General features: G+C 45.4%; 1 protein-coding gene across 8 annotated transcripts; it reads left to right on the top strand.

Moving 5' to 3' along the window:
* Positions 1-48,244: 48,244 nt before the first annotated feature.
* On the top strand, positions 48,245-217,556 carry LOC144954636 (semaphorin-4A-like). 8 transcript variants are annotated; one of them, XM_078885100.1, is made up of 20 exons: positions 48,245-48,270; positions 116,226-116,322; positions 171,246-171,643; positions 192,236-192,396; positions 194,876-194,935; positions 196,862-196,960; positions 197,557-197,668; positions 198,692-198,808; positions 199,871-200,016; positions 200,933-201,105; positions 201,421-201,565; positions 202,182-202,383; positions 203,350-203,465; positions 204,416-204,579; positions 205,457-205,515; positions 206,235-206,714; positions 210,107-210,403; positions 213,398-213,607; positions 214,854-214,957; positions 216,960-217,556. In XM_078885100.1, exons 3-20 carry the CDS (start codon positions 171,496-171,498, stop codon positions 216,993-216,995), a joined length of 2,829 nt encoding a protein of 942 aa, XP_078741226.1. In that variant the 5' UTR covers positions 48,245-48,270; positions 116,226-116,322; positions 171,246-171,495; the 3' UTR covers positions 216,996-217,556. The 8 variants fall into 8 exon arrangements, with proteins under 8 accessions (XP_078741226.1, XP_078741230.1, XP_078741217.1 ...); XM_078885104.1 differs by lacking the exon at positions 48,245-48,270 and adding an exon at positions 110,954-111,119; XM_078885091.1 differs by lacking the exons at positions 48,245-48,270; positions 116,226-116,322 and adding an exon at positions 136,118-136,409.
* Positions 217,557-217,756: the final 200 nt, after the last annotated feature.

The following is a 217,756-nucleotide window of genomic DNA, read 5'->3' as shown; positions in this document are numbered from 1 at the left end:
GATTCATACTCTTAGGTTTTTCCGGTAAAGTCACGTAGGTAAAAAATTAAATAAATAATAAATAATATAAATAATAATTGAAAAATTCACATCAATTCAGAATCCAGTAAGTTATTGTAACCGAGTGGAAATTAATTTTAATAAAAGCGACCTTTTGCTCACATTGCTATAGACAATTTGGGAAACTTAGTGATGTATAAACCTTCGGTTTAAACAATGTATAAATCTTCAGTTTATACATAGTTTAAACATACATAGTTTATTGTTTTGTATTCACATCGATACAGAATCTAGTCAGTCTATAATTATACTAATTCCTACAGCAATTGCACATTTTCAACAAACATACCAAGTGTTTATATACGTGTGTTTTATTCACTCTCAGCTGAGGAAAATCTTTAGTTTGGAAAACCAATTTTTGATTGAAACATTTAGTTTATTTTCTTCCTGATAGAACGGTAACTCAAACGGCTCATAACGCTAGAATAAAGGTGACTTACAATTGTAATGCGTTATTTACAAGTTTGTAATAAATTATTCTCAGAAAGAGTAAATTACATTCAGTAAATCACATTCCGTAGTTTAGATTTCATTCAGACGAGTCCAGAAGAGTCTGCAGACGAAAAAATACGTCGATTAAACAGAGGAGAAAGACAGCAGAGATGGCTTAATCGACAGTCAAGAAACACTGCATCGTTTACGAACTCAAAATACCCGTCAAATGACGGGCAATTACACCAGTAATTGGCAGTAAAGCAATAACAAGAACGGTACATGTACAGATGACGTGAGTCCTTGTGCTGGATGGATTGCTACGTCACGAAACGGTTAGATGACGGCGTGATCATGGCTGATGATGATAATGACGACGAATTAAATATAATCAAATCTCATGCGTACAGTTACATGCACGTGTTTTAAGCACACGAATTTATTTCATTGTTGCACTGTTCATCATTAGCAATTTGCTATCCGCTGCTGGATGAATGCCTCCCAACGCTGTCCCCATCCTTCATGGTCTAGTGCAGGGGTCGGCAACCAAAATAACAAGAAGAGCCATTTCTTTCCAATTCGGTACAAAATTCAGTATTTCAAGAGCCGCAATGCATCTATGTACATACGTACATATCGTCAAGAAGCAACCCGTAAAGAGCCGCATGCGGCTCCGGAGCCGTAGGTTGCCGACCCCTGGTCTAGTGCTTTCACCATTCATTTCCTACACGTGAACTGCTCCATATCCACGATGGTCATCTTTCTGGACGCGTCGGTCCCTTTGGCTGTCATTCCGCCAACAAGCTCATCCATAGGCCATCATCTCTCCTAGCGATGTCCTGCCCAAGCCTATTTATTGTTCATAATTGTCAATCTGATGTATCCGATTTGTGTTTCTCCGATCGATGTGTTCCTTTGTCTTTCATTGTAATTACAAGCATGCACATATCCATTTTCTTTATTCACTCTTTAGCTTTTTCCCATTTTGTCAGTGTCCGTGTTTCTGATCGATATTGGCCCATAATAACTTATACTGTATTGCTCATTACTGCTATCACTGTTATAATCGGTTATAGACACGTCACAGTGCATATGGATGCATTGTTCCATGTCGAGAAATTATAACGGTAATAATATGTAAATCGCCACAATACACCATACAGATTCACAACTCATTCCCAAGGGGCCCTGACAAGGTGGCAGCGATTAATTGAAATGCACAAAATCAGCATACAATCCCTGAATCCATGAATCTTGCACAGAAGCGTGGGTGTATCGCCTCCATGAAATACGGCTACATGAGTATTACAATAATTGCTTCTTACACGCACCATTCAGTTCGTACATCATGAGCACAATAATCGATTTTAATTGCTGAATCAATACTCCCCTTGTCGCAGGTTGAGACTTTGAACTAAATTAGCAATTACAACGATTTGACTTAATAACGTCCAAATGCAGCGGCATCGGCCTTTTTGTAACAAGTGAGACGTTTCAATCTCAGCAGTCTAAAATTACTTAATTCGCCTCACCTGTATAGCTACAATTTCAGTGTGTAGAAGAAGGCTGGCGATGGAACTGTGCTCATTAACAAGTGCTGAGCCAGTGATAGAAATTGCACATGCATTTGGCAGGCCTCAGTATATATGTAATACAGTACTTAACACGAGAATTGTCCTACACTATATCTCTGAAATGGGCCACCGTAATGACTATTTGTCAGGATTGATGCTCAAGAAAGAAATCTATTGGTGATGCCATTAATAAGCACCATTAACTCACAGCTGGCTGCCGTTCACTGTTTCTCAACAGGGGGTGGGCAGAACTGCTATTGCCAAACTGCTGGTACTGCCCTGGGGCTGTGGCAACACGTGACCAATAACCCAATTTGAGATATAAAGGTCAAGCGGAATTTTTTTAATCCAAAAATAAAATGCCTGACCCAAGGCAAATCGCCACGGGGACAGATGAATGAATTAGTGGCAGCTCAGATGTGCCCATTCTTGTGAGGAATATGCTGTTATATCAGCTTGTCTCAGTGAACCAATGGCACATATGGCAAGGTAGCAAGGGGGCCAGGCTGTCCTCAACATTCACCATGCGAACGTGGAGATTTCCAGGACAGGTTCCATTATCTTGAGCGCACTTGCAAGGCATGCTACCCTGTGGTTTAATGGTTGTGCCTAAATTTCCACTGGCATGCACGCTTGCCAAAAGGTGAGTTCTGAGCATAATTGAAAAATATCCAAAGTTTGTCTATATTTTTTTTATTCCAAACAAGTACTCCCTTGTAAAGGAATTGTAACGTGCATCTTAATGGAAGGCATGGTGATGCAGTAGATAACACTTGTGTATCACAACAAGAAACGCCTAGATTTGATTCCTGACTTGGGCACCTTTTTGTTCTGTATGGGATTCCATCGATTTCTCTGCTGATATTGGCCAAACATCCCAATGCTGAAAAAATACTCAGTTGGGATTACAAACATCAACATCAATCACGACTATGACATTTGGCAGGACTGTCTTAAAAGAGTCTTGAGACTCGGTCAGGCTTTCTGGGTAAGCAAGCATAAATGTAAAAACTAATATTTTGAGGTCGTTCATTTTGCTGCATACAAGGTGAAACAGTGTTGATGAATTACACCATGTCATATGTTAAGACCTCGACACAGGTACCTTTTATTGCGTTGTGTATGGCAGTAAAACATTTTTTTATCACTGTACTGATGGCTTGACTGCAATCATTTCTGAGTAAATGTATGAATAAACAAAGATTTTTAGCTGTCTTGCACAATTTGTAACAGGAAAAAATCCTTCCCAGAATGTGACAGTCCTGTTTTGAAATTGCCTATACCTGTACAGTATGTTTTTCATTTGTTTAAGAGTTAATGCAGCACACTGCTGATTAGCGAACATTATGCATTTGCTTACATGAATATAAATTGGCAGTTAACCATGCATGTGTAGTAAGACCGAATTAGGTGCACACACACGCAACTTGGAGGCAACACTATTTATTAAACGGTAAATAATATAACACTCTACATGAGGTGGTGACCACCTTCCTCAACTCACTAACACTCTGGAACACGACACAGACTGGACCAGGCAGGCAACGGCCTGCCTGGCCCAGGACGACGACTCGGGACTTGACGACCGAAGATGTCTTCACCTTGGAGTACAGTACAACAGCAGCCTCGCTCTGCGTTCACACCACGCTTATATTTGGTTTGGCGTGGCTGGCTCCGCCCCGGCGTGGCTGGCTCTCTTCAGGCCACGCCTCCCTTCCCAGGACACGCCTCACTTCCCCCACCTCTGGGAGGGTCCGGATCCCTCCACCACGTGACCCCCCAGGCACCCCCTTGGGGCCCCCAGCCTTCGTACGGGCCGACACAGTAGTGACCTTTCTCTGTCACTACATCACCCCCCCCTGTATAAACACACAGCCGTCCCCGGCTGTAACACAACTGTGAAACATCGAAAAGGTGTGCCTCCGAACCAACAACATAAATAAATGACCGGCGACCGATAAGAAATACAATCACGTAATATATACAGAATCGACGAGGGTAAAAGGGAACCGCATAGAAAATGGGGAATTAACAACAAATATACATGAAAACTGGCTAACCCACTTACGCTCCAGCACAGCCCCCCCCCCCCCCCGTTAGAATCACGCATGCAATGACAGTCACCCGTTAGCACCCCCCCGCCTTTCCGACGTGGCGTCACAACTAGTAGCACGCGTCGGCCATATCGGGGGGGGGAATTTCCATGTTACCACCCCACCGCCTTTCCGACGCGGCGTCACAACCAGTAGCACGCGTCGGCCATATCGGGGGGGGAATTTCCATGTTACCACCCCACCGCCTTTCCGACGCGGCGTCACAACCAGTAGCACACGTCGGCCATATCGGTGGGATTTTAACCCAGTCTCTCTCCAAGACTCGCATCGCAGCATATAGCTGTACCGACCGAGCTGAGACCCAGTCTCTCTCGAAGACTCGCATCGCAGCATATAACTGTACCGACCGAGCTGAGACGACCCAGTCTCTCTCCAAGACTCGCATCGCAGCATATAGCTGTACCGACCGAGCTGAGACGAGCCAGTCTCTCTCGAAGACTCGCATCGCAGCATATAACTGTACCGACCGAGCTGAGACGACCCATCGTTCACTCATTGCACAACATGCACCCTAATAACTGAGGGATACAGTCCCAACGTAACAGGACAACTCCACCTGAACCTTACGAATCCCCAGCCCACTGTTTCAACGCACCTCCGAGTGTCTCACTCTCCGGGCCGTCAGGTCAAGCCATCAGACACAGCATGATGGGACCACACTCTCTGAGCCATGTGAGCGCACAGCCCACTTGGCTAGACAAGCCACGGAGTGTCTCGATCTCCGGGCTGTCAGGTCAAGCTGTCAGACAGCATGACGGGACCACACTCTCTGAGCCATGTGAGCGCACAGCCCACTAGGCTAGACAAGCCACGGAGTGTCTCGATCTCCGGGCTGTCAGGTCAAGCCGTCAGACACAGCATGATGGGACCACACTCCCCGAGCCATGTGAGCGCACAGCCCACTAGGCTAGACAAGCCACGGAGTGTCTCGATCTCCGGGCTGTCAGGTCAAGCCGTCAGCCATTGCATGACGGGACCACACTCTCCGAGCCATGTGAGCGCACAGCCCACTAGGCTAGACATGCCACGGAGTGTTTCAATCTCCGGGCTGTCAGGTCAAGCCGTCAGCCATTGCATGACGGGACCACAACGTTCATATTAGACACGCAACACTCACTGGGCCATCCTGATCAGGACCTGCGCCCCAAGATAGGTGACAGCCAGCAGCACAATTCCAAATCCCTGGCCGCATGTCACCATCGCAATTTAACACCATCACAACACATACAATTTGAATTATGATCCCCCACAGAACTGATCCAATGCCGAACAGGTACGCACAATTTGTGACGATCCCGAATATTCAATGGGTCACAACAATACACCTCACATCCCGTATCCGTACACATCATCTCCGAGACTCGCATTGCAGCATGCAGCTGTACCAACCGAGTGGAGAGAGCAACGCAATTTGACGGCAATTAACGGAAACGCACCCCCGATCCATGTAGAACACAAGGAGCATTCTCGCACAAAAGACATCATCTGTGCAACAACGGACAGGAACCAACCAGTGAGTTTGAAACAAATCGATCCTGTCATTTCAAAATCTCCTTCAACATTAACCATGGGACTCAGGGCATTCGAATTTTGAGAGCAAAAAAACTATACACAAACCCCAAGAATCGCCGAATTGATTAATACAGTATATGCAGTATACGAAATTCGTACAGTAAATCGTTTGGCGCAATGCTCCATCCAGTCCCCACATGGCAACACACACAATCAATACTCCAGACAATCCGTACATAGTAAATAATCACAAGCAAGTACCCAACAGTCCCTACACTGTTAACAATTCCAAGCAAAGCTCCATACGGTCTGTACCTTGGCAACAATGACGATCAAAATTCCTTACAGTTTCACGTGACAATCACGAGCGAAACTCCATACAGTATACACAATAACAATGGCGATTTCGCAACAAAATGATGTAACAACACGAGTCGTTAACACGGCAACCTACAGCATATCAACGGAGCTCGGGACACCAACAACGAATTAATCATTAACTACACCCAGAAGATACCGATCTCGACGCCGTATTTAACCGTCCGCGAGGAACACAAAACCGGAGAGTCAAACTGAAAAAGTCCCTCCCAGCAGTGTCTCCAACGTCGAAACCCTCTCTTCAATCACGGGCCCCTCTCGCTCTCACCACCGATGCCCTCCCCCGCTCTTCTTACTTCAATGTGGGGAGGGAGGCCCGTAATCACAGGGCTGCAGCGGCGCGCCGCCAGGCCGGCGCAGCACACAAGGCGCAAAAGGCGGGAACGCCGCCATCGCGAAAACACTGCCGCGGTGAAAATGGCGGGAACGCCGCTGTGGGAAGTGCGGGAACGCCCACACGTTGAAATGGCGGGAACGCCGGCACGTTGAAGTGGCGGGAAACCCCCGGCATGGTGCAAATGGCGGGAACGCCGGCGCTGTGAAACTGGCGGGAACGCCGCCGCAGTGAAATGCAGGAACGCCGGCACCGCCGAAACGGCGCGAACGCCACAGCTGCGTCATCTTGCAATTTCGCCATCACTCACCACACCCGGCCACTCCCTTGCCACCAGCAGCTGGTCGAGTTGACGAGCGACGTCGCTCCAACTCGCCGTCGATGGCGATCAGCCCGGGCTCGCAGCCTCCTCCCATGCAGGCTGCAGTCGCCCATCCCCCGGGGCACATCACCGGGGCCCCAGACTTCGTGGTCGTCGCAGGGAGAGGCCAGGTGCAACCCACACCCTCCATCCGCACCTCCGGTTGGGTCTTGCACTTCGCTGCCAGCTTTTACACCATGGCAGCGAAGGGTACAGCTTCTTCAAATTAATCAGCGAAAGTTCGATGACCACTTCTACACCAAATGTAGTAAGACCGAATTAGGTGCACACACACGCAACTTGGAGGCAACACTATTTATTAAACGGTAAATAATATAACACTCTACATGAGGTGGTGACCACCTTCCTCAACTCACTAACACTCTGGAACACGACACAGACTGGACCAGGCAGGCAACGGCCTGCCTGGCCCAGGACGACGACTCGGGACTTGACGACCGAAGATGTCTTCACCTTGGAGTACAGTACAACAGCAGCCTCGCTCTGCGTTCACACCACGCTTATATTTGGTTTGGCGTGGCTGGCTCCGCCCCGGCGTGGCTGGCTCTCTTCAGGCCACGCCTCCCTTCCCAGGACACGCCTCACTTCCCCCACCTCTGGGAGGGTCCGGATCCCTCCACCACGTGACCCCCCAGGCACCCCCTTGGGGCCCCCAGCCTTCGTACGGGCCGACACAGTAGTGACCTTTCTCTGTCACTACACATGTAATGAAATGTATGTACGTATTATATTATTTGCACTTGTATAGAATTGTACTTGAGGGTCATTCTGTATCAGTGCTCTATTCAATAAAAGAAGATGCCTTATAACGTTGACAAACAATTACCGTATTCTATGGTTCTTTCGGCAAAGTCACGTAAATAGAAAAACATTATAACAAGTAAAATAATACAAATAAAGTGGGACACATCGCGGCAAGATCTGAAATCGCTGCAACCCTAAAAAGCGCTCAGATACCAGTCAGAAAATCAGTAAGGATGGGCGTTTTGAGTTATCTCAATTGAAAAAGAGGGATGATATCGTCATCCTCTCAGCCGACAAGGGCAATGCCACTGTTATCATGGATAAAACTATGTACAATAACAAAATTCAGGATCTACTTAATGATGGTAGCTACACAAAATTTTAGAGATCCCACCAACAACCTTATTACAAAAACTAACAATATTATCACTAATTCAGCTCCATTAATTGAACAGACCAAACGGTTTTACTTAAAACCTTCTGCTGCTAGACCACCCAGATTATATGGCATACCAAAATCCATAAAGAAGGTACACCTCTTCGTCCCATCGTCTCCACCATTGGCTCACCCACCTACAAACTGGCCTGATATCTGTCTGAGACCTTACAGCCATTCACTGGTAAGACCACCTCTTCTGTATTTAACTCAGCCTACCTGGTATCGTCAATTAAAGACATCTCACTGTCCGCAGGTGATTTACTCATCAGTTTAGATGTAGTATCTTTGTTCACCATTGCAATCATTGAAGATTTGGCCCAACAAGGATTGAATGCTGATGTACCGGCCATGGTGAGACACTGCCTCGCCAACACATACTTCACCTGGAATGGAACATTCTACAAACAAACTGAAGGCACCCCAATGGGTTCTCCCTTATCTCCAGTTGTAGCCAATATTTTCATGGGAAAATTTGAGATGGACGCCATCCATGCATCCACTCTATGTCCATTCCTGTGGAAGAGGTACGTAGATGACACGTTTGTCATCTGGCCACATGGACGACCGGCTATAAACCAATTCCTCAACCACATCAATTCCATACACCCAGCCATCAAATTCACCATGGAGGTAGAAAAGGATGGCATGTTACCTTTCTTGGATATCCTAATAAAAAAAGAGACTAGATGGCTCAATGAGCCATTTTGTCTACAGGAAAGTAACCCATACTGACGCCTACCTAAAACCTGATTCCCACCACCATCCATCCTGCCATACATAGCAGGAGTAACCAAAAATATTTCCAAAATCATGAACAAACACAAGATCCAGGTCCGATTTAACACAGTACATAAAATTCGTGATCTGATCCCTTCTCTGAAAGACAAAAGATTCCTGACATGTAATATCCTGGCATCTACAAACTAAGCTGTATCTATATTCAATCGTCATCAGGCTTACCTGATGACGATTGCTTGTCTTGTGATCGAAACGTCGTGATATTGTTATTCTTTTTTTCTATCTACGTGGCTTTACCGAAAGACCCAACAAATATGAATTCCTGCAGTCACGAAAGCTTTAAGTCAAGATTTAAGCTGTATCTACGGCAGCAGTTACATTGGGGAAACTAAGCGACATGTCTCGGACCGTGTCCGTGAACATAAATAATGATGAGCCGTGGCTGATCATTATTTTAATTCGGCTGGCTCACACGAAATTGATTTATCTAAGACGATGGTACTTTGCATGCCTACTGGCTATCAACAAAGATTTGTTCATGAAGCCATCCATATATATAGACTGAGCAATCATTGGAAATATGTCATCAACCACTTTGGGTCATGACTTGATTTGTGTTTTCTTGTGAACCTCCACCGTCAGCAGTGTGGGTGTGTGGAACAAGGTGCAATGCTTTGATTGGTGTAGACCTACTGCCGGTGTCGGAGCTTTCTCCTACATTAACATTAGCTGCCCCGCCCATCTCGAAACCTTTATAAACAGCTTGCCCTCAGAGGCTAACCTTCCTGTTCCTGAGAACGACCGCTTGTGTTGCGATCGAAACGTCATGATATTTTTATTCACTTTATTATTTTTATTATTTTTTTTTCTATATAGATGACTTTACAGAAAGAACCATAGAATATAAATTCCTGCAGTCACGAAAGTTAGGTCCAAATTTAAACAATTACCAGTTCTAAAAGGTATACTTATTCCCCACTTCCCATAAACCCACATTCACAAGCATTGCCAATGTGGCAACTTTCAATTTTCCCAAAAGACCAAAAGCATAATGTTCTTATTGCCTTGTTGGTTGTAAATATTATTTTGAGGGGACTAGATAAAAGTCTGTTAGCTACATTTGTAGTGTGCTAATTCACAGACCACACACCGGGTCGGGACAGCCAACATGCAGCCAGACCCACAGCTTGAAGAGGGTGAAGATCACAACTCCAGATCGCAGCAGCCCCAACTATGAGTCGGGGCTCGCCTTTTATTCTGCCCAGCGTGGCCAGGCTCCGCCCTCGGCCCGCACCCCTCTGTATCCCCCAGATGGATCCGTGCCTTACCCACAGGTGCAACTGGTTGAACGGGCTGTTACCCCTAATTAGATTGTCTACCAATCTCCCAACAGCACGTGCTCCAGTGACTCATTCCAAGTCACTGCACATTTTACAATCTTTGTATATTTGGTGACTTTTTGTTGATAGCAGGAGGGTAAGCTGTTTTTAACCTTATAATAAAATACCAGTCAATGGATATTATATGAAAGGTCAATTTATTTTACTATTTTTTTACTGTTTGGTTAAACTATAACAATTTTACACTGTGTGGCTGTTTAAAATAAAACCATTATCATTGAAACCGTCCTAAATATATGCTGCCTCGTTGTTTTAGTTATGTGCAGCACAAAGTATGACATTTTGATCATCAAAGACCAAAACTGGACCACAGGATATATTTTAACACGTAGTATGTTTTAGTTGTTATGAGCTGTGTATTTTAGGTAAACCAACTGCCTAAAGGGACATACCAATTACCACTATACCGTTGTTTTACTATGCTCAATGCTTTATTAATGGGAAAAAGCTATTTAAATATAATATATAGTGAAGAGCAATAATTGTACCGGACAATAAATTACCACAAATGGATTATATAACGAAAGAATAAACCATTACGATGTTACATATCTTAAATTGGTCATAAAAATTCTGCCTTCACAGTCGTCTCGAGTCTAGACTATCGTGTAATCTTCTTTTATTGGTAAATCACAAAACAGGACCCTGCGGGGTGGGCTGGTAGGAATAATACTAATACCGGTACAGGGATATCGACCGCACACACACGCGCACACACACACGCACATACGCGCACACACGCACATACACGTACACACGCACACACACCGCACGCACACACACGTACACACACACATGCACGCACGCACACGTAATGAAGTTGTGTTGCAACGCTTCCAGTTCGCCGTGAATAACGATCCGAAGCCCAATAGCGCCCATTCATCACGCCGCTCGAGTGGGCCGGACACGCACACACGCACGCACACACACGCACACAGTCACACATATACACACACGCACGCACACACGCACACACAGACACGCACACACACGCGCATACACACGCACACACACATACACACACGCACGCACGCGCACACACGCGCACACACACACACACCTCTCACCTGCAAGGCAGCGGTCGCCGCTTCTCCTCCCACATCTCTGGTCGCGGCAGCTGTAACGATGGTGCAAGTTTGTTTTTATCATCAATTCCTCCTCCACCCCTCCCCGCCACTGTTCACCCACCAGAATAAATGAGTTCGCCCATAGTCAGTCGATCAAAAAGTTTCGCTGTGAGGCGCCGGAAGCGACGGCCATCTTGTTTAATTCACAGATCGCAGGGGGAGCGGGCGGCCATCTTGTCAGACAGGGTCATGCCAAGTGTTTGCAGTAGGGGGCGATGTTGATACACGGACGGACGGACGATATAATCTATTGGTGGTCTGGTCCACTTCGTTCCTACCAGTATAAACCACATCCTAGCGTAACATCCTGTTGTTTGTCTGGGTCTGAATGCGTTTAAAACCCTAAGGCGGTATCGCTCATCTGCGCGAGACAGATTAAAAAAAGCCGTGTTCAATGTTTGCCACGGCGATGAAGAAAAAAAATCAGACAAGCCGTCTGGAAAAGGTCACCTTTTCTTAACACGTCTTCAGCTTTGGCGTGTGTTAGCCGCGATGCTGGATAACCTTCAATAAAAAAAATCCAACATTAACAGTATGATTTTTTTTACTGACAAAATATGATATAGTGGCACACTTGTAATAACGGTGCTTTTGTGATGGATTTGAGGAACTATGCAGATTTAATCGTCTGATGTTCAGACTTGCTGCAGAGTAACCAGATGTACAGTTTTTTTGTCAATCCACTGCTGAATGAGGGCCTCCCCACGCCGTGCGGCGTCATGGAACTTACTTGACCATACTCTATACCATCTAGTCGGTGCAGGTTAAAGGCAGGAAGCATATACATTGAAGCATAGTACGGTACAACAATAAATTTTACTGCACTGCCCTCTGCTGCCCACGTTGTAACACAACCCCGCAGTGTTTCTGGGAATATTATGACAGGAATGTCATTCTGAAAACATTAAAGACCACACCTTGGAACTTGTATTTTTGCTTTGCCAGAAGAGGTGATTCATGTGAAATTGCAAACAATTCAGACGTAAACAGCATTATTTGTCCGCTATTGTGCAGCCCCTTTTCATTAGCAGTTCACGCTGGTAGCTACAATGTACGTCTGCAGAAGTTAGATTAAGGATTATCACCCTTGCTCTGAGGGTTTTATATCGGTTGAGGTACGTTACGCATGTTCAAAGCAGAGAGGAAAAAACATCTGTGAATTGGAACAAATGTAGTACCGATTTGCATAAATTGGCTTCAGGGATGCAAGTTCATACACAGCTTTGGTGCTTAGTGTCATCTTAAGGTTAAAGATTTCTATCCTATATGTCAGGAATGTTTGAATATAAATAAATATTTACGGCCCCTTGTCTATCCATTCCTGGATGAAGGCCTCCAGATGGTGGGTGTGAATTTTTTTTAAACAGTATTTGGCCAAGACAAAATCACTATCTGTGCAATACATTTCATAGTGATGGTGCATTTAAATAATGGTGCAATCCACGAATGCAGTTTCACAATCTGTTCCACCTCCTAAAGGCTGCCTTCCATAAAAAGGATGAAGGATTTAAAACATAAAAGGGATTTGTCCAAATATTGCACTGTAATAATCAATCACTCTTACTGTGAAACCTGATTTTGATTATGCATACTTCGTCTAAGGCGAACAAATGAACCGCAATGCAATTTGCCTTTATTGCACAATTGATTGAATTAACGCTAAAAAAAGACTAAATAGACAAGAGTCTGAGAATAGGTTTTCCCCTTTTTTACGGCAACAAAGCAGGTGTTCAGATGTTAAAACACCAAACTGAAACCTTTTACAAGGAATCATGTCTGCATTAACCACAATACTTGTGGTCAGAATGCAAACAAAAAAGATACTCTGATAATATATGCATCTGATAATATATACTGGGTTTACAGCACTGTGTAATGACCACTGCGCTACCGCTTCATCCGCTCCACCAGAACTAGTGTAGGACTGGATTCTTAAAAATTTGCATGCGATGTAATACCCACAAACGTCAGTGTCATGCTCTCAGTGGTCCCGTCTGCATGCTCGTAGTAGCCACTTACTTTTTTTCTAATACATGTTCTTGAGCGATTATGGAAATCCGGATTTTTACGGTGCAATGTCTTTGAAGAAACCCATACAATTCTGGGACGTTCTTAGTATTAAGACTCATAAGCCATCAATGCCATTGAGATTTACTTAAACTCAAGTCTCAGAACAAACATTGAAATTCCCTCGTCAAAATGAATACTTCAAGTGCATAATAATATCAATATTGTGGTGCGGTAAACCCTAAATATATACCAAAATCATCTGGTGTTGTATCACAATAAAAAAAGTGCCTCATCTAATAAAGCTAGCCACATCTGCTTTATGCAATGCTAAATAAGACTTATTGAGGTCCCAGTACAATAAATGAACAAAGGATTGCTGATAAAAAAAAACTTGTAGGAGTCTAATTCCTTTCTTACTCGAAAGAGTCAAAGGAAATGAGATGGAAGTAACATCGTTTTTTAATTATTTGCTCGTGAGGAATTTGTGTAATTGGTTGTAACTTCATTAACCCCTTTCGTACCAAGGCACCCAAATGTAAGCACAGTGCATATCTATATGTGGACTTAATTTCAGTTTCGTTGGTCTTTCTGCTGAGTGACCTACTTGTGGCATGGCAACAGTACTAGAGGTTCCCCGTATACAAATCATTCATTGAGGCTTTCCCTTTAGCTAACACAGCTATTTAAAGAATGAATTGCATCTCACATGTATACATTACTGCAGATGCACTTTGATAGAGAGTTAACCTATTTGTTCCATCAATGACATGGCTGGTAATTTAAGGCTAATCGACAGAATCATGAGATGCTCTTTCTGCAGTAACAGAGCACTGCTATGCTTTATTATTTTCTAAACGGATTATTGTAAATTATATTATGAGCCTTTTGCTTGGCAACATCGGAATGGAGCTTTTATCAACGTACCACAAAGCCACAGCGGGGACTGATTCAATTTGTTCATCAATGCTAATGGGTATTTTTTTTTACTGTAGCTTAAGATGTACAGTAGTGCACTATGTACAATAATGCTAGAATGTTTCGTACTAGCTCAGCATTTAAAAAATGAAGCTAATTGAAATAGCCAGGGTATGGATGGGGCTGGGAGAGTGTAGCATTGTTGGAGTGAGCTGCTGCTGTTCCCAAATAGATGGCGGCAGTGTTGTTGGGAGCCTGACATCCTCTGATACAGTGACACAGATGGGCCGCGCGAGCGCACTGCACGTCATTGGCTTCGCACTCGATAGAAATCGTAATTGGCGCCGAGGGTCACCTTGAGATGAGGTCACATTTACTCATGTGCTTCCCACATCTCTTCCCAATTACCTAGGTTCAGCCTTTCAGCACTGTCCAAGTAAATATGGTTTGTTCCGAGTTGTCAATTACAGTTGTGTGCTGCCCTGAATGTTGCCTACCCCATGTGTTTGATAGTTCATGTTGTGTAGGTAACCTGACAAAGGAAAACCAAGTCATAAAATATAGTGCTGTATTGCTGTATAATTTACAGCCTCCTCTCACTGTTGGTCATGGTGGGGGGGGGGGTTGACCATACTTCACCACACTGGTCAGTACAGGTTGGACCAGTTCACTAATGTTAGCCATGGCAGGGAATGAAACTTGGGTCGCTAGGTTCATAGTGCAGTACACGAACCACTATGCCACCACTCCACCCCCAAGTTGTTTTACTGTAAACTTAATTTAAATTAGATTATTTGCTTGGATCTAATGGATCCCAAAATAACCATATTTCTTATCACAACAGATAAAATATATTTGCAGCTTTCTTGGCCGACTTCCTGTCACTGTGCTTTAATTGGCATGGAGTCAGTTCCACTGTGCCATGCACCTTGTGACCCGAGTTTGATGCCCAAGCCATGTATAATAACTCTGGTGAACAATATCTGAATACGCCCTGAGTTTCCCACTGCACTAATCCATAACTACAATAAACGTTAAGTATGGTCATGACTGACACGGCGTGAAAAAGCCTTCATTCTGCAGTGTGTTGACAACATTTGGTTAGAGTAGTGTTTGTATCTCGTAGCATTTGCTCTTTCTTCTCCTTGGTCAGGTCAGATTTGTAAGTTTAATTTTAAGATAATGCGTGTAAATTTTCCGAGAGAAGGGACATCATACACTAATAGCACGTCATATTCCCTTCAGTTACCCTCTCGCCAACCCCTACCACTTTGTTTACCGCTGAGGAGTAAAATGTCAAAATAAATCTACACATGGTCTATAAGTAAAGCACCTACTGTAGACTGCGTTGAAATGTGTTATCTTAGAAGATAAGCAGGTTGAGCCTGGATTGTTATTATATGGGTGACCACCATGCATGACAGGTTGTTTATAGTTCCATGCGGCTCCATGATGGGCAGCAGAAGGCAGTTCAGAAAAATCCATTGTTGTACCATACTTGTCACCAACACCAAAACTGCCCACCTTCAGGTAGCACTGACTAATATGATGAAGTATGGTAAAATATCCCGACGACCTGCATGTGGGGATGTCCTTATCTTGAAGTGTATTAACAAACGGGATTAAGACGTACAGACTACAAACATTAAATATTTACATCATTTGTATATGTTAGTGTGCCTGAAAGCTGAAATACATGCTTAAAAAAATATATTGAATTTACAGTTCAGTGTACATTTTCTACGTTTCTTAAAAATAAGTTTTACCTTCAATGGAAATTTGAATTGTTATTTTTTTGTATGTTTTTTTCCCTTCAACAATGATGACACCTATTTTGGGCTGGAAACTATTTACCAGGAGTATAAATAATAATTCAAATTATTTTCAATCCAAACAACTTCAGTAAAAAAAGAGGACGGACTGCTCTTATAACAGTAAGGGCAGGGGGCCTATAATGCAAAAGCTTCAACGACTTCGAGTGCTGCATGTAGCAATCAATTAGTTTTGTAAATTATATTTGGTCGGTGTGACATTCTGACTGTGATTGGCAGCTCAGGAGTGCAGTGCAAGCCCATACACACCCCCTCTCTGCTTTTGAGCTAATCTATCCTGACAGACGGAAGACATCTATTATAAGTAACTGGAGTTCACGAGACAGTGCAATATTCTGAGCCATCTGGGCCACTATTCCTTGGTCAAATTTCTCCCAGTGGGTTTGCAAGACAGAATATAAATTCTACATTCCTAAATCTGACAGTTTGCATTTTACAAATATGCACATGTAAGTATTCAATTATGGCTTCTGTATGTAGCAAAACAGTGAAAATAGTCAAAACAAATAAATAAATAAACCCTGGATTTATTCCTTGAGCTGTTTTTGGCTTTGTAGTAGTACATTCTTAGTGTATAATTCGAACAAAGATAATGTGTCAAGGCTCCTAGAATCACACATGTACTGTATTATTAAGTCTGTATTAAATAAATATTCCCATCTGGTCACCCCTTGAGAAGTTTTATCAATATCTTAACAGTGCTACTATAATACATGCATTCTGTGTATTCTGCTGACAGATTATACCAATGTAAAACATTTTTTTCTGTAACTGATCTCATTAACGATTTTTTACGTCATACTTATTTTTTTAAATAACCTTCGAGTATTGTAGACTGTTACACATCCTTAGCCATTAAAAGATATATTTCAGGTTTTTAATTATACATGCCATGTCATGGAAGATTTGACAATAAGAATATCCTTTCACGCCCAATTTAGGCCATAAGACATTTCGTGAAAGGGTATTACAGTAATGTGTTACATTACAAACGCCATTACTGTAATGCCTTCCTTGTGTAAAGATGTATTAGATCGTGTGGTTTTTGAAAGCTGATATTTTCTACCCGCACAAGAGGCTATGGCAGTACCGTATTATTTGTAGCAGGTAAAGGATATGGTAAGAATCCACCCATCCTATTAAGTAAAAAGACTGCCATCCAGTGGAAATATAGCTTATAACATGTGACCCTTGATTTATTTACACACCCAGTTTCATACTCGAGTGTTTTGTGTTGATGATTATGAATTGGCATCGTTTGAAAACTGTGCTCCATGTTGTTAGAATATTATGGCACACTGGTCACACCTTCGTGAGCGATTGATGAGGCTAGACAGAACACAAGCCATAGTAACCAATGATATGTCTGACTGGTGACCCTGTTCCTCACAAAGCATCATTCCCTTACACGTGCCAGAGATTGATTGCTGTATGATTATTTTGAAACTGGCTGATAAAGCAACAAGATTTGCAAAAAAATCCCCCAAAATAATTGCTCAGTGCCATTATAAAAAGTCTCAATATGTGAGAACATTATGATTGCATAACAGCATCGAAAGGAAATGTCAAAAACTTATAATAAAGCTTGAATAAAGTGTAGTGTATACAGTATATGAAACAATATTAAAAATAACCATCGCACTCCCAGTTTGTAATTTAAAAATGTTTTAATTCCCATATTTAATTATACAACTCTAATCAAGAATAAAACATGAAATATAACAACTGCTGTTCTCCGCTAAGTAGCAGTGACGTCACCAGACATTGTGCCAGGTTAGGTGCACGTTGTGGCCACATGAACATAATGAACACAATCCACATCTCAAGTGAGAGCATTGGTCATGGAAAATCAATTAAAACACAGTAGCTTTTGAACTATATTACATTGTGAAAATTAGTAAATACAGAAATTTTTATTTTAATGTGCATACTTTAAAAAAGACAAGCCAAAATTCAGTGTCTCTTCAAAACAACAAATTCCGCAAGTAAGATTTGCTTTTTTTACTCTTCCATTTTCATGTTTGGACTCTTATATAATCTATCAACCCACACCAGATATATTATTTTCACTGCCACCTGAGCTGGCATAACTTTAGTGATTGCCATTTATTTGCAGCCCACAAGTGAATTAAGTGATAACAATTTGAAATGAGTGGGTTATAAAAAATAATTTACTCGTATTACCCCTGTACATAAATTAATATGACTAAAAGTTTTGCTATCTTACATCGTACCAATTTCTGATCTGGCTCATGGATAATATAGCATTGGAGGCTCGTGGTGATAGTATTGGAAATCTATTAAACTATTACAAAAAATATTTTACCAGGTAAGGCCCACTGAGCTATATAGCTCTTTTTTAGAAGTGACCTGGCCACAAATGCCAGCTCAACGAAGTGGCTTATCGTGTGGAAATTTATCGCAGCCAAATACTCTAAATGCACGTGGATTCTAAATGTGGAGATACAAACTAGAGGATCATGAGAAAAATCCACGTGAGAACGGAAAACATGCTAACTATACAGGTGTCCGGATTGTCTCCAACCATATGAGCATGTGGATTTAACGCACCTTCCCAGGAGAACTGGTGTAATTGTGCATTCTAAAGCATTGCTTTCCATTTCAAATTATAAATTCATCCACCTGTGCAATTCACCTGAGACCAGAACACGGGAGCCATGAGCTGCCAATGCAATACAGCAAACCGTCACTATTCACATGTTCTGGATTAGAGTAATTTAATGCATACTAATTCCCTATTCGCGACTAGCTGGACTCCAGTATTTGCGAGTGTATCTGCCAGACCACCGACACCAGGGAGGTGCGCACAGATTTTTTTAATTGAAACTGTCTGCGAAGATTAGGCACCCCCTTGGCTGCCAACTTTGTCCTTAGTCCCGCAGAAATCCCGTGTACCACGAATATATACTACCTTGCAGATCCTCTGAACTCGCTATTGTGCATTTTACTTTATACATACTTGCTTGTTAATTGCTCCAATGAGAAAAGAAATTGCATCTGCACTTTCCTCTCTCATCATCAAAGGTAATACAAACCATTGTTCTTTATCATTTAATCTTTATTTATTGTACAGAACATTCACCATTCCTCCCCGATGTTTTAAGCGAGCGTTTTAAAAAACGTAACCCTCGCGAATCCATCACCTGGCTACATCTATATGTAGCCAGGTGATGGGAGAGCATCCATCGACTTGAAAAGGCCTTTTCACAGACTTTGCAATTGTATTAGAGTGCGACACTTGATCTGAAAGTGTCTTGTCAAGGCAAAGTGCATAGAAAACAGCTTTTTACACTTTGAACATTTTTTTCTAGAATTTATATGAGTGAACTTGAGTCACCAAATTGTACTTGGATATGTATCTTTTATCACAAATATGGCATCGCCAAATATTTTTACCAAACACTGTGATTCCTTTGTAGGAATCATCTATGTAATTGTACATTTCTTTCAGACTCATCTGACCAAATGAATGGTGTTCTTTTATAATTCCAAACATTTTACTATTTGCACAAAAATCTTTGTTTCTGGAAGATAATTCAGTGGAAAAATGTTGATCAGCCAACAACTTATCAAAGTTTTTGCATGCAATAATTTTATGAAGCACTTCACCTGTCTGCTCATGGATCTTTTGACTTTTAACATTGGAGCCAATTAATTTTTTATTTTCAGAGTGTGTTAACATGAGTCACGAAATTGTACTTAGTTGTATATCTTTTGACACACATTCAGCATTGCCAAGACTTACGGCTATATTTTTTGGTTTTGTAGGAGTTATCGATGTAATTGTTCATAGCTGTTCAATATAAGTGTGAATGTCATTATCTTACTGTGTCTTGGGACATATTCTTGAATAACAGTTTCAAGCACAGTGCCAATAGCGCACAGATCTAGGTTTGTAGAAGATGCTTCAGGAGAGGAACAATTCTGCTCTATAGGCAAGTGCTCAGAAGTTGAACAGGCATTATTTTCCTGAAGCACTTCACTCATTTCACCGGAATTGAAAATCAATGCACTGCTCACACCACCTTCCGTTTATTCTTGAATCTTATGACTTTGGAAATTCGAGCCAAGGGATTTTCCAGTTTTGGAGTGTGTTGACACGTGAGTTACAAAATTGTATTTATTCGTATACCTTTTGACACACATTCGGTATTGCCAAAACCTACGGCCATACGTTTTGGTTATGTAGGAGTTGTCGATGTAATTGTTCATAACTGCTCGATATAATTGTGAAAAATTCATTATCCCATTGTGTCTTGGGACGTATTCTGGAACAACAGTTCCATCCACAGTGCCATGAGCACACAGATCTGGGATTGTAGAAGATGCTTCAGGAGAGGAACAATTCTGCTCGATAGGCAAGTGCTGAGAAGTTGAACAGGCATTCTTTTTCTGAAGCACTTTACCTATTTTACTAGAACTAAAAAACAATGCACGGTTTACAATACCTTCCGTTTTCTCTTGGATCTTATGACTTTTGAAATTCGAGGAAATTAATTTTTCAGTTTAGGAGTGTGTCAACATGTGAGTCACAAAATTGTACTTAGTCGTATACCTTTTGGCACACTTTCGACATTGCCAAAACCTACGGCCATACTTTTTGGTTATGTAGGAATTGTCGATGTAATTGTTCATAGCTGCTCGATATAATTGTGAAAATGTCACGATCGCATTGTGTCTTGGGACATATTCTGGAATGATAATTCCATCCACAGTGCCATGAGCACACAGATCTGGGTTTGTAGAAGATGCTTCAGGAGAGGAACAATTCTGCTCGATAGGCAAGTGCTCAGAAGTTGAACAGGCATTATTTTCCTGAAGCACCTCACTTATTTTACTAGAACTGAAAAATAATGCACGGTTTACAACACCTTCTGTTTTCTCTTGGATCTTATGACTTTTGAACTTCGAGTCAATGAATTTTCCAGTTTTGGAGTGTGTCAACATGTGAGTCACAACATTGTACTTAGTCGTATACCTTTTGACACACATTCGGCATTGCCAAAACCTACGGCCATACTTCTTGGTCATGTAGGAGTTGTCGATGTAATTGTTCATAACTTCTCGATATAATTGTGAAAATTTCATTATCGCATTGTGTCTTGGGACGTATACTGGAACAACAGTTCCATCCACAGTGCCACGAGCACACAGATCTGGCTTTGTAGAAGATACTTCAGTCGAGGAACAATTCTGCTCCATAGGCAAGTGCTCAGAAGTTGAACAGGCATTATTTTCCTGAAAGACTTCACTTATTTTACTAGAACTGAAAAACAATGCACGGTTTACAACACCTTCCGTTTTATCTTGGATCTTATGACTTTTGAAATTCGAGTCAATTAATTTTCCAGTTTTAGAGTGTGTCAACATGTGAGTCACAAAATTGTTCTTATTTGTATATCTTTTTACACATATTCGGCATTGCCAAAACTTACGGCCATACTTTTTGGTTATGTAGGAGTTTTCGATGTAATTGTTCATAGCTGCTCCATATAATTGTGAAAATGTCACGATCTCATTGTGTCTTGGGACGTATTCTGCAACAACAGCTCCATCCACAATGCCACAAGCAAATAGATCTGGCTTTGTAGAAGATGCTTCAGTAGAGGAACAATTCTGCTCCATAGGCAAGTGGTCAAAAGTTGAACAGGCATTATTTTTCTGAAAGACTTCACTTATTTTATTGGAATTGAACAACATTGCACTCTTCACACCACCTTCCGTTTTTTGTTGAAGCTCCTGACTAAAGATATTTGAGCCAATGCATTTTCCAGTTTTAGAGTGTGCCAACATGTGAGTCACGAAATTGTACTTAGTTGTATATCTTTTTACACATTTTCTGCATTGCCAAAGCTTGCGGCCATACTTTTTGGTAACGTAGGAGTTGTCGATATAATTGTTCATAGCTGCTCGATATAATTGGGAATATTTCATTATCCCATTGTGTCTTGGGACGTACACTGGAACAACAGTTCCATCCACAGTGCCACGAGCACACCGATCTGGCTTTGTAGAAGATGCTTCAGGAGAGGAATAATTCTGCTCCATAGGCAAGTGCTCAGAAGTTGAACAGGCATTCTTTTTCTGAAAGATTTCACTTATTTTACTAGAACTGAAAAACAATGCACGGTTTACAACACCTTTCGTTTTCTCTTGGATCTTATGACTTTTGAAATTCGAGTCAATTAATTTTCCAGTTTTAGAGTGTGTCAACATGTGAGTCACAAAATTGTCCTTATTTGTATATCTTTTTACACATATTCGGCATTGCCAAAACTTACGGCCATACTTTTTGGTTATGTAGGAGTTTTCGATGTAATTGTTCATAGCTGCTCCATATAATTGTGAAAATGTCACGATCTCATTGTGTCTTGGGACGTATTCTGCAACAACAGCTCCATCCACAATGCCACGAGCAAATAGATCTGGCTTTGTAGAAGATGCTTCAATAGAGGAACAATTCTGCTCCATAGGCAAGTGCTCAGAAGTTGAACAGGCATTATTTTCCTGAAGCACTTCACTTATTTTATTGGAATTGAACAACATTGCACTCTTCACACCACCTTCAGTTTTTTGTTGAAGCTCATGACTAAAGATATTTGAGCCAATGCATTTTCCAGTTTTAGAGTGTGTCAACATGTGAGTCACGAAATTGTACTTAGTTGTATATCTTTTTACACATTTTCTGCATTGCCAAAGCTTACGGCCATACTTTTTGGTAACGTAGGAGTTGTCGATATAATTGTTCATAGCTGCTCGATATAATTGGGAATATTTCATTATCCCATTGTGTCTTGGGACGTACACTGGAACAACAGTTCCATCCACAGTGCCACGAGCACACAGATCTGGCTTTGTAGAAAATGCTTCAGGAGAGGAATAATTCTGCTCCATAGGCAAGTGCTCAGAAGTTGAACAGGCATTCTTTTTCTGAAAGACTTCACTTATTTTACTAGAACTGAAAAACAATGCACGGTTTACAACACCTTCCGTTTTCTCTTGGATCTTATGACTTTTGAAATTCGAGTCAATTAATTTTCCAGTTTTAGAGTGTGTCAACATGTGAGTCACAAAATTGTCCTTATTTGTATATCTTTTTACACATATTCGGCATTGCCAAAACTTACGGCCATACTTTTTGGTTATGTAGGAGTTTTCGATGTAATTGTTCATATCTGCTCCATATAATTGTGAAAATGTCACGATCTCATTGTGTCTTGGGACGTATTCTGCAACAACAGCTCCATCCACAATGCCACGAGCAAATAGATCTGGCTTTGTAGAAGATGCTTCAGTAGAGGAACAATTCTGCTCCATAGGCAAGTGGTCAAAAGTTGAACAGGCATTATTTTTCTGAAAGACTTCACTTATTTTATTGGAATTGAACAACATTGCACTCTTCACACCACCTTCCGTTTTTTGTTGAAGCTCCTGACTAAAGATATTTGAGCCAATGCATTTTCCAGTTTTAGAGTGTGTCAACATGTGAGTCACGAAATTGTACTTAGTTGTATATCTTTTTACACATTTTCTGCATTGCCAAAGCTTACGGCCATACTTTTTTGTTATGTAGGAGTTGTCGATGTAATCGTTCATAGATGCTCGATTTAATTGGGAAAGTGTAATTATCTCATTGTGTTTATGGAGACATTCTAAAATAGCAATTTCATGAACTGGAGTGCACCGCTTGGTAGGCATCTGCTCACAAGATGAGCATGGACTATTGTTATGAACTCCTTCACCTTTTATACAAGGACTGAAAAGCAATGGCTTGTTTTCAACAGCTACAGATTGCTTTTCGATAGGACACTTTTCTAAATTAAAGCCAATGTCTTTTCCAGCTTCGCAGTGTGTTATCATGTGAGTAATCAAATTGTCCTTTGTCATATAGATCGTGTTACAAAGACGGCATTGCCAAAGCTTCCGACTAAGGAAGGAATTATCTATGTAATTAGTCATATCTGCTCGACTTATTTGTCGAATAGTTTGTTTTTCATTTTGTTTTGAAACACGTTTTTGAATAATGGTTTCAACTACATTACTTGCACATATGTTTACGTTTGCAGCAGTATCATCAACAGAGTACATACCTTGCGTATCAGATAAATTATCACAAGTTGAAGATATACTATTTTTCTGAAGTGAGTCATTGGTTTTGCTTTGATAGATAAGCAAAACGTCTTTTGTAATATCAGATTGCTCTTGAATCGTACAACAACCTGTATTGATTACTGCAACATCTAGGGGTAGTGTGTTAGAAAGTATGGCATTTACATCACAAATACCATCTTGGAGGCACGGTTTTAAACTGTCCTCTTGCATCAAATCTGATATATGTGATGTGATATTTTTTGAGGCTTTATATTCTTCAACCATCTCCAACTTCTTGGTTTGTCCATGTTCACCGGCACAATGTGATGTATTTATTTGACTATTTATGACCTTTCCGTCACAGAAATGTGCACCATATTGCATGCCTTTCTCTGCTTTAGGATTTGCATTGGATGGACTGGCTGTACAACAAAAATTATTTTCTCTAACCTCTTCATTACCAATGCCAGGCAACTCAACAATGTTGCCTTGCTCATAGTTTTCCAGCAATAAATTGTTTTCATTTCTGAGTACATCTTTATATGGACCCTGAGATTCTCGGAAATTTGTGTTTGGGTGACTATTTTTCTGAAGTGAGTCATTGGTTTTGCTTTGATAGATAAGCAAAACATCTTTTGTAATATCAGATTGCTCTTGAATCGTACAACAACCTGTATTGATTACTGCAACATCTAGGGGTAGTGTGTTAGAAAGTATGGCATTTACATCACAAATACCATCTTGGAGGCACGGTTTTAAACTGTCCTCTTGCATCAATTTAGATATATGTGATGTGATATTTTTTGAGGCTTTATATTCTTCAACCATCGCCAACTTCTTGGTTTGTCCATGTTCACCGGCACAATGTGATGTATTTATTTGACTACTTATGACCTTTCCGTCACAGAAATGTGCACCATCTTGCATGCCTTTCTCTGCTTTAGGATTTGCATTGGATGGACTGGCTGTACAACAAAAAATATTTTCTCTAACCTCTTCATTACCAATGCCAGGCAACTCAACAATTTTGTCTTGCTCATAGTTTTCCAGCAATAAATTGTTTTCATTTCTGAGTACATCTTTATATGGACCCTGAGATTCTCGGAAATTTGTGTTTGGGTGACATGGATTGAATGCTTCATAAGCTGCTTCATGTCTTAGTACATCTGCACAGCTTTCAGTTGTCCATCCCTTAGATGGCTCGTGGTATGGTTTATTTACAATTGGTTTTGATTCGGAACCAGTACCACTGTCAATATAATCGTTAAGTGCTGAAACAGATAAGCTATTACATTTTGGCAATGGTGAGATAGCATCACTATCAGAATCATCTGCACTGTTATTAATCTCATCGCCACACATTATATCATAAATAGGCGATGCTGCCATCTTCATGTAATTGATCAGATGTACTTCTTCGTTACTTTCTTCATCCTCATAAAACTTACTGGTGCAGAAAAAGTCATCGACTGCATCTTGCCTATTGAGTTGACATCTGGCTTCAGCATTCAAAACTTCCTCCTTAAATTTAGCATTGCTCAAGTCCAGCTGTTGCTGGTCATCATGAGAAGATCCACCAGAGACACCGGACATATCACAAGTGGTGGTAGCAAGTCCAATCAAGTCCTCTTCATCACAAACATCAGCATCCTGATGGTGAGGTGATGTTAAACAGTCTTCTGTAGACATTTTGATTGCTCCGGGTAGATAATAGTTCTGATATGTGCACAAAAAAGCAAGAAAAACACATGTTTAACAGCAAAATACATTGGAAGAAGTGTACAGGCAGTATACTCTTTGGTTCTTTCAGTAAAGTCACGTCGGTAAAAAAAATGATCACGACGTTTCGATCGCAACACAAGCGGTCGTCCTCAGGCGGAAAAAATAATCCAGCGAGAGAGCTGTTACAACGAGGTTATATAACCATGTTGTAACAGCTCTCGCTGGATTATATAACCTTGTTGTAACAGCTCTCTCGCTGGTTCAGCAGTACCTACGTGACTTTACCGAAAGAACCAAAGAGTATGGATTCCTGCAGTCACGAAAACTTCAAATCAAGATAGTACAGGCAGTTATCGACATACAAATGCCCGACTTACGAACATCCGCACTTAAGAACCAGCTTCCTGATTTTTTTACATTGACTTAAAACGCGAACTCGCACTTGCACACTGAACCGCGGAACTATGTTGTTCAGTGGAGTGATCCTCCACAAGATGTAATGAGTCAGCCTCGCACGGGGAGTGAGCGTTTGTGTGTGCGCGCACATTTGTGCCTATGAAAGTGAGTGAGCGTGTGTGTGAAAGTGAGCGTGTGGGGAGCGGTCGTGCAGCGGTTAGCAAGCTGTGCTACGAACCTGACGACCCGAGTACGATTCCTGCTTATGGTCAACACCAATGACGATTATCTGATCCGGTCCTGGGCCTCCCCTAGGTCGACTCAGCCTCAAATGAGTATCTAGTGCGATATGTAACATCGCCACTCAGGAGACAAAGGCGGCCGGTCGTACTTTTGGCCACCGACCTCCTCACGTGCCATGCCGGCCTTCATAGGTGCTAGCTAACAGCACTTGCCTCAACAGTCTGTTAAGGCTATACACGAGATCTTTGTATTTGTGTGTGTGCGTGCATGGTGTGCATGTGCAATTGTGGTGACTCCTTGTGCCCCTTCGAACAAGCAATCCAGTGTCAGGATTCAAGGTCAGTAAACGTAAAACTGATTTTTTCTTCTATTTATGTTACTTCATTTTATGTTTTAATAACTATATAGTACTTACTACATGCAAATGTACAATATGGTTTGTTATTAATGAGTTGTAACAATGCTTCCCTTTTTTGTTGACGCATAACACATTTTATAACACCGACCGTATGGGCATTTAAATTCAGTACATTATTGGGTTGCGACTGACGAACCATTCGACTTACGAACGGGTCTCAGGAACTGAGGTAAACTTTTATGATGGGGGAAAACTCGGTGAGATGATGGAGAGCTGAGTATTGCATTTAAGAATATTAAGCCACTATGGACAGATGACAGCAAGTCTACGGTCCAATTCAACCGACCACACAATAATCTCTGCATTTACCAACGCAGGCCATGAGTAAAGTAGGAATTTAAGACCAAGTGAGTACCACATACCACTGTATTATCATTAATTGACACAAGTCATCATTTTATGTAGGTACAGTACCTACATAAAATAACAAAACATTTAACCGTCTCTCATTATTTTATAGCATGGTGACCCCCCTCCCTCCTCGCCACAACTTTACCTTGCAAGAGGTGACGAGTCGAAGCCCCCGCACTCGGTTCAAGAGAGGTTACAGTACGGTCATTGTTGCATACGGTACTCTCACGATCGTGATGGTACCTGGAAAATAAGCAGGTAGACACCAATTTTTCGATTTAAAGCTTTCGTGACTGCAGGGATTCATCTTCTTGGTTCTTTCGGTAAAGTCACGTAGAAGGGAAATAATAATAATAATAATAAAATAATACAAATAAAACATAATAAAATACAATTCTCACGACGTTTCGGCCACAACGCAAGCAGCCGTCCTCAGGTGTCGGAAAGACAGCGTCCGAATGAACACCACCAGCTTGGCAGCGTATATTTAAGCTGGGTTAGTGGAGGTGGGCGCCTTGACAAAGGAATTTACATATCAACAGAGGTATTTAGCAGAGGTGGGACAAAGTCATTGTTATGCAAGTCCAAGTCGAGTCGCAAGTCATCAAATTCATGACTCGAGTCTGACTCGAGTCCAAGTCACATGACTCGAGTCCACATCTCATAGGTGGGACAAAGTCATTGTTATGCAAGTCCAAGTCGAGTCGCAAGTCATCAAATTCATGACTCGAGTCTGACTCGAGTCCAAGTCACATGACTCGAGTCCACACCTCTGGTATTTAGCATATTTATGGAAAATGCAGATATGGGATTAGTCACTACTTGTGATTATTTTGTCTCATATACTGCATACAAATATAACTTAGCTTTGACTAAGGAACGATATCGTGAGGAAGAGCATCCGTGCCCTAAAACATCTTGACACTGAAACGTTCTAACCCCGTGCCCCTACAGGTAAAAGTGTTATTCAAACAATGTTCAGCAAATCATCTTCTTGGTTCTTTCGGTAAAGTCACGTAGAAGGGAAGTAATAAAAGAATAAAAATAAAACATAATAAAATAATTCTCACGACGTTTCGGCCACAACGCAAGCAGCCGTCCTCAGGTGAAGACCAGGTCTGTCCTCAGGTGAGGACGGCTGCTTGCGTTGTGGCCGAAACGTCATGAGAATTATTTTATAATGTTTTATTTTTATTATTTTATTACTTCCCTTCTACGTGACTTTACCTAAAGAACCAAGAAGATGAATCCCTGCAGTCACGAAAGCTTTAAATCGAAATTTAATGTTCAGCGAGTTTCGGAATATCTTTTGGTAAACCTGTATTCTTTACCAGTGTATCAAGTAATTTAAGCGACTCGCTCACTGGAACCTTAGCGAATAGCGAAATCACATCAAAACTCACCAACATACCATGAGGGTTAAGTTTAATATCTTTGATCACATTCACAAGATGTTCTGAATTTCTTATGAGTGAAGATGTTCTACCGATGTAGGGCTGTATTTGTTTAGTTTAGCTTTGACTAAGGAAGAGCATTCGTGCCTATAACATCTTAACATCTGTAATGTTCTTACCCCGTGCCCCTACTTACTGGGGCACCCTTGAACAAGAGCTTTGTAAATTTTGATTTAAAGCTTTCGTGACTGCAGGGATTCATATTCTTGGTTTATTCGGTAAAGTCACGTAGAAGGGAAATAGTAAAATAATAAATATATAAACCAATAAAATAATAAAAATATAAAACAATAAAAAATATTGTTGTGGATTTCACACCTGATGATTGCTTGTTGCAATCGAAACATCGTGAGAATTGTTATTGTTCCATATTATTTTATTATTTCTCTTCTACGTGACTTTACCGAAAGAACCAATAGCTTTATAGCTCTTCGGATTCCTCCTGCGGTATAAAGATTATAATCTCGCAGTTCACAAGCATTGGTTGAAGCCTGACTGCCATATGAGACGTCGACACCGGTAGTTTGCTTGAATTTATACAATGCTTCTGAAACGATGCACTTTTAAGGAAGTGTTAAAAAAATGCTTTTACGTGGAGGGTGTGAATAAGGCATTGATCATACCATGTTATTTATATTCTCCACAACGACACGAACGATTGTCGTTACACATTGGACCACCAATTGACCACCCCCACAACTATGCTAATACAGACAATAGTTATAACAGCAAAGGTATGATATACACCTCAATTGTTGTGGATCCTGAGTCGTGGCTGAGGGGAAACTAGCCCAAACGTCGTGCTTGCTCACACACGAAGTGAGTTGTCCACGCCGCTCAGTGCTGGCTTGGTGTTAGTCGACGTTAATTGTCGGTTGTTTGATGTTTTCTTTCGCGTTGGTTAGAAATATATTTGCTTGTGTAAACGAAGCTCCTCAGCGGAAAAACCGCAAGTGCGCTCGACGCCAAAGAGATTTTTGAAAAGGCGGGAAAACTATTGGCCAATCAGAGAGCGAAGAATCCGCCCCCCCCTCTCAACGGGGGGGGGGGGGGAAGTGGGCGGGGCATCGCGAGACGGTGTAGATGTGGCAGGGCCCATCAGCCACCAGTGCCAGGGATTTCACTTTCACGAGGCACGTGGTGGCACCACTAGGAGTTGTTATAACTAGAATAACTCGAGAGAAAATACATTAAATAATAGAGTACGACGTTTCGATTGCAACACAAGCAACCGTCATCAGCTAGAAGGAAATGTGAGAGAGAGACAAAATACTCTTAGGTTTTTTCGGTAAAGTAACATAGGTGTATTTATGAACTTGTATCTTGAAATGTTTTGCCTCACTTGATACAGTAAATCTAGCTGTGACGGTCCCACCTGATGACGGAGACTTGTGTTGCCTCCGAAACGTCGTGATTTATTATTTTATTGTATTTCTATTATTACTTTTATTAATTTTTATTTTATTTTTTACCTATGTGATTTTACCGAAACAACCTATTAGTATGAATCTTGCAGTCACGAAAGCTTCAAATCTAGAGAGACAAAAGACAGACACGCAAGCAGAGAGAGACAACACAACTCTTATTATTTAATTTAATTTATTTCTACGTGACTTTACCGAAAGAACCAAAGAAATATTCAAATAAAGTTTGTTATAACTACTTACTACCTAGTCAAAGATCTCAACGCAGAAAGCTCCCCGGGTTTGGTCTCCTCCCACGAAGCTCATGATCCACCCTAAAACCGCATCCGCGAAAACCACGTTATATTTTGCGTTTTGTTAAAGTAAGGTTTTGACGTAAAACTTTGGTGACTATACGGAATTCATATTCTTTGGTTATTTCGGTAAAGTCACGTAAATAGAAAATAAAATAAACATAAAAATACTTAAAAACCAAACGTCGTGAGGTTTGGTTTTTATTATTATTCATTTTATTTTATATCTACGTGACTTTACCGAAAGAACCAACGAAAATTGTTAAAGTAAAGTTTATTTAAAACATAAATTGCTATGCAACGGGAAAACAATGTTAGGGGTCAACTCATTGAGGGATCACAAGACATCTGGACCGCCCTGTACACTGAATTGTTCGCGAATACACAAAACTGAGATGATTAAACCCCGTAAATATGCCTGGAACAAGTCCAGAACACCGCTCCATGGATTTTGTTTGGCCACACCCCATCCATCTTTCCCTACGTATTTATAAATCTGCTCAGAGCACTATAGGAATACATCCGGGTCCAATAACATTGTTTTTAGTTTGTTTTCCTGCCACCCCACACCCCAAAATCAGCACGGTTAGCTACGTACGGTGCGAAAGACGTTCAACTTACAGCAGACGATCGATATGAGGGAATTGTGCAGGACGATGTCATGAAGGGGATGCGTTTATTTCGTATTATTAATATCCGTGGTGAATAGTACCATTCAACTGTTTACATTAACTATACTGTAGGGTAGTCATCGGGAAGAAATTCTATTGTAAATTTGAGAATAGAATGGCTAACTCCTGATCGATGCGATGGATTCGCATTCTCAGAGGCCACTAGCCAACTCCTTCAAGTAGCCCATGGGTCAGAGTCGACATTGGTATCACTTAAGGTAGAAACAACTTTAGTCATAACGATATATTTTTTTGCAAATAAGAGTTAATTATTTGCCAACCCGGTTATTTAACATGTGTATTACATTATTCGCTGTTACTGACCACATAGCTAAACTTGAACCACTCAAGCTAAATATTATTTTAGTGGTACTGACAAGTCAAATATCTTGTCTGGGCTCACGGATTCAGGGGGGAAGTGAGACAAACCAACCTCACTCATTAGTCGCTAGATGTCGCTAGATAGCCCACAAATCGAGTCAGAAATGTCACGTATTAACCACAGTAAACTGATGCGGGGTCCTTAATAAGCACCTTGATTCGCTCGGAAATCTACAGAATTCCCTCGTCCCAGAAAGTTGGCGACACTGGCGGCAGGGCGACTAATCATTCCCTTGTGTAGAAGTCATATGTACCGTTTATACTGCAATGCATATTAAAGTGCATTACATAAATTGTACACACTCGTCTGTAAATTTAAATTTCTATTGAATGTAATTTGTCGCGGATGTTTTAATGTGCACCGTTTATTTTTGCTTCATGTTGCCCTGCTGACGTGGATTAAAGACACTTCCCGATAAAACTTGTCCCCAACTCATCAAACATTGAAAATCGTTCATTGTACATGATTACCACAGTCTTGTATGGCCAGATAACACGTTGCATGATATATAACATGAGCACATCTTCAAAAACATTTTTTGAAATCATGTATATCTTATGGACCTTTTTCCCAACTTCACCAAGAAAACAACAAATAAGACTAAAATGTTGCAGTAATATACTTCTTCTTGGTTCTTTCGGTAAAGTCACGTAGAAGGGAAGTAATAAAATAATAAAAACAAAACATAACAAAATAATATAATTCTCACGACGTTTCGGCCACAACGCAAGCAGCCGTCCTCAGGTGCGTTGTTGCCGAAACGTCGTGAGAATTATATTATTTTGTTATGTTTTGTTTTTATTATTTTATTACTTCCCTTCTACGTGACTTTACCTAAAGAACCAAGAAGATGAATCCCTGCAGTCACGAAAGCTTTAAATCGAAATTCAGTAATATACTATGAAGAGAGTGCAAAAATGCAGTCTGCGGAACAAGCGTTGAAGAAACGTCACTGATCACACACGTTTGTCTTCTAAGGCAGCGTCGTTGACGAGTGTGAGTTTTACGTTCATTTTCCTTGTGCGCTACTGCCAACGCAGCATCGCCAAACAATGTACAACAACTACAATCCTCGGGTGCCATTATTTGAGTTTAAACACAAGAGGGCAATGGTGAGTCGAGCAGATAGTCCACACACAAGCGTGGTACATCATCTTCAACAAGTGGTGAGCCATCACAGCTGCACGTGACAAGCATGCGTATCTTTTTCAGCAGTGAAATAATGAGCTTAATTGTAAAGGCGAACAAAGCAGCAACACTTACTTAATCCATAATTTATATTTGCAGTTGTGTTATCAGCATACAAGCACAGACGAAATATTTTCGTTCATACATTTTTATCTAATATGCATTGCGCTTTTATTTATAACCAGGTGAATCAAATATATCCTTAATTCGGTGGTTCATTAATATTTTAAATTTAAACTTTATTTATTCTTTATATTCGATTTAAAGCTTTCGTGACTGCAGGGATTCATATTCTTGGTTCTTTCGGTAAAGTCACGTAGAAGGGAAATAATAAAATAATAATAAATTATACAAATAAAACAATAAAATGCTCACATTTTATTATTTCCCTTCTACGTGACTTTACCGAAAGAAGCAAGAATATTATTCTTTATAGTTCTTAGAATACCATTTTATGAGATGACAGCACCTTAAAACATATGCCAAATAATCCCTCTAAATGGTACAGTCAAATGTGCTAATGCATTCCAATGGGTGTCTTTTGTAATCATTGGTAGACATGATCACTCATTAGATAAAATACATTTTATTATGGGTGAAATGCCTAGGATGTCATCTTCAACAATTCTGATAAAGCACTAACCAGGGCAAAACGATCACACTGAGAGCCACCGAGCTACCTTCCTACTCGATGGCATTGTCAAGGCTCTCTATTTTTTTTATCCTTTTCTGGCAAGCACACACATAGAGTATACGAGTAATATTCCACAAGAGCACTCAATTCAAAAGAAGCATAGTATAACTGTTAAAACCATGAGCTGGGGTTAAGTGGCGGTGCAGTAATGACCTGAATTCCATTCCTGGCCATGACGATAATCGGTGGCGGTTGGTATCTGAACTAGTCCCCCTTCACCAACCAGCAATGACCAGCGCGGTGATGTATGGCCATGCACCCCCATGGCCGGTAGAGGAGGCCTACATACTAAAATGGATTGACAATTTGCTAAAAATTATTTACTATTATACCATAACCTTGCTACATCGTAGGAGCTTGAGAGATGGCAACAACTTGGGGAGTCGTTCATCCAGCAGTGAATGTGAGATTATGATGACGATGATACCATAACCTAGTTATACGAATGTATAATTTATGTTCGGGACGCATATGTATTCACAAATGTATTATTAGGTGTGTTTTAACCGGATCGGATAAACATACCCTTGCCTGAAAGCGCACTTTCTTGTGGCATGTTATAACACATGACACCAATGCCTGTTAATGTCAGAAATGCAGACACACTCCCAACGGTGCAGGCTCACGTAAGCGTGGCATGTTTGGTCTGATATATTTAAGTCTTGTGCGCTGCTCGGCCCACCACCACAGTCTTGTCATGTCTGGTTATAGCAGTTTTTATGACAGTATTTTGACGGCTGCCTTGGGCATTCTAAATCACATTGACAATAAAATGTTATAGATTAAAATGTTTTAGGCTATTATGTTTTTACTGTGGTGTGTATAGGCATGTGCAAGTATCACAATAAGGCACTGATGTAGGATACTTTTCAAAGACGTAAGTGCGTATGTGTAGCGTTTAAACTTTTAAGAATATAGCATGAGAAAAAATGCGATTTCTTATAATGTACTGTAGTGCTTTGTACCTCGCGTGTGCAGTTGATGTCATACGTATAGTCAGAACTTAATTTATTCACTAAACATATTCCAGGTTGCTTTCAGACTAGCAGCCACGAGTTTAATGTATGTCACCTTATGCATTTGTGGGCGACACATTCAACCACAAAAAAGACCAATGCGATTATAACCAACGTCGTTGAAATTATAATTACGCCGGAAATAAAATAAAGTAATAATCTTACAAGTACATATTTAATTATAAAACAGTATCCAAGATTTATATAACTGGGTCTAGTGGTCAGAGATCGCTGACTCTCTGTTGTCACCAACCTCAATTGAGCATTACCGCACTGTAAGATTACTAAACATCTCTTATTCTCTCTGGCTACTACACTCATTGGCTTGCTATAAACTTTTCATGAACAACCTATGACCTATAGATTAAGTAGGATAGTAATGTCGGTCAAAATATTATTTTTGAAACGAACATGAATTCTTGTTTGCCCGTTCCAAGAACCATCACACAATGTCACCTGGATGAGTGTGAATGGAGCTCTTCTTGGCATGTTTTTAAGCACAGCCGGGCCAGTGGATGATGGACTCTAGCATTGGACAGCTGAAGGGGGGCTGAGCCTCCCTTCTTAATTCTTATCGTCAGAACAAATACAATTTCAGGACAATATTTAACATCCGCAATATTTGTATGAGGCTGGACAAAATTATAAATTTAGTCACATTTAGTTGTGGGCATCAAAGCCTTTCATAGTATGCAAAGGGGGTGAGGGCGGGAGCGGAATGCATAATGGAGAAAAAAATCACACCATATCACTCATTCTTTCTAGATTTGTGTGACGGTCCCACCTGATGACGGAGACTTGTGTTGCCTCCGAAACGTCGTGATTTATTATCTTATATCTATTATTATTTCTTCTATTTTTTTTATTTTTTACCTACGTGACTTTACCGAAAAAAACCTAAGAGTATCACTCATTCTGTTTAGCATTTAACATTAAACCTTATGAAAGGGACCCCGGGGTCCCCTCTCGCATAAACATTATATTAAAATGTGAACAAGAACTTTGCTCTTTTTCACCAATGGGTTTGAAGGATGGTGGCAAGTGTTGTCTTGTTAAAATATGCCTTTAAAACTGAAAACTACTTACCTGCAGTACCTCTATTTAAATACATTATCGAAAAAATGATTTACACCCTCTGTCAATCATCGTGCTTCTCAGTGTCGATTTGTGAACACACTTTGTAAACAGTACATAACATAGTACGCGTTTTCAATGCGCTGTTCATATTGTAACAAGTGTTTATACCAATGTTACTCTACAGAGTAGTGAGTCGCCGCTCCTCTTATCTGCATTGATACGAGCGGTATGTGGGGACTATGGCTTAACCGCAAAAAAAACTATCTGCACAGATGCATATCTGCAGGTAATTGGATTGTTATCGATTGATCCTGGCTGCAGACATTGGTAGGTCACAAATAGTAATGCAGATAAGAGAGCAGTTTGACTGTAAAACTGAAGTTTGAGCAGCTTTGGATAAGACTTATGACCCTGTCCATACCGAGCATGGAGTGCATTCACTTGCTCAGCTCTTGTGCGCATTCGTCCTCGCTGTTTCGCTTGGACACGACGTGACAACAGAATGATCCGCGCCAGGTGGGTCGCGGCGTTTATGTGCGCGGTGGGACGGAGTCGCCAAAAATAAATTTACTAATTACAATTTTGACTTCCGTTTATGCGGGACCCCGGGGTCCCGTCATAACGTTCATTTGTTTAAAAATTGTTTAACAAATGTGTAATGTTCCCCCTGAGTTTGTGCCTGCCCGCCAGTTTTAACAAGGTCGTGGTACGGAATTATGGTTGACCCCAAGCATTGGTCTGCAGCATCATTGACGATAGCAGTGCGAGCAAGCACCAGGCAGCAGAGTGCACCAGGAGTTCATGAAGTTGTAGCAGCAGCAGAAGCAGCGGCGTTGACCACCAGCAGTAGCACTGACCAATAGCAGCAGCAATAACGCGTAGTAAATCACACAGTTATCTCACCACATAAGGGTTTGTGCTCAGGCTTGTCTCACAGGCAGCATTAAGGACAAGCAACAGCAGGAGCAGCATAATCATGGCAGCACAGTTATTACATTGATACAGAATCTTGCTTTGGTAAAGCGCAGTGACGTAGTTATCGAGTTGTGCAGTCAGTGCAACTGCACTGGAGCTCACAGGCCGTAGTGACACAAGCACCAGGCTTTGAAGAGGGGGGGTATTGTGCCGGAGGCCTCTTTTTTGTTATTCCTTGCACCAGGGCCCATGCCAAGCATGCTACTTCACTGTGGAAAAGCACATTCTCCCGCTTACTTTTTTCCATCCATATACATTATATCAGATAACCACGCTCATCTCACAAGTTCATCAATTATCAAGGAAAATCTGAGGCTCTCAGTACTTATATTCTGGATCACGTCGCTCTCCACAAACGGTGATTTCACCTAGGCTGCTGAAGGAGGCACTGGCTCCCAGCTTTCATCCTCTGCCTAGGTGCGAGTGCTGCTTCCCTCTGTCCTCTCTCATCCTCGTGTGTAAATTACATAGACTCTTTGGAACTGGCTCACTCATGGGCAAATATCCCCATGCGCTCTGTCTGGGTGGCAAACTCGAGCACATAAATGTTCCCATTGGATACCATGGGGGTGCTTTATTTGGCAAAAACCCACTTCCTGTTGTTTGAGTCAGCAAATTCAGATGTCCTCTACGGCGGCAGTGTTATCTTAGTGGCAGGATTGCGCTCTGGCCGTTGGATGACCTTCCAGCTAGCTTAGGAGTTCCAACTCTTAATTATTGTTGTTACCTGTTCGAAAAATACACGTCTGAAACAGATCCAAACACATCAGTTAGAAACACATGGGAGAGTTCTGACCTGTGAGACTGCATTCTTGTGAATGGCCTCCTTAAACCTTATATGTTCAACGACAGAATCACACGTTCAACCTAAGGATGACCCTGAAGCAAATCCTGATAGACCAAACCCCTTAATTGTTATTGTTTCCCTGTTGGAAATACATGACAAAACCCAGACCAAATAAATAATGGACAGATATAAAATAGCCTATCCACACAGAGCGTAAGTTAACACTCCCTATCAGTTGTTATCAAGAGCCAGAATCTTGTTCAATGCCAATTTGCAACCAGGCCATCTGTGTGCCCGGGCCGTTGAATGATGTATTAACTTTTGACCACGTATCTTAAAGTGGGTCTAGTTGACCCGATTTTCTGTGGGTGTAATAAACATACTACGTGACGTCTGCTTTACAATGAACATTAAAGATTCCCTGACATCATTCGCAAGAGTAGGCCATTGTATGCCTGCATCAGAGACCAAATTTATGCAATTTTTTAATGATGGATAGCAATTATTATCCTCTGCTGGCAGAATAAAGCCCCAGGTCACTCTTGCAAATCAAACTTATCATGGTTTCTTGATTTATCTTCTGGTTAAACTAAATAAACTTGACACAATATATAAATATGTTGATAATTACTCAGGCCAGGTGGCTCAGCGGTAAAAAGTGCCACTCGCAATCGGGAGGTTGAAAGTTCAAATCCTGGTTGAGAGTTGATTCGGCCCATCATCCCTCTGTGGTCATTAAAATAGGTACCACGTTGTGAGGGAAGTTAACAGTGGTTGTTCGATGGAGAGATTCGCCCCTGCTATTGGAGTGAGGAATTGTCACCACAGGTTCACGGCTGTAAACAGGATATAATATCTGCCTCAGTGCTCATTTGAGCAGTAACTCACTTTTACTGTAACAGTATTCATAATTAACTTAATATTTTAAGACCTATATTGATAACATGTCAAACCCCAGTCTTTTGCGTATGCAATTTTCTCAAATGGTGTTTCTCTGCAAATTCCCCTAAACTCTCGCTCTGCCCTTTCACCTGTCCCTTTATGCGAATGCCGTGTCAACCTCTGATTTATAGGCTCTGTGTGAGCAACCTCCTGGCTCTTATTTGCATGCATTGGGCTTTGGTTGTTTGCTAAGCCCCCCATGCAACAAAAACAAGATGATCGCTTGACATCTTTCAGTTGAATTAGGTGGGCGGAGAGAAGTAAAATTGCGTGTTCGTGATTGACATAGACATGCCCATTTGAACCTTGATGGCGATTAGTTCCCCTTGGATATGTATGCTTTGACCAAGGGTGGGAACAACATCTGTTGATGTGATATTTGTCCTGCGTTCTTTTTTTATTTAAACACTGGCACATTTATTCATGAGATATGCAACTCGTGAACATGGTCACATGTGTCTACAAGTGTTACCCTTCCCTCTGACAACATGATTGTATTGTTTTGTTACATTTTACGAGCAATAGTTTCTGATATTTATACAGAGAGACTTGTTGCAACGCAGGAGCATGAGAGGTGGTAGCAACTTGGGGAGGACATCATCCAGCAGCAGATAACTCATGGCTGAATATGTTAATGATATAGACTGGGGGTGGAGTGATGAGGCAAGTTGTTGGCGCACTCTACCATGAACCTGGTGACCTACGTTCGACTCTTGGCCGTGGTTAACCTAAGTGCTGAGTGATAGCTGAATCAGTCCCAGACTCCCTTTCTCTCCCTTACCCTCACCACTGCCCCACTTCCCCTCCCTTCACCACCCCTATACTAACCCAGCATGGGGAAGTATGGTCAAACAACCCCCATGGCTGATAGCTTTGGCAGGCCTTCGTCAAGCAGTGGGTTGACAAATATATTATATATAGTACAGCATATAAGAGAAAAATACAGTGTTGGAAACATACACTTAAATTTACACAAGATTGAATGGTATGTGAAGTGAGTTTTCTCCACACTAGCCCCGAAGATTGTGGAGAATATCGTCACAAAGATAGATAGATATGACGTTCAAATTATCTTAATACAGTAGTTTATCATTTCCTCTGGAGCGAAGAGAGAGGACATCTAAACTCAAACTCCTACCAGAGCCATAGCGCCTTCACACATGATTGCATGCTGAACTTGTTTATCACAGCAGAGGAACATTTAAAATTCCTCGGATAACTCAAAGGTCAAGTGGTCAACCTCTAACCCATAATGTCTAGCACTGTTGGATTTTTCTAAGATTTTTGTTCATGATGAGCACATCTGTGTTCAACCGATTTGTCTGCTGTAATACTATATGGCAGTGCAAGCTTAGGTCCCTCTTTCTTCTGTCACCTTTCATTAACTCTTTAGACTCTCCCGTGGGCCTATGCGGTAAAACCGTATTCCTTTTACAACTGACCAAATTACAAAGCATCGGAAGAAGTCAATTCAAGTCTACATGCTGCTCATTTTGTTGAGAGCTCATGAAAAACGTGTTGCCAATGTGGATAATCGTTTGTATGAATATGCCAAATATTCGTCCAAACTCTAAAATAGGGACAATTAAAGAATTATTTGCTGCATTGGGAGTGGTGCACAAGCACAATTCACACATAAAGAACTCAACACATTCGTCGATAATACTTCCATCAAATAAATATATATAATAGACGACATTTCAGAAGAAGGGCCAATGCCCAAAAATGTCACTCACAAAAAGGAGAGGTTTGTTAAAGATTGTAATTTGAGAAATGTATGTCGTGTAGTCTATTAATGGATGAATGCTGCAGCCGGAAATTATTTGTAGGGAGAACCCTTTGGCTTGGGAGCCACCACAAAGTGTAAACCCAGAGACCCTTGGTTGTTCTGCTTTGCTGATTCGTGAAAATTTTAAGAAAATCTGTTTAATCTCCCCATTGGTGGTGTCAAAAAGACTTTCGCCAGGAATACATCATGCAGAAGTTCATAATGCATTTTGTGTCAGCTTAAAACGTGGACAATTTTTGTTGTTGCTGATTGATTACCTTTGGTGACACAAGCGCTTAGCGCACTGCACTGTGACTATAGCGACCAGAGTTCTTATTCGTGGCCATGTCCAACATCAGTTGGCCATTCTGAACTGAGCTGCATTGTAGAATATGCTCAAACAACCTATGTGACAAACATGGTGCGAGGAGGCTTCCATCCAGCAGTGAATTGGCAAAGGTGTAAACATTATGATCTTGAGAGTAACATAGTCAGTTAGTTTTGCCTCACATTTTTTATGGCATGATATGTTACCATCGCGTGGTAGTTATACTGCAGTAAACATAGTGTTAACACTTTAAAATAATTAACATCCCTTTGGCAATCCACTGCTGGATAAAGGCCTCCCCACACGATGTTGGTCATTGGAGATCTTTGATCATATTTCACCACCGTAGTAAGCACAGGTTGGCGAGGTTACGGCGGTGGGGGTGTGGACGCATCTGTTTAGATATCGCTTTGCCAATTATGTAAGCCGAGGCCAGGAATTAAAACATGGGTCACTGGGTTCACAGTGCCGTGCACTAATCACGGCACCACCGCTCCATTATTATTAAACATATATATGCTAAGGTTCTATTGACCTCTATGGAGTCTTTCATATGTTTGTTTCGTCTTACTAAACAGAGCTAGATGCCACTTAGCTTAACTAAAGGATCAAAATTTGCCCAAGGTGGTAATTTACAAACTGTCTGGAATGGTCATGATTGCGATGAATATTGTCATCATCATCATAGTCATGATGACCATAATTTTCGATTTAAAGCTTTCGTGACTGCAGGGATTCATCTTCTTGGTTCTTTCGGTAAAGTCACGTAGAAGGGAAGTAATAAAATAATAAATACTTCCCTTCTATGTGACTTTACCGAAAGAACCAAGAAGATGACCATAATGTTCAGCACAGAAAGGCAGATCTCGCAATTTAAGAGCACGATGAGAATAATGTGCGAGCACGTTCTCAAACGGCAGCCTCTCTTCAGCACCATGTGCGCCTTGTCAAACGTTGAGCGATGCTTTAACAAAAGTCACGCACAAATGTCATAGGGAATATCCCGTGTTTGGATTGACAGTGATTCCTTGAGATACATGCGTGAACTTTGAAGTCGTTGTTTATTATTAGAGTCAGCACAGCAAGGGGAAAGTGCAATGCTTGCTCATTAAGCATTCAGCCCTGCAAATAAGGAGGCAGTCCTGGTTAACCCAATGACGGATTGCGTTTTTTACTTTTTAAATAAGAACTGTACTTTCATAATTACATACACCACTGTGGCATGCTGCTGTGGTGTGATAATGAGATACTCTGGAGTCGCGATCCAGAAGTTGCCGGTTCGATCTGGCTGCGCAACTGGCTAAATGGGGTTCATTTTTGTGCAAGGAATTCAATTGATCTCCGAGCATGGCAGCTGAAACAGGGGACATGTTACTTAAATACTTTCCCAGCAGTACGAGTAGACTCGCTAGTTGATTGGTAGTATGCCACCTGAGTTTGGGTAAAGTGTGAGTATTGCCATCTCTCCCAAGACATCTGGCCAGAATGGAAGAGGAGGCCAACATACCCTCGAGAGGCAAACTCTATAGCTACCTCTAGTGGAGGCCTTTCCTCCAGCAGTTACATCCGCAAATAAATTGCAGGGTTGCTCCTTATCTTGCCACACTGCGTTGCAATTCAGAAAAAAAAACTATGACTCATTGCTTTCAAAAAACGTCCTATTGAAATGATAATTAGAAGTTATCAAACAAAATTGGCATGTAAAAAGGTGCACTGTCACAAGAACGGTTTGATTAAAGTTAAAGTATAATTGTTCTCCACTATATGAAGTCATCCGTGGTTAAGAGCTGCCTTTCTCACCCTGGCTGGCAGGAGAGGCAGGTGGTGCCCGAGTTCATTCTGCTGGAACGGCAGTGTCGTCCAAACCAAACAGCACCTCTTGTGCGGTGCACTAGCGAACTGCACAGTCACGCTTTGCGCTGTTATAGTCAATGTCGAGCACCTAGTTCCCACCACTGCAAGCAATGAGTTGTTTTAAACCGTTGAGTAATTGGCCTCAAATATATTCGTCGCTAATATACATTTTCTCACGTACCTTTCCCCCCCCCCCTCTTTTTTGTTTAACGTTTAAAAAAATGAAATTTTCGTATGTATGACATTTATTTTTCAGCGGAGGGGAGCAGCGGTGCAGGGGATGGCGTGCTGCACTGTTATCACGGAGACCTGAGTTTGATTCCTGGCCATGGCTAACACCAGTGGCGAGCGGCATCTGATCCAGTCCACGGACCTCGACCCACTACTTTCACCAAACCCAAACTGACCAGCGTGGTGATATGCAATCAAACCATCTCCAAAATCAACGCCATGCGGGAAAGCCTTCATACAGCAGTGGGCAGGAAAGGGCTTCAAATCATATTACTTTATTATTATGTTAATGGTTTACAATCTAATTATAGAGAGAGAGTTTGGGATTTAAAGTTGAATTACGTTAACACGTTGAGCCTGCCGTCACCGATCTCAACAAATATTACGCAACCGTTTGCAAAGAATAACACTGCGCTGCCCAGGGTGTGCGTTATCTGAAGGCCGTGTCTTCATCGCCGTGCTGATTCCTGTAAAGGAGAACCAACGCTCTCGCTTTAATGTGGCTCACATGTTGGTGAGCGTCCGTGCTGTGAGCTGAGAACACATGTGTGGCTCTGAATTCAAAGGTTTGCGTTGAAAAAGAAATGTTTGAGTCACGGAACCTGGAACGAAATGTCAGGGATTAAATGGAACACCTGGTAAATATGAGCGAGAGAGAGACTCCGACTGTGGAGCATGCATGTGTTTCGTATTAGCCTGCACGTTCAGCTTATAGCAATGCAAAGTCGATCAAAGAAACCAGTCTTTCTCTTCTCGCCAGCAGAAGCACTGCGATTTAAACAGTTGCATTTTTAGAAAAGCACCTGATTTTATTTTTCTGTTCTTTATTTTTTAGTGCTCGATATTCTACGCATTATATTGATTTGTGGTAAGTATTGATCAATAATAGTGCAATGTATTTATGTTTTTATATGCGGAGATCAATAATGTCTTTGGAGCATGAAAGAGCGTATGCACGTTGCATGAAAGGAAAGTTGATATTTATAACATAACTCAAAATGTAAAAAGTGCAAGATGATCATACTATAACAATAATTACATTGTTATTACAAAGCAAAGACGGTGCCTTTCTTTTGTTCTCCCAAGAGAACTTCAACCAATAAAAAAACATGTGCTAAATTAACAACGTGATGGTTGTATGTTTTAAGGTTCATACTTTAAGATAACCGCAGTGGTGTAATGTGTATTATTTAATCTAAACCAGTCCACTCGTATCCATTCCCGTAGCTGCAAGGTTCTTAAGTGCTCTGTCGATTAGGCCCTTGAACACTGGACCCCCTACTCAATAATTTACACGTTTCTGGTAGGGTGAGCAGGGAGAAATTCTAACCATATACTTATATATCGTGTATGATGATGGCATGTCTTGATTCTTAGTAGGCGATGCTCGGATATGGAAAACGACCAACTGCATTCGATTTGTATTAAATTCATATCCATTCACAATGCCTCGTGTAGCTAGTTAGGATACCAATGAGATTCCTTCCATTTGCTGCAATGGGAAAAGATAGTGCGTATCGTGGAGTCATGCCGATGATAAATTACGGTACTGTACCGTGGCTTGGGATTTCGTTCACAGCCAAGTTAGAAACAAAGAGATCTTTAGTCTATTGAGACGCAACACTGTATTCATGTTTTATGTTACAACTTTGAATCTAACAATAGGGGTTTTCCCCTTTTTTCTGGCAACAAAACTGAAACCTTTTTACAAGGAATCATGTCTGCATTAACCACAATACTTGTGGTCAGAATGCAAACAAAAACACACTGATAATATATGCATTGTCCTTGAAACTGATTGGTCCACACCAGAGACGGCTTTCCTTGGAACCTCGTCTCAAACGGTGCTAGACCAGAGGACGCCAAAAGGCGTAGAGCTCAAAGACAATGCACTATCAAAGCAATGAGGGCTCGGGGTAAACATCTACATCATTTGACCTCCTTTTCCAGGACCGAAATATGACAATAGGGTTTCTCTCCTTTTTTCTGGCAACAAAACTGAAACCTTTTTACAAGGAATCATGTCTGCATTAACTTTGTATTACGTGATAACATTGAATAATTTACAGCTCTTTGTCAGCCCACGACTGGGTGAAGGGCCTCCCAATGCCATGTCAGATGTGGCGGTTGTTTGATGAGGCTTTGCCACGTCGGGCTCGTGTGGGTGTGGTGAGGTGTGGATGCGGGACCGGTTCGGACATCGTTCGCCACTGCCGTTTGCCGTGGCTGGGAATCAACCCATTTCACAGCACAGTGCGCTAACCACTGTGCCGTCACTCCACCCACTGAATTGTACGAATGATTAAAAGAAAGATACAATGTTGTGGGTACTGTAGGTGTTATTAATGAGTGTCAATTTAGCTATGGGTCCTGTGTGAATTTCCACGAAATAAGTTCAACGTACATAGATACAATCGGAAAATGTTGTTAAACCAAGGGCCATACTGCGCCTCATGGTATTGAGTTGCAGCGAGAGAGTATGGCCTGGAACCTGTATTCGTTGATTGGATCCTGTGAAGTTGTGTACATGTGGAGCTCTTTGTGAACCCACTGCTGGGTGAGGGCCTCCTCCCTCAGGCCGTGCGGGTCGTGGGGGATTATTTGAGCAAACTTTTGCACGGTGGTTGGGTTGCATTATGAAGGCGGGGCATGTGAACGTGAGAGCATTGTAAGTGCAGTACAATAGTGGATTTTGCTGCAGTGCCCTCGGTTACTCACCACGTAGACACTTGTTAGAAAAGTGTGCGGTCTGTGGACTAAATATTAGGACACTGAGTCACTTCCAGCAACACCGTCAGTCCATCAGACTCCTTAAGTAAAACCACCAGTTCTGACGCTTCTATTCTGCTTATTCACACCTGGGTGGTCTGGTGTAGGGTTGTTCTACTGGTACATATTATTTACCTGAATGTTTGACATTTACCTTTCAAGCAACAGTTACAACATTTACTCTCAACCTCTTCCAAGATAAAAAAAAAGCAGAATTTTTTTTATTTTTTATTTTCTTCAGATACTGATTTTCCATTATAAACCGTACAAACACTTGCGGTGTGCCTGAGCAATGGCAAACGCCGGGACAGTGTTAGATAAATGACACTTTATTTAACGGGTGCCTTTTATGACTTTCAGACTTCCTTTCCGAGCCCCCCCCACCACTCCCTAGCAACGTTTCCTTTGATGTGTTTTCTCATCGGCGACCTCCCCCCCCGCCACGCACCCACCCAGCCACCCAGCCAACCCCGTCTGCTCGTCACGAGCGCGTGCTCGGAGGCAGACGTGGGCCCAGGTGCCGAAGGAGGAGGGTACGTGCCCTCACGGCGGCGGTGGCGGCGTGGCACGCCAAAGGGCCGCCGCGCTCTTCCCCTTCAATAAACAACGAGGCCCCCCCCACCCCGGCCCTGCGTGGAAAAGCCCACGGGGCGTGACCGATCGGCCGCAGACGGGCGCACCTGGTTTGATGGCAAAGCCATCGCAAAACAAAAACCAAACTCCCAACCACGCCGCCCACATCCGGACACGCGAATTAAGCGGTGACGTTGTCGAGCAGTCGCGTTTGACTCAATTATAGTGCATTATTGTTATTATATATGTGTGTGTGTAATAACCGCCACGACGGCCTGCAACGCCATGGGGAGGCCTTCATCCAGCAGTGGATTAACAAAAGGGATCTACCTGCACACGAACAACTGCAGGGCGTGTATTTTGACTGGTAATAAGAGTGGGAATCTTAAGCCTCAATTTGTTTTGTTAGACATTTGCTGGGATTTGCCGATGGACAGACACGCCCGGGCAATAGGAGTGTGACATTTTCATAAATTTCTGGGCCGAAAACAGAAATGAGCTTCGCTCGAGTTTTACTTCAGCAAGGCGACAGTTTTACCTGAATTAAGCTTTGGGATAATTTGGCTATAAGCCTTCAAAGGCTTTTTTATCATTATTGGGTAACGTACAAAGTTGAGGATCTATTTGTGTAAACGGTGATAAAAATGAGTCTTTGTCTTACTTCCCAATGAGGCATTGAGTAAATGCCCAAATACCCTCATTGTAAGAAAGTTCAAACTCATTCCAACAATTGTGCTCTGTACTCTGTTCCTGTTGGTTTCATCATCAATTCAACGTGACATCAGTGGTAACGCACGGTAATTGTACTTTGATAATATGACCCCTTTTTTTGTTCGTCCTGTAATTGCACTGCAGCAGCAAAATTAGTCTCAGAATCAGAATCGGTGACACATTTTTTTTCGTGCATCAGGCAACCCTCTGTTTTTCAACACTGAGTCACATTTGACCTCGGAGATACTTTTTTAGCCGAGTGCACATGCAATGCACATCAAACAGAGTTAGAATCAAAGCAAAGTGGATCACGGTGTAACCCTCCACGCCACTCTGCGCACATGTAGCTTCGCAGGGCTGATGAGCATGAAAGTCATATTTCATGGTGCAGCATTGTCAAAGAATACGACGGTAACGATGACGATGATACACGTTGACGCATATTATCCAATTGCTAAATAAATCAAGCACACACACAGCATAGATACAATCGTGTTCGCATTAATAATGTGGCACAGCACATACACTTGTGAATTCATGAATTGTTTCCTAAACTAATCTTGGACTCCTGGTACCATGTGCTGTCCCTGCAGTACTCGCTAGAATACAGCTTGTCCAACACTTCCAAAACTCAACATGTTCGTCAATAACGCTGCCTTAAAGAGAGAACATATATAATAAGAGACGTTTCAGGCAATGGCTCTTCTTCATAACACATCACGTGGACATTATATAAAAAAGCGCCATTGCCCGTGACATCGCTGATTATATTATTTTAAAGACAGTTACTGACAAAAATGTGAGTTTTTTGTGTGATTTGGGCTTGTGCCCCACTCCCGGTGCAGTTTCCCCCCCCAAACAATTGGCAAATATCCGATGCTGTCAATGGAGATTGTCACCACTGGCTCAGTATTGCCATCAAAGGACACGCACCACCCATGCTTGTTCTTAAGTAGACAGATAATCTAATTTTTAATATACCATACAGTGTGTGTGTATATATATACACACATTATATATACGTTATATATACATCTTTGGAGTACAATTGTTTCTCAAATAATGTTTTGGTCTACCATGCAAATTGTATCATTCAGCATTCCAACTGCTCAAATGTCGCTTTTCTTTGTATAGTTTTCTAGTGTAGTGCTATCATCAGATGTATTGATATTATCATCATCATTGTCAATTAATATTAATTAAGCAATAGTGAGGGGGGGGGGACTATCAGACGTCTATTAAATATTGCAGTTCATCAATTAATCAGTAAATAACTGAGCATTAAAGCTGCGTTGCACAATACTCAACGAAATTATCAAACGCGCCCTCGTAAAATGTAAACAGGCTCAATGTGGATTGCCGGTCAAGGTAGATATCCCATGACTTGCTGCACCTTTGTTGAACAGTGATGTCTAACCCTTTAAGTAAGCATGCTCATATAATGGAGAAGGGCCCGTTAGCGAGCTGCTGATGTAGTGCTGGACCGTCCGTTTCGTGTTATGTTTTTTTTGGTGTTGAACCCTAATGTTTAAAGACGGCATGGAATTCGTGCCAGGATCCACCTTCTGGTGAAGTGCTTTGCAGCCCAGGCTTGGCTGGCCAGGGCTTTTGGCGTCCTCGTGTTTTTGAGACCCCCCCCCTCCCCCCAAGGGGCTGCAAGATGATATCCCCTTGATGAGCACAAGCCCTGAGTAGTGTCGCAAGGACCCCACCCTCCCGATGATAAGTCGACATCCACCACTCCCCCAGCCTTATCCTCACCCTCATCCCAACCCCTCCCATTTCCCCCTCCTCCGCCACCAGCCCATGCATTGGCGTCAACCCTCAATACCCTGAGCATGAAGCCACAAGCACCGCTGACGTCCGCTCTCAGCGAGTGACGCACGCGTCGTGAACAGAGGTGAGTGGTGCGAGTGTGTCCAGCCACGTGGCTGTGTGCGGTATCATCCTCTTGACACGTTTCGGTCTGCCGAGGGCTCAGACTTTAGATGATCCGTTGATGTATTTTATCCTCTGTGCATGAAACAATTGTGGACGAGCACATGCCTTTCTCTCCAATTCAACTGTACAGAGTCTCCTCTCTCTCTCTCTCTTCAAGACACATGCAGCAGTCTTCTAAAGAACGCGCCCTATGTCGGCAATTTTGGCGAAGGGTCCCCTGGGATGGGAGTGAAGAAAAGACCCATCCAGTACAGCAATTAGCATGTGCCCTGGCTGGGCTTGGGTTGCACAAAGTGCAGCGACCTGTGAACTTTAGCGAAGTCACTGGCGGTGTGCATAGGCTGTTGCAGTCCACATCTTTATATGTAATGCCCTGTGGGCTGTGTGCCCGCTTAAGCTGATTTGGCTGCCTCTTAGGGTGGGGTGAGTGTGGCTTGATAGGTTGGTTCGGGGGTGTTGGCTAAGTATAATCTGTGATTTTGCATGAACTGGCCTGTACAGCTATACAAAGCCCCTATGTGTCCTGGGACCCTTGCAATTTGCTGTCATGAATATTGAATTTCTAAGTTAAATTAGCTGAAAAAAGAGTGATGAACACATTATAAATAAACTACGATGAATTACAATAGATACATGTGAAAATAATGTTTTATATATATATATTTTACTTTGACCATTCCATGCACTGGACTAAATTTGAAAAATATCCAGGGTATTATTCACATATTGCTGAATTATATGGTGCAAAAGTGATACTTAGAAGAGGTCATTCTCTGACCTTATTTCTGGATGTGCATAATAATCATTTAAAGAAGCTGAGTTTCACATTGCTAAAAACAATGCTAATGGAGGTAGCACTGCGACTACTGAAAGAGCATTTAACAAAGCTTATAACAATTCTTAATAAGGAAACGTGAAATCTCAGCAAAGTGGTGTTTTTTCTGCAATTATCGCAACAAAACCATTACTGAAGCTATGCTAATCTTGACAAGCTGGTATTTAAGTGCATATTAACTCTGTATAAATGCACTTGAGTGTGTTTGTCATTCTGGGATAGGAACTGCCATCTTGCCCTCGTGGTTGACACTTATCTTGACAGAGGCCCCTGACAACAAAAACCGTCCAGTGGATTTATTTTTCAGGGACAGATTAAAAACTCGGTTTGAGTTTTTTTAGTCACGCATGACTGTGGTCGGGCTTGTGCTTGCAGCGACGCCTATTATGGGCTGCGGTGTGAGTGCAGAGCTTTATGACATTTCTGCTGCCCGCGTGTCACCGGGGAGAAGACAAAGTTATTGCCAGCACTCCCAGTTGTACAGGCAACTTGAAGAATTCCAATAGGGTTCAAAATAAGGAGGTGACTGAGTGGCTCAAGGGAGGGTGGCGAAGACCCACATCAGACTGAGCTTCGGCTCTGAGTGACCGCTTGGAGTTAAAGGGTCACTTTTTTGTGGTGACTGCATAAACACCAAGAAGGATGACTGTTTGCACTTCACTCTGAAAATACATTAATTGGTAATAGCTGCACAGTGAACTGGGCAATTTTCTGCTCAGCTGAAAAGCCCTCTCAGTGAATGCAGCTAAAACGAGTGAATGGATAATTTACACGGAGATATGTCTTGGTGGGACTGTGGCCTTTTTGAGACGTGCTAGCTCCGGTGGATGTTGGAGTCAGCAGTTATCCTTTAAAGTGTTGGCGTGTACAGAATAGCTTTGATGCGTTAAGGATGTACCACCCATTAAAACACAGTGGTGCTTTAAAAATTATATATCATCACAATCATCGTAATGATACACAATTCACAACACAGACATAATTTGTGAAACATCCAAACTATGTAAGGTCTATAAGTGTAACCTTTAGAATAACGTTAATATGCAACATTCCAAATATCAATAGAGTGAAAAAAATAGAATCTGAGCATTATAAACAGAACCAGCAAGCACGTATGTATACTGTAATGGCCATTGTCTCATTGGGTCACGGTGTAGCCAGTGCGTTTGTCTCACAACTCAGAAAATTTGGGATTCAAATCCTGACGCGGGATCGACTCAGTCATCCACAATCCCCCTCTTCTGGAAGTCGACTGTGGTTGTCCTCGCCATAGAAATGTCAAATTTGGCGCACTGGCTCATGGCCATGAGCAGAAAACACATTCCTGCTGCGGAGGGAGCTGATAGGAACGTTGGGTTGCTCGGTCAATAGCCAGGGTCAACGGCGGCATGGTGTATTCCGCAAATATGCCCGACTGTGAGGGCGGGCATAAGCCGGCGTGAGTAGGTTAAACGTTGAGTTTTATAAGGGCACCACGGGGTGACCAGCCCCTCCCCACCCAGCCCCACCCCTCCCACCCCCACCCAGCCCCACCCTCCCCACCCAGCCCCTCCCCACCCTCCCCTCCCCACCCAGCCCCTCCCCACCCTCCCCACTCAGCCCTCCCCACCCTCCCCTCTCCACCCAGCCCCACCCCTCCCATTTTTTGATGCAGGACGGACGGACACAATAATCCCCTGTGGGCTGGTGGAACCAGGTGGTTCCTACCAGTATAAGCGCTGCTCCTCTGCTACTTTTAATTTGGAGATACGTTCACCTGTGACTTATTTTTCATCCATAACAATAGAAGGTAGCTGCACATCTTGTAACACGTAACGATGGGTGTGCCTGTTGGTTGAAATTAATTATTCCACTATTGACGCATACATGAACAGCCATTTTTACAATTAGATTATTGGCAATATAAATTGTGTGCAAATGATATCCTGAGCTAGAACCAACAAATAACACGACAAATGTGATGGTAGATAGGAGACAACCACTACTCCTAACTTTAATCAGGACTGTGCATTGTGACAATTCATCGGATCTCTTGGGGGCCGTGAATCATTACGTGTAACGACATTATCATCTCTGTCTTGGAAAAGGTCGCAGCGTCCTCGCATCGTTTCTCTATCTCAGTTTAACACGTAGGCTTTCGCGACCAATATTATTCATAATCAACGTTTTTGGGTTCAGATCGCGTTATTTATAAATGTGTCGTAATCCTCCACCACCCGACACGGCCAATCAGTAAAAAAGTGTCACGTTGACAACAGACAAATAGTTCACTGCTTTAGCCCACCAGTGTGTTGAAGCGTGAAACCACAACATTTACTATTTTTGAGTACGATGTTTCGCTGGTAATTGCATCCAGCATCATCGGGCAATTCGCCAGAATGGTGAGGCTCTGCTCTGGCTCCCGGTCTTATATAGAGCAGCAGCAGAAGGGTGACGTCATCATTAACTCATCAACTATCTCAAGCCGACGAGCCCCTTGCTCGCTACTTAGCAGGCGACGTGGATGCGTGTCGGGGAGCGAGCGTGGAATCTGCGCTATCTCTCACGCTCTGATCACGTGCCACAGAAAACCAGCTGTTCCACGCGATCCTCTCGCATCAACGCGCCTTTCTGCCGGGATGGGACAACTGCTTGCTGTCGCGCGCTATTTGGCACGCGACAGCAAATGCGTACAGCCAGGCGCTCGAACAATGGTTGGTTGTCTTGTAAGCCACAAGTGTCCCATGCATTTCGGCAGATAACGCCTGCCGTTCAACAAATCAATTTATACCGTTTGTGATTTGACGACGGATATTTTGACGAAATTATTTTTGCATCTCAAATGATTCATGTAATCACAGACATGCAATATGCTGAAGACTAAAAGGTGGTACAGGTATTGTATTTACAGTTTATATGTGGTAGTTGACTTAAAACAATCTCATTGCGATAATTCATGCAGAAAAGAAATAACATTTGACTTGTTATTAAAGTTTGTACTTTAGGTGTAAAATTGTCTGCTGTTTTGAATTCGTACTTAAAAGTGTATGGAATGAAAGTTTGCATGAACGTGTAGTACAGTCGTTGCAATTAGTCTAGAAGTGTGGATGATGGCGGACGTGACTGCAAGGTATATTCACTCCACTACCACGGCACAAGACTTGCAGGCTGATTGATGTGTTTGCAAAAATAAATTATTCCATATTTGGTTATTTTAAACGGCCACTTAGGAAGAAAATGCTATTGATTTATCTATTTTTATCACCATACATGTATATTGTCAGGGACTCCAATTTCTGCCAATCCTTGAATAAGGCCCTCGGCATTTATATCACTGGAGAGAAATTTCACACGTTGAAAAAAAAAATCGATCAGAGTAAATATCAGTTTGTCCTCCCTCTGTGCACTATCTCAGTATCACCAACCCACTTTAAAGCTCCTTGTGCTTTATAACGGGGGGAGGGGGGGGAGGCCAAAGTAAATATGACAGTTGCATTCAGTTAAGTCACACCTGCTACGAGCCTTTGGCTCATTCATCTAGAAATGCCTTTGCTTCAGCTCTGGCTGGCGAATGAGGACTCTCCGCCCCTGGCACGCTGGCACAGCAGCAGTTGCGCCATGGTCGGTGGCACTGTGCCCTCTTGTTTGGCCGCACACAATAAGCTCCCTATTCACAGAGGACAGGGCAGCACCCCACTGAGCTGGACGCAAATCAACAGAACGGAAGCAGGCCGAGTCCCTTTAGAAGCAGCGGCGGCGTGCTCGGAATAAGGAGTAATGCGGGTAAGGTGAGCGAGCGAGCGCTGTGTAATTCGTGCACTTTTAGCCGTCCAGAATTCAGGCTGAGAGGAGGGCCAGTGATTGAACTTGAATTTAAATCTTCATGCGTGAAGAGTGGGTGTGGGTGTTGGTTTTTTGACGTAAAACAGGGCAGTTCATTAATGATGTTGGGCCGATTGCCTTTTCTGTTTGTAATAATAATAAAAACGGGTAAAGGAGGGTGTGTTATGGATTATTGCGTCGTAAGACTGTGAAGAGATGGTGACGGCTTGGAGAGGCCTGCATCCAGGAATGGTCAGATCATGGCTGATGATACCGTTGCTGAAAGAGGGTTTATTTAGTGAAATAAAAAAAATATTGCAAGGTTATCACCCATAGGACCCTCAATACAGACCAACGTATCGCAATATCATTTCTTTAGACAAGGCAATCCTAATCTGGTCGTGATGCCAATTAATCTCATCAGCGTGGCGTTAGCCTGCTGAATGAATGATAATGGGTAGTTAGAGGCAGCAACCAACCACGAGATATACGGAGCTGAGAAATGTGGTGCCTATCTATATTTCTACGAGTTGTCCTTTGTAATCAGCATTAAAAACGTGTTGCTAATAGTCATAATAATGTTGTTGTGACAGTGTCTGCTGAACTGAAGATCTGGTGAACTGATCATGTCATCCATGTGCTTTAAATATCCTGGCTCACCGGTGGCATATGTTAGTCGTAAGTGTGCGTCAGACCTTAATTCAATGTTGTATCATCTCACATTTGAATCCTTGTGACATAGCGTCCTGGCTTTGGTATTTATAGCTTCTCCAAGTCGGACCATTGATATTGGCCTTGTTCTTTTCCCGTAAACGGTGGCAATTCTTCAAACGATGAAGGCTGGCTTGACCTGCTTCGCAATTATTCGTAGCTAGGATGGTGTGAGAATGACATGCCAAGTGCTGCATGCTGCCAGCCTTATTCACCTAGCCAAGGTTTAAACTTTTACACTATGAGATCTCTTTTACCAGTGGCAAAATATAATGGTAGGTTTTTACCCTTTTAACTGGTACAAAACTGACACCTTTATTCAAGGCATCATGTTTGCAATGACCACAACACAAGTAGTCAATAAAGCAAACAAAAAGAAGCAACTCTGATAAGGATAATAATATGCACTGTCCTTGAAGTTGATTGGCCCACACCCGAGACGGCTTTCTTTAGAGCCTAGTCCCCATTAGTGTAGGGCCAGATGACACCAGAAGGCGTACAACTCAAAAACAGTGCAATATCAGAGTATTGAGAGTTCGGGGTAAACATTTACACTATGAGATCTCTTTTACCAGTGGCAAAATATAATGGTAGGTTTTTACCCTTTTAACTGGTACAAAACTGACACCTTTATTCAAGGCATCATGTTTGCAATGACCACAACACAAGTAGTCAATAAAGCAAACAAAAAGAAGCAACTCTGATAAGGATAATAATATGCACTGTCCTTGAAGTTGATTGGCCCACACCCGAGACGGCTTTCTTTAGAGCCTAGTCCCCATTAGTGTAGGGCCAGATGACACCAGAAGGCGTACAACTCAAAAACAGTGCAATATCAGAGTATTGAGAGTTCGGGGTAAACATTTACACTATGAGATCTCTTTTACCAGTGGCAAAATATAATGGTAGGTTTTTACCCTTTTAACTGGTACAAAACTGACACCTTTATTCAAGGCATCATGTTTGCAATGACCACAACACAAGTAGTCAATAAAGCAAACAAAAAGAAGCAACTCTGATAAGGATAATAATATGCACTGTCCTTGAAGTTGATTGGCCCACACCCGAGACGGCTTTCTTTAGAGCCTAGTCCCCATTAGTGTAGGGCCAGATGACACCAGAAGGCGTACAACTCAAAAACAGTGCAATATCAGAGTATTGAGAGTTCGGGGTAAACATTTACACTATGAGATCTCTTTTACCAGTGGCAAAATATAATGGTAGGTTTTTACCCTTTTAACTGGTACAAAACTGACACCTTTATTCAAGGCATCATGTTTGCAATGACCACAACACAAGTAGTCAATAAAGCAAACAAAAAGAAGCAACTCTGATAAGGATAATAATATGCACTGTCCTTGAAGTTGATTGGCCCACACCCGAGACGGCTTTCTTTAGAGCCTAGTCCCCATTAGTGTAGGGCCAGATGACACCAGAAGGCGTACAACTCAAAAACAGTGCAATATCAGAGTATTGAGAGTTCGGGGTAAACATTTACACTATGAGATCTCTTTTACCAGTGGCAAAATATAATGGTAGGTTTTTACCCTTTTAACTGGTACAAAACTGACACCTTTATTCAAGGCATCATGTTTGCAATGACCACAACACAAGTAGTCAATAAAGCAAACAAAAAGAAGCAACTCTGATAAGGATAATAATATGCACTGTCCTTGAAGTTGATTGGCCCACACCCGAGACGGCTTTCTTTAGAGCCTAGTCCCCATTAGTGTAGGGCCAGATGACACCAGAAGGCGTACAACTCAAAAACAGTGCAATATCAGAGTATTGAGAGTTCGGGGTAAACATTTACACTATGAGATCTCTTTTACCAGTGGCAAAATATAATGGTAGGTTTTTACCCTTTTAACTGGTACAAAACTGACACCTTTATTCAAGGCATCATGTTTGCAATGACCACAACACAAGTAGTCAATAAAGCAAACAAAAAGAAGCAACTCTGATAAGGATAATAATATGCACTGTCCTTGAAGTTGATTGGCCCACACCCGAGACGGCTTTCTTTAGAGCCTAGTCCCCATTAGTGTAGGGCCAGATGACACCAGAAGGCGTACAACTCAAAAACAGTGCAATATCAGAGTATTGAGAGTTCAAACATGATGCCTTGAATAAAGGTGTCAGTTTTGTACCAGTTAAAAGGGTAAAAACCTACCATTATATTTTGCCACTGGTAAAAGAGATCTCATAGTGTAAATGTTTACCCCGAACTCTCAATACTCTGATATTGCACTGTTTTTGAGTTGTACGCCTTCTGGTGTCATCTGGCCCTACACTAATGGGGACTAGGCTCTAAAGAAAGCCGTCTCGGGTGTGGGCCAATCAACTTCAAGGACAGTGCATATTATTATCCTTATCAGAGTTGCTTCTTTTTGTTTGCTTTATTGACTACTTGTGTTGTGGTCATTGCAAACATGATGCCTTGAATAAAGGTGTCAGTTTTGTACCAGTTAAAAGGGTAAAAACCTACCATTATATTTTGCCACTGGTAAAAGAGATCTCATAGTGTAAATGTTTACCCCGAACTTTCAATACTCTGATATTGCACTGTTTTTGAGTTGTACGCCTTCTGGTGTCATCTGGCCCTACACTAATGGGGACTAGGCTCTAAAGAAAGCCGTCTCGGGTGTGGGCCAATCAACTTCAAGGACAGTGCATATTATTATCCTTATCAGAGTTGCTTCTTTTTGTTTGCTTTATTGACTACTTGTGTTGTGGTCATTGCAAACATGATGCCTTGAATAAAGGTGTCAGTTTTGTACCAGTTAAAAGGGTAAAAACCTACCATTATATTTTGCCACTGGTAAAAGAGATCTCATAGTGTAAATGTTTACCCCGAACTCTCAATACTCTGATATTGCACTGTTTTTGAGTTGTACGCCTTCTGGTGTCATCTGGCCCTACACTAATGGGGACTAGGCTCTAAAGAAAGCCGTCTCGGGTGTGGGCCAATCAACTTCAAGGACAGTGCATATTATTATCCTTATCAGAGTTGCTTCTTTTTGTTTGCTTTATTGACTACTTGTGTTGTGGTCATTGCAAACATGATGCCTTGAATAAAGGTGTCAGTTTTGTACCAGTTAAAAGGGTAAAAACCTGCCATTAAGGTTTAAACTCCTTAACCGAACCCAGATTTGTAAGGCAAGTACGGCACTGTATGTGGTTTTCAAATAGAGACTTAAATGTATTCCTACTCTACCAGCTTGTTGTCCTTCCCCCGCGCCTCTGCTTAGCTACGTACAGTGCAAAATAAGTCCAACATACATTTACAAATGGTTAAGTGAGTAGTCTCTTTTAAGCCATTAGACTGAAGTTAAAAGATCACCTTTCATGTACTTAACCATTTAATTATTCAAAAGTTAAACACCGCAAATGTATTGTTTATAATTTACAGTGTGGCTTATTACTTGTAATTATTCATACATTTTTACCTTAGATGGCATAAAACTATCCCAGAAGTCATGACCAAACATCTCATGAATCGGGAAATCGGCAAGGAAATGTAACTTGCGTCTACGAACTGATTAAGCTAAAAATATTGTTTATAAATACATTCTAATAGTTTGAACAAATAATTACAAAAATAAATGATGTGCAAAAAAGCTGATGGGAGTGTTTCCATTTCCTTCAAAAATGTCGACGAATAGTTTCTTTATTAAACATTGCCACACTTCCACGTGTGCACGTCAAAAATGGGCACCATTTTTCTTTCTTTGCCACGGCGTCACCACGACAACCCTGTCGATCACATGGGACCTCGCGCAGCCAGTCACGGCTCTCTTGCACGTGTAACGAGAAATAGCGTCATCATGATTTTGAACATACTTGAGTTTCAGATCCAAGCCTAACTTCATTTCCCCTGTGGTGTGGGTCACGTTCGACTTTCCAAGAAGGCTATAAACATCACTTACTGTAAGCAACGTTAGTGCAGAAAAGCTGCGTCATCTTAACATTACAGTATATGTTGTGCTTTAAAGTGTATGGTCAGTAAGCAACGTGTGTGGAAATGATCATTTCAATGCGGTACCGGACTCTGTATTCTACAAAAGGGGCCGTCCATAAATGACGTCACGCACCTGGGGGGGGGGGTCAGACATTTGTGACGATGTGTGACGAGGGGGGGTTTTAGAAAGGTGACGTCACATAAAAATGCGCAAATTTAAATAAATATAGACAACACGTTCTACTTAATTAAATATACTTTTTAATAAATGTTTTCTCCTACAGCATCAGAGTGCAGCGCCACATTCAATACGCTCTACAATGACAATAGTTTAAAGCGATTTGGGGGGGGGGGGGCAGAGCTTTGTGACGTCATATTTGAGGGGGGTCTTACTTTTTGTGACGCCGTGTGACGAGGGGGGGGGGGGTCAAAAATCGTCAAAAATCGCGTGACGTCATTTATGGACAGCCCCAAAGGCGCTGCTGTATTTAAGGGTTATCTTTAGAGATTGCTCGGTAGTTCAGAGGTGACGGTACCACGTAGTTATCAAACAGTGCACAATTTGGTTTTGCACTGATTTGGTAATTTTCTCGGACTGATCATTTAAATATCTCAATTTAAATATGACCGTCATGCGACACACTCTTAGCAGTGTGTACGGGAAAGTGTTTCCCCCTAATGTGTGAAGTGATTAAAAGCCACGTACATAATTTTTCAGGAGTTCTGTGCAAAATGTGTCTTACAGCCCTTCTCTGACATCCAGGGGATGATGGCCGTGAGATCTTTGACTGGATTCTTTATCTCACAACATTACGCTGAGAGCACAATGGGATTAAAAGGAAGGGGGGGGGGGAACTCACAAAAGACCCAAGGCATCACTCACTGTCTGGTGTATGCTCATTATTTGATGACACCGCATTGACAGTGGTGCGCAAGTACAAACACATTGTCCTGCGGAGGGAGCTGGTAGGAACGTTTGGTTGCTCGGTCAATGGCCAGGGTCAACGGCGGCGTGGTGTATTCCGCAAATATGCCCGACTGTGAGGGCGGGCACAAGTCGGCGTGAGTAGGTTACACGTTGAGTTTTATAAGGGCACCACGGGGTGACCAGCCCCTCCCCACCCAGCCCCACCCCTCCCACCCCCCACCCAGCCCCACCCTCCTCACCCAGCCCCTCCCCACACTCCCCAACCAGCCCCTCCCCACCCTCCCCTCCCCACCCAGCCCCACCCTCCCCACCCCCTCCCCAACCTCCCCTCCCCACCCAGCCCCTCCCTCCCCACCCAGCCCCTCCCTGTACGACGGACGGACACAATAATCCCCTGTGGGCTGTTGTAACCAGGAGGTTCCTACTAGTATTAACAAATGCAACTCAACACATTCGTCAATTACATTGCTGCCTTAAATGCAACAAGTATAGCTGACATTTCAGACAAGAGCCCTGCATGTGGTATGAAAAACGGCCATTGCTTGAAACTTCACCTATTATATATATTTTTTCTTTACAGGCAGTATTATTGACCGATGTTTTGCGATCTTGTATATGACGTACATTATTACAGCACTCTATATAAAATATGCATTATTGATATACATGTGCGAGCTTTTTAAATAAGTTTATGCCTGCATATATAATGGCAGTTTAGGCTACTAAACGTACAGTATTAATAGGGGGAAGTGGTCCTGAGCTTTTGTTTACAGAATCCACGCAAAAGTGAACGCGACTCGCTGAGCTCAGCAACTTATTGCACTTGCTCACCACACCAAAACTATGCTCGGCTCTTGCAAAATATGTATGACCTTCAGTACAACCACACACATTGCACCGAGATGCATGGCAAAGAACTAGCAACTGTGCCAATACAATCGAAGTGAACGTTCGTCCATCCTGCGGAATTTACTTAGCTCCACCGTGCATCGCCTCGTACTTTGAATTCCATTTGATCAGACTGAGAAAGGACAATCTATTTGAAGACGAGAAAGTTTCGAGATATGGACGTCGCGTCAAATGCAGAAAGTCAGCTGGAGGTAACGAGAGAATAAGTCAACGATCCGTCATTGGTGAATGGGTCAGATCGCGTGAGCACAATGTGTGCCGTATACCCTCCCTCCACCCAACACGGCCGAATAAGTAAAATTGTCAGGTGAACAAAAAACACTGTTGCACATCTGTTCATGCGACAACTTAATTTGGGCTGTGTCAGGTGGACAAGGGTGTACAACACACATTTGAATAGTTCTCACACGTGTCATGGCTGAATAATTAATCACAATAATGGCAATGAAAGCATACGTGTTGTTAAGCGATGAAGTGCCAGAGTGGGTTTAGGAAAGATAATGAATGGTCTTATTTGGATGATTTTCAATAATTCAGAGAAAGCAAAAATCTCTGGATTGAGCTTATTTTCAAGGTTGGGGGGGGGGCTGAAGGAAGCTCTATAGGGGAGCTGGGGGAAAGGCCAAGTGGCAGAAAATGGAAGGCACTACTTGACAACTCCAAGAAGGTGAGGGGGTGGGTGGGGGATATAGCGAGTATGATGAAATAAAAAGGAAAACACAAAATCGAAGGGGATGGGAAGGAGCGCGAAGCAAGAGTCTGCCCTTGTTCATGGAACTCGAGAAAATTACATTTTCATATCTGCTGTGCTTTTTTTGATTCATTAAACATAATTCACCATTGTACACTCACTGGATGAAATGTCTGACCCACGTTGGGAGGTCATAATGGGATTGGGAGAATGCAGCGTAGGCACAGTACAGGAAAGAAGCCACGGCAATACGCAGAGCCGGCAATAATTGCCGCGCAAAGGCAACAACAAAAACGAATGCCCCCCTGATTATTTTCTACCCGAATGACCAGCATTGTATTAACACAGCAGAACCATCTCGCGTCGGACACATCTGCCTGAACAGTGTGGGCGCTGTGGTCACGCTGCGAGCACAGACGATGGTGTGTTCACATTTTGCGGTGTCTCGATCTGATCCGACAGCTGTACGGCGACGGGGCCCATTTGAGCTCGTTTTCTCTGCCGTGCGCTATAAATGATCCTGAGCGCTCGGGGTACGTGCTAGGCTTGTTGAGTCACGAGCCATTTAACTAGCTCGGGGGTTTTGTTTCTAAAGTTATATTTGAAGAAGCTGTCCTCGACTACATTTCATAAAGTTTATTCAGTATCAGGGTTTGTCTGATAATTATTGAGAATCTTTTACACAATACCTGGTGTTGTGTTACTATGACATCTTCCAAAAAAGGCAAAATCGATTTTTTATAAACAATGTACGCATTAAAACAATACTTTACAGCCATGTATTAATCAACAGTCGAATGAAGGCCTCTCCATGCTCTGTCGATCACGGTAGTTGTTTGACCATACTTCCCCACGCTGGCGAGTGAAGGTTGCCAAAGCAGTTCATTGTACAGGACTGGCTCCGTTATTATTCGCCGCTCACGTTAACTGTGGCCTGCAAATTGAACTATTTACGCATTACAGTCTGCTTTTTTAATAGATGTATACGACACTGACTACTCCTCACCTCCGATTAGCACTGTTGACTACATACAGCGCGAAAGAAGTTCAACATACATACCTTGAAACCTTATAACCAACCCTTTTTTTAAGCTCATAGAATATTAATTTTGCAATAAAGCAAACAGTACATGATGATGATGATTACTTCTTCCCCCGCCACAGGCATGTGTTTTTCACAAGACCTCTGTAGCACAAAGCAAGGGAGTGCAACGTGGTGATGTCACGACCACGATGAGTAACCGCGCCACTCCGCGCATGTTCGAAAGCCATAGCGTTAAAGATGGCGAGACGCGTGGCATCTGGTTATTGGCACAGATTCGCTCTCAGCCAGGTGTTTGGTGGTGAATCTATTGGCTCTCCCCAGTGGGGTAACTTTTGAGTGTGAATGCGATGCAGGCCCAGGTGAAGGGTGCATAGTGGGAGGCCCCATTTCATTTCTTGCACCAGGGCCCATTGCGAACAACGCTATGCCACTGAGTCTCCCATCTTGGGAAATAGGAGCGGCATTGTCTCGCTGGAGGGCAACGATAGAGGAGTGGTTGGCACACTGTGCTACGAACCTGGGCCACCTGAGCTCGATTCCCGGCCACGGCTTAGAGCGGCGGTGAGTGCGATGTGAACCGGTCCGAGGTGCCCCCTGAAGAATATGGTCAGTCAATCCCCATGACCGATATGCAGAGGCCTTCATCTAGCAGTGGATTGACAAAGGGCTGTACATTCTATTACAGTACCATCTCACTCATAGAAGTCTGGAAGAGGCCTTGTTTGGAATATCGGTTTCAGATAGTTAAGATATCCATACTAAGACTTCTGTAATATATTCAATACTTTTTGGTTCTTTCGGTAAAGTCACCAAAGAGTCACCAAAGAGTATGGATTCCTGTAGTCACGAAAGCTTCAAATCAATATATTCAATGTTCTGCCATGTATTTCCAAAGTGTGATACTGAAAACGTGTGACCACATTTAATGACTTGGCATGCCCAATGGTTACATTATTCCCTACCAAGTGGCCCTGAGGTTAGAACAATTGATTCATAATAAGAAGATGGCGAGTTCAATCGGGGGTCAGGGGGTCGACTCAGCCATTCATTCATCCAGGATTGAACAAAAACATTACAACCAGTGTGGGAAGTCAAGTTTGAAGAAGTAAGTGACCCTCTCCTCCGGGCGCCAGCTCCTTGGCAGAACGTTCTCGTCGTTTCACCGAAGCCCTGTTTGGAGACAGCTCCTGCGTGGGAATGCAAAAAAACCCCCGAAATCCTCCTACTAAATCACGAGCTGCCCTTTAATTAATCCCGCTTGACATTTGTTATCTCCGATTGCTATGCGCTGGGAAATAATTGAATCTCTTACGCAGGTACGCGTGCTTCGCTGCGTGATGACTTGGAGAGGCACGTTTATTATCATTTACAGGCATCACTGCCGAAGAGCTTTATATGTGTTGAAAGGTTACCGACCGCAACATCAGTGTTTTTGTTGCCAAAATATTTTTTGCTTTCTGCAAACATATACTTTTACTGCACGTAAAAATACACATGCTGTGTGACGTGCGTAACCAAAATTGCTAACAATTATGCTGTCAGATGCTGGCTTTTTGGAACATCTCGTGTTCTTGAAAGCATTTTAGAGCACTTACAAGGTAGTTTAATTTGTTCTTAAAAACATAGCTGTCCTTTTATTTTGCGTGTAACAGTAATGTCGCATTTTGTGGCTGTCGGTGATATACAATCACAACTTGGGAGGCTTGGCGTGGCAGTGGATTGCGGGCTGCCACACCTTTAGCTCCGAGGGGAGGTTCGATTTGGCCCTTAAGTTGGCTTCATGGGCTTTGATTTAACCACTGCCGCTGGGACATGGGACAAGTTACAACAAGAGCTCAATTGATGATCCTGCAGTGATGTCGACCCAGACTGACACAATTATCTTCTCACATTAAATCTTATTCATCGAACTTGTATTGTTATTCAAAGAGTCTACGTAAGATTCACAAAAATGAGCGAAAAAGCACAGGATTCTAAAGGTTTAACGTTGACATGCCATGATGTAACCTTCGATTCGTAATAACTTTTCATCAACCTTCATAGTTATTTTATTGTATTACATTACAATAATATGAATATAATAATAATGTACAGCCTTTTATCATTTCACTGCTGGTTAAAGGCTTCGCCATGCCATGTCGGCCATGAGTAACGTTTGATCATACTTCACCACACTGGTCTGTGCGGGTTGGCGAAGGAAATGCCGAGGATCGGTGCAGATATTACTGACCACCGATGTTAGCTGTGAGAGCCACGGTGGCGAGATGTTAACTACCTCACCTGGTATGCAGGAGGTCGTGGGTTCTGACGCCTGTAAATTTGGAGTTTGCCGTGTCTCTCTCCTCTTGGTCGCGTGAGATTTTTGTCCGGATCCTCCTGGTTTGCCCTCATGCATTTAGAATATTTAGCTCATACATTTCCACATGATAAGCCACTTCGTTGAGCTATAATTTGTGGCCAGGTCAATTCTGAAAAAAAGCTATATAGCTGAGTGGGGCTTACCTGGTAAAGTATAAATAATTTAGTTTATAGAGTAGCAATTGAATCCAGGTTGTGAGTTTCAGATTGTAGTGTTTGATCCCAGGAGCGATTAGAAGCATAGTTTATTAAAGTTCATGTCGCATAAGGACACACATTGCAATATGTATTATTGGTGCAAACAGCCAAACTCTCGGATCATGTCATAGCAGAACAAGTCTCGGGCAATCATTGATGGCAAATTGGGATTAAAATAGTAACATAGCGAGGTGAAAAAGAGAGTGATGAAATGTTTTTGAAAAGTTGAATTTGACATTGAAAAACAGCACACAGATGTGCCCGAAGTAGGCACGTTTCATTCATCGCGCATGGCCAGATATATAGTACGTGGAACAGAAATATTGATGTTGACAAAGAACATGCTTGAAATTCATCAGAAAAATAGAAAATCAGAAGTGTCAAATGGACAGTTTGAGTGGCAGGACACATCGTGGATGTAAGGGATGATGGCCGATGGACTTGTGATGGAATGACAGCCATGGAAGAGAACACGCCTGAGAGGACGACCACCATGGAGATGGAGTGATGAAACCAGGAGTGAGATATATTTCGGGATTTCTGAACCGTGAGGAATGGCGATGGTATGGGAGAGGCCTTCATTCAGCAGCGGGTAGAGACTGGCCGACGATAATGATATATCTTATCCAACATGCAAGTAGCGTGTTCATATATGACAACAGTGTTTTTGTATTGCTGTTACCTATCCATGCAGGTAGTCCTTTTCTCAACAGAGGTTGTGTGTAACTACTGGACAACATTGAGTATAATGTACACAACTTTAAGTGGCATTAGTGTACGAAATAATATTGGTATTACAGTATAATAATAATAAAGCAATGTTATTATTTCACTTTCAGCGTTTTGGAATACGCCCTTCCTTAATAGCAAATTAACCTTATGGCGGAATCCCGGGGTCCCGAATAAACGGAAGTAAAAATCGTAAATAATTTATTTATTTTTGGCGACTCCATCCCACCGCGCACATCAACGCCGCGACCCACCTGGCGCGGATCATTCTGTCGTGTCGTTCAAGCGCCGCAGCGAGGACGAATGCGCAGAAGAAACAAAACTTTGATTAGTGCATCGTGAAGAGCTCGTCGAGAGGAATGGATTTCTGTATCGTTCGCCTTCAACATACATAAAATGACGTCGCAACGCAGTTTATGAGAGAGCCAGGGGCTTATGGGACCCGCCATAAGGTTCAAATGTCAACGCGCCCGAATGTGTAATTGGTGCGCAAAACTAATGCACTCGCATGAATGGCATGTCCGTAACAAAATCTGTGCACGATAACGGGAGCATTGTCAGAGGTGCCGATGGTTTTAAAATAATGTGAACTGCCTGATACGGTCAACTCCATTAGCAGTAGGATAGCAAGTGCCCCAGACAAGCCAATTAAATGCAATTAAATGACAGAGAGGCGTCGTGCAAAAACATGCTCAGTCCAGCATACTAATTAGCAGCTAGCTTAAATGTTTTTTTTACTGGCTAGGAAATTCGCAATTGTGTTGTGGAGTTAACGCCCTTCATGTTTCTACTTGCCAATATGTACTTGTGCTGTATGTGTGTGTCCGCTAGTGTGGAGGCTAGCGCGCTGCGCTATGAACCCGGCGCCCCGAGTTCGATTCCGGCTCACGGCCAACACCAGTGACGATTATCTGAACCGGTCCAGGGCCTCCCCTAGGTCGACTCAGCCTCGAATGAGTACCTGGTGCGGTGCGTGCACATCGCCACTGGGGAGACAAAGGCGGCCGGGCGTGGTGTTGGCCACCCACGCCCTCGTGTGCCGTGCCGGCCTTCATAGGTGCTTGCTAACAGCACTTGCCCAACAGTCTGTTAATGCAATACAAGGGATCCTTTTCTTGGGGTGTGTGCGCGGAGCGGTGAAGGGGTCATTGCACAGTGCCGAGGAGATCTCTGTGATAAGCGTTTCATTCTCTGTCGTGCGCATCAATGGTAAGTGGAGTCTGAACCTGTTCTGGGCTTTGCCGAGGTCAACTCTGCTTGAAAGAGGCACGTGGTACCACGTGTAAGCATCTCCATTCTGGAGATAAATTCGGCCGAACATAGTGCTGGCCACGCCACATTTCCATGTCCCGTATATACGGCCTTAACAAATGCTTGCAAACAACAATTGCCCCAGTGCTATATGCAGTGAATTTATGTATTTGGTGTTACAAGCATTACGAAACAACGTGATCATTTACACGTCTATTATTGCAGTCGATTCCCCACCCCATGGGTGCCACGGTGGCGAGATGTTAAATACCTCGCCTGGTATACAGGAGGTCGTGGGGTCAATCCCGACCCTGAGGCCTGTACTGTATATTTGGAGTTTGCATGTCTGTCTCCCCGTGATAGCGTGGATTTTTATCCGGGTCCTCCGGGTTTTCCCTCCTCCACATTTAGAATCAACATCACGTGTTTAAAGTGTTTGGCTGCTGTAAATTCCCACGTGATACGCCACTTAATTGAGCTATCATTTGTGGCCAGGTCGCTAATCTGAAAAATAGCGATATATAGCTGAGTGGACCTTACCTGGTGAAACGAAAACCAAAATAACAGTTGAATAGTTGAATTAACAAAAGAAAGGGCCTGTGCTTCGGATGCCCCTGTGTTTCACTTTTCGCAGTGGGACGACGCGTGCGATGTTGCTGATTAGACTTCCCTCGCTGTGTGACAACGTCGACGGCAAAACGCTGACGTGTGCCCCGTCAACTTACGCGACGCGCAGGCATGAATTCCCCTCCCTCCACCACCTCCCCCCTGCAGCACTTATGAGCTAAAAGGTAAAGCGTTTAAAATTACACCTTGCACGCCTCTGCTCCTGGCTGTTAGATAATAATTGTCAGTTGGCCCGAATCCACCTCCCTTCCAACGTGTAATATAAATCCTCTGGTCAAGCGTGGCAGGCACCGAGCGCTCAGGCCACTGGTACACAGTTGTCTGGAGTCTAGACAAGAGGGAATGCGTGCGTTAATCTCCGTCTGCTCCGAGAGCAGGTTGACAACCATAAACAAAGCCTCCAAACCACCGGTGGTGGCACAAGTCATCTGTCTATCGACTGTATGTCAAACTTCTTTCGCACCGCACGGAACCAACCGTGCGGGGGAAGGACGACAAACTAAACACAAAAATCAGCTTAAAAAAAGAATTGCAACAGCCTCAATGGGGCGTCCTCATCTTCAGTCACCTTCCTTCGTCCATCAATCTTCCACTTTACTTTGAACACTATTTTTACAACACCAACAACAAAAAGGTTTCAAAGCACGTCACATTTAATCAAATCCGTTAATCATAACAGAAAAAATGCGTGTCTCGAGTCGACCGATGAGTCCTAATATGTCTATCTCTGCATCACTGCTGCCTGTCAGCCGGTCACATTTGCTCAAATTTATTCTGATAGTGATCTAAGACAATATGAGTAAAATGCGCTTCTTCAGGAAAAGCTGACGTTTTGTTGTTCTCATCATGCACAGAGGCTGAGCGATTTGTACACGCGTTCGTGTGTTGTTTGAATCTCGCAATACACATTTGCAGCGATCCAAAAATAAATCCGTGGATCACAACTCGTATCACTGGGCAATTTTTGAACAGAGAGAATGTTTTCACCGCTCAAACAAATCAACAGGACAGCACTCATTTCCATTGGTGGCTCTCAGCCAGTGGTAGGAATTCCACGTTCTCCTGACGGTACCAGCCTATCTTGATAGGGGGATGACTCTTAGCTTCCAGCATCATGGTACGTGTATAGTTGTTCCAAGAGGGGCAATGTGCTGAGTCGATCACCGACGAGGAGTTGAACTAGCAACCTCCTGGTTGTGTGCCAAGTGGTCTAACCACAGCAGCACACACCTGTGTATAGGCAGCGGTAATTGACACAGAGGACGTGCACAAACACCTACGACTATTTTACATGATCCTGGGATGGATTAAACGCAAAAGCACGAAACCGCAGTAAATGTCTGTGCTGTAATCGGCTGGTATTGTCTGTAAATGTTACCGGTTGACTGAGCGTAAGGGTTTTAGTCAAATATTATCAGGTTTTTTTCGGTAAAGTCACGTAGGTAAAAACATTAAAATTAATGAAAGTAAAATAAAACAAAATGACTTGATGCAGCTAATTCGGCTGTGACGGTCCCACCTGATGACGGAGACTTGTGTTGCCTCCGAAACGTCGTGAATTTTATTTTGTTTTATTTTACTTTCATTAATTTTAATGTTTTTACCTACGTGACTTTACCGAAAAAACCTGAGAATATGAATCATTGCAGTCACGAAAGCTTCAAATCTAGGTTTTAGTCAAATTTTTTAGAAGCCTCGTCGAGAATTACACCACTCACTTTTGGCATTTGTGTCAAAGACTTTCAGTCCCCTTTATTGGTGAATTGGGTTGAAACGTGATCATGAAATATGAAGTGGCAGGAATTTATAACAGTGTGTATTAATCATTAGCTGTGCTTTAACAAAGTCTGGAAGTTTATGACTTTTTCTATTTTTCCGTATATTTTTTGCAGTTGCGCTGTATCCGATGTGTTTTTGGATTGTTCCCCATATGATGTCCGACATTTCGCTCCCGGCTTGGAGCAAAACGGCTGCGTATAGTTGAAAGAGAGACGCGTGGTCAGTGCTGCTAACATCAGGGCCGTCTGTTGACAAGAAATCTCTTGGCGCTATGCACCGTGGCTCTGCGCCGTTTTTCCACGTCAGAAATCTCAGCGTAGATGACCCCTTGGGCTGCACAGTCACGTGTTACAAACAAAACAATGACCTGTCCCTGAGCAAGGGGTGGCTTGCGATGAAAATTGGCTGCGGATGAGTGCCACCGACTCGCCGTTACAGGAGGGACACTGTGCGTAGGAAAACAATGACGCTTTGTAATTAAAAGGCAGGTGAGTGTGGGTTCGTGTGTGTGTGTGTGGCCTGCCGGCCCATTGGATCAAGTGTCCCTCAATTAGAACTATGCGCTCGTTGTGGGAGACGGAGATGCGAGGATGCCTTCAGCGACCTCGCACGCATGTGCTTACGGAGACGATCGGACTGGCGGTTATTGCAGGCGCATTATCAGTTGCGCTACGCTCGCAAGTTATACATGAGCCCCGATAATGCAAGAGCAAGTCCTGTCAATTAGCTTTCCTTTAATCCGTGTCACCGGTTTTGGACTGCCACGCAATCCGGAAGAATCCGAGCGATGCGTGCCGTCGGGATGAGATGACTTCATCTCCACCCTGCCCATGCATGGCACATCCCCGATAACGTTGTGCAACTCGACAATGGAAAGCGTGGAGCGTTGGCAGCCTGCGAGCAGTGGACTTTAGACAGAAGGTAGACATTAAACATACATGCTCAGCTGGTGCTGGCGCAAAGTATTTGGGTGAAGCTCACAAGGTTGTGAGTTCGATTCCCGTTTGGGGGTCAACTCCGCCCTTCATCCCTCCATCGTTGATACAAGAGGGTACGACTTTGTGTGAAGTGAGCGTGGGTTACCTTTGTGGACTGTGGAATTTCCACCATGGGCGACTGGCTCGACAGAGGTCAGCAATCCAGGGGCTTGTTATGAACGTGGAGCTACTTTCAATTTTGTTAAATTACTGGCTTTACCACAACGAAATACATTTTAGGTTTGTCGTGCATAGGTGGTTGAGTCAATAGTGATGGATAAAGTATTTCTCTTGTCACTGCGTGTCATACAAAAATTCGAGCTTGACAATGGAAGGTCATTACAGAAACCAAACAACGGAAATAAGTCACTGTCATCGACCTGCAGCCTTTAACATTTGTGATAATAACCGCTAATACGCGGTAATGCAGCACGTCATTGCTAAACGAGTGTCACCTAATCTCGGCCCACAGTGTATGTGTGACCCGTGGCACGTGCACGAGCACAACTGCAAACAATTGGAGGCACTTGCAGGCCCAGCATGCGCACGCTCGCTCGCTCGGGATCACTCGGTGACGGTCCCTCGCCACTGTGCCCCCCCGCCACGCCACGCCACACACACTCTGCGGCGCATGTACCTCAATTTACTCAAAATATTATTTCAATTATCCCCATTCCCACTGAGGCTGCCAGTTGAGCGCACACATTACCCGACACTCGGCTGCTCATGGCCGTTGCGGCAGCTGCAAATCCACCACCCATTCTCTCTTATTACCCTCACGTTCCTGCCCATTCCCAAAGTGCCCGGCACTCCGGGGCAAACTATACGTGGCCGCTCACACCCTCTCTATTTATACTCCCCGATGATGCTTTTCTTTTTGGGAGAGCATATCGACGTTTGCCCGTCTGTCCTACGCTGGGTATTTTTTCATCCGCAAAGTGCCGACTGGATTTCAAAAGGTCTCTGGCACCGTGCGTGCCGCACCGGGGGGACCCAGGAACGCCGACGCTGTCTCGACGCTTGCTGTCCGCAAGGGGTTCGATGGGTCGCTCGCTCGTTTTTTTTTGGGTCGTTGGGTGGAGTGAATTCCATCGATAGGCAACGTTCCTGGGAGGCGTTACTCCCCGCGTGTTATGGATTGCTGTGGCTGGCCTGCATAAATATAGCCACCCTTGCATGTCACGATTTGAATAGCACGAGAGCGGAACTGTGCCGCTCACACTGCGTATCGTGTTGTGGCTACTTCTCACCCCGTGGCTCGTACGCTTCTTCTATCTGTTCTTGTAGCCATCAAAGCATTGCCAAGAGTGACGCTCTACCTTCGTTGTGTTATCACAATACATTAACGGATGAAATGGTGTGTAAGGAAAGTTTCCCCCTCCAAATCAGATTGTATTTTTTAAGTTGTTAACGTATGCAGTACTGGGGAGCGGTGGCGCAGTGGTTAGCACACTGTCCTATGAGCAGAGCGAACCAAGTTTTAATCCCAGTCACTTACGGTCTATATCAGTCGAGAGTGATACCTGAACTGATCAGTAAGATGAAGTATGGTCAAACAACCCCCCTTGACCAACAGAACATGGGAAGGCCTTCGCCCAGCGGTGGATTAACAAATAGCTCTATATTTCTGTGATTAACATGGCAATTTTTTAAGTGCGCACCTTAACTCAATTGTGAAGCATTTGTTGTAAATATTGTAACGGTTTTTTTGTTTGTTTGTTTCATATTGTATTAATTTATTTCACCCGCACATGAATGTAATAACCGCAGTAAAAATGACCATGTTATTCATCATCATCATCATCATCCATCAGTCAAGTTCAATCCACCGCTGGATGAATGCTTCCTCGAGCCGTCGCGGTCTCTCGCTCTCCTGCAGTGAAACAACCCACACTGCACACGAGCTCATTTCATCGCTCCGTCTCCTTGGTGGACGTTCTTTGGAACGCGTTCGTGATATATACAATTTTTTATAAGTTTCACCAGTTGGTGAAACTATGAAACATTTAAACGTTATATATATTTTCTCAGCACTGTACGGTGTGCAAACAAACGAAAGCAACAGCCTAAAATGTCAACGACCCAAATCGAATTCGTTTTACTTGGACGAAACTGTTTGGATTATGCGCCAGCTTCTAAAAATAAATGTATTGAAATGTATTACGAGCAACTCAATTCAGTGTACAAAGTAACATGAGTCGTTTAAATAGTATGTATACCTCATTAGAATCTTTGGAAAAAAATTGCTAATATGCATTGACAAGATAAAAACACTTTAATCCAATAAACAGCGTCACCATTCGCAGCTGTACTTGAATGAGCTTGAGATGGAAGCCTCTGGTTGCATCACCTGCGTTACTCATCACGCCTGCCTCTGCTCTCGAGCACTATACTACCGACGATCGACTTTGCGTAATTTGTGGCCCGAAATACTTGCAGGGCATTTCTGTGAGTGCACAACCAGAGCCGAAATCCTGCTTTAGCTCCTCTTGAAGTGTACGGCTTTAAATGCGATATTCTGCAACCCGTGTGCAGCGCTTGTTGTGATCGTCTAAATGCCACTGTGATTTGTTTCAGCCTATACATCGTCTCGATTTGTAGGCTAAAGGTCAGAGCAGTGCTTTAGGTTGACCCGTGGCTTTGACGAAGGGAGTGTTTCAACTCTTGTTTGTCTGTCTCGAACTACCAGTAATGTGTTATTGTGAGTTGTACATTGATTATTACGTAACACTTGGCCTTGCACGTCAAGTCGTTAAACATTGGAGCTGTTATGGTGCATTGATTTACAATCATTTATTACGCTACTTTAACACACGTCGAATAAACCATGTAAGAATCATATATATTTTACATTTGTATACGGCATATGTAACAGGTTCCCACGACCCCTTCATTGGCCACTGTTAAAAAAGAAAAGTCCCACTCAATCCAGATGCCCCATTGACATTTTAACGAGAAATTATCACAAAATAGGAGCTCATACCCCAAGATAGCTCGATCCTTTGGAACGTGATGATGATGACTCCCATTCTTTTCCAAATCTTGTAATGATTCCTCACCAAGCTAAGGGTGAGCTATGCATTATTTTTGTGCTATAAGAATAGTTACGTATACTCTTTGGTTCTTTCGGTAAAGTCACGTAGGTAGAAAAAATAATAATAGATCACAACGTTTCGATCGCAACACAAGCAACCGTCATCAGGTGTGAAACAACCACAGCAGGAGGACTTATCTTCTTGGTTCTTTCGGTAAAGTCACGTAGAAGGGAAATAATAAAATAATAAAAATCAAACATAAGAATATACTTTTTTAATGTTTTACTTTTATTATTTTATTATTTCCCTTTCTACCTGACTCTAAAGAACCGAGAAGATGAATCCCTGCAGTCACGAAAGCTTTAAATCGAAGCAGGAGGACTGTTGACGTTTGTTTCACACCTGATGACGGTTCCTTGTGTAGTTTCAAGTTTCATTTATTAGGTATAGCCCTGTGAGCCATGCGGCTCTTGAGTCGGGTGCAACCGCAACAAACAAAATATGAACAGAGAACATCTTAAAGCGACGACGTGCAACAGAAACATCCTGGATAAACCAGTGTAGCGATCGAAATGTCGTGATCTATTTTTTTTTCTACCTACGTGACTTTACCGAAAGAACCGAAGAGTATGGATTCCTGCCGTGACGAACGCTTCAAATCAAGAATAGTAAAATATGTATGTGGAACTTCTTTTGCACCGTGCGTAGCCAGCCGTGCCAATCAGAGGTGCGAGGGAAGGACATCAAACTGAACACAGAAAGCAATTCGAGAGAAGTTAGTTTTCCAATTGAATTCGTGAACCTTAATTGTGACAATTCGTTGAATCGTCGGTGTGGCGGCAGCGGGAGTGGCGTTCCACCCCTTATTACGGTGACACAAATGTGTGGTCACCACCGGGCAGGACGGGAGTGGGAGGCAGCACCAGTTCGTGTAAAAGTAGAAGAGCTGACCGTGCTGCCAGCGCCAGCACCGTCCTAACGTGGCCGAGCATTCCCTCTAAATGGGATACGTTTCACCGGTTTAACTCCCCGAGTGCCATCGCTAAAGGCTTTCTCTACGAACAACAACAGCAACAACCCAAGACCCGCAGCTTTAGGGGGTACAGAATGCCGAATAGAACAAATTACATCTCACATTGGCGCTGATTGCCCATAAAAAAAAATAAAAGCAATCTTGACAATTGCTGCAATTTGAGAATTTAGCCGTGGCACAAAAGCATCGTGCACATTTGATGGGGCTTATGTGGCACTTTCAATTACTCTGAATGCGCAAAACTGCTGAGCTCCCCCCGCTGCTTTATGTGTGTTGTGGCCGGGCCGTGAGACTGGGCCGAGCCGTCAGAGAGGTGCGGCAGGCACACGTGGGGGGGGGGGGGGTGGTGCAGCTCTGTGCCTGAGCCGAGTTGGGGAGGGAGGCCTCCAGTGAGCGCTGGCTGCACGCCCGGTCCCAGAGCGCGCGAGCGTTGGAGCGAGGGAGCTCACGCCGGGACCCCCCCCTCCCCCCGCCTCTCTGCCTCTCTCAGCAGCAGCTCTTTCATCGCGAGGCTGGGATGGTTCGAGAGGAAAGCGTGGAGAGAGATTTTTTCACCGATGGGCGTCCAGGCCATGCGTCAGCCGTGTGCTTTGCCGGGACGGGCCATGGTGCCAACTCCCAGCGCGCGCTCTCTCTCTCTCTCTCCGTTTGCAGATGGGCTTAGAAATTAAGAGTTGGCTTAAGCTTAATGTGATGCGGGCCGTGTTGTATAACAACTTTTTTCAGAATTGCTGGCCAACAAAGAGGCTTTGCGATTAAGTGTGAAACAAAGCGTGCAATTACGTAATTTTTTTGTAATGTTAGCATAGTTCTCAAATGTATGCCATTAATGCCTTCGTTCCTGACTTGCACATCAGTAATACGTGCATCCAGTGCTCATACTAATATGAGCACCGGATGCATCTCTAATGGGCCTCTTAATTAAAGGCACAAGTTGCCGTGCAGGTTGTTTTTTCACGCACACGCTGGCTTCATCTCCACGCGGTCTCGTCAACCACACCTCGTGTTGTTGGGTTGTAATTGCTGGGTGCGCCACCACAAACCCAGCCATCATGCGATGGTCATTTATTCGGGTCAATAAAATGGAGTACTCAGTACTGTCATGTGTACTCTTAGGTTTTTTCGGTAAAGTCACCGAAAAAACCTAAGAGTATGAATCCTTGCAGTCACGAAAGCTTCCAATCTAGAATTACTGCTATGTGTATTGACTGATTCTCACCATAAGAATGTGGAATCTCCACGATTGTCTCAGCGTGTGCCAATAGAGAAGGACAACATGTTCGAGTAGAGAGACACATTGAGTTTTTAAAATATGTATTTTCACAATTTTCATTTTCCATTTGTGCTATGTCATGAGACAAAGAATTATCCATTTGTAAATTTCGCAGAGCAGCGAATCACCCTGTCTTAGAGTATGACCCGTTAGAACAAAAGATTACAGAATTACTTCCGAGATCTCCAAGTAATCTCTTATCCACTTTGGAGGCGCTGTGCTTCCACAGATGCCCTACGATGTTAGCACATGGGAAATCAAAACATATTTAAGTTTGTTTTCTTTTTAATCTCAGTGTTGAATTAGCTCCACGAGAATGAATTGTCCAAGGGTGAATAATAGATCACGACGTTTCGATCGCAACTCAAACAATCGTCATCAGGTGGGACAACCACAGCAAGAATAAACTGCTCAAGTAGGAGAGAGATCTGCCTTGGCACGAGATTATATAGTAGGCCTCGGCAGTAGGGGGGGGAGAGAAGTTCTACATAACCTCGTGCCACGGCAGATCTCTTTCCTACTTTTTCAGTTTTTGTTCTTGCTGTGGTTGTCGCACCTGATCACGATTGCTTGTGTTGCGATCGAAACGTCGTGATCTATTATTTTTCTACCTACGTGACTTTACCGAAAGAACCGAAGAGTATGGATTCCTGCAGTCACGAAAGCTTCGAATCAAGATTGTTTAAGGGTGCTTTATAAATGCTAATTATTATTAGAATCATATACAACTGTGAAAAACTACATTTAATTTGCTGGATTTGTTGTGCAGTCAGTAACTAGGCAAAGACCACTTAGTCACTCCACTTTGTCATCGCGGATGGCTGCCCAAATTCACACCAGGATTTGGATTAGGAAGCCACTGGACCTGAGCCCTTTTCAATCGAGATCGAAAACTCAGTTTTTCAGAACTGATGATTGATTTGTGTTTAGTTTGTTGTCCTTCCCCTGCACCTCCAATTAGCGTGGTTGGCTACGTACGGTGCAAAAAAAGTTCAACATACATACACCGTGAGCGATATCATGGCAGGTTGATCTGTTTCTTGTGTACGTGTCTATAGGTGCAATGGTGTGCACGCATGTGTGTACGGGTGTATACGTGTATTGTGTGTGTGTATGAGTACCAGAGGTGGGACAAAGTCATTGTTATGCAAGTCCAAGTCGAGTCGCAAGTCATCAAATTCATGACTCGAGTCTGACTCGAGTCCAAGTCACATGACTCGAGTCCACATCTCATAGGTGGGACAAAGTCATTGTTATGCAAGTCCAAGTCGAGTCGCAAGTCATCAAATTCATGACTCGAGTCTGACTCGAGTCCAAGTCACATGACTCGAGTCCACACCTCTGATGAGTACCAGTCATCTTAGTCAGTCAACCCATGGTACCTGGGTCTGACCCGTGACCTCCTGCCGGCGAACCCTCGACACAGTTAGCATGGTTGGCTATGTACGGTGCAAAAGACGTTCAATACACACACAGTGATACCGGCTTAGTGCGCTGACCCCTGAGCTACGTGGCCATCACTTTGAATTCTTAGACTAAAATGGCTTTCAGACAATTTAAATGTAATCACACATATTAAACTGTATCATTCGTTTACGTGCAAAATGTAACCAAATCGATGTAACACCACCATGTTAAGAGATATTGACATGCTACGTTGATTAAAATTGCAATTAGATCGATTGTTCGTGTTGATACCTTAGTAATGGACACTTCTGCTTTGCGGGTGTCTCCTGTGGCGATGGATGTGACCTTTGAACCGGGAAGTTCTGTGAATTTCTACCCAGCGCCGATCATCAACCCATTCACAGGAAGCCACAATCACTAAGGTCACATTGCAGAGGCTGCGGCCTCAGAGCTTTGGGGGGCGTCTGGTAATTATATGTGATAGTTCACAGAGCGAGGGCAGCCTGCTGCGTGGAGCTGTGACCCCGTAATGATTATCACACGGCACGGTTGAGTGAAAATGCACAGTGGATGTGTCCTGGCGGCTCACAGAACCGTGGCAGCTCCTGAGTCTGGTCTCTCAGAACATTAAACTACATTTGCGTCCGGAAGGGTGTTTTCCTGTGACTAGGACCAATTGTTTATGGCCGCATTTTGTTTAAGCAGACAAATCCTGGACCAGTTTGAATCTGGTTCCATCAAAACGGTGCTCCATGCCATGTGTTTGGTACACTCCTTTGCACGGCGCAAATTGTGCTAAAACGGAATTTTGACGTCGGATTGGAAGCGTGCAATGAGCACTGGCACAACAACATCAAACACACTGCAGTCTGGAGGACACTGGATGGTCGGCGATGATAAATCTGACACGGGAACAGAGTGACAGTGGGGAAATGTAGAAATCAAGACTCCGGGCACAGAGATGACAAGGCAGCGGGCTGCAAATGCACTGGAAAAGCAGGCCAATTATGGGGATCATTTTTATTGAACGAAAATGTATTCCTCTATTTAGGACTAAAGCAGGAGGATTTCTCCACAACTCTGGCTATCCGTTTGATAATGCTAGTTATAATTACTGGCGAAACGTCGTACCCGAATTGTAAATGTTTTGGGTCTAATCTCCAACACACCGATGTGCTGAACCAGTACCGAGTTGGCATGTTTTGTTTACGTGACAAACGTCGCTCATTCAAGAGCCAAATACAGAATTCGAACGTCAGGGAGGGAGAAGCACAGTCACTCGCGAGCGACAACCCCTGGGCTCACTGCTCTACTCCCGTAGGGGCAACGATCGGAGACAAAATATATTTAAGGGAGGGGTAGAGGAGGGGAGAAGGGAGGGGGGGACTAATCAGCAGCTTAAATATCTTAACACGTAGGGGTTTTCAGCCAATACTAGGAATCCCAATTGATTTTTTTAGAATAGGCTATGTATTCTAATAAAAAAAACTATTATGAACTTAATAATCTGTTTCTAGATTTGAAGCTTTCGTGACTGCAAGGAATCATATTCTTAGGTTTTTTCGGTAAAGTCACGTAGGTAAAACATCAAAATTAATGAAAATAAAATAAAAACAAAAATCACGACGTTTCGGAGGCAACACAAGTCTCCGTCATCAGGTGGGACCGTCACAGCCGAATTAGCTGCAGCACTTGATGCAGCACTTGATGCAGCTAATTCGGCTGTGACGGTCCCACCTGATGACGGAGACTTGTGTTGCCTCCGAAACGTCGTGATTTTTGTTTTTATTTTATTTTCATTAATTTTGATGTTTTACCTACGTGACTTTACCGAAAAAACCTAAACTTAATAATCTGCTCAGAACGTGTGGAATATATTCACGTGGCTATCAGCATACCGAGTCTGACGCTTGGGTGCGAATGATGTCTGGAATGTCATTGGGCAGCAACATTGCAGGAGGTTTTATTACGTAAAGAAGGACATCCCAGTTGATATTTAAACAGTCCCACTCAATCCAGATGTCCCAAATGACCCCCCCCCCTCTGATGAGTTGAGTGTGCCTGATAGCGTCGATGCAACTGGCAATGCTGTCCGGAATGTTAGGTTGTTGCATGGTCTGACGAGAGGCAGGATGTGGAATACGAATATTTGATTTTACAAAAAAACGAATTCCTAAAGAGGTCCCCGTTGAGGCTGCGTGTAAGAGGCTGGCACGTTTTACACATTGAAACGAGGATCATTGAGGAAGGAGGTGGCTATTCCTGGGCCGCGATAGGCCACGTGGGCCAGGCGGGGCTGCCTTGTGTTTATTGACGCCGGCACGGCGCGCGAGTGGACAGGCCCAGATGAGAAGCTGTCGCGGATACCAGCTGACGAACTTGACGCCCTATCGGGTGTCGGGCTGAAAAGTGAAGGGCAGACGGGAGTATTTTTGGCCGAGACGTTTGACGAATGTCAGAATGGCTGCTGTTTTTTTTTAAAACGCCACTTGGTACAAATATGATGACAAACAATAATAATTATTAATTATATTCTTGGTTCTTTCGGTAAAGTCACGTAGAAGGGAAATAATAAAATAATAAAAAGATAAAACAATGATTTAAAAATATATTCATTACTTATAAGCCTCTAAATTTTGACTTAAAACTTTCGTGACCGCAGGAATTCATATTCTTTGGTTCTTTCGGTGAAGTCACGTAGATGGAAAAAATAATAATAAAAAACCACGACGTTTCGATCGTCTTCCTCCTGAAGACGATCTTCCTCCTGAAGACGATCGCTTGTGATGTGATCGAAACGTCGTGGTTTTTATTTGTATTTTTTTTTCTATCCACATGACTTTACCGAAAGAACCAAACATTTATAAGCCTCTTAACTTAATTCACTTGCAGATGACGCCTTCCTCACACACTTGTGTCAGTATCCAGGGGGGTTTTATTCTTACCAGACTTAGCTACGCTGGTGAGTGAATATTGGTGAACGGGGAGTTGGCCGCCGGTTTGAATACCACCCGTTACTGATGTTAACTGAAGCCGGGAATCGAACTCAAGTGGCCGGGTTCGATGGCTCAGCACACGTACAACAGCGCCACAGCTTCACTTCATTCACGGGAACTCGATAATTTGTATGTTATCCATGAAGGGCGCAATTCCCTGCACCAGGGGTCGGCAAACCTGCGGCTCTTTAAGGACTAATTCCTGACAGTTCTTTATTAAGGGCCACCATCCGTCTCATATTCACATGCGTTGCGGCCATTGAAATAATGAGATTTTTTTTTTTCCGAATTCGAAAAACATTGGCGCGTCTTGTTATTTAGGGTTGCCGACCCCCATTTCCTAAGATGTTGGGCAATAATATGTAGTTTTTAGTTACAGAATTACTCCTAAAATACTAGTAGGGTACATTGGATTATTTGTTGCTGAGCAGATCTGTGTGTTTAATGTTAGTCGGGGTTAAGTACGTTAGTGGTACAGTACTTCAAAGGCACTTCATGAGGAATACATTTACAAAGGGATACATGTTTCCAAGAGCAATTCTTATCCACAGAGACTGTGGTTATAAACATGATAAAAACATGTCTATTAATACCATGGCCACTCGTGTTCACGTGTGCACCTTTATCCGTACAGTATTAATATTCATTGAGCTTTAACTAATACTTCATTGAAGGAGGTGTGGTGATAGCTCAGGCTGAAGGTTTGTTGAATCGTTGCCATTGATCGACGCTTGGTCACCGGGTCGATGGCACTAGTCGTGATTTCTCGCCGAACAGAGTTAGTGACGTGAAGGCTACCATCTTCTACTTAAGCATGAAGGCAATGCACTAGAACTTTCGAGATCTAAATAAATAGTCGCCGTCTTAAAACATTTGCTTAGTATTTATATGCACGTGTTTTTTCGGTGATGACAACGACCAGAAAGTATTTTCAACCGATATTTGTACTCATGGGAGGGAGCGGTGATGCCGTGGTTTGTGTTACGTGCTATGAACCCGGCGACCTGAGTTCACGTCCCATACCGACCCTGACGCCCGCTGTATATTTGGAGTTTGCATGTTCTCCCCGTGGTCGCGTGGATTTTTTTTTAAAATCTGGGTTGTTCAGTTGTTCCCTTCACGCTAAGAAATATGCGTCTCGATTATTTATTTTATTTTGCTTGCCATGCATTTCCACAGGTAAAGGCTCAGTGGCTTTTACCTGCTAAGATAAACAATGCGTGCTTAAGCTTAATTTGCACGTGTTGTGAGTGATTTGTTGACCTTCCCTAGACTTTGCACTCCTGCCGTATTGTCGTAGTGTTTGTCGTTGTACCGTTCTGACATCCCCCGACTGGACATCTGTGAAAAAGGGTTTGGAAGCTCATCGGTTTCCTCCAGTATAAATACATATTCCGATTGTTATTATTATCGGCGGTGGTGAGTGATATCTCAAATGTTCTTGCACGCCCCACCCCGCCACAAACCTTCACCAACCCGCACCAACAAGCGTGGTAAAGTGTCGGCATCAACCGTCTTGTTGACTGACGTGGTGTGTGGAAGGCCTCCATCCAGCAGTGGATTGACAACGCGCAACGTAAGTTGCGGCCCGGTGTCAAATCCACCGTAGCATTGAAGGCCTCCTCCGCACATTGCGTCAGGGAGCACCCAGAGCTGATGGTCGAAATCGCTCACCATTGATGTTAGCCCAGGTTCAGAGCTCAGTATACACACCACCGCACCACCGTTCCCCCCTACCGAGAACGCATGCGTACGTACATAGTACAGATCGTTTTGCTGAGTATTGTACAACCGTGTGTGTGTGAATGTGCACACACGCAACACGCAGCGCGTAGGTAAGTAAACAAACGATGTTTACGAGGGAGTGAAGCAATGTTGTTATGGCTGCAGAAACAGCTCTGTGAAAACATCAGCTCTGTTCTTAAAGCAGCAGCCACTGCCACACACACAGTTGTTAAAAAGAGGGTGTGTGCTGGCAATGCCAATTAAATAGACGCAATAAAAAATAATTATTACCATTCCTGTTGATTTGGACGGATGGGTTGGGCGTAAATATTTCGTCTTCGCTCTTGTGAAGGAAATTAAAATACCGTACTGTGTTTAGATATATATATGGATCTCTCAGATACGTCCAGGTTATGGAATATCCTGACCGACGTATTTGGGAGGTGGCTAAATTTACTGTCCAAATTGTGTTCAGTGAGATGCTCTTATCACAAACAGGGCTCTCTGACACTAAGTTTGCTTATACATGCCGGGGAAATAACTTGGATTATTTGAATAAAAATGTATTTTGGTGGGTTAAGCGACTTATTATTTTCCAGTATGGAACTGTGTCTCTTTGTGATGAATACATTGTTTTTTACAGAAGTTTCCCAATTATAACCATCTCTGATTGGAGGGAATCTGTCACGTGTAAATGTCTTTCAACTTAAAACTAATTAACTGAAGTCCTTAATGCATTTATTCAACAAAATAAAAAAGGACGTTCATTTGTATCCCCTTTGCGAGTAGCAAACATTTTTCAGACTGACATTTGTTTACCGAACAGCGTTTTGTTTGAACGCATGGCGCTTGCTCAAATAACAAATGGAACTTGAAACCCAATACAATATTAAATAATAACATCCCTGGTTCATTGTAGCCATACAGCAGTCTCTAACATCATGGCTGCGTCGAGAACATCTATGAAGAGCACATTACTCTCAACGTTATTATAATGTAAAAGAAGATAAACTCCAGGATTGTATCCGTAAGTGTCCCATCATCATCAGCAGCAACAACCATTGCACATCCACTGCTGGATGAAGGCCTCCCCAAGCCATCACCACCCCCCCTACGGTCCTGCGATGCCGCATTCCATCACACGAGCAGATCTCATCTCGGTGGTGGTCTCCTTCTCATGCGCTCTGTAGAGCTGTGCACGTGTCGTGACATCCACGAGGGAGACAGGTCAGTATGAATCCTTCTAGATTTGAAGCTTTCGTGACTGCAAGGATTCATACTCTTAGGTTGTTTCGGTAAAGTCACGTAGGAAAAAATAAGTAATAAAATAATAGAAGTAATAATAGAAATAAAATAATAAATCACGACGTTTCGGAGGCAACACAAGTCTCTGACGGTCCCACCTGATGACGGAGACTTGTGTTGCCTCTGAAACGTCGTGATTTATGATTTTATTTCTACTATTATTTCTATTGTTTTATTATTTATTTTTACCTACGTGACTTTACCGAAAAAAACGAATAGTATGAACCCTCTCCATCCATCTTTTCCGGCTCCCCTTACACAGCCATCTCCATCTCTCTCCGCCCGCGATTCCCGCTCGTTCCACTCTCCTCCAGCCATGTCCCCCCCGTGGGGCCTTGACTCCAGAGCTGTGGGACTCTGCAGTCAGCTACTTGCTGCTTTCCCCTTCTGGGTTACCGCAGCTGTGCTCATCACTGCTGCCCCGAGTAGCCGACGCATGTTCAACACTTTATAGGCTGTTAAAATGTTAACATTTCTACCAGGGCAAGGCCCGTAATTCAGGAGGATTAATTAACAACTGAGCGAATCTAGAGGTTGGCCGTTGCACTTCCTAATTCACGAGCATGGCAATAGTATTGTCTCTCACCTGGTTTAAACAAAAATGCTAATCGCCAAGTAATTACCGTGTACATGAGGCGTGCAATAACGGTGCCCCCCTCCCTCCACACCCACTCCCTGAGATTTCATGATTTGTCACGATTCAGGGTCGTGATTCGTTTCAATGATCGATTTAAATTGTGCCGGGTGGCAATGCTGCAGGAGTCACATGAACCCCTTGCCTTGTATACGAATAATACAACATTGATTCTTAGACATGCGATTTGATGCATATATCGTGAATTATTTAACGGTAGATACCAGCCGAAGGATCGATGCACCGTTACTCCCGTAATGCATAGGGCGAGACTAGTTCTTGCTAAAGGGATGTGGAATGCCCAGCATTAACTCTGGATGACTGAAGAGAGAGTACATAAAAGAGGGAGACGCTTTGGCTTCTTGAGTCGACTACGTGAAAAAAACATCAGGAATGCGTTTAAAATCCCTTACGAGTATTATTACAACGTCTACGGCAAACTTTTTTTTCTAACACGTTGCTGTTGACGCGGCCTGTTGGGTGATGTTGCTGTTTCTAAGCCGTTAAAAAAAAGGTGGATGGATCGTGGAGTATGGCAAGGCTGCATGGAATCCCGGCGTGCACACATCAGTCACACTCGGCAAACCCGAGAGCCCCCCTCTCGTCCCTACCCACTTGCCCTTCACCTCAGTCTCACTTGCAGCGTCTGACTTAACGGTGGTAGACAATTGCATATACTCACAACCGAATCGCCCTGAATGTGCCCGGTCTCATCAAATCTCGGAGGCTTAAGCCTCGGTTGCGCTTGGATGACAGACTGCTTGTGAATACCAGGTTCTGTAGGTCTTAGCCTGTGAAGTAGCTAGGAAATTGCAGTACAGCAACGGATTCTTGAACGTGTATGCATGGAGCTTTGTGTGTTACCCTTCAAATGTGCTGAGTTCTTTCATATAACTCAAGTTTTGTGCCAAATACTCATTAATTGAATTGGTCAAACATCCTAATACAAGACCATTATCAAAATAAAACCGTGGCTTTCATGGGTAAGTTGAGGGGATTAATATAATGTTGTCTGCTACAATATCCAAAGATCATTACGCATTACTACAAACGTGTAATGATTGATATTTATGTCCATTAATTAGGGTCATCACGGTATACGTAAATGAATACAATCATACCACTCCCATTATATTCAACATAGACAACAGCGGGTGGTGTTACATGGAAAAACCTTTCTCCACAATCGGAATAATGTCGAATACTGTAGAATCGCCACTCATGGCTCAGGACCGCCAAGAGAGATGAGCACTGCCCAACCCACAATCTTGCTTACTGCTTTGCTTTAGGTAGTCAGTCCATCGCATCCGATGATGACTTCCATTCATTCTCGTGGGTTCTCCGATGACTGTATCGTCCGATGCGGGATGCACACTGTCTGCCACAGACAGTGTGATGATGGATGATGGTCAAGAATAATGATGGGGTGGCAGCCAACGGATGGAACGCATCTTGAGGAGTCCTCTACCGAGGAGATGGAGTGATGAAATAAGCGCTGTGTGCAGGTGCTGGGAAGATCGTTATTACATCACTGGATCGTGAGTGATGGTTGCTTGAGTAAGCCTTCGTCCAGCAGTAGATTGATCATGGATGATGATGGCTGGTATTTTCATAGCTGATAATATAATAATTGAACAGTATTTGTTTGTCCCAGTATGTTTTCTCATTGGGTAGAACATAACCTCCCAAAAACAAATAAACACACACAATACAACTAGTAGTTGCGTACAAAATGAGTATATTCAAATTGCGTACGTGTATTGTTTGCACGCCCTTAAACAAAAACCTTACGTTATCGCATTGTAACACCGTTTTCGTAATCCCACAGATTACGAAAACGGCGTGCCTCGTGTCCCAAACCGAGAAACCAGGAATTGTCCCTGGAGCACAAGTCTTGACTTTCTTGTGCCAACTTACGTGATTATCCGCTCAGGTATTAAGCCAAGCTCAAATAGCGACGTATGTTTCCTTTGTTTGAACCACGTGGGAACCCATTCAAACTGCAAGTCTCTTTAAAACAGGTCTTATTTTTGCTCGACGACTGGACTGGTTTAAAACAATGGGTAGCCGATTTGAAGGGCCTCTGTTAATTTTAAATAGCGTGACTTTTTTTTTCTTTGCAATTTTTACATATCACTGCCGTAAATCGGGTTTGTTGTTGTTGTTGTTTTTTTGTTTATACCAAGGTAACACTCGTCCAGCGTGTGAAGTAAGTGTTCTTGTCCGTCTCCTCCCTTGGCCTCTTGGGCCGTGGAGGCATGACCATGTCCTCTACCCCTTGCTGTGGTCTTTCCACTTCTTTCTGACCGCCGCTGCGTCAAGCAATCAATCGATCTTCATTTTACGTGCCAATATCGCCCTCAATAAAGTAGTGCACATTACAACGGAACGGCAAAGGCCACATGGGAAGTGCATGAAAAAGAAACCCGTCACGCACTCAGCGGCTGACACCGACTGAGCAAAGTTGATTGCAACCACGCGCAACGAATATCAAAGAAAGATAAGAAGTAAATAAAAATAAATCATAAATAATACAATTAAAGAAACTGTTTTTATTTTATGGGAAGAAGGGCCCTCATTGGAGGAAGATCTAAAGACCCCTCTAGAATGTAATTCACCTATTCTTCCACGTTGGCTAGATGTGTTGAAAGAGATCGGAGTATACCCACGCTTTGCCAAAGCAACAGATGACCTGCTGTTGGACTAATTGTGCTATATAGTACCCATTTATATTGCTGAGTAGTTGCAGGCAGGGGGAAAAAAACGTATCGATTGTTTCAAATTTTATGCTGAGACAGCTTCCATGCCGTCCAGTACTTTTTATATTTAACATCGAGTCGTATCGTGGTCTTCCTCTTCCTTAGAACCTTCGAGTGTTATCTCCATCGCCATCCTCTTCATGTCCGAAATAAATCATTTTCGTCAATGAATCAATCACCTTGTGTGTTTTTTTGTTCACGTCTATTATTTCCAGGACTTCCTTGTTTGTTCCATGTGATGCAAAGTCGTGGGCCTAATACTGAAAATAAATTATCTGAAAGCATTTGCAGCAGGCTTCCGGATATGTTTGGATTATTACAGCGATTACAGTAGCTTCTTATGGCTGGAAATAATTGAACAACTGTTGGCTCCACGATTAATACACTTAGCGTTTATGTCTAGATTGGTTTATGCGGCTGTGCCTTGACTTTGTCATGGGATTGGGTGTGCTCAGCTGCTAAATAATTCTTACTCGGTAATACCAACGGAGTTGAAATCCACGCTGACCTGACCTTCGCTTAAATCCTCGCAATCCTCATAGCCAGACAGCTTTCCCCGGGCCCTTAATGCGAGAGCAGTGACCATTGACACGTCTTTGAGACAACACACACAGGCAAGCACGATAGACACGTCTGAAGAAATCACTGCACAGTACAAAGCCAAACGATTATTATCAACCGATCCTTCAGTAAAAACTTTTAAAACCAAGTTGTAAACGAGACACTGGAAATACCGAATAGTAATACAGAACCAGACATTTTTCGATTTAAAGCTTTCGTGACTGCAGGGATTCATCTTCTTGGTTCTTTCGGTAAAGTCACGTAGAAGGGAATGAAACACCACCAGGCTTGGTGGTGTTTCAGGCTTGGTGGTGTTTCAGACGCTGTCTTCCCGACAGATCTGTTCTTCACCTGAGGACGGCTGCTTGGCTTGCGTTGTGGCCGAAACGTCGTGAGAATTATTTTATTATGTTTTATTTTTATTATTTTATTATTTCCCTTCTACGTGACTTTACCGAAAGAACCAAGAAGATGAACCAGACATATCGCGTTTTAAGGTGAATATTACGTCGGTTTGCTATCTTGCTCTTTGGTGGTTGGGGTGGGCTTGCCAATATCGCATCCTGGTGGGCATCTTGTCTCTCTAGAGATTCTCCAGTTTGGATTGTGGTTGGGTGGTGCTTGGGTGCGATGCCAAGATGGCAGACTGGACCACGGCTCTCTCTCTCTCTCTTTCGTCGCGTTGCTGCTGGACTTCCCCCACGACCCCTTTGCTGACGCTCAGATTCGTCTGTGGAGGTTGTGGGGGTCATCGGTTGCCCCTCTGTGACATCTTTCAAGTGTTGTGATTTTTCCTTGGTAATTTTCCTCCCGAAATAACCAAGAAGAAAAATTTTCCTTCCGTCTATCTTATCCCATTTTTCGTCAGTGATGTTTTAGTAGTTTTTGTTTTGTTTTGCGCTACAGAAGGCGCATTGAGATGCAGCGGGATTTAAGCGTCTGATCAAACATTATTCCATTTCTCTGTGTAGTAGCACAGCAGATTTACTGCTGACCCATCTGTGTCGATGTTTGGATATTGTTGCTACTTAAAGCGTTGGCTTTCTCAAGGTTCCCTTGGCTTATGTCCACACTGTATCAGTGAGGCTTTACTGAATAAGGAAATCGTGTTGTTATAATACACTAAATTAGACAGCGTATTTTAATTACAGGATCTAAGTACAGTAGTGAGCCCTGCAATGATTTCCATACCATGCAATAAACCCAGTTTTAGAGAAAATATTAATCTTTGTAATAGAGACGTGAAACATTTTATTGCTTTAATCTTTTAAGTATGTATTTTAATGACCCGGTTTAAGACTTCACAACTGTGAACCCTCTCTTGGGCAGGCTCAGATTGAGACAGCAAACGCTGGCAGTAACCGATCTGAGTTTGCGATGCCAGTCTGAAATAGCGACGGGTAAGACACCACTGCGGCCGAGCTCGGGTTGTGCAAATGAACAACGCAATTTTTTTTAAAATTATATATTTTTGTCTTTCCCCACAGGGTATACAAAATAAGGAACACGCAAACTGTTTGACGAGCAATTGCGACGGCAATTTTCCGATGACACAACACAGTGCGTCGCACCGCAGGAATTACGGCACGAAATGTGATTTTTGTTGTTGTTGATAACCATGGGTGCAAGCCGTGTGAGCAGTGGAAACAGGAGAGGACCCGCGCGCGCGCGCGTGCGCAGCCCCTTTGACGGCGCCACGGCCTGCTGCCGCTGAGTGGCCGCGTGATTCCTGATCTCCTCGCTATTTCAGAGGCTTTTCCCGGCGTAAAGCTCGAAATACGGTGAATGAGAAGCGCGGATTTCCTGAACGAATACAGCCGGACCCGCTGGCGCAGCTGCCGCGCGTCTGAGAATAACGGCTGGGAAGATAGGGATTAGCGGTACATGATATGCAAACATTTATTTTAAAGTGAGTTTTCATACAAAACTATGTTTTTCATATTCTTAGGTTTTTTTCGGTAAAGTCACGTAGGTAAAACATTTAAATTAATAAAAGTAAAATAAAAACGTCGTGATTTTTATTTTATTTTACTTTTATTAATCTTAATTTTTTTACCTACGTGACTTTACCGAAAAAAACCTAAGAATATGAATCCTTGCAGTCACGAAAGCTTCAAATCTAGAATATGTTTTTCATGTTACGGCGAGGAATTTTTTTTTATGGAAAATAATTTTCCCTCTGTGTTTACCGTATTTTCTGGGTTATAAGACGTGCATTCTCCCCCTCCACCGCCCGCCACCCCGTATTATAAAAACAAAAGTTAAGGGTGCGTCTTATAATCCAGCAGGTGTGTGTTGTGCCCATGTGACCAAATGTGTGCCACTCCATTGAGACCGGGCAGCCACAGGTTTGGAGCTCGACTTACTTTCTGCGGCGCCTTATGATTCGCAGAATACGGCATTGGAGAATGAGATGGGTGTCGTGCATTATCTGCGTAGTGAATCAACTTGATGTGATCAGACTGCCAACGCCTGCTTGTAATGGAGTCGCCACGGCTTCCCGGCTGTATATAAACACTCCGTCACAGCCTCAACTAGAGGCGCTAAGCAAGCCAGGTATGTGTGTTTTCACTGTGTGTGTACGTGCATCGCACTGCATGTTTGTTGTATTACGTTTTAGTCAATTATCCGCGCGTATGTTGATTTTGCTGGGAGGAAAAAAAAGGGTTCTGTGTGTTTGTTTCATTAGCTCCGTATTTGGGAAAAGGTTGTTTTGTACATTGAGAGCTTTGTCACGTGACGCTTTGGAACTCTGTTGTTGATCTCTGGTGCTTATACGTGCCGGTGCTTTGAAGAGGAGTTTTTTAAATGTGCAGGTGAAGGGGCCATTGTGAACGCTGCAATGGGAGTGCATGTTGGATTTCAGAGCTCCCTCGTGTCAATGGGCCCCTCTCACAATAAGCTGTGAAAACATCGCGTTAGAAAATGGGTGCAATGAGAAGGTGTAGTTTGGTACAAAACATCATCACCATGTGCGTGAGACCCTGAGCTTCAGGGTGTTGCATCGCCGAATTAAAGAGAAAGAGCAATTCCAAATGAAAATTAATTATTGCTACATTTCACAGTGCACTCCACTGAACATTGTCAGCAGATCCTTTATAAAGCTAGCATCTCAAACGTGTGACATTCTTATAAGCCCCTCATTTATCTACGGTTTGTTATGGGACATCACAGATGCTGATGGAACAGCCGATAGTGGTTTGAAGAGAGGTGGAATTTATCCCTGTAAAAAATAACCGCGTTAGACAGAGACATTTCGACTGGTAAAAGAGTCATTGGACATCTGATCGCACTGAACTTCGAAACATCCGATTAGCAGAGCCCGCACCTCCGATGAGCATGGTTGGTTACGTACGGTGCGAAATAAGTTCAATAAACATATACATACACCTCTCAAGAATGTACATTCACGTACCATCCCATTTCTCCTTAATTATGTTTCCCAAACACAAACGTATAATACATTGCTTGTAGAATGCAATACAGTGGAATCTTCCTGGCAATGTCTCGAGGATAATTGAGATTCAATCCAACAATAATCACGTTTGAGAATAGGTTTTCCCCTTTTTTCTGGCAACAAAACAGGTGTTAAGATGTTAAAACACTGAACTGAAACCTTTTACAAGGAATCATGTCTGCATTAACCACAATATTTGTGGTCAGAATGCAAACAAAAAACATACTCTGATAATATATGCATTGTCTTTTAAACTGATTGGTCCACACCAGAGACAGCTTTCTTTTGAGCCTAGTCTCAAACGGTGTTAGACCAGAGGACGCCAAAAGTAAAACCTATTATCATATTTTGGTGCTGGCAAAGGAGGTCACGTTTGCTTCAATAAAAACTAATAATACAATAGCTAACAGCTCTTCGTGAATTCACTGCTGGATGAAGGCCTCCCTCACGCCATGCGGGTCCTGGTTGTTATTTCGCCATACTTCACCATAGGGGTCAGTGCGGAGCGCAGAGCAGGTTCAAATATGACTCGGCAGTGATGACATAGTGTGGTCAGGCGATCAAACTCACGCCGGCGGGTCCATTGCTCGGTGCGCTAATCGCCGCTCTGCTGCTCCTCACTATCACGTTACTAATTGTAACGAAGGAACATTTGGAATGCATTACTTTCCCAAATTAACTTTAAAGCATTCCACCATGGTCTCTGGCCATGTGGAATCTCCAAAGTGAAATGAAGTGCACCTGCCTGATGCCCAGTGTATTTTGGCTCAGGGGGCTGGGTGAGTGCGCACAAGGACACAGATCTGTCAGCACATTTTCCCGTTGCCATTTAAATACTCGGCAGGTCTGTTATGTCTCTGCGCGTCCCTCGCCAGGGGTGCCCAAGGTTCAGAAAGTCTATGGTTGTTGTCGTTTTTTTTACGTTTAACCGTCGTCATATTGTTTGGCTACCAAATGTGAATGCTGGGAAAATAAATCAAGCAAGAAGAAGAAAAAAAAAGCCGATGGACTCAAATTCAACTTTTAACTTCAGATCTCCTTCGGGACCCAATGAAGGGAATGAACATGAATTTATCTTTCATTGGCAAAGCTGCCGAATGTCGGAAATGTGAATTGCAAGGATCTGGTAACATCTTCTTGGTTCTTTCGGTAAAGTCACGTAGAAGGGAAGTAATACAATAATAAAAATAAAACATAATAAAATAGATTATTTTATTTTATATTATTATATTATTTTATTTTATTATGTTTTCTTTTTATTATTGTATTACTTCCCTTCTACGTGACTTTACCGAAAGAACCAAGAAGATGAATCCCTGCAGTCACGAAAGCTTTAAATCGAGATCTGGTAACAGTTGAGAGGCACGAGGAGCCGGACAGCTCGTTAATCTCAGGAGGATGCTGCGGCCGGGACGTCATGGTGAGCACACTAGATTCGCGATCCACAGATCGCCGATTCCATCTCCCAGCATGCCATTTGAAACAATCGATACGGTTTTTTGTTCGTGCAACTACTCAGCAATATAAATGGGTACTATATAGCACAGTTAGTCCAACAGCAGGTCATCCGTGGGTATACTCCGACCTCTTTCAACACATCTGGCCAATGTGGAAGAATAGGTGAATTACATTCTAGAGGGGCCTCTAGATCTTCCTCTAGCGAGGCTCCTTCTGCCAGTAGTGTCATGAGCAAGCTATTTCAGGGCTGCACCTTTACCTTGTGTTATTTAATGATCTCTCTCCGGAATAGGAATCCTCTAATCGCTCGATGATCCACGGCAAGATTCATCTCATTGTGGCAGCGACGCAGCGTTGCCCGCTAGTCACAACAACTGATTCACATCGCCAGCTGGTATGCAAGTAACCCAGACCGCTCAATAGCCATTTCAAAAACATGTGTTTTTTTAATACCCGTGTGTGTGTTGTTCCCAGAATAGGTGGCACAGATCCAGATACGTGCCTTGTGCTCGAGAATTGCACGTCACCGAAAAACATGGCACCTGTTCATCTCTCCGATCTGTGTTCGAGTTGTTACCACGTGCCGTCCAGCACGATGTCCGACGTTTCGCTCCACGTGCTGGGAGATTCATCTGGAGCTGAACAGAATGCGGAAGAAGCTCCAGGCACGCGGAGCTAACCGTCGTGCGTCATGCCGGACAACACGTGGTCAGACTCAAAAACACATCGCAGGGCTTCGCAGCACCACCGTGAAAATAATAAAAATAATGATTTACGTTTCTCAGGATCATTCCATCCGTAGGTCCCCATACGCAGTAGCAAAGACGCGGAGATAAACAGAAGAATAGCGCTGGCAAAATATATATTTCAGAACATTTGATTTGTTTAAAAAATATATATATATTGACGAGAATTAGTATATTGCAGCGTTACATATGGTGAGGTCTCCTATATGGATGTGAAAGCTGGACAATTACATGAACCCTGCAAAGCAAACTGGAAGCAACAGAAGTGTGGTGTTTGAGAAGGATGTTAAGATTGTCATGGACAAGGTCAGATGAGTGACATAAACGTCGTATGGTTCGCAGGTACAAACAGAATAATAAAGAAAATAATTAGAAAAAGGTAAGTGAGATTTCTTGGACGTATAATAATGAGGATAAAACAAGAGACTGGACGTAAATCTGTTTTGCCTGGGACAATTCCAGGTATAAGAAGCCAGAGAAGACAGCGAATTAAATGCATAACCAGTCTGAACTATTGGATGCAACTGTGAGTGCACATTTCTTGAGTAAAATACCACCGACAGAGCTAAACGAACGGGAGGCCAAGATCGCCGACATCTTGAAGAAAGGACGCGACGCACGTGGAGTAACGACGCCTGTTGTTAAATCTTGGGGGGGGGGGAGAAGGGGGGGGGCGGGTTTTTAATTGGTTTTAATGAAGGGGCTTCGCGGTCAGAAAGCTGGCGGCAACATCTCGCCAGTCGTGTGAGATGCCCTCTCGAGATGCGCGGGGCAGTGGCAGTCCCGCCTGCTGCTGCCATCAGCGTACAAGTGCGAACCGTTGTTGGCCTCTGCGTGGAATGCCACTTATCGTTTCAGCTCTGGCGTTGTTTTGGGCCTCCACCGAATATCCGCTCTCGTTTTTGTTTTTCTCTCCGCCGAAATCTGGCGCGTGCATGCATTACACAAACACCGCTATCTTGTGCACACACACGCACGCACGCGCGCGCGCCTATTTACTCGGTCTTGCCGCGATTGCTTCGTGGCAACTGCGCATTCCGCGCCGCAGACTACCATCTCAATGGCCCTTTTGTGCCCACGGAAGACAATTCGATCGGTACAGTGTTGCCAGAGGAACTAATGATGGCCGCAGTAGCCGTGGATCAGCGGTCAGAGGTTCCATTTCCTTCTTGGTGACCTGAACACGGGAGCACCGGATGGGATGTTTGGGTTGTTCGCGTTGCGTTGGGCTATCGCCCGCCGGCGTGTGGTCGCGTACGCTCGTCTTGTTATGTTGCCACAAACAGTGGCGTGTGCCCCAGGGTAACCTTGTGTTGGACCAGCCAATGGGCATGCAGGTGTAACCCTCGGGGTTGGGAGGGATTGACTTTCAGAACTGACCAATACAGCACTGTGCTTGGTGACGATTCGCCCATCCAGCTATTTTCTACGTCACAATGTCTCACGCTGGTACCATCTCATGGATTTGTCTCATTTGTACCGACTGTCTTGACTATCGCGATTATGCTGCAGCATCTCATTTGTATTTTACGACTCGTTCGTTCGTTTATTCATTCATTCGCTGGACGTACATTTGCACAATTAATTCATTCACCTACTATTTCCTTCCATACTTTGGGAGCGTAGGATTAGGCTTAATGAATCGATTAATCTTCTCAGGTTTTTTCGGTAAAGTCACGTAGGTAAAAACATTAAAATTAATGAAAGTAAAATAAAACAAAACAAAATAATTTTATTTTACTTTCATTAATTTTAATGTTTTTACCTACGTGACTTTACCGAAAAAACCTGAGAATATGAATCATTGCAGTCACGAAAGCTTCAAATCTAGAATCGATTAATCGTTTGTTAAATGTGCTCAGCATCCCCATGTAGGAGGCAGCTGGGGCGACACGACTCTAACACAGTGAGAGAGAGAGGGAGCAGCTGCTGTTGCCTACATGATCTGCCTCTATGCGTGCACCTGGATACAAGCACCCATATGGGACCGCATGTTGTTCTCGCTTTCGATCCACGTGGTGGCAGCTTCTACGGAAACCGACTTCAGTTCCGATGCTCCTTCGTTACAATTGAATGCAGTTCGTGAAGAAGCTCCCGGCAGTTGGAACGAAACGTCGGACGTTGAGCCGAACAGAGCACGCGGCACGACCCTGAAAACAAATCGGAGAGCTATGCAGCACAACCTCGAAAACGTATATGCAGTTGTTACCGTTCGTGTGGTCTGTGCTGGAGAATATCTATATACTATATATAAAAGGAAAATTTGTGAATATGTGTCTGTTCTAAATGTTTAGCATACTGCCCAACATGCAACAAACTTGAAATGTGGCATGTGGGTAGCTTCCAGACTGTACACAATGGAAAAAGTATAAAAATAGACTTTGTATTTTGTGGGGGGGGGGGCGCAATAATGGATATATTTTGCACGGCAAGTGATCAGTGACGTCACATCTGTGATGTCACCCGCATGCGGCAGCGTCACGCAGTGTGCCTGCTGACGTCACGCACCCCCCCCCCACCCTCCGCGTAGGTCGTGTGTTAATCCAAGACAAGAATCCAAGTCCCGTGCGAAGCCGGCTAGTAAAGCGAGTAGATCAAATCAAGAAAGCGAGTTGTATTATATGGCAGCGGTGGTGTAGTGGTTGGCACGCTGCGCTACGAAGCCGGCGGCCCGCGTTTGATTCCCGCTCACGGCCAACACCAGTGATGATTATCTGAAATAGTTATGGGCCTCCCCTAGGTCGGCTCAGCCTCATAAGTACCTGGTGTGTGGTGTGTAAACATTCACACTAGGAAGACAAAGGCGGCTGGGTGTGGTGCTGGCCACCCACCCCCTTATTGTGCCGTGCTCCCCGTCATAGGTGCTTGCTAACAGCACTTACCCCAAAAGTCTGTTAAGGCTATGAGGGGGATCTTTATCTTTGTATTCATATGAGTGTGTGTAATCCAAACCAGGTGTCACCTGCAGAGCTCTTGACTGACAATAGGAAGGTTAGTGTCTCTATATCTCAGTTGTGAGTCGGCTCAGCCCATTGTCTCTCCTGAGCCGATAAAATATATACACGTATACAGCTTGATAGAAAATCAGTGGCTGTCAAATGGCTAGGCTATATCCTGCCATAGGAACGTGGAATTTCCACAATTGGCCGAGTGTCACCAATAGATATGAGTGTTGTTCAATTTTAAATATTTTTGTATTAAATGGTGAAAATGTCTGTGCGATTGAAGTTTTTTTGGGCACACATAAAGAATAGCGTTGATGTAACGTGTGAAATGTATTATGCAGGTACATCAAAGTTGGCGTGATTATGATGAGGGTGTCAGTTTTAAGCTCGCACTTGCCCTTGAAGTCGAGTGCACCTGCTCGGGTTGGGAATTTTCTGTTGCTGTCAGGTGAGTTGATATCTCAAAGAACGTTCAAAAGTGACCTCACTCTCTCGTTGGAGCACCGGTTGTTGTAATCCATCAGCCGTGCGTGAAGAGGTCCACTCATCCTCATTGTGTCTGAGAAAGTCCAACACCTGGTGTTGTAATACAACTGTGGATAGCGCGTCCCAGCCAGAGGAATTTGATACTAATATATCCATATAAACACAGTCACGCGGTAATAATAATATAATGTAAAATTGTAATGTGCTACACAGTATTCGCTCGCTCTCAAAGAGAGAGAGAGACTCGGAGGCAAGAGAATCCACAAACAAGCGGAAAAGGCAGCCACGCGGTAAACCGGCACCAACAGTTGCCCAAGCTCTGCGGTTCTCTATATATGAAGGTGTTATCGCCCTTTTCCTGAGTGTGTTTGTATGTTGAACGTAGCCAACCATGCTAATCGGAGGTGCGGGGGAAGGACAACAGACTAAACACATAAAAACTGTTCTTAAGAAATTAGTTTTCAATCTAGATGATTTCAAAGTGCACAACTCCAGTAGCTTCTTAATATCGGAAGGAAGCGGCGTTCCAGATGGCCGCAGAAGCGCATCTGAAAGCGCCGCGCGATGCAGAGTGTTTACGTGGGGGAGGAAACCGGAGCACCCGGAGAAAACCCAAGCCTGAGAAGGAGCAACACGCTATCCCATACAGATGGTACAGTTGGAGTCTACAACTGCTGTACCGCATTTTCTTGGCGAGCCAGGGTATGGCACCTCGACACCCACGTGAAGGGAGTTTGGTTCCAGTTGTATGGTCTAGCAATCCAAGTATAGCTCTCCGATGTGTTTTCAGGATGTACTGCGTATGATGTCTGACGTTTTACCCCACGTATGCAGGTGTGTCATCCAGCAATTTTGAGTCTGCATGTTTTGATATGCGATATGTAATATAGTGATTCAATTAAAATGATCACAACACGTACGAATCTGTTTTATTGCATAAGAAAGGGTTATTTTAGGTATCTTTTTTTTACTTTACGAGAATAATTTACACGCAACATTATACTGGTCTACAATGTTGTACTCAGTATGTTCTACATTCAGCATAACTCTGTTTGGGGGGAACTGACACACTATATCTACAAGACATTGCTATCAATCCCAAATATTAATAATGGCAATGATTTACCCACATAAGCCTCAATAAAAGTCTCAATACTTGTTTTCAGGTGCGTTCCTTCACCTTTTATAGCATGAACCTGGAGTGCCGATGGAATTCCCATCACGCCCATGGGCACGTGACACTCAGCACTGCCGTTTCCTGGCCACATGGCAGCCCCACACCTACAACATCTGGCAAGCCCCGAGGTTGACCCATCCAAGAATTCGCCAGGCTAAACCCTACTTAGCTTCTGAGATATGACGACACAGGGTGTAATTAGGTCGATTTGGTTACACTTGTGGCAATGTGTGTATGTTGAACTTCTTTCACACCGTACATAGCCAACCGTGATAATCTGATGTGCCGGGGAAGAAGAAAAAACTAAATACAAAAAGCAGCTCTAAAGATATTCGTTTTCAATCTATTAATGAGCAAGCGGCAAGATCACGGTAGGAGGGGAGGAGGCACGTTTGGTACAAACTTATTTCATTACAATCTTCGGGAAATGCCAGCAGAAGCATAATAATGAATTCATTAAAGTCCACCAGCGATTTTCGTCCCAATTGACATCGCTAGCACGAGATGCACGGAGTGGCATGAGCTCTCCTTTATGTTGAATACGTTCACTTTAAACGCCGATTTGCACCAATTCCCAGCGACGCAGCCCTATATTATTTCCCCCCGGTGTTTTACTTTCTTGCTCAAAGTGTTTTGTCATGAGCGCGGTAAACAGGTGAGGCTGGTTTTCGTGAAAGGGGCAATAAGCCGCATTTGTGGGCTAAAGGTGAGGTCAACTGAAATCCTGGACAGCTTTAACGCCTTGAACGCAATTCTTCTGGCACGAAGGCAAATTTAACTCTCTCGTGATCGAGTGCCAACGTGTATTTGACTTGCGCAGTTTGCATAGATTCCCCAGGGAGTGAAGAAAGGAAGCGATGTTAACGTCTTACACAATAAGCTGGCTGCCGCTTTGAATTTCTGTTTTGAATAGTTAGAGGGCAGCCGACAAAGTCGAGTAGAGTGTCTGTGTGTGTGTGGAAGAGGGTATGGTGGTGTGCACATGGCCTGGCACAAGCGTCGTGGTGACGTCACCGCCACTTAGTGGCGAATGGCGGTTGTTGTTGGTGGTGTGCCTTTACACCATTGATAGGTGCTCGCTAACAGCACTTGCCCCAACTACCTCTTAAGGCTATCCGGGTGATCCTTGTCCTCTTGTCTTTGCGGTGACGATTATCTGAACCGATTCTAGGTCTCGCCTCTGTCGACTCAGCCTGGTGCGGTGTGTGAACATCGCCACTGGGGAGACAAAGGTGGTGCTGTCCACACACCCTTGTCATGCACCGGCTTTCAAAGATGCTCGCGAACAGCAAATGCCCCAAAACTCTGTTAAGGCGATATGGGGAATCTTTGTCTTTGCGGTGAGTGTGTGCAGGTACAAGTGTGGTTTGTTGGCCTCAAGGTGCACATGGCCTGGCACAAGCGTCGTGGTGACGTCACCGCCACTTAGTGGCGAATGGCGGTTGTTTTTGTTGTTGTTGTTGGCGGTGTTAATATGCTGCTCTACAATCCTGGCGACCTGGGTTCAATTCTTGGACATCCGGAACATTATTGCCAAGCTGTTACTGAGGGCCCGATTCAGCCTTAGACGCGAAGTTTAAACGGAAGTATGTTGGCAACACACCTTGTGTGCTATGCCGGCAATAGTAAGGTTCTCAATAACAGCACTTGCCCCGTGTGTTCTATGAAACCAACCAGGGAAATAATTGTCCGTCGTGGTGGGTATGTCTAGGCGTGTGCGCGTGTGTGTGTCACAACCTGCTCTTGAAAACAAATGCTGACGCTATCGTGGTGAACAAAGTAGCTTAATAACAAGCATGAGTCATTTTCAACCAGGAAGGGTGGAGGAAAATCTTCCATAATAATTCATGATGATTGTTATCAAAGGTATTGACGTGGGCATATTGCGTCTCGTTCTGGGTGTGTTTCAGAATTCAATTGTGCCTCTTGAGTGCATTCACTGAATCCAGCCTTAAATCTGGTCTTAAACCTATTTTGAAAGTTTAACCATAACAAATGGATTTTTTTTACTTTCCCCCCCCATTTGTTTGCGGAGATCATCCCTGGTGCAGGATTGTGTGTCAGTGGGGGTTGCGAGGATTACAAATTAAAGCGATCGCTCCCCGAAAGAAGCGTGACCGCCCTGTGTTATCTGTAAGGCGACGCACGATTGAATATTGTCTGCCACCCACGTCATTTGTGTTGCAATGTTTGTGCACGACTGGATTTTTAAAAAAGATTCTGTCGTAGGCACAATTTGCACTCGTCACCCTATTGACGGCGGCATTTTTTTGACTCAATAAACCGATGAAATTTGTCTAAAAAGTTGCGGGTGTCTCTTCGCCTTATCAAAAGATGTTGTGGGGGGGGGGTTGTTGCAGACGGCCACGGCACTCGCAGTGTGCCGTGCCCCTGGTTGGGTGGCTCAGGGTTAGAGCACCGAGCCAGCCAGCACCACTGGCGACAACATTGGTCTGAGTATGACGGCTGCCTGTGCTGCAACTGGGTGCTCAAGGCTAAAGAGTCCGTGGTCTCGATCGGGTTACCAAAATGACTGCGGGAACAAAAAAAACAAAGTGATCAAATAAAATGGGGATTTCATTTGGCAAAATTTCAGCTTTCATAAAAAAAACGTGATAGGATTTGTTTAAACAAGGCAAACTCTGAACTGGTGTCGACTTCACTTAATCTAATCAGCCGAGTGTGGCAGGTTAAACGCATGACCACCGGGTAACCCGATGTTTTCGACAAGAGCTACTCCTGAACACCGCGGGGCCCAACATTGAGTTTGCACAAATAATTGCAAAAGAGCTCAATGTTTTACGTGCTGCCCCAGTGAGTTATGGGTAATGACGAAAAAAAACAGATGAGGGGATGTGTTTATATTCTTGGTTCTTTCTGTAAAGTCATGTGGATAGAAAGAACCAAGAATAGGGCTGTGTTTACTCTCTAAAATGGAATAATAATAAAATAAGATAGACTCCTCCAGGGAATGGGCCTCTCCATCAAGACTCCATCTGTGATGTTAACTCTTAATGGGGATGTATGGCGTTTATGAGTGATGTACGGAGCTTAAGAGGGATGTGCGGTCAAACACTGACTCGCAGCAGAGTTTTTGAAGACATGGATGATTTTTTTTTAAACACAATCAAGCGCACTGTTACACAACCCATTCTTGTTGCGTGATTTACGAGAGCCCCGTGATTGCTGCTACCCGATGAGACGGCAAGAGCGTATTTCACAAAGCCGCAATGATTGCCCTCAAATGAAACGGAGCTTGTCTCTGCGACAAAGTTACCAATATTTCAGCTGCACAATACACCCGCCTTTATTTCATATTCTGCGGGCTTTTTTTGCGTGGAAACACAGGCAAATGTTCTCCCGTGCCCTTTGCCGTAAACACAAACGACACCGGGAGCGTGGAGTGGAGTTGCAGCAGAATTCTCGATTTGAATTTTTACCAAGAATTGTTCTGGCCTCCAAAACGATTCACTGGAAAGCAAATGACTGTTACTTTTAGAGAAATAAAAAAAGCACGTACACAACATACAAAGAAGAGATTGCAACGGAGGTCGCGAAGACCTCTGATGTTTTGTTTATGTTTTCCCCCATCGTCAGTCGCTCGGACTGTGTTGGGTCCGAATCGATTTTTTTTTTACATTAAAGCGATATAACTGTTTAGGGAAAGGAGTAGAGTTAAAGAGCAACACGTTTCATCCGAGGGTGCCTTTCAAAGGTGAACGTTTCAACCCTCGAAGGTGCACTTTGAGGGTGCCGCTCTCGCTTGTAAATGCTGTGGACTTGAGGAGCCAGCGGCGTGTCGCCGTTGGAGGCCGCTGGCTTTCTTGCTGGAAAAGCAGCGCTAAAGAGATCGGCATCCACGTGAAAATAAACACCACATCGCATTACGCCCGCTGTCACGTGCAACGTGATTCTCGCCGACACCTTGGGTATACACACACACACAGGGCACATGGAACAAACGCGACCCACGCCTGCTGCGATGGTTGCCACCTTAGTTATTTATTTTAAAGGGGCCTTCAAGTATATTTGTGTGTCAGTGCTTTATCAGCACCGCTCCGTGACTTTTCTAATTGAGTTTCCCACTTGTCAAACAATGCGCTGCTGCTGCGCGCGTGTAACACGTTGCCCGTACGTTGTGCTGCGTGTGTGTGTGCGCCTGGCAGACGCGGGTGTGTGGGGAGCGGTGGCGGAGCGGTTAGCGCGCTGCGCTACGAACCCGGTGACCGCAGTTCGATTCACGCTCACGGCTAACACCACCAGTGACGATTTATCTCAACCGGTCCGGGGCCTCCCCGAGGTCTACTCAGCTTCCAATGAGCACCTGGTGCGGTGTGTAAACATCGCCACTGGGGAGACAAAGGCGGCCGGGCGTGGTGTTGACCACCCACCTCCTTGTGTGCCGTCCCGGCCTTCATAGGTACTCGCTGACAGCACTTGCCCCCACAGTTAATACGGGGGATCTTTGTCTTTTTGTGGCAAATGGTGCGCGTGTCTGCTCGTGTGTTCCGCGTGGTGAAGATGGGTTAACCACTTTGGTTTGTGTCGCCATTAAGTTGTCAATCAACAGAGGGAGCGCAATTGTCTAAGGAGGGTTTATATGGCGAATAACTCGATCAGCCGGGCAGCCGCTCGCAAAGGGGCACAAAGGTTGAGCCGAACTGGAAGTCCGCGCCTTGCCCTCCTTACGTGATGCAAGAGCATTGTTTGACTTGCAGCAAAAAATAAACAAAAAACGATGTTTGTCCATTCACATCGCCCTCGACGAAGCAAACGAGCGCAGTTCGCCACGTTGCAACATTACGTTCAAGGGTACCTGTCGATAGACTCACGTGCGGCAGCTCCCAGGGATAACACAATAGTCCTCCGTCGCCGAATGTGTGCGCGCCATGTCGCGATGGACACCTCCGTGTTCTTCTCCCGTTGTCCGTCGTCGCGTGGCAGCTGATGCCGAGGCTGGACGAACGAGCGAGCATCTTCCACTCTTTACACACTCTGGTCACGGCTTTCTGCCGACCGACGCTGGGGGTTTTGTTGTTCTGCTTCTTCTCTTTCATTAAATCTCATGCCGTTCGGGATGCTGCCGTGGTGTATGGTGGTGAACACACTGGACTTACAATCCAGGGCGTGGGGGGGGGCAAGTTTTATTTATTTAGTTATTTCTTTTTCAAGGTAAGACCCACTTAGCAATATGGCTCTTTTATCAGAAGCGACCTGGCCACAAATTATAGTTCAACGAAGTGGCTTATGATCATGTGGAAATTTGTCGCAGTCAAATATTCTAAACGCGTGATGTTGATTCTAAATGTGGAGGGGAAAACCGGAGGACCCGGAGAAAAATCCACGCGACCACGGGGGAAAGAGACACCGCAAACTCCAAAATACATAGCAGGTATCAGGGTTGGGTTTGAACCTACGCCCTCCTGCATACCAGGCGAGGTAGTTCATTTCTCGACACCATCAATCCGGCCCACCTCTGTCCACCCAGCAGGTTAAATGGGTACAACCACAGCTAGTCGACGAGCAGGCTGCGTGTGGCGGGGTCAAGTGTGGGTACTCCCAACTCGTCCAAGACGTGTGGCAAGTGTGGGAGAGTATACTCCTCTAAGCGTGACTCGAGAGCGATTTCGCGAGTGGAGACCTTTTCTCCAAGCAGTGGTGTGATTCCAAGAACACAGGATGAGATGTTACTATCCTTTGTGCAAGCACTTCCAAGAGTTCATGAACAGTGAGCCTGGTGAAATTTGGGGAGCGCATCGTCAGTAGTGAACCTTTGGTTCCTAGGGTGTTTCGGCCTTTCATACTATACACCCTCCCCAAAGGCGGCCAGCGAGAAACAAATTGCAGCGCTGCAACTTTGCCGTTACACTTTTTTGTGTTCTGATGTCACCGCATGCCGTGACGGCCTTACCTTCTCCTTCCTTCCTCGTGGCAGTACGAGGCCACCGATGCCTGGATCGCAGTGTGGATATGGCAGTGCATGATGGTTTATATACGTGGATTATAGCTGTAATGTTTTTAACAGTTACTCGATTATTTAAGGGAACGTTGAAACGTATAATCAGCAAAGTTCACGGGGTTAGCATTATGATTTAGAGTAATGACCTAGCTAAGGTCGCAGGAGATTAATCATACCTGTGATAAATGAATATTATTATGAACATGCTGATAATTGATTTACTATCTAGTTTGCTTGTCAACGTTACTAATTTGGTTTTATATCAATTGTGCTAGTCTGAAAGTTGGCAGTATTTACGGAGGAGTGGAATTCAAAGATAGAATTCTAGGGATTCAAGATAACTTCGGATAGAGTTGCCCCATCCTCACAGTGGCTTTTGGATAACCATCGAAACAAAGACGGTCACTGCATCGCGCGCTTTCGGATGCGCTTTTGTGTCATCAATGAGTCAAACAACTAGAGATATAATGGGCAGTGTCCTGAAAATGGGAGGCAAAGTGATCGTAAAGGAAACGGAGAAGATGCGTTAATCTGAAACCGCTCTTAATGGAGAGGTATTAAAAAGGTATGAACATGTCAAACAAAAGATAGAATCCACAGAACTCTGTAACACCATGAGAGACAGAATGAGAGAATTAATTAGAGGCCACAACTCACACACACGATTGAAGATGTTCTAAGAAGCAATGGTAAGTGGATGTGTTGAGTACAGTGCTTATTATTTGGTTCTTTCGGTTAAGTCACGTCTAAAGATAAAATAATAAATTAAATTAAATAATAGAATACGACGTTTCGATTGCAACACACGTCGTATTCTATTATTTAATTTAATTTATTATTTTATCTTTAGACGTGACTTAACCGAAAGAACCAAATAATAATTCCTGCAGTCACGAACGTTCTAAAATTAAGATTGAGTACAGTGCTTTGATACATGATGGTATGTGCCGGTTGGTAAAGTTTGGAGGGGGGCATGGGGGGCGGGGGGTACTCTGGGTAATTTCAGATATCACTCGCCACCGATGTTAGCCGTGGCCGAGAATCTAACAAAGGTCACACCGGGTTCACGGCGAGTGCGACAACCACTCCGCCAATGCTCCCCGCATGCATGAATTAGCATATTCAAATTGGAGATATATTTTATGGGCCCTACACCAACTTGCAATAGACAGCGTGGGATGAGCGCGAGTAGAAATTAAAGTTGAAACGGCTTCCTTTCATTGCAACACTGCTTGGTCTAATTCGCATAATAAAGCAAAACTGCTGAAATGAACATTATGGAGATTTGTTTTTAATGACACGCCATTCACCAAACAATGCCTCGCGTTAATGTCCGAGGTTTAAAAATGCCAAATTCCGATGTTGTGTTCGTATACCTCTGATGACCATCCCAACATTAAGAGGTACGCCGTTATATACGTTCTTGCATGGTCTCAATTTCCCTCGGTACACTTCAGGACGATTACGTGATGTCACCTCTACTTTGCTCTAATTTGTCCATGTCGGCTGAGACAAGCGAGTCGGTTGTCTAAAAGTGATCATAATTAATTGCAGGATGTAATACAAATACATGCCATTTTTAAAATAAGGATTGCTTTTCTCAACGATTTTTTTTCCACCACGGCACCGATGGACATTGATTTTCTCGTACTCACTCGCACGCACACAAAGCATACAGTTATTTCACTTATATAAACAACAGGCTTCCGGTCGTTTAAATGGGATCCCAACATGTAAAACGGTGAAATTGTGTGTAAGCTTTGCTGTCATCTAGCTGCCTGTCACCAATTGCAGACAGAAAGTCAACGAAACAAACGGAATGCCGCGATTGCATGTCAGAGGTCGCAATCGGGTACCCGATACCCGTACCCTACCCGATACCCGGCTACCCGTACCCGGCCGGGTACGGGTATCCGTTTGCGACCCTGGTGCGGCCGGGTACGGGTACGGGTAGGCCGTGAGTCACTGGTGAGTAACCGTTTGTCACTCATTTCGGGTAGGGAACGGGTACGGGTAGGGAACGGGTACCCATACCCGGCCGGGTACGGGCACCCTTTTGCGACCCTGGTGCAGCCAGGTACGGGTACGGGTAAGGGATCAAAACCCGTTTGCGACCTCTGTTGCATGTACACCAAGTTCATCATGTGACATCAGCCACCACCAAAACCTGTCGACCTTCTCGAGTCAATATAGGACTCTCTCTCTGTGTGTCTGCAAACAAAACAACGTGCTCAGACACAACAGCTGTGAGATGACCGACCGTGCGAATTCGGAGCTTCTCCATCCGGAGGCAATTGTCCCTCTTGGTAACGGGGCACAATGCAAAAAATGCTGCCACTCGGTGACAATGTTACAATACCGGGCTCGGCGTCCAGCAGTAACGCCGTTGTGAGCCGTGGGTCAGCGACAGAATGCATGGAGCCATTGGTAAGCCAAAGGCGTGGGTTGCAACCTCGATTAATGGAGCACAGCTGCACCTGTATAGCTGTTGCCCAAGGTTTTCTCAAGAGTATTTTGTGGTGTTATGCCACCGCGTACTTTTTTTTTTTAAAGTGTAACGTAAGCAGTGAAGACAGACGAAAGTGTTGAAAAATGTAACATAATGTTTTATTTGTGGTAGTCTTAAGGATATTAATGACGCACTCAGGGCCATGTTTTTACTCGAGACGTCTCATTGGTTTATTTTTCATAAATATTTTAATCGCGCGATCAGGCTTTCAATTTTTTTACGATGTGGCATTTATTATTTTGCAGTTACCACAGACCGATGGAATGTGTTTTTGCGCCACAGTGGAATTCTGCTCATTTGCTGAAGTATTATTTGAAACGTGGCAAATATCGCTCGCTTTATTACTTCATTACATACGTGAGCGCCAAAAAACACACCCACGACAATTTTCGTAACGTGTCATTAAGTCGCGTGTAGCTCATCGCAAAGTGTGCTCATCATCGGGCGCTTCTTTTATTTTGACAAGCGAAATGAAAACAAATTGAACTTGGTGGAGATCACAATCAAGTTATGCTCACGTTGTTTGCGAGTAAAAAAAAAGAGAAATGACAACACAATCTTTCGAGCTGTTGACACCACCTCTGCCAAAGGGAACCGATGTGGCCGGATTAATGATCCACATCGGTGATGAGACACTGAGACCAAACCTGGTGTGGTGGGGGGGGGGCGTAGAGGGGGGGGGGATGTGGGGGGGGGGACGTAGGGGGGGCAATGTGGGGGGGCGTGGAGGGGGGGGCAATGTGGGGGGGGGGACGTGGAGGGGGGCAATGTGGGGGGGGGGACGTGGAGGGGGGCAATGTGGGGGGGGGGGACGTGGAGGGGAGGGAATGTCGGGAGGGGGGGAACGTAGGGGGGGGCAATGTGGGGGAGCGTGGAGGGGGGGGGGGCAATGTGGGGGAGCGTGGAGGGGGGGGCAATGTGGGGGGGGGGACGTGGAGATGTGTTTGTAGTTTTATGTTTGGACTTTTCTTGTGGGAAGTAATTTCCCAGCTGATGTTTTATTCGTGGCCGCCCAATTTTCATCACTAGTGAAGGGAAATTGCAAATTGGTTCAAATCGATCGGCAATTACTTAGTGGTTTACAGAAATGGCTTCGTTTAAATGAAAACGTGATTGAGTGATTGCCAGGTAAACGAACGCCGAGGTGTTTAGCAGGCACCGGGTCAATACGGCTCACGTTGTACGAGCAGAGATCTGTGTGTGTGTTGTATGTCTGAGGCTCGAGACAAAGGCGGCCGGGCGTGGTGCTGGCCACCCAACCCCTCGTGTGCCGTGCGGCCTTCATCGGCGTTCCCTAACAGCACTTGCCCCAACAGTCTGTTAAGGTTATACGGGGGATCTTTGTCTTTGTTGTCCGTCTGCTCCAGATAATTGATTTCAAATGAATTCCCTGCCACCTCCAAGTTAAACATGCATTTGTGTGCTGTTCAACATTACGTTTAAATGCTACATTCTTAGTTAAATGAAACGTGCTTCATTGATTGGCATGTAGTTATAGATTTTAAACATTGACAAAAAGGCACCAAACTATGAGTTCAACAAGCGTTCGTTCCAAGCAGCTGCACATACGACTGAACGCTCTCTCAATATTTACGATAACTCATATATGACATCCAAAGCGGAAATTAAACTTGGCTTAACTTAATGAAAGTAACCTAATTAAATTTCCCGAACCTAACATGAGATTTAGAAGGTTACGTCATTTGTTTGCTGATTGTAAGTGCTTAAAATGTGTACATGTTCGCCCAGGACATACTCTAGTTCGGGTTCCTGTCTCCCCATCTCAAAGTTGAGAGGTAAAATTTAGGTCGGCAGCCAACCGGATCCATCATCCCTTCGTTGTCGATAAAATATGTACCATATGCGGGGACATTCAAGGGCAATTATTCTCAGTATACACTGTCCACCCCGTCCACCAGCTATGGGAATGTGGAATTTCCAATACTTGCTTGCAGTGAAGATAGGCACTGACCGACGTTCAATTTGATCCTGGGGATACTTTGACTCGACTTTAAATGCAACTTCTTCTTCCTAGCGTTGTTCCCGCTGTGGCGCAAGGTCCGCTTTTCGGCATTGTCTTCTCCATTTGGCTCGGTCCAGGACATCTTCGGGGTATGCGTTGACCATCTTCATGTCTTCCTTTATTCGATCCATCCATCGCTTCTTCGGACGTCCGCGTGGACGGCGGCCCTCTGGCTCAATACGCATGGCAGTCTTGGCCACTGATAACTCTTCACTTCGCATCACATGGCCGTACCACCGAAGCCTTGCCTCAAGCATCTTGTCCGCAATGGGGGCCACACCAAGTCGCTTCCGAACGTCTTCGTTCATGACACGATCCCATCGAGTGAGTCCGAGGCTCCATCTGAGCATCCTCATCTCCATGGTGTGGAGAGCTTGTTCGTGTACAGTTGTGGCTGGCCAGCACTCGGATCCATAGAGTGCCACCGGTCGGACGATGGTCTTGTAAATTTTTCCCTTCAGCCTATCCGGCATTTTCCGATCACAGAGGACTCCGGTGACTTGCCTCCACTTCATCCATGCCGCATTGACTCGTGACCTCACATCAGTCGTGATGCTACCATCTGAGCTGATGGTGGAGCCCAGGTACTTAAAGTCCGTCACTTTCTTCAGATCTTCTTCGTCAATGCTGATGGTGCCGTCGGTTTTGGGGCCACACTCCATATACTCCGTCTTTTTGATGTTGAACCTCATCCCGTTTTCGTCCAAACGTTCCTTCCACAGGCGCGTTTGTCTTTCCACTTCTCCTCTCTCTTCATCTGAGAGGAGGACGTCATCCGCGTAGAGAATTGACCATGGCAGGGGCGTGTGCAGGTCGGCAGTGATCGTGTCCATGCACAGGATTAACAGGAGTGGTGACAGGGCCGATCCTTGGTGCACTCCAACGCTGATGGGAAATGGCGGTGATATGCCCACTGCACACCTGACTGCACTGGTGACGTTCTTGTATAGGAGTTGCACCCAATGCACGTAGGTTTCAGGGACTCCATGGGATCGAAGCGAGTGCCAGATGAGGTCGTGGGGGACCCTGTCAAATGCCTTTTCAAGGTCGAGGAACGACACCTGCACAGCTTTGTTCTTCTCTCTGTGCCTCTCCAGCAGGAGCAGGAGACTCGACTTTAAATGCAACAGATGCTTAAAATGCTAGAGCCAATAGAAATAAATGAATGTAAATGGAATAGCAAGGACGATCAGCCATCGCCAATAAGAATGTTGGGGGGGGGGGGAGTTCTATTTGCCTTGTTGTCAATGCTGGACCGAGGATGGTCCAAAACTGTGGTCACCCTGTGCCCGGAGGGCTGGCCTGAATGAGGAATTGTACCAGCGGTGTACTGTAATGTAACGTGCTCTATCATGCTGATGAATGCTTCATCTCAAAGGCTGCATTATGTCCAGTGTACACAGAGGCATTGAATAGCTTGTGGTATTTGCTTCGAGGAAAATCATGATATTTCGATTAAAAAAATCTCGAAAAAATGTCCATAAGCATGTTTATATAGAGGCAATACAAAATGTACGGCATTGTGTTTGTTTGCACACTTGCTTGGGCCAGTGGTAGCAACAACCCTTGTAGCAGACTGCTCGTCGTAGTGCTACGGTAACAAATTAAACAACACGAGTTGGCAATTGGATACTCACAACTCTCTATACGCCGGCGAAGATACTGGATGACACATCGATAAACAGAAAATGCTCGCATCTCCCATGTAAAAATAGATTACCCCTTCAAAAATAATACAAATAACACTTTATTCCACGACGTTTGCGACTTCCAGACCAGTGTTTTACGGAGTAATGTGTTTTAAACAAGCACACATACTTGGGTCAGTTTTGATTGTTTGAGTCTCAGTTTGAAGTCTGGTCAAATAACGCACGTGTCTGACACTGTGTAAGGAGGCCTTCATCCAGTAATGGATTTGACAAAGGCTGTAAAATTACTTGTTGTGATTTTATTTATTATTCATCACCCCCCAAATTACATCATGTGTTTATGGAGAGCTTTCTTGAAATATCAGGCAACTTGGCAGATTTTCCTGATGCTACTGATGAGACTCAACAGAGTTGAGAGAGTTTGTCTGATTGAGTCAATGTGGCTAGAAAACATTGGTTCTGAAGGCATATTGACTCATGTTGCTTATCTGTTCACTTAGAAATTGATCAATCATTGCCTTTCATATGGCCAGATGAGAATTCACGAATGTCCATTTATTCTACTACTATGGAGGTCTTTATAACCATAGTTACGTATGCGCAGTTGATAATTTTGTCCAATTTTGTTGAAAATATTTGTCAATTCAAATTTGGATTGGTGGTCAGTTCAAGTCCACCATTCATCTGGAGTCGATAAATTGGATGCCACTTGGTATTTCATAGCAGAAATAATCTCTCCTACGAAACATCTATCAATATATCTCAAACATATGAACCTGCATCTTAAAGGGTCCTCGCATATAACATCTGGCAGTTCATCAGCATTGATTCAAGCAGACCTGACTGCTAACGAGACAGTGTGTGTCATAATCGGTCCCGAACTTGCTTTTACTGAATCAACGCAGCTGAACATTTCTAATTCCAGAAGGCCGTCGGGACCGATGGGTTGTCTAAGAACTTATTTTACTTTTTATATGGAGACGCAGATATATGATGTTGACAATATTTTCTGCTAATCTATTTAATTTATATTCCCATAAACAACACTCATGATTATCTCACGTACGATAAAGGGCCGTTGCCCAAAACAATGCCCGTTATATAATGTTGTCTCTTTAGGGCACTTTTATTGATTATAAGGCGTTGAGTTTAGTTATTTGTGTTTGTGTACCACTGCCAATGCAGTAGCACGGTTTTATTTTGTTCATTCCTGCCATACCAGTGTAGAATTCTTACCACTGGCTCAGGGCTGGCAACGGAAATGGGAACCGCGTCATGCCCTGATTTAAACGGGGGGACACTTTGAATGTTCAAATGTGGAATTTGGGCGACGACATTGTGACACAGTGACATACTCTTGCAAACGATGTCACGCATACTTTGACATCCACTTTACGATCGAGAGGAACACGTTGGTAATTTCCTAAAGAAATTACTGGCTGGCTCCGTGACAGATTTTACGATCATTTTATGTTACTCAGGCTCCGGGAATAGAATGTTGTCAACTTGGGGCAAATCGCTTAAGCGGTTGATGTGGACCCGAGCTCGGCTTTGCACCTGCCCTATGGGTTGATGTGACCAAACAGCATTAAACGTTATCAAGGTAGAGGAGTCAAGCGAATGAGTTATGACTTGTTTGAAATGCGGTATTTGTACAGGTGCACGTTGTTACCTTCCGATGACATCCCTCTCTGTTTACATACGAGTCCACTCGTCACCTTATATCCGCTTAATATGTCTGTCACTTAATTTTTATTGTACTATGATCAACCTACAAATATTATTCCCGAGTCAACTTGCGCTAGGAGGGGTGTGAATGTTTAACGTTCAATTCTATTTGTCAAAAATTTTCGGTTTCTCACGTAACGCTTGTTTTTAGTTCTGATTTCTATTTGCTTCATTGCACCAATTGTTTGGCTTTTTGCCATTTTGGTCACCCAAGTCATTCTCACCAATGGGACTCTATCCTCGCCTCTTCAATTGTCGCCCGGCTAAACAAAATCAACTTGAAACTTGAACTGGGATAGCAGTTCTGTCCCATGGCCAAACACCACAGTCCTGTATATTTGTGCGGTCACAACAAAACATGGCTCAACTTACTCCTTCCTCCTCTCCGTGTGATGCTGCGAATATCAACTCGCGTTTGGTTACCCCGGTGTGGTGGTGACAAAGCAAGCACCACCGAAAGCTTCGCAAAAGAATGGCCGTGAACTATGCCAGCAACGCGCAACCGAGTCCCATTAGCTATGGAGAAGCAAAGTGCTCGGAATAGCGAGAGCAAATTATGTGTACGCAGACTCTTTCCTCCTTTAGACCGAGATGACCCAACCGACTTTACGAAACGCCCGTAATGACAGGCTCGCGGCTCGCGACGTTTCCCCAGCGTTCTCGTGCTGTCATCATTGTCTGAGCGTTTAACCGCGGTGTGCAAACAGTCGCCACCAAAGGACAAGGAGAACGTTCCATAAACAAGTCGACATCCGCGGTGGTTCCTTGACATTGTGAGCGTCCCTCGGCGTTGAGTACAAACCCCCCCCTCCCCCCGTCATCATTCTCACGTAGCTTGAAGGAGTGGGCATGCGAGGCATTGCCAGGGTCACCTGACCCACGGGGCGCTGTGTTCCGTGGCAGCAGCTGCGTTTTCCACGCGCACGCGCGCGGCTGTGTGCGCGCGCGGTGTGTGTGTACACGTGGTCTTCCGAGTAGCCGTGGGGTTCGTAGGAGGATGTTTATTCTTGGAGCGTTCTGTGGCAGTGGAAACCACCACGCGCGCTGTTCCTTCCACGCGTGAGAGCTTTCGCCATCGGAGGTTGTGGCGACGGTGCTTGGGCTGCTGTCGAAAGCGACTACCGCGCTGTGAAATTACCCGAGGTACGCTGGAACGGAGTCAAAGTGTGAAATTGTAGCCGCGGTATCGCAGTGCGGAGAGATTGACTTATGAAAAGCATTATATTCTCTAATTACGGAAGCGAGGTTTAGAAATAATGCAACTGAATTCCTTGTTTGGTATTTTTTAAAGTCGAGCTCGTCCGATAATATTATCACTCGATTATTCTCATGATTACTAGTAAAACAAATATATGGTATTTAATTTAACTTTGGCGTTCATCATGTTATACCGTGGCTGTAGGCTTTATAGCGCGAATGAAAGCAATTGCCTTCTGTTGTCCTCACGTTAATCCAAGCGGCTACAGACTCGTCGCTTAAAAATGAATATTATTGTAAAATCGAATTACTCGGTGCATGCTAAGTGTCGGTAATTTGATTCCACACTGGGAATAGAAAAACACCCCAATAGCATCATATTACTAATACGCGTTATTGCTTTTTGTAATTGGATTTCTGGTAATGCATCACCCCCCACCGTTGGACATGATTGCACACGCCTTGTGTACGATGTTTTAGACGCTGAATAACTCTGAAACGGGTAACGTTTATTCAAATCATTTACAATTCTGTTGTTGCAATCCTTCAGCAAATACATTTCCCCCCCCACCCACACCGCAGATTAATAACGCATTTTCATGAAGGGAGAAAGAGCTATAATGTTTTAGTGAATATTTTCCTGACAATGTTCGGTGTACCCTGATACATTTGTATCGCTACAAGTGCGCCGATTTATTCGAGTGAATTCGCGTAATTGATGATCACATCATCGTTGACCAGGTGTTGCGTGACTTGACGCAAAGGTATGTTTGGTACATGAATTCAAGAGATGACGTGTGTACATTTTATATATATTTACATGATACTTGCCTATGAGGGCATTGACATGTAAACGTGATATTAATTCACCTTTCAAACAAGCGATAAACATGTAATATTCAATTAAATTGCATAAAATATATGTGAATAAATAATTGCGGAATGCACCTAATGTCATCAGATCTCGGAAGCCAGGCAGGGTTTGAGTCTGGACAGCGCTTAGATGAGTGACCACCATGCACAAATAGTGTTAGGTTCAGGGCTATGCGATGGGCAGTAGAAGGCAGTGCAGCAACATTTAGTGTTGTACACATCTTACTATACTGTGCTCACACGTCCACTGCTCGGAGCTTCACCAAGCCGCACCTCACAGGCAGAGTCAATGCCACACCTCACCGGCGGAGTGAAGATGTCCAAATAACCCTCGTGAACCACACAGGCGTCAGAATGCCCTCATCCAGCAGTGGATTGACAAGAGGGCTGTACAGTAACATGCTCAAGCACCTGCATGGACACACGTTGGCGAGGTCTGTTTTTAATCGGTGTGACTTTGCAGTGGCGGTAGCCGCGACAATTTAAAGGATCCAAATAATGACGTTCTACCAGAGTGCACGTTGGAGTGCGCCGCGCCTGACAATTTGCGTTTGAAAAGGTTATTTCCCACAACGACTGTTGTGCAAAGGTCAAGAATGAGTGGGCCCTGAGGGGGCCATTGCGCAACGCCGGGCTTAACTTGACCCTGTTTGGCTAAAGATTTCAAAAGTACAGCTGCTGCTGCTGCTAACTCCGTTGGAGGAATAAAAAAAAAGTTTAGTTTACATAACTGCCACCACTATTTTTAATTTGAGGGCAGCACTTACTGCAAAAGTGGTGTGGCCGATGCTGCTATAAATGGCACCGTGGGTGGAAGATTTGCACTTTGTTAGACTCGTGTGCTGCTATTTACCGCGCAGGTTTTCGCGGGCATGCTTTGTATGGATCTCCGTTGCGTTTTCGGGGTTGTCTCGCGTGTTGTTCGGCTCGGAGTGTGACGTTTCGCCCCACGTGCCGGGAGCTCAATGAGCCGAACGACACTCGGTACAACGTGAAAACACGTCGGGGAACTTGGTTGGGAGCCTTTTCTCTCGTGTGTGGTTCCTCCCACAAGGGAATTACTCTGCCGCTGTTTAAGCGTTATACCTGTACCCAAACTCATCTGTCCCTACAAGCCCCGCCACTTGGTAGCAAGCAACATTTTATGGTGAAAATAACAATGTCCCTCATTTATCCAGGAAAGCCTAGCCGAATTTCGAGACACCATCTATGTCAGGAAGGACCCGCATTGCATTGTTGGGTGAATTCCGTTCACCAATGTTCGGCATGTGGGAGGACACCTGGACTCCTGCAGTACGGTCCTCAGAAAATCCACACGCACGAAGTGACAGCACTCGAAGTTTCAGCCCAGATAGATTCAAGCAGCCATCGCTGTACCGCCATCTCCTGACCACCTCGCGACTCAAGCCCGACAACAACACCAGGTATACCCTCGGCAGTGTCCCCTTCGAAGTACGAACCAGGCTGAGGCCCCGATTGGCTTGTGATATCTGCGTTATCGTTTCACTCCCCTGTGCTGGTGTCTGGTGGCTTCTACCAGGGGGTGCCCCAAGGTTAGGGGCAGAAGGCGCCGTCCAGACCCCGTAAGGGCGTGAGACCTGATGCGTCAGCAGGTGCAGGCGGCAGATATCATTTGCCGCGATAACGGAGCGTTTCGCTGCCACCTTTCTCGCACCAGGTGAACCGGAAAGTCGTTTTTTTTGCCTCTGCCGCCCTCGTAACTCATCCGCTGACATTCAAACTGTGGGCGGTGGTGGCCGGGCTGCAACGGCACTTTTGTTCAAACAGAGGGTTGCGTCACGCTAACCCGAGCTCGCTGGGACGTCGGGCTTGTGAGCTCAACGGTGACAGAGGCTGCTGCAGTTAGCGCTGCAGAGAGCGGTGGTTCTTCTTAACCTGGGGCGCACGCTGCACCCCCTGGGGGTGTGAGATGCCCTTTCTGGGGGTGCGAGACATGCCAGATTTTTTGTAGAAGGTAAATCATCGAAAGCACAAATTAAACACGGGCACGTGAGTACAGCTTACTTCGCTTCATCAAACGTATGTCTTTATGAAAAACTAATTTTACGATTGACAACCAACAGGGTGCAAGGTTGCAGCAAAGGTTAAGAAGCGCTGGCATAGAGCATATACACGGGGCTACGTGGTACAGCAAAATCCATTGTTGTACTCTACTATCAGCGTGATGAAGTGTGGTCAAATAACCCCCGTGATCCACACGGCATGGCTGGGGGCGGGGGGGCTATACACGTGTGTGTGTATATATATATACACGTATGTGTGTGTGTGTATATATACACGTGGAGCAGCGGCACTGTGGCTCAAGCACTGCGCAATGAACCCGGGGGAGACCTTGATTGGATTCCCAGCCACGTCTAATGTCAGTGTGACATGTGCACCGGTCGTGCGCCGACCCCCCTCCGCCCGCTCCCCCTTCGAATCGCGCTGACCAGTGTGGCGAGGTGCCGTGCTGTGCTGTCACACAACCTCCACAACTGACAGAGTGTGGAGAGGCCTTCGTCCGGCAGTTGATCCGGCAGGGAGCCACAGTGGCGAGCTCTTAACTACCTCGCCTGGTATACAGGAGGTCGTGGGTTCGATTTTGACTCTGACGCCTGTTGTATGTTTGGAGTTCGCATGTCCTCTCCCCTGGTCGTGTAGAATTTTTCTCCGGGTCCTCTGGTTTTTGCCTCCACATTTAGAATCAACATGCGTTTCGAGTATTAGGCTGATATATAGTTCTACATGATAAGCCACTTGGTAGTTTGAGTCAACATTTGTGGCCAGGTCGCTTCTGAAAAAAGAGCTCGATAGCTCAGTGGGCCCTATCTGGCAAAATAAAAAAATAGTTTTCGTTTAGTTTTAGTCTGTGGTTTCTGCATTGTTTTGAAATTGCCTTTAATTTTAGATTGACAAAAGAGCGACACAAAAAAAGTGTGTTCGGGTGGCACTCCTAACAGAATGCTTGACTCACGCTTGAAACGTTGCGAATACATTTTCCGATTGGAGGTCAACTTGCCACACCATCGCTCGGGGGTTGATTAAAATCGGCACTGTACCCACTTTGTAAAAGTCAATAGTGATAAACCGTGCCCAGCCAAAGAAATGTGGAATTTTGATTTGTGGCACGGAGTATCCAATAGGGATGAACGCTAACCCCTGCCACCCACTTGCCGATAGTCTGAAAGCACACGTGTCCTCGTGAAAGTTATATTCTTCGTTTTTTTCGGTAAAGTCACATAGGTAAAAAATTAAAATTTACTTGATACAGCTATCGTGCTGTGACGGTTCCACCTGAAGACGGAATCTTGTGTTGCCTCCGAAACGTCGTGATTTTTATTTTATTTTTATTTTACTTTTATTAATTTTAAATTTTTACCTACGAAAAAAACTAAGAATATGAATCCTTGCAGTCACCGAAAGCTTCAAATCTCGTGAAAGTTTTTCTTTTCTACATTTGATCGATGCAAATTGATTATTTAAAAGAGAAGTGACGTGGGACCTGCGGCTGGTGGCATACCACCACCTCTTGAGTGGCATTTTCTGTAAATGTGTCATCTAAAGCAGTCTAGACTCTAGCCAGGGGGACAAGGAATTAGCTTTCGTTTGTCTTTACTCACTGGCGCGTTGGTTCAACTGCAACATTCACCCTCAAGCAGAGTCCTCTTCAAAGGGCTTACCTGCTAAGACTTGAGACACACTTACAGTCAATCTAATTAAGCTCTTTAGGCTCCCAGTGATAACGTCCTGTTTTTAACGAGTTGGACTGTACAGCATTTAGGCACGCGTGCGGATCCTGCTGATATCGTTTATCTGATGAAAAATCAAACACTGAAGTTGGGGGTCGGGGGTGGCGCAGGGGGGGTTCTATTATTTCCATTACGAAATAACCAGCATCACGAAACTTGACGTCGCCCAGCACTAAACCGAAGCGCCAACTGATGTTAGCCGCGTCACTCGTCCGCCTTTGGATCAAACGATGTCCGGTAACCCGAGCCGTGGGACAGAGTAACGCACACCGCTGATCAGCGCAGACAAATTGGCGTGGCGTTGTACGTCTAAGCGAAACCCTGGTCTGCGGCTGCAGACTTTGAGCCACGAGCCGGGACTCCGGATGCCCCCTGTTTAAAGGCTTTAATAGTTTTACCTCCTGGCCTGCCCCCGTGGGTTATCTTGCAGGCGCCGACGACCTTGGACCGGCTCGCTGTGCCCGCCGCGACGTGGCGGTTGCAGCGAGATAGCGACGCGCCGTTCTCACCCCCGCTGCAGGATTAAGGTAACACAACAACAACAACAACAGAAATCAACAAACAAAAGGAGGCCACGGGTCATTTTTAAACGGTCGCTCACCGCGGCAGCAAGCCAGTTTCAACGAGCCATCTTTATTGTTTTACTGCGGCATTTAGTTGCGCGGAACTTGGCCCTACAAAACAGGTTGTAAGCATTGTTGTGATATTTTTTTATTTATATATATGTACCGTTTAATATTGGCTCGGTCAATGTGACCCGGACTGCTTCCTTTTTTATTATTATTATTATTTTTTAATGATTTTTTCTATTCTGGCAGGTCTAAAATGTTTGATTGTTTTAATAGCGATCAGGTAATATAAACACGTCAAGAATCGAACGCGCAAAGTTGAGCAGTTGTTTATTTAAAATGTATTAGAACTCGGAGTGCACAAAAAACAAACACAAATGTAACCAAAGAAAACACAGCGGTGGATGCTAAACAAGAAACGTGTTGGCACTGACGCACGAGCACAAATAAAATTAAACTTGCCACCTTCGTCGTGAACGCTGCTTTAGGGGTGCAACATCCATGGGTCGGGCAGTGGTTTCGGCGATGGAGACCTTCTCTCAGAGGTCGCAAACGGGGTTTGATTCCTTACCCGTACCCGGCCGCACCAGGGTCGCAAACGGGTACCCGGCTGGGTACGGGTAGCCGGGTATCGGGTAGGGTACGGGTATCGGGTACCCGGTTGCGACCTCTGCCTTTTCTCCACTGGCAAGTGTAATTCGGCGATTCTTTGAAAATGTTAACCTTTTGCATTCTTCTGCGAGAAAGGCAGTGCTCGTGATGAAGGTGGTGAGAGTGTCCTGTAGATATATACATTTTTAAAATATATATATACACTATTGAAATCTTATAATGAAAAGTGCTGTGAGGAGTAGGTCCGTTATGAAATGTCAGCTCCGGCAAGCGCTCAGTAAGGAGACGGGGGGCACCTTGCGGGGATTGTTCGTGCCGTCTCCTGTGCACCCACCGCGTGGCCCATAGAACAGCGGCTTCGGCGGGTGTTTACGGGACACGCTTTCTGCTTTGCCGCCCGGGTGTGATGTGGCTCTGTCTGCTCGCATGGGGCACTTGCATGGTCCACACGCTGGGCTGTAATTGGGTGAGACGGAGTGGAGTAATTTAGCGTGAAGAGATCGCTTGTTCCGTGGTCACGTATAAAGGAGCCGGGGCGGGCGGGAGGGGGGGCAGAAATTTGATCGCGAGTGGCTCGGACAATAAAACGTGGCGCTATTTCCTTTATGGGTTTGGGAGGTTGAGAAGAATGAGATTAAAGTGTGAGCGTGTCTGTACGTGTGCGTATGTATGTGGGGAGCGGTAGTGTAGTGGTTAGATCGCTGCGCTACGAACCCGGTGACCCGAGTTCGATTCCAGCTCACAGTGGCCAACACCAGTGACGATTATATGAACCGGTCCTGGACATCCCCTAGGTCGACTCAGCTTGAAATGAGTATCCTCGTCCGGTGTGTAAACATCGCCACTGGGGAGACAAAAGCGGTCGGGCGCGGTGCTGGCCACTCACCCCCTCGTGTACCGTTCCAGCCTTCATAGGTGCTCGCTAACAGCACTTGCCCTAACAGTCTGTTAAGGCTATATGGGGAATCTTTGTCTTTTGTATGTGTGGGAGCGGTGGCGCAGCGATTAGCGCACTTGCGCTACAAACCGTTCGATTGCCAGAAACCGCCACCATTGACGATTATCTGAAATGGTCCTGGGCTTTCTCTAGGTCGACTCAGCTTCAAATGAGTACCTGATGCGGTGTGTAAACATTGCCACTGGGGAGACAAAGGCGGCCGGGCGTGGTCCGGGCCACCCACCCCCTCATGTGCCGTGCTGGCCTTCATAGGTGCTCGCTAACAGCACTTGCCCCAACAGTCTGTTAAGGTTATAAGGGGACGGGGGTCTTTATCTTTGTGTGTGTTTTTTTTCTGGGAGTGGTGGTATCGTGGTTAGCACACTGAAATACGATCCCGGCAATCTGGGTTCAATCCCTGGTCATTCACAACATGTGTGTGCAGGTGGCATCCGAAGCTATCCTGGGCCTCCCACCGATTTTTTTTTCAAAATGAAAATTACTACCTAGGCTTTGTTGTTGGTCTCAAGACTTCCTCGGTCCCGACCATTGCGGTTACGTGCGAACAACAATACTTGTCGCGTGGTCCATAAGGATAAACAACGGGGGGTCGTCGTGCTTATGTGGCTGTGAATGTGTGTACTTGGGGAGCGACTGTGCAGTGGTTATCGCATTGCCCTACGAACCCAGGGTGGATTCCTGGTCACGACCAACATCAGTGGCATATGCTACCTGCCAGTCCTGGGGTTCACCCCGAAGGTCGACTCAGTCTTAAACGAGTATCTGGTGCAGTTATATAAACGTCAACAATTTGGAGACAAGAGTTGCCAGGTATATTGATAAGCCACGCCATCGTCTTGTGCGTATGGCTGGCATTAACAGGTGCTCGCTAACAGCATTTACCCCAACAGCCTACACAGTCTATGGAGGGGGTACGGGGGTAATTAACTTAATCTCTGTGTGTGGTGTACAGCAGCAGCAGCGCATGTACACACGAAAGAAAAATTAAAACTAAAACATTGCGTGGGCAGATGGTTGTCTCATTATTCATACCTGTCAACCCTTATCAGCGCTGCCTACTTATTACAGGCCAATTCAGACCTCATTGGTCACCCCGTGCCCCTTATAAATCCCAACGTCCAACTCGCACAGTCCCATCACGAGGGAGAAACACAAACAAATAGATGAAACAAATGTGCCCAAATTGAAACGGCTGTACGCCGTCTGGACCTGAACACTCAGTTTCCCTGTACAAGAACACGGGTAAACCGTATGGGTTGACAGCTATGCATTATTTGTCAAAATAATCATTCTTCTTCTGTTACTGCTGCTGCTGCTGCCACTGTCTTCATCGAGTTAATAAAATGTTGCGTTTCAGTACATTCCTGCTAAATGGTACCCCCCTCACCGCCCTCCCCCCTGACAATGTCTTCAATACGGTTGCAGCGAAAGGGGGGTAAGGTCACGTGGAAGGGAAGTAATAAAATAATAACAATAAAACATAATACAATAATCTTCTTGGTTCTTTCGGTAAAGTCACGTAGAAGGGAAGTAATAAAATAATAAAAATAAAACATAATAAATCGAAATTTAAAAGCGAAAGGGGACTTTGTGTTTTCCTGAAGCCAAGAGGGCCCTGCCAGCTTCTTCAACTTGCCGCAGCCTGTTTGCACACGTGACATCTGCTGCTGCTGCCGCCTCCAGGGCCGTAGACTGATATGGGCCTCAGGGTCAACGTTCTCGTGACGAGTATTTGGCTCACGTTTTTTGTTTAGAAAAATAACTCACAACGGTGTCTTCTTTCGTTTAAAAAAAAAATTAATCCTTGAGCAGCAGCTTGGGATGTGCAAGCGGGTGCCACAAGTTGAAAGGGGTCAATAGCTCCACGTTTAAAACAAAAACTACGAATGCAAACAATCTCGCACGACCCTAAACGAACCAAACAGGGATATCGCATTTGTGTTGGGATGATAGTAGCCCTACCAAAAGAATGCCAACCTGTGATTTGTATCGGTTCAGGGGGAGCACTTGTACGAATGCGAATATGCGCATTTGTCAGAAGCAGCGGGGGGCAGCGGAGGTGCGTGTGCGTATGTGTGTCTGGGTGTGCACGCGTGTGGGGGTAGATGTATGTGTCTGCGCGTGCGGGTATGTGCCCGCCCGCGCACATGCGTAAATTTGCGCGTGTGCCTCTTGGCAGAGAATGTGTTTGGCCCTGGGTCTGGCCGCTCTATCTTTCCTCCCGCGTTAAGGGATCTGACGTGGTGCCAGGATGAGCGATGGGGCCTGCTTTGTCTTGTTTTCACAGACGGAACCTTCCCTGCACCTCTCTCCTTCCCCCAGCCCTCATGCCTGCCCTCCCTGCCTTACTCCTACCTGCCCCCTACTCTCCTACCTGCCCCCTACCTGCCTACCTGCTCCCTCCCCTCCTGCCTACCATCCTCTCTGCCCCCTATCCTCCTGAATGCCCCCTACCCTCCTGCCTGCTCCTTCCCCTCCTGCCTGCCATCCTGTCTGTCCTTCCTTTCTGACTGCCCCCTACCCTCCTGACTGCCTCCTACCCTCCTAGCCACCACCTACCCTCCTGTTTGCCTCTTGCCCTGCTGCCTGCCTCTTGCCCTCCCGTCTGCCCCCTGCCCTCCTGTCGGCCCCCTGCCCTCTTGACTGCCCCCCTGCCCTTCTTCCTGCCCACCACGACTGGCCAGCAAGGCCAAGCATTGCTCCACTATTTACATCGTCGTGGTGTCCCGGTACGGCCCTTGGACGGTTATTGGAGAGCAGTGACCGGGGAGTTTGGCAGCCTAGGTAACTGCCCAGTAACAATACGTTACTTTAATGGCACACAAGAGCCATTGCATCATCAGTGTAGCATTGTTTTATTAAAACATTAGAAATGGGAAAACATTTGTTTTTAATTCATATGCCGCTGTGTAATGGTATTTGTGTGATAAAAAAACAAGGTATTTTGTTCATCCATCGCTCGATGAAAACTGTTCAAGTTCAAGGATTACCATCTTCGTGATGATAGTTATTACTGATGTCAAGACTAAACATTATTTTATCATCATCAGAGAGCTCCCTTTATGGTGGACATGAACGAAGACAGGATATCCCACTCTGGACATCAACACTGACGCTCTTCTCATTCTGGGTGGAGGGTTGGAAACCAGCAGATGCACGGGATCTACAAAGTAACCGTGGTTTACTCACATTAAATTTAACAAAAATTGCAATTCACAGAGACATGCACTCATTTTAAGAGACTTTGTGTAAGGAATGACATAAATCACATTTCTAGGGATTTATTTAAATTGTCATGTTTAAATTTTTTAATATTCAATTAAATAATCCATTGATGTTTTCTTAATAATGCCATGAATGCAAAAGCACCTCTCGTGGCTGCCGGGGGATATGAACTCAGTGCATACAATGCATATGACTTGAAAACCATTGATTCTTACAAATGTGATGTGATACGTGTTTCATTATAGCCCGAAAGTCCATAAAATTTTAGATAGTTGAAAACCCTAGTTCCAGGCTGAATTAGTCAACAAAATATATATTGTTTTCCTTCCAGAGTGCAACCATATATTACGTTTTATCTGACAAGAGACAATGTGAAACTGTGTGCTGGGCTGCAGTGTCCTTAAAGTGCAGAGTGTGGGTGAGTGAAGTGTTAGGCACAGTAAATGCTGAATCTGAGAATTATATGAGCCTCAGAAAATGCATCGTTTGTAGTGAACTAACTTTGATTAAAATATATTTTGCTGATTCGTCTAATTAGTTAGTTGCACTAACTATGGGAAATACTCGAACCAGCCATATCTGGTATAGGCTTGAAAATGTGTGTGTGTTTTTGTTAATGCAATGCTTCCTCTTCAGTTGTAGCGGCTCTCTTGTCTAAAGCAGTGATAACCCGATGCCACGATCTCGGGATCAGTGGCTTTAAATGTGCCTCCAAGAGAGCAGCAGACCGTGCTTGAGACCACATTCATAGATCAAAAACGCGGCTGCTCTAGTCGAGTCTCCGGGAGACTTTCCCGGTGGTTGACGCAGTGGCATTCCTGGCTTTAATTACGTGTCTATCACCATGCCAGTCTGAGTAGGATATGAGCACTGCAGCTCCACATGGGTTTAATAGAATACTGAAACGAATCATGTTGGGGAGAAGGAGGAGTGAGAGGGGGGGGGGGTCATGTGGGGGGGGGGGGGGGTGTTATTTTGCTTTTTATTTTGTTAAGCCAAAGCGAAACCGAGCTGCGTTTTAGCGGCACTATAAATGTTACGAGGTATCGTTGAGCTTATTTCGCCGAGTTGTGGAGACAAGAATGAAGGCACCTCCCGCCGCGCCTCCTCGTGAAGCGAAGTCCAGGCGCGGCTTTGCCTCGTGGCTACCGTGGCGGCGAGAGAGACGGTGACGGTTAGGCGTATGGCGATCATGCCCCCCGTGATTATGACCCGCTCAGATCACTCCATGACAGCGCTGCCGCAGAGACGCATTCGGATTTCAAGGACGTATAACTCGTATTACTTAGCTGATTGGTCGCATAGTATGTGAGCGATGTTCATTTTCACTTCAGATCACGTGAGCCATCACTGCTGTGCTGGGTGCTTGCGTGCATAAATCCTTCCTCTTGGTCAATCCCCAGGATAAATCAAGATTTCTGATTCTGAATCGCAGACTTCAAACGTTTCTCTTCCCTACCTGCGAGTGCCTTTGTCTCGCTATCAACACTGCTTCTCATCGCAGCTGCATTGTCGCTTTTCTTCTCTGACCGTCCTCTTTGCTGACCCCCAACTGAACGTATCTTTTGATTAAATAAAAAAAACATTTCCACTTTCCCGAATCACCATCCCCTCCCACCCGTCCCCCGCGCTTCAATGTCAAATAAAACCTCTCCTGTCACGTTTGTGCGGCAATTTGAGACACAATGGACTTTATTACTCGGAATGTTATGCGTGATCACAGACGCTCGCCTGCATGGCCAGTCCATAAATCCACAAGGCCCTCCCTTACGTCATTGCATTCGCTTTCAAAGCGACCGACAACATTTTTGTAAAAAAAAAATAAAGCTGTCCACCCCCACCCCCCACCCCCGAGGATTTCTTGTGCCCTTGGTCCCGAGTGACTTTGCAGGAGACGAGGAGGCTGGCATTGTTCCATTTCCCGCGTGGCATCGGTGTGTCCCGCGCCTCCCGAAGGCTGAGTTGGTGGCCTCGCTGGCACAGGGCAGTCGGTGTGTTTGTTGTGGGGCGAGTTTTTTTGTTGTTGTTGCTGTGCGCGTGTGTGATTTCCGCGGGTACAGAATGTGCAAATGTGCTTGTTGTGCCCGGGGTAGGTCCTTTATAGTCCTGCAGGCACGGCTTGCATCACAATCGGGACCCTGACGTTAAAGGCTGCCTCTCTCGCCGAAGCTTCGCAAAAGCGAACAATGCAACGTGGCTCGAGACGTCGTGCCGTCTCCAGGGCCGAGCGACGAGCATGGCGCTCCGTGCGCATTGAAGATAATAGAACTTGTTCGTAAGACACAGGCATACATACATTCATTCGTACACATACAATGCTAGGCAACAGTTGTGTGGCGGTTGAGTGTTTGAGCGCTTCATAATTTACGTGAGTGGGCGCGATGGATAGCTTTGTTTACTCTCCCCAGGCAGCAGTGGAAACTCCGTGTTTCTATGACAGGAGCCAGTCTGTCCAGTGGATAACCGCTGCTCACAGTTTAGCGGTTTCCGTGCAATTTTTACACCAAGACACAATGTGCCTGAGTGCAATGCACGATTGGAATTCTATGGCAAATTTGACTTCTCTGGGAATAAATGTTGGAATTTAGAAACGAAAGACATTAAAATTGTTTAGAGCCGGTGGCTATTAGGGGCCAATGCACACCTTTGATGTAAATAATGAACGTTTCGTTTCTGGCCTGCACGCGTGTCTGGCTGTTGGGTTTCCTCATCAGCTGTAGCACGTGATTTCTATATATATACATTTTATTCAGACAATAACCGAGCAACTTAATATGATTGAGTAATTCAAGACTGGTTACATTATCAAGTTGTTGTGGAGCAGTGGTGCAGTGGTTAGCGCACTGTGCTACGAACACAGCGACCTAAGTTCCATTCCTGGCCATAGCTAACATCCGTGGCAAGCGATATGCGAACCAACTCTGGCACGTATCCCCTTCACGAACCCACACTGATCAGAAGTATGTCCTAACAACCTAAATAACTGACATGGTGTGGGGAGACTGTCTTCTATCAGTTGATTGATAAAGGGGGTTCAAGTTATATATGTATTTTATTGTCACATTTATCATACACGTTTGTATTACATTATAGATTAGAATTCTGTATTGAATTAATCTGAATCGTGAAAATGAGGCTCTTATTGAATTGGCCTTGTCAGGCGGTGTTTAAATAAACACAGCGGGCTGACATTTATGAGGACAATTTAGTGGCCTCAAGAGGCACATTGGCTGCCAATGCTGGCTATGGGCTTAGGGAAGGTGATTAGTTTTACCAATTTAAATATGATGCCATTCTGGTGATTCTTAAACACTTCAGTGGACCGAATGAAGGGATGTGGCAGATTTATATGATATTTTCTTTCTTTGCGGGATCTTACATTCTGGCATCCCGGAATTGAATCACGAGTAAGCTTCCCTGGTTTGAACCAAATATCTCAATTGTGCCGGCTCAACTAAGGCCTCCACACTTGAGAGGCTCAACCGGGACACGTGGTGAGCTCACAGCCCCTCTGCCTTTTAGCCCTAGCTACCTTTAACATAACTGCATCGTGCTCCAAATCCCGCTTATATGGCCTCGCTCTCTGTCGTATTAGCCCCGGTTTGCTGCATCTACATCAGCCATACGAAAGAAGAAGACCGGTCACATGCCACATCTACTCCTCTGCCAATCACACCCACTGGTTCAGTAAACCTTGCCCATTGAGCTTTATCATCAGTTGAGTGTGAAGGCAGTACATTTTAAACTTGGGAAAAAAATCCAGATTTGTAGCCAACGCTTCAGAGGCACCAGGATATCCTATTTGCAACCGGGATTATCCCGGCCAAAATCGGGACGTTTATTGTGGCCTCGGGCTTAGTGCTGCGACATGAGCATTGGGCCCCCGTGAGCCAACCGAGGGCCACCTCTCTGCCACTCACTGAGTGTTGTTGGCAAAGTTCATGAGGGAGTGCGCAAACACAGAACATTTTGTGCCACCCCCACGGGTGGTGGTGGTGGTGCGTGCAGGCACTTCAGTTCTGGCCGATAAACCTCTTGATGCGTGACCTCATTTAAGTTTGGCAAATACCTCGTAAAATGTTTTATACTACTGGCAGTAATTTCAGTCCAGACATTTATCGGCATGGATGGATGGGGGCTTTTTTTCTTTTCCTGGACACCTGTGCCAGTGGTGATGATGGAGCGTTTGGAGAAACGCGATGAAGGAAGGACACCTTACACGGCAGCGGTGCAATAATATTTGCTGCGGCGTGGTGTAGGCGCTACGGATATGTGTTTCGGAAATCTCGATCACTTGTCGCGCGCGGGATGGTTGGACGGAAAGTCTGTTTATAGCCAACCTAGCTGGCAGATTAGCATCTTAAACGGAAAAACGTTTCAAAAATAATTCCACGGGTGCATTTACATAAACTGATAGGTAAATATGTGAACTTTTGACTTGGCCCCCTACCCCCCCACCCACGTCATAATTCCATCAATCGTTATGATTTGGGGGTCACGATTCGATTAAAGAATTGCAATTGATTTATTTTTGCCTAATTTTTGCCATCGCGTTTGTATTGTTTCTCTTTTAGTACTGTCTCACAGTTGTTTCATTGCTCCAAAGTTGCAATACATGCTAAACAGTCTGACATGCAATGATTACATACGCGTGCCAATGAGCTTAAGAATCCATTTAAATTCGTGGCTTTACAAATATGCTATTCACATGTTGTTTTCCGCAGCTTTTGACAACTACAAAATAAGACTGACAAACAAAATGCGGTCACACAACCATCACCTAAAAAGTAAAGCAAGTAAACATCGTGACGTGTTTTTATTCCCTTAATGATTACCCGTCAGTGTTGTGCCCTCCTGCTAACCTCAACAATTTGCACAGATGTCTGTGGGTTGAGGCATGGCTGCCCTTGAGTGAGTTCCCTCTCTGCCTCTTTGCTCTTAAGCACTTGGAAGGCTGGCCTGCCCATCTGTGCCGCCACTGTAAATCGACAACGGACCAGTTTTGGTGTTCCTCCCTCCCTCCCTCCCATCCCCATCTCTCTCTCTCTCTGGACCCCTCAACCACAACCAGGGGTGCAGACACTGTGAGCGTTATTGGCAGTCTGGCCGGACTTCTAAACTTGAGTGACACCCCCACATTTTTGGACGAAAATTTGAATATTTTTGAGCCTGTGATTTTTTTTCTCCCTTCAACAAACATCGCTGTGTTTTTGTATTATGCCGATGATGGATCCTTTAAATGCACAGTATCCTAGGAACAGCAGGCTCGGTCCCAAGTCAGTAGCAAGTACAGTAGGAGTGTTGGTGAAATATACTTATAATTCAAGTGCAGTATAAAACTCCTCTTATGAATCATGTTTTGTGATCTCGCCAATAACCACCGGGAAACATCATTCGCTTGTAGCAAGGACACCCCCAACTTCAAAAGTCTGGCTGTGCCCGTAGACCTACACTGCCATTGTTTTCCAGAGGAGGGGGGCGGGGGGATACTGCCCTCTGTGCTGGCACAACAATCAGCCAAGCCTGTCGGGACCTCCTCCACACCTTCACCCCTCTGCCCCCCCCCCACCACCACCGCCAGCCTGATTCTCCTGCTCTTAGTTAGTCCCCAGGCATGTTTCATTTCCACATCACCTTTCGCACCGTACGTAGCCAATAGTGCCAATCGGAGATGCTTGGGGAAGGACAACAACACTGAACCCAAAAGCGATTATAAAGAAATTAGTTTTTCAATCTCGATTGAAAAGTGCATAGCTCCGGTCGTTTCCTAATGTCGGAAGGAGGAGCGTTCCAGACGGCGTCAAGGAGCGCATCTGAAATCTCGCGATGCGATGCGACCACCATCTTTGTTCGATGGCCAGCCAAAAGCCGCTGCTGTGACGCTGACCGGAGTTCGTGTGATGGTCTCTACAGGGCCCACCCTTCTGCGATCATGCAAAGTCAATGTTGAATTTGTGACAAAGCTTCTTCACTCTTAGAATTACGTAATGAATAAACATAAAAAAATTCAAAACACCTGTTGTCCTTAGCATTGTAGTTGAACAGGTTCTTTCTGGAAAATCATCCCATTAAGTGTGTCAGTGTAGGTGTTAGTTGTGCCATGTAAGATGAAGAAAAAACACACAGACAATTTAAGACACATGAACAGGAGATGATAAAGGCTGACACACAACATCGTTACCGAAAGTTTTTAATGTATTTATTCCAAAATGTGCCTTCAACGTCAAATCTTACAAGAAATCCCAGCATGCTTTGCATGTTAAAATTACTTCACCATTCTTAGGAATAGCTTGTAAATATTCACCTGCTCAAGAGTTGGTGTCATATGATTACTGCTTGTGACAAAGACTACCGATAATTAGTTTCACCTTTTTGACTTTAAACTTGAACACATGCTGGAGGCCTCACGTAAAAATGCTCTCCTCATCAAATGGCTCTAAACTGTTCCAACTTTATTCTGCCAGGACCAGCTGACTGACCCCTCAACCATTGCGCCCCACCCTCTCACATATCTGGCTCCAATAAACACAGCGGGTGTCATGGGCCACAGCTGACTTTCCAGAGGCATTTAGCGGTCTGAAAAAACACTTCCCGACGTATTTTGGCCCGATATATAAAAAAAAATATTATGCTTCCCTACGGCAGCCGAAAGGGACCGGGTGTGTTCCGCCGTGCAAATGCGTATGTGAAATTACACAAGATGGCAGTCCTGGCCATGTGACTCCACTTCAGTTAATCAGTCAATCGCAATTTAAAACAGTGTGAGCAATATTGAGGTAATTTGTCTTCTTTGAATGGGAGGTAACGTGTGCTTGCTGTCATTTCGCAAGACGCTCTGCGCTCATAGTCTTGCGCTGCTCGTTCATGTGTAAGGTTGATAGAATTTCTGAGGGATTTATTTTCAAAGAATACATTCTTGTTTCGTTTAACACCATAAAATAATACCAAGCGCTTATAGCAATAAGCAGTATTTTCTACTCAAATATTATTCTGCCTTTCTTTCAACGATCTTTCCCCCCAAGTCCCCAATATAACTGTGTTCTTTTGACTCACGAACAGCAAAGTAATCATTTACGTCTCTTGTAACCGGTGTGAATTATGATGAATGACAATTACACACGATGTTCGTTTTCCTGACACTTTTGTATTAAATAAAAACAGCGCCCGGCACCCAATTGTAGAAGTACCCCGTCCCATCGTTTACAAATCCATCACCTGATTTTAACAACGTGAAAGTTTGTTGTGCGGCTGCTATTATGCGAGTTTGTTAAGTAAACATTTAGTGGCGTTATTCTCTGAATAAGGATACAGGTTCTCCTCTCGCACGTTCAGTGCCCGCTGTTTGCAAAGCCAATGGCCAACACACCACACCGAACCTCACAGACATAATATTCAGGGCCTACCTTGGCTCCTCCCACCCTCAACCAGTATATATACAAATACTGTTTCTTAGAATTTCTCTCACTTGATACAGCTATCGTGCTGTGACGGTTCCACCTGAAGACGGAAGCTTGTGTTGCCTCCGAAACGTCGTGATTTTTATTGTATTTTTTATTTTACTTTTATTAATTAATTTTTTTTACCTACGTGACTTTACCGAAAACACCTAAGAAAAATGGCCAACACATCCCTTTGGAGGTCCTTAATGCAGAGCCAATGGCCATTAAACTGTCTGCTTGCCATTTGTAATCAGACTTACTTAATGCAATTGCGTAAGCTTTTGAACCGCGGAAACTTTTGTCCCATGCAAAAATCAGTCACTTGTAATAAGATCTCATTGTAATCACATCCCTGCCAAAACGTCATTAGATTACGTTGTGTTACACCGCCTTGTTTATCTCACTTGCAATGCTCTGTTCCTAATTTAGCAAATCTAAAACTTCTAAATGTGTAATTTGATTTGTTTAATAGATTTGAGCCTTAAGCCTTTTTTCCCTTTGGTCAGAGTGGTGGTTTAAAATCATTATGAAAACATTAATCAGAATGAAAAGTAACTTAAGAAAAAATAGGATTGACGTGTGAGGACTTCAGATAACACAATGCAGGTGAATTAATGTTTCAGTCAAAAATCATGTTTGCCAATTTATTTCATTTCTGAGACATCATTTTCATGAAACTGTGTGTAATGCAGTATGCATGTTGTTGTTGTTGTTTGCTAACGTGGCCTTTTTATGCTTCAAAAATTCCCAGAAAGGAGTTGACATTGGTGGCGAGATATTAACGTCCTCGCCTGGTATACAGGAGGTATTGGGTTCAATCCAGACCCTGACGACTGTATCTTTGGAGTTTGCATGTCTCTCCCTGTGGTCGCGTGGATTTTTCTCTGCGTTTTCCGATTTTTCCCTTCACATTTAGAATCAACATGCGTTTAAAGTATTTGGCTGCTATTCACTTACACATCATAAGCCACTTTGTTGAGCTATCATTTGTGGCCAGGTCGCTTCTGAAAAAAGAGCTACATAGCTCAGTGGGCCTTACCTGGTAAAGGTAACAAAACTATAAAATAGTTGAGTTTTGAGCGATGAAATCAGTTCACGTGCAGGTTTTCAGTGGATCCTTGCATCCCAGGATCATGATAGATGGCAGAAATCTTTGAGAAGCCTTCATCCATCAATGGATTGAGCATGCCTGATGATGAAATAATAAGCACCGTGTCAATGTTCTTAAAAAAGAAAACTGTCATGGGACATACCTAAAATATATAACATTTTAAAAGGAACCCAACACTGTAACTGATCATTTGGACATCGAATACATTTACAGCTACATAAGTGAGTGGTCATTTGTTGCGGAGAAGCTGCATTAAATTGCTCATGATTCACGCGTAGCAACAGTGCAGAAGCTGGCCATAATTTAAGAGTGAGACTCGTGGAGGCTGGTAACATACAAACATTCAAACTCAGCTTTAATGAACATTTTTCTTGAGACAGCCTTAATTGAAAGCGATAGACTAGGGGCAAGAATTGACCAAGACTTGGCTCTGAATTGAGGCGGAGTGCACGAGACCTTAACCAGAGCAATGTTGGACTTTAACCCACTTGCTAACGAGATGTTTATTGTCGTTAAGCGTGCGCTGTAATTGGGTTTGTTAAGCTTGGAGCGCACGTGTTATTGTTGGTCATCAGCGTCGAAGGGCGCCGAGACGGGAGATTGTTGCTTATAGTAACGCAAGATGCAGCGGAATGCTAACACGTTTTGATAAATATTTTAATGTTTACATCTCGTGAGCCAGTCTACTTGTTGATCGAGCATTCTGGCCCTGGGACAGAGCAGCAACTGAGTCTAAACACCCACCACGGCATTTCAACTGCTGGAGCTGTTGGCAGCAGGGAGGAATTTCCTTAGGCCCTGCAGGCATTGTGGTCTGTGGGTGCCCAGTCTGGCTGTTGTTGGAGATTAAGGAGACGTGCGGCCAATTGGTTGTCTGCCCGAATCAGATTGGCCGTTCGAGACAGCCAGCATGAACGCCATGCAAATCCCGGAGATTACGGAGATTGAACCACAACACTTCAACATCTCACGCTTCCCTCAATGTCAGCATTATGATTGAATATCCTGCACTGCATCACGTGCTTATCACGAATATATATAGTTGTATATGTATATGTATTAGGTGGGGGGGGGGTGACGCAGTGGTTTGCACATTGCCCTTTGGACCTGGTGACTTGAGTTTGATTTCCAGCCATGGCTAACATCAGTGGGGAGTTGTATCGGAACCGGTACATTACCAAACTGCACTGACCGACGTAGTGAAGTATGATCAAACAACCCCTTGACTGACATGGCAGTGTGCTGACAACATTCTGTAAATTATTAAATTATAATATAGAAAACGGTTATATTTCTTGTTCCACGGAATGGTGAATACCATTTTTTTTTTACAATTTATACAAATTAAAACTATGTGCAGACAATATGCTGCTGTCACCTCCAGGCTAATGCGAGGAAACTAAATAAATGACAAGCAATACAAATGAGACGGCATTTGTGAGAGTGAGAAAAATAGCCGAATCATCATTCCCAAGTCGTGGCGATTCAGAGAATCGCTCGCCGCTGTGGGGTAGGGGTGCATCGTCACATGCACGAGGATTGGTGTTTGCCCACGTGTGTGTTCCTACAGCAGCGTTTTCCGACCGCAGTGCTCGCAATGGTACTATAGGGTCCGCCTTTTCACGAATACCAATTCCCCATCTTTGAATGGATGATTGTTGAACTTAGTTCACACCGTACATAGCCAACCGCGCTAATGGGAGGTGCAGGGGAAAGACAACAAACTAAACACAAAAAGCAGTTCTATAGAACTGAGCTTTCATTGTAGATTCAAAAGTGCATAGCTCCAGCGGCTTCCCAATATCGGAAGGGAGAGCTTTCCAGACGGCATCAGAAGCGCGTCTGAAAGTGCGCGATGCATTGTCCATCTTTGTACGCAGTGAGCATCTAAAACAGGGTTGTCGGTCCTTTGTCAGGTCATACACGTCTGTGCATGTAAATAATGGGCACGAAGTCCCTTTGCATGGAAAAAAACCTGAAAATGTAACCTCTAATTCCAACATCTCCATGTTGTTGCCTTTTCATTCTGAGCACGTGGTTGGAGTCGTGTCACAGTTCTCCTTCACAGGTTCTTCCGAGTGAAATGATGGCCCCTCCCTACAAAAGCAGTTCCGTAACAGCTGTTTTCGAGTTCCTCAATGTTTGTTAATCTTAAGTGTGAAGCATTCTCCTTGATAATTCCCCAAAGGGGAAGCCCAAACGTGGGCTTCGGGGCTGGCCACATCACATCAGAACCTCTCCCAATCCATCGTCCACTGAATTCCTGATTAAAATATTCCCACATTGGGAGGGCATGTGCCAGAAAACAATATTTATTGGAAACGAACTTTACGGTCATGTGATACAATGTTTAGATCACAGGACACATACATTTCACATGTTGCTGCATCATTTTACAATTTTTATAACGCTCAAATTCAGATGTTTTTTTTCATCGAAAAACTCAACACACTCGTCAACAACACTGCCTTTAAAGATTAAAACTAAACATATAATCGGTTACCTTTCGGGCAATGGCCCTCCTTCATATCACAGAAGAGCCATTGCCTGAGACATCACTAATTACATGTTTTCTTTAGAGGCGGTGTCGTCGACGAGTGTGTTGAGCTTATTAATTAATTGTTTAGTCTGTTGTCGTTTCCCCGCACCTCCGAGTAGCACGCTTGGCTACGTACGGTGTGAAAGAAGTTCAACCTCCACGCAGTCGTGCTTAGTGGCACCACTGCCAACTCAGCAGTGTCACCAAATAATGTGTTTTGTTATCGAGTCAGCGCGCACCGATAAGGCTTAAGGGAAATATTGAGCCATTGGACCAGCAGCTCTGTGCACCTGTCGATGAGTCTTGCTCATCCACTCAAGAGTAAGAGCTTCCTCATAAGTGCCAACCTGTAAAGCGTCTTGAGAAATTGTAAATGTCACGTGACCAGATATTCAGCATAAATTCGTGTAATGCGATGGACACGTGGTGCTCCACTCTTTGCACAGTAAGGAACACTCGTGATAACCCAGTTTCTAACAGTTGCGGAAGTACTTAACAAAATAAACAAGTGGTCAATGTATTATTCGCATATCCTTCCCCACGAAAACACGTATATTTATTTATTACACATCCCGTCAACCGCACGACCGTCTGGGAGTGGCATCATTACAGCAGCTTTGTTTCAAGACAAGCAAAGTCTGGATTGGTTTCGACATACAGTGTCTCATCATCAGTGAGGTTTTCTTGAATCACTGCTCGTGAACTGCCGATCGTACAGGCAATGACCCTCTTTACGCTATTGCGTCCTAGTTATAAATGTACTGGACTTAGCTCCTTACAGACCAATGACTTTTGCTCAGAGATAGCTAGCTACGAGTGACACTGCAATTAGTTATGTGGGACACTCACCTTCCGTGGCTGACCCCATTGTGACACCAGGCTCCAAGTTGCGAAACGATGCCTCATTTTCGTCATACAACTTCCTTCATTTGTATGACGAAAACGTAATTGGCAATGGACCAAATGATTAATGACGTACACTTGTGTTCATTTGCTGCAATCATTGACGTTGTTTTATGCTCACAATTCTAGCTTATCATCATCACCGGCCGTGATCTATCCACGGCTGGGTGAAGGTCACCTCAAGCTATCGCATCTCTCACAGTTTCACGATGCAACAAGCTATCTGTATAAAACAATGTACCGTACACGCACATCTCATATCCTTCAGCGCGACAAATTCAGCCGGTGGTGGCGCACGCCTGTAATCCATCACTGTAGAGACGAGGGCTGGTGGATCACACAAATGTCTTTTCCCGTGAGCATCGAGGTGTCATATACCCTGGCTTGCCAGGATACGGTGGTGCAGCAAATGTGCACTACACCTGTTCCATCTATACGGGATAGCGTGTTACCCCGTCGTGTGCGTGACTTTTCCCCGGGTGCTCCAGTTTCCTCCCACATGTAAACAAACACCTGTTAATTGGCTGATAACGCCTTCATATATATAGGATCACAGAGCTTGGGGGTAGGTTTGCACCGGCTCACCGTGTGGCTGTCTTCCCACTTGTCCGTGGTTCCTCCTCGCACCTCTGAGTAAGTTGGTGTGTCTTCGAATGTGAGTGAATACTGTGCACATAAAAAATAATCAACCTTTTATTGCTTTTGCAGAAATATGTAGAGTATTTGGCAGCTATAGATTTCCACGTCATAAGCCACTTCGTTGAGCTATCATTTGTGGCCAGGTGGCTTCTGAAAGAGCTATATAGCTCAGTGGGATTTGTCTGCTGAAATAAAAAAAATTGTTTTTGTTCAGTTTAAGCCTGTGGGTTTTGCATTGTTTTGAAATTGCCTTTAATTTACGCATTAAGGCTATTTTCTGTGATAATCACCTAATTGTTTTTCTCTAAGCTATAATTGCATACCATCAAGCACGTATTACCCATGCAGTGATGCGTTCAATTTTATATTGTTTAACCGGGTGAGCATTCAAGAATCAGAATCTTTATTTAGACTGGAGGAATCTGATGAACTATGAAGCTCTTTTTCACAGATGTTCAGATGGACATCAAGAGACCAGGATAGTCTGAACGAGTGATTGGGATCATTAAAATGACAACAGACAAACAAATAAAATGAAAGCACAACGATGAAGTAAATAACCGGTGCCATGTGAGAAACCCCAAACATCGTGCACACATAAATCATTGTTGAATAATAAATAGCATTTTGATGATTTCATCGTGAAATACAGTGCCGTAAAGGAATATACTTTTAAAGATGATTTAGAGCTGGGTAGACACACATTTCGAAATCGGCCACACTGAGCGATTCTTGATCGGTAGATCCTCAAGACAATTGTGAATAACACTGCTTTGAAAGAAGGAAAACAAAAATCTATAATAGATGACGTTTCGGGTAATGGCCCTTCTTCGTGCAGCCATTGCCCTAAACATGACTGAGTGGAGTGCTGTGAACACCTCGATCTGAGATTTGTTTACCGGCCACGGCTGATATCACAATCACAAGATGTATTTATACTGGAGGAGTCCGATGAGCTATGAAGCCCTTTCTCACAGATGTCCAGTCTGGGCGGGTAAGAACGTTACAACAACACACGCGGATGAAACTAAACCGTGTCCATCCTCCCAGACAAAGCCCACGGAGGTGTTAACTTATTTTTCAAAAGCGACCTGGCCACAAACGATAGTTCGACAAAGTGGCTTATCATTTGCACATTTATAGCAGCAAAATTTAGTAAATAGTCTAAACGCATGTTTATAAACCGGAGGACCCGGAGATAAAAAAAAATCCACGCGACCACGGGGAGAGATAGACACGCAAACTCCAAATATATATAGCAGCAGCAGGCGTCAGGGTCGGGATCAAACCCCTGGTCCTCCTGCATACCAGGCGGGGAAGATAGCGTCTCACCACCACCTTGGCGCCCATTAAATAAATACATTACATAAGTTTAAATCAAGTATATAAGTTACAATAAAGTTGATGAGTGGTGAGTGATATCTGAACTTGTTCCCCGCCCCTCCCTCACCCCCATCTCACAAACCCACACTGGACCGGCGTGGTGAAGTATGGCCAAACGACCTCCACTGTCAAAAGGACGCGGCGATGCTTCTAGCATCCGTGAGCGGGTGAACAACGAGACGTACAAGTATGATGCGCTGCTCTTAATTACAATTGTGGGAACAAACCCAGAAGGACGACCAGCGCGGAGATGGAGCGCTGGAACGAGCTGATGGTGCAGCAGCAGCAGCAGTGAAATGGAGGGGGAGGCTTTCATGCAGCAGTGGATCGAACATAGCTGCGTGCCACATTTCAGACTCTGTCGCCTCGACGGACCTGGTTTTCACCTGAGGACGGCTGCTTGCGTTGTGGCCGAAACGTCGTGAGAATAATTTTATTATGTTTTATTTTTATTATTGTATTACTTCCCTTCTACGTGACTTTACCGAAAGAACCAAGAAGATGCGTGCCACGATCGCAGTGTTACTTTTCACCCAAAACCATTGTTGCAGAGCCCTCGTGACCTTGCAGCAAGAGCCCGGAGCTGCAGCCCGGGACGGGAGAGAGCCCAGCAGCCCAGTGGGTGTAGCGCCACATCGCAGCGAAAAAAAACTCCTTCTGATGCATCATGCGTGGTGGGTGCAGGGGTCCGTAGCCACCGCTTCTATGCTCGAGAGGTGCAAAGAGGGGGGTAGGAGGAGGAGGGGGAGAGGAGAGGGGCCACTGCGTGTGTGTGTGGATTAGCATTCACTGGGGGAAGAGACGGGAGTGGGGGGTAGGAGGAGGAGTGGAGCGAGTGTGAGAAGGGGGCTGGGTAGAACCCTGGTGTGTGGGGCTGTGTGTGACAGGGCGATGCGGGCAGGGGGTGGCGGGGGGTGATTGGGCGCTCTGACAATGCTCCCGGGGGTCGCACTCACAAACGGTCACGGCTCAGCCCTGGCAACCTCCATTGTGCTGCCTCGCTCCGAAACCTCCTCTCGGCTGCTTGTAGCTTGGGAGGGTGAGTGCTGGTGGGGGGTGGAGAAAGTGCCGCTCGTGCGAGCCGCAACAACGACCAAGTCTCTCTCGCCCCCTTCTCGCACAGAGAGAGAGGAGAAAGAGAAGGGAACCGCGCGCGCTCTCGCGTTCATTCGGCGCGCGTCCCCACGATGACTCCGCAGCGGACGCCGACGGCGATGGAGACGCGCTGAGCGAAAGGTAACACGTGCGGAGACCTCGGAGAGAGAGGGGGGAGGTGTGTGGGGGGTCCGCCAGTTCAGTTGCATCGCACGCGAGCGCGAGGCTCCACGTGTTCGGCGATGCGGTGAACGTCGCACCGCGCGCTCCGTGTTGGTCGCGAATTCGCGTTTGAAAAGAAGCGGAGGTGGGGGTGGAGTTTTTGTTTGGGAGGGTGGCTTCGTTCGGCGTGGTTTTGCCGGCACGTGCCCTCCACCACCACCACTACCACCACCCACATCCCGTGTATCATCGCAGAGTAAGAGGCAGCACGTGGACTGCAAAGCGTCCTTCCGATGGGCTCACAGCGCGCTCGTTCCCTTGCTGCGTGCGCGTTGCACGGATTCGGAGGAGCAGGTGGAGAGAGAGCGAGAGAGCGAGAGATTGAGTCGCTTCCATGCGTTTGCTGAGCGCGACGGTTGTTGTGAACTCAACGGACGGCGGAACACGTGGAACCGTGACGAATGCGGGCTACCGCGGTGTGTTTGCGCAACTCTTTCGTCTAAAGCAGTGCTTCTACTTCTTCTTCTTATTAACCTGGGGGGCACGCACCCCGTGCGGGTGCGAGGTGCCCTTTCTGGGGGTGCGAAACAAGACAGATTTTTTTTTAGACGGTAAATAATCATCGGAAAAAACACACAAATAAAGAACGGGCACGTAAGTACAAACCACCTTGTTTCATCAAACGCCGATGTATTTATTAAATTTTGTTGTAACGATTGACAACCAAAGGGTTGCAAGGCTGCAGTAAAGGTTTAAGAACCACCGGTCTAAATCGAGCTCTGTGACGAGACCTCATGCACCCCTTCCCCGAGTGTTGCGTACACGTGTTTACAACCTCCGAGATGATGACGGGCTTGGGTTCATTGGAATAGAAGCCGCCTGTTGAAAGGCAGCGGTCATTTGTTTTGATGCGTTCTCAGATGGGAAAAGACACGTGCCATAACTCGTATTTATTTCTTATCCCACTCTTCTCATCACAATTGCTTTCACACACACAAAAGACAAAGTTCCCCCGTATAGCCTGTGACAGACTGTAGGGGCAAGTGCTGTTAGCGAGCACCTATGAAGGCCGAAACGGTACACGAGGGGTGGGTGGCCAGCACCACGCCCGACCGCCTTTGTCTCCCCAGTGGCGATGTTTACACACCGCACCAGGTACTCGTTTGAGGCTGAGTCGACCTAGGGGAGGCCCAGCACCGGCTCAGATAATCGCTACTGAGAAGGGGAATCGAACTCGGGTCTCCGGGTTCATAGCGCAGCGCGCTGACCGCTACACTACCGCTTCCCACCACACACGTACACAAACACACACACACATACAAACACACACACACGCCTTCCATTCTGGTCTCTGCGCGAGTATGCAATCCGTGCATCGTTGCATCTCGCGCAGACCTCGAGCACACGCACGGAGGTGACCGCTGCGGTCGTCAGCGCAGAGTGAAATAAATTCCGCGTTCCTGCGTGCAGGATGTAGCCGCGGGGCTCCGAATTGCGCAGCGCTACGGGTGAAAGTGAAAGAATACCGACTTTCTTTCGGAAAGAGCCGCATTGTTTATGACTGACAGAACAGTTTTGCACGGTCGGAGTGGGGCGGTAGTGAACGTTGTGTCTGGTGGGGGTGGGGGGGTTAAGAAATATTCAAATTGCCAGTGCTCTCTTCTTTTTGCTTGCAGACCTTTGGTTACGCGGTACGCATTCCTCGCATGACCCCACCGCAACGTGAAGTGCGGCTCATTCATTAGTCTCCGTTCGCGGCGTTGATTTTGTGTTCAGAGTGTGGGGTCCGAGTTGCGGGTTTGCGCTACAGATTTTGCAGTGGTCCCCCGCGTCGAAGCTACTTCGTTGAGCTATCATTTGTGGCCAGGTCGCTTCTGAAAAAGAGATGAATAGCTCAAGGGGGCCTTACCTGGTTAATTGAAAAACAAGTGTAGTAATTACTGCACACGTACACTCGTCTGTTTGGCAGCAGTCAGATCTTTGAAACCAGTGCTTTTCCGTTGACAACTTCTCGTGTTTTTAACGTGGCGTTTTTATTTGTTAGCTTTATACCCGTGGGGGTGCCGAGTCGTAACCAAAAGTGCCGCATAACGAGACAGCAAGCTGAACTGTCAGCCAGCACGCGCATGGTTCAATTCTCAGAGGGCATGCCAAACACTGCACTCGATTATTTGTCGGACACTACTTTCATAGTCCATTCGACCGTGAAGTGGGTCAATGCAGTATCGTGTAATGAAAATATAAATCCTGCATATCTTTCCATTTTTGTTCAATTACGTCCCAACACTGGTACTGCTGCTGTTGTTGCTGCTACTCAGGTAGGCAATTGTGAAAATGAATTGTGATTGTCCGCCAGAAGCTGTAAACAAACGCCGCGTACAAAGAACATCAAACACAGGCAACGTGCAAGCTAAAGTGCTGTTGGAATTCCTCGACCTGTGCCTACTCTCGTCACACAACAGTTTGCTCACTAATTGCGCAAATGGCACGGGCTACACAAGACTGGCACTGGCTCCGTTTAATTGGTATTTGCCACTGCGTTATAAACATCTGTCGCAACTCTGTGGAGTTCTTTGAAGCTCCGGCAGTGTCTATTGCCCGAAGCTCCTACTATATAAACTGTAGGTGCTTAAGAACGATGGAGATTTCAGGCAGCTGTTAAAATAATCTGAAGGTTGTGTTTGTATAGCAGCATGTCCCCCGTATGGGCAAAAGGTGTCTCAGTGTCTGTATATTATCGTTTCACCTTTTGTCTCAAAAGTTCAGTGTTTTACTTTCATCCACAGCTCTTGTTTTCGGACGGAATGTAGAGGTTTATTTTTAACGAAAGTATACATATTTTAAATCACATTCCTGAGGGATGGGTTATTCTGTATAAGACGATGTCTGTACAGAAAGTGAGTCTGTGATCTCTCCGTGCAGACATTGGGGCATTATCCAAATTCATATGCGAGGAGGGGTTTTTCTCTCCTTCTGGGTACTCCGCTTTCTTCCCACATGCAAAACGCTCCTTTTAAAAGGAACTGGCCAAACATCACAATGCACGACCCCTCCTGATAAAGCATTGAGCTTCAGTGAGGCTTTCATGGACAAATAAAGGACTTCATTATTATCATCATATGCTACTTTGGCTGGCACTGTTGGTGAAGTGCAATGGTTAACAGTTGGAAGGGTTGCAAAACATTCAAATCTTGTTGGTGCGCTCACTCAGCCTATAATCACTCTTCTGGTCAATAAAATGAGTAGCACTTCCTGGGATGTCAACAGTGTTTGTTCTCTTGGAGGGAATGGCCTCAGCTTGGGGATGTGTGGATTTTCCACTCACTGGCTCACAACCTACAGAAATTATCACCATCCTGTACGGTACTCACTTTAACCCTTTCGCACATCAAGTCTGCGTCTGTTATTAATACGGCTTCTGTAAAATCACATTGAATATTTTCAACACATTTTTTTATGAGAGTTCCCTTTGAGTCCTAAAATTCACATTAAACTAAAACAACATTTCTTTTAGGTTTGGTCTTTGAATAATTATTGTGCAAGAGGGTTAAGCGGGAAGGCGCTTTGACTGTTTGACTGGTTTTTATTATTGCTATTAATTACAGAATGGGTGCTTTCACGAAGCAGGCTGTCTGGTGATCCTGGCAAATGCACAGGAATATAAAAAAACACATCCACACACCACCCATTTTCCTCTGGAGAGGAGTTTATTTTTTTTAACACCGATGCCCCGAGTGTGCAAAACTGCACAATGTACAGTACCATGCCTGTTATACACCGCTCGCTCACTCCATCCATCACTGGGATTTCTTGGAAGTCTCGAGCGCAGGAAATTAATGAAAATCTCTGCCTAACTTTTTTGTTCGTTGCCTCGGTACTCTACAATCGCCGTATAGTGCCGGGCCTCTGAGCGTCGTCACGTGGGACACTTCTCTGCTTCTCCACTGTCAACATCGGCTCGGTGATGGGGACTTCTATTTACAGCCAATGTCAAAAACACTTCGAGGGCGAGCGAGCCGACTTAGGTGAAGCACGTAGGCAAAGACGGCGATGCGTGCAAAAAAACAAACAAACCCGCATGTTAAAAATAACAGGGGGAGAACAATGTCTTTAGTCATTGATTAAAACAAAAATCTGAATCAAAATCTTTGTTTATACTGCAGGAGGAATCCGATGAACTATAAAGCTCTTTTTTCACATGTCCAGTAGGGGCGGGTCAGAAAGTTACGACAACAAACAACACAAAAACACGATAGGAGTGCAAAGTATCGAAAAGGTAAACAAATCACACAAAAACATTCTAATATATTTGTATATTCTTTGGGTCTTTCGGTAAAGTGACGTAGTAGATACCAGGTAAAGCCCACTGAGCTATTAGCTTCTTTTTAAGAAGGGGACCCGACCACAAATGACGGCTCAACGAAGTGTAAGAGCTGTTAAATTTCGATTTAAAGCTTTCGTGAATGCATGGATTCATATTCTTGGTTCTTTTGGTAAAGTCACGTAGAAGGGAAATACTTTTTTTCAAAAAAATTATTGCTGTGGGTTTCACACCTGATGATGATTGCTTGTGTTGCAATCGAAACGTCGTGAGATTTTTTTGTTGTATTTTTATTATTTCCCTTCTACGTGACTTTACCGAAAGAACCAATAATATGTAAGAGCTGTTGTTTTTTTCGATTCGTGTACGTCGCGTGTAAGTGGAAATCTCACCACGTTCGTCAAGAACGTGGTGTATCTACGTAGGCGCTCGTTTCGACCGATTGGCCCTTGTCCACAGCACGTAAAACATCTTCTTGGTTCTTTCGGTAAAGTCACGTAGAAGGGAAGTAATAAAATAATAAAAATAAAACATAATAAAACAATTCTCACGACGTTTCGGCCACAACGCAATTCGTGAGAATTGTTTTATTATGTTTTATTTTTATTATTTTATTACTTCCCTTCTACGTGACTTTACCGACATGGTACTCGATTGTGGTTACACAAAGCAACATTGCACCTGACTCCGAAACCTTGACTTGAGACGAGCTGAGGGTTTCCTGCCTGAACAAGCATGAGAAAAACAACAAGATGAGACTGGCCCCTGCCAAGGACTGACAACCACCAAAGGGTTATTTGGCTGCTACACATTTCCACGTGATAAGCCACTTCATTTTGGCTATTATTTGTGAACAGGTCACTCCTGAAAAATATCTATATAGCTCAGTGGGCTTTACTTGGTAAAATAAAAATGTATAGTTAATACATATAGTATTGTGCAATGCTCATTTGAGCCTTGCAGACACTCATTCAAACGCTGTCTTTCTGACAGACCTGTTCTTCACCTGAGGACAGCTGCTTGCGTTGTGGCTGAAACGTCGTGAGAATTGTATTTTATTATGTTTTATTTTTATTATTTCCCTTCTACATGACTTTACCGAAAGAACCAAGAAGAACACTTAGGAGACTTTTAACTTTTAGTATCGTTATGTCAGTCTCCCTTGCCACGTTAGTGCACGAGTGGGCTCACGCTTGGTTCCGAGTCAAGCACATTTTTTACCGAAATGTATTATCGGGAAAGCAGGTGCCTTCTACTAACAACAACAAAAATGCCAACACTTGTTGATAGCGCCCCTTGTAGGAACATAACGGGGCCAATGCTGCGAGCGTGCAATGATTAATTGTTGTTGTTTCGGCCCCGTTGACCTGTTTGTAAAAACACGAAATAGGCAAAACAAACACCTGGCCGCATATGGGACTTGGCGTCTGAATTTCTTCACGGACAACTCAGTAGCTCGGCGGGGGGGGGGGGAGACGACGACTGTGGGAGCTGCAGGAAGTGGCAGCTGATGGACACGGAACGGGCGTCTCAGGTGCGCAAATTCGCACGCCCCCTGCTTATGAACTCGGGGCGACGAGCAGCGGCCAGGGGCAGCTTGCTCCGTCACCTCCTCCTGCTGCAGCACCGCCACAGACTGCACTGTGACCTCCTCCCATCCCATCCCCCAACCTACTGTGCGCAACCCTCGCGTTACGATGGATAAGATCTCTGTTCTGTTACAATTAACGCTTAGCCTTTGTGAGGTTAAATGATTGGCACGTTTCATAAATCCCCCCCTCCTCCTCCTCCTTGCCGCCGCCTCTGTCCCAGCCAGCAGCAGTACAAATGGGTACGGCTCAAAGGCCGAGTGTGGTGGGGTGAAGTGTGAGAACTGCCAACTCCTCTTCTAAGATGTTTGGCCAGCCAGCGGGTATGCCTGGTACACAGGTGGTCGTGGGTTTCGATCCAAACCCTGACGCCTGCTGTTGTGTATTTGGAGTTTGCGGTGTCTCTCTCCCTGTGGTCGCGTGGATGTTTCTCTGGGTCCTCCGGTTTTTGCCTGCACATCTTGAATCAACATCACGCGTTTAGAGTATTTGGCTGCTATACATTTCCACGTGATGAGCTTCCTCGTTCAGCTATCAATTGTGTCCAGGTCACTTCTGAAAAAGGGCGACATAGCTCAATGAGTCTTACCATTAAAAGATAAAAAATAGTTTATAGTTTAGTTAGAGATAGTTCCCCAGAGCTCCCTCGAGTAGAAGGCCTTCCATCAGCAGTGGCGTGAGCAGGCAATTTCAGAGCTGCACCATTTCATTAACCCTGTCACTGATTACTCCATTGCCACTTTGTGGGAAGTCAGCAGTGATCATAGCTCTGCCAGATGTCTACCCAGGAAAGAAAGCCTCACATCATAGGTGGGACAAAGTCATTGTTATGCAAGTCCAAGTCGAGTCGCAAGTCATCAAATTCATGACTCGAGTCTGACTCGAGTCCAAGTCACATGACTCGAGTCCACATCTCATAGGTGGGACAAAGTCATTGTTATGCAAGTCCAAGTCGAGTCGCAAGTCATCAAATTCATGACTCGAGTCTGACTCGAGTCCAAGTCACATGACTCGAGTCCACACCTCTGCCTCACATACTCTCAAGAGGTTGTTTTTAGAAAGGAGGGTCCTGTATTAGGACGTTTGGTCAACATCATTAATAAGTGTTGTCGAATGGAGGTACCAATCATCACCGTATGAACGTGGGATCTCCACTGCTTCAAGATCTCCGGTAGAGGAGAATGCCATCCAATGCTCTTTTTCGTGTGGGGAATTTGTTAACGTTGTTTGTCGTGGTACATCCTGTTCTGTGTTGAAGTGACAGATCGTGTATTTTCATGCAACTCGTGAATAATATTAGTCAGCAGTGTCATGTCATGTGAGTGAACTTGGCACCAAAGCCGTCACGTCCACGGTTGTTTGTCACGCAGCACAATACGAGGCTCATTTGTGCTCTGTGCAGAGTGGTGCATTGCATGCCAGTCATTCAGTGTTCTGCAAGTTCAGCTGCAGAGCTGGGGTTGGTATAATTAAATGATTTGAAGATATGTGTAGTTTAAATAGTGGCATGGTCATTTATAACAAAACAAAGATCTCATCCATTCTAGTGGTGGCGCGATGGTTAGTACACTGCGCTATGAACCCCGCAACATGAGATTGATTCCAAGCCACTGCCAACATCAGTCGCAAGTGACATCTGACTTGGTTCAGGGCTCCCACCAGCTCCCACTGACCCGGCGTGGTGAAATATGGTCAAACAACCCACACGGTGCAAGTGTGATTGGGCAGGACACATCGCTAGAAATGATGATGGCTTATGGACACGTCTGGTGATGGAATGGTGGCTAAAGGACAGAATGTGCCCATGTGCCCTGCCACTGTGGAGATGGAGCGATGAGATACGTTCATGCGCGGGTGGGAGATGTTTTTGGCTTTGCCGGACTGAAAGGAATGGCAAAGGCATGGGAAGTCCTTCATTCAGCAGTGGATTTACAACAAAATACATGCACAACACCCTCATGAATTGGCCGACAGTAGCAACTGATGATATCTAAGAACCTGGTTTAGATGCATGCGGCTGCTGCGATTGAAAACCGAGATCTTAGCAGTGCTGTCTCAAAGCGCTGACGCGAACGGCGGCATCGAACTCTCGAGCCACGTTGCCAGCGTAACTGTCCGGGATGTTTCCAGGCAAATTGCCATCGCTTTACGAATCACTCGGGAGTGCTTCACGGATCCTCACAGGAAGAACTGCCTCAACATGGAGCGTGCCCTTTATGAGCATCTTCGTCATTGAGAGGATTTGAGAGCCAGACATCGAAAGTGCAAGTTTTGTTTACGGATGGTGAAAATATGAAGGCGTGGTAAGTACAAGTGGATACAGGGAATTGAGAAAGAAGGGGCATGGAGAGGGAGGGCAGAAGCTGGACATGTGGTCTATTGATCTTGTGTGAGCAGCGCACACAGTGAGTTGTTTGCCTATGCCGTTATCAGTGTTCCGTGGTTTATTCCCCCGGTGAATATTTATCAAGTGGTGACGAATGTGCCAGCACGTTTTGACATTATAATTTGTCACGCGGGACGGGCACCGCAAACACATAACTGAAGTTTATAATCAACGGATTTTCAAGTCGTTTCGGTGGGCGTCACGGATAAAGTGCATTGTACTTTTGCGATGCCATTGCAACCACATTCCTCTTGTGGCTATTGAACTGTCGAGAATCCATCGGCGGGTGCCGTGCCTTGACGCTGGCAAGTCACGTGCGTCATTCGAGTGATCAGTACATTTGTCTCTAGTCAACAATAATTTAAAAAAAACTAATTAACTTAATCATAGTAAACTACAGTAATGAAACAAAAGAGGCCCAGCCAGATCTCACCATGGGGCTTTGGGAGCATTGTAATGACTGGTCTGGGTTATTCATTAATCCGTGGGACTTCAACCTGCTTGCAACGGGGAAAAATTCCCCCAACCAGTTAAATGCCCTTTAGTATCGTCCCTCCCACGTTTCTAGGCGGCGGTAATATTTTCTGTTGCGCTGTGGAAGGGAAGGGAACGGCCCCATCTCACCCACCGATGGAATAGCGCGCGTCTCTCTCTCTCAGCACGGCCCGCGTACCTCCTGGTGAGTGACTCTGCTCGGCCTGTCGGTGCTGATTGAATTCACATTCCGTGGGAGTGCAATGCGGCCCAGGGGGGGAAGGGGCGGTGGAGCTCATTGCTGGAGTCCCTTTGTCAAAGTGTGGCCTCTTGCACATGCGAGCTTGTAATTGTTTTTCAGAAAACAAATGTTATTGCGTCTCCTCCAGTTCCTGGCTTTGCAGTCCGTAACAAAGAAGCTGTTGATATGATGATCGCTGGCCTAGCAAGTAGGCCACCTCAAGTAGAACACGAGTGCAAGTGGGGTGCTGCACAGTTGTTTGTACAAAGAAATGTGTATCTCGTGATATATACATTTTCACAAAAGGGACGCATAACGCTGTGGTATCATCATGCGAATTTACATTCCTCTAGATAGTGGTGGCACCGTGGCTGGGTGGCCAGCACCACGCCCGGCCGCCTTTGTCTACCCAGTGGCGATTTTTAGATACTGCACCAGGTTCTCATTTGAGACCGAGTTGACCTAGGGGATGCCCAGGACTGGTTCAGAAAATCGTCACCGGTGTCGGCCGTGAGCGGGAATCGAACTCGGGTCGGCATGTTTGTAGCGCAGCGCGTTATCCACTATACTTCCGCTCCCAACACACACACACGACATTTTATAAACTTTATTAATGTGTTAATGATATTGTCCAGTTGTACGATATAAGGTGAAAATAAAATAACATCGTTGTTACCATGGTAAGTTTTAAAATCTGTGGTGAAAGAGACTGAACGTGATTACGTCATGTGTCTTGGTGCCACTGGGGAATGTCCACATTCATTTCACCTAAATTGTGAAACACGTGGAACCTGAAGGCTCGTAGGTGGTGGCCGTACTCGTGTTTTTAGTTTCTGTATCGCCGCGACGCTCGCCTCTGCCCACCCAGCAGTATAAATGGTCACACCGCCGTTACGCGATCGGCAGGTGGCAGGGGTAAAGTGCGGCTACAGCAACCTCACCCAAGACATCCGAGTTGGCTAATTACCCTCGAGAGGGGCTCTCTAGGGCTCCCTTTGGTGGAGGTCTTTCTGCCAGCAGTTGCTATGACAGGGCTGCACCTTTAACTTCTTGTCACAGTACTCTCTGTTGGATATTTTAGAGCTGCACAGGGCGAGAGTGTGCGGTATCTGTTTTGTGTTCCTTTTCCAGCAGGAGTGGGGAGGGCAAATGAAAAACGCGAACGTGGCTTACCCGGCTTGGAAAATTTCCTGACTTTAATTCAATTCCTGTACGCGGAGAAATCCAATAGCCTTACCCTGATCAAGGGCCGTTACATGAAGCTGCTGTCGCGAAATTTGGCAGCGTGCTAATTAACGTGGCAAAACCTCAGCTCATAGAGTTTAGTATAGAACATTGGTTTCGTGGTTGACGTACCGTGGCAAATATGGTTAAAGAGTGCAAAACACAGTTATCAGAATTTAACGAAAGCGTAGCAAGTGCTCTAGAGTGTGTTTAAACAAGAGACTGATAGAGTAAATTACATTTTTTTGTGGAGATATAGGAAGGTGATCTATTTAAATTGCTACCCGTAATGCTCTATTACAGCGCTCAGTGAGGTTTTATGCGACATCAATTTGTTCACTTACGGTCTGTGCCTCTGTGGTGTAGAGGTCACTTGCCAATAACATCTGGTAAACTCGCAGTGTTTGTTTAACAAGCCTGGCTCTGCTGATGACCCGCAGAAGGACAAAACTGGTATACAGTAATCCCTCGCCACTTTGCGGTTCAAATTTCGCAGCCTCAGTACATCGCGGATTTTTCGAACTGATATAAAAACCTCATTATACCTGTGCAGTAACACCATCATCATCATTCATCATCACATTCATCGAACTGCACAAGTCTGTCATCGTCGTCATTGTCATCGTCGTCGTCGTCATTACTGGAGTCAAGTCTCAAGATACTACTGTCATTGGTGAGTGTAGAACACCATAATACGTATCGTATGAGAGAGAGAGAGTGTGAATGTATAATATTAAGGTTTTATAATTAAATAAATTTAAGTAAAATATATATATAAAGTATAAATATACATATTTTAAACATTCTGGTACCCACACACACATATACGGAAATTCCTAGGGGGCCAATCCTACTTCGCGGATTTTCACCTATCGCGAGGGGTCCCGGTCCCCATTAACCGCGATAAACGAGGGATCACTGTATTACGTATTGAAACAGTTACTTCTGCTTCACATAAGTCTGGCATGGCAATAAGACTAACATATTCCAAAAGCATATAACCAATACTCTCTGGGTCTTTCATATAACTCATATGTGTGAATATGGAACGGCAGGTTTCAGAAGTTTTGTGACACTTTCGCTCAGACCCAGGACTGGCTAAAGGTGAGATCTCATGCTGGGCCGGCAAGATGCCCTCAAGTGTGAAGAAAATGTGCTGCTGTGCTGCACCTGTTGGTCGTTTATCCCCTGTGACGACGCACGTATATGGTTGCTGGAAAGACTTGGACTTTGTCCGCGTACGTTTCTGGGAAGAGGGGGGCAAACGGGTTCTATGGAGCAATGCCCTGGGTTTTCCCCGTCTCGTTGGCAACAGGAGGATTGGCTGAAGGTTGTTAGTCCTTCACACGCACAGGGCATGACTCACGGGCGTGGTGAACAGGTGGCTTTATCCGATGTTGTTTTTAGTCATCAAGCAAAATATCGGATGTGTTTATGGAGCGGAGATTAAGATATCTTTGGGAATATCTTTCTTGACAAAACGAGAGATCTGCCACCCGGCTGGGAAAAATCTTGGCAAAAAACAAAGAGACCCCTGGAAATTTTAGAATTCGATGCAGTACGGTGGTGCCACAGCAGAACAACTCACTCTTACAACAATGCACAGGAAAGGGAGTGGTGAGAAGTAATTGATAAACACTACCACGGCTGATATCTCGTATTTTTATGGAATAGAGTTTATAAATAGTACACCTGGAACAATCCACCGCCCTGCCTCCAGCGATTAAATGCCGCGATTAAATGTCGCGATTAAATGTCTCGATTTGAATTAAGACTCAACGATTATTTGAAATCAAACATGTTGCAAGCTCCTTTTGTGTTGCCTACTGTCTCGCTTGTTTAGTTTCGTTTCCTTTGCATTACTCCTGCGCCATATAACATTACACTACACCATATAATTCGTGAATTCTTTCCAGTGTCTGTAAATACTGTCACCGATTTTAACACTTCTCCAAAATGCAATGCACGTAGCACAACGGCAAAATTCGAGTTTACAATCATCGAGGAATTGATCTACAGTTACACGCCCAATAATCGTAATATTTATTGTCTCTGCTGGGTCACGCTGTAGCAGAACATCTGGCGGACAATTCGAACGTTGCGTTTTCAAAGCCTAGTCAGGGGTCAACTCGGCCCATCATCCCTCCGTGGTCTACAAAATGAGTATCCTTTCACGGGAAGTCAATAGTACCTGTCCTATGAAGAGAGACCTATTCCCAACCCATAGGATTGTGGCATTTCTACCACTGGCTCAGGGCCACCAATCGAGAAGAGTGACTCCCATCAGTCGTTTGAACAAGTGGACGCTTTGATTGTTTTATTGTTATTATTTTTATGACCAAACGAACTCACTTATCACCCAAAGAGCTCCTCCACACGTGAGCGTTAAACGCCTGTAACTTGAACCTGTGCCCTCAGGTGGAACAGCGTGTTCCTTTCTCACTTGTGCATGACCACTGTACGCGATGGGCACACGAGCACGATCCCAATAGATCTCACGCGAAGCCTCAACGAGCCTCGATCACCAAAGCAGAGCAAGCAGCGTTTTTGTTGGCGTCTAATCATGAAGATGTTTCGTTTTATACAGCGTCATGCATTCTCACAATTTCTGAAGAACCACAGACACGCGGGTAGGCAGCAAGGCGGTGAGAGCCAGCGCTACCAAAACTTGCCCAAGATCCGCAGTCTTCTTTATATGCAGATGTGTTCAGCCCCTGAGTGTGTTTACACCTGGGAGGAAACCGGAATACTCGGAGAAAACCCGCACGTGCGAGGGGCCAACACTGCGTCCCGCAGAGGAGGGAGGGATTATATTAGTCCGCACTTTGATTTACCGGCTTCTCCTGGCAAGCCAGGATATGGCACCTCGACACCGACGGAAAGGGAGCTTAACAACATTTGTGCGATCCACCAACCATGTATGTACGTTGAACTTCTTTCACACCGTACGTAGCCAAACGTGCTGTATTACAGGGGTGTATAGCTACCACCGCGGGGGAGATGCGTGCGTGTGTGTGTGTGTTCCCACCCTCGTGACTTATCAAAATATTTGTCACTGCAGCCTTCCTGGTTCCCCAATTCCCTTCCTGCAAAGTGTGTGTCTGTGTGCTCCTCCATTCTCACAAAAGCAAGAGCTTCCTGATTCCACAGCTGATTTGGCATTGAGTCACCAAAGGAAGGAGGCTGCGTGTGATGTTTCCATAGCAGCTCTGTGAGAAAGCCCATTTCTATGGCTGCAACTGTGAGTGTGGAAGCCTGTAGTTTTGTGTCTATTCTATTGCATAACGCCTTTGTAAACCATGTCCTGAATAAGACTGGTCAGCTGAAACGTCATTCTTCCTTCTCAAACAGTTGAAAACCAGTTTTTTTATGTACCTGTTAATTATTGTCGAAGTTCACCAAAGAAGGATCTTGATAACTCCTATCTCATAATGCACAGGTTGTAAGAGGGTTTAACAAAATATAAGATTCAATACAATTTGGATAATTATTGTTTTAAAGTGCTTTCTGTGCGGGCCCTTTTGCGTGATTTTTTTTTTTTAAATCCACTTTTGTTCCATTGTTTTTGTCAGTGTCCATGCTTCTGATCCATACCTCATGGTGGGTAAGGTGCGCCAGTTGAAAGCTCGGAAAAGGCTCACTCGGATCAGCGAACAAAAAAAATCAGAGGAACCATGGGATCTCCCTTGCCAGTATATCTAAATATAAGAATATAGGCTCTACCCTTGCTGACAATATAACAGCTGTGTTAAGATGTTTCGACATCTGTTTTAACATCGTAACACCTCACACCGAACACTAAAACTTTCCTTCACCTTAACACCTGTTTTATTGCCAGAAAGGGTAAAGCCTTTTCTTAAATCAGAGGCACATGAATTGGTCTTGGGCAGAACCCATCGACAGAGATATAATAGCCGATGGATGAGACTGGCGATAGAATGGCTGCCCAAGGCCAGACACACGCCTGAGCGGATGGCCGCGGATGACATGGAACAATGCGATAACTTCATCTGCAAAGGGTGACATGGGTTATGGCGTCCGCAGCAATGCGAGGGATGGCAATTGTATGGAGAGGCCTTCATCCAGCAGTGGATAGACATTGGCCGATGATGGCCAATGCGTATCATGTACACTTTTTACATCAGCTCAGATGAGATGCACGCTGTTGCGCATGGGGTAAACACTGCAGTGTGTGTGTGTGAGATTTGTGGAAATGAGGGACATGCGCTGTATCTATCTGTTCTCTACGAACGACAAATAAACAGGGCACACCTTGAGTGACTACCACCATCTCGCCTAGCCAGGGCAGCCGTTTACACGCTAGCTTTGTAAGTGCTCCTCGTGTTAGCACATTTCCTGGGTTAACAAATCCCCGAATTAATGTATACCGTGGGCCACACATTAACTCAATGCGCGTGAGAGGGCTGAGGGAAGTTACACCGAACACTAAACATTTTCTTTGGTTTTACCGATTCTCTTCTCTCTCTTCCATTAATCCATATTGTAGCCATAAACCTAATCCCATTCAATCTCACTGTTTTTACAGGAGGCGATCTGGCTCCGAGATCTCGAGCCCGATCTACAATTTTTAGCAAAGATCCCCACGAAGAAAGGGTCCTTTATGGCAGAGGCGTGTTTATGGAGCCTCCTCTGTTTGCCTCCCCCCCCCGGCTCACGGCCGCCTTTGTGCTTCACGGTGTGGCAGACATAGGCCTAACAGACATTGGCCTAATAGACTCTCAGTGCCATCCATTGTTTATTTGTGGTCCCAGCAGACAAAACAAAGCCTCAAATTGGCCCCTTTTGTGTATTTAGATCCTTCTCGTGCCTGTTTGGAGAGATGGAAAGGTTCTGGCTTTTTCTGCTGTGTGTGTGTATATGTCTGCGTGTGTATAAGGGAGGGTTTTCCTTATGCAGTCGCCTTGGATAATAGGCAAGTGGTGTTGTTTTGCCATACTGCACACCGACAAAGCGCTTACTCATAGGGCAAGATGGAATGTTTTGGCCGCCATGGAGTTTGGTTTACAACGCCAAGAGTGTGTTGTGACTTAGAGAAGCGCACTTTCTCTCGTGGGCAGTGTGCCTGCGGCCCCTCGATTGATACATTGCGCGCTGTCACCGTTGAGGCACGTCGCGTATTGGTTTCGATCCCTCTGTCACTATGTTTTCATCTTCACGTTAGAAATGCACGCGTTGGTCGAGAAATTATTGATTTGTTTTTGCTTGTGCGAGAGACTTCCTCAAGCGGTGGTGGGCGTTGTGAGAGTTAGCGCGTTTAGACGCGATGTTCAGAACATAATTGACCACTTTGGTTTGTCTGGGCCATCTCCAAAACGTCTGGGCGATCTCCGAAAAGGAGCGGATGGTTTTTTTCCCCGGTGTGACTTTTGCGTGGCGTGATTGGATGGATGACGGGGCAATTATCAAAGTCGAGGTGTGTTTAATATCACGCCTTCGTGGACTTTTGACATCGGAGCGAGGGGGGAGGGAGGGGGCGCGACACGCAAAACATGTTTGGAATTGACTTTGGAGAATTCTACAGGGAATGCCAATCACGGACAATTCTTGCAGCTGAACAAGTTGCTTTCTGTTGGGAAACCGGGCTGCTGCCGCTGCCGTTGCTGCCGCTGCTGCTGCAAAAGTTGGCCGTCACAGAAAACCATCGCTTCTTGTCCTTTTGTGGTGTCCGCATTTCAAACGGACCATTATTTGTCTCGCTGTATAATTAGATACAAAATGGGTCCCTTTCTTTAATTAAAAGTGAGTTTTTCTGTTAAGCCTTTGTTGCTGATTAGATCTAACATATCCATTACCATATAACCCCACCTCCACTGCCCCCCCCCACCTCCCTTGCCACCTTCCCTGCCTCTTCCTCCCCAGCCTAACACATCTCCAAAACGAATAGCTTCGACACTTGCAAAGGCAAAGCAAAACATAGTATTGAGCCATTGTTGAAATCACCGCCTGCCTCTCTCGTGTTACACAACTCCCACTATTGCAGACACTGACTAACAATACCCTGTCATCGGAACTCGCCACCTCAGCATTTGCCATAAACCGTCCAGGGGGCGGGGGGGGGGCTATGACATCATTGACGTCACTCCCCGCAGGAGGCAATCGGGACCCAATAGAGACAGCGCATTAAATAAACACTGCCACCTTAAAACTGCAGGCTATAAATAAAGTCAACATCACATCTTGACTTAAAGCTTTCGTGACTCGCAGGAATTCATATTCTCTGGGTCGTTCGGTAAAGTCACGTAGATAGGTACAACGGTTTTTTTGTTGTTGTTTTTTCTTTGAACCTACCTACGTGACTTTACCGAAAGACCAAACTAATATGAAAGTCAACATCCTTATGGTAAACAACAAATAAAAGAAATAACTGTGATGGGCTATGTGTATCACATATCATTTAAAACTCAATAACTGAAGGATTTCTCTGCTCAATGGATTGTGGGGCATTTAAAAAAAAAACAATCTCCGTTGGCTGCCTTGGGTCCGTGGTGGAACTTCCACATTTATATGGTGAATACCAATCCTTCCATAGGAGAACTAATATTGACAACACAAAGTGATATAATAATTTATGGACCCCCCAGAAGGATGACGGTCTGAAGTTGGACTCCAACTGTGATAAAACTCTTAAATTTGTGATTGAAAGGTCAACATTCTAATGAAAGCTCAACCCTGCAGCATAAGCTAAACACATTCAAATTCTTAAGTTTCTGACATTTCTGTTCTTACGTGCAATCATAAATGAGTGATACGTGGGATGCTTTTATCCTTTTCAATAATTACAGTACCAGTTTAGTCTTTCTTAATGTCACATTTCACGAGTGATGCAACCAATTACACAAAGTCTAAGGTCTTAATCTGAAAAAAACTACCATTATCAAAAGTTTAACGTTCCGATGCCAATGGTTAATTTATACCATTCTCTGCCCACTGCTGGTGTAACGCGCCTCTTTATCGGTGCCATTTTTGGTTGTCTACTTTTAGTTTATTTTTTACATTCATGCCTATAACATTTAAAAAGCACTTGGCTAAAAGAAAGAAACCGGACGCTTGCCCCTTTTGTTAGTTGTGCCAGTGACTTGTATAATTGCCATCTCTCTACGTCTGTGACCTCACCATTGCGTGGAGGCAAACGTTCGGGGGAACGGAGTTCAATTCCTGGTTCAAGGTGAAACCGTGGGCTATTTATTTCCCACAACCCTCGGTTCTTTCCAGCCTCCGGTGGAATGGGTGAAGTGGCAGTGAGTCGATTGGCAAATTTGCTTGCGGTTGCAGGAAAACGTGGGTACAGCATCCACGGTGGTGAGATGTTAACTACCTGCAGGAGGTCGTGGGTTCAATCCCGACCCTGATGCATGTATATTTTAAGTTTGCATGTTCTACCCGTGGTCGCGTGGCTTTTTCACCGGGTCCTGCGGAGGTTCCCTCCACATTTAGAATCAACACGCGTTTTAAGTACTGTATTTGGCTGCTATAAATGTCCACACGATGAGCCACTTCGTTGAGATATATTTTGTGAGCAGGTTGCTTCTGAAAAAGAGCTACATATCTCATTGGGTCTTACCTGGTCAAATAAAAATAATTTCGTTTTTTAAGTTTCTTCAAAACCGTGTTGCTTTTGTATGAGAAATGCATTGGAAGGCGATGGTGCGATGCCGGATGCTTTTTTGCCACTGCGTCCATTACTTTTGAACGAACCTCTCATTTATTCCACGGATGGTTACCAAGATTGCCGCAATGTTTTCACATTTTTTTCCCCCGCTTTCGATTGCACTTACATTCGCTGCTCAGCCAGAGAGTTTATTTGTATTTATTTATGAAGCCAAAACAAACGCGTGTCTGTGTGAGTAAGTGCACTTGATGGCATGTGTGCGTGCCTGGCCATGGAACGGTGGCGGTTAAAGCCTCACACCAAGATCCAAGGGATCCCCAGGTACTATTCCTCAGCCTTGCACACTTCAACAAATAAATATCTCAATCTGGCCTGGATTTTCCTTACTCAGTACCTGGTGTGATGTGGTCAACATCAATGCTGGCGAGACAAAGACAGCTGGGTCCGGTGCTGACCACATTTACCCCTCCCTCCCTCCCTTCCTCGTGTGCCATGCTGGCCTCAATAGGCGCAATAGCCCCTAGCCCCAGTAGTCTACCCAGGCTAAAAGGGAAGATCGTTATCTTTGTGAGTGCACAAGCAGCACTCTGCCCCGACATTATCATTGGTTAAAATGGGACCAATGAACGACGCCGATGAAATCCACGCAGTTAGGTGATCAGTGTCGATTGCTGCTGTTCCTGCCATGGCTTAGACTGACTCCGACCACAATTACCCACGAGGTGCGGTGGACCTTTTGCAAAGTCAGGTGACAAATTGCCCCCTGCCACCGACGCTTCCATGACTGGGACCCAGTTCAGACGCTCGGAATTGCTGTTGTTGCTTGAATCGCTGTGGGTGAGTAATTGTGGAGGAAGTCTAGACGCTTTCACGAACTCACCCCGTCCGCCTCCCTCCCACTGCAGCAGACCGTGATGGCAAAGTAAATTTAAGTGTCCCGCTTTGGAAAATAAATACCTGCCATGATTTGTGCGCATGTAAAGTGCAGCTATACACGTGAAATGCAGTACAGTATTTCAAAGGGCCGCGTGTGGGCTTTTCCCCCCACATTTATGAGCGGTCGACTTGGTATAATGCCAAGGTCTTGGTAAGGGAGGAGTAGTTTTTTTTTTGCCGCCGCAAGGTAAAGTATAAAAACCGAAAAACACAACAACACACTTAGGCGCGCTGCGTTTGCGCGCGGAACAGAACATCTATTTTGTTCTTTAAGTTGTTTTTTTTATTTAGCGAATGCAAAGTCCCTAAGCCAAGCGGTCGCTGCGTTGGAAGGTAAGTGAGGCTTCTGCTGAGTTTGCGGATCTGGGAGACTTCTCGGATGGCAGCATCCAATGAACACGCGGCGCAGCTCATCCTGGAGCAGGCAAGCACGAGATGCGCGTGCACACTCTCGCGTTGCGCACGCGCGCACACGGGTATGTACATTGCGCACGCCGCATCTCGCCGGGCCTGACACCTAACTCCTAACTCAGGTCGTCTCGATGCAGCGTTCTGCGCTTGCCACTGTCGTTATCAGTCTCAGCATCGGCACTGGGGGAGACGGACGGACGGACGCGTTGTTATCGCCCCACGCCGCCCCCACTGGGCGCTATGCTGACTGTAACAAATGCCCGCCGACATCGCTGGCCGCGCGTACGATTGCACGTGCAGATGTCGCGTGCCCAATGTGATGGCGCAGTCCGAAGCACTTAGCGGTGTTGATCTTTCTCGAGTAAACCTGCGAGCACAATGGGTCTACAGGGCTGCCCCTGCTTTGTTAGGATCAGGCGGGCCGCGCCAGTCTGGCGCTCTCGGGGCTTTAGCTCAGGTGGTGCTCTCTCGTCTGAGTGCTCGGTTCTGTGCCACGTCCAGGTCCTGTCGCAGCACGATAAGACTCTCGGCTTGGCACCTTCAGCGTCTGCGTGTGATCCGGCCACCGCAGACTCGTCTGCACCGGGCCTAGACCGGTACCGCATCAACACAAAGTGGTGGGGTGGAGTTGGGGACAGAGTGGGGGGGTGGGAGGGGAGTTGTGTCTGCTTGGCTGAGATGGACCAACTGCAGTGGAGTGGAGTTTTATCTGGTGGTGTTGACGGGTCTTGCTCCGATTTTTTTTTCTAAACCGACTGCAGATTGCACGGGGACTGCATGGTGCAGCTAACATTTTCATTGGTGCAGCCTTTTATTATCCCCCAATTTTTGGGGGGGGATTTGGGGTTTCTCCCCACTGTACGTTTGCCATGAATGAACCACAACACTTTGCTGATGTCGTCAAGGAGCATAAACCAGCACGCAAACAGCGGTCATTCTAACAGCGGCTTTTGGCTAGCCATCGAACAAAGACGGTCACCGCATCATGCACTTTCAGAGGCACTTCTGCGGCCGTCTGGAACGCTCTTCCTTCCGATATTAGGAATCCACTGGAGCTGAGCACTTTTAAATCTAGATTGAAAACTCACGTCTTTAGAACTGATTTTTGTGTTTAGTTTTTTGTCCTTCCCCCGCACCTCCGATTAGCACGGTTGGCTACGTACGATGTAAAACAAGTTAATTATACGTACAGATACACAGCGTTTCTCAGAAAAGCATGGGGTCGCATTTCACAGCACAATTGTTTCAGGTAGGCCACGCACCATAGCTGAGTGTGAAGGCTTTCACGGTGGCTGTGGCCATCAGGGAAACGCTAGTGCATGGAATTTCTCACGGGAAACTCGTGTGCTTCTAGGAACATTGACACAAAATATTAATTATATTTCACGAGTGTAAAATAGTTCCTGGACTGATTTATAATTTGGGTGCACATATACCGAGGTAGCGCACGTCTGTGATCCAGCAGTCTGGAGGTGACAATCGTGTGCATTTTTTAAACTCGTAACAACCACAGTTTTTTTGAGGTGGCTAGGAGTTGGAAGAGCAGCAAGCTAATTGAATCAAAGTTTGCACATGCTACCACATGTCAAATACCCACGAATGAGTGACAAATGCATTGATCTCATGAGCACTTTCAATGTTGAAAGACGTTAGCTTCACTGTAGATTACTATTACCAAGAAAGTCTGTCAAAGTGAAACATTAAGGATTGCCGTCAATTTTTTTTGCAGCAATTACGTTCATTCTGAACAATAAATTGTGAAAAGTAAGTGGGCTTTGACAAGACACGTCTCGAGAAGGGATGACGACCGGTGGTCAGACGAACGATGGGAGTGGCAGCTAAAGGACGGAACACGCCCAACAGAATGACGACTGCGGAGATGGAGTGATGAAATCAGCTCATGTGCGGCAGCTAGTTGGGGTTGATGCATGGGACGCTCGCGATGGAAGGCGCTACCTTCGTCCAGGAAGTGTATACAGATCGTGGCTCGTGATGACGAGGCTGGCCATTAAACCAGGGAATAGGATGTGCCTTGCTTGTGCCAGGTAGGCTTTGGACGCTCACAAAGACATGTTTTGTGCACGGCCCCACGAGCGTGGTTTTGTTCTGTTGTGCCCGGGCCACACGGCGTGCCTCGGTCGAGGCGGCAATTCTGGACACGTCTGGGCTTCAGACTTAGCGGGACTTGAGGTGCCCTCTTTGTGCTGAAATTTACGAGGGCAGCCAAGCTCTATATGAAAGTGCCATCGCCTGAAAATAATCTACCCGAGGCTGTTCTTCGGACCAAAGCAGGGTACTTGCGTTATTCTAAGATTTGGGCACTTTTGTGTTCACTATCAAACTGTAAAGCGGGTACAAGGACGGTGCATTGTAATGTTGCTTGTTAATTGCAGATGGAGGGTTCGTATGATTTTGTGTTGAAAATGTTTTTATTCGTGATAAAGTGTGATCCATGTGGACTGTAGGGAGATTCCCCAGGCAGGGGCAACAACGTTATCTCACGTCTCAATTTTAAATATATAGTAATTTTTCAAGTTTATTTTCTTTAACCAGGTGAGACCTCAGGGATAGTCTCAGTTGCAAGAGTAGCCTGGGTTATTGGTCTGCTAGTAGGGGAAGATGATGGCTTTGTATAATTATCGGAGGTGTGCGGGAAGGGCAACAAAACTAAACACAAAAAGCAGTTCTAAAGAAATTAGTTTTCAACCTACATGTAAAAGTGCATAGCTCCAGTGGCTTCCTAATATCGGAAGGAAGAGCGTTCCAGACGACCACAGAAGCGCGTCTGAAAGCGCGCGATGCAGTGACCGTCTTTGTTCGATGGCCAGCCAAAATCCGCTGCGAGGATGACCGCAGTTGGCATTATGGTTACCGTTCAAGTGGCATCTTATGGAAAAACCGGCCCCCACCATGGGAACATGGAATTTCCTAAGATATTTCAGGGCTGCCAACAGAAGTGAGTGGCTGCCTCGTTGCTTGTTTGAGCAGCAAGGCGTTTTGACTCGTTGATATAGCACTGTGAAAGTCTGAACAAAGTTCCAGTTACATAACGTTGGTACGGCAGGAGTGTGCGTGTGTGTGTCGTCCCTTGTAAATGAGTTGTAATAGTTTACATGTTGCACGAGGGCAATGGTGGTTTTTAACACAACAAGCCTCTATTAGCAGGGCATATCGATCTCAGCTCTTCGTAGCCTTGGATTTTATCTCCAAAGCAGCTGAATCTCCCCTGGGTCCAACTGCTCAGTTCAGGGCACTGGTCATTGACTGATAAAATATAATCAGTATCGTCGCTATCTCCATCTCCCAAAGTCTCAGTGCCTCCCTGAATACGGGGCGGATGGCAGGGTTGAGCAGGATGGGAGGTGCGACAATCCACGCCCATTTTTTATTTTCGAAGCTGGGTTGTGATAACAAGTCAACGCTTCTTGACAAAGGTAGGTTTGTTATGCGTTGGACGTGGATCATGTGCTCTTACCCACTTGAGAAAAAGAGAGGAGAGTCGAGTGTGGGGATGATGCAATTGGCGTTGTGTAATGCACGCTCGGTGTTGTGCAAAGGATGAAATTGTTGGGGATGCGTTGGTCATACCTGGCGGTGCTGCTGCTGCAAAGCGCTCTGCTCAAAGTTGGAAATTCGTGAGTTCAATCAATGGATCTTTATTTTGCGTGCCAATATCGCCCTATAATGAAGTAGGCATCAGTGCACATTTACAGCGGAACCGGAACGGTAACAGAGGGGGCATTGGAGCAACACGAATGAGAAAATAACCCACGCCGTGACCTCAGCGGTTAACGCCACAGATTGAGCAAAGTATCAAATCCTGGTCAGAGGGCCACGCGGGCCATCATCGTTCCTCTTTGTAAGAATTCAACAATTGTCATTTTCGGGATAATCAGGCCCCTGCCAGAGGAATGTGGAATCTCCGCGAATTGTTTAACGCAACCAATTAAGCCGAGCCCCACTCGGCGCTCGAAGGAGCATGCGATTGATTTTGCTTCGGTTTTTTTCTTTTCTTATCAACGTGAAGTTCACACAAATACGAACTGGAAAGACGAGCAACGAACGGGTCAAACAACACGGTGCCACGGGTGCAGCAAGCAGCAGCAGCAGCAGCACAGGTGGCTTCGAACTCCCTCCCCAAGCTCCACCTCTTGATCTCCCCTCCTCCCCCCCCTCCCTCTCCGCCTCCGCACCCGTAGAGAGAGAGAGAAAGGCAAAGCACTCCCCATGCGCTTGTTTGTACTTGCACCAAGCTTGGGTAACAATTAGATGAAAATTGGCAGGCGTGTAAGTAAGCGACTGTCGGTGCAAAGGGGTGGGGGAGCGGGGGTGGGGAAGAGACATTGTGAAAGCGTGCGCCTGCTGCTACTGCCGATGTCGCATCCGTGCGCTGAGCCACGGAGAGAGAGAGACGGTGAACGCAAGAAGACGATGGCTCATTGAGGGGGGGGAATGGGTGCGTCTTAGGAGCAGGCACCAAGACGACTTCATCATCATCATCATCCTCGTCGTCGTCATCGTCGCCTGCAAGCATCGTGAAATAATGGTTCGTGAGCTACTTGTGGATGTTTTCCGCTGCCCGTCGTGTTCTTGTTGGAAGTGTGCGAGGTGGTACTTTGGGTTCGCTGTCCTAGTTCCACGTGCCTCTCTCCCTCCTCCGGGATGTTCGGAGAGAATGGTTGTTGGTGGTGGTGACGACGACGATGTTGTCGTCGTTGATGTGAATCGTTGTTTTCGTTGCTTAAAGCTGAAGTTCATGTCTAAGTAATTCATCTGCTGCAAATCATGCGCGTGTGTTGTTTATTTTAAAGAAGGTTAAGGAGTCTAAATGGCAAGATATTCTTTACGTCTCGGCAACACAATGACACGCCACAAGTTCACTTTGTAAAGTTACTTAATCTTACAGCTTTCGTTTATTTCCTACAATTACCAGTCAATTAATTGCCTGTTTTCTCCTTTGACCGAGAAGAATCCGTAGAAGCAACGTTTCTGTTTTGAATGGTGATGGTATGGGGGGGGAGGGGATCCTGCAGTGATTTATATATATTCTTTGTTTTTTCGGTAAAGTCGCGTAGATAGATAATAATAACAAATACAATTTTAACATTTAATAAAAACCCAAAACTCCCGACGCCTGATGACAACCGCTTGTGTTGTTAAATTTTTAATTTTATTATTTTTATTTTATTATTTTATATCTCCGCGACTTTACCGAAAGAACCAAATAATACGAATTCCTGCAGTCACGAAAGTTTTAAATCATGATTTATATCTGTTTGTATATCTTCGGTGCATCTCCGACCCAACGTACGTTGGTTTGCGGTACGCGTTTGTCCGACCTAAAAGTGGTCCCTTCTGATCGCACCGCAGAAAGCGTTGCCCACCACCCCCCTCTTCTCGACGTCGGTGACTTGGCTTTTACCCCGGCGCCGTGAACTCGGGAGTCCGTCCCGTCAACGCGGCCACGAAATGAGCGGCGTCCAACGCTCTTGCCTGGACTTTGTCAGAATTCGGCATCTTTGGGGTGCCACGCGACACGCGTTGGCTTCACACGCGAACGTTAAACTCCCCCCCCCCACCCTGGCAGTTTGTAAGCAACAAAATATAGTACGTGGGTGATCCGTATATAACGTATGATGATTTTATGTTCGATAACCCAAACTAGCATAGGGATACATTACAATAACGTATTGCTGCATCGCAGAACTGTTTGAGGCAGTGACTTGGGGAGGCATTCATCCAGCAGTGGGTCGATCATGGCTGATGATACAGCGTGAAATTGTGATTGAGGGACGTTAATCTTGGAATGCTGTGCATGCGACACATTCTTGTCAAATGTTATTTCCCTCTGCTCTCTTTTTCTTTTATGCATTTGATTGAACCTGCGTTACACAATTTGCGATGCAATTTGCAAACTGATTTTTCCCTTGCGTTGGCGCACGGCCAAATGTCTCCTGGAATCTGCATTGCTACGTTGTCACTTTGCACGTATGCATGAGCCGTGTAGATTCTCCTGGAATCTCCATCCAATCTGTCACTTTCCATCACGTTCACCATATTAAATCACCTGTTGAGGCGAAAGACGGCCGTTGTAAATCAGTGGGGTATCTCTAAATGGATCGCCCTGCGTGTGCACTCACCCGACCTTGTGGTGGTGGTGATGGTGATGCACCGTGCTTCTAAGAGCACGCTGCTCGCAAACGGAAGGCGGCAGTGCGGGATCAATCGGCCCGCCGTCCATCCAAGGTCGATACATTGCCATTCACGTGCAAGGACACCACAGTGAGCCTCAATACTCTTTTGAACGAGGGTCCTGCACCAGCATGTTTGGCAGAGTCCTAAGTAAGAGTATGAGTCCTATCTCGTGAGTGTACGTGGCGGTGCATAGTCGGTGAGCCCCGCTGCCGAAAGGCAACAGTTATTTTATGGATAGACTGGGCCCCGCCATAGGAATGTGCATTTTCAACCCCCGCCTCAAGACCAAAACCCAACGTGTGATGGCTTTGCCAATTGCTCGCTTGTTGGGGCCGGGAGACTCGGTGACTGCATTGCTCCTGGTCGTTGTGTAACGCCGAGGCTTCTGCTGTTACACTGCGTGCATTCGTGAGTTGAGCCAGAATTCGTCCTCACCTATTGTCGAGTGGGTTTTTTTTTGCAACGCCGTATTTTGGACTCTGGTATCTGTTGCAAAAGTAATGTTATCCTCAGTAGGCCATTGCTACCGACACGTTCTAAATAAAGGAGTTGATGGATCGTTTGTGGTCGCAGAATGAGCAGCTTTGGCCGCTGTTTATTTTGTCGCTTTTTAACACAGTTCTCTCAAACCATAAACTAAACTATTTTTCATTTTAACCGGTTAAGAATGATAGAGCTCTTTGTCAGAAGCGATCTGGCCACACGTGATAGCTCAGCGAAGTGGCTTATTGTGTGGAAATGTATCGCAGCCAAATAAATGTGGAGGGAAAAAACCGGAGGACTCGGGAGAAAAAACAAATCCCCGCGACCACGGAGAGCGACGCACAAACTCCAAATATACAGGAGAGGGAGTTAACATCTCGCCGCCGCAGTGTCGAAAGAATCTAGGTTAATTACAAAGGTTAAGCTGTTCATGCTTCCAATTTGTTTTAAATAGGGAACGCTGGAAATGTGGTCACATGGTGCATTCTTTTATAACCTGCGGGGGGGGGGTTTATCAGCAATTAGGAGTTAATTGGCCATCGGCCATAAATAATGCAGAGTTTACTACTCTGCGTGCAGCCGGTCGGTCGGCATGTGGCATGCCCATTAGAGTAAACTTTTGTCTAGTCGGACTGTTACGTGTTTTTTTTAACGTAATATTTCACGATACTGTATCACGCGCCGCACATGGTTCCCCAACCACAATTGTGTTTTTGTTTTGTTTTCACTCTGCTGTGAGATGCTGAGAAATCAAAGGGGCACGTTTCTGTTGATCTTTACCACCAACCATGGTGGTGGTAGGGGGGGGGTGGACGGTGCTGGACACGAGTCACGGAGGGGGCACGAAACCGATGCCACGATTGCCGTGGCTATTGGCGCCGGCCTGCCTTGTGCGTATTCTGGACGAGCGGTGGTGACATCCTCCACATTCTTGCCGCACGGCGTTGCACAATTCAGCATCGGCAGCAGCAGCAGCAGCAGGTCTTCTCGTCGCGATGCGGGCAGCTGCAGATTGTCTTACTCGGAGCGGTACAGATTGATAGCATCAATGGCGGGAGTTTTCGTGACTCGTCCATTAAACATTGCCACTCTCCAGATTGGAATCTCATCCGCGGCGACAGCTTTCTGCAGATTACTCATCGCACACCTTCCTTCCCACATCCCCCCCCCCACCCATAACCCCTCGGTACCAGTCATCAGCTATCCGAGTGACTCGGTGCTCCAGTCTCCAAATATGTTCGAATTTTTATTTGGGCCTCTTTCGTCGCAAATCAAATGGAACTGCAGTGTAGGGTTGCCGTCTGTACCTGCAAGAGCCGGAGTTTACGGTTACTAAGCCTCGCTCTGAAAAGCGCTTGAAATTAAATACAGCGCGGTATTGTTCCTGGGCCGTGTCGGGAGCTGGCTGCAGCGTGCCGTGTTGGCCTCCTCTGAAAGGGGCTCGCACGGCTTGGCCAGCGGCAGCGGCAGCGGCTTGCGTCCACCGCCCAGCTCTGATCGAGCGTCCGTGTCCCGCGGAAACGCCACCTGTTTGTACTCAAAAATGAAAAGTTAAAAGCCGAAGATGCCCTGCGAATGTCTTTTGCAAACTTGCTGCAGGATCAAGAGGACATTTGTCACGATTACACGCCCGTTTATGCGATTCGTACCAGGTGCAGAATCTCACGCAGGAATTTGTTTCTCCTACGCGGAACTTTGTTTTAGTCATTTGCGGAAGTGGTTGATTTAGCAGTTCGTGCTGCTGCTCACTTAGTGAGAAGAAGGGATGACAACGGGGTCAACTCCTTGAACCCACGCCCCGCCTTCATGGCCCACGTGGAGTTGAGAGGCCATCATCCAGCAGTGGATTAACAAAATTGGGATTATTGTCCGTACACGTATGGCCCATGCCATTGCACATGTTGGGCATCCGATAATGTTCAACGTTTCCACTTGTGCCGTGGTAGGTGACTTTGGGACCTGGTGCCTTCGTGCTGCCCCACTCGAGGTGCAGCTCTATACTCGCCGCGTCGTTATCTCAAAAAGGACGGATTTTTTTAATTCAGCAAAACATCGCGACGCCTAATGCGTGACAATCTATCGAATCGCTGGGGGAGGATAAATCATCACGAGGGTATCCACGTGGCCATTACCTTGGCGGAGTTGTGTCACCTTCACGCCCCACTCCGGTGTGGGCCGACACGGCCCCGCGCGGACTGACGTGTACGAACAAGTCCCACGAGCGGCCAAATAAGTGAGTTGTTTATTTTCTCAATAGCAACATTCGTTAATGCTGGACTTTATCCAAACTACCTGCCCAAACCTTACCTACTGGTACGCTCCTTGACGAAACAATAAAGCACTGCTTTCTTTTTTTTAATTGCGAGCGATCCTGTGGCGTGGCCGATGCCAATCAATCCCAGCTGACCGCACACTTTTCTACGGTTAAGTGAGTCACGATGCTTTGATACTTTGGTAAAAAAATATTTTGTATTATGATCCAAATACAGGAATCAAAATAATGCGCGTGTGATGAGATGATTTTTTTTTTATTGATGCTAACGCTTGCTTATATTTACGTTGAGGCGAATGCGAAGAACCAAACTCTACAAACGAGAAAAAAATATGAGGAAGCGGTACAACAAATGAGATGGTTAAAAACGTGGATGGTGACAATTCATGAAATCGTTGCAGTGGGAAATGACTGATAGCCCAATGTAAATCTTCCCTCCTCGCCACTCTTAAATTAAGCCGTCATTTGTCCGGGTGCAAATTAACTTTGGCTGGACTCAATTGACTCTTCTTAACCATATCATCCCCACATCTCGGTCTACCTTGTAGCATGCGCTGCATTGTTTACAACTTAGCAAACATGTCCCGGGGTTACTTACCGTCACGATTATTGGGTTTAATTTTTATTTCTGTTTTTGGTTTATTTTGCACTTGGTGTTTCTCAGTGCTGGGTACCATTGAAAATCAACCGAATACCGGCTTGACGGTACGCTTCTTGTTACTATTCGATCGGCTATGACGGATGGATCGGACACCGACGAAGAGGACGGGCCAAACGCGTGCAAAGAAGAGCAGGGATACACATGCTGAGGATTAAGCTGAGACTGAACGGGAAATGCGGGGATTGGAGAATGTACACAAGTCAAGGATGTAACTTTGAACGTCGGGAAAAAAAGCGGCTTGCGGCTGACGTTTTTTTGCGCAGGATACGTCGATGATGGCCACTGGGAAAGAAAAGTTACAGAGCAGCAGCTAAAGGAGCGAACGGGGGGGGGGGGCAGGGGGGGTGGGGGGGGACGTCGACCGCAGAGAGGAGGCGACGGCTTGTGTGCAGACGCTTGTGTGCAGACGCTTGTGTGCAGACGCTTGTGTGCAGACGCTTGGGCGCAGACGCTTGGGCGCAGACGCTTGTGCGCAGACGCTTGTGCGCAGACGCTTGTGCGCAGACGCTTGGGCGCAGACGCTTGTGCGCAGACGCTTGTGCGCAGACGCTTGTGCGCAGACGCTTGGGCGCAGACGCTTGGGCGCAGACGCTTGGGCGCAGACGCTTGGGCGCAGACGCTTGGGCGCAGACGCTTGGGCGCAGACGCTTGGGCGCAGACGCTTGGGCGCAGACGCTTGGGCGCAGACGCTTGTGCGCAGACGCTTGGGCGCAGACGCTTGGGCGCAGACGCTTGTGCGCAGACGCTTGGGCGCAGACGCTTGTGCGCAGACGCTTGGGCGCAGACGCTTGGGCGCAGACGCTTGGGCGCAGACGCTTGGGCGCAGACGCTTGGGCGCAGACGCTTGGGCGCAGACGCTTGTGCGCAGACGCTTGGGCGCAGACGCTTGGGCGCAGACGCTTGGGTGCAATATGTTGCATCGCTGGACCGTTACAGATGGCAGGCACTTTCATCCAGCAGTGGATTGATCAAGACGGATGATGTTGAATTGAGTCACGAACCTAAATCATTGTGATTCATAGAATCCACAAGGTGATGAATTATTACATCCTTAGCACAGATACATGTGATTGTTATTTTGTATAAAAAATCTTGGAAACAGGTGGTTTTAATATGCCGTGTTTTATTTGGTATTACCGACTCACCTTTGCACGGTGTAATTTTCTTCAAAGGTAGTCTGCTCTGAGTAGTAAACCTTAATTATATTTAACTTAAACGAATCTCGCAACCTCAAACAGTTATAGCCACCAATCTCCGATTCGCGATCTTTCTCATCTCTCTGTTCCCAACATCGCAGAGAATAACAACCCTTTCAAAGGCCTCGGGATATATGAGTTCATCTTAAGTTAATCCTAAGTTAAGCAAAACTGAATTCCTTTAGTGCCTCTAACCTGCTGTGTGTGTACATTTTTAATACTTTGGACAGATACGTTTGTAAAATAAATTCCCGAATATTCAAACAACGTTCCTTGCTCAAAGCCTTTTTTCGTGAGATGGCATTTCCCATCGGATGCATTCCCTATGCAGAGGTAAACTCCCAGTAAAGTTCTAAATACAATATTTACAGGATTCAATTCTGAGGCATCCTTTCCGTAAAGCCTGAAAACATTTGTATGAGCGATGGTTTATTCTTGTAACCAACGCACGATGGTTCTTGTCTACTGTAGTAGTAAATGTAACGAGATCTAAACCTTTTTGCATCTCAACAAGTTATCGGATGGTTCACTTATAGCTTGGACCCCCCCCCCCAACCAGCGAAAAATCTGTGCAGTTGCTAAAGACACCAGGAGTAGTATTATAACCATCAACATCATCATCGTCTGTTAAATCTAAGTAGGGTCAACTCAAACAGCATTGTCCTGAATCGGTAACTGCATCTGATCAGGCCACCAAGATGCAGTTTTGAGATAAACTCTAACTACAGGTCATCGGGTCAGTGCAGCTGTTATGTTTGTTTGGTAACTCATCTTTTAAAAAACAGCATTATGCTGCTCTAAACTTCACACGATGAAGACGATGAAGACTGCATTTTTTATTTAATTTTATTTTCTATCTACGTGACTTTACCGAAAGAACCAAAGAATATGAATTCCTGCAGTCACGAAATGTTTAAGTCGCCATATTGTTGTATTTCACTTAAAAACAAAGCGGGGGCACTTTGGCAACTGCCATGAATGCCTTTTGAGGCAGAGAGGAGCAGTGATGGAATTGTTTCCTGTCCGATTTAAGAATACCGAGTCAACTCTTCATTGGAATTCCTTGAACAAATTGACACCGGTGTGACGTTGCACCGTTTGCCTCAACTTCGTGTTCAACTCGATCCATGCGTCGCTGGTGAGAAAGAGCGTGGTTCGGCGGGGATCCGCTTTGCCATCTTACGATTTAGATGAGCAGACGGTACATCTCCTTCATGTGTATCTGTCTCTGCGCTTAAAAAAGAAGTATTCTTTACACAACCCCTTTCGGCTCCCATAGCCATCAGAGAGTGAATAATTTCAGCAGCACTGATTCGGTTACAAGGAAACCCTTTGAAATATACACAAAAAACGGAGCGCGCTTGTCAATAACGCCTCTGACCTCTCTATTTATGTGCTGCGAAGAAGAGCCATTGCCTGAAACATGACCTATTATATACTTTCCCTTTTAGCCCGATGTTATGGATTGTGATGCTTTTGTTATTTGTGCTTTGTGGACCACTGCTAAAGCAGCAGCATCACCAAATAATTCGTTTCGCTTTTTTCAATATAGGTCAGCTTGGTTTAGCTCGTGTGGTTTTATGGTCACGAAGCATCGTGCCGCTGCAAGGATCAGTCCTAATTGTTATTCCTTCCAGCTGCGATGGATTTTAATGTTGTAAAATGAAGGCAATTAGTGTGAACAGCGCAAAGTAGAGGTGGCACAATTACACGTTGTTACTGGTGTTCACGCACTGAATAAGCAGAGGCAATGCTGTTCCAGATATTCATGCACGGCTCTGTTGTTCGTATAAATAAATAGTGACCTGTAAACAAATGTTGGCATGTAAATAAATAAGAAAAAAGCTCAAGTGTTTTTTGGGGGTATAGCCCACATTGTGTGAACCTTTGGCTTGTGAGGGCACAAGTTGAAATTTGAGCAAGGGTCAACGAATCCCATCATCCTTTTCAGGGTCAATAAAATCCGTACCACATGGTGGGAAGTCGGCAAGTTGTTTGTTTTGTGATGGGAAATTGGTCCCTGCTATGCAAATGTGGAATTCCCACCGCTGAGTCGGCACCACCAATGGAAATGAAAACCGCTCGTTGCTCAATTCGGCGAAGGAATACTGACGTTTTGCATTTCTTGCGTGTACGGTACACACACAAACGTGTGTGTAGTTGGCACAATAGGGGGCACAGTTGGTGCAGCAGGGCAGTCATCTCATTCAGTCGACTCGTGGCACCTGGTTTTGTCCCGTGACCTCCTCCCAGCGGGCGTTCGACACTTCACTGTGACCTCGACGTGCACCTAGCCTGGCACAAGCGCCGTGGTGATGGTTGCTGTTTCTTTTGTTGCGCTTTGGGGGGCGGAAGCACAGTGGTGTGTGTGCCGCGCTACGAATCCGGCGATGTGAGTTCGCCAACATCGGTGGCGATTGATGTCAGAAGCACATTGTTGTCCTACCTCAGGTTTATGATGAGTTCCTGATGCGGTATGCAAACATCAGCGCTTTCCCCCAACAAACCTGTGCGCGTTGTATGGGGGATCTTTATATTTAATGTTTGCGCTCTCCAGAGGCATTCGATTGTACATGCGGGTGCACAATCCACGAACACGACTTTGCACGCAAATCTGTTGCTTCGGCTTCGCGGGAAACGTGCCTTCATTTCTTTTGCACAACGAATAAAAGGTCAAAGTCCTCCTCCGACTCTGATAATGATGATGATCGCAAGCAAGCAATTAAATCGATACAGCTCTTGGTTGGCACCAGTTGTCCATTATGCGCTCACGACCTGTGTGGGAATCTGGCGCTGCATGCCGCGTGTCTATCTGCAGCCGGAGCCTCTTTCCCCTGCAGGCACGGCGGAGATCATCGCAGCCACGCTGTGCCGGCCCGTTGTTTTTTTTTGCACGCGCACTCTCCTAATCGCGCGACGTGATTGTCGCATCGCAGCCGCCTCTATTGCACGGCTGCTCTTCGCCGCGCGGCGAAGGCACGGCACCACGCAATGCATGCGATTAATAATGGATGCCCTTCAAGCCACGCTCATTAATAATGATGATATAGTTCGCAGCTCATTCACGGCCCCTTTGTAGATGTTGAGTCGGTATCCCGCACTATAAGGAGCATTGGCGCTGTGCTCCCGTCTCTTGGCTGTGGTGTAGATTCCACATTGGTATTGTAGCGACTGTCCTCCCAAGAGTTTAATCCACGGGTGGCCTGCCCACAAGACGGCACGCCGTGTGTTGGCCCTGGAGAGACGATGGGCCAAGTTGACGGCCGACTGCGGCTAGAGATTCGCCAGCGTGCTCCGACGGTGAACTCGGCAATCTTAACCACAGCTCCATCCGGTTGGGCCTTAGAAGTGATGAAAATAAGTAGATCAAGTAAACAAATGACCTAGGGTCTAGTCTCGAACTCGGGGATGTGCCCCTGACTCACGAGAGCACCTGAGGAACTCGGTCGTGGGCCGTGCACCGTGGCCTTGCGCCAAGTGTGTGTGCGCGAGTTGTAGTGGAGGTAATTGATGGCAGCCACGTGGGACGAGGGGGGGGGGGGGTGGTGGCGTGCGCCCCCGGACACCGCACCAGGCAGGGTGGCACACGCCTGTCATCCGCTGCTTTGCATACGACGGCTGGCGGGTGAACCACACGGATTTATGACACTCACAAAACCTCTTTTGTGGGACGTGAGGTCACCTGGAAGGTGGCAGTACAGGAAATGGGTTGCTGGACCCATTTGTACGGCAAGGTTTTTTTTCTCCCAGGTCCTCTGATTGCCTACCACATGCACAGCGCTCATCAATGGAATGTCCCCAACATCTCGACGCAGGACGCTTGAGACGCTCGGTGTCGCTCTGCTGAAGTAAATTGATGACACTGCTCTAAAGTTAACGGTAGCGTGGCGCAAGTCTGGCGTATTTTACGACAACACAATTTCACCAGCGGGTCTACCTTGCACATTGGACACATTTACTGAGACTCCGTCGGTTGCTCAAACCACGACGCAGTTCCCGTTTTGTCTGCATTTATGTGGTCTGTAGGCCAGTTTTGAGGCCGAATGAGGAAGATTGAACTTGCCTTCGTCTGTAAATTTTTAAGCGAGATTACAATTTTTTGTTTTAACCTTGCATACAGTGAGTGAGGAACTGACGACTCAGCGGTGTTGTGAAAGATGGCGGTGATGAAATCACCTGATCGCGGTCGGCGTGGGTGTAAAAAATGTAAATAGCAAGAGACAGGAAACATTGAATGCAATCTCCAAGTTGGCAGATGTATAAGAAAGGAATTTGTTGTAAATCCTGCTTAGTTGTCAGCGTGCAGCGTGAATAAGTAATGTGACGGCACCCTGGTTAGTATCGTTGTGTGCTGGTGTGTGGCACGGGTGCTGGCCGAAGTGTCCGTGTTAGCGTGCGTGTGAATAGGAGGAATTATGGCTTTGGAGTCGGCGCAATGTGTATAGCCTTGCAGAGCATCGGTGGCAATTCATATTTGAACCTGTCCTGGATCTGGGAACCTGTCCCAATATCACCGTCCCCACGTGCGATGTGGCAGCATGAATAAGTGCTCGCTTAGCCGCATTTCTTCCAATAGCCTGCAAGGATAATGGATGGATATTTGTCATCGTGTGCGATGATGTTGTAAAATCTGTATTAAAAACAGCGGGTGGTCTACAAACACATTATTGTTCCTCGAACCAAGGTCTCATTTCCATTTGTGGTAGAATATTTCATGTGCATTCACGTATGTGAGAGAAGCTTAAGAGTATTTACAAGGATTACGTTTTCTGGTCTAATGTGCGTGTAATTTGCAGGTTATTGCCGCAGAAGAAATCATCACCGCACCTTGTCCAAGAGGATCGTACGAGACCGTCCCCAGCAACATGGCTCTGTTGAGAGCCTCGTGAAGCACGCCCTCCACGCCGAAGCGAGCTCGCCGTGAGGACGAAAGAAACCCCAAGAGCAGAAGAACCCGACGGCCAAAAAGCATCCCGACCATTGGCTTGTGGCGACTAAAGGGACACGGAGAAGATTCGTGGGAGCAGCAGCAGCAGCAGCTTCGGCATGCGTCGTTGGTCGCGTGCCCTTGCCCCGTGCCTGAGCTGCAGCACGGCCACAGCAATGCTGTTCGCGTGCCTCTTCGCTCTGTCTGTGCACCTCGCGATCTCGACGGAGCTTGGAGCAACGCCAAGGCTCACGCACACGTACCAGGGTAGGTGACCGGTGCCGCGGACATGCATTTCGGCGTGGGGTGTTTCTCTCTCCCCCACCCCAGATTCACACGGGCGCACTCCCCCGGGCTACCATGAATTGCTTGTTTTTGGTGGACGTTCCGCATCGCGCTCGGTAATGTGAACGGGCCGCGGGCAAAGCGAAGCAGTACCACCCGTGACCGTGACGCTACGGTGACGACGGCCGTTTTGGCAATTCACGTTGACGCACGTTGGGGGAACACGCGGGGGAGCGGTGACATGCGGTGGCAGCGAATTGTGCCCCGGAGCTGAAAAATCTGAATTTGATTCCCAGCCAGGGCCAACGCCAGTGCTGACTAATGTCCGAGGCAGTTCTGTGTTCTCCGCTTCGTTAACCGGCACCGATGAGCGTAGCGAGGTACGGTTAAAAATAACTCCTGTGACTGACTTGGCTTGGGGAGGCTTCCATCCAGCAGTGGATCGTCAGGGCTGTAAATCGTAATTGTTATTAATATTATTAAGGGATATATTATGTATAAGTTGGTTACAATCCCATAACTTGTACACTTATGCCAATTGTATTTTCCATAACAAGCTGAGAATGCATTGGAAAACTTTAGGAGTTGCATCTTTAATATAAAAGTGGGAATAAATCCGTCGTGATGACTTAAATGTTCACTTATTACGAGGGCGCTTGTTTATCCAGGAAAGCCTCAGCGAGTGCCATGACTCTTCTTCAGGACGGTCCCGCCAAAGTGTTGCCATCATGGGGCGATGATTGTTATGGGGTGTCGTTTGCGATAATTTAGCGTTATTGTCGTACATTAAAATGCTGCACTTTGTCTAAACGACGCGGTTTCTAGACACATTGGGTGTCAAGAGGGGCTTGATTCATGCGTTGTTGAGAATGCAGATGCCACAGATGCCGAGAAAATGAGAAACTGTTGACTTTTTTCCAAACAACTTGGATAATTTTTCTTAGCAAAATAATTATATATTAACCATCTCTCTGTAAAGTATAAAATCAGGTCATAGATTAATACACTTCTAAAGGAACTCATGTAAACATTTATCACCGAACATTCAGGGGTGACAGACAAGTCACAAATTAGATATTTCGGGGGAAAAAATGCCAGCACTAAGTGCAGCATAGTGCAACAAGATTAGATTTTGCTACTCGAATAACACGTTGTTTATCTGTGTCGTCGTGAAGTTGGGCAATGCATGAGACTCCGCTAGCTTGCTTTATGGCGCTCTGTTGTTGGGATTGTGCACAGGTGCACCCACTTATCTGACCGAGCACAAAGCATGCCACATTTACACCCCGACCGCTGTGAAAGGAAACGATGAGAAGCAGAGATGTTTGTGCGCGAGAAAAGCCTGCGAGGTGGGACCAAAAACGTTCGCTACGAAGGGGCGGAGAGAAAATGGGGATCGAAGAAGAAGGGTTTGGGTGGTATGGACTACATCTGACAAACAGAGGTGGATTAATCGCGTGCCATGAGCAATCCACTGCTGGATGCCATCGCCCTGTGTGCTCGAGAATGAACGACGCAAAAGCAGGGAGTGTTTGTGTGCTTGACGGCTTTTACGAGATCTTCCAACCATTAGAAAGATTTATTGGAATGGGTGGTGTTTCACGGGAGGGAGTTGGACCGGGGATACATTTATTATCAAGGGTTGCAGTAAAAACATGTTTTTACTTAACGCCCCATTCATTAAAGGGCAGATGCAGTCAAGAAACCGTGACGAATCATTGTTAAAGGTCTGACATGTGCCTTGCCCTGACACTCCTTCTCCAGTCTCATCTCAGCTCATTATGTGGGTCACGATTCGAGCTACGAGTCCGTTCATTATTTTACATCACGTTGAATGTTAGCGCGCCCAGTGGCTGTAGGGGCAGATGGAACCGATTATTTATGTCACGCGTGAAAATTGAATGGCATTAATTCCTACACGTTCATTCATTCTATGTGTTCATTGCCACCTTAAGATTTAAATATTTACGAATCGATACATTTTTCCACCCAAATAACAATTATTATAATAACAATGCCCTCGATTTACTCAGATAAGCAACGCTGAGTTTCGCGACTCTTTGAGGAGGGGTCGTGTTTGTAGGATGTATGACCAATTCCATATGAATGAGCGTGTGGAGTGAGGGATGCTGCCCTATGCAGTGGATGACGGCACTCATGGTAGCGGAGCAGCGCTGTGCGAGTACTTTATTGCTCCTGCTGTTGCTCCAGAGCAGCATTCTGCAGTTCTTGCCGTTTACTGATAGCGCCACGACCAATTCCCACACCGGCTGACATGGGCAGGTCAGGGAGGGGGTCGTCAATCTTTTTGAGATAAGAGGAGGGTTCCTTCTTCCCATTCTTTGTCCTACTCAGTCCGTTCCTCCATCCTCGACAATTGTAGCCATTGAAATGGTTAATCCACCACACATCCATTGATAGGTAGAGATACCGAGATGTTCCGTGGAGGTGTGGAGACTAAATGTTGAGAACCTCTGATGCAGAGGAATGCCCCGATTGTGAAATAGGGGAGGTGGATTGCTCCAATAATCCGCACGTTTCTTGGCACAAACCAGGGGACATTTGCCATCATCTTGTGCCCTGTTGATGCCTCACTGTGATCACATTATATAACTTAAAAATTACTCTTGAATCGTGCCAGGAAAATCTTTTTTTGTCATCGAAAAAGGAAATGAAACCACTCAAACACACTGTATAAAGGGTATATGTCAATAGCCTTAACACTGGATGAGGGCTTTTTTATATATATAAGTTTTGTGCCTTTCTTATTTTGTTTGTCGTTCTGAAAACGGCCCTGAAAAGGAGAGGGGGAGCCAAGGCAGCATTGCACACAGACGAGCGCGTTGTTTACTGTCACGCAAATCGGCTCGCTCGGCCAAGAATAGCCCCTCCCCAACGTCGCATGCGAACCCGACGACGGCTTAAAATTTCAGATTAAGGCATCAATTTCCACGTTGTTTTATAGCGCGTGAGATTGGTTGTTTTTTAGTTTTCGGCTGCAGCTTCTTCCCACTGCTGCAAAAAAGCCTCTTCCTCCCCCCCCCCATTTGTTCTTCCTTCGGTACTCCTGTCCAGCCGTAGCCTCCAAACTCGGTGATTTCATCTCATGGCTGTCGCCAGCCCCTCTCCACTGTCTTCCTCTGAATTTATCTGCCTTCTCTCAGTCTCCACCCCGTGGTTGACTTTTGTCCGTCTCTTGTGAGTCCTTGTAGTCATCACGTGACTTGATTTGCAATCTTTTCTCAACAGGCCATTGCGTCGCGCGCTTTCAGATGCGTTTCTGCGGCCGTCTGGAATGCGCTCTTCCTTATGATACTAGGAAGCCACTGGAGCTGTGCACTTTTAAATCTAGAGTGAAAACTCTTTTCTTTAGAATTGCTTTTTGTGTTTAGTTTGTCCTTCCCCCACACCTCTGGGTAGCACGGTTGACTACGTGTGGTTCAAAAATAGTTCAACATACATACAACAGCATCACTGAAACCTTTCTTTAGTTCTTCACGAGGGCAGACATACACACTTGTCAGAATTATTATCCCCTGCCAAAGGAATATGGAATTTGGACCACGAGAGCAGATTTGCTAAATGGAATGGGGACTCGTTGGAGCAGGGAGACAATTTGAATTCAATTTCAAATATTTGTTTTAAATATCCAAATAACCTCCATACCCAAACAAGAAATCCAGTCGTGTCATCTTCATAGGTGGACCTGAGCCAATGGGGAAAATTCTGCATTGCCATGGCAGTGACCAGACTGGCCAAAGAATGACCCACGGGTGACTTGTCAAAAATAATTGGCACGTTTTATGAGCCCTGGAGAGGTTAAGGGCTAAGTTAATCCCCGACCAGAGTTTTTAACTGCTGGCCTGACTTTTGCGAGTCAAGCACGTGGAGGTAAACATGTCTCTTGTTACTGATGACATCTGCTAGAGCATAGACCTAAACGTGGTGTTATTCAAAGTACAGGATGGGAGACTTGGCTGCATTTTGCATTTCAACTGAAATTATTTTAACTTGTCCAGGCATTTAGACTTTGAGCTCTGCTGATGCTCAGTGAATTCAGTCCAAAAATATATAAAAAGGTGCTTTGCCGGGCGGTTCAACTTGTCTGGGAAGCCATCCTTCACAACGTGAGAACCACTCGAGTGGTTTCTCGTGTTTGCTTTGTCGCGCTTTTCAGCGCAAGCTATTTACGACCGATATTTGCATTTGAGTTGACCCAGTATGAGTGGTTTCTTTACCATCACCTGGCAGATATAGAATTCTTTAAATAGGGAAACCGACTTGGCCAGTTCTCCACAACCAACAGTGCCTAAGCATCCACATTCTACATTCCGTCTAAAAATGTGAACGCTTCCATCAGACATGATGCTTGCTACACTCGGTGTGCAACCCAGAGGTCGCCGTTAGACTCAAACTACCGGCAGGGCGGTTAAAGCAATGCAATCGTTTCTTCAATCGCACCCGGCCCTTGTCCATCCCGCAGTATAAATGGGTACCACCACCGTGATCTTTCGATTGGCAGGCCATGCCTGGCGGAGTAAAGTGTGCGTGTACTCCAACCTCTTCCAAAATGTATGGGGGCAGCATGGAAAGAGTTGGCCAATGTGCCCTCTACGGGGGGGGGCTCTCTAGAACCCCCTCCTGTGGAGGCCCTTCCGTCAGCAGTGGCTCGTGAGCAGGACATTCCGGGGGCTGCTCCTTTGGCTTTGCATTTGCGTGAGCCACGTGATAGTTTGCGAATCGGCGGATGGTTGAATGGTAGATCGAGTCACTCCATTGAATGAGCGCGGTGGAATTGTTTCCACTCCGCGGTTGCGCAAGTTGGCTTGTGTAGTCGGGCGCATGACCCCCACGTGTGGAACGAGCTTGTTTAAATGACTGCCAGGTTAATGGTGAGATCCAGCTCTGTGTGGGAGGGGGGCGGGGTGCATGAATCACGCGTCTCGCTGTTTTCTTACTCAAGCTTCCTTCTCCCTGTGTGGGGTTTCAGAACGCGCTCCCGGACAACGCTTGACTAACTGCAATAAAGAACGCGTCGCCTCCGTTAGGATCGCGAAGCGTTCAAGGACCATGGTTCTAGTAGCCGTCACCTGTTCCTTTTCACTTTGCCGAGTAAGCAATGCTGCGGAAGGGGGGAGGGGGAGTGTGACCGGGTTGTTGCCTTACCTTCGTTGCAGGATAATCTTTTGTTGTTTATTCCCAACTCTGCAAACACGGATCCGTGACCGCGAATCGAAGGTCGAGCTGACGGGCAACTGTTGTGACTCCTCAAGGGCGAGCGGGCGAGGGGGGGCATGGGTCACAGTGACTTTTATCAGAGCCTGGGGGGTCTTGTTGGCTGCAGTTCAATTCACTTTTCTCCTCCGATCGGGACACCGTCGAGCCTAACTGCTTCCTTCCAGGCTGCCCCCACACAACTCGTTACTTCAAGCTTCTGGCTCCAGCATCCCTTGGGGATTTCAATTTCCAGCACCAAAATTGGTTATTTTTACTTACTTGTGCACTTACTCGATGTATATTGGCCGTAGAGAAGGTATGCGAGTTTGAGGCATCGTAATATAAGAATAGGTTTTACCCTTTGTGGCAATAAAACGGGTGTCAAGATGTTAAAACACCAAACAGAAACCTTTTGCAAGGAATCATGTCTGCATTAACCACACGTAGTTGTGGTTGACGTGCTCTGGTAGTACATGTGCTGTGTTCGCCTTTTGGCGTCCTCTGGTCTCGCACTGTTTTCGACGAGGGAACACGCCGGAGAGATTGCGTCCGCCACAGAGATGGAACGATGAGATCGGCTCGTGTGGATTGCTGCACGGTGGCGCCGTGAGGGATGGCGATGGCTTGGGATACAAAGTTGTTAGTCCTTCATTCAGCAGTGGGTGATGGTGGCTGATGATATCAATGATATCGGCTGGACTGCATGGCGATTTATTTAAATTCGTGAGTGCAATAAATGTTCGCCGACGCCGATTCAAAAACCTATCCTTTGGTATGCAAACCATACGTTAGTTATTTACCGGTGATGCGGGCTTCTACTGTGGCGTGCTCTCTTTTTGTTTTGCTCGTGAAAAATACCGGGGTAGGGGAGTGCGTGCGGTGACACGGGCCAGGCCCGGGCACCCCCACCACACCACCACCCCTACCACACCACCACACCACTACCCCCACCACACCACCACCACACCACACGGGTGCACGTGCCGCTGACGCTGCCGCCACCCCCCACCGCCGCGGGCGAGGGATCGCCATGCGTGGGACGGGGATGGGACAATCGTTCCATCAAACGCGACGCGGGGGAGGAGGGAGGAGGCAGCACGTGATGTCCTGAGCCTGCTCGCTCGCACGCACGCACACCGAATACGTGGACACGGAACTCGTATTGCTTCCGTTCGCGTTGAGGCTGCAACAACGGGGTGGCACGGGGGACTCTTGTGGAACACGCGAGCGCAATTAGCGGCTCCGAGCGCCGCGTGGAGGTCGAGAGTCAAAGGATGGACGTTCTATGTCGGTCATTTTCTGGTATCGGCAGCGCCGCTGCTCGGACGACAATTCAAGTGAAGTCGCAACATCTTCACGGGCAGTTAAACAATTTGATCACGTTTTAAATTTCGATTTAAAGCTTTCGTGACTGCAGGAATTCATCTTCTTGGTTTTTTCGGTAAAATCACGTAGAAGGGAAGTAATAAAATAATAAAAATAAAACATAAAACAATTCTCACGACGTTTCGGCCACAACGCAAGCAGCCATCTTCAGGTTTTCCTACGTGACTTTACCGAAAAAACCAAGAAGATGAATTTGATCACGCTCATCTCCAGTGGCAGTGGTGGCAGTGGTGGCAATGCCACATTGCCAGCCTGACTGAGGATCACCAGTGCTGACTTAAGACAAAGTGTAACTCGTTTTTCAGAGACCAGAGGGAGGATAGAATTCACCCACAATCATGATTTGTGCTTCGCCTCCTTCCAGTTGCAGTCTGCTGCTCTAACCACAGCTATGCCCATCCTACCCAGCTGTATCACATGCTTTTGTCAAACAAGTCGGACTCTGCTTGTGATGGCCATTATGTAGAAACCAGTCCAGAGGTTGCTTGCTTTAACAAATGGACATCTGTGGGAAAGAGCTTTTGGAGCTCATCAGATTCCTCCACTATCAATAAATATTCTGATTTTGATTCTTAAATGCTTGATAATTTTAGCCTGGAAAGCTTATAAAATATAACTTTTTATTCCCACATCTGGAGATATATACAAGTAAGCTCTGCTTATATTTGCTTAAGACCAGGGATAGATAAGCTAACATATTCGCCTGTGTCTGCACCTCCGATGAGCACGGTTGGCTATGTACTGTGCGAAAGAAGTTCAACGTACAGGTCCATGACTATAGTTGTTAGCTCAAAACAACAACACAGGGTGGCTCTCAGATCAGGCTGTTGTGCGTGTAATATTAATTTCTCCCCATAAACTATTTCACGCAAGGGTATCGTGAGAATAAGTGTATAAATGTAGGTGTTGCCAAGAATGAACTTTAAACTACACCACCCCATCATTCATGGTGATGTATACTTACATGTATTTAGCCGTGACATTAAAACAAATCGGTAATGTGGATTTTCCCACCACGAACAGAGATGAGCATTGCCTCAAATTCAATTGAGCAGAGAGGCGGACCAGCGTGCCCTGACTTTTCAAACATTAATCTATTGATTTTATTTGGTTGAAAGGCTGAACTCTGTTTGGGTAAAGCTGACGCAGTGTTAACAATATATCTGCGGTGAACTAGCCCAGGAAACTCACTTGGAAGGACGTAGTCACACACACACCCGAGGTGCAAGTGAATGCGCAAGCGAGCCAGTTTGCGGTGTTTTCTTAAGAATCGTTTATTGCGCAAAAACAAACAGGAAGAATTAGTGCACCTCCAAGCAACGCCAACGCACTGCACGCAGTTGCTATGCACATCTTTTACATTTGGTGGGAAACAAAGGTACAGTAATCTCCCTTTGTATGTTCACGGGCGCAACGAGATGGCGAATAGTACTAATGGAGCAGAGACATGCAGCCGGCCGCTCCCTGAAACCACAGTGGAAAGTTCATTAATTGGTGGTGGGTATGGCCGGGATTTCGCAGAAGTTGTGGCGCCCAGAGCAAAGAGAGGGGAGACGGGGGGATTTCACCGTGATTGGTTTTCCGCAAAGTTATAATCAAATTACCCGTACTCCTGATTGTGCGCAAGTGTCGTGTGTCTGGAGTGAAAATGCAGATATGTAAACGAGAATCGTGGTTGAGCGGTGGCCCAGCAGTTAGCGTCTGAACCTGGCTACCCGAGTTCGATTCCCTGCCACGGCTAACATCGGTGCCAAATTTCTGAACCAGTTTTGGGCCCCCCCCCCCACTCTCCCCGCCGCCCCCCGCACCGACGCTTGGTGTCGTCGTATAACCCCAATGGTTGACACAGCAACAAGGAAGCCTTCATCTGGCAGTGGATTGGCAACGGCATGTAAATTATTATTATTAAGTTAACGAATGAACCGGTGGTGTATAGCATGCGGTGCTGGCCAGTGGTGAATCGGCTACGTGGAAGCTGGCACATGGCTGTGGTTCTATTGACACTGAGCCCAGACCCTAATCCGAAGGAAAAAAACTATTAAGCGCGAGCCGCTTCATGCGCCCACTTTGTCTGCCTGCTGAGCAATAAGACGCGCAATATGTGGTTAGGTTTACAAATCGCTTGTGGTGGGGAGAAATGTGGGTATTTGTTATAGTCATCAAAAAGGAGTGTGCGCGGTGTACACTGATGAGAAGTGCTATTCTGCGAGTATAATGCACTCTTTTTTTTAAAGCCTTTTAAATGTAACGCCTTTTTTACAAATTGGGTGCATTTTAAATAAATACTTAAGTGGGAGCCACTGTCGCGCTCGGTTCCTGGTCAGCGTGACCTATTCCTCCACGCCGTTTCGATTTTCACCTCCGCTGCACCATTGCTTCCTTATAAGCTCTGCCCTGCATCTTACTTCTCCAAAACGGCCTCCTCTTCGCTTCCCTCTTCCCCTGATGACTGTGAGGCACGGGTCACGAAAAGTATCGGAATCGGAATCTTTTGTTTAGTCTGGAGGATGAATCTCATGAAGCTACGGAGTCCTTGTTCACAGATGTCGAGTAGGCGTGCAGGGTCGTCGGCAAGTTACATGGACAAACAACACAAAACACTGTCTAAGAGCAAGAGAGAGAAAAGGTAATAAATAAACAAACAAAGTATGAAAATACCAATTGCACAAGTACACATACATTCTTTCCGATTTGTCAACACCAAATACAAGCTCTGTTTAGCATGGTTGGCTATGTACGGTACGAAAGAAGTTCAACATACATACAAGCTTGGGCAAGGCAGCAAAGCAACAAGTCCCAGACCACACCAACTGTTGATCAGAGCCCTCCTTTTAAAGCCTGCGGTGGATTGGAATTTGCTTGCGAAGTTGAAACCTTCAAAACATGTATTTAATGGCACGAGCCTTCACCATCGCCAAAATCATTACACGCCACGATCTATCCACTGCTGGGGCTACTACGCGATATGCCGTTGAGTTTTTGTTACCGTGATGCGTGCTTCAGGCTCGGTGGATTGTGAGCAATCCTCCCCAACGATGCTTGTCCCTTCCTCGTAGCTTTAGTTGCCTCCTATAACTTTAATGAATCCACATTGTACTACATGCGTGCCTCTTTCAGCCTATCTGGTCGAGCATGAAACAATTTCGCTAATCGCCCCTCAAGAGTGGGAGCATTTTGCCTGCAGTGCGCAGGGTGCACCGCTTGGCCCTCTCCTCTGCGATGCGACAGATCGGTCTTGCAACGCAAGGGGACGATGAAGGCACCCGCAGGTGTAGGGGATGTGTCCACCTCCTCTTAATTTTCTTGACTTCTATGAGTCATTCTGGTTGAGGTCTCACTCCTGCTGTCATCGCCGTGACTCAAGAGGAAAGCGGAGTCTCTTCTGGCCCGGGATTCCAGTCATGGCCCTCCCATGTCCCCCCCTGTGTCATTGAACGGAAGTTGAATTTGCATGCTCGGGCGAGTTGAGGCTGCGGCCCGTGCGCATTCCGCCTGGCAGGGAGAAGTGGGCCCACCTTAGGTGCGGTCAATCCAGTTTTCGAAGTGATTGATATTTATCCCTAAGCCATCGGCTTGTTCCATCATCTAAATTAAACCAAAGTCAAATTTCCTTGCCTTTCCAAAGAGTATTGGGGTAATTGGGCAATGCACTCCTCTGTTTGTGGCTCTGAGCCAGTGTTGGGAATTCCCCATTCTCATGGTGGGAGCCATTTTACGTTGAATTCACGGAAAAATAAATATCATAGTTATTGTCGACCCTGAAATAACAATAGTCTAAGTTGGCCACCAACTGATGTTTGAACTCTCAACCTTCCAAAAGTGAGTTAAGTGCTCCGACTATGGGGCTACATGATCTGCTTATGTAATATCCTTTATTTGTCTCGGAAAGCCAGTGTCAAGACATTTAGAGTGGCTCCTGCACCAATATATTTCGTCAGTTACCATTTTAACAATGTGCACGTTGCATAATGAGTTACACTATGTGGTCAAACATGTGGCTCCCTTTTAATTTGAAGTAATTTTACCATTTCCTGGACTTGTGTTGTGCTCACTAGGCCAGTATAACAATGCACGGCCCATCAATGACCTTTACGCTAACTGCCTACGCATTGAACAATGCATATAATAATTGATTTATTCATGCAAATCATGTACGGTGCTAGTGTTAGATTTAGACTGATTGAGCAAAGAAAAGCATACAAACGAGACAAAAAATTTAAACAATACAAATGAGATGACAAAACAATATCAAATGTAGTCAACCTCTTGACTGGATTCGCCACTTGCGTACCTCACGTGGTGGTGAACCATTGCAACGCGCCCGGTTTTTGCATCAACAACACGCAGGTTGTGCAATAAGGGATTGCGAGTTATTAACCATCGGTTTGTTTTCCCATTTTTGTGGGCAGCATGTTTAAGCTCTATGGCTCGGTAAACGCCGCCCAAGCCAAACCTAAGGCTTATTTGGGATTTTTAGGGTTAAGTCTCGGGCCAGGTGGCACCGTGGTGGTGAGAGCGCTTGACTTGCTGCAAATGGAAGGTTAGGAGTTCAAAATCCCATGTTGAGGTTTGACTGGGCCTATCATCACTTCAGGGCTTCGTCGGATGTAAACAGCGTTCATCCTTTGCAAGTACTGGCCGCTGCCATGGCACTGTGGAATGTCCGCTTCTGGCTCCGGGCTGCCAGCAGGAGGTGAACTCTGTCCACAGTTGTCTCTGTGAACCAAAGACGCTTTGGCGTGATCCTTCGGTGGAAATGCGAAGCCAAAAATAAAGTCATCCAACTACAAAGTCTCGCAGTGTACGGCGAGAATGATCTCAGGGCTGCCTGCAGCAAGGCTCTCTTATTATTATTATTGCACATCACACATGTCATCACCAGGCGATGCTATATTTTTGTGAAACCTGCACCTGCTGAATGCGGTATTTCTACAAAAAAAGAGAAGCGAGAATGGGAGCAACAACCAAAAAAAAACTGCTTCTCTTATCAGATTTGCCATTTGTTCAAAGAATTTTGTTTTCACCATGGTGTGGTTTTGCGGTAGATTGCAAAAAGCAATACCTTGTCTCAAAAAATCTATGTGTGTTTTTTCTAAGTGTGTGCGCACACGTGTGTGTGTGTCTCATTGCACACGTACGTTTCATTGGCACAGATTTCAAAACTATTGCTGGCTAGTTGCTTCTGCAAGTCTTGCAGCGGCTACAGCTATGTGTACAGTGAGCTGTAACGAAAACAACCAATCGGAGAAAGAGAGAGAGGGCTCGTGGCTTAGAGTGGGTTCACCGAGTGTGGATTTGGACGGCTGGTTAACCAAGACACTTAAAAAAAAAATCTGGAACAGTCGGGGTGAGGTCAGGTTAGGTGCCAAAAATAAAAAAAAACCTTGCTGCCCCGGTGCAGGTATTGTAGATGTGTGTTGCGCGCAAGGGTTCCGGATTGTTATTTGTGTGATCTCTTTGCACCACTATCTTGCACCTAAGCAGGAAGAAACGTACGCTTTGGTTCTTTCAGTAAAGTCACGTAGTTAGATAATAAAATAAAACAAATCGCGACGTTTCGATCGCAACACAAGCGACCTTCATGAGGTGGCACCGCTACAGCAGACACGTGCACATTTGTTTGCGGCTCAGTTTTTTGTCACAATTTTGATTTGCTGATGTGCCTCCTTGAAATTCCGCGTAGTTTTGTAGCAAATGTTGTTCCGCAGCAATGGCAGCCTCTCCGAGGAGCTTTATTGACGAATGTGGTGTATTTACCCATAGTCCATGCAGAACGCATCCCAGTGACACCTACGTTTTGGATTTATGTTTGCAGTGTTTCGTCCATACATAGGCAATGCAATGCAACATAAGCACAGTCACTTTGTTTTGCCATTCTCTGGCTTTGTTTTATTCTTCAATTACCAACGCTGCTGCGGTGAAAGCAATCATTGCTGAATGGCAGAGCGAGGAATTTGTACTAATGGGAGCTTACAATTGTGCAGCACCCTGCAGGTCCAAGGCTCAAAACATTGAATAAAGGGTGGGGGGGGGGCTGAAATGCTATCGCCTTCTTGGAGGATTAACATAATTTCAACACAACGTAAAAGTTGTGCTCTAATCAAATGTTTTTTTTTAATGGGATGTAATGGTACTTAAATTATTGTAATCTTTTCTTGTGGAAAGGGTGCCCCTGTTGAGAAGCTTATCTGGGGATTGTGAAATGGGGGAGGGGGGGATGGGTGGAGGTGAGTAGTGGGGGTGGTGGGGGGAGGGGCGGATGCAAGTGGAAGAGGGATTGGATTCCACGATGGGGTAGAACGTGAGGCCGAGAAGCTGAACTCTCCTTGTGACTCTCGTAACTGGCTTGCGCTAAAGTGCACCAGCCAGCAGGAGAGAGGGGACACTGCGGGGGGGGGGGGAGATGGGCACCCGCATCGTAGAGTGATGTGCTGGCTATTTCTACTATTAATATTTCTTATTTTACCAGGTAATAAGATCCACTGAGCTATATAGCTTTTTTAAAGAAGCGACCTGGCCACCAATGGTAGCTCAACGAATAGTCTAAATACGTGATGTTGATTCTAAATGTGGGGGGAAAACCAGAGGACCCGGAGAAAAATCCACGTAACTACGGGCAGAGAGACACCGCAAACTCCGAATATACAGCAGGTGTCAGGATTTGTATCGAACCCCCATGACCTGCATACCTCCCTAAAAGTTCCCGGCACAGCGGGCGAGCTGCAGTCCCAACACGGCAACGGCGTGTGCCCTGCTTCCGATAACCTCGGGGCCACCAGCTTTTGCCAACCTGCGTTCGCTGGGCTGAAAAGCTCACGCCAATTTTTCAAATATGTTGGCCCCTTGGTTGGATGCGACCTGCGCTAGATTCTATCTTGGCGTGTGATGATAGAGCAGTCGGTTGGGGACCCCAGGCTACCCCCGCTGTGCCCACTTCACCACGCTGACGACTCTCCCAGGCCCTCCCTCCCCCCCCGTGATGGATACGTCCACCGCCGTTTTTCTCATGCTGTGGGTGGGGTCGTGATGTGGAACTCGTCGTGGGTACGCGGGCTCGGCAACGGTCCCAAAACACCGCTGTGGTTATTCTGCTCGGTATTGCAGTCCTAATCTTTGTGAGTTTCTGGGCACCACCAGTGCGAGCGTGGAATGTGTCCTTTACAGGGAAAGTAAGTCTGATTAAAGTAAGTGTGATTATGATAATGGGCCGCAGTCATTACCGTGCAGTTGTATATTTATATTTGGCACCCTGCGCTTTTAGGATCCCAGTTAACTAAGTTGGGTTCCCAGCTACGGTTAACATCAGTGGTGATCGATATCTGAACCTGCCCTGGGTCCCCTTTTCTCCAACCCACACTTGCCAGCATGGTGAAGTATGGTCAAACACCCGCACCATTACCAACACGGCATAGAGGGGCCTTCATCCAGCAGCATATTGACAAAGGGACGTATGCAACGTGTTTGTTTTAAGTAACCAATTCCTAATCGTAGTACAAATACCATGCACTTGCATTATGAATTTGCTTATGCATGAGGCTTCATTGCTAGTCCCGGAAATAATGCTCAAGTTATCCTGCAGGATTGTATTCACAACAACTTGAATCACTTAAAATAAATCGGTACCGCAATTACAGCCAGCTTCATTTGCAATGCCTATGCTGACGAACGCCAGCATAAAATTCCACACCAAGAATCCCAGAGCTAAAAGTGCGATAAAGCCGTGGCACTACATTCACAGAGACTGAGTTCACGATACAGGCCTTCACATTTCACTGTTTAGTAAAATAAGGACACTCTGTAATTATATTCGTCAAGTTGGTGAAATACTCATTTAACTCTGAAACTACAGCCATGATAGCAATTTCTGTATTGAAAAAGAAATTATGTAATGCCAGGCACGTGTTCATAAACTTGAATGGAAAATGTGTTTGTTAATTTATTTCACAAAATTTGTTCTGAAAGGCAACAATCGGTGTTCCCATCACCTCACGGGTGGTGTGTTCTTTGGTGCCGCGATAATTAGTTTTTGGTATTTTTTTGCTTCTATCGCTCTTTATATTTTATTTTTAAGCAACAAATTGTCGTGTTGCCAGCGGTAGCTGGACGCGTACGGAATAAACAACCGTCCATCTCGGCCAAATAACGTCTCTTTCCCCCCCCCCCGCCCCCACCTCGTGTACTTCGTGTTCACGGTGAGGCGGGGGCATCTGAAACCCCCATTGATGGGAACGCACACTACGACAGTCCCTCGCCACCACCACCACCACGTTACGACGCTTGGGAAGCGCGCGCGCGTGCGGCCGCCCCACAAAGCCATGAATGGTCTCCCAGACGATAATGACCCTGGAACAAAAATGGAATTAAATGCATTTTACTTTGCCTCAGGACACGTAAAGAAACGCCAAATAAACTGCTTATGCACGGAGCACTAAACCGGACCGCGCGCATGCATTAACGCACGCGTTGACAGGGGCGTTCGACGAGTGGCTTGTGTGAGCGTTTGCGATGTTATGGCCTCGTGAGTGACGTTTCTGCCACTGTTAGCACAAGGCTTCACAACACGAAGAATTGTTCCTCGGTTTTCCAGCAAGTCTCCCACCGTGTCTGAATTAGATTGTTTTTGTTCGCGGAGGTTTCTGCTCGAGAAATGGATAGATCCTCACTGGGTGCTTTGGCGTTTGTAAGGCGACTGTAAATGTGAGGACAAAAAACCACGCGCACTTGGGGATAACGCTCGGAATGCAGCCTCCTGCGTTGTCATTTGCCGGTCGTAGTGAATGACTTCTTCTGAAGTGCGTTGTCTCAAGCACACTGATCTGTGTGAGATCGACCCGAGCCTAACTCACCCTCCAATGGTCGTGTGCCCAACACACCCAGATTCACGCGCTGAAAAAAGAATCTGAGTGGTTTGATGGACACTTGACACGTCGTGACTAACGCAGGGTTCGTGATGTTATGCTTTATTACAAAAGCGGCCGATGAATAATTCTCAATGAGGACTTTTGCCTTGCGCGCAACAGAAGGGAAATTTGGACGATTGCTTTTGGTGTGACCCTCAGTCTGAGTAGTTCTTCCACCGATTTGTTTAATTAATTATTATTCTTTTGCCGAGCTGCAGGAGGGCTGGAGCGGCTTGTACTTTGACAATAAGTAGCACTTGCATCACGCCTTCAAGTGATGGGAATTTGCATACAAATCGATACGAGCGTGTTGCGACACGCCAAATGAAGAGCCCGCCGTGCCAATGGAGCGAGATATTGTCCCCAGAGTTAGCGCAGTGGCAAGGAGACGGCAGGCAGCGGGGCTTCACGAATGCTTGCGACGCGCTTCCCTGCGCGCGGTGTTTGTTCAGAGTTGCTGCAATGTTCGACGGCACGTGTCCATCGGTGAGCCAGTCTGTCAGTCGCAGCACTTTACCTGGGTTTCGATTTAAATCTTTCGTGACTGCAGGGATTCGTCTTCTTGGTTCTTTCGGTAAAGTCACTTAGAAGGGAAATAATAAAATAATAAAAATAAAAAGTTATAGAATAATTACTTTATTATTATTCCCATGATTTTATTATTTCCCTTCTACGTGACTTTACTGAAAGAACCAAGACGATTTACCTGGGTTGTTTTTGTTGTACGGAGTCGAGTCGGGGCTCGTTTTGACCAGACTAAACCGATGACCTTTCACCGAGGTAAAAAAAAAATGTTGGCAAACATTTTCCCCATGTGAACCTGCAGTCTAGGTGGAGGACTTAGTTCAGGTCACTCATGCCATGCGTTTTTATGATGCGTAGTTAGAAGAGGATTCATTTCATTAATATGACTGCCTGGTTAACAGGCTCGTCTTTGGAGCCATCAAGTTTAAGGTGGATGTCAAAAATATCAGTGTCCCCTTGCTCAAATGAGCAATGGGTCAACACTCCTCTCTGTGGGAAGCGCTGAGGCAGTGGCGGGAATTCCACATCCCCATGGTGGCGGCCTTTCTCTCCATAGAATGACAACTTTCGACTTGCCATTGGAATGGTACTGACTCTATCGACCCTTGGCAGCACGATCGGCTGAGTCAACCCATGACCGTAATTTGTAGTCGCAACTTTCCTATTGTGAGTCAAGCCACCCTCACTGCTGCTCCGCCAGCCATACAGGTGTGTAACTCATGTGAAACTAAATCTGAAACCCACAGCACCGGGAAGTCTAAATAATGGGTTTAAGATTTCAATGCAGTTGTGTTGTGTAACCCTGAACCCTGTTTACGTTTTATTTATTTACATTTTTTTGGCAGTGTTGTTGAGCAGGAGTGCCAGAGCTTGCATTGTCACGTGTTACACCAGTCCACCGCCACGCTTTATCTAAATAAAGCCTTGCCGATGGTATGCATGACAAATCTCGTGGTGGGAACCTTTGTCAGGTGTAATCAGGGTGTTGGTTGATTCTTTGGGGGTAATAATAGATTGCATTTCCATTTTAGCATCTTTTACGATGGCCTGTTGGCCGGCGCTGTCCTTCCGTGAAGAGGCTGCGCTCCGTATCTGGTGCGTTGACCTCCACGACGCCTTCACTCGGGGCCCAGCGGAGCAAGAATAATTTTTGCCGGTTAAAAGAACATTTCCTCGACGGACCACACACTTCCCTTTGCTTGGTCGCAGAAAGGGCTCGTGATTCTAGATTTGAAGCTTTCGTGACTGCAAGGAATCATATTCTTAGGTTTTTTTTCGGTAAAATCACGTACATAAAACATCAAAATTAATGAAAATAAAATAAAATAAAAACAAAAATCACGACGTTTCGGAGGCAACACAAGTCTCTCCGTCATCAGGTGGGACCGTCACAGCCGAATTAGCTGCATCAAGGTTAACAGCGCGCGACTCGAAGGTGCCCCTCGTCACGCAGCGGTCAATGAAATGTAGAACGTCAACAACAGTGGTTGTCCGATGTCAAATAAAAAAAAAAACTTGACTTACGTAAGTTGAACTTTCTTTCGCAGCGCACGTAGCCAAGGTGCGGGGGAAGGACAACAAACTAAACACAAAAAACTGTTCTCAAGAAATTCGTTTTCAATCTCGATTTAAAAGTGCATAGCTCCCAGTGCCTTCCTAATATCGGAAGGAAGAGTGTTCCAGACGGCCACAGAAGTGCATCTGACCCCCCACCACCCACCACAACATAGGAACGTGGAATTTCCACCACTGGTTTTTTTGGCTACCAATTCAGATGGCCACTGCCACAATTTATTCTGAGTTAGTGAGACTCTTAGAATTGTGGCTGTGATAATAAAAGCTCATCACATTGTTAAACGTGTTAGAGCCGGGGATGGGATGTTTCCCCGTGAGGGCTGTGGATTGGCAAGCCCAGGCAGAAACGATCACGTGACCTTCAGCTACGTGCAGTGGGGGGAAGTCCCCTTGTTATTCCTCCGTAATGCTTCTCTGACTCTCGCACCTTCTGTGAGTGAACGAAAAATAAAACCTACAACTCGCTTCATGATTAATCACTACCGCGCACACACAAGTGAACACGGAGCGGAACACGATTGTCTGCCTTGCTTAATGCGACACGGGCACATCGTGTTTGTTGGTGATGTTGTACCGGTTGCTTGGGCACAGTGTGTGCCGTGTGGACGTCGTTTTCAAAAGCAACAAAAGGGGGGAGAGGACGAGTCGTTTTGGAGAGTGAAAAGAGCCATTCAGATCGTCCTCGTTGATCGTTGACAAAAGCGGGGACTCCCTTCTCGGTGTCCCCTTCAAAGGCAGTGGCACAACACAAGTGGATTTATCCTATTTTTTCCAGGAAAGCCAAGTGGGCTCTGGTTTATGTGACAATCAACAAACTCCTCCAGGTATCAGGAAACCTGATCACGTCTTGGGAAGCTTAACTTGTTTTTTGTTACCATACATTTTCCGGTCGCGTTGACTGTTAAGACAAGTTGAGTGGATTTGGGAAGGACACGTCACTAAAGTGGATGATCTCTTGGTAGGCGAGATTGGTGACGGAATGAAATCCAAAGGGAAAGAAGGGAATGCGCCCAATCGCACGACCGCAGCAGAGATGGAGCGATAGTTTTGTTTCTGTTCATGCGCCGGAGTGAGATGGATTGTGGCACCGTGGGACCGTGAGGGACGGTGACGACCTGGCAAGGGCTGAATCCACCAGCAGACCGATCGCGGTTAATGATTGCGATGCTGCGAGCAGTTACACGGCAGTGTTGGTTAATGACAAGGGTGGCAGTTTAAGAAGATGCGGCCTTCTTCGTCCGCCTTCACAGACATCGAGACACCCACAGCCTCCTCCGCTGAGGACTTCTCAGATCGCTCTTAGCCTGGAACATCCCCTTTGACCTTGACGCCCATGGGCGGCCGACGCTGTCGCTCTCGGGATCGTTGGAGCACGCAAACTTCTCCACCACGATACGACAACGGATCCTCGGGAGAGGGATAGGTGAATTGCCACCGAGTCTGGATCAGAGGTCGCAAACGGGTTTTGATTCCTTACCCGTACCCGGTCGCACCAGGGTCGCAAATGGGTACCCGGCCGGGTACGGGTTCCCGTTCCCTACCCGTACCTTACCCGAAATGAGTGACAAACGGTGACTCACCAGTGACTCACGGCCTACCCGTACCCAGCCGCACCAGGGTCGCAAACGGGTACTCGTACCCAGCCGGGTACGGGTATCGGGTACCCGGTTGCGACCTCTGGTCTGGATTGGGCGCCACCGCCAAGGAAGTGCTTTGCACAATGTCGAGCTGGTGGCATTAGTCTGCCACCTTGTGGATTCTTTTTTTGATGCGGTCACACCAGCAACGTAAAATCTACCTTTCCTTATATTCTGTGCCGGAGCAGTAGGATCAGTCATGTGCTTGAACGCTTGTTGTGATGTTGACGCCTTGCTATGTGCAATCTTAAATCCTGCGAGAATTAATGAATGAATGTTGTTGCTATCGCTCGTTACTTGCTCTGCAAAGAAGCACATTATATGACGCTCCACGGGATTTCATTAGGAATACATCCATGTATCGTAAATGTAGTGAATTTACTTGAACTACTTTCTAAGCAACGATAAAGGAAAGGTCACAAACCTGCTTTTAATTTACAATTTGGTTTATTCGTACAGCGGTAACTGACACACTCCGAACATTGACATTAGAACACCATTACATTGCCCAGCACTCGGAACTCGGCCAATGCACTTTTTTGCATTTGTATTCATTTAATATATAGTTACACATTGCAGGTGTGTGGGGCCTTCAATCCCCCTCACCCCCTCCCACGCAGGGAGGGTACCGGAGATCGAGCACCCACCCACGTGACCTTCCCCGAGGGATAAAGGAAATGTCACAAAGCGGCGTTTTAATTTACAATTCGTTTTATTTCGTACCACTGGCTAATTCATGCTGAGTGAACTTTGCGAACACGTTGCACAGCTCGGTTATACCTGTGGTTAAATCAACCTTATGCTCATTTGGAATAAATAATCACGAACGTGATAGAGCAATAAGATTACACTACTTTGAAAATGCGAAATTCATGAGTTCTAAGACCTCGAGTAGCGCAATACCCTTCTTATCCGTGGCTGTGTAAGGGCTGCCATGGGATGAAATCTACTCTCCGTGGAAATTACCGCTATCGCTTGCACGGCTTTTCTTAGATGAACACGGACAAGAGGAATAATTGGGTGTCATTTCCATCCTGCTGTCTCTTGAAGAGTCACGAATCCGGTGCTCCTGAGAAACCGCCACTGGCGACGGATAAACGTAAATAATCAGTTAAAACGTTTCCAGCACTGTCGAGTGACTGCTATTATCCTCGGATAATTATCAGAAGAGCCGATGGATGTATGGATGGATAGGCGGAGTTGTCAGCATAATCGATGGCAAGAAACGGGTGTTGTCTCAACATTGCCCCTCCGAAACGCTGCCTCTCGTGCCGACCCGCTTCTCATGTCTCCCCCTTAACCCCTGTCCCCCTCGCCCCTATTTCCCGTGGCAGCCATGGAGAGCCGAGGGCGGCTGCGAGCGTTCTCGCGGCCCAGCGTCAGCAACTACTCGACACTGCTGCTGTCGGAGCAGGGGGACGTGTTGTACGTCGGGGCACGCGACGCCGTCTTCTCGCTCAACCCCAGCAACATCTCCGAGGAGACGCACAGTCGGGTGAGCTTCTTGTCTTCCGTGGCGTCTAAAATGCAACCGCATCTCCAGACGCGCTCGGTCGGCTACGCATGGTGCGAAAGAAGTTGAACATCCGTGCGTGTTTGTTGACTTCATAGAGAGAATAGAAGAGGCAGTCGCTCATAAGCAGAGAGGAGCTTTGACTTGGATCAGTGACAGGGAGTCGACTGCACGGGCGGCTGAGGAAAGCCTCCCCTGTACCATCAACTGCAGCCGATTTGAAAGTGTGCAGTTATGGCCCTGGCACCCTTGTGTGACGCAGGACGATCCTGTTGCTGTCTCCCCAATGAGAAAGGAGAGAAAAACTTGAATTGTTAGAATCAAAATGTCTACTATTCGTTGAGCAACTTATTGTTTCCAAATGTAATTGTTTCTTGACCAGCCACCGTTGCTTTGGTATGCTGTGATTTACACGTTGTTTTCTGTTTACAGTAGCAGCTTGATTTCAATTGAACATAAATAATTTTGCGTAGCTTATTTCGACGTAATACGAATTCACAAACGCCTGGCGATGTTGTCCAACATCAGTAGCAATCGGCACCACAGTCTGGCCTGGTGCCTCCTTGAGGCCACTTCAACCTCAAGTGAGTGCATAGGCCTGTGTGGTCAACATCGCCACGAGGGAAACTAAGGTGGCACGAGGCTTAATAGGTGCTCGCCAACAGCAGGACCCGTCACAACAAATGTTATGACAGCAGGTGTATTAGGCATTCGGTGATTCACCCCTCGAACAATGTGATGAATTGTCAATATTCTGCCTCGTGATGTGATTAATAATGCATCGTTTGTCGTCTCGTTTTTTGTCATCTCATTTGTATTGTTCGTAAAGTGGTTTTGGTCTCGCTACAATGTGTTTTGTTCCATTAGACTAAATATGAATGTAAGTGTATAATTTTTATTCAATTTCCGTCAATGTTCAATGCAGCATTCGATGAATAAACGCAAGATGTATGGTGAGCAAAGGAGTCGATTTTATTCAATGAATCGATGAATTTCTACATGCGTAATTCGTACAGATGCAGTCTACTCGGTTCAGTTTTGACATCTCGAATTGAGCGCGTAGCAGACGACGTGCGTGCATGGGGCAAAGATAGCCGGGCCCACGTTTCCCAATGTGCGCCTCGCACACACAATCATGACATCAGCTATTTTGCAACAGAGCTTTCATTTGAAGTCAATATTTTCGCGCTAGATATAACTTGCACGTTGTTTTTCCACCCTTTTTCCGTCGCTGGCATTTTTGCACTTGGTACGATTCAAACATGACGAAGCTGCTCCGGCCCAGTGTATTCGGTGATTTCATTCAAAACAATTAGGCCCTAGTTAGGGCACCGTGGCAAATATTTAGCCATGTCACATTAATCATCACATGTTCTTGCAGTTGCTTAAAGTTTGACAGAATTCCTTTTAAGAATAAATGTTTGAAAAAGGTTTTGTTTATTGGCTCTTAACTTGCGTAAATGTAAATGCACAATAGTGGAAATGCAGCAGGTGTGGAAGCAATTATTTAAAATTGTATTTATTTAGTAAAATTGTGGTACGGTTTTATATGACATACCAGTCTGTGTAGTTTATTTATGGATTAATTTTGTGTAACCTCATAATTATGCATGCACTGCATGTTCTCTATGCTCACGTGAGCATAACTTATGTGAATATTATTATAATAACACATTTAATATTTACTGTGCTGTGTGTACATATGCATTCCTACGTGTATACACATACACACCGCACAATGTGCATACCAGGATGATACTGCAGTGCATTGGTTACACTTGAATAAATACAATAGACTGTACACATTTTGATGAGCTATTTATAAAAGGCACACCAATGTAACAATGCAAGTACCAATTGCATTGTATACACTGTTGTATAATAGACCACTTTGATTACCTTTGGGAATACATGTTGTACATACAAAATTAAGAACTGCAGTTTCTCACATACCAAAAAATCTCTGTATTGAATCCGAATCTTTATTTATCTTGGAGGAATCTGATGAGCTTTGAAGCTCTCACAGATGTCGAGTACTGAAACCTTCTTACAGTCTCACGTGAGCAGAGAGAACGTGCAGCACGTGCACAATTATGAGGTCACACTTTATGTGTGCGGCAATGTGATGGCTTTCGATTTAAAGCTTTCGTGACTACAGGGATTCATCTTCTTGGTTCTTTTGGTAAAGTCACGTAGAAGGGAAGTAACAAAATAAAAATAAAAATAATAAAAACCATAATAAAATAATTCTAACGACGTTTCGTCCTCAGGTGAAAACCAGGTCTGTCGAGGCGACAGCGTCAGACGCTGACGGATGCTTGCGTTGTGGCCGAAACGTCGTGAGAATTATTTTATTATGGTTTTTTTTACTTCCCTTCTACGTGACTTTACCGAAAGAACTTAGAAAATGTGATAGCTGCGAGAGACGTGGATGAGTGACCGTTGCTTTGTCGTTGGCCAGGTCGACTGGGATGCGTCATCCAAGCAGCAAGAGTGTGTGATGAAGGGCAGAAGTGAAACGGTGAGATCGCATGATGCAACGCTCATAGCCACACACGTGACTAAAGGGGATACACACTTTGGATTGTTGCGGCCACTGAAAAGCAAACCAGCTCGGTTCATAAACTGGGCTACCCCGGGCCCAGCTGCCTGTCTTCCCACAGCAGCCTAATCGTGCCCACCCGGCACGAGGGGGCCTCAGTAGGTTGTGGGCCATGTGGGCTGGCCTCCTTTCATAATTTCATGCAGACTGACTTCCGAACCGGTCATAGCATTGGCCAGCTCACGGTTTGAAATGAGACACACGGTCAACGGCGTCGCTCACATTTCAGGGCCTCGTTTGTTTAAACACACGCGTTGGGAAATGTAAACAATAATAGGTGTTACCTTGGTATAGAATTGGTTGAAGGCCTTTTTTGTTTTATGATCTCTCAATAAGGCCACGGGGGGCCGGGGGTACTGAACAGAATGGGCCAAGTACTCAGAGCTGCAGTTCAGAAAAGTTTTGGAACAAGATCCAGTTCGTGCCAGCACAGCCCATGGCCATTCCTGGGACACCAAACCTGCTCGGCTGTGGTCTTAAAAATATAGTTGCGATCTAGCCCCGTCACACTGACAGTGCGTTCTACTGTGGCAGTCGTCATAAGTTCACATTCTTAACAAGGGGTTACATCCGGCCTAATCATCCATTCAGGTGCGATAAAATGAGTACATCATTAGATCTCCTTTGCCAGTACCAAAATATGATAATAGGGTTTCTCCCCTTTTTTCTGGCAACAAAACTGAAACCTTTTTTTACAAGGATTCGTGTCTGCATTAACCACAATACTTGCAGTCAAATGCAAACAAAAAACACACTGATAATATATGCATTGTCCTTGATTGAAGGCCATTGGTGTGGACCAATCAGTTTCAAGGACAATGCAAATATCATCAGTGTTTTTTGTTTGCATTGGACTGCAAGTATTGTGGTTAATGCAGACATGAATGCTTGTAAAAAGGTTTTAGTTTTGTTACCAGAAAAAAGGGGACAAACCCTATTATCAAAATGAGTACAATTTGTGAGAGACAAAGTGTTTGTCCTTTAGAGAGACTGGCCTCAGCGGTCAGAATATGGAATTTCCATCACTGGCTTAAGGGCTGCCAATAAAGAAAAAAAATGACCATTGCCCATTGGAGTGGGGGAGGGACTTTGACCAAAGTATTGATTAATTTGGTTAACAATGTTATTCCATTCTCACTACACACACCAACTTATTTGTGTGTGTTCACGCATTTTTAAACCAAGTGAATAGATTTAATGACTTCTTCTGGAGATGAATGATGTTGACGTACGTGGAGTTGCTGATGAGCCTTACGAATATTTTGCTGAAATAAAGATATTTTCTGCCTCGACTAATTCCTATAATTAGTACATAAAATGAGGAGTGTTTAAATCTGTGAGGTGAAAGAAAGCTCAATCCTGTGGTGTATTATGGGCTTGGTAGATTAATGTTTTACAGCGACATTGGCTTTAAACGCCGTGCAACGATTATTTTCTAGCCTTGCCATCATTGGTTTGGCTGCAGGCGACCCTCCACCCAATTTGGCACTGGGTTAACAAGCGAAAATATTGCGGCAAAAAAATATACAAATTGGAAAAATGAAGCCTGTAAGACCAGTGGGCCATAAATTTAACATTTATTTTCCTGAATGCATTTTACACAAATCAGACTTCCGCTCACGGCCACCAACACCAGTGACGATTATCAGAATCGGTTCTGGTCTTGCCCTAGGTCGACTTGGCCTCAAATGAATACCTATTATGGTGGTCTGAGATGATGGCGGTGGTCGGTCGTGGTGCGCCATGCTGGCCTTAATAGGTGCTCGCTATAACAGCACTTGCCCTAACAGTTTGTTAATAGGCTATACGGGGGATCTTTGTCTTTGTGTGTGTGTGCGTCTACAGATGGAGTGCTTCAACTTCATCCGGGTGCTTGTCGAGCTTAACGAGACGCACCTCTTTGTTTGTGGGACGTATGCCTTCCATCCAATGTGTGCCTACATTGTAAGGCTTCTGCACACGCATAGCACTCACAATTACATCAGAATCTTTATTTAGACTGCAGGAGGAATCTGATGAGCTATGAAGCTCTTTTTTTCACAGATTTCCAGTAGGGGGCAGATCAGAAAGTTAAATAAACTTCAATCTAGATCTTAAGTTTTCGTGACTGCAATGATCCATAATCTTTAGTTATTTCGGTAAAGTCACATAGGTATACAATGAAAATATATTTAAAATAAATAAATTAAAATAAAAAAACAGAATAAAAATCAATCAAATCACGACGTTTCGGAAGCAACACAAGCCTCCGTCATCAGGTGGGACAGCCATTAAATAAACTTGTTTTTTATTATCAGGTAAAGGGCACTGAGCTATTAGCTTCTTGATCAGACGTGACCTAGTGTCGGTCACGTGGGCGTTGTTTGACCATACTTCACCACGCTGGTCGGTACGGGTTGAATGAAGTGGTCAAAAGGTCCGTGACCGCTTCAGATATTGCTCACCGCTTGACACGCTCACACCTTTACGATGCCATCCATCGCAAACCAGAAATGGCATTTAAATCCGAGACGATAACCAAGGAGCCTCTTCACTCGCAGGAGAAGGAGAACTTCACCCTGGTGACGACGACTCAAGGCGAGGTCCTGACGGAGGATGGGCGGGGGCGCTCCCCGTACAACCCCACGCAGGCATACACGGCCACGCTCGCTGGTACCAGCCGCCCCCCCCCCACCTCCTCCCCCTCTCCACCCGCCCTCCCAACCTCCACCTCCCACCCCACCAGCCCCCCGCCCCCCGCGCTGCTACCCCGCAGCCGCAACCACGGCAGCCACTCGGTCGTGTCGCGGTCCTGCCCTGAACCTCATCGGCTTGGTTCGCTGAGCCGTCGCACACTCTAATGCCGCCGAGAGTGCTTGCGAAAGACAACTGATGTGTTTTTAACGACTTTTTATTAACTCTGTTATTTATTGTGGTCGGATGGATTAACACCTTCAGGGATCGGCATGTTTGCTGCCGAGGCAGCCTGAGTGGCAGCTGCAGAAAAGTCGATATTTCGATTTTGATTCTGGCTGCTTACCAGTTTGAGTAGAGGATTACCAAAGCGTAGCTTCTGCAGTAAAGTTGACTTTAATGGCCAGGTGCCCTGTGATTTCATTCATAGGACACAAAGTGTTTGTGTTTCAGTGTAAATCCACATCCAGAATTTTTAAATCACCTATAAATAAATTGTAATATTTTCTAAGATGACTTATTCTCTTTTGTTGTTGTCACCAGACCGCTTCTGAGAAAGCAAGTTCACCTTCTCCTAATCCAGTAACATTGCTGTTTAATAATAATTTACATCCATTTTCAATCCACTTCTGGATGAAGTCCTCACCACAATATATCATTCATCAGGTTCTTGAAAGTAGGGCGCCAAGGATTGGTTTACATATCACGTGCTGTTGATATTAGCCATAGCCAGGATTCGAACTCGGACAATTTGGTTCATAGCACAGCGTGCAAACCACTGCGCCGCTACTCTATATAATTCACGTAATTAATACGAATATAATGTAACATAAGATTAATTGAAATAAGTCGATATATTGTGCTCCACACCAAATATCAAGAATGACAGGAAATTACAAAGCGCGCCGTATTACTAGAATGAACGAAGGAGCGAGCACACGGCGCCCTCCTGTTTGCTGTGCGGCACCGTGACCTCGTTTTCTCTTCTTCTCGTTGCAACAGATGGGGAGCTGTACTCGGCCATGATGAAGAACTTCCTGGGCACGGAGCCTGTGATTCAGCGCAGCCTGGGCAGCCGGCCCGCCATGAAGTCCGACCTGCTGGTGTCCTGGCTCTACGGTGGGACAGCACTCGCACTGCCACTCGCGCCAGGGCCTCTGAAATGTTTGTGGAGGCCCGAGGCAAACAAAAAACGCCAGACGAAGCCCTCCCAACCTCTGCGGCACCCTCAGCCCTTTCCTGAGACACCCTTGGATCTGTGGCCCAGGGCAAACTGGACCCACCTGCCTGCTTCCCCCACCCCCTCTCTGTGGCCCTGACTCTTAACTTAAAGCCACGGCGCCAAGAGTTTCTCGCAAAGACTTCTGGAATCTTCTCCGATTTTATCCGCGTAACATTACATCACGTGGGTGGAATTGCACGGCGAGACCTCGCTGCTCATGGGGACTCGGAGGGTAGTTTTGGTCTCAGGATGGAGCGGATAATCCTCAGATGTGTCATCTCCACTTTATTTTATGTAAAATGAGTGAGTGAAAATTTACAAGGTGTGAAATCGAGCATAAGGGAAGAGTGCAATGACCAGCCGAGCTATAGGAGTCAGCTGAGCTTTAAGCACAAACCCACAGGCTCACTGCTTTTAGAAATATTGCAGAATTGTAGAATATCGTTCTTCTTGAAATGTCTGCCCACAGGCAGGTCTTTGGCAAGCTACCTTCATCCCATTCCCACGTCTCCCACCTTGCCGCACCGTGCTACGTGCCAGGGTTCTTGAACCTGAATTGGAGAGAGTTTATTGTGGTGGTTGCCTCACACAATCGTCATATGCAGTTTTTAACGCCATACCCAGCAGAATGAATACCACCGGCTCCCAAACAGTTCAGTATCACAGCCAACTTCCACGTGATCTTTGGCAACCACCATTAATAGCACATGCGTTATGCGTAAGAAGCCACCAATACTTCTTCACTGGTAACAAAGATACAATATGAATATATATTTAAACTGCTGTATTAGAGAGAGCGATGGTACAGTGACAAAAATTCGGTTTCACTTGTGGAAGTGTGCAAAGGTGCCACGGCAATGCAATTCACTTCTCCGGTGACAGTGGGGGGGGGGGGGACGGGAGGGCCCCCTTGCTGACGCGTCGACATGAGCCGTTTCGTTTTTTTTGTGCGCCTGCAGAGCCGAGATTCGTGGGGTCGGAGTTCGTGCAGGAGGATCCCGAGGGCGACGAGGACGACAAGGTGTACCTCTTCTTCACGGAGACGGCGCGCGAGTTTGAGTTCTACAGCAAGGTGGTGGTGTCGCGCATCGCCCGCGTCTGCAAGGTACCTTGCTCCTCGTCGCCGTGCTCGGCGCTCGCACCTCGGAATCTGAATCCGAATCTTTAATGAGACTGCAGAAGGAATCCGATGAGCTACGGAGCTCTCTTTCACAGATGTCCAGTAGGGGTGGGTAAGAAAGTTACAACGGCAATACAAACAACGATGGGAGTGCAAAGTATAGGAAAGGTAAGCAAGTCACGAGAAAATAAACAAATAAAGTATATAAGTAATATATATAAGTACCTCACCGCTGTATATGGGACTCCAGCCGCTAACCATTATGAGTACCAGGCTGTGCATCACCGGTGATCGAGCCTTGTGTTGTGCGTGTAAATCCAGGGACTTGGTAACAATTCCCGATACGATGGGAGTAAGTGGCAATGGGGCGGGGGGGGGTGGTGTCAATGTTAAGCAGCCAATGTGGTTCCTGTTAATGGAGGGCAGAACGTATTGCTTGGTGCGTGGGCCGTGGTCGTGATTAATGACAGTGGCAGCCAAAGGACGGTGAGCATTGCTCAGCTGCACGTTGACAGAGAGAACTATAAACTATTTTTTACTTTACCAGGTTAGGCCCGCTGAGCTATTAGCTCTTTTTCAGAAGCGACCTGGCTACAAATGATAGCTCGATGAAGTGGTTTATCACGTGGACATTAATAGCTGCCAAACACTCTAGACAGCATGTTGATTTTAAATGTGTAGGGAAAAACCGGAGCACCCGAACGAAAATCCACGTGACCACGGGAAGAACATAAATTCCAAATAAACAGGCGTCAGGGTCGGGATCAAACCCATAACCTCCTGCATACAAGGGGAGAGAGTTAATGTCTCGCCACCACAGCACCACAGAGAGTTGCATCGTGAGTTGCCCGTGATTCGGGGGGGGGGCGATGAGACGCTCACCGGCTTGCCGTGTTTGCAGGGAGATGTGGGAGGTACGCGCATGCTACAGCGCATGTGGACATCGTTCCAGAAGGCGCAGCTCGAGTGCTCGCTCCCCGAGCGCAACATCCACTTCAACCTCATCCAGGACGTGTTCACGCTGCGCACGGCGCCTGGCCAGACCACCTTCTACGCCGTCTTCACCGTCGAAGTGTACGACCCTCACGTTCCCTGCTGGTTCACACTCTCACACTGAGCACGGCAGGGGTGGCCGTGTGGCTCGGGGTAGGGGAAGTGGGGAGGGGGTCGGAGGAGATTATTACGAGCGAGATGGATCATTGCGTTGCAAGACTGAGTGATAGGCGGCAGCTGGGGAGGCTTTCAGTGGGTAATATGCGACTTTAGAATAAATGTGTTTCATCGATTGATTGAAATACTGCCACTGCAAGTCAACACCACTGACAGTAACCCGGAACTGTGTGTGTGTGCGCGTGTGTACACGGCGGCGTCGCCTCCTCTCTTCCTCAGTGGGGGCACGAACGTGTCGGCCGTGTGCGCCTACAGCATGGCCGACGTGCAGCAGACGTTCCAGGGCCGCTTCAAGGAGCAGAAGGGACCCGACCAGAGATGGGCCACATTCACGGGGGACATCCCGGAGCCTCGGCCTGGCAGCGTAGGTGCAGCACCACCACCACCACCACCCGCCGCCAATGACCAAATCCATGCGGCAGTGTGGAGGAGTAGATGCTCATCTAGGCCAACCTGTGTTGGAGAAATGTACGGACGGTAAATCATCAACGTCGTCCTTCATGCGGTGTTGAATTGTCAGGCTTCAGGGTCATGATTATATTCAGCACTGGCTTTGTTTTGCCCCGTGGCGTATGTCGAACTAAGAGTTGTACAAATCGAGAGAGTGTAGCATGGAAGAGTAGGCAAAATACCCTGGAACTCCCTCGAGTGGAAGTTGCAGGACTGCACTTTACCTTGCTAGAGTTTATTTACCACCCCCACCAAAACCATGTCGATATATTTCCATGAATCATGCTGGTGATTTGAACCGGGAAATTATTATGTTCCGTCTGAATATGTCTGACTTGTCTGTACGGTCTCCAATATCTAATATATTGCATCAACATGACATTCATTTCTCTCCAGCATCTTGTAACATTTTGATTCTTACGCCAAAACTCTATTACAGGGTTTCCTTATATACTTACCTCCTCTGTAACGACTACGTCGCCCATCTTTCCCCCACCCCACCGCCCCGCACCGCCCCTTCCCACCCGCAGTGCCTCAGGGGCCAGTCGTCCCTGGACTTGCCGGACCGCACGGTCAGCTTCGCCAGGGACCACCCTCTCGTGGACCAGACTGTGGAGCCCGTGGGCCAGCGGCCCCTGCTGGTGGCGGCGAACGCGCGCTACACGCAGCTCGCCGTGCAGACCGTGCGCTCGCTCGGCGGCGCCGACCACCGCGTCATGTACATGGCCACAGGTGAGTCGCCGCCACTGCCGGGGGTGAGGGGGTGAGGGTGGGGGGTGGGGGCCACGGTGCTGTTGGCGCCTGCCGGTAGCCAGCGGGGGCCGATCGGACCTCCGTGGTCAAAGCGCCGGGCTACGTTGTAGAGGCTTGGTCAGGTGAGGTGCTGGCACCGGCGGTTGGGTGGAGGGGCCCTGGCAGTGACGGGCTTTTAATTAAAAAAAGAACGATGATATTGTCACGGCGAAATAGTTGCGAGCGTGCGTTTATGCCGTTGTTTCTTAACAAAAAAGGTAAGATAATAAACGGCAGCACAATTGAAAAGTAACGAGGGAATAAGTGAATATTAACAAGACTGAACTGTGAGATCTTGTTAATGCAGTGCTATATTGTGAAATATAAATAGATATACGTCATTACGTATTTATATTTAACAAGGCCTATCTTTATTTTAATTGGACCTGTTACATACTCTTATAAAGTGTGATTATGCATCATACCCATACACACGTGTGATACAGCATATGTCTTGCTGGAGTTCTTCCCATGCAAATGGCTGTTAAGAAGAGTTAGCATATTCACCGTGATAGATGATAAATGTCACATTAAAGGTAGTCGTGACACAGAGAGTGTTGAGAGTCTGTTGGTATTCTCTGGTGATGTTCACGATGATCAGTAGGCATATATCAATGATACGATTCTTCCATTAACATCGATTCTTACTCTCACGATCTGTGCATCGAACGCATTTAATAATCAATTGTCAGAAAATGTCTCAACTATACAAATGCATTGTTAATATTGTGTTTGAGCTAATGGAACAAACACATTGGAACAGAAAATGCCAATGAGATTGGAAAATAAAACAGTCGATTCTTAAATTGAATCCTAACCCCGGAATCAGAGACAATTCATGGGATTTCCTGGGAGAGTTGAATCATTATGTGTTCAATTATTAGGATGTACTTGCTGTAATTTCAGATGCTGGGACTCTACACAAAGCCATACATGTCAACGGAGACATGCATCTGATTGAGGAGATGCAGCTTTTCTCAGAGCCCCAATCAATAAACAGCCTACTTCTTCTGGAAAAAAAGGTATACTGCACATGCACGTTTATCTGTGTGTGTATGTGTGTGTTTTGGGGGGAGCGGGAGTGTAGCGGTTAGCCCACTGCGCTACGAAACCGGCGACCCGAGTTCTATTCCCGCTCATGTCCAACACCGGTGACGATCATCCGAAACGATCCTGGGCCTCCCCTAGGTCAACTCGGCCTCAAATGAGTACCTGGTTCATTGTGTAAACATCACCACTGGGGAGACAAAGGCGGCTGGGCATCGTGCGGACCCCCCACCTCCTTGTGTGCTGCGCCGACCTTCATAGGTGCTCGCCTACAGAACTTCCTCCAAGAGTCCATTATGGCTGTATGAGGGGGGTTGTGTGTGCGTGCGTTATTCTGTGTGTGTGTTATTGAGGCAAGTCCCATCAGTGTACTCATCTGTGGAGCAAAGCTGCATTTGCTTTGTCGTGTAGTCCCGCATGCCCAGCTACTTCCAAGGTGTGTGAGCTTTTGTTCAGCTGGATAGATGAGACGATGCGGATGGGGGACAGGCTAGAGAAGACACTGGCTGTTGTGGTTTAAGAGGAAGCGCGATGATTAATGAGTGCCCTTGCCTAAAGCTGGTTGCAGCTTTGTCAGCACAGACTTCTGTCGAGGAGTCTTGTGAAAAGGGTCACCAACAGCCACCCGCCAGCCATTCGGCAACAAAAAGATGTCGAGCCATGCTCATAACAATGTGCAGAACATTGAGCATCAAACAGTGCATTTGACACAGTGGAGAGTGTCGGTGCGGCATCTGAGCGGGCTACACGGCCCGCTCAGCTTAAACCGATAAGGCTTGCTGCTGTGATCATTCTGGCCGATTAACCCAACCCATTTTGCCTGGTCTAGCCAACCAATAAAACTTGCTTCCCAGTAGTTGTGGGAACGTGGGCTAACACTGCTCTTCCCCCTCTGCATCTGTTGCTGCTGCTGCTGCTGGCGCAGGGCCTGCTGTACGTCGGCTCGTCGTCGTCGGTGCTGCAGGTGCCCGTGGCGGACTGCGGCGCCTACGCCACGTGCGGTGACTGCGTGCTGGCGCGGGACCCGCACTGCGCGTGGGACGCGCAGTCGGAGCGCTGCCGCGACACGCAGGAGGCCGAGCCCGCATCGTGAGTGACAGGCCAAATGCGCTCGGCACATATTCTTAGTTTTTTCGGTAAAGTCACGTAGGTAAAAAAATGAAATAAAAATTATTTAAAAATAAAATAATAAAAAATCACGACGTTTCGGAGGCAACACAAGTCTCCGTCATCAGGTGGGACCGTCACAGCCAGATTTGCTGTATCAAGTGAGGCTCGGCACAGTCGCTCGCACGATCGGAGGCGGCGCATCGGAAAATATAACAACTGGTGAAGTTCAACCTCGTTGTTGATGCAAAACACTGTGACCGAATCGGCCGGAATGGAACCCGCTCACGTCATATCTTGATAGGATTGATCCTGAATAGCGCTTGTATGGGTGACCGCCGTCATGCATGAAACAGATGTTATAGGCTGCTGTGGGTTTACATTGTCAGCAGGGGAGCAGTGATTAGCTCACTGCTTCATACCGCAGTGTGCTGGTGCGCCGTAGTGGTGAGATGTTAACTACCTCGCCTGGTATACAGGAGGTCATGGGTTAGATCCCAACCCTATTGCCTGTATATTTGGAGTTTGCATGTTCTCCCCGTGGATACATTTGCACATAATGAGTCACTTCTTTGGGCTTTCACTTATGGCCAGGTCGCTTCTGAAAAAGAGCTTTAGAGCTCAGTGGGCCTTATTGCCTGGTAAAATAAATAAAGTAATGTTGTGCTAATTACTGCGCCACCGCTCTCTCAATCGTGGGATATCCGAACGTCACTGTGATTAGGCCTCTTGCACAAACTATTCGGGGAGACGAAGGCAAACATTTGGAGAACGGTCTTTTCACTGGAGCGACGCGTCCCCCCCTCCCCCCCTCACATGACTGCACGTGACTTATTGCTGCCTGTCGTCTGCCTCGCAGCACGTGGATTCAGGACATTGAACGTGCGAACGCAAGCAGCCTTTGTCCCGCTGACCCAGGTGAGTCGAAAGCGCATGAGGTACGGGAGTCTTCGTGGTTTGGAAAGAGACATCTGGGAGCGTTGACACTTTAGCCACAACCACACAAGCGATACAATGTTCTATTATACACATGTCTTGTTATTCCGACGTTTAATTGGTCATTTAAGCGGGCTATTGATCATCAAGGCAGGTAGAATGTCTCGCAAGAAAGCCCTGGTTTTCATTTTAACCTTATTTATAACGGAACTATGCATTAGTACCGATGACCAAATCACCTGGAAAATGCACCCAATCTCATCACTAGACTTGTACTGAACTAAACCGTTACTGCGGATACATGTGAATTTAGTTCAAGTGATGATCATTACAGGAATTATATTTTGGAGGAACCACATCGCTTAATTCAACTGCTCTGTTTTCTTTGTCACCAAGCTGTGGTTGGGGCACTTGACTTACAACTTGAAAGTTCACGATTTTAAAATACGGTCATTTGGTTCAAAGTTAACTGAGCATTTGTCCAGGGTTGTTAAAGTAAATACTGCTTCGTTAGAACTCACCAGTGGGTCATGTGGATAGACTAATCCATGCAATCAGAATGCAGAATTGCCACCACGAGCTCTGGGGCATTCAATAGAAATTGACACCATTGCGTCGCTCATTTGAGCAGCGAGACAAACTTCTTGAATTGAATTCTGCTTCAAATAGTGCTGCTCTATTTTCCCTGTGCTTGACCGCAGTGGAGGAAAAGGAGGTGAGGATCCAGGCGGGCTTGCCGCTGCTCCTGCGCTGCACGCCACCCTCTAACCTCGCGACAGAGCAGTGGGAGCGCGACAGCAGGCAGCTGACCTCGCAGGAGGTGGCCTACACTGTCTATCCCCGCGTTGGGCTGCTGCTGTCCTCGCCCGGGCCCCAATCCGTCGGCTCCTACATCTGCTACACGCTCGAGGGCGGCTTCAGGCGCGCTATGGCGAGCTTCAACGTTCGCATGCCGCCGACCACAACGACTACCACCACCACCACCACCGTGCCCACCACAACCGTGCCTACCACCACCACCACCACCACCACCACGCCTGTCACCGAGATCACCCCCGCGGTGCACAAGAATTCCGACTTAGACGGTTCGGGGCTGGACGAGATGACCAGGAACAACGCCTCCGTCGCGCCCACTGCTATGGCGCCCAGCACCACCGCGGGCTCCGGCGACGAGAACGCAGGTAATGGCAAAAGATCAAAGTCGTTGTCACGTACTCGGGAGGAGACGCCTGAGGTTGTAATCAGACCGCAGACGCAAATGCAGGCGCAGTCGGGCAGCGAGGGTGTGGGCATGGTGGTGGCCCTGGCTGTCTCGTTGGCCGTCAACGTGCTGCTGCTGCTGTTCGTGGTGCACCGCGCGCGCGAGTGCAAGAAGCGCGTGGCACGGCTGGTGCACTGCGAGATGCCCGAGCGGCCTTGCACGCCGCACGGCACCAAGGCCGGGCAGAACCGGGCAGATGCGGTCACGCCGGTGCGGTCGCCCACCCACTGCATAAACATGGACCCCGACACGAAGTCGCCACTCATTGGAACGCCGGCTTTAAACGAATCGCAGGCGTAGCGGCGGCAGTGAGACGAAGAAACGCGTGGAGTCGCGGAACGGAACAGTGTGCTTGGTCGCATTTCACGCAACTGCCAAGAAACTGACTAATCCTGTGTTGAACTTCGGCTGGGCTCACGCTCTGGGTCTTGTCGGCAATGAGGAGATGGATTAGAATTCTGGATTTGCAAAGGTTGATTAATAAACTTTTCAACCGGCAGCTTTAAAACTTTGTGCTACGCGAATGAGACTTTTATCCTTTTTTTAACAAAAGAAGCAAGAAGGGCACGAAGACGGAAACACCTTGCAACTGATTTTCAAATCATTATTATTGAGAATCGCAAGCCATAAGGCTGTATGTACAACAGTTACTCTGTGATGACCTTAAAGTGAAATCCTGTATTTTGAGGTTATTCGGAACTGAAAATTAAAGCAGCACAGAATCTATTTCATTTCAACAGATAGGTGATAACAAACAACGATTGATGAAACGTATTGAGTTGATCTTTTTTTAGCAACTGCTCATTCATTTTGACACTGTTTGCCGAAACATAACTTTTTCCTTCTTAACTGTCATTGGTTTTCATAGGATGAGAATCGCTGTCTTCTGCACTCGTTGTCAATCACGGAGCTCGCTTGGGTTGCATTTCGGCAAGTCGCCTTTCATTGAAGTGTACATTTTCACATTTAGGGCAGCTATGTGTGTTTTTTTTTAGGGCAAGCAAAGTGGTAAGTGTATAATTTAATTTTTATGACAAGAAAAAAAAGATAAATCTTTTGGCCGACAGTGTGTGTGTGTGTGCATTTTTTTGTAAGAGCCTCCTCCTGGCTTTGTTAAAGGCGTTCCATTGCTTGAACGTCTGGACAAGTAACACATCCGTGCACCTTAGTTTGATTCTCTGAAGGACTTGCCATCTCTCTCGCCTGCGCCTTCACTTTTGAATTTTGCCACCATATGTATAAGAATGCTGCCCCTTAGTGCCTGTGTGTGTTTGCGTGTTTTTTTGGAGCTTCCAGAATTGAAGTATTGTTTTTGTGTCGTGGGCAATGTGGAGAGGTGTGGGTGGGGGAGGGACTGGATATTTGATTGGCCAACTCCTAACACACATTGTGTTGTGGAGCCCGTGGCAAATTTAATAAATGTGGGTTCCTGCCAAGCAGGAAGCTGCTCCTCTCCTACAGTGGCACATACTTGCATAGCTCAGCATTGCGCAATGCCCATCGAGAACCAGGGACTCGCCAGCCAATGTGATGTTCACCACTGCTGGCAGCCACACACAGAGTCCTTGAACCATCCTTTAATCAACCGTCCAGGCATTACGGGGTTGTGTAAATGTGCACGTGCTTTTTGACAGACGCTTAGTTGCACAATGCTTTTGGTGTCCGCTTGCCCACGCCGCAGTGTTGAACGCGGCCCATTCCCTTTGTTGTGTTTCACGTGCATGGCCACGCCGAGAGCGGTGTTCATGCACCGCGACGGGTGGGAAGGTGGCGCGATCTGAATTGCGCCGCCTCGCAGGAGCACTGCAATGGGTGTTGCGTCGCTGGAAACCTGCACCTTTGTTCACCTCGCTTGTTTTTCCACGTCAAATTATTTTTTTGCGCACTACATCACAAAGGTTTAAAGCATGTGGGTTTGACCGTCGTGTCGCCAATTCACGGGAAAATAACGTCGCGTGTTCAATCGAGTGAATATTTTAAGCGAATCGCCGTTTTTGTCAGTCGGTTGTGTTATCTTGGGACGGTACTCATCTCCGATGGTGGTCCTTGGCCAATGGTGAAAATTCCACGTTTCTATGGCAGGGGCCTGTCTCAACACAGGATGGCTGCTGTTGACTTCTGTGGCAGTCATTTTAATTACCCCAGAGAGCTGTTGGCCTGGGTCCTCCACCCCAGCAAGGAATTTTACTTTCAACCTTCTGACTGTGAGTCGAGCACTCTTGCTGCAGTGTTAACTGGACTATAAGTAAAACATTTTTTTCGTGTTTTGATAGTTTTTAAACTTTAAACATGTTCAATAAAAAATGTGCACAGTTCCGAGTAAATCAAAAATTTGCGCGGGGTATAGTCCTGCATACACACGGGCTCGTGAAACACTGGGTACCGAGTGGAGTGGTTGTCCAGACATCATGGTTGAAAGGGCCATTGTTTTTATGCCTTTATTTTGTTAAATTAATCAATCGTGGGAAAATTTAATTACCGTAACTGTACTTTACAAATTGGGACCGGGTGCTTTTTGCCAATATGTCTGAAAGTATTTTTTGTCGACCTTGTGGGTCTGTAAAACAGCAAGAATTAAGGGGAGGAGCAACATACGTTTTCGTAGTTATAATTAGCACTTAACAGGCTTGGAACAAACAAACAAAAAACTGCAAACTGTCATCACACAATTCTGCAATGGGAAAACATTTTTTGAGGAAATTTATTGGGTGGGTCTGAGGCAGGGGTTGGAGAAGGAGGGGTGGGGGTGCAGGTCATAATACAATTGCTATGTATCGTATTAAAATCAAATGGTAAGTGAGATGTGAATTGTGAACGAGTTAAAGCTTGTCTGTACAGTTCCTTATTTTTAATTTTTAAAATAAAACCTTTTTTTCCAGAACTCTCCCATGTAATTTTTGTTTTGGGCTTATTTGTTCGTATACCGAGGAATGTAAAACCACCGTCTTTTTTCAATTCAAAAACGGTCGCTACCCTTTTTTTGTTTGTTTATAAAATAACTTTTTTTTAAAGCTGTAAACCAAAAGCGTCGTTATTTTCTGTTGCTCGAGTAACTCACCGAATGACCTGACCTCGAATATAACACGACGCTTTCTCAAGAGCGCAAAGCACGCTGAGAATTCCTGTTATGTTTTCCTGTTTAAGACATCTTTTTGCCTGTTTATTATCACTTTACTTTGCATGCAACCAGTGGGGAACGCTGCATCGTTTTTCTGAGTGCCGTTCCCTGTTTCAGATTCTCACTGCGCACTTTTGTGTCTCTCCCTCTCTGTTTGCCATCCCCCTGTCCTCTTGCCTGCCGCCTTTTTCCAGCTCGCTCCTCCTCCTCTTCTTCATCCTCATCATCTTCTGTCTCCTTCGCACTACCTCATGCCACCCTCGGCTCTAACGCGGCTCGACTGCGCCTCTCCTCCTCCTCTGCCGCTCCGTCCGTGGACCCGGCGGCGGTGGCGGCGGCCGCCGTCATCTTCGCGTCCTCCAAAGGGCCCCTCGGGGCGGAGCGCCCGGCGCTGCCGCCGCCGCCGGTGACGCTGCTGCCGCCGCTCCTCTCTGAGCAGAACCAGAGTTGGTGCGGCGTGCAGCCTGTGCACCTGTTCTGCCGCGCCAGCGGTAAGCGCCGCTTCACCTTGCCGCCTCGCCGTGCCGCCCCCTACCTCCCCTGCTCTAGTGCCGCGTCTCGTGTAGTGGCGAGGCGTCGGGGGTGGGGGGGGGTGGGAGATGGGGTAAAGATTTGCTCACGAAATTGAAGTGCTTTCTCTAGCCCCCCCCCCCCTTCTTGTATGGTGGACATGGGGGGGGGGGACAAAAGGACATTTTGCTCTGGACATCAATGCAAACTCCTTCCCCGTTGCCAACTGGGAAGCAGTGAATGTGTTTTCGAAAAACAACTGTTTATTTCTATTAAATATCACAACCACTTTCTACACGCCAGACAAATTGACAGTAATTTTTAGTGGCTTTCCATTAGAAATGAAATTAAAGATTCGACATCCCAGAAATGTGATGAATTGTCGCAATTCAGTTAAAGAGGCTTTTTTTCACAGCATTCCCCCAAGTCGGTGCTGGCACTGCAACAGAGGGAGCTCGTGAGACGAGTCTCCAGCAACATGTGACCCAATTCCGCCACTCATGGTAGCATCTTCAGTAATTCAACCGCCAAAAAAATGCTTGCAGGCCAGAAACAAATGTCAAAATGTCATGCTGTGACATGCAAAGCATGCTGGGATTCCCGTTCTCCTTTTGCTGTTCAAGACACATTTTGGCTTGTATATGGTTACTCATGGCTTGGCTTGAAATACTAGATCGCTTCTTCGATTCAAATTGATTGTTATGCTCATGATACGTGCGTCAAACTGTGCGTGTGAGAATTGATTGTTCGTTTATTGTAAATTATATGCAAATAATATGGTCATGTCACGTTTGGGCTGACTGAGCAAAGACATTTGTTAAAAAAAATCTAAATAATATGCCACAAATAGAGACGGTAAAACAAGGAGCCAAAACAGGAGCTTAAATTGTGATAACGAAGCTGAGCGATGACAATTCATCAAATTGTTGAGGGGTTGCGCCTTGTTTGGGCCGTCCATAAATGACGTCACGCACCTAAGGTGGGGGGGGTTGTACATTTGTGACGATGTGTGACGAAGGGGGGGGGGTTGAGAATGTGACGTCACATAAAATGCGCAACTTTAAATAAAAATAGACAACACGTTCTACTTTTTGTTTTTTTTCGGTAAAGTCGCATAGGTTAAAAAAAGAAAAAGAAAATAAATTAAATCACGACGTTTAGGAGGCAACACAAGCTTCCGTCTTCAGGTGGAACCGTCACAGCAAAACTACTGTCGTGATTTATTTGTTTTTTCTTTTTTTAACCTACGTGACTTTACCGAAAATACCAAAGAGTATGGATCATTGCAGTCACGAAAACTTCAAATCTAGAACGTTCTACTTAATTAAATATACTTTTTAACACATTCCTGCGAATGGAACTGGTAGGAACGTTGGGTTGCTCGGTCAATGGCCGGGGTCAATGGCGGTGTGGTGTATTCCGCAAATATGGCCGACTGTGAGGGCGGGCACAAGCCGGCGTGAGTAGGTTAAACGTTGAGTTTTATAGGGGCTGACACCACGGGGTGAGCAGCCCCTCCCCACCCAGCCCCACCCTCCCCACCCAGCCCCTCCCCACCCAGCCCCTCCCTCTCCACCCAGCCCCTCCCTGCACGATGGACGAACGGACACAATAATCCCCTGTGGGCTGGTGTAACCAGGAGGTTCCTACCAGTAATACATGTTTTTTCTTACAATATCAGAGTGCAGCGCCACATTAAATATGCACTACAATGATAATAGTTTAAAGCGATTTGAAGCATGTTTTATTTTGGGGGGGGGGGCAGAGCTTTGTGACGTCATTTGAGGGGGGGGTCTGACTTTTTGCGACGCCGTGTGACTAGGGGGGGGGGGTCAAAAATCGTCCAAAATCGCGTGACGTCATTTATGGACGGCCCCTTACATGTCGACTGTTTACCCAAACATTCAAGCCTACGCTTGGCCCTCGCTGTAGAACAATGGGACGCCCACCCCTGGGCCACGGTTCTCACTCATTTTAACTGGAAACCACTTTCACATTTGCAATATGTAACGCAAAGATCCACCGCCGTGGCGAATCAAAATATTTACGCAGCTAAACTGAACAGATCAGCCCCCCCTCTAACCCCTTGGGCACTACAACAAGCGGTGCTCATGAGACGCGCGTCTGAAGGAACACGTGACCCGATTCCGTCTCTCCTTGCCGCATGAGCCACACGTGGGAGTGCGGTGATGTCATCACTGGAGTGCTTGCATCATTGTTTTTGTCATTTAACCCACGTGCAGTAATCTCTCCACTATACACCCCACCTCGCTTTGCGTTTCTCTCCGTTCATTGAGTCGTGTTTCCAGCTTGTCATACCGACAAACTGAAAGTGCGCACATTATTGCTTGCATCACCACATCAGCTCTGAGTTGTTTATTTTGGCCTGCGCATGACAGATTTAAAGAAAGTTTGGTTGAAAAGTGCTCAATGTGTGGGTTTAGTGTTGCGATGACTAAGTATTTCTGAATTCCCAATTAAGAAAATATTACGCTGCACTAATGTTATTCCCAGTTGTTAATCCGTAGACGTTAAATGGGCTGTGTCGGGTGGTGGCGGATTTAAAGAGGCTTATGTTTATGCAATTTAACCCCCCAAAAACGTTTGCTATAGACGTTTCTTCATCAAACTTTGCCTCTGGCAACCCAGCAAAAAATCGGAACAAAAAATGGAAAGAATACTAACTAAGCCAATTCAGTATTCAGCGGAGCCAGTGATACTGGGAAAAGAAAAAGAACCACAGCGTAAATTTGTTCAGTCCCATCATCACCAATGAGCTAACAGAAGGGACAGGTAATGACAACGATGTTGATTATCCTCCCCCCTCTCCTTCACTCCACCCCAACACTATGGGGGCATCCGAAAGCTCCGTTCATTCTTCGTAGTCACAGCTTAAGATGCACAACGGCCCAACACCGCCGCTCGCAGCGTGGAGTCCTCACGGGCCGATCGGCCCTGCACACGCGTGCACACAGGTCCTCCGGAGCTCTCCGTCACGTGGGCGCGCGACGGCCAGCAGCTCAGCAGAGTGGACTACCACGTGGACGTTGTCCCCTCGCACGGAGGCTCCCTCGCCGTCGCCACGTCCTGGCTGAGAGACGCGGCGCCGGGGGACGTGACGTACACCTGCTCCGCTCGTTGTCGGGGGCAGGCCAAGTCCTCGAGTGCGCTCGTACGACGGGCAGGTGAGCCAGGCGCCCAGCAGGTGTCCTCCCGTGAACGTGCGCGCTCTGCAATTAGCCCGTGAGCCAAGTGGTTTGGTTGGTTGGCACCATCTGGGGTGGAAAATGATACCATTGCCCACCATGGGCAGTGTCCACACTGAGCAGAAAGTGTAGCCTACACGCTGTTTTTTTTATACACTTAATATTTATTGTCGTATTCCATAGATGATTCATATCACATGTGGTTTCCCCCCAAAATAATTTTCTATTAATATACTTTAGTACCCTCGTCTCATGATATTATTGTCATAAAAAGGCTATAATAGTGACCTTGCTATCATACATAGGTGTATTTTACAGATAAAATATGTCAAGAAAATCATTAGTAGCATTTGCCACCCTTAGTTGTACCAAACAAGCCATTTTGGGGCAAGGACCAGGTTACAGCGTTTGCCATAAGCCAACCAAGCAAAAGTATTCGGGCCCCATGTAGTTCGATTCATGAAAAAAAATGGGTAAATCAAATATCTCAAGTTCAATTGCGAATAAACATAAGTAAATGCATCTTGTGTTTCCTAACTCTGAAAAATACGTTTTGATCTCGTAGCTGCTGAAGTGCTTTATCATAAAATTTGTGTAAGTTTGGATACTAAAGATAATATATAATACACCTTCTCTACCTGGAAATCAAATGCATTTTCACAATTTAACGTCACTATCCATGCAAGATTCAATTAAAGTATTTCCATTGTAATATATTTTATAATTATGTGGCGCCTAAATACGTTGCTAACTCAAAGCGCCTTACATCACATCTGAAATATTTCATGGGAACCCTGAGTGGCAGCTGTCCCTGTGTGGCACAAGACGACTCAGCACGTCCCTGCAAGTGGGCGTTTGTTGCCAGTCGGGGGTGACGATTGATATGTGTAATTGCAAATTAGTAATTTGCAGGTATTTTTTGGGAAGTTGGAAAGTGTGGACCATGACACCGACACCAAAACGTCTATTCATTTCGAATTATGTCAAGATAACTTTAACGTCAGCTATTTTATGGTTACAACACCCGATTAATGTTAGTGGCTCCTAGTGGCTGGTGGGGTTACCTGAACCCATTACATACAACATTGATTTTTACACACGCAATTCTATAGAGGTATCATGGTCTTAAGAGTCAATTTTAAACAATGAACCGGTGCAGAATTACACCCCTATCGAATGCTGTACATTCACTAACTCTGCCACTGCACTCTTCACTCTGGATCAGGCTCTGACACAGATTATCAGGATGCATGGAATATGGAGTTTGTACGATGGAAAAGTGCAGCTCGTGACCACGCCAAGATGATGCACCTTTGGAAAAAAGCCTTGGTAAGGCTGCACGGGAAAGCCATGATGAATACTGAACTGTATTGCTGTCCTACCAGTGTAAGGGAGGGGAGAAAAAATGATACTCTGGCAAAGCATCAGCATGCTTACTTATATATTTATTTTACAATACTGTATATTTTTCCATTATTTCAGCCTAAATGCATTGTCTTGCTCGCAATTTGATTTTCATTTTAAAATTAATCAGATAACAAAATACAGATTTATATATGGAATATTGATTGTCTCTATTGGGAAGCAAATGCTGCCTTGAAAGTAAATGCACGTCCAAAATGCACTGCTCATATTCCCATTGTGGGATAGTTCAGTGCATAACGATGATTAAGTATTACACATGCAGGACATGATTACGTGTTTATTAAGGCACATTTGTTTCTAAGAACATGTTTTTATTTTGCTCGTATCATGTATAAGGTATATTGGAGTCACAGACCTCCCGCAGATATTTTTTTTTTAACTCTCACCGTTCAGTACAATTCATACCTTGATGCGAGACAAATGCATGAATTAACATCCAACTTACTATTTGGTAATGCTGCTGCGTTGGCAGTGGTGCACAAGCCCAGAATACTCAACACATTTATCAATATCACTGCCTTAAAAGGAAAGGTTTTTACTGTAATAGGTGATGTAGTTAAAACAATCCGGCTTGTATAATTGAAAAACATGAATATATATCATACTCAAAGCATTACGTTTATATCATCAAGGTGCAACAAGGCTTATCTGGAAAAAGATTCGTCCTCGCACAGATGGCTACTAAACACTAAATTTGTGCTCAGTGTTTAAATCTATGAAAATAGCATTCCAATTCTATTTAGATTAATATACATTTTGGGACCAAATGTCCGTTAAAGGATTGTCGCGGCTTTTCGTACAAAAATCAACAAAACATAGCTACATTTTGGAGGGCTTCAAAAAAAGGATCTCTAAGCGTACTGAATGTTGTTGGCTTTAAGTAGATTGTGGGTTGATCTGAGAGCATCAGGTTTCTGTGAATTTTTGTATGAATGTGCCTCTCAAATGTTATCAATATAAGTCAATATATTTTTAGTTTTTACATTCATAAGTCATTTTTTTGTATGACAGAGCACCAACTGTGTTAAAAAAAGAATCGTATGTCAGAATGTTGTGGAACCGGGCTGAGGGTGATAACAGATTCAGTTCTGGGTGGATCGCTGCTGATTCAAAATCAAGCTCAAACCTTTTCGGCGGAATGACCCCACTCTGAGTGGTTATCTCAGAGCTTATCTTCACACACCCGCCACGTCGCTCACCACCGAAAGGAAGATGTGAAACAAGTAAAGTAGTTCCAGAAACAGACACTATGTTTCGATTTAAAGCTTTCGTAACTGCAGGGATTCATCTTCTTGGTTCTTTCGGTAAAGTCACGTAGAAGGGAAATAATAAAATAATAGAAATAAAACATTATAAAATAATTCTCACGACGCTTCGGCCACAACGCAAGCAGCCGTCCTCAGGTGAAGAACAGGTCTGTCGGAAAGACAGCGTCTGACAGACCTGTTCTTCACCTGAGGACGGCTGCTTGCGTTGTGGCCGAAACGTCGTGAGAATTATTTTATTATGTTTTATTTTTATTATTTCCCTTCTACGTGACTTTACCGAAAGAACCAAGAAGAAGATACTATGTTCATCACATTCCATTGGAACCTTTAAGCATTAGGGCTTCTACCTGTCCTGGTTTAACCAGGATCATTCGTTGTTGTGCTAACCCACCTGGGGAAATCTGTAAGTCTTCCCGGGACATTAAAAGTCCAGTTTTTTTTGTATCCGTTGTGTGGTAGTAATAATAAGAACACACTTCTCAAGACAATGCATTTAAATGCCGTTCTCCCCTCTTCCAGGATTGTGGCATTCTTCCCGTGCTATGTCCCAGTTCTTTTGTTTTGTACCTCAAGAGGTGGCGATCTTAGTTCCCGTAAGAAATTGCCTTCTTTCGATTTTTCTTTTATTTTGCACGCAGACGGAGAGCTGCCTCGTGGATCGCGATGGAAACTAGCCCATTATTCCGGGAGCTGCTGCGCTGGGCGGCTGCACACAAAACCTCCTCCTCCTTTTGCTCCATCCCGGCACCATGGCAACGCGGCTCCTCTCTCTCTACAGAGGAGCCAAACGTAGGAGCCGTCCCTTTAACTCAGGGCTGCGTGCTCCCACTCTCATTAACTGCTGCATTGGACCGGCTGCAACGGTATATGTGAAACTATACACTGAGTAGTGTACGCTGCACACACGTTTACACACTCGCGCACATTCACATCTTGTACGTGTATATAAAAAGAAGTGTTGCTTATTGGGTTTTGTGTGTTTTTCAGCTGTGAGATATATTTGAAAATAATTTGGCAAAAAGAAGGGTTTTTTTCTTTATTTGTACATGAGTTGGGGATGAAGTAATCTTTAAAGATGACGGTTGCTTATCTAGTTAGTCTCCAGCAAAGGCGCATTCACAAAATATGTTAACTTTATCTTCCATTTTATAAAAAAAGAATTATACTTACCAATTTCTATTTACACACACACATATACCGTACGTGTACATGCGGACACACACACTCATGCATATTTGCTGCACCTACTAATGAAAAAACAATTGGTGGAAAGGAGGGGGTGCATGATGTGGGGGGTGGGGGGCGGGCACTATTGTTGGATCGCTGCAATCCTTTTAAAGGCGCCAAAAAACTAAACGCAGCACGTTTGGCATGGGCATTGTGAGCAGCCGGCCTGTGCTGCATTTAGATTGGGAAAAACCATCCGGCAAGGGGT

Source organism: Lampetra fluviatilis, chromosome 3 (assembly GCF_964198595.1).
Source record: "Lampetra fluviatilis chromosome 3, kcLamFluv1.1, whole genome shotgun sequence".
NCBI lineage: Eukaryota > Metazoa > Chordata > Hyperoartia > Petromyzontiformes > Petromyzontidae > Lampetra > Lampetra fluviatilis.
Note: the sequence above shows the minus strand (reverse complement) of the source record. Positions and strands in the feature narration are given on the sequence as shown.

What these genes read in the sequence shown, in the direction of transcription:
- LOC144954636 (XM_078885100.1), top strand. Translation starts at nt 171,496, where the DNA reads ATGCGTCGTTGGTCGCGTGCCCTTGCCCCGTGCCTGAGCTGCAGCACG. An exon ending in ATCCAATGTGTGCCTACATT is followed by an intron (nt 196,961 to 197,556) that starts GTAAGGCTTCTG and finishes CTTCACTCGCAG; the next exon opens with GAGAAGGAGAACTTCACCCT. An exon ending in CCTTTGTCCCGCTGACCCAG is followed by an intron (nt 205,516 to 206,234) that starts GTGAGTCGAAAG and finishes GCTTGACCGCAG; the next exon opens with TGGAGGAAAAGGAGGTGAGG.